Source organism: Rissa tridactyla, chromosome 9 (assembly GCF_028500815.1).
Source record: "Rissa tridactyla isolate bRisTri1 chromosome 9, bRisTri1.patW.cur.20221130, whole genome shotgun sequence".
In the NCBI taxonomy this organism is placed as follows: domain Eukaryota; kingdom Metazoa; phylum Chordata; class Aves; order Charadriiformes; family Laridae; genus Rissa; species Rissa tridactyla.
The window spans coordinates 17,995,320-18,197,213 of record NC_071474.1 but is presented as its reverse complement, the minus strand read 5'-3'; the positions used below and the strand labels follow the sequence as shown (position 1 = coordinate 18,197,213).

Genomic DNA, 201,894 nt, shown 5'->3' with positions numbered 1-201,894 from the left:
ACTTGTCAGCTATGGCTCGTTTACTGTCTACCTGTCTTTTTTTTTTTTAAAAAAAAGAGCTCTTTTTCCACAAATAGGTGAAGAATAGCTTTCAAGACTGCTTATCCTGCCACCTAAAGGTGCAGAAAATGAGTTCTGCCTTACTCATTATGGAATAGCACTTTTATGGCTTGCACAGGGAAGATTCTTTGCCAAAGAGTCTTTGCTTCCAATTCTTTTTTGCTGTACCCCAATTTTTACTCTTGACATGGGTGGCACCATTTCACTTGGGTACAGTTCATCCTTCTTAGCCTTGAAACCAAGCGTAACGTAGTCTGTGAAACAAGATACACAAACTTACGCTGACGTGTACTGGCTTTCAGGAAAAGCACCTAAGTTTTTGTCAATACCCCACTGAAATTTGTGGAACTGAGCCCATACTCAAAATCGACCGTATGTTTAGATTTTCTGCTGAATGGGAGGTTTAAAGAATAGTTTCAAAATAAGCCTGTTGGCCACTCCTAAAAAGTCCTGGCCTTTGCCACGTTAGCTGTTCCATGAATCCAGACCTGTACTTCTTATTTCTTGCCTTATACTGAGCATCCACTGAATGTTACTGAATTTGCATTCCTTCATTAAAGGGAAATGCTGAGATGTTAATGAGAGGTTAAAACTCCGTGTGACCTCTGTCCCGAAGGTAAGCGCATTCTAAACCCCACGTCTCCGGTCGTGTACGCTGGTCAGCAGTGTCCTTTTCTGGTTAGCTGTTGTGATTACATTTAAGTTCTTATTGCCAAAGAAATCTGTGATTGCAGATTACGCTAAACCAAGCCAGATCAGCTTAAAACAAATGAAGTATCATACTTGACTGTATTTGTTGCTGAGACTGAGAAAATGGACAGGATAAAACTTCATGAAAGAAAGAAATATTTAAGAATTCTTAGAGCATTAGAGTAGCAGTAGCATTTGATACTCTGACAGTTGCTCCGATGTAAAATTGTGCTTAAGAAATATTACATTAGCAGCAAACTATGCCAGACCATGTATTTAAGTCAGTTGTATCCTTTCTGAATGAGGGGAAAAAAATAACAGCACATACGTAAAAGTAAGCAATTACCATGAGAATTTGCTGTTTCCATTTTGCAAAGGAGTTGTTTCTATAGTATGTTTTTAAGATCATCTACTCACTAAAGAAAGAGTTTTACAGCTGGTCCATATTTAGACAAATGGCTCTGTTCTAAATTGTTGAATAGATTGTGCCTGTATGTGAGATTATTTTAAAAAATTAATTGGTCTGCTGAATAATAATAGGCTTGACCATATGGGATAACAAACTTCAGTGTTCACTGTCAACCTCAAGTCGCTCAGATTTGCCCCTACTGGATTGCTCATTTTAAAGTATCTGTTACATGAAATACTGACAGAACACTTTTTAGTTGTGCCTGTTGCATGCCTACAAGGCAATTTGCCGGTTGAAATCTACCCATCTTGTCCCAGTAGTTATCTTTTTATCTCTATAAGTAATATTGCGTGGAGTTGGTTTTTTCTATTTCTGAGCAGTTTGTGGCAGTTGTCTAAAGGAGATACGGTAATTGGTATTTAACAGTCCAGACATACAGACACGGTGCCTCCTCCTAAAGAAGTGATTGTTCCATTAAAAGCAGGGTCTAGCTGTAAGAGCAAATTTTCTACTTGTTTTTTTCAGAGAAAATTCCCAACTGCTCATGAGTTGCATTCACCAGCGCTGAAAGAAGTGTCATTCCTTAGCTAGGCATGAGAGGGAATAGTCTTCAAATGTGTGTTTCTGTTGCACTAAATGGCTAACCTTTGACGGCTCTTTTGGTTTATTTTTCCTTCAATTGAAAGCTTATGTAGCCCACAGGCAAGCAAGTCCTTTTCTGTGCCTGCGCTGCCCTCCCTGTACCTTCCAGAGCTCGTTAGAAGTACCACTCAGTCCCAGCTGTGCAGAAATCAGTTTGGGGTTTGGAGGACCTGACTCATTTCTTCGGTTAGCTCAAGTGGCTGCAACACAGATCTATATTTTTGCATTTTTATGTGCTTTTTTCCCCTCTCTCCTTGATAATGATTCAACACTTACCACTGTTGTCCAGATTTCAAAAGTACAGACTAAATCCTGGGTAGGCTACACCTTCTCGAATAGATCCAAAATTACCAGGAGATATTTAGGTTGGAGGAAGCTGGAATTTTTTTAATGTGTGAATGTGCAATTTTTCTAATTTAAAAAAGGCTTAAACCTATTATGCAATTGTTTTTACTTTGTTCATAAACTCTGATACAAAGGTCTGTTCGTAACAGAGGAGGCCTGTAATACATAATGGGTTTCAGTCACACTTTATATTAAAGTTCCATTTTAAATGCTTTATAAAGAGTTAAACTATTGCTAGACTTTACAAGCATTTTTTCAGATGTGGGTATCAGTTGTAGCATATGGCTAACAAGCAGCTCATTCAGAAGAAGGTGGTGTAGATGATCAAAAGTAACTTCAGATACTTTGGGTTTTAAACCAATTGATTAACCTTTTGTTATTACGGTTCATTAAGTTTTATAAATGCAATGGAAATACAGCGTGTGACCCAGCTTTCTTTAGCCATTAGTTCCTTCTTCCTAAGTGAAAGGTAACGTCAAAGGGATCGGTGAAAGGAAGATGCTGTACTTGGAGAGTTTTGTGTTGCTTATTTCTTAAGAAGTCAAATAGGCCAAGTGAAGTCTTCAGAGTCGTCCTTTCTAAATTGCAAAACTGGTGATGTGAGCAGTATGACTTGATACAGAAAGCATTGAGGAGAGACGCTTAATGTGGATTTGCGCACGTTGGACTGCAGATGAAAGCAGTCTGCTGAGGCAGTGCCGGTCCCTGTACACGTGGGCGTATTCCGGGTAACCTACTCCTCGTGTGATGAATGTGTAGATATCGAAAAATGCACAGCACAGATCTGACAAATACTGCCCTCTAACTCTCTCACTCTGCAAACAGCTACACTGGTGCTCAACTTCACTAATATGAATAGTCTCCTTTGAATTCAAGGAGACCGCTCGTTTTCAGAAACTTAACACAGCTGTCAAGAAAAAACATAAATGTTTGTGGGATCGAGGCCTGAGCCTTTAGCCAGTGTTTGTTCCCCTCAGGCTGCCGGACCTCACTCTTCCCATGAGAGAACTGGTGAGAATTTTTGCCTGAGGAGTAGAGGGAGGGAAGCCTGTGGCTTCTTTGGGCTGAATCTGCTGTCCTCTGAAATCTGGGGACGGAATCCCGTTAGTAACGGGGCCTTAAACCAGGTGCTTTGCAGACACACAAAACGCTTGCAGGCTGGACGGGAAGGTACAAGCTAGTAAGGGAGTACGGTCTTCATAACACTGGGAATGTTTTGCACAGGTAAAAGCCCGTATTTTAATAGAAACCACAATAATCTCAAATAAACATAGGTCCAGAGAAGCAAAATAACTGATGCTGATTGTAGATGGCTTTTCGGCTTAGTGTATTTTAAGTCTCTGTCGGTGTATTTGAAGAGTATTTGTTTTAGGGGATGGCAGCTTACGCAGAGGATCACCAAACAGTATATAGCGTAGAATTTAAATTATTTCAGTAACAGACACTAGTATCTATTTTAATTTGCACATTAATTTCCAGTGTATATGACTAAAATACTATATTGTTAAAAACCAGAGGAAAACAACACAAAGGTGTTTGTAAGTATGTTCTGTTTGTAGATTTAAGGCTGTATTATGTTGGAATTTTACAAGCCAAGTTTAAATTGTAATATAGAAATTATTTTTATATTATTTTGAAATATGCTACAGAGCAATATTTTGCGCCTTTATTATAAACAGGGTCATAATTTTAGTAGGTTACCTTCAGAAATGCTGGTAGATATTAACCATGAAAAGAAAGCTTTGTAAATGTACTTGTTGTTTCTAACTGCTCTGTCTGTTGTGCACATCTGTACCTAATGCCAGTTGAATATACAAATTTTTTTTAATTGAAAAGCTTTAAATTTTTCTTTATATATTTTGGTACAACACTATCCCTCCCTATTTAATTCTACTCTTCCTTCCAGTCCCTACCAATAGCTACTTTTATAAGCAGCTTCTGAATAAAAATTCATCTGGAGAGTTTTCTTACCAAATGAAACATTTCCACACAGATATTGATTGACTCGCACCATTCATAAGACACCCTGTATCCGTTGGAGTACTTTAAAAAAAAAAAAAAAACAAACCCAGAGATTTATTATTCCTTCAAAATGAAAATCAAGAATTAATAACCAATGCAATTATTTAGCATCTGTGGGAAGAAAATCGCTCTAGATCATAGAAATGTCATCCTTTAATTGGCTGATACATTGTGTCTTAATGTATATCAAATATGCATTAGCTTCTTGCAGATTAAAGTGTTCAGATTTAATTTCTTCATAGTTCTGTGTACTGTACATATCAATTACTGATGAACCATGCAAAAAAGACCTTGCAAACTAATGCATATGTTAAGTTAGGAGTCTGTGTAGTTTTTAAAATTTTGTTAACTTCTGTGATTTAGTTTGTTGGGGTGTGTTTGTTTGTTTGTTCCAGGATTACTATTAAGGTCTGTACTGCAACCAAAATTTTCAAATCTGGATGCCTAATGTTAAGATTCTGCATCTAGGTTTCTCCTAATAAATAGACTGGTTCTAAGATGTACTGAGCATCAAGTTCTGTGGGAGCAAAAGCTCTCTCTTTGTTTCAGAAAATCAAGCGAGCGTTACTCCAACGCATATTCAGGTCTTTTCTTTAGTAGTCTACACTTCTCTTCAGTCAATGGAATTCACATTTTCTCCTTAGTGATCTTCCACATGTGAACAAATAATTTGGCTTATTCATAAAGTGATTGCTTGAATATGGAGAGACTTGCCTTGTACCAAAACACCGTATTCATTCTGTGTTTGTTACGTTCTTAATGGGGGCTGGTGTATGCCACTGATTTTGGGGGGATGAGAGACTTTTTTTTTTTTCTTGGATATCATGATCACTCCGTTTTGTTTGGTTTTGTTTGTTTTTCCTCTCAAGTGAATATGCTGTTCCGATTGCTGTTTTATCTCCCATTACCTGAATGCACGTACTGTACCAAAAGAATTGAAACGGCTGATGCACATTTGCACTGGGGAACATGCGATATGGGTAAAAGCCACCATGTTCCAAACAGCCTTAAAATTATGACTCTTTGGGGACTGAGAGTCACTTAACTGGATGCAGCCTCTGTCCCACTTCCTCATTTAACCATGACTGTGACGCACTCTAGCCTGCTGTGAGGCTACCCCACTGCACGTGTAGTCATCTGAATAGCCTGGAATCTTAAAGAAATCTTTCTTTAAAAAATTGTAATTGTTTGATCAGTGTCAGTGTGTCAGGAAACTTTTGTCAAAAGAGGAGGCAGGGTAAAACTAGAGAGACGGTGGTAGCTGCTGGAGTAACCACGGCACCAAAATACTAAAGAGAGGTAAAACAGTTAAGATGTATCAGAAACTATTTCCTGTCAAGAGTGGAAGTTTTGTAGATCTTCCTGTATTCTGGGGAAATGGAGAAATGTTGGTTTGCCGTTCATCTCTGCATCTAATGTAGTCTCGTACTTTGCTGTAGAGTTTGCTATTGAGGAAGAAGGGAGAGAAAAAGTTTTCTTCCCTTCTTAAACAAAGGAAATTCTACTCGAGTGGCAGAATCATCTGAGATTGCAAAAGTACGATCCAGTGTTAGAACTACAGTGCCTAACTCCTGTGTGCCAGTTGTGCATTTCATTGTCATTTTGCCCCTTCCCAATGCTGTTTGTTGGGGTTTTTTTTTTAAAAAAAAAAAAAAAGGAAGGGGGGAAGTGTAAAGCATAAGCTTGTATGACAGTGACCCAGTTCTTCCTTTGCTCACATGCAAAATCAATATAAACATGAAAATGGAGTTACACTGGAGTTGCACTTTCCCTCTCAGGCAAACTGAGAGGTAAAACCCACCTTTTAAGGTAAATCCCGTGTAACTGCTTTGCCACAGAATAAAATTAGAACCCTTTGGCACAGAAGCTTTGCCCGGTGAAGCCTGACAGTACGTCGGGAGGCTGAGCGCCGTGGCCAACCTAGCCAAAACAGCCTTTAAAACAGATTCGGTTCACTCTGGGCCGTGGGGTCTAAACAGTATCTTTGCAGTAAAGATGAAGTGGAACACAGCCTTGTTGTCATTGCCTCCAGGTTTAAGTAACACAAAGACTCTTCCCCATGCTTTTGGTTAAAATGTGCAGGAGATGTAGCAGCAAAACGTGGCATCTCGGGCTGAGAATGCCCTGCGTCTCCTTTGAATGGGCTTGCAATCAGGTATGAATTGAAACACAGCCATGTGGGCGTGACAGAAGCGCTCTTGTCTCTAAACTTTGCAAATTGTGTGCACTTATGTTTTAATACTAACGGAAATTAAGCAATGATTTTATTTTTTATTTGCTCAAGATTCTGAGTACTGTAAATACTGTCTTTGTATAATGCACAAGGTGCGTGTACAGTACAAATGCTTTTCCCTTGGAGCCGCTCAAGGAGCTTTGCATGCACATATCAATCTCTGTTCATTCACCGTAAACCAAGGAGAACAAACAGGAGGTAAGCCTAGTTTAAATAATGAACAGAATTAGCCACATAGACCTAAGCAGCTAGGAGTTCCCAACACTAGTATTCCAGGCCCACTTTGACGGTTTTGTGTAAAACTCTCTCCCAGTGATCTGGATTAGGTGCGTGCTCTTTCCTGGGGAGGAGCAACTACTTCTGTGTCTTTTCCAAGCCCGTTGCTCTGCTAGCTCCTGGTTGCGTTTGTAACGTGCCAGTCTTACCATGATTCGGCTATGAAGCAGTTTCTCAAATGTAAAATTCTGTTATAAACTTTCGTAATGCCTTGAAGTTGGCTGTTGTGTGGCAGAGAGACTTTGTTCTCCTTGGAATTCCTTGTTCTTTCTCATTGATTCTTGTGACTAACATTTTTGTATGGCAAAAATTGAATGAAACATTGAAAATATCAGTGCTGTTTACATGTATTTCTGCCATTCAGTATATTTTACCTTTTTTTGTTACAGAATCCTGTGTTGTTAAAACCCAATGCCTCTCAGATAAGGGCAAATCTTGAAGGACAGTCTGAATTATTATACACAAAAGGTGTATCTAGCTAATTCATCATAACTTTACTATTACTATTGTATAAGAGTACAATAGTACTCCTCCCCAAATTGTACATCTTTTTTGCTATTGCTAACATTTTCCCTTTCACGTTCTACTTCCTTAGACAAATTCTAAAGCTCTTTGTCCTTAAAGCCTGTGATAGATTTTCCAGTAAAGAAGATTTGGGTTTCTCAGTTCAGTTTGCATACAGAGCGGCTTGACTCCCCAAACAAGAATTAAAATAACAGAGACGTCACACCCTTAGTTTATAGAAGTTCATTTACTCCTTAACCGAGGGTCTCTGTTCAAGTATAACCAAAGCTAATTATATAAAGTTTAAAAAATCAGGACAGGTAATGTGACTCTTTCTAATAACCTAGCAAACTCAGCATTTTTAAAACCGTAGAAATGTACAATAAATGTATTTGTACTTGAAGTCCGTATTTCAAAGAAATACAGTAGTTGGCTCTCACCGGGGCTCAAGTAAATGTTAATAAGGAATAAAGCAAGTCTCGCTGATTTTTGTTGGCTAAGAATTCAACTTCTTGGTAGTCATACCATCCTCCTCATTTTTCAGAGTCTGAGTTTGAGTTTCTTGTTGTGTTCTATAAATTTATACTATTTTAGCAAAAATTAATTTAGGAATTAAACAATATAATAGATATATCAGAAATTTATTTAAAACTGGAGTGACTTTTCAAGTTTCTCTGTATTTGACCATTTTCATGGAAAACTTTTATCCCGTATGAAAGGAGTGAATTTATCTTTTCCCATTCCCTTCCCTGTTCATTATTTAAGGACACGATTGGTTGTAGTCACTTTTGTCTGCAAACAAAACAGTCGATCATATTTAAGCTTACTGCCATATCACGTTTAAATCCATCATTCAAAAGAAACAGGAGCATTAATTACCGTTAAAGGATAATGAGTATTTTTTGTTGTGAAAAGTGTGAGTTCTTGAGAACCTTTTCTACATGCAGTTTCCATTCAAATTCAATTTAAATGTCATTTTTAATCTGATCCATACTTTGACAAAGATGATGTGTAAGAGCTGTTTTTAGCAGTGGGATTGTTACTTTGTAAAGTATTAAAGCACTAAACCAATTTTTGCAATAGGTAGTAAAACTTGCTTTTGTTTTGAAAAACTTCCAGTTATAACTGTCGCACTTTTTATAGCAGAACTGTATTTAATTTCTTTCTTTTATGAAAGATTATTCAAAGTAACTGATAGCTCTGTAATCTGTGTGAATTGGCTTCTCCATTATTTGAAACAGAGAGAAGCTATAATGCCTATTCAATAAAATTAACTTATTTCTAAAGTATCTGTTTGCTTGAATTCTTGTTTGTGCTTTTTGGGCGCTCTCCTCAGCGTTATGCCGGGGAAACACCAAAGCCTAGGGAAGAGGCAAGGGGCATGCCGCAGAGTCGGGGGGGGTTAATTGGCTCATCACAAGCTTTCACCTGCCGCCATAAAGTTCACGCGGTTTGATAGCAAAATTACTTTGCATAAATTGGGTAACTCTGACGGCCTGAGGCCAAAGCCAGAAACGAGGCGCTGCCAGGCCTGTTTGTCGCTCGTTTTTACGGAGCGTTCCTAGTTCCTGGGCTGGGAGCGAGGAGGGGCAGTGCTGCCCTGCCGGGGCGCTGCTGTGGGCACTGTCACTGCCGCCGTCCTCGGGAGATCCGTGCCTGCATGATCAGGTGGCTGGCAGGACATTTGTCAAACAACTGGTTTTGAACTACAGCGTTTCTTTAGAGAAATCCCAAGTGCCGAAGAAGTCATGATAACAGGTGGGAAGTTGTGCCAACAGTTAATTAGCCATTTTTAAAAAAACACTTTTGTTTGTAAGCTGAATTTGCCTCACTCCCATTTCTGCCTTTGGATGTCATTTCACTCTTGTCTGACTGAGTTGTCTCTTGCCCTGGAATTGCTTGTACCCTCGAGGGGGGCATCCCTTAGCCCTCTGCGTCAGGCTAAGCAGATCCTGCTCTCCGAGGCTGTTGCAAAGACATGTTTCCCGTTCCTGCAGTGCTGTGTTTCTCATGCCTGTGCTTCAGGTATCCTCCAGCCTTTGAACGTCCCCCTTGATCTGCAGATACCTGAGAGAGACTGAAAGCTTTCTGTGACGTACGCTCCAGCAAGAATGAATTCGGGCAGGCTCTGCCGCAGGCTTAGACAGCCTCTTCTGAATTAGTCTCTGATTTTATGTAAGAATTGATAGCATCTGCGTTTCAGTACAAATTGATTTCCCAACTAAAATTATTGTATAATTTATTCACAAAGATGTCTCTACTCTTTCTGGCCATACAAGGAGCTCACATTCAGCTGCTCTTTGACCTAGTATTTTTCAGGGTCCTTGCTTTCCTGAGCTACATACAGCCCTCCATCTGGTGAGTCTAACAAAGTTCTTGGGTTTTTTTCCTAAATGCCTGAGTTAATTTTGATTATATCAAAACCACTTGGTTGGTTTGTGCCCAGTTTACTGAGCAATCCAGATTACTCTGTATTAGCATCCAACCATTTAATCTCCTAATATTATTAATAATTCTTTTAAGCACTTTCCCTGGGAGACTGATAAAATATTAACATGGGGCTGGCACTTTCTTGAGACAGTGTATTGGTGATTAATTATACATTGGTTAAACCTCTGATATTTTCAAGTAATCTAAAAAGGTTTGAAAGGGCCTATTTTTTATAATATAGCTTTTAAAAATATTTTTTATAATAGTTTTTTATAATATAGTACTGACTTTATTGTTATCCTTCTTTCATTCTTGCTTCAAGTTCCATATTAACCATTTTATTATTGTGCCTGTGTTCACAGCGCGTGCTTACCGTCGATAGTTGCAGTTTGACGTTATCTTGAATTTGAATTAGGGATAAATCAGATAGTAAAATAGTTTGGGGGTGGAGACAAAAAAAATCTTTGAACACGTCTGTCTGTTCAGCAGCTCTCAAAGGTTTCCATCTACTAACATGCCAACCTGCTGTTAGGATTTCCTTTCTTCCTTTTCAAACGTCCTTTACCTAAAGACAGAAGACAAGCCAAGGGTCAGCACGCCTAACTCTGTCGAGGTTATGGGCTTGCTCAAGTCTGTGCATTTGCTGAAGAGTTTTCTTAACTGGCATGATTAGTTACTAGGAATATGGTTTTTATATTTAAGGGCACTTTAAAATTAAACTTGTCTGCCTGGCTGATTGATACTGGAATTATTTTACCTTTATTGCAGTACTACATGAAATAATTATTGTGTACACTTTTTGTACTGATTTAAAGGCCGTGTAATTTGTTTAATATGATCAGATTCCCGAATCCCTCTAGAGCTTTACCAACTCCAAGAGTGCTTCAGGAAAATACAGGGCAGGCTTGCTTGCAGGACTGGAATTTACACTCAAGAAACACTTTGAGACTTGCTGGGGAAAGGACATTAAAGCAACAGAAGGCTTTACTTGTTGAAATCTAGTACTGGTTGGCATCCTGGCCAAAAAACCCTGAACATTCGGATTCCCTCAGCTTGTTTTGGAGATTTTTTTCCTTTTCACTGTCTGCTCGGAACTATCATGGATAAGTGTTCAGGCAATCCAGAAATTTGGAAAATAGGATTTTAATTTGCGCTGCTTGTTGCTAATCTCTCTTATGAAAAGATTTTAAGAGGAAAACCAGTGTTAGTAAATGAAAGCAGTTCAAGCAACCCAACATAGCTATAAAACTCAGACCGAGAGCAAGTACCAGTCATGTGGGAAAAGCTTCGTTTCTCCTCCCTGTTGTAGCGGCTCGTTCTCCCTTGTCTGAGTGTACATTGGAAATGGTGGCAATGGAATTGCACCATTGAAAAGCATCTGTATCAGTTACTGCATGGGAAGAACAAGTCGCAGATCGGGGACATACTGTGAATGGAGAGCACGTTGCAGATGCTGCCCCTCGGGGTCAGTCAACCATCTAAAAACAACAAAAAAAGGCCAGAGGCAGGTAGAGTGGAGAGGGCCACAAGGATCCTAAAACAGAAGTAGAAACTGGGGCTGACATGCCACAGTGTCTCCTAGGAGGGACGATGAAGACTTTAAGGAGAAAGCAAGCTTTCCAGGGCTACAGTGGGAGCTGATGATAATGGTCTACAAGACTGCTAAACAGCTCATCTAAACTCAGAAAGTGCCATGAATCTCAGACAAAAAATGAACAAAAACATGGTTATTATTACTGTGATCATAGCATTTGCTCAAATATCTAGCTATGTGGAGCATAAGAACCAAGAGAAATCTGATGGAGGAAGCAAAGGCCAAGGCAGTTACCTGAGCTCCTGGGGCTGGAGAGATTACTAAAGGATTCTTGGCCACCCTCTGTTCTGCCCCGTTTTACACTTGCAAGATGAAAATACTGTCTTTCTGCACAGAAAAATGTTAAGTCACTCTGTTCACTCAAGAAGTGAAGCCATCTGAATAGAAAAGCCATGTGTCTCAGCACTGTGCATAATAATACTGAATTTGTTTTCTTCATTCCACAGTAAATCATCTTCAGGATGCCTACAAAGGTTGAAAACGGTTGGAGTGACTGGAATGAAAGCAAGGCGGACCCAAGCATCCATATGCAAGATTATGCAAGATTCAGCAGCATGTAAGTCCTGGTATATTCAAGTTTTTTTGAAATGTAAAATACCACGCATTAGACTTCATCTGACAGTTATAATAAAACCCCCTGATCATTGAATTGAAGCGAGTAGCGAGGAAGTGGAGCAAATGGCAGCGGGTAGTGTGGGACCCGGTTATGAGTACATTTTAATTACTAAGTATTGAGTACATTTACCATAGGTAGAGGAGAGAAAGCTGCCCACATAAGGCCCTGCCTTTGTGAGATGGGTAGGAGCAGCAAGCTCGCTCTTCGGCACAGAGCAAGCAAAGCATCCAGTCTGTCCCCAGGAAACCTGTTGTTAAACCTCCCAGATGATCCTTGCTTCCACGCGTCCGTGCCCGTGCCATCGGAGACTGCCATAGATCAAGCCTCGTTCCTCCTGAGGCAGACGCTGCCCCCAGCTCGGATGTGTCCTGCTGGCCCTTCGGCTGTCAGCTGTCCCCAAGGGTCACCAGGCGGCCCTGCCCACGGCGAATGCCCACAGCACGGCAACATCCATCTCACAACTGCCATTTCATATGCACTTTCTGCTGCTTGAGGGTGTCCCCAGCACAGCCGTTTGTGCATACCGATAAACTTAATACAAAAGAGCCATGTTAGGTTTGAAGTCCGGTTTCCTGCCTAAGCAATCGGGAGGAGTTTCAACTTCTCTGCTCTAGAACTGAACTTGATTTGAAGGTAAGTACGAAATGTTGGAATTGGTAAGCAATGGGACTGTGACTGCAGGGGAAAATGCCTCTGTCTCTTCTTGCAGTGCTTAGGGGTAACGTTCTCCAAATGACATGATGTATGTGAACAGAGAAGAGTCATGAGTTTAATTTGGTATCGGAGTTGGTCGTAAAATCTGTTACTGACTTCTTGTCTTCTGCACAGTATTCCAGGAAAACATAAAACTGGCAAATGTACCACCTAGGGGATTGACAGAAGGTTCGTGTAAAAAATGTTGCTTTTCTTCTTTAAAGAAAGTATTTTAACTTCAGAAATTAGAAAGAAAAAAGGAAGTTGTTTACGAACTTTAACTCAAATTATGGATGCGTGACTACATAAAACAACCAACTACTCCCTGACTTTTTCAACAAAGTTTAAACAGCTCCGTAGCCCTGTCTTTTTGAAAAGCTGACACGTAACTTGATGTTAATGATTTTCCAGAATTTCCAGGTCCTAGCTGGGATTTAATATGCTAAGCAGCACTTTGCAGAAGGCTGGTTAATAAGCTACTGAGCATGTTCTAAATTTGCCATCAGAACTAAAGGATTTGTAGGGCTGAGGGAGTGGGACACATCCACGAAGGAAGGCAGGCAGCGCTAATTCTGCTCCAGCGCCAGGTCTGTTACTGGGAGCGGAATCCAGGGAAGGAGGAAGGTGCCCGTCCCATGTCCGTCGCCTCCACGCATGTGTCTCAGAGGCACCCACGGATGGCGACGGCAGCACTACTGTTGGGTACCTCTCACCTGAGAGCTGGATGAACTCACTCACCTCATTTCCCATGTGGTAATTAAATCTTTTGCTGTCTGATGGCCTTTGAGGTATTTGCTGTACCTCTGGCTTAGTTCTGGACAGTCAAGAGGATGCTATGTATCTTGATCACCGATGAAACCTGTACCACAGCCAGTCCGCTTGGCCTTTGGCTTCTGCATGTTCATTTGAGGAAATGATCAGAGAAGCCAGGAGCTCATTAGCTGCAGCATAAATATCTCATGAATCTGGGCTTCTAAGATTTGTGGACAATACTGCTGTAACATTTTATTATCAAAAGTAATTGAAAGCAAATACAAAATATAAATACTTCAGCATCACTTTTACTCTATACTGCTTCATATCATCACAATGTGGCTAGCACCAAGTAGCTCATTACCCTGTCACATTTGCAAACCTTTTTAAAATTAGAAATAATATTCATTAGAAAAGACACTCTGTAGCATGTCCTTGTTCTTCAATTGTTTTATCATTCATGGGAGACGACATTTACTTCCCTGAGCTTAGAAATAAACAGATCCTCATCCAGCAGGTTCTGTGTAATTAGAGACATGGGAGCAAGTGTTTATCAGGCAGGAAAGGTATGATTAGGAAATTCTACTGAATAATCACAGAATCACAGAATGTGTTGGGTTGTAAAAGACCTGTAAAGGCCATGTAGTCCAACCCCCCTGCAGTGAGCAGGGACACCTTCAACTAGATCAGGCTGCTCAGAGCGTCATCCTGCCTGGCCTTGAATGTCTCCAAGGATGGGGCCTCCACCACCTCTCTGGGCAACCTGGGCCAGTGTCTCACCACCCTCAGTGTAAAGAACTTCTTCCTAATGTCTAACCTAAACCCACCCTGCTCTAGTTTAAACCATTGCCCCTCGTCCTGTCGCTACATGCCCTTGCAAACAGCCCCTCCCCAGCTTTCCTGTGGGCCCCCCTCAGGTACTGGGAAGCCGCTATAAGGTCTCCCTGGAGAATTCACAGGGATTTTTCCTAGGGACAACCCTTCCCAGGCCACAGTCATGCTTACAGGAAATGGCAGTTCCAAGTTAAAAAGATTTTGTGTCATACTCCCCAAAGCAAAGGGGCAAATCTTTTAGAGGCGCCTAAAGGGAGGTACTGCTGTGGATACTGACTGCTGCCCCCCGACACGTTCACACAAATGTTCCCTGTGGTGTTGGGAATTTACAAGCTGGGCTTGATCTAAGATGAGATGATCCTACAGTATAAAAATGCGTGGGACTATAAAGGTGAATGTGGATTGTGGTTGGGTAGTAGGGAGCCAGAGTGTTTTTCCTTGGAGGAGGGCGAAGATGCCGTTCACGCCTGTGTTGGCTGCAGGGCGCCGTGCTGAAGATGCTGAGCAGCCAAGCAAGGAGGCCCTGCTCTGAAGCAGTTGCTGCTCGAAGTGGGATGGGATGTGAACGCACGACCAGAAGGTGAATAAGGAAAGGCTTTTTTCTTCCACAGGCAATGGTAACATTAACACTGATAGAAGGCTCTGTCATAAGGCTGAGGGATGTGAATCTAAACCATTGCTATCAGTAAAATAACAGCTGAATTTTGAAAGCATTGCCCACGTTATTCCATCACGTTTTGTCTCCCATCTCCAAGAGGGCGGGTTGGTTTTTTTCCTGAGGACTTCCCATCTGAGTTCATATAACAGATTTTCTAGCCTTATAATAGCCCTGCACTTCAGGCAGATTCTTTTAGGGACCTGGCGAGGGTGCTACACAACTTGGCTGTGATTTTCCTCTTGCCGCGTAACTTCATGCACAGCGCCGAGCAGAGCCTGTGCCCGTCCTTCTCCGGGTGCCAGCCAGCCCCTCCCAACGGCAGACCCCGGCAGGCAGGCGGAGGGGCTGGGAGCCTCCGCACAGCTCAGCGCTGCACGGACACGCAGCCGCAGGACAGCTGCGTTTTAGAGCTGGGCATTCAGCTGTGCCTTCGCTCCTATTTAATAACCGTGAAGTGGTGAAGCGCTGTCTTCTTGAAATGCTTCCCCTCTCTTCGCAAGCACCACGTAACATACAATTTTTACAGTGACTGGTAACATATTTTTACTGCTGAAACGTTACTCTTCCTTTTTAGTCCTCCTTAATCATAGTGATTTTGTGTAGAATACCAAATTTTCCATTCTTGGACTTAAAGTTTAATTATTTTTTTTTCCTTATTTCCTTCGGCATTAATTATCCATCCTAAAAATAGACAGGTGGAGTCCAAAAATACCCAGCGGAACCTTAATGGAAGGTTTCTTAGAGAGAAGCCAAGAGCCAGGCCTGATGTATTCACCCAGCCTTGCTGTTTGTGCAGTCCCACCCTCCACAGTTCCTGCTTCCCGGGCTCGCCTCTTGCTGGCTCACCCGCGTTATTTGGTGCAGCTGCTCGTGAGGGCACGTTGAGGGGAAACCATCCCTGATCCACCTTCGGGGAAAGCTGGAAGCGCTGTGGAGGGCTCTGGCTGCTTCCACACCCACAGCCCTGGGAGCGTCTCCTCTCCCGCAGGGAGGACGGTGGATGTAGGTCATGTCTCCTGCAGGATCTGCCTCCTGCAGCCAGCCCACGCCGCAGGGGAGGCACTGCCACCCCCGAGCACAACTTGCTGCTTCCTTCTGCCTCTCCATTCACCCTCTTCCTCCCAGCGGGCTGCGAACGGCAGTCCGTACGGCAGCCCCACAGTGGGAAACCTTGGGATTTGTTTTATGACTTCCAAAAAGGTTGCAACTTCATGGGACCTTGTCATCCGTAATATCAAAGGGTTTGAGATTGTTGTCAGCACAGTAATAGAGGCTAAAGGGAGAAAATGGACTCGTCTTGCGTCTGACGCATGGTGATTCTGCGTTTTCATGTAGGAAGTCTTGATATAGGCTGGGTTCGGGGCCAGCCATTTGTGGGGGTGCCCATCTCATCACTGCCCTCTGGGAAGGTCATCGTTGTGCTGTTGATTTTTAGATGTACGTGAGCTTCCGAACGGGGCATTTTGAGAGAGAGCCCCAAACTGACATCTTTTTTGCAGAGGGTGGGGCATGAGGCTTGGGAGAAAGAGTTGCAGGGTCTTTGAAGTGCAAAGCTTTGAAGTTTAAAAAAGCTATCAAATTCCTGTTGCAACGCACTGTCTGTGGAAAATCTGGAAGGTAAGACTTTTTAACCAAAGAGACTGGATAAGATATTTAAAAGTAACAGACTGGGGAAGCGTACCTTTCATGTTTTAACTGTTTATGCAGTGGCGGAGAAGGCGAACTTGATTCACAAAGTGTGTTCCAAACAACACTGTCGGGCTGCGCCTTGTTTCTCTTCCACTCGGTGGCTTTGAGTGCGTTCAGATGGCTGACGTAAATTGCGTGTGCGGTGGGAGGGGGGCAGGGTGGAGGAATTTCTCTCTTCCCGTTGCTATTGTGTTTTGTTATGTTTTGTGTCTGTTCAGTTTGTCTCCAGGATCAGAGAAATGACTCAGAAAGTTATTTCCACAATAGGAGAGCATGGGAAAGCACAAACATTGGTCTCTTAAAGACACACAGTCCCGTTTATTACGCACTGACATGCCTTACCTTCTAGTCTGTTGGAAATGCTGCCACATGGGCTATCTTACTCCTTCCTCTACAACCCCTTTAGATTTTGCACCTTACGCCTTTTTCTCTCCAGAAAATGACATAAAATTGCCCTACTCTGTACTCCTTTCTCATTTTTCTATACTGTACTTGGGAAGAACACTCGGGCCAGCTCTGTCCAAGCCAGCCTGGGCAGTGCCAGCCTTTGCGACCCTCGGGGGTATACCCTGCACGCACTGCAGGCTCCGACCTGCGCGCTGTGCCCAGGAGGCACCTTTATCCGGAGAGGCAGAGAGGAACGGCAGCTCAGCAGTGACCTGCCAGCAAGAGCCTCTGGGAGCCTCCTTAGCCCAGCCCCTGACGCCAACCCCGCTTCTCCTGTTCAACAGTTCTGCCAGCCAGTGGGAGACAAGGATTGAATCTAACTCCTGCCAGTGCCAGCCAGGTAGGACAGGTTGAGCCTTTATTTACAATTATGATGAGGCATCAATTAGAGTTGTTTTCTCTTGGTGAGGTAGAGTTATTACTAAGCTTAGCGTTTAGTTTTCGTTAGCAGACTTTTGGGGCCTGTTCTTGGCTAAAACCCCACTCATGCTTTCTCAGGTCGCTTTTCTTCCCTTTTTTTTCCTCTCCAAGCTTGTTTAATGGAATCTTGTTCTCTGAGTTGCTCAAAGCACAAATCTAGCTCCCAAAGCTAGTGTTCATTCACGGTTCCCTCTTCCCCTCTTGCTGCTCAGATGTCTGGGCATCCAGACTCCCCTCCCTTGTCTGGACTGAGAAATCTATTAAAATAATCCCTCCCTCTCTTTATAGTCTTAGCTGTGCCAGCAACCCACTGTAGCTAGACAGACACGTGCGCTTGTCTTGAATCACTGTTTGACTTAGCTCCCTCCTCTACTGCTCTTAGAAAAGTTGACGCGGTCTCTGGTCATCTGTGGAGATGCTGCCTAGCTTGCTTGCTCCAAAATTCTTTAGGAAGCCCCACGCCGATTCTGGTGCCATACAAGACTTTCTGGTCAGCTGCTAGAAACACTTGTCTCGTCTCACTGCCCTCACCTCTTTTTTGTTTCAATCTCGCTTTTCTCTCTGTTTCTATTGACTGTGTATTTATATTTATGTCACTTTAATCTCTTGCGGTCAACTAGCAAAGCATGCCATGGCTGTGGTTCCTTGAAAAGCTGGGGCAATGAACCTTCAGGTGGACTACTTTGAAGCCAGAAATGATACACAGGTAAATGTAAATAGGAAAATCCCATTCTAATTCTAGCAGTGTTATTGCCTCTCTTCTGAACTGATGGACTACTGCCAAGTCTATGAGCATTTCATGGCAAATGCTGAGTCACAGGCAAGACAGAAGCCTGTGCATTTAGCAAGCTGAGAGAAGTTTCTCTTGCAGATGAGAATGTGTTAACATACACGTTTCAGAGTGTGGGTGTCTGGGTGGGGAGGCACACAACATTACAGTATCAAGGCATCACCTCCATACTTAAATTGAAAAGGCATATCCTTTTAGAACAATTTGTTTCTCTTTTCGTTCTTCTAGAAAGTTTAGACAACAATCTTTGACTGCTCTTCTACTGTTAAACATGAGGCGGATCCTTCATGTAGGATGTGCCTAGAAGTGTTGTGTAACCTGTATCTTCAAAAAACTTAAGACTCATTCCTTCACAGAAAAGGAGCAAGAGTCTGTATCAACTTTCTCCAGCATCAAAGGAAAGAGACCCCTCGACACCTTCCCTCCAGTACAAACAGTGAATTCAGAGAGCACAAGTGGCCGAAAAACTGGGTAGCAGCGGAGGTTAGACATCACACCTTTTCCATAGGAACAAACTAGCACAAAGCAACGGGACTTCTAAAGCAGCTGCCTAGCCTGTCTGTTCAAGGGTGAAAATTGAACTAAGAACTGTGTATGGGATGAGAGGACATCTGGGGAAGCATTCAGAGAAAAACTGCCAGGAGATGGGTGATGTTAGTTACTTGAGTGGATCGGAAATGGAAGAAGTTCAACAGACAGATACAGAAGGTCCGCAAGGGATCTTCAACTCATTCAGGTATTTTTAGGTGGTTTACCAGGATTTTTGCCAGAGGATTCTCACAACCTGAATACTTCGGAGTCCTCTGCCTGGGATTTCGCAGTTGTTACACAGATGTTGAGAATAAGCACAGAGAGGCCACATCATGCTAACGTTAGCAGGAGAGAATGAAACAAACCTGTGGTTTTCTGCTGGACAGAAGCATTTTGTCTTCTGTTCCAGTGAGGGTTCGCTAATAAAGGGACAGGGCTATCCACTGCATGTGAAACGAGAATGTTATTCTCAGATAACGAGCCCTTAAATACTGCATTAACATGGTTCAGCATTTTTGTGATTTACTAGTTCCTCTGTGTAAGTTATGAAATAGCAGACACACAGAGATGTACAAGCTAACAGGCGCGTGGTCAGAGATAATGAGTAGCGCTGACAGTTCAACGCTGTCGTGAATACATGGGGAAACCTGCTGTTAAAGATAATGGCTCTCACAAGTTATTTGCTCTGAGCAGTTTTCAGGACCACTGCACAAGAAAGTGTACTAATTTTAAAGTAATTCCCACAGTTGCCCCTAGCTTAGTAAAGATATTTTAGCTTTCATCTTTCAACAGTAGTCCGCTGTTTAAATTATTTTTGCAATCAGTGATAATGTTCTATAGACAGATATTCATTATAGGGTGCAAAATTGTTTTCCTGGGGGGCGTGGTGTTACTTTCAAAGCAGGATAAAGGCATAAATCTGCCATTGCCTCACGTCTTCAAGAAAGTCGTTTAAATCTCTTGTGTTTCAATTTTTTTTAAATTAGGAAAGAACATTTCAGGGTGCTGTGAGATTAAATTACTACTGTTTTGATAGGACACCAACACTTGCAGAGAAGATATCAGAAATTTGCGAAGAACTGGCCTTTGAAAGGATGGCTTACTCTCTGACCTTTAAGTCATGCATATTAATCCTATAACCATCTTGTAAAGAAAAACACAGCATACACCAGCTTTGAGAAAGGAATTTCACTACGCAACTATAAAATACCAGTTAAAGCAGAGCAGAGTACAAAACAAACATCACAGAAACTGTCTCTCGATTAAAAAAAAGTCCCATTTTAAACATCAGCACTGGGTGAAATTTAAACAAAGATATCAAACAAGATATCAAGCCTCAAACGAACATCAGAAATATTAACAACTGATGCTTATTAACTGATACGTAGAGAATAAAATTAAGAGAAAATCAATATTTCATAGTTATAAGTTTTATTTTGGAAAATGTAAACGTCACTAACCATGCATACAAGTTAAGATGATATTTTACAGTTGTTACTTTTCTTCCTTTTTCCTTTTTTTTCCTTTTTTATTGTTGTTGCATAGGACGTCATTATCACAATATATAATCTATGCAGTACAAAATACATAAAAAGTTACAGCAGAGCAAGAATAGATGAACATATAACTGTACAACTGTAGTACTTCAATGTAGTGATTTAAAGAGTTGAAAAGTGACTCACAGAAGCATTCGTGTGCTGCTGATAAAACTGTACAAGTGAAGATGACACCGCTAACATTATAGTTCACCAAAGCTGGGAGTATATATGTAAACAGGCGCACACTTACTGCCACACACATTCTCTTGTCACCCACACAGGCATGCGCTTGTGAAAAAGCACATGCGCGCGCACACGCATGTCCCCCAGAATGCATTTATACACGAGTAACTGCAGCTGTAACCAGAGATGAAACTCAACCACAAATCTCAACAAACAGGTGCAAACTTTCCAAATGCAGTGGCGTTTGGATCTAGGATTTTGGTTCAGACCCATCACTAGTTATAATGAAACGGATACCTATTTTTGCTCTGTAGACATCCCTTCATTATTCAGTGTGTGGTGTACACACACTGTGGTGTATTTATATATATACACCAGTACTATACAATATACACATATATATGTACTTTTATATATGTGCATATGATTATATAAATCCATATATATAAATATTTTTTTATATATATATATATAAAACCTATACCAGTGGATGGGCTTTTGCATTCCATATTCTGGCTTATGGGGTAAACAAGTATAATTCGGTTATTTTCTTCTGCCCAAGGCTATAGCTTTATCCCCAAAAGAGTTACAAATACAGACGTTCATCGTAGCATTCACTGACATAGACTGTATGTTAGCACCCAATGCACAAACAGATGGCGTGATGGAGTAAAAGAGCACCTGAAAGTCAGTTTGTAGGCGTCACCTGATGAAATTAGTACACCAAATGGCAATGAAGAGGCAAGCTTTAAGTAGGCAGAGTTCATTTTCCTTATTCTTTCTTCAGGAACCATGCTTCCCCAAATAGCAATGCACTTCACGCAGTACGAATTCTAGAACTCATGGCAAAGAACCGGAGAAAAGCAGCTGTGAACACTGAATAGCCAGAAACAGGAAAGCTCCTCACGCAGCCTTTTACTGCCTGGCTGCATGAAACACGGAAAGCGCTGAATGTCTGGATAGAAGGTAATGAGGTTTTAAAGGTGCACAGAGGCTCTTGTAGCTAAAAGTTATTGCAAGCGTTAATGCAGTAAAGAGGGTAGATAAATACAGGAATTCAGTGTTACCATCAAACAGAGGCTTCTAATGACTTGTTATAAATATATACCTTTGCAGTTACGTAATGTAAACAGATACTATGCAAATATTATAAAAGCAAGGAACAACTAATTTGCAGATATAAACAATTTTCACAATAAAACCTAGCTGCCAGGAGTTTACCGGCACTGCTTTCTAAGCAGCAGGATGAAAATGGAATTCATGTGGCCATTAATGCACCTTAGGCCTTTGCACGGGATGAGGTTAATGAAAGGGATGAAGGAGTTTCCAAGAGCGTCTTTAGTCTCAGTAGGGTGGTGGTAGTTGAAGTGATGATTTTAACTTGCACCCGTTTCCTATAGCAAGCCAGTTAAGCTCAGCTCTTAGAGAGGAAGCTAGAATCATGGCTGGAGAAAAACAAACAAACTTTCAGGGCTTTCTTAATAATAAACCTGTTGTTGTATTCTGAAATTAAAAGAAAAAAAAAATAAATTAGGCCAATTTTGTAGTTTGTGGGGTTCACCTCAACAGATTGCATGGGGAAAGGAGGAGGCAGGAGGAGAGATGCACGTGTCTCCAAACGGAGGACTGTGGAGAAATCTGCACCTTGCCAGAGCAGCATTTCCCGAGTGTGCGATGTTTGTTGCTATGCCAGGAGCCTGTTTTAGGTTACACGGCTGGGTGAAACAACAATAAGTAAAAATCTGAGATCAGTTTGGGTAAGCACCCATATTTCAGAACATAATTAGAGCTGTTCAGACGTCTCGGATCTGCAAAACTCAGGAGGAACCATCATGAGAATGGAGTCTTATGTCCTTGCTGGTGCTTCTGCTTCTTTTCTAGCATCTAGCAGATGCTAGAAAACCCCATTCACTCTCTTCCCATAGGAAAATATTAAGAGAAGTTTTGCTCACATTCAATTTCGGAAACTAATAGTGGTTTGGAATTCTATCATAAAGCTATCATGTATTAAACGTTTAATGGAAATATTTGAAACTCTAGCTAGGATTTTTAAAACACAGTAATTTAACTGTCAGCCTAACACACTCTGAGGTATTTACAGCTAAGATGTAAAAAGAAAAAAAAGTTTTAACAACAAATCTCAGAGAATTTCCTGAAAGTGTAGCTATGTTGGCTGTATATAGTCTCATAGCCTTCTCATGAGATGAACTGGCTGAACTTGAAATTCGACTTTGAACCGATTTTTTTTTTCTGCTTAAACTTGGAGAATTATTAGTGATATCTATGAGGAATAAGCGTAAAATTCTGAGTTTACTGTTTGCGATAAAGATTACATACTACTTGTTTCACTCAGAATAGGTGTCCCGTAGTCTTTATATCCCATAATCTCAGTACTAGTAGAACCTGGTGCTAATGTTCTTTCTCCAGGCTATTAAAACAACTTGGGTGTAATGCACCTGCTGATTCATGCTGAATTATTATGCCTTAAATAAATGGACTGGAGCAGTTCCTCCTTTGCTAAAGATTAAATGATACTCTTGTAGGAAAAGATGATTTTGCAACAAACTCAACTTAGAACGTGAAGCCTATGATTTTTGCTGATACTTAGTTCTCTTGATTTCCCCCCCCCCCATCCCTCTATTAAAGTATAATGAGAAATGTGCTCATGACTTGTTTTGAAGTATGTGCACAAGACACAGCTGACTTGTAGAATTCCTTTAGCTAGGTATCTTAAATGCCTCTTTACTAACTACAGCACAAGAGCACTTTTAGCAGTCACAGAAATGATTGAAATGTGAATTCCTGTTAAATGTGAATACCTGAATTGTATCGAGTTGTTAAAATCGTGTATCTTAGCAAATGAGATTTTAAAAGAAAAAAAAAAAAAGGAAAGAGGAAATCTATGGAGGCAAACAGATCTGGCTTTCCCCTAACTCATGTTCCCCTAACTTACAGTGGTTAGGCAACTCATCACACAAATTCAGCAATATTTGTTGTCTTCCTAAAAAACCTTATGATGTTCTTTCATTTTCTCTGAAATGAAACAGTAGAATTGTGCCTCGCATGACTTACAATTCAAAAGGGGAAAACTGTGATTTAACGCACATGAAATCTGAAGCAAATGAACATGAAAAAAATAGTGAAATATCTGCACTTTGAACTACCTTTAAGTATTTATCCATACAACTAATAGAATGCGTAGTATTAGGAATAATGTATATATTATGGAAGTACCTATGAAACTACTTGGAAATCTATATTAGCCTCTCACGGTTAATATACAGTACAATAAAAACTTGCAAAATTGGATCAATGCAAAGCAGCAAGTAAGATACAGGTTCATTTGGAATGTGGAGGCATTCACTCAGTATCAAATGGCAGGTTCGGCATAGAGAGTTTCTTCTCACCATGCTACACTTAACTGTGTTTATACCCTACAGTAAAAACAAGAAAAACCGCAAAATTCCAGAATCAAAAGGACCTGAATTTATAATATGCACCATCAGAACCAGCCAAACCAAGGAAATGGTATTTGCTGCCAATGAGGTCTCCAGTACATCACAATGTGCCTGGTCTTTTGCTGTATTTTCTACCATATAAAACATAAAAATCTACCTCCTAATGCTCTATCTAGTGTCAAATATTTGAAAGTTATTGAAAACTAGTCAAGATTCCCTTTTTGTTGCTAAGCACATATTCAGAAATGAAAGCACCTTACTTTAGGCTGGTTTGTGTATCTTTGATAAGCTTGCAGTAGTTCTGAGCTAAAATGTCATTTTATTTTAAAACTTAAAAATGCATATTTTATTTTTCCAGTCAGAAGATACCTTATGATTTTTCCTTACATTTATCAGCCACCACGATTGTGATGCAACAGGATACAGAAACTACGTCTTAGCCAATTGTTCTTGCTAAGACACAGCTGTACAGTAGGTAAGTACCTTGATAAAAGTTTTGGTGGGCATTGGTTCAGCTACGCTATCTCCATAGTTCATCAAAAAGAAAAAAAAAAAGAAAAAAAAGTATTAAAGAAAATTGTAAAATTGTTCAAGTCAGTGTGGTCTGATTTGAATATTCTGTTGGTCCCATACTGAACAGGCAGTGCAGAGAGCTTAAGAACTTGGAGAGAGTGATGACAGAATGCCTCCGAGATTCCATGCCACCTTGCCATAAAATGTTAACCAGTGTAAATATGTTTCCTCGTGATTTAGGTTATTTACTTAAGGCATCTTGTTTAGAATTTTTTTCTCAGAATTTTATCTAGCATGAAACAAACAAACAAACAAGTTTATCAACCTCACAGAGATTTTTGCAATAGGAAGTTGGTTTTGGAGCATCTTCAGCATGAAGTGAAAAGATGGTTTGCTACCAAAAGCAGAGGGCAGCTTGAAGATAGACAAGACTCCTGTTTGGACACTCCCCACTGTAGGTGTATAATCGGGAAAACAAACAATGGAAGAGTCTGGTACTCCATTCCAGTACTGGTTTGGGTTTTGTATTGTTTGTTTGTTTTTTATTTTTCCCCAGTGTGTGAAAGAACCTAACAAAAAGCTTCTGAGTGCAAATATATTTACAGAGTAAGGCTGCGGTTAGGGCGTGTCTTCATTGTAATTATTGTGTAACATAAATATCCATCCCTGAGAAAGGAGAAGGGGGACACAATCCAACACAGTTGATTTGTAAGTGTACGTATGCTCATGTTGTGCAATCCGGTCTTACAAAACTAGTTTGACACCTGAGGTGAATTAGGTGGGTGGGTTTTTTTTCCTTTTTTTTTTTTTAGATTTTCTCATTTTCTTATGAAGAATAATCAAAAGGGTCCGTAAATTGTTGCAAAATGCATGAAATATTGAGACAGCAGGAGTCACTAAGTGGAACAGGTAAGTCTGTCCATGAGGTTAGAATAGCCACTTGTATGGCTGGGTAAAGAAAATTTGACTGGAAGTTGCAGTGGGAGGCCGCTATTTTACTGGTTTTATTTTTATTTTTTTTAAAAAAGGGGGTGGGGAACTGAGGAGGGGAAGCGACAGAGTTTTTTAAATGTGTGCAACACAAACAAAACTCCACGTTAGGTATTCGAAGCAAAGTGCTGACATCCAGTGCAGGTAGGTCTATGGAGAACTGGCAGGGCTAATCGTTGGACTTGAGGCATCTGAGCGGCTGTAGTCACTGACAGACCCTGTTCTTGAGCTGCTTCCACTCCGCCTCTTGAGCATGCTTGGGTGGAAATTGGCATGGCGGCGGGCATGCTTTGTCAGATGGTCACTGCGCATGAAGCGTTTCTCACAGAGAGGACAGCTGAACTTCTTTTCTCCAGTGTGAGTGCGGTAATGGCGGGCCAGCTCATCGGAGCGAGCAAACTTCTTGTTGCATCCTTGCCAGTTGCATTCAAAAGGCCGTTCACCTGCAGGAAGCAAACGTGGCATGATTAGAAGGGATAGCAATGTATTCCATGGTTTTCTGTATGCAAAGGCTAGAATGAAAAGGTTGGGAGTAAGGTAGATGCCACTTGGCACGAACTGGATGGAGAAGGTGTTACGCTCTAGCAGAGAGGAGGCCACTGTGGTATTCCAACCCATTAAAAAGTACTGTCAATCAAACTAGTGATACCTTATTTGATAACTGGATCTTCAGGGTTGCTGAGCTCCTGATCCTTTCACAGATGTCACCTTTCATCTCTCTTGTAGTCCATTGGACTTTACTTCTGGACTTTGACAATATCGGTACTGAGCTCTGTAGAATACTGAGTTATTCCTCCAAGCTGTCCCTATGTCTGTCTGACTTAATGTTGAAGTTCAGAACGTGTGATGAAAGTCTCTCTCTTCAGCTATTTAAAAGCAATTATGGTGAAAATGCAAACTGGCAATTTTGAGGCGCTGTATGTGAGGCGCTCACCTTGTATTCTCCAAAGCCATGCCTGTGTTTTCTGCGTTTGCTACAACGCACAACAGTTTCTCTTGTTCACTGCCTTAGGTCTCATTTAGAAGGGAGGCAGGGAGCACCACATTTCAACTAGGTAAATGTAAATGTGCCATGTTGAAAGTAGCAGCCTTCTGTCATTAACTAACTTAAAACCATGACCTCTTACGCTTAAGGTAGGACCAGTGAGCTCAAAGAAACAGCAGCCTGGTGACCCGATGCACTTCTCCACAGATCTCAGGCACGGGAGACATCTGGGACGGGGCCAGATGCCCATGCCATTGCGTGGCTATGCTGGAGGTCTGCGCTTGGGCGCTGTGGCAGATGTGCAGCCTGAGAACCTTGAGCACTGGTCGCAGAGATAAACAGCACTGTTGGGTAGATTCCCAGCTTCATCGCTGATGTGCTGCATAGCCTTGGGCAACTTGGACTATTTGTCTCCATCCCTAGTTTCTCCATTTGTTAAAAATGAAAACATCAAATCATGAAATGTGCTGACTACTGTTTCTGTACAGTGGTTCGGTTCTCACTGAGTCTGAACATCACATATTTCTTTATTTGTTATTAATCTAGAATGTCTTATTATTTTGTGAATACCCGGAGTTAGCATTTTTTGTAGTTGTAATTTTTATAACTTCCTACTTGCACTAATCTTAATCTTTCTAATGCTGAATAGCCAGTTCAAGAGGCCCAAGGAGCTCTAAACATTCTGTGCCAAAATAAGAAACAAAATTTCTCCACACTCTACACCAAATAGAAAATAAATAAATAAATTAGCCTCCTGGAGAAATTCAATACACCTTAATTAAAATTGTCTGATAGCAAAACTGACCCCAGCCAGCCTTCAATCTAAGAAGCCAATAATCTGTTTTAAATTCACAAATTTCGCCATAACATTTTCTCGAGGATCTACTTAGGAGGCTCCTGCTCAGAAAAAGAAACTTGTAGGTTCTTTTTCCCCTGTTTTTGAAGCTTCCAAGACACTTCAGTCTAATCTCCAATAGCGTCTCAATGAACAGACAGGCAATTCTTTTTTTAAATAGGATTCTGTTGAAGGACATGGAGAAAGCAAGTGTCCCTGATGTTTCCTTGATTATTTAGGAGAAAGATCAAGCTCATCAGACCAATTGTTCCCAAGCACATTTTGTGGATTTCCTCAGTTACACCTACAACTGCCATGCATAATGCAATGGCTCTATCTGTACAGTATGCAAGGGAGATTTTCTTATGGAGAACCATGAACACCACCGCCAGAGTGATCTGAAAATGTAGCTAAGATGAACAGGACTGCTTTCAGTTAGCTTCCCCTGAACTAAAGCCTAAAAAAACTTGGGGCCCCACAAACTTTTTTAAGAATAAAACCACCAACAACTGGTTTAATGGATATAGTTTTGTCACTTAAAAAAACCCATGTTAATACATTCAATGTCCTCCTCAGCCTCTCCTGCAAACTACCAGGGACTCATCTCTCAGTCTACTGATAGAAATGTGAAACAAATGGAAAGCAAATATATTTGGGCTGTGTTTGTCATGTATCCAGTCACCTGCTGTTAGATACACTCTGTCCTGTGGTGGGACATGCCAGTCATCCCTGTTGTGTGACAAGATTCACTAGTCTTCTCCCTGTGTTTTCGGTCGTAAAATAGATATATTTCTATGAGGACCCTTGGGAAGAAGGGCAATGAGATAGGGTTTGACAGCTGATCTGGCCTGCAGAATCAAAGTTCCTCATCCCTGAGCTGTGGTATCATTTTTTGGTAAGGCACTGGCCTTTGGATATTTCTGTTGCCTGGGTTAATGTTTCTCTGTGTTTGTTTTCATTACAAATGGTGTCAGCAAATGTTCTTCACTAGAAGGACTGCCCCATGAAATGACTGCTTTCAGATACAGAAGGCAAGTGCTAATATGCAATGTTTTGCTTCTGCTCTTGACAACGCCATGAAGCACAAAGAAAATGGCACCTTTTCTGCTGATTAGCATGATGTTAGCTGTTAGCATGGCATCAGCTGCTCTTTTCCATGTCTAGCATTTTGATAGCCTGCAGTAGGCACAACAATCCAGTTCCTCATGAGAGAAGAGGTTCTGGAGCGGGGCTGTGTAAGATCAGTGTCATCCAGCACTAACAGTCAGGTGATGGAGGTATTGCACAACTTCTCTCCCCCTCTCCTCACTGCACATCAGATCCAGATGAGAACATTCAGATTCCTACTCACCTGCCTGATTTGATGATGTTGATGATGGTGGTGGTGACTTAGGTGCTGAGCCAAAGAAAATGTGGCCTTTCTTCCACTATTTCTCTACTGTCCCCTGTTCTCCTCCTTCCTAGGAGCTATTTTTTCCCCTCAGTCCTCTCTAGTCTTGATTTGATATCTTCTTGGTAGTTGCCTTTAAGTTTCTTGGCCAAGTGGTTTTTCCCCTCCATGCACTCCCTGACAGCTCCTATCACTCTAGTAGTGGTAGTAAGTTCTCTAGAGTGCTTCTCAGCTTCGTTGAGGTTTAGCAACACCTCCTCAAAGAAAAGCTGTATTGTGAGGAAATGCTCGATACCTTGTGTGAAGATACCAGAGTCATTATTGTTCATAAAAAATTAGTACACAGTCTGGAACAAAGTTGCTGCAGGGCATTAATTAAGACAAGACTTAGCTGCTGCTCCAAAACCACACATGGAAATTCACAGTCTGTCATCAGTCTCATCTCTCAAACAGAAGGGATGTGGTTTTCTGTGCAGGTAAGTTATATAAATGTCGTTTTACCGGCAGTAAAGCAATTGACAGAATGAAAGATGATATGAATTGATTGCTTAATCTCATTAGGGAACATGCAGCCGCAGTACAACTTTCTTGCATAAGCAGTAACCCATGGACATGTTGTACTCAACAAAGAGCTTTCACCATTAAAGTGGCCGTACACAACACAATAAAGATTTTGAGCTCCATCTTAGGCAATGCCAAAGTCAGAATTTTACCTTTATACAATGACTGCAGAATTTGATCCTATAAATTATTGTGGACATGTTATCAAATATCTTAAATATGGCAGGAAACACGTCAAGTGTGTGAATCTGTATATTGAGTCTTAAAGCTGTGCCTTGGCAGTGGCAGTATTTTTGTGCATTATGAGCATTACTGGTAAGTCTCCAAAAGATAAAGATGCTTGAAAATATAAGAATCAAAAAGCTCAGGCTTCTTTACTCTTCAGAGAGGCAGGCAAGAGATGCCTTTAAAAGATAAGGAATATTGTAAACTTTTTTTTTTTTTACAATTTTAAATAGGTTTGGAATTCCATGTTCCAAATCCCACTGAACTGTAACCTTTCTAGCTCCTCTGCCAGAGCACGTGACAGCACATAACTTGTGTTTAGAGTTACACAAGCTGATGGAAAAACATCACGTTCGAGAATTAAACTCAACTGATCTTAACTGAAAATTACACAAGCAAGAACATTTTTGGCTTCTTCCTGAACTCCACCCAGTCCAAAGAAAAAAATGTGTGAAAGCTGCGTTAAGATGTTTGTAGTGCTCACCGAGTAAAAGTACGTGAGATCTGCAGGTGCGCTGACTTTGAATTAATTCCACTGGCACAGACCTAACTACTCATGCTGCTTATACTGTCCGCCAAAGGAACCAGAGAATTGCCTGGGCTACAGAAACAGCATCAAAAATATGCATCTCTCCCCTCTCCTGCTGGAAGGGATTCAGGAGCAAGTAGAGCCAGCCTGTTCTTATGATACTATATAATAGTCCTTTGTATTATTCTGTATTTGTCAACCATTATATATATTGAAGCAACTTTATATAGTTATGGGAAACAAAAACTAGAGAGATGGTGGAACCCGATCTGATGTCTACTGAGCTTGATTTGTACCATATTTAATGCACTCTTGACTTTACTGCAATCCTCATACAGTTTTAAGGACTCCTTTCCTACATGGTGACACTCCTTTACAGACCCTGGAGTAATGTGCTTCCTGTTTCACCAATTCGTCTGTATGGTGTCAAGGATTTGAATAGCAATTAAAAATGATACTACTGTGTAGGCCTGAGCATGCTTAAAAAATAACCTACTAATGCCTGAAATACCAAAACAGGTCGAGACACCTGTGATACCAACCATTTTCAGAATTACAATGTAAAGATTAGGCAATCGTCTCTGAACAATTTGAAATGTGATAGCCACAGCCATACAGATTAGAGTATTATTAAATCAAACCAATATTGGGGGCTATTTCTTCAATTTAACTCACGTAGTAGCTGTGCACATTATGTTAGCATTTTCAAGCATACGCCAAGGCCTTGCAGTAACAAAGAAATTTGTATCCTGGGAATTCCACGAGTGCCTGCAAAACCAGAAACAGTAAGCCAGAAACAATTTTCTGTGATCTTTAATCTGTTCTGCTGCTTTGCAGAACAGTATTATATGTTGTTATGAAAACAGACTAGAAACCCGAACATGCCACTGTGTGCTATTCTTACATTCCTACATTTTCATATCCATAATTAAGGGTATATTTGGAAACACAGATCAGCAGGCTGGGTGGGGAGGATGAGGGGCAGACAGTTAAATAGAGATGTGACTGAAGCAGCCTTCCTCCAAGAGAGGAAATGCAATCCTGGGAAAAAAAATATTCAGCCAAGCAGACGATGTTTCTTGAGACTGGCTGTTATTTAAAAAAAAAAAAAAAAAAAAAAAAGAGAGAGAGAGAAAAGGTCATCCTGCAATAGCACTGAAATGTATTTACGAATATTTTCATTTCTGTTATTCTCTTGTTTATAAACAAGGCCTTTTCTATAGCCAAAAAACAAGCCCTTAACCTTCTGAGTGCAAGAGAGTGAATAATGCATAGCTTTGATGCTAGACAAATGGTAGTTTCTTTATCAATTATTTTAAAAGGGATCAAAAAAATTCCAAACCCTCAAAATTCCGAATGTCTATAAGTTGAAACCAGTTAGTTTTAAATTAATGACTTTGGGGGTGATATTTCATAACCAAACAAGCCAAATGCAATCATGTTTTTTGCATCTGCTTTTGTGTGTCTGTCCAACAGCTTTTGAATGTCTCGGCTACCTTCAACCACATCTAACAGAAGTAGCAAATTCAGCAATATTAAGCTTGACTAGTTCCAGGAAAATGAGTAAGTTTTACTAATGTTCTCGGTGAAAAGTTATAGGGTGAATTTGACTGTCACTAGACACCAGAAACCCAATACAGGAGTGTGGTATGAATGCCCAAATCCAAGAAAAGCTTCAGTCAGAGTTCACACGGTATTAGACACTGGGACATAACACTCCCCCAAGGCCCCAGGACGCACAGCAACAAGGAGCTAGGCTGCATTAGTACCTGCTGACAGAAGCATGCGTGTCCCTTCTGTTTCCTTTATCTGTAATGTGGCCTTTTTTTAGGAACTGGAGTGCTCAGATTTCCAGTAGGCACAGGCCCAGGCATCAAGGACAACCCCACTTTAAAGTCTGGCCATCTTTATTTTAATCTTAATAAATCCAGTCATTAAATTGATAAATTATTGAATCTTATGTTTTCTGCATGCATGGGAAACTACTACTGAGCAGGAGCTGCAACAGCTACCATAATATCCATTATTTAAATCCATGGCTTATTTTCTGTACCTTAACATTTTCATTGAGTTATTTAGACATATATGAATATTTCTTGAAAGGGGAATTTCCAAGTGGCGAGTTTACATTTTAAGTAAATGCGTGTTACTGTTTGCTCTGGAAGTGCTTGTATTGCTCCATCTGGGAGCACAGATTACACTGTGGGACTTATCTGTATAACCACAGCTAACTCGAACTACTCAAACAGCAAATGACGAACACAGGTTCAGATACTATAAGGATAATGGCTACCATGTCAGAGAAATGTAAGTAGTGCAAAATTCCTCCCCTAGACTTAACCAAAGTCAGGTTGGCCCAAGAACCAAAATAACCGATTGGGTATGTTCCATGCAGCTATCTGGTTCTTCTTAAAAATATTACTGCTTTCACCATAATGGAAACAATCTTTTTTCCTTTATTTTTGGTTTTAAACAGATTACACTCAGTTATATTCTAGGCCTTCATTTCAAACTTGTTCAATAATGTCAGCCAGATCTTAAATCTCCTTTTATAATAATTTTAGCGGCTTTACTGGATTTTTATGAGCCACATTTGCTTCTCTTTTGTCAAGGCAGAATCATTCTGGCCTTTTTAGGCTTTTTTGTTGTCCAGTTTTCCAGGACACTCCATCACATAGTCTTTCTGTTGTCTTAAATATGCATTTCATGGCTTTACTGAATCCCTTTTTAGGATGAGATGCCCAAGCTGAACTGATCTGTCTGTGTGAGTTTCTATAGCTGAGCACTTTTACAATACCCTTGTTTTTTATCCTGCATTTTTGCACAGTGAATTAAGAATCTGAAATTTGAACCTGTTATCTTTACCAAGTCGTTTTCTGCCTACCATGTTAACTCCTGTTTAGTTCTCACTTTATCTCTGCTGAAGTGCATCACTGTGTGTTCAGTACATTAAGCTCTGTGTTCCAGTCCCAGGTGAAGCCTAGTTCTAGACCACTTCACACAACCAACCAGTAAGTAGTTGAAAGTTATGTTCCAGCATCTGGAAAACAAAACTTACAGCAAATTGGCTTTAAAATGAAATGCCCTAGGCCAGGGTCTTGTGAAGCTCTGAAGATAATTATACAGACTACATCAAAACTGGGACTGTGTAAACATAGTTACATTTGTGTGTCTTAAATACATTAAGGAGTTTTTCTCTTGAAACACAATCAGATACAAAATCGCTAAGGTGAATTTAACCTTCAAGACTCCTTCCTTTTATCATGGGGTCTAGATATATAGGTACAAATCTTTGAAATACATCCTCTCTATTAGAAGTAACAGAAGTACTTAAAGCTACTTTAGCAAAGAGGATGAATAAATCATCGAACCAAAGGCACTTTTATAACTTTCTGAATAATTGCCCTAGTCATATGCTCACCAGTTAGGTAAGAATGTGTGCATCTGATGACTCAATTTGATGCAGCAGTAGAATCCAGTGGAATAGAAAAGCCAGCAGAAAGACAACTCTGAAACTAAAGGCTGAGAACGTGAGGGAACAGAGATATGTGCAATCCTAGGTCTTAGAGATTCCTCATCATTCTTCTAACCAAGGCTCACAGACTATATGTAACTACTAGCAAAATGAAGGGAGTCCATTTAGTGAAGGGAGGTGAGGGCATCCTTATCTTTGCTGTCCTCCCCAGCTTCCCATCATAAAACTGCCAGTAGCTGTGACAAGAAGGTAAAGAAACAATATTCTTGTTGGTATCTAGCAATTTAGCAAAATAGCTCCCAATAATATAAAGAAGTATACTGCTGAGATTCCATCAAAATATTTAATGCATCATACCCTATTCTCTCCTTTCTCTTCTTTGTAAGTTATTTCTAACAGTAAGACACAGGTGATGCCTTTGAATATGCTGATCATCTGTCAAACAGCAAGGTTGTATGTCAGCATTGTTTACCTATTTGAAAAATACATACTACATGCACTATTCAGCACATCCACCACAGCACGATGGGGTTTCACAGCAAGGCTATCCCTGCTCCATGCCAGTCGTCGTCCCTAAAACCCCAAACTGTTTCTTACACATATGGTGAGGTGACTGTATAATCCACGTTCATCTTCAAGCCTAAGCTTGTAGGGAATGCTGTCATTTAAAAAATTGTTATTAATGTATTGCTTTCTCTAGTCAGAGCTGTGTTGTGCTTGAGCTTATAGATAAGGTTCGTTGCAAATTAGAGAGGAAGTAGATGGCAGTAAAGTATGGTGTCAGACAAATGTCCCTATTTCAGTTGTCTTTTTGCTAACTAGTCTGAAATATGGCATAGCTAAAAGGAACGGGAGAGTAACAGAGAAGAGTGACAGAGACAATAGGAAAGGGCTTGAGGGTGAAATTCTGTGGCCTTCCCGTGAAGTCAACCCATGTGGTTGCAAAGTGTGCCCCTGGCCGCTTCTAGAACTACAGATGTTAGCAGTTTCAATGAAAACCCTCCTGGAGCAAATACTGTAAGTTTTAACTAGGAACTCAGTTATCACTTGTACCATTTATACCGCATCTTTAGCATGCATTGATTAGCTGCTGTAAATGTCACTTGGCTTCACAGCTCTTACTGGAGAGACGAAAGGAAGGAGGAATCCTCTCTAGCCTAGGTCAGCGAGCAAAGCCTGCTTCCATCTCTTCCTTTTCCTGACCCTACACCATGCTGTGCAGTGTATGCTTGAAGGCACTGGGTGGTATTGGAGGTGCTATTGAAGGCACTGGTGGTATTGGTACTGGACACTGGGTGTGGTATTTTCCTTTTCACTTTTTGGGATGTTCCTAGCAAAGTGTTTCTGGGGGAATTGCTGATCATATACAAATGCAGTAAGTGCAATTCTTTTTGGATGTAAATTTGCTCATTAATACCTTGGGGATTTAGGTTAGCCATGTCAGGTAAGAAAGAGATGCATATGTATGTTTTCTCCTTACAGAAGTATAATGAGCATGAAAGCTGTTCCCCACATCTCAGAGGGCAGGTAAAGTTTTCTTTTGATGACTAGAAAAAATAACGCATGACTTTGTGGTAGCAAATGCATTACTGCTATATACCTTCTGTGACAATCTTGTCAAAATCTTGACTCGTTTCAGTTGCATTTGCTGTAGTCTTGCTATGTGACTGCACTGATAGCATGTACACTTTAAACACACTATCAGTAGAGCAGTACCTCCTAGTCTGTAAAACTGTGAGCAATCAAAAGCTTCCTTGTACAAAGGCAGGAATCCATCAGCCAGAAAAACGGTAATATTACACGATTATATGAGATGGCATTTACAATGCATGCAATTTCAAAGGTAAGGTAGAAATCTCCTTACAGTTCTATGTGGATTTATCATTGTTATCTAATGCTGCTCGTTTGTTGACTCTGTCTTAACTCTAAAGCTTAATGTTCACCATTGCACTCTCCCAAAAGTTCTAACACACAGCTAAAATGGAGACCATCCCATCTCTGAGCCATTAGGAGAGGTCAGAAACTTAGCTACCCAGCCGGGACAACGTCCACGTCCAGGTGAGCGTGCAGACTAGAACGGACCCCACAGGAATAACTTCTATCGATTGTGCGTCCATTAAGTGCAGTGCCTTTGTTTACATGGACTTTGGCCACATCCTATTATAAAAGCAGCATTTTTCCCCTCTGCTGCTGGAATCTATGAGTAAGCAATGCTCTTTTACTGAGTACCAATGACAGGCCTAACTCTTGAAAAATGAAAGGCAACAGCCTCAGCGTCAAAGAGCTTATGTTTTAAAATAATGCAAACTAAATGTCGGGCTTTCTGTCAAAGTTAAGCACCTGCTGTATGTAATTTCTGTTCAGTAAGCCTAGACCCTAACTGGGTCTCCTTACCTCTGAGGCATTAAATCCTAGACTAGTGCTCAGTAAAACAGACAAAATGCCACTAATTTAAAAGAGCAGCAACTTCCACTTGATTTTGTCTCTCCTGTGCCTTGTTCCAAGAATGGAGATCAATAGCTGACCCTTTGACTTTGCACTTAAATGCAAGATAATTAAATTGTGTTATGCTGAAATGATGAAGTGATGAGTTCTGGGGAGAGGAAGATGTGTCTTAGCTATGTGTCAATTCCAAACCATGTGGAAGTATCAGACTCTTGCAAAGAGGGGAGACTCTGGGGCTTAGTATAGTAGCCCATTAATTACTATATTTCTCTAATTTGTTCTACTCAGATCTATGAACATAAGAATGTAGGATGATTATTAAAACCTCTACAGTGAATAGAAAATAAATGAAAAAAAACACTGCAAATAGATCCTCTAAACACATCTGGGTATTACTGAATGACACAACTACAAGATGGGGGATTTTTTTTTCCTTTTCCATTGGTCAATTATACTTTTTAATAAATATTCTTCAAAAGAATACTGGGGTTGCAAAACCAAAAAATTTAAGTGCTAATCAGCAAACCTGACCTATTTCATTACCCCAGCAAAGGAATTTCAGCCTAGAATTCTTGCCCTGAGCCTAAAACTTGTTGTTTAAGGGGCTTTCTTCATTCCTTATGTACAAAGCTTGTGACAAGCATAGGTCAGAGAAGCATGGCCTCTTAAAACATAACAGAGACTAACATCCATGAAGGTATGTGAGATTTTGTTCCTTTTCTGTCATGTTGATGAGCCAATTCAAACCTTTTAAAAGTGACAAGGGACTAGAGGAGGGCTCTCCAAATGTATGTAATAATAAACACACAGTTTTTATCAAATGAGTCCAGTTAAAACTTGAAAAGGAAAGTAATAACACAGACCGTGATGAGTATGTATGGTGGACTGAGATCTTGTTTAGTCATTTTCAGTCCCCTGTTACTTCTGTTCCAGCATGCTAGCATGTTGATTTGTCGTCTGTTACAAGCTAACGATTTCGGTTGCACCACTCACCCTCTGTTAGAGCAAATAAGGTGATTAATGAAAATGTTATGCAGACAGCAACTGAAGCCAAAAAAGAAAACTCCCTAGACGTGATTCTCCCTCCTCCATGAGGGAAAAGAAGTCTTACCCACAGCTGACACAACTGAATCAAATGCATATACAGGGAACGTGTAGTTAAGGTACCAAAAGAAACACAAGGTTTCCATTACAAAGTGCCGTCTGGATCTTTCCTGTGCTACCTCAAAATTGCTCACTCTTGTTACCCAGCCCACTCTGCAAACTCAAACCAGCTCCAGATCAGACATCTGACTATTAGCAGCTCCATGGGAGCTCTAAAGACCATTACACTCCTTGGCGTCCTGTCTTTCTCCAGCCCACTCTTACAGTGGAAAAAAAGATTACATGCTCACTATAGGATACTTCCCCCTCTTCTTCCCATCTGTGCTACCTCTTCTTGAAACCTAGGATTACGTCCCAATAGAGTGGGGACGTAGCCAACAGGCTCACTGTAAAGCCACTCATTCTCAACGGTGTTGTCTTACAGAGAAATTATACTCACAGACAAATTAACAACTAGATACTCATCGGTCAAACGGCAGGAACCAAAAATGCAACGTAGTGACTTCTAAATGTCGTAACTGCTTCTCTGGAGATTCTCTTGTGAACATACTGCCACAGATAACTAGGCGCCTTTTTGATCAACGTGATGACCCATCTTTCCTCAGCCTTCAGTGTGGGACACGGGTTATTCCTTGCTCTTCTAACAACCCAAGAGTCTTCTCCCTCTACCTGAAACTGCTGTTATTAGTCCTTGTTGGAAAATTCTAGTTAGCTTACTTATGTGGTCTTAATTTTAATTTCTCTGAGTTCTGATCACTGTGGGAGGTAGGAACTTAAAAGTTAGATCAAACCTAAACATTTTATATTGCAAGAATGTCTGAAATCAAACTGTAATATCACAAACCATCCCTGTCTGTACAATGAACACAGAAACGACCTCTGTAGTGGTTTAGACTGCTTTCCATTTAAATCTACCTCACAAATAATTTTTCTGGTGGCTTTCATAAGAAATTTGCATGGTAATGTTCCTGATCTCTGGTATGAGAATTGAAATGTTTTAAGTGGGAGAGCAATTAAATAGGTAATGACAAACTACAGTCATCTGGTGTGAACTGTGGGTGAATTCATGCTGAAATTTTGAAGCTTTGGCTCCATGAGCTTTACCAGCACTTGCGTGAACAACTGCAAAGAAGGAATCACAGGACCCCATAAATCAGTCTTTTCTCTGTTGACATATCAATGATTTTTTTATTATTCTATTCTACTAAAAACAGAAAAGTGCTTGTAAAAGCAAAGCTTATCAAATTAATGAAAGGTTGTCCTGCTATGCAAAATAACAGACTGAAGGATTATTCATCTAAACGGAAACCTGTACTTTATTTATCTGAATTCTGGAAGATGTTGAATGTCATCAGCCTCCAACTGGAGTCCACATACTTTGGCAGGTAAGTTATGACATTTTATGCACACAGCATCTCCCAGGATTTGGGGACGGGATGAGATTTCATTTTGCTAGAAGCCAAGCAAACAGAAGTTAGTAAAGTTGCCTTTGGCTGTAACTGTGAAATGTCTCTTTGTGAACTTTTGAACTGTTTAATCAACAACCTCACAGCAACACAGCATGCATGAAACATGGGACTTCAGCATTTACAAGTACAGCTAAAGCTGTAAAGCTGAGTGAAAAATCTGATACTGAGAGTTTATTGAAACTGTATGAAGGAGACAGAGAGTGGGAATTTCCTTTTATTTTTATTCTCATTCTGGATGGATTGCTGTGCCAGAGAGCAAGGTGGTGCTGAAGTAGCTCATGAGCAGCATCAGCGGATGACCATATGGAGCATCCAGCTCAGGGAACAGGCAGCTCTGGAAAGTAATTTTATGGGCTTATAATCAAACGGTAAGTCTGTTGCTTGACACCGGGCAGCTACCATTCAAGGTATGCATAAACCCATTGCATGTACGTCAAAAAACCTTCTGCCCAGATTGTAAAGCCACGCTTCCTGTTTAAACCAGGATTCAGGTTTTTGTTTTTAATACAGGACTCAGATTCTATGAAAACAGTTGTACTCATATTCTAATGTGCTCACTTTTAAAGCAGGTCAGTTTTTTAGAAAAGACAATATTTGCAGTTCAATATTCAACTTTTGTAAGTCTCATTTATATGTTCTATTCTGACAATACCTTCCCTGTTTATTTTGCATCTCCCCATCTAGCAGTCTCCTTCAACTACAGCTGTATGAAAACAAAAAAAAGAGCATCAGTTACCTGCTCCATTCTAGTTTCAGCTTGTTTTTCAGTCTTTTCTATGCATTAATTCTTTAAAAGTACAAATGTGTGTAAGGACACACAAATCTAGGCCTCATTCTCACATATGCGCAGAAAATAAATAAGAGAACATTTTAAAATTAGATTTAAACCTAATCACTGATTAGGTTGTCTTTAAATTTTGGCTGTCTTAATGTTTTAATCACTGGAGTGAGCCTGTGATTGTAGGGCATGCGTTCATAAGGTTCATAAACAAGGGATGTACAAGTAGTTCTCTGAAAAATCTGGCTCCTATCCAAAGTCTCAAGTTGTTTCTGAAAGCACGCGTTACCACCTTGGCCATATTCTATACGAAATAGAAATAAATGGTTATCAATGAGTTGTTGCAATGAGATTCCCTTAGATAGACTTGCCAAGCAACTTCACCCTAAGCTTGCAAGACTTCAGGGATCAACAAGTCGCACAGAGGGAGGTCCATCATGCGACAGAAGAGAGGCTGTTTTCTTAGACTGCGACAGAAGAGCATCGCTGCTAGAGCATTAACACCCCCAGTATCACACACCCTAGATGCAGCTCAGCTCCTGCCATCTCTCCATGTTTTACGATCATTTTGCAGGACAGCTGGTTGCAGGGTTACTAGGGAGAGCAGCCTCCCCAGTTGTGTCTGACCTGTGGGGTCACGGCGTAGGAGAGAGGCCGTGGTGAGTGCTGGAAATGAATGAATGAAGTATGTGGTTGCGGAGGAGTACAAGTCAGGAGCCAGTTATTTGAGTATGACTCTGGATGTGAAACATAACTGGAAAGCTAAGACCTTAAGTAGAACATGGACATATTTCAGGGAGAGCTTTGTCAAGGGCATCTTGGCATATATAACTTTGAAAAACCTCTCTCTACTTTTGAAGTCACTATCTCATCATGTACTCACATACAGGAATCAACTGGATTCCTTTTTTCAAAAGGAAGTACCTCTTTCAATACTTTCCTTTTTTGAAGCAGTATTGCAAGGAACACCTTCACTATTTTGAAATTTACCAAATTATACATATATAAAAGCGTGGTTTCCTTATCAACCGTAACTGTTTTCCCTTGCGTGCTGGGCCCATGTCTTCATTGCCTGCCTTTACAGAACATTCTAGCATTAAAACCAGTTATGCCTCACTACAGAACGTGGTTTATACATATGAATCATGCTAGAAGGGCTGCCCAGCAGCCACCATTTTCTCTGTAAGTACTTTAATAACCTCTTGACATGCAAACCATTTTACTGTGTGAGTGATTCCTTAGCTGAGACTCAGAATTCTACGGGTCATACATATCATGTAAAAATGCAGTTGCTGTAAAGGTAGACAAGTTGTGGTAGAAAGATCCCTATTACTTGCCAAAACATAAATTACTAGTGCCTCAGGCACATTTATTCATGCTCTGCTACACTTCTTCGTTTAAGAGCATGTTCTTTTGGGTGAGGAAAGGAAACCAACTAGCCTTTTGGCTTTTTGAGATTGTGCACCTGTTCCTTGCTATGCAGGAAATTATTTGACGACACTTTGCATGCCCAAAGCAGAGGGGCTAATGAAGTACTCTGCAAAATACAGCATTTTACTGTGGCTAAAGATTTTTCAGGAGAAGCTTCCTGTGATGGGAACATTCTGTGAAACATAATAGGAAATGCACACTATTATAAATTACCGTGAAATTCTAGAAGATATCCCTGCCATGTAAATCTGCAGGCTAGCTCCCGAACCCTATGCAGAGGACATAATTTTTAATTTGAAAAAGATAATAGAAGTTCCCAGCTGTCCTCATTTCCATTTGGACTCTTGGTCAATCTAGTGCTAAATCTGGGAACTACAAAATTATTTGAACCTGACTTCCTGCCCATATTCCTAGCTCCTGCTGAGCACAACTCTGGCAGCCTTGAGGGGTCTCGGGCTGGGATTCAGGAATTGCAGTATGCAGAGCAGCAAGGTTCATAAACTCGAGTAATCAGGAGGTTCTGTTACAACAGACTAGCTGTAAACAAAACCAAAGAAAACAGGAATTGCAACTTCATGAGTCGTGTCGTATCCTGACTTGGCTTCATGGGACTGAGATGATCCGACTATTGCAATTGCAGCTTGACAGTGCCAAACAGGACAGTTTATTATTATTATTATTATTCCTACAAAAGACATGATGCACAAAGTACTTTGACCTTGAATTTCAGCCAATTCTTTGAAACTTGTTTCTACTTTCTTTTGAAAATAGAGTTTTTACAGCTCAAGTTTAGGATTGTTACTCTCTATGAATAATGGCCAAATAAGAGAAAATCTTAGTCTTAGGAAAAATGATACATCATTACAGGTGTTTACCATTTTTTCTGCAGAAGATACATAACCTCAGCACTGTAAAGTCGTATACACAATGCTGTCTGCATGCTCCTAGATGCATATTTGTAAATCACCTTTTCAGTGTAACTCTTTGTTCTATTACTCAAGGCTGTAAATGCTGTTAAGAGAATAAATTCACCACTCTGGGTGAGGCAGCTAGGGCCTTTTCCCATGCCTTAATATATGGGAGGAGGAACCGGACACAAGGAATGTCCACACAGAAAGTAACACAGAAGCTGGAAGGATTAGAGTTGATTATTCGCTACCTGCTCCTTTGTCAGTCGAGTTCTGTACAGGTGGTAAGGAGCGGCAGCTGTGTTGTATAATCAGAAGAGTAAAACACAAGCTTGACAGGAACTTAGGACCGTTTATATATTTTTTAAAAAAAATAGATATTAAAAAATCCAAAGGTGGTCTGATTTCCAAGTGAAAAACAGTTGTGCAGTGGAAATTACTGTTGTTCTTACTGTGTTTGTCCTTGAAACTGAAACGAATGTACTCAAATGAAAAGCGTGCTAGCACAATCTCTTCTTCATAAAGGGGATACGACAGAACTTGCAGGGCACCCATAAGAATGTTACAGCCTCTTTACAACTACTTAGTTGAGAAAACAATTATGTGGTAACTTGGATTTCTTTGCAAATGAGAGTAGAGCTCACATCCTCCAAAGCATTCAAAGAAGAAAAACTATCATCATGTGTATCAATCACATCAGTTCCTTGCCCTTCTGCAAGAAATTCATCTAAACATCTAAGAAAGCAATTTGCACACTAACACCAGAAAAATGTAGCTTATACCAAACGAGTTTGAGTCTCTTGCAAACAACAGTGGTCACATCCAGTTTACAGTGTGTATGTATAATACAGAAATGTAAAGTGTAACTTGGATGTTTCCAAGGGTACACTATACACAAGGCAAGAGCTGGCTCATGGAAAGAAGCTTTAAGCAAACATATGCACAGAAGTTCAGCACATGTGTCGTATGCTTTTCCGAAATAATTAGTCTGTAACTCACCCACAAGTGCTAACCTTAGCAGCACAATGCAAGGTATTGATGATATATCCTCAGAAAGTATAGCTACTTTTCCAAGCATTCGTTATAAAAGCAAAGCACCAGCCTGATAGCATTCTCTCAGATGTTTTTTGTAACCTATTAGATTCTTAATGACAAAAAATAAATTTTAGTAATTTTTGCCTTAGTGACAAAAAATGTGTACATTCAAAAGGGAATCGTCTGTTGCATATAAAAATTGAATTACGTTCCTGTAAACAGTCTATAAGAACATTAGTCAAGATAAGGCCAAAGAAGAGAAGGATCCTTTCACTGAGAAGTTTGGCGTTAGACTGAGAGGGGGGAAGTATTCAAATCATTATTATTATCCTATCAAGCGTAATGTAAGAGCTGAACTATGACTTTTTAATGTTATAGAGCCCTTAAACTTCAAGGAATTAACAGCAACCTATTAAACACTCTCATTTTCAACGATGGAGAAGAGAAAGCAAAGTATCAAGTCAAAGATGTAGGCTTAATATAGTGTACTATTACAGAGATTTGATTTGATAAGGTCAGTGATATTGTTTTCCCCAGAGGCAAAACTGCTCAAAAAAAAAAAAATCACATGCAGAAATGCAGAGAAAACGGGTAAGTTCTACATGGCTTTTCACCAGTAAGCAACATTAGCAAAAAAAGTCTCTAAAAATGAATAGCCCTTCACCATCTACGATCTTGTGGTATAAGTCGGGTGAGAGTTTGTACTTGGAGAGAAAAGATATGTTTGCTTAGTCCACAATGCTTACTAGAAACATTGGTCAATTCTGTATACTGAATCTAGAATGACAAAATGTTCTGTTCTTTTTTATTTAAAAAAAAAAAAAGACCCCTTTGGGGACTGCCTGAAACTTTGCTTAGAAGATTCTGGGGCTGAACATCTGTACTTTGACAAGCAGTGTTTAAAAGCTGTTCCTCATTACAGCTTTGTCTCTACATTATATAATGAGAGCTTCATAATTTATCGCTTTACACAGTATAAGGTATGTGACAATCATACTCCTAAACACATTTCATCTCTACGTTTCCCACTTGTAGAAGTCCGGGATAGGGTCCATGATAAAGCATTTCTACCAGTTGTTGTACGGTATTTGCTTACTTCAGTGAGCACAGCAAAGATGATGTTGTAACCTGCCCAACCATCTCGTCCTCTGAAAGCTACCAATGAGGCTTGTTAATTGAAATAGTTCCCCAGAAGTTAGGCTTCTACATTTAAACTCCAAGCTCCAGCAAATGCTGGCTGATTCGGTCAATGAGATGGTGCCATTAATGATATTGTCCCACAGAGCGGAAAGAGATTTCGACACAACAAAACTCACTCAAGATGGAAGGAAAACATAGAAAAATGGTGAGAGAGTCTTTCAGCCTGGATAATTACCCTGATCTTGTGTGATATCTGAACTCACTTACAGATAAAATGTTAAGAACGCTGTGGAATATAACCATAGTAGAATGAATTGTGACTAGCATTGTGTTCCCACAACATTCAGCTATGCTCTCACTTGTGTATCTGTGCTTCTACAGGTCTTTCATAAGTTGTATCAGGATTACAGAGGAGCTGCGATACATGTTTACAGTTTCCTTTAAGGGTTTTAAACAGATTTTTATGGTGTAAATACCTTGATTTCCTTCAGTTGTTCTCTGGAGTTTGCAGATTATGTGGGATCTATACCACAGATGAAGCTGACTGGGAAGTAATGGGTCTGAATACCACAGATAGATGCCAAACCTCTAAAATACCTTCAGTAGCATCTGTTAAAACTCACTGTTATGAGTTGAGACATTTCTCCTCTTAAAGTTACAGTTTCGGGCCCTCTACAAACTCTGGCAGCTATCATACCTGGCTGTCATTTGAAAACTTATCTTTTCAACAGTATCAGCTCTTCTACAGAGCAGGTAAGAGCCAGAGATAGTGGGGAGAGAGAGAACCCTCCCTCCAGGCAGCACGTCCCACTATTTGAGCAATGCCGACTTAACCTGCCTAGCCACAGCAGCTCTATGCCCCCTTCAAAGCCTCACCAGCGCACAAAAGGAGGGACAGAAACAGAGTTAGGGTTCACTATAAGTGATCTTTAACTGTGTGCAAAAACATTTTTATGTATATTATCAATGCAATGCTTACTATGCGTGCAGGTGGTGGGGAGAGGAAGTGGTTTCTTTCCAAATGAAACACAAAATTCTGTGCTTAAAAAAAAAAAAAATGTTTCCCTATTGGGGACAATGGCAAATTTTTTTTTAAGACAAGGGGTACATGATTAGCTAGAGGTAACCTTACCTCTTGTATCATATAGCTTGAAGTAAACCTGATTCTATTAAATCCACACTATAGCATCTATTAAACCCATGGTATAGAAGTACTTTGTCCCATGACCAAATTCTACATCTTTTCAGCTGTTTATTGAAAAAAATGAGCTTTTTAATCCATTTCTTATAGGTGAATTTATTCTAATACTACTATGCAGGGGCATCTATAAATTCCAAAGCATTTGCTTTTCTGTTTGCTCATAATTTTGCTCATATGTTTCTATTTAAACATGTTGACAATCTGAGAAAGACTATTTCTAAAACATCAGTGAGAAGAATTCAGTTGTTTCCAAGAATGATGAAAGTTGGGGGAAATGGAAGGTGCAAATACTGTACATCTCTGCACAAAGACGAAAAAATGTATCAATGAGAATCCTGGCAGAGATGTATTCCTTTGGGGTATCTAAGAAATTCAGTTTTGTTTTGGCTGTGTTCTGAGAATTTTAAAAAAATACTTTGCAAATACACCCTGGATTTATTATACAATAAGACTAGACTTCTGCCAACATTCTATTGGTACTGCTTGTATGGACATACATACACCAAATGGAAACTTCCATTGACTTAAGGGAGGTTTTCAGTGCTCTATTAGAGTTTCACATGCATAAGAAAGCTGCATACAATTCATGTTGGTCTTGGAAAATGTATCAATCACCAGAACAATCAAAAATTGCCAAGGCAATCCTGTATTAATGCTACTCTGCAGTCCTTCTGCTGGCATTTAAAAGAAATTGCAAATGTAAATTCAGTAAGTCCCTACAATATATAACAAGAAATAGTCTGTTGCCAGTGTGATTTTAGCAGCATCACTTTGTTATAGCAGGATCCTAAACTACCACATTAAGAATGCTGGAAAAACCCATATGCACTGTGACGTTTTGCAAGAATCTGTAAAACCTCGGTCTGGTATATAAATTTGTACCACTGTAATTTCTTTATTTACTCCCAAATTGCAAAACAAATATTTCTCTGATCTATTAACAAGAAGCTCAACATTACAGCAAAATTTTGCAGGAAACATCAGAAGACGGACTGGGCTGTCATGTTCTAACTCTTCTCAGCTGGCTCCACTGTAAGTTCCTCTAGTGGAAATACTGACAGCTGTTTAGTTAAAAGCTCAATACATCCTTTTTGGCTAGTCTACCTCAGCGGGTCTAACTCTGGAACTAAGCAGTTAGCATTTCTGCCTCTCTCCTTGACCAGTTTTAAAAGCTACTGTTGAAGGCAGTAAAGGCTACATAACCAGCATACCCATTCTGCCTGTGCATTTGCTGTCTGGGGGTACTCTAGCCAGCTGCAGGAGCAAAGCAGATGGAAAGCTGCAAAGCACGTAGCAGCAACACAGTGCCCTCTCATGTGAATTCTTCAGGTGCCTTTTTATTCCAAAAACTCATATAACTTGTAACCGAGTAATAGAGAGCAGTCTGATAGAAATGTAGCATGCAATAAATCTAAGATAGCTTATTGATCTGCGATGTTGACATTGACTGCAATGTCAACAGCTACCCAGTCACAAATATTTTGCCTGTAATTCCTGAGAGCCATGCAGAAGTGCTGTAACTGATTACAGAAAACCTTTTCCTTGTAGTGGAGGTCATTTCAGGATATGCTTGCTTTAATACCATTTGACTTGTGCCAAGTTCCTGGTTAGTAAATGCTTTTTATGTTAGGGCTGCAAAAAAGCTTCTGAGATAATTTTTCTACCAGTAACTACAACAGTGGCACTCTGAACTTCTAAAAACTTTTAAGTGGAAGCCCTGTAAGATCTGCTGAATCTGCAAGACCTCAAAAATACAGGATATGTGTGTCTGACTTCAGTGCCTGCACTTAAATAACCCACATTGTCCAGCTATTGTTAAACTGAACACAGCAAGATAGTGATCTCACTGCCCATGCGAATCTACCTCATAAAAGCCAAGTGGGTAACAAAGGAAAAAAAGTGTACCTATAGAAATTCTACAGAAAGGACCCTTCAAAGGTTGTCCTGCATTTGAACAGCAGAGTATTTTTTCCATCAGCACTGACTTCCAAACAGCTGATCAAGATTGGAAGGGGGCAGGGGGGAAGCTGGAACATGCTTAACTTATAAAACAGAACTAGAAACCACATGTCCAATATAAACAAGTTCCAGGTTTCTGCTCTTGGATGTGCCGTGTTCAGCCAGACAATAACACAATGCAACAGTTGTATTTTAAATGGTTAAAGGTGCCTTCTTCTCAGATGAAAACCAATTGCAAGTTTATTTCATAAAGAACGCCAGTTTAGCAAAAAGGTTTGCTTATGCACAACTCATGTCACATACAAACACTTTCCAGTGTCCGGCAGGGAAGTTATGTGCTACTGCAGAAAAATCTACAGATCAGTCAGAACACTTTTTCCATAAGGCTGTGATTAATTTCTAATACAAACACAGCTATCGATTGCAATCACCCATTCATTAAAAAGACTGTTTGATGGCTTACTCCAGACTATCCATAAGACTTGGGTCTTGCTACTGAGAAGGAAAGTGCTGCTACTGGTGCCTGGGATGAGGAAAACAGCTGGAAGGCGAGATATCCTTACCACTTCCAATATTAATAGGTCTCATGACACTGGACCCAAGTACTACCTCCATGCTAAAAGGAAGATAGTTTGTGGAAAGAGAACTCTGTGAAGTTTCTGATTTTCCACTAGATACCCAACATTTTCACCCTGTAGAAAAGGCAGTCCCTCAGCACTGTATTCTGTGAATGATGTTGACTGGAACAGCCATACTGCAGTTGGGATATTTTTTTTAATTACCCTCTGCGCAACTACGGTAAGATCACAGGTTGGCAACTCACTGCCCGGGCTAGACTGGTGTCAGTAACTGTCTTGGCCTCAGCAAAATGTGATTTCTAAAGAATTGTGGAAGCCACAAATTGATTCATTTCCTTTCTGCACACTTCTTTCCCCTGGTTTATTGAGCATGTTTCAGTGCAACACAACACAACACACGTCCCGTCAGATTCAAAGCAACACTCATTTGTCTTTTAAACAGATTGTCATTTTACTCTTCCCTCCTTGCTCAGCAAAAGCGGGGAAAAATTATGGAGAGAATATTTAGCTATGCTGAATAAACCTGTTTCAAAGGTAATGGTAACGAGGAAAAAAGAAGACAGTATTTTTTGTAGAGACCCTCTCTCCATCACAGTTATGACAATGGTAATTACAAATTTGCTTTAAAGGTGCTTTAACAACAATACCTAAACTTGTTAATTGTTCTCAGAAGACTTTATTTCTGTGACTTCTGCATGATTAATATCTCTGTAAAGTCTGGGGAGGAAAAGGAAGGGAATTTTCACAGAAAAGCCTGTATAACAATCAGGAGATTCAGTTCTCTTGAGTAGCTAATACTACTCAAGTGTGTGGTAAACACCATTTTCAGCCAATTGGATTCTCCATGCAACCAATTTAACCCTAACTCTTTTGCAGCTGAACTAACTGAATCATATTATTCAATCTTGAACCAGTCACATAAAAGGAGTGAGTAGGAACACTTCCATCTTGCTTCCTGACTTCAGTCGCTTTTGAAAAATGTAAGTTTTAAAACTTGTCTTAGTCTTTTAAGAAATGTATGTCCTGTGCTAATTTCAAAGATTTTAACATTAAGAGACTTGTAGCATATATACAGCTTATTTGTTATCTTAAATGAACACTAACTGTTTGATCCAGGCATAGGATTGATACTTTTAACTAATAACTTTATTCTTTGGAATTGCATGTTAGGGTGAGGGCTTAGGCAGAGCTGTAAATGAAGTTGGTTTATGTTTACAATGGACTTTTTTTTTCTTTTTAATGTGTTGAAACTTTCTTAGAGGAAGTAAGAAATGAGCTGCAGAGCTCTTTCAGAGCAAACAAAAACAATGCCTTGCAGTTTTGTGTCGCTTTTAAAAGCGCAGGCTTATTAAAAGACACTTAAGACTATCGGTTTTCAGAAAAAAGCTGGAGCAGGCTGCAGAACTGTTCAACACTGAGGAAGAATTCTTGTGGCTCAGGCTGGAAAGACAACTGTTTTATGAGGCTGGCATTTGAAGTTGTCCCAAAGCTACTATTTGAGCCTGTCTTAGAAAAAAAACCTTAGAGAGAAGATTTTGATCCACCCAGCAAAGACAGGAGGTGGAAGGCAGTAGAAGAGCACTATGGGATCAACAGCCTAGAGGCACCCTAGAGCTTTTTGATAATCTGGGTGATTATTGAATGATAGTGTGTTAGGCATGCAGAGCCAGCTAGCTGTTTCTAACTTTTAACACAAGAAGTAAAAAACAGGAGACCCAACCACTAAAACTGAAATTGCTGAGCAACACGCAGAGGGCTGAATTCACTCAGTTTGTACTCTCGCCTGTGGGAAATCAGCACTGGGGAAAGGCCTTTCCAATTTCCTCTGGCATCCCATTCAGAGGGAGTGCCGCTTCCCATTCAGTCCTGGCATCCAGAGCAGCCCAAGTGGCGGCTCAGAGGATGGACTGCACCAGTGGTGCCCACCCATTTCATGCTGCTCTACGTAAGAGCAATCTGCAGCCTTGCTTTCCTCTGCTCTCTTAAGTGGCACAGGAGGCATTAGGTTAAGTTTCTCCCCTTGAAACCTTCTCCTGCAAAGGCTTGGGTCTTCACAAACAATGCCCACTTGCCACACACATGCATGTATACTTCTCCTAGAGTCACTGCGTGCCTACAGGCAAGCTAAAGGAAACCTGAGTCAAGTCTAGTCCTCGTTTTTTAGCTAACCAGCTAAGCTTCTGGTAATTGCCAGGTGCTAAAATGGAAGAGAAACTTTATTTAGCTGGTATGTGAACTTGCTTCTCCTTACATTGGTTAATCAGTTTCTTTGCATGCACACAGGTAGCATCTTGATTCAGATGAATTCCAAAGTTATGCTTTATTGCTGCATTTTGAATAATGTAGTTGTAGCAAATCAGATATACTAGAACTGAAAGTGAAAACCAACTTCCTGTTTAAAACATATTATCTGTACTCTATATAAAGGCCTCTTTGCCAACCTTAACACAGGCTGAGTACTACTCCAGTTTGTCCAGCCTAATTGTTATGCTGTTGTCACACTTGTCACAGTAAGGTCTGATTGTTTTATTTCTCAGATTGCTTTCAAATACATTATGTATTTCTCCATCTTCATGTACACCAGTTACAGATTTTCTGGAAATCCTTTGTGTTTATGAATTTTCTCAGGAGTGAAGAGGATTTTTAAAACTGGCGTGTCAGTGAAATTTTTGTATCAATGGGATCAATATAGCTTGGGACAAACAGGGTGCTGCATCTGTGGATCACAACGCAGCTTCTGAGGTCCACGGGAACCTCAGTGGAAAAGAATTTGGACTTGACATCTACCCACTGACTAAATATAACCTTCTGGTAAACATTAAAACTTCAAGGGCTTTGTGGCTGGTGATCATGTTGAACTCCAGGACATCCAGTGGAGAGTAGGGTGGAAAACATAAACATGAAAAGAAAAGTAGGGGGAGGGGAAGGGTTTGAAAGCTTGTGGAGGGAATGGCAAAGATTGTGGTGACTAATGTTTTCTGCCTGGTTCAAGGGTTTGACTAATAAAGATGAAGCATTCATAAGGCTGAGATAGCTTAACTGCTAGTGTACTAACACAAGAAAACATGGAGTGCTCTAGCACATTATATTCTGATAGAGAACATCATTCTAAAACGCTGTACTCGGAGAAAGGGCCTATGGACAAAAGGCAGATGCTGCTTCCTTGGCTGTTACATCTTGTTTCTTCTGCTTTAAATAGGATAATTAGCATCTCTGCACTATGTTTTTTGCTTTAGACATTTGAGCCCCGAAATCTACCTGTAACTATCAGAAGGATTTCATGTGGGGCACCAAACAGCTCGAAAATAATACCAGCTTTCAGTCCTTACCAATGCACGCTGGATTTGAAGCAATAGTACTTCAGAGGCTCTGTATCTTTTTGCCATGCCATAAGCTCAACAATCTATTCTATCCTACCTCCAAGCATGAAAAACAAAGCCTTTAGTTTCTGAGTGCAGTAGCAGGTCACAAACTGCATTATTCAAATATCTCTAGAACTATCTTCAGTATCTTCTAGCCTGCAGTACTGTTCTTAGCCTTCAGTTCACCCCTGAATACCTGCTCATCTAGTCATACAGCACGTGGAAGAAGTTCCACTCTATAGCAGATTTTTTTTGACTGTTTCTTAGTAAACAGGTTTGGGAGTTGCAAAGTGCTTTAAATAGGTACCCCCGTACGTGTACTGGCAGTACGTTCACCACTGCCTGGTGAGGTGGATAGCTATCACCTTATCCATTTGACAGATGGGCAGACTGATGTGTACGTGTTAACTTGGCTAGTTCAGGACCACTGGAAAGCAGAGGAGACCCAAAATCCTTGTTCTAAATCAATAAACCCTGTTATGTGTTTTGTAAAAACAAACAAACATTTGCCAGTCTTGGAAGTCACAGCTTGTTCTATTAGCTTAACTCCTAGTATCATGTAAACTATTTTCAAGCCTGTCACAATTTCTTTAAAAGAAAGAAAAAAAAAAAAATCCAAGCACCTTAGAAAACCTTCTGCAAGAGGAGTAAGAGGCATTTTAAGCTTGTTTAAAACTCAATCCAAACAGAGACAGACCTGTTGCCAGTGAGGAGGGAAACTTGGCAGCTTTGTTTAAGGCTTCCCACACAGACACTGGAGACGCAAGAAAACAAAGAAGCTGTAGTCCCCGAGGGTCCTGCCACTCCCAGGGCACAACCAGTCCCTTCCCCGCTTTTCCTCTAGCTCTCACAGACACGCACACGCTCTCTTCTCTCAGCGCCACTAGCTACAGCAATAACCAATTAAGCCCTACAGAACTGGAAAAAATACAGGAAATGAAGAGTTAAAAAAAAAAAAAGCAAAGGGAAAAGAAAAAAAGCAGAGAACTTGGAGGCAAGCCAGTGTCCCTGAATGACTCCGCTCAGCCCGCAGAACGGAGCGACACTCCCCACTGGCCCAGCCCTCTCTTCAGCAGGGACAGGAGTTCCCCTTCTTGGTCTCTAGTTGGTTTGGGAGCCCAGAAGTGTTGCTAAATTTATCTTTTGCTTTTAGGACAATGGCAAATGCCAGAAATAAGAAAGCAAAAGAACTGAAAATTAATGGAGGCGATTCCCTGCAAGCCAAATGGAAGCACCTTTTCTGCGTAACTCCCAAGGAGGCAAAAAGCAGTTACACAGTGCAAAGCAGGGCAGGCTGCCTGGGGTGCCAGGAACACGCTGTTCCCTCGGCTGTGCGGCGGCACAGGGAATTGTCCATCCGTGTGCTCAAACTTGATGGGGCTTTCTTCTCTCCTATGGAGAGCAAACCATACCCTCAATTTAGAAGGGCTCTTGCTTTATCTCAGGAAGGCAGCAGGAAAAGCTGAAGGCACACTGGAGAGGTATGGCCTGTGTGGGTGAGGCTGCCACCTCTGAGCTAAAAAAGTTCAATAGTCACTAAGTCATGTTTAGTTCTGAGGATCTTTTTCTTAACGCTCTTTATAAGTGAACTGACTGGAGATCTTAGTAAACTGATTTGTTGCCTGAAATTACTCAGTGGAACAGCTTGCACAAGCCTCCTCCAGTCAATGTGTGCCCTGACATATGTGCTATGATCATTGCCTTCAGCAGAGATCAGTCTCCTCAATTTTTTGTGCTCCCTGTCTGACTCGAAGCCATCCTGTTCCCCAGCAGCAGGCAGAGGCACGAGGTCTGGCAAGTCATGGGGCCTGTTTCAAGATGGCCCTCCTAGTACTTTCAGTGCATAACTTTCACAGTGCTTGCAAGACTTCCACTTTTTCTATGTGGGTGTCTCATAAATTACAATAGCAACAAAGTGGTCAGATAAGTCTTCACCAAGAATTAATACTGAACGCTGATCAGAACAAGTTAGTGCTTGCATTCAAATGGTTTTTTTTGTTTTGAAATTGGTTTTACCCAGCTACCAAAAGCTTTTTTAAGACGAACAGTGTCCCACTCTATGCTTATGATAAATGTCTCCTTGTGACTCATGTTCAGCCTCTCAACTGTCTTCCTGCCTACTCTAGCTTTCACACAAGTGTCTGCTAAAGAAAGAAACAGACACACAGTCATTTAGGTGCCTCTAGAACATTTAATTTTAAAACATCCAGAGTACTGATGCTTGCATGGGAAGCAGTAAGCCGGTATAAAGGTAGTGACAGCAGCATGGGGTAGGAAAACGTAGATGGGGGAGGGTAAGAAGCATTGGAAAGGGAAGTAGAAGACACACCGAACAAGGCTAGCAGCTAAAAATTACAACTTGGTATAATCCACACAGATGACCCGCACGCCATTCCCCGTGACATTAAGTAATGAAAAAGGGCAATATTAGCTTTGAATCTATGCCCAGTAAGGGTTTATTCCCAGAGGGTTGGGGTTTTTTGTTGTTGTTTGGTTTTCCCGAGCTTGAGTTATAAGAGGTGAAACCATAATGGTGGCCAAATACAAGTTTGGTTTTGTTTTTTCAACATTCATTTTAATTACCAAGCTGTAACAAACAAATCTCTGGCTGGATTGTAACTAACCTGTGTGGGTCCTTAGATGAGCTTTAAGATGGGAAGATTTGCCATAAACTTTTTCGCACCCCATATAGTGGCATTTGTGCTTTTTCTGGGGTGATCCAGGGTCAGTCCAGCTTCTCGTGCGTTTGTTCTTTTGTCTGGGGCTTGGCTCAGTTACTGCAGCCAGGCTAGTAGGTGTGGCTGCTCTTCCTCCTCCACGCTTACCAGCCGAAGGCACACTTTCTTCCCCAAACTCCTCAGGAGCAATAGAAATGCGTATCTGTTCTGTGACACCAAAGGTCTCTGTTTTTTCCATCCTTAGAGCAGGTGAGTTTGGGACGTGCTGGTTCAGATCTGCTAAAATGCTAGCTACCACAAGTAATGATGATCCATTGTCTTTCCCGGTTTCTCTGGCTTCCCGCTTATCTTCTCCGTTTGATGCGAGAGGTATAGCTGCATCGGGTTGGGGATCAGGCTCCCCTTTGGGGCTATGGATAATAGCACGACTGGACATAGAAACAAGGCACTCTGCTGCAAAATGATCCACATATGCTGCTGTTGCCATTTTTCGCAAGTTTCAAAAGAAATCCAAACAGAAAGGGGTGGGAAAAAAAACCCAACAAAACACAACACTGCTCTTTCCCTTTTTAAAAAGATTATGCGAGCAGACTTTTCCCTCTCATTTCTTAGGATCTCTCTGTAGAAGTAAAGGTCGATTTACCAGCCATCCAAACCACGCTCTGTTCGTGACGATCACACCCAGCTTGTCCCTAAACCAGAAACGCGCTGGAAGTCCGCTGGAAGAGAAGGCAGCGCAGGCAGATCCTGGCACTGGCAGCTTGTTGCTCCGGGCCCGAGTTACGGCTGTCTTTCGGCGGCGGAAGGGAGAGGCGGTGTCCGCGGCCCGTCCATGGCGGGGTGACAGCGGAGTCGCCTCTCCCCGTTACCGCTCCCCGGGGCCGCCGGACCCGCCGGGGGCGGGGCCTGGGGGAACATCTGGGCCTGACGTCACCGCCAGCCCACATCCTGCCTCCCCTCAGGTTGGCGGCGCGCGAGCGGCGCCGTGCCCGTGCGCCGCGAATGAAAGGGAGCGGCCCATTGGATAACGGGGGGGGGGGGGGGGGTCGCGCGTCAGCGGCACCCTCCGCGTCTCGCAGCCGCCCCGGGGCGCGGCGCACAGCAGGGCCACAGCGCGCAGGGGCAGCGGAGCCCTCCGCACGGGTCCCGTACCCGCCCGCGGGCAACGATGCGGGCCGCGCCGTGTTAGAGAGCGCGTCCCGCCAGGGAGAACCCGACAGGCGCTGAGTTGCTAAAAGGAAGAGATGAGAAAAACGTCGTGGAGTCGGAACGGGTGCAAGTGGGAGGAAAGAGCTGGAGGGGGAGTTTTTACAAGGGCACGGTGCAATAGGACGAGGGTAATGGCTTCAGACTGAAATAGGGGAGATTGGATATTAGGAAGAAATTCTTGACTGTGAGGGTGGTGAGCCCCTGGCCCGGGTTGCCCAGAGAAGCTGTGGCTGCCCCATCCCTGGAGGTGTTCCAGGCCAGGCTGGATGGGGCTGTGAGCGGCCTGGTCCGGTGGGAGGTGTCGTGCCCAGCCCAGGGAGTTGGAACTGGGTGATCTTTAAGGTCCCTTCCAACCTGAACCATGCTGTGATTCTGTGACTGCCCCTTTGGTCTACAGCTACAGATGGAGCTCGCGTGTGGGTTTTAATTGCTCGTGACAGGTTTAAGTAACTTGAAATCGCCTTCCTTTCTGTCAAAACTACGCCCCTGACTATAGTGCTCTGCTGCCTCTAAATTATTTAAAAGCACAAATGAAAATAACTTGTTTTTCATTGTTATTCTCATCTTCCAAAAGATACAGGTCAGCCAGTTTTTACACAGATTAACGCCTGAATGAGCAAAAGAGCTGCATGTGTGACTAAAGGAATGAAATGCATTTGAATTCAGATCTGAAAGCAGTCAGTCTGTAGTGCTCCTCACCTTCTGCTGGCATGCGTTTCTCCAGACTAATTCCTCTTTGCTACATGAGGACTTTTTCTCTGAGACAGCAATGGTCAGAAAGCAGGAGGGCTTCTTTGGAAGCCCTTCTTTCTGGATGGAAAGTTTTAGGAGTATGAGGGGGTGTGTGAGGAAGTGAACATCTGTTGCAGAAACTCAAATACTTTTGGTGTTGAGTAAAAAGTGGGTTTCATACATATGAGAATGTCTGTCTTATTCAGGAGCAAAGTCTGATTATGCTACCGCTGCACTGTACGAAAAAACATGGCTTAGGTTCTTGTGCAACAGCCCCCCTCTGGGTCAGGCTCATGGGTAACCCGTGTGGGCCACCATGTTCCATGTCTGCTCTCCTCACGGCGCAGCCTGTGGTGCTGGCGGGGGCTTCAGTGGCTGCAGCAAAGGCAGGAACAGGGCACACAAACCCAGGCGGGAGGATGTGGTTTAATGCTGAATCAAGAAACGTCACTTTGATACAGGCATATCGTACCATTTGTTCTGCTGAGCGTATCTACAGGAAACGTTTACCCATTTCCAAATAGAAAGTATGAGTTTGTAACTTACCTATTTGTTCCTAGATAAAAAAAGAATTGTGGGGGAAAGCATTTTTTAGAAGCAATTTCAGTTGATTGCGAGCTCAACCTCCTCCTTGAGGGAGGAGGATTGCTTAAATAGACCCACCTGGCAGTACTTTAGAATTAGTAGCAGACTCTGAGCAGAAACCCTGCAGCTCTCCCAGTTTGAGGAGACACATGGGCCATTTTCAGTGGAGTGAGGAAAAGGGCAGGGGTTAGGCACAAGTTCTCAGTCCTTACCCCAGTGTCAAGGCCCATTACCAGTAAATGGATTGGAAAAGGGAGATCTGGACTATCCTGGTTGCCAACCACCAGCAGGCTTTGCCCCAGCACCAACAGGGGGGTTCCACAGGCACCCTGATTACCCCCGTGCCCCCACCCCACACAGCCACCTTAGCACTGCTGTGCCCATTGCCTACTGCTGCTCCTTGCGCCGTTATCGGAGTGATAACATGATGCAGTTTATGTTTTGCCTTCCTTGCGTGAACAGGCAGGATGCAGCTCACCATGTTTCCAGAGTCTTTGGCCAGAGAAGAGAGGTACTGTGTCTTGTGTGCAGGCAGGCCCTCAGGTCTTCACTGTGAGGCGGTAATGTTTGGCTATAGCTGGTGGTAGGGAGAAGTCCTAACTTTCTTTTTCAACAGATCTGTTAGGTTAAAGCCTTGACCTGATAGCAGCTGCTGTTATATAGGAGTGCCTTTCGTGTAAAATAAACGGCCATAACCAAGTCCCCAGTGAACTTCATGAACTCTAGTACTTCTGCAGCTTTGTGTTTGAGAGCTTGTTTCAATGTCAGCCTGGAAAAGTGATGCTGTCTGTACTCTGTGTGGGTAAGGGCAGGCTGCTGAGGCTGGGGGCAGGGGGCTCAGAGGAGGAGTTTGTTTTGATGAGAACTTACTCCTTTGGTTGGATGAACCTTTTGGGCATTAATTTGTGAAAGAGCAATGTTGTGAAGGTTACTTGTAACAGGCTTTTACTGCGGAAGAAGAGTTAGTTATATTCAGTAGATGTGTATGTAGCCCAGTTAGGCTTCATGTATTTACTCCTTTAAGTCACGACTGTGAATGAAAACATGCCTCTCACTTTCTAATAGATGAGTAGAAGTAAAAAATTGTCCTGTCTTACACGCTATCAGTATGAAAGAGTCACTCTTTGCCCGCACAAGAGTAGGGTGTAGTAAGTGTGTTTGTCATCTGGACATGAAAATTCCAGCTGCTCGGTGGAACCGGCTTTGGCTTTTAGTGCATGATTGCGAATATTAAATGCTTCTGTGTGAATTAACAGTAGCAGATAGCTTCCCTGCAAGCAGCAGGGGTGAAGAGTCTCCATTGATAGAAATTTCTGTCATTACATTAAATCAGTAGTACAAAAAGATTCTATGTAAAATCATTAGCCAAACTACTGTGCCCATTTATCAACTCTTTCTTCTGATGATAATATATTTATCTGCCTATTTGTTTGTTGTTATTTTTTATTGCATATTCATTTTCTCTGAGCAAGTGGAAAAATGAATTTCTGTAAGTACACAGTAAATCATAAATTCACCTCCGTTGAATGTCCTGCAACTGTTGACTTGTTCTTACCAAAGGAGCTGAATTTTGAAACTGAGATTACCAAAAACATTTAATAAAAATAGATCCTACCTCCCCCTTTAATTTAGTTTATTTGATTATGTTGTTGATGTGTTCTCACCTGCAGGCATTTGTCCCACAGACTGAGGTGAGAATTTTTCCCTCTGTTATGGCACTATTTTTGCATCCACTCAAGTAATGCAGCCTGGGTTTTGGCAGGGGTTTTTAATATTTAGTGTTTTCTTAATACATAATTTAGAGTCTTGTTTAGTTACAAGTGCATAGCAGCGGAATAATTTAAAATTGAATCCACCCTGTTCTGCCACTCCCAAAATAGCTTATTGTTTTAAATTACAGGAATAAGAACCTCTAAAATGCTTTGTGAAATGAAAATAGTTTTATGAACTCTAACAACAAAACTTTAAACAGAATAGAACAAAGTCCTTATACAAATGCCAGATGTGCTTCAGAATCAGCTGATATTTTGTTTTGCATGGCCAAAATAAATAAAAAAAATTGAGCTATAACAACATTTTTCATAACTGATGTAAAAAATGCTATTCCAGTTAAAAAGATGCTGTAGTGTCACATTCTTATAAACCAAATGATAGCAAAAGTCTGCAACATGCAAAATCGGGCAGTCTGAAGCGGGATTTTTTTGAGTGGGAGATATGAGGAATTTTATCTGAGAAAAATTAGGTTACTATTCCCAAGAACACGATAAGATCTAAACAGGCAGTTTTATAGTAGGAGACCTATCATCAGCACTTTTCTTGCATGAGTTTGCTCAATAATTTCTTTCATTTTCATACACTTCTGCTTTAGGTCCAATGGGTCGACACACAAACAGTGTAAACTGCAGGAGTTCTATGGACTTCAGTGAAGTTACGTTATTTTGCATCACAAGATGCTCTTTATGTGAAAGGAAAAATAAAAGGTCATGTAGTCCCTCTGCCTGTTTCAGTTCCTACACAGTAGCTGTAAGATGAAAAAAACTAGTTTCATTTTATTTTGGCTACATAAATAGTTCCCTGTTCAATAAAACTGAAGAAACAAGTTAAAAAAGGAAACGGAGAAAACAGCAGACATCCCTGCCTGCATTCTTGCGGTACATGTATTCACAATCCTGTATTTTGGTGGAATATTAGTCTTTATTGATGCTTTCCTGTGGTTGCTCCTTAGTGGTTCCATGGTTTGAGAGGGGCTCTGGAAAGAGCTGTGTAAGAGTGGTTGTTTGATTTCTTAACCATGGGAATAAAAGGGGACAGAATTGTAAAGCCTATGGCCAGTAGCTGTCTCAAAGATAAACATGCCTAATGATGTCTCTTTTGTTGATATCAGGTTAATAATAATGGAGAACTGGTAGAAGATAGGAAGAGAGGGAAGAAATGAACAGGTTTCTGCCAGAGATGAGCCACACTGCATTGAATGTTTGCACAGTGCTGTTTTATCCATACTCCCAGTGACTTAAAAGAGTGAGTATCAGATGTTCACCCTCATCTTCTGATTCTTTAGCTCACTTTACTTCGGGCAAATCACTGTGTTGTAGCAAGTAATTGCTTGAATTCATATCAACATCACCAGTAAGTCTCTAGTTGTTAAAGACTTGGACTAGGTTTTTTTAAAAAAAAAAAAAAAAGACTCTAGTGGCTTCAATTTGACAGTGCTTTTGCAAAAGGTGGAGGTAAGGCTTGAGTATTAAAACAAGAGGCCATTTATACGCGGTGTCTGGGAGTCAGCAGTCAGCAACTTTGACATTTCAGAAACACTGCAAGGTGCTTTGGAGGGCTGAGAAAGCACTGTAAGCTATAGTGACAGCAACGTGCTGTCACTGAGCTTCCTGGACTGGCTGTGACAGGAATCAAAAATGCCAGAACAGTGCCTAAAACAATGGTCTTGCCATCTTCGTAGCTGAGCTGAATCCAGTCAGGTTGGAAATGTCATGAAATTTTTGCACACTACCTAATTTGATTTTCAGTGGGATTTTATGGCTTCTGTTGATGAACAGAGACTTCTGAATTCTTGAGTATTGTTCTTCCTCCATGCTAAAATTAGAGAAGTGCTGTTGTGATTATTGCACAGAAGTTGGCAGAAGGCATTATTGGCATGGCAAAGATAAATGAATAATTAGGAAAATAAACTCTGAAGGAAAAAACCCGTCACACTTAAGAAGTGTTTTGATACTTTTGGAAGATGGGACACAAAAAAGACTGTTCTCTATACTGTACTATATCAGTTTGTGCTATCGTGTGCTGTGGCAAAGAGTGTAGTATAGATGTCAAAATGTTCTTGCATTAAATGTTGGTTTAAATGCTTATTTTATTTTCATATGCTTATTTCTGCAGTAGGAGGCTGATGTGACCAGTATGGCAATGCAAGGAATATGGAAATGGAGGGTCTTAACTGGACTCCCTCCCACTGGTCTGAGAGAAGGGAGGTTATTTATTATATATTATAGGTAATATTATATATTACCTTTCTGGAAAACGGTAAAAGCTGAGAAACAAAAGGGAGCATAGCTGTTATTCAATACTTAGTCCTTTTCTGTAACAGAGCATGAAATAATAGTTTACATGTTAAAAATGAGCATCAATTATACTGTATACAAACAGTATCTGTTTTAATGGATTTCTTGGGAGGACTCTTAGTGAGGCTGTCCACATAATCATCACAGACACTGTGTTTGCAAATAATGCCTGTGCATTTCTAAGCAGCAAGACTTGGGGGGGGGGCTGTGGTGTGGGGAGAAGGACTTGATTTCTTTTATTTTTTACTTTATTTATTTATATATTTTTACCCCCTCTTTAGAGGAGAAAGATGGGGAGGAAGACTCAGGGAAGTATTTTATTCCAATGCTTTTCTTTTGGAATCTAGCCCTGGTTGTTCTTTTCCTCAATAATTTTTTCAGTTGTTATTTCTCAGATACCACTAACCACAATGTTTAGCAGACAGGTGTGTTTTGAAATACGAGATTTTTTTTTTTTTTAATACCACTTTTTTTTTTTTTTCCTTTTTCCCTTTATTAGCCTTTCTTGATGCTCCATACAGGACTGGCTGTATAGCAAAGGTAGACTTGCCTCTGACTTTTTTGGACAGACCTATAAAGTGGTGCACGTGGACTCCTCCAGCTTCCTCTCCATAGCACAGCTCACCTCACCTCTGCACATGGGGACTGGCATTACTGCCGGCATCCAGGTGCCTCTCAGTTGCACAGGGCTTGCGTGCTTGTAAGGTTCAGTTGCTTCTGGGCACTGCCCTTTCCATACTGGAAAGCCCAGAGGCAGAAGTAAAGCACTTCTTTGTGAGCAGCAAACTGAATCATGAAATTCAGTTTCTGCTTCAGCTGTCAGGTATCGGGTACTGGGCAGATCACAGAAGACATCTGCAGTTGCTGTGCTTGTGGCATTGTTTTAAATGCAGTCTCTGAGAAAGCTATGACCAAAGCGATGTCATACCTGAGGCTGTATAGGGCTATTTCTCTGGTTTCTTTAAGCCATGAAGGAGGCAAAGAGGCCTTTCAGAGGGTAGTGCTGTTGCAATAATGATCAGGAGAGTGTCCTAAAAGGCTTCACAGTGATCAACATTGCTGAATACACCAAGCAGGCCTGTTTCATAGCGTGTGTGACCTCTGCAGTTGAGGCGTGAGAGTGTCTTGGTTCATTTCCAGGTACAGGCATGCCTTTCTGCTGTGGTCAGACCTCTGAACTGGTGACCCACAAGTAAACATTTGGGCCTTTTTGCTTTTAGTTTCCTTTTTCATCTTCCTTTTATCTTTCTGTCTAATTTTCCTAAGGTTGCTGTTCATCATACATTACAGGAAAGCAGTTCAGTGAGAGCAAAGCTGTAGGTCAGTGGTCTCTAACACGCTATGAAAAAACTTCCAAGTGAAGGAGTAATATCTGCCGGCCAGTGGTTCTGAGACATCCAATCATAACAAGCCAGCCGCCACACCAGCAAAGGGTCTTTTAACTGTTGATGTAAAAACTTAAGAATATTGGGAAATGTAACCTTCCTGCCATAAAAAAATCATAGAACTTAAAATGATGAAATCCAGTTCTCCATCTGGTGCATATTTTTGAGGAATCAGGTCAAAAAAAGAAGTTCTTTTAAATGCAACAGCAATTTAAGTAATGCTTACCAGAGAACAGGAGGGTGTTCAGGTTAAGGTACAGCAAACATGGGAAAGTAAAACATAAAATAGTGAATTTCTTTATTTTCAGTCATTGTAACAGGAGCCTGAGACTTCCGTCAGAATTTGCCAGCTATAAAGCAGACAGTGATGAAGTTAGAAGCCATATGCATTGAGAATAATCACATCCAGTGGATTTGAGTCACAGAATCATTATTTTGAGCTGTTTAACTCATTTCAGTGTTGGTTTTGGTCTTTTATTATTTACCCATTTATAATTTCTAATTCTTCACTTATGTATGCTTTTTACAACGTGTGAATATTGCGTGTTGCTGCTTTTGCTAAGCTTCTTTTGATTCAAAAAGCACCAACACATCACCAGGAAGCTCTCAGATGAATGAACTGATGTAGCAGCTTATTCAACAAACGTTGTATAACATTTATTCACGTTCATGCTTGCAAGCCAGCAATGAACTGCAGGTGCAAATACCGCTGCAAAATAGGCACCTGAATATTTTTGTGATATACTATCTGAAGCAGATATTATAATGTCAGATCCATAATATGTTGGGCCTACTGAACTAGTCAGTGCTCAGAAATTGGCATTTTATATTTATAACGTCATTATGAAAAGAGTTGGTGTTTGTGTACAGTTGATATATAATGCTTACTGTTCGGCAGTTGGTATGTATGTTTATGTTAGACTGCAAACTAAATTTGGAGTAGGGGTTTTTATCGGTTTTCTTTCTGAATCGAGCCACTGCAAGGAACAAAAGAAATTCTTTCAGATAGCGTAATGAGGTGGTAAAATGCTGGTAGCTGTGCATCCCTGTGGAACGTGCATGAGTAGGAAAGTGGCTACTTTCCATGGCAAACCATTATTTATATTCTGAACCTGGACATAACGGTGAGGGTGTAATGGAGATTTAAGAGAGGTGATCACATGATGAGGATGATGAAAGAATTGCTTAGCAAAGTAACTGCAAGTTATAATACATAAAAGTATCTCTGAATAGCCTTTTTCTTTCCTCTTAAGGGGAGTATAAGTGTACTACCAGTAGAGAAAAGGTAAAGGTAGGACGGGGGAAGAGCAAGAAATCCATTTTGTTGCTGCTTGATTCAAAGGTTGACTAAAGAGAGAGATTGAGAGATCCTGAATGATGCTGAACTAGATTACTGAGAGACCTCTGATGTTAGACAGCTGTTGTGAGGTTGCTGAAAAGTGACCAAATGCATGTGGGTGGTTGTTATCACGTAACACGCCTGTAACTTGTGATATCTAAAGTAGAACTAACTGGTTTGCAGCAGTCTCATGTGGCCTATGTATTTGTTTGCTTTCCCTAAAGACTGCCATTGAAGAAATAAACTTAACCCAAGGTGTCCACTTATCTGGGAAACTTTGACCCATTTCAAGAGTCTGAAAGTAATGGAGCTGTGAGATCCCACCTCTGCAAAGTTTGTTCCCAAGGGTAGGAGAGCCCTTGGCCGCCTGTTCCCATCAGGAGTATGTGGCACCAGTGTGGCAAAATCCAAACCCAGCAGAGTTTGCTAAGTATCCAACTGAGGGAGCACTACCCAGGGCTGTGGCAGAAACACTGCGTGGTTAAGTGGGTGCTCTATGTTAAAAATTCCATCAGCACAGATTTTAGCTTTACTGGCCTTTGTGAAGTGAGTTTTCCTTTTATTCCTATCTTTAGGCTGCATTCACATTAAGGTCACTATACCAGCCACATAGGCTTCTGTGTAAGTCAGCTCCCTGAGTTTTGTATAAAATAAGTTAGTTGGCTATGAATTTGTGAACAAAACAGTGCTGATACCACAGGGATGTTTTAGCTGTTGCGGAACAGTGCTTACACAGCGTCAAGGCTTTTTCCATTTCTCACTCTGCCCCCACAATGAGTAGGGCTGGGGGGTGGGCAAGAGGCTGGGAAGGGACACAGCCAGGACAGTTGACCCCAGCTGACTTGAAGGGATATTCCATACTGTACAACATCATGCTCAGCAATAAGACTGGGGTGAGTTTTGCAGGGGTTGCTGTTGCTTGGGCACTGGCTGAGTATTGGTTTAGCTGGTAGCGGGCAATTGCTTTTGTATCACTTGTTTTTCTTTGTTTCGTTTTGTTTTCCCCCCTCCTTTTTAGACTGTCTTTATTTCAACCCACAAGTTTTCTCACTTTTGCCCTTCCAGTTCTCTCCCCCATCCCACTGGGGTAGGGGGGTGGTGAAGAAGCGTGTGTATGGGACTTAGTGGTCTACGGGTGTTAACCAAAACCAGTCCCTTTTCCTCATCCTGTCTTCCCTCACCAGCTCTGTTTTGGCTGGTCCAGCCCAGGGCTCTGTCATGGATTTCTTGGCAGCAATGGGAGATTTGCCTGACTTTATGAGATTTTTTTTTTTTTTTTTTTTTCCTTTTGGTACCACTACCAGTTCTTCTGCAGCCAAGAACTTTTATTGCCTCTTCTGCAACGGAGATTTATCTAGCAGATAATCCTGCTCCCTGAAACAGGGCTTGAGAAGCTAAGCCAACCTTTCTTTCTCATTTGTGAATGTATGCTGCTTCACTGCCTTATATTACTGTAAACTCTGTGATTCGTTGTCTCCTATGTATTTAACACATGTATGGTACGGTCTTAAATGCAGTGTTTGCATGATTCCTGATGAAGACAAACCATTTATGAAGCTGTGTTCTGCTTTTCTTTCATTTTTTTCTTTTTTATTGCCCATGTTTGTGCTATATCCAGACTATCAGTATAAGACCTGCATCTGGTCCATGTCTCCTGCTCCTCAGCCACTGTGCTGGCATCTCTCACTTTCATGACAGTGTTATGACTTCTCTTCATGTTTACAATAACTGTGATACCTACATACTGAAGCCTGAGTGCCAGCCCTACAGATGCCTAAAACCCTAATTATTTTGATTGAGATAGGATGAGTTAACCCACAGCAATTCATGGATGCCCAAACTAAACTTAATCCATGTGGGAAGCTAATATAAACTAGAGAAAGGTACTCTGAAGCCCAGCCAAGCAATGTTACTGTTCTAGGATGAAAACTGTGACACCTTTGCGTATTGGTTGAGAATCTGATCCTTGCATTTTCAGATTAAGTGCTAGAGATGTGATTTAGATGTTGCGTGTCATAAGCAGACAGACTTCAGAGACTTATCTTGGTTTTTTTCAGGGACACTAGGTGACAATGACATAATTTAACATGACAATATTTTCTTCTCTCCGGAGTCAGTTCCTGTTGCAGAAGATAGATCATATCTCTAAAACAGAGAAGGCCAGTTACAGAAATGTGTCATCAAACTACCAAATGACTCAATTTGCAGTGTGAAGTACAGAAATGATCACTTAACCTGACTATGCACTGGGCAGAATCTTAGAGATATTTCCAGGAAACCTAAGCAGTGAGGGAAAAATGTGCATTTCATATGACACAGGAGCATGAGTTATACCAGCTGGCACTAAGGGGAGTGGCCCCAAAATTACCCCATCCTCCCATATGTCCCTGCGTAGGCATAACAATGCTATCCATTTCCGAGAGCACTGGGCACACAGTTTGAAAACTGGGTTCCTTATTTTGGGTACTTTCAATGTAGTTTTCGAGACCTTGGATGTCCTTTTTGTAAATTCCTTGCTGTGATTTCTTCCTTTTAAACTAACACTTGTTTAACTTGTTCTGAAGCAGGTATATGTGCTACACTGAGCTATATGAGAGTGATTCCCTTTTGGGAACACTGGAACTGTTCCTTTCCTTGGAATGAATGTACTGGGAGAAGACTTGTGCAGTGCCCTGTACTCGGCACTGGTGAGGCTACACCTCAAATACTGTGTTCAGTTTTGGGCCCCTAACTACAAGAAAGACATTGAGGTGCTGGAGCGAGTCCAGAGAAGGGCAACAGAGCAGGTGAGGGGTCTGGAGCACAAGTCTTATGAGGAGCAGCTGGGGTTGTTCAGGCTGGAGAAAAGGAGGCTGAGGGGAGACCTTATCGCTCTCTACAACTACCTGAAAGGAGGTTGTAGTGAGGGTCGGGTTGGTCTCTTCTCCCAAGTAACAAGAGATACGTCAAGAGGAAACAGCCTCAAGTTGCCTGGACGTATTAAAAAGACAGGTAGATGTGGTGCTGAGGGACATGATTTAGTGGACTTGGCAGCGCTGGGTTAACGGTTGGACTCAATGATCTTAAAGGTATTTTCCAACCTAAATGATTCTATGACTTTCTTGCATGCTTACTGGTTTATATGCTGTGAACATCTGAAATCACATAATATCCTTCAGGAAGGCCTTACCCTATCCACTGATTATTTCACTGGCTAAGACTTACATAGGCTTTGCCAGGATCAGGGAGTGACTTTTTACAGAAATGGTTTTCCCTAGGAGTTATCCTAAATTTCCAGCATTTGTTGTTCAAGCTGATCATCCCACCTTTGAGGAAGAACATGTGCATTTCTCTGTAAAGTAGATTTACCAAATAGCTTCTTGGTGCAAATAGAAATGTACAGTAGAGGTGAACCCTAAAACTTCTTTGTATCTTTATTTAAATAATTAGTGAGATTGTTGCTATAGTTCTCATAAACCTTTAGTGTCCTTAGTGCACCATTCTGTTTCTTTTACAGCTGAAGTCAAAGGCACATGGCCTGTAAGACTTGAGATGTTGTGTCAAGTGTTCGAGGACATGTTCTTGAATAAAAGTAAAGAAAATCTGCACTTCATTAGAACACAGAGGAAACAGTGCAGTGCAAATTTTGCTCAAGGAAAAATGTATAAACATCCAGAGCCAAATTCCTGGAGTCTCCTTTTTATGATCCTCCTTTCTTTTAGTTGTTGTTGTTTGGGGTTTTTTTTGTTATGGAAGCCGGGCTTACTCAATTCCATGTCTGTTGCCTACTTAATACCTTTTCAGCATGTTCTGTGAGTTCAAGCAATAAAACCAAGTAATTTCATAGATGTCCTTTGAAAATGGGTAATTGGCTAGAGGACAGGTCCCCGTCCACGCTGATGGGAAGCTGCAGCAGAATTTTTCCCCTTTTTGGGCATTGGTGACCCCATGCTGATGTCCCTAGGAAATTATTTTTCTTTAATTCAGCTGCCTATGGAACTATTTGCTTATTGTTGAGCTGCCAGTGGATATATCACAAAACATAGTTTGCTGTTTAACACTATTCACATGTACTAGGGAATTCTTGGTGTGCAGATGGTTTACAGACAGGTGACTGAAAATTTGCAGTTTGTTTTATTGGTTAGTTTCCCAATTCATGCAGTAGTTCCATTTCTTAAATGTAACCACCACAGGAAAGCACTGGCAACATGGATTTCCAGTACACAATTTGCACTGTTGCAGTTGTGTAATCCAGAATTTACTTTGAGCAAATGTTAAAAAAAATAAACATGGACTTAAAGTCAGCTCTTCAGAGGATTTATCATTCATCAGGATCAAATGCATTCACTCAGATTCAAGGAAACCAAACATAAAAGGGCTCAAATAGCACTAACTGGAATGAGTTTAGAATACAGATACTGATAGTTTTGTAAATGCATTAGTTGATTTACTCTTAGCCCAGATTACTTACTCGGGTAATGAAACTGACCTTTGTTTTGTGCATTCATCTGTTTTCAAGAATAAAAATGTAGTGGGAAATGTGGTCTGGCTAGATCTGCTAGGCAATCGGCTTGTGTTCTCTGCAGTTAAGTGGTTGAATATGTTCTGCACTGGGAATATTCATTGCCTGCCTGAGAAGCTTGTTTCCTTTTTGCTGGTTTGTGTATTGAAAAAAGGAAAAACCTTAGTCGGTAGGAAGACGAGTTCAGTGACATTCAGCAGAGTATATGACGTGCTGATAGTCATTTGGATTTAGGAGAAAGCTTTACCTGTAAACTCCAAGTAGACAACGAACTTAGGATCCCTGCTGGAGCCGGAAGGGGTGAACGGTTTAATGGTGGATATAATAGCAACCACTTCAGCTTTTGGGTGCAATTAGTGAGGAGCTCTTCTCCAAACCCTCTCTTGTCTTCCCCTGCCAAACGCCTGCAGTGGAACCCTACAGTGTCTCTGCAGTTAGTTCTGTCTGTACCTGTGAGCACAGATAGATTTTTCCCTTAGCAACATGTACATTTATTTTCTGGGGTTTAGTGTGCTTGACTAATAATACCTAGACACTGCAACAGTTGGTTGTCTAATGTATAACGTTCTCTCCAGTGTGGTTATTCGGTCTTTAGTAGCCTTCTTATTTATCAGAGGATAGCTTACTGTTACGAATGAGGGTTGCGAGTGCTCTGCACGACAGGTGCTGGATAATTGCATGTGTTCGTCTCACAGCTGCCAGTGTTCTTCTGTCCAGCTGAGCACATTGGGGTTCATCTGAACCATGACTGTGGTCAACAACAGCCCGGAACAAGGGACTGCTTGTTCCCCTGTGGTGACAGCAAAACGCTGTGGGGCAGTGCTGGCTGTTTTAACAGTTTTTGATGATTTTGCGTAGCACAAGTGCTAAACAATGCATAGTGAATGAGTGATGTGATGTAATGCATTTTCCAAGAAACCTAGATGAAAGAAAATCATAATAAATCTCTTCAGTGAATGGGATGGTTTGGGGTATCGAAGTGGGCTGTACTCTGCAGCCTCCAGCAGCAAGGGTGCTGCCTTTCTGATAACAATGTAGTTATTCCATAGTGCAAAAATGCCGTGCTGTGTGTTGGAGTAAGAGAAATAACATCATTGTATAATCCTGTTTGGTCACTTACGATGTGTTTCTGTCCTCCTCTCATAACTGCCTAGTTTTTCAGTTGCGCTACGAAGGCTGATGCTTGCAACAGAAATCTGGTACAGGCAAAGTACAGATGCAGGCTTAATTACTTGTTGCACTAATTAGTACACTGCCATGACAGCATTTGTATATTATAAACCTGCATTTAATAACTAAGTTAGAGTTTATTTTCATTCTGTGTGTTTGAATGCTGTAACTTGCAATACCTTTCAGAAATAATCCCATACAAGGAGTTCCGATTAGAACATGCTGATACTTAATAACACATGGAAATGCTTTAGTGATTATATGATGAAAATAGTAAATAAGACACTTAATGCCATTTTTTGGGTGAAAAGTGTTAATGTGTATATTATGAGGCAGAACACACACCCTCTGGCTGGAGCTCACACCACCCACAGAGGTGGAGAAGATGCCTTTGTATTTGAAAGGAGCTGCATAAAGAGAGGGTTGACTCCCTAGCTCATTTTTGACCAACAGATTTTCTTTGGGCTAGGGCATCTCCCAGGTGAGAAACCCTACAGATCAGGAAGCAACAAGCGTGATGACGAAGAGGCAGTTAACAGCAGCTGACCCTTAGTGAAAGGACTGGTGAGCTGTGGGCTAGTGGAGGAAGGAGTTGAGGTTCAGCATTTGGCAGCTTCTGATCAAACAACAGAACATGGATGTCTTCAGAGGAAGGAAAAAGCTGAGCTGCATCCCTGATTTCTCTTTCAGTGGGAAACTAATTTTGCCAGCTGACAGAGACAACCTGCATCTGTTTTTGACAAGGAAGTAAAACAGAAAAAAACAACCCACCCTGGGTTTCTCCTCTTCATTCTGGTCTGTCCTTTTTCACTAGGTGCTTGTCTTAAATAGGGCCTGGCTTTCCAACTCTTCTGCCTGCCACCAGTGAGGGTTTGTTCCTTGAAGCTGTCCTCTTAGCAGTGTCGCTGGTTTGAAAAGACAGATGAATTCAGTAAGGGCTCCCTATTTGTGTCCTTAAGTTCCACTAAAATCAACAGTGTTTTTCTGAAATAGACCTTGGAGTTTCTTACCCAAGCAGGGAGTAGAGCCAGTGAGATGACACTGCACTGGTGTAGCTCAAATAGCGAGCATCACATATGCACAGAGAGCATCCAGAGAACAAAAACGTTTAATAAGAAAAACTACGGCAAGTAAGTTCAAATAGGGCGAAAATACAAGGAAACAAAGAGGGAGGAAAAGGCTAAATATATGTAAAAAACAAAAAAACCCCAACAACAAACAAACCAATCCCCCAAAAAAACCCAGCATCAGCAAAGAGTCACTTTGAGATACTCAATCCAAGCACTGTCTTGAGTTTGGAAAACCCTCTTCTATCCCAGATCTCCAAATTTCCCAAAGCTGTCTTCAGGGGATGCATCATATATATTATGGACTTTGCACCATCTTTAATGAAGATAACTAGAGGGACTTTTTGCAAGTAGCAAATGACGCCATTAAAACCACAAAAAGCATTTTTAATGTCTGTGAACTGTGGGGCAAGGATACAGGGTTCTAAGGGGGCCTTTTCCCAACCCTCGAGCTCACTGCTCATAACCCAAAGGATTAGCGCCAGTGTACAAAGTGCCTGCTGAATTCTGCCCGTGTACTATTCATGTATATTTCAAGAGATGTAATGCACTGTAGTAGGTAAATGGCACAATTACAGACAAAGCCTGTGGAATATGTCTCGGAGAGGATTTGAGCAATAAAACATCACACTGTTAACTAGCATGTTCCATATTGTAAATAAAAATGCTTTGACACTCAAGAGAGGGAGGGCTGTGAAAGCTTGATGGTAAATTTTGCTTAAGCAAATACTGCAGTTTACCTTGGGGGAATATTTCCTGTGCATAGTTTATGCCGTATTGAGAATAGGGAAGTCATAGAGTTTTGCATTCAGTGGGAAAACTGTTACAAGAGTCTCCTGTCTACCATTTACTGCTATTTAGAATAGGCTTATTGTGTCACCTTTCCTTAATTCTTCAGTTAATTTTTTAACACTTCTCTTGCCCTTCTGCCATAACTCTGTTTAATTTAGGCCTGATAAATACATGCAGAAGTGCACCTTTCTGGCAAGCTAGTGCAAAACCCAGGGCTGTGGGTCAGAGGCAGAAGAGGAACACTTAGCACAGTGGAGTTTTATCATTCTGTTGCATCTATTATATAGGATATCCACAAATAACCCATCAACTGACTGCCTGTTTAATTCTCGGATAAAGATGTAGAGAAAACATTTCAATAATGTCCATCAAGGACCCACTTAACAATTCTGAGTGTCTCCTACCTCTGCTGTGCAATGTGATTTGGTGTCTCTAGGTCTTTGCAACTACCATGAGTTAACGCTTCCCCTGCATTTAGGTCTTTGTGAGCTCGTTGAAGTTATGCTGTTATACAGTAGTGTAGTCTCTTTCAAGAGATCTAGTCATTTTTCTTCTGCTGCGTTTAACATATTTGTGCCTAATGGAAGTAACCAATTCACTACTATCCCTTTACAGTATTGGTCGACTTCTGTATTTTATATCAGGATTAAAATCTAAAAACCGTGTCTATTCTGACAGATTTCAGGGCCCTGGAGGAAGCTGAGGAGCTACTCTGACTGTACCTGCGGCTGAACGTATGGGTCTCTGTAACTTCAGTACAAATATATAAAAAGGTTAACCCCTTTTTGGAGGGGGGAAGGGAGCCTGTCACCTTACGACAGGATTTGTGCTGAGACATCCCTCTTGTGGCCCCTCCTTAAAACCTGGTGACTCCGTTTCTGACCAGATGTGTGGGTTGTGCCTAGGCAGTCTGTAGGCAGGGGATGCTTGCAGCTAGCCATTTGTCTAATCAAAGGAAAATGTTCTTTCTAGGATTCATAGACTTCAGAGAAACAGTAAAACCAAGAACAGTTATGTCTGAGTAACTTCCTACCTACAGGTTGTGATGCATTTGGTTTCCCTTACTACAAGTGAAAACAAGTCATCTTTATCAGTATCTGACAAGCGGCATACACAGTGAGAAGAGGAAGGAGGATGAGACATTCTGAGAGGGGCTGGTGGTCAGACTAGTACAGCAGCTTTGTGCAGTGCATTTCAGGCCACCTGATCATGAAAAACTGTGCTGTGGTCATCTGTGACATGCTTCACTAAGAGTAAGTTTGGCTCTTGTAGTCACTATAATTGTATACAGGCCAGTTTGAGTGCAGGTTGCCAGGTTACCGTTCAGTGGAGGGCCTTCTGGGTGGAGAATGTTAAGGAATAAAATAAAAGGTGAATGAAGAACTGTGAGTACATGTAGCAGAGCAAAGGCAAGAGATAAGGAGCAGGAAATGGCATTCAAAGTGAAGGATTTTGGAGATTATTGCTTGAGTTTTGTAGTATTCACAGAACATATTGTCCTTTCTTTCTCCTATCCCCCAAGTGGATAGCAGTAGGTGGCAGATATCTCTAGTGGTGAATATCTAATGGGGGTGTAAAATAAGCAAAATGGGTTTCACATCCTTGGTTTGAAGGTTGTAATTGAGTTAGATGTTCTGACTCCGTGTCACGCTGAATTAATTCTATCAAGTATTTGCATTCTTTTCCTCCCCATCTCCTTCTTCCGCTCCCAGCACAGTCTAATTTAGGAAATTGTGAAATCTTGTGTGAAATTCTCTTGTGTAACGCTGCTCAGCAAGACTATAGCAACAGCATCTCAAGTAAGCTCTGGGTTATACATGAATATTTGTACCTAGTTTTAAGGACACTTAGCCAGTGTAAAGAAATAGTAGGCTGACCTTAGTAACTGGAAGGTGGATTAGATCATGCAGTGGATATCCATTATTGCCAGCTGGCTGATGTTAGAAAGGAGCTTTGAACCAGAACTTGTTCCTCCAGGGACTGCTGACATTAGGAGGTGGATGGTACCTACACAAGCTGTTTCACTTTACATGCATTGGGGCGCAGCTAGAAAGTGGAGAATGAAAACATAACCCCCAGGTGCTGCAAACCCCAGCTTTGAGGAGTGTAATCTTATATAGCATGTGCTGTCGGGGGTGTGAGACCTGGAGAAATTTTGGCCAAAGTCCTGATATTTTGATAAAACAAGAGTGCTCAGCTGGCAGTGCTGTGACAGGCAGGGCAGCAAGCCCATTCATGGCCAAGGCAGTGTGCTGTTGCCCAGGATGGCTGCTGGAGGCACATGAGGGGCATTGCAGGAAAGCACAGTCTGATTGAAAAGCACCAGCAGTACCTGGAGGAAGGCCAGTGTCTACAGAAATAGGTGAATAAAGTAGCCAGTCATGATTGCAGTCAGGCCTGGCTGAAGATCGCACTTGCCAAGGTCTTAAAGTATGGAAATCTCCATCCCACCCCCGAGGCCCATCAAAGGGCTTTGTAATGTGTTTTCCCCGTGTTTACTACACTGTGCAGTGTGGTCTAGTGCTGGCACTGGAGGACTGTAGCAGGCATTCTGGAGGGTTTGAGTGCTTTGGAAGTAAGTGGTATGTGTGGCGTGAGGAGGGGGTGCTTTTCAATCTCTTCCAGGTTTCTTTGTTTCTCCTGGATCAGAAGTGATGGTGCTGCAGCTCATCCTCATGCAGGCATTGGTTCTCCAGAGTACTAGTCTATACATCCCCGCCACTTCTGACTCAGTGCAATGGAATTGAACACCAAACCCATTGTCTAATTGTTTATCCACTCCCTGTTTCTAAAGCTGAGACACTGAATAGAGGCAATTCTTTTAGCTCTGGCTTCATGCCTCATAGCAAGCATATAATTCCTGCCATTTGCTTCAGTTTTACTCTTGGCTGAAATTTGAACATATAGGACAGGGTTTTTTCACATTTCTTTTTCTCCCATGGGCCAGTCTCATTATGTAGGATCATATTCATTGGATTGGCATCAGGTGATTTTTTTTTTTTTGTTGTTGTTGTGCTGAATTTTGGAAGTATGCTGATCGGTTGCACTGACGATGCTTACATCTCGTGTATGTATGAGCTATACATGATGAAAATCATTACCTGTTAATAAAGGCTAAATTGCCAGCTTGGAGCTGCTGCTGTTGTATGAGGCTTTGCATGAGTAGAGGGGCATATGGAATGTCGTACTTCACAAACTTTATTTACCACTATAGAAACTTGGTTATTCTGTGCCAGCCACTACAATACAATGGTGGTTTTAGTGAATCTGAACCCTTAAAACCTGGCGGGCAGGGGGGGAATGTTCATGGACTTTTGCTTGGCCAGAAGGTGCTTGGGATTTAAATTGTGGGTGGTATTTGGGAAGTGATTCTACTCCCCAGTCTGCGATATAGAGCCACAAATAAAAGGAGAGCTGCTCAACCAACCCATGACATGTTTTCACTCACTTTTTTATTGCCAAAAGCTAGATCTGATGGTGAATCTCACCATCTCATTCTATGGCTTGAGGAAAAGAAAATCTTAACCTCTGAAGCATTTGTGTAATAGTCAGGTGAAAGTGACTTCCTGGGAGGCTCTTTTGTTACATTTGCTGTTCATTTCCAGTTGGGAGTTTCAAACAGAAATGTTCTGAGACACTGTCACACATTTGCTGTAAATCCAATGTTTCTACAAATTATGACATGTAGCTTATGGATCATTTATCTGTATATGGCAGATTGGATCCTTTCAGGATGCCTTACACCTATGTGTTATCTTTCCAAGGAAGGGGATTCTTTCAAGATTATTCACCAAATTCAAAGTGAAAAGGCAACCTGAGCCCAACCCTTGAAAAAGAATCAGGGTGAAGAGAGATTCTGTTTCTTTTGGGCCCTCTCTACTCCCCTCGAGCGAACACCATGTATCCTCCAGCATAACATCCTAATGGTAAAGGATGCTAACTAATAGAAGAGTTGGTGGTTTTCTCTGAGAAAACACTTCAAAATTCCATGATCTTCATCAGAGTTTTCCAAATTGCTTCCAGGTGCTGTACATATTGGGCCCCATGCTTGTGTCTGTCAGGCTCATGAACCCAAATATTAGAGTAAGCAGTTACTTCTGCTTGGCTCTGATGAGATCATACCTGTATCTTGAGACTCATTGGGTTAGTCTAACTTTCTAATCCAACTGACTAAATATGAGAGTGTAAAATGGGCAGTGATCACTATGTGACTGTAAATATAGTCTGCACAAGAAGCTCTTTAGTTAGTGTGGCGGTAGCAACTGTAATGGAGAGTAGGCAAAACTAACGTGCTTCTTGAAAGAGTAAACTAGCCCGCAAGATTGGGTCCAGCTTCCTTCATGAAGGGGGCTAACACACCAGCAGCTTGGTGATTCAGCCTCTTGCATGTGTATGGCGTAGTACTTGATGCAAACAGGGGCATGAGGGAGACCACCACCTCTTTCAATAGATTTACTCCTCTCCTTCCTTGCCCGAAATGTCCAAAAAGTTACTCCTTTGCCTGGGGACAAGTTAGTTGTGCTGTCCCTAATGTCCCCATCAGCCAGGATCATGGCTAAACTTGCAGAGCCAAACTTGTAAATACACCTAGTAGAAAGCTTTTGAGAGAGAGCATACTTTGTTTTGCCAGTAGCCAAACTTTTTGGAGGGGTGGAGGGTAATGGGGCGGAAGTGGTTGCTGGTCTTTTGAACTGCAAGCTTTATATAACTATAAGAAAGTTACTTAAGTACCAGCTAGAACCTCGGGTGACTTTTAATCTTTTTATTTCAGTAGTCAGAGGCTAGTGCTGTGGGAGGAAGGCACCAGCTGCAGTAACACTTGTTTTTCTGTTCTTGTGGTTACTCTTCAGGGTTAGGCAATGTTTATTTCCCAGCATAACTGCTCAACAGCCTTCCTTTCAGAAGTGTCAACACATGCAAATATGTGTTTGAGGAATTGCTGCTACAGTACCTAATAGTTACGCTTTTTTTTTTAAGTTCAGTCATTTGTATATTGTAGGTTAAAGAGGCTGAAGAATTTCACTGCAAGATGTATGCAAACTCAGCTGTGTAGTTAGTCTTGTTGGTCTTTGTGTCTAAGCATGCATTGTACTACTGTGGCCTTTGAGAAGTCTGCTGCAGTGTTGCATTAACACTTAAGAGTTGTAAATGAATAACTTTCATAGTTACGAACCCAGCGAGGCTTCTTACAGCCTTGCTTTTCCTTAAAAACATAAAAGGGAGGGAGCAGGGTGGGGGGGGAAGGTTCATATCCCTGCAGAACAAAAGCATTTCTTGTTCTAATACTTCCATTTAAAAGCTATCAGACGTGCTTGTGTAAAGGCAGACTTGAAGCCAATCTGTGTTTTTCAAGGGCCACCGCACTCTGCACTTCACATAAACAGTGAAATGTTTGTGACTGTCACTGTCTCCCACTACGCTGGCTTTTCATTCACTTGATCAAATTGAAGTTTGATCTCCCTGGATGAAGTACTGCCTCAGTAAAAGGGCATTGGCAAAACCCACACTGACTTAAATGAGGCAAAGGATTTCAAGTTTTGTTTTTTTCAAAGCCCTCAGCGGGCTTGCTGCAGCCTGTCTCAGAGACTTCTTCCTGTATCTTTGCCTCCTGGATTCCTCATCTATTTTTAAGTCTCATGCTCTTTCCTGCGCCTGTTCTAACTCTATTACTGTACTGTTTAACCCCTGTGGGATATGGAGATGGTGGGAAAGAAGTGGCATATTCCAAAAAGAACACACTGGTTAATCTACGTACTCTTCCGAGGGTTTCATAGCACAGGACATGCAGAAACCCTAATTAGGATCACATCTCAGTATTATGCATTTGTTTGTCAGCAGCTATAATATGATCTGATGAAGAAATATTCAGCAAGGGTATCACATCGTGTCTGTGTGATCTCTCTACCTGTACTAACGCCTAGGCAAAATACATAACTTGAATTAATGCCTATGATTCAGTGTTTGCCCACAACTCTGAAGCGTTTTCCTCACAGGACATGCACTGGTTTGGGCTTGTTTTGGGAATTCTTTTCCCTCAGTAGTATCAGTGTGTGCCATGTCCCTGTGCAGTGCAAAAGTAAAAAATTTTCAGGCCTTGGATCTCATATTCTGCTACAGATCCTCCAGGGATTCCTATGAACTACACTGCTTGAACTCGTCGTGTTACCTTGTGTTTCACCTTGATTCACTTTGTCCCAAATCTCAGGTAAGGCTGGAGACGTATTTAATCAGACTTAAGAGGTAAGAGGTACGAGACTGGAAACAAAAAGTTGCAAGTAAAACAATCCAGTTCTATTTTAAATTTAGCAACTAGATAACTCTCTAGTGGCGTAACCTCTGCTATGCAGAATCCTAACGACATATCTCATCTGTGGGAGCTGGGAATTAGTGTTCATGGCAAAAATGTCTTCCAAGTGTTTTCAATAGCTCCAAGTGACATTTTACTTTTCTTTAGGATTAAGTTTTGGGGCACAAGTAAGAACTATGTTTATGTGTGGATTCCTGTGTTGCAAACAGTGATTTCTTCCTAGCCCATACCTATTTAGCCAGGCAGTGTGTTAATACAGAGAGAGGTTTGTTTGTAAGTTGTTCTGCCCAGGTATTTCCATGAGGATAACTGTTCTGATTCCAGGTGGTAGTTGCTGGAAGTCTGATTGTGCACATCCTCACTGCAGACCCTGTCAGCAGCCTGTCTGCAGTAGTGCTTGCTTGCTGCTTTGGTGTAGTTCAGGAAGAAGTTGCCAACCCTCCTGCCTGAGGTGAAAGCTGTGACAGTACTGTCAGAACAGTAATGAAATTGCTATTTTGGTTTTGGATGTTCAATTTCCATTTTAAATGACCTTAACATTGAAAGACTAACAGACTGCTTTGGTCCAAAATTCTGCAGCATAGAATCACAGAATTGTCAGGGTTGGAAGGGACCTTAAAGATCATCTAGTTCCAACCACCCTTCCACGGGCAGGGACACCTCCCACTAGATCAGGTTGCTCAGAGCCCCATCCAGCCTGGCCTTAAAAACTTCCGGGGATGGGTTTTCCACCACCCCCCTGGGCAACCTGTTCCAGTGTCTCACCACCCTCATGGTGAAGAACTTCTTCCTAACGTCCAGTCTGAATCGACCCATCTCTAGTTTTAATCCATTCCCTCTAGTCCTACCATTACCCGACATCCTAAAAAGTCCCTCACCAGCTTTCTTGTAGGCCCCCTAGTTGCCCTGAGGATCTTAAATTCTATCGCTTCGTGGTCACTGCAGCCAAGGTTATCCCATGTCCTTATGGTGCCTCATGGATAATGTTTTCAGAATGGTTACAACTATTTCTTTCTTAAGAAACATTTCTAAAAGGATGTGAGTTTAAAATGCTTTTTACGTTCATCTGTTTGCTTGTAGACATATCTTGTCCATTATGTTACTTGAATTTAGGAAATGCGCCATTGAAACAAAGTCTTACTGAAAATTATACTTGCCACATGCGCTTTTCTGAGTAAGGTGGTAGTAAAGCCAGTAGATGGCAGATCTCCTGTGTGTCCTTCGATAGGTCATTAATCTCGACTATTTCAAAACTTTCCATTCATTTTGGACTTTTTATTTTGGGTGCCCAGTTGGAGGCTGCTAAATCAAGTACAAAACTTTCATGGCTTCCAGCTGGACCTGAGGTGGTCCAGTTTTCCATATATCCAATGTTTAGTATTCCCCAAACTGCAAAATCCAAAACTAAAGAGCATTGTGGTAAATATTGTGTTTTTCATACCTACCTCCACAGCCACACCTACAACCGGATGGTGACATCACCGTATCTAAACATGCTGCCACGTAATGCCATGCCATATCAAGTACTGATCTTTGTTAGGCAAAGAGACATTTTAATTTGGTGTTAGTGCAGTACAAACTACTATTTATAGGCATCAAAAACCTGGAGAACAAAGGAATTACATTCTCTTGCTGGACTGTATTTCAATGTCAGCCATTTCTTATCAATTTGACAGGCTCCAAACAGCTCACCTGGCTCATGTTATTTATTTTTTTATGTATATAACCGCACAGATGCACATATCTTGTCTTTTTTCTCTAGTTCTTTTTTTTTTTCTGTTGACCTCCCATTCAAAGTTGTCTTCCACTGTTCTTATTACCTTTGTCATTGTCTCTTTGTTCAAAAAGATTCTTGCAGAAATGCCAAATGCTTCTTGCCAATCATAACACCCACTCTCCTATCCTGTCATTTGGTGGAGTTCATCTTGAAGAATACTGTCTTTCTCTTAGCTACATTTTTCCCCATGTTTTCCCTGTCTTACAGGCATGGAACTTGCTGTGTTCAGCCTGCTTCATCTTTGAGAATATACTTTTCTTCATAGCATAACTAGCATAACTTGGGTGTTCCTTTTTATACTCTCACTAAATCTGTGGAAGTTCTCTATTGAGGAACACTCAAAGCCCCACCATAAATCATGCTGGATAAGAGCCTTTTTTCTTTTTTGTGTGACTGCTCTTATTTAACCCCTTGTTTACCATTAATTGCTGAGTATGTTACTGGGTGTTTTACTGAAATTGTCCGAACAGCCACACAGAAGACAAATTTTGATTTTTCAGTAAGTGCAGCTGAACTAAGATTCCTTCTTTAGCACTGAAGCTATGGTTTTGTATCTCATTTGTCAACGTGTGAGATTTGCTTTTGGCATGTTTTGGAAAATGTCACACAGTTAAATAGATCGCAGACAGTTATCTTGGACACCTGTTGATGGTCTTGGAAGGGACCCACCATGGACAAGGAAAGCATGGTATGTTGACTTTCTCCATATGCAAATCCATGAATTTAAGAAGTGAAAATAACTCTTGTAATAAAGAAGAGTAATGCATGTCTTCTGCGCGTCTCTAGGCTCACAAGAACAAAATGGTGTGAGACTTGGCTAGATCCACAGAGTACGTTCGTGCCTTCCTTAAATACGTGAAATTCATAGAGATTTGGATGTATGTATCATAGGGAATCAAAATGTCACCAGTAAAAGCAACTGTAGTTGAGCTAGAGGAAAGATGATGGAAGATCCTAAAAGTGCAGTGCTTTCTGTCTTGCAAAAGTATAGTAAGGGAGGTTCAGTGCTCTGAAGCTCCCCTTCTGTCTCTCCAACATGTGCATTGATGTCAAGGTGAAGAGAAGGAGGACTGCTCATTTTTGTTAAGCATATGTTCTGGCTTTTGTCTTTTCAGTCCCGTAATTTTTCACTGTTTAGTTGTGGTCAGTGAGTAGATGTGCTTGGAATAATCTGGCACTGCAACAGTTGGATTGCAGGGTTGTACAGGTAATCAGGTGAACAAATGCATGGTCTGTGTATGCAGTTTCCCATATGAGACCCCAAGGCTTCTTTCTTTAACAGTCTTGCCACGAATGCCATCTGTATACGTCAGAGAGGAGGGTGTTTAAGGCTTAGTTACCCGGAGGGTGGTATGGGCCCAGGTGCACCCTTGCTCTGTGTAGGCTAACTGCTGTTGTTGACAGGAGGAGCAGCTGTTTCCAAAAGTAGGTGGGTTTGCCAGAATTGTCTGGATCCTAAAGCAAAATGCATGTATGTTACCTCCCAGAGTATCCTAGACCACAGCTGAGGTCTGGTCTGGAGCGTATCCAGAGATGCAGACAGTTCCTCTGCCTTCCTGAGGCTTGGCTATGCAGTGACGCCAGGCACAGCCACCTATTTCTGAATGGGACAACAATGAGTGAAGTATGTATAAACCTCCATGTAAAGAATGAATCCTCCCACTGTTCAGCACAAAGACTGACCCAGCTTCCTTGTACACAGCCTGGTCATGGTCCAGGTAGCACTGTAATCCCAACAGCTCACGTCAGACCCAGACATCGGGGAAGTCTATCTGGGTGTGGTGGCAACTGGTGATGAGCATGTTAAAGGACATGCCCTGGTATCACCTGTCTTGATACTGTCACAGTCCTCCCTTAGTCCCACTCGATCTCATGATCTATGGAATTTAGCCCTTTTCTCTTTTGTTTTCCTTCCCTTTTAAGGACTCTTCCCCTCTTTTCCTGCTAGCATTACCCATTTATACACACATGACTAAATAAGTTTACCAATCAAAATACCATGTTACCTCAAAGCAGGGAGGTTAGTTTATCTCTGAATTTGTTTGGGCTAAGTAACCTATTTTGGTTTTTGACTTGCTTTAGACTTCATGTGTCAGTAGTCTGTCTATTCACTGTTGTGTTCACTGTGAATACGTAATTCGTCTGCATGTGACTTTTCACCCTGTGAACTTTGGTGCATTATCTTCGGCGTGTATGCTGGAGATTAAACTTTGGTGATGTATCTGAAAAGTATGTACATAATTTCAAAAATGAAAGAATCCTATTAATTGAATTAGATGTTCCTCCTGAAACATCTTGATGAAAACAAGGGTGATCCATGGCTGGAAAGAATAACATCATAACCTTTATGGCATATGTTTACATGTTTTGCACAATACTGTTTTTTGATGAAGCATTGTTCATAACTTGGCAAAGACCTCTTAAAGAACCTGGCCAGAACAAGCTGCTTTTTTACAAGAAAAACAACAGTTTTGGGTACTTTCAAATTAAATGTGTATGGCTCCAGACAGACCCCACTAACTCTCTTTTTGTTTGTAGAGGCCTATATAGACTAGTTCCTGTATTTCCACTGTCCTGGTCCCTTGGGGTTTTACTCCGTGTTGGTGCAAAAGTACACGTTCATTCAAAAACTGGAAGTAGAGCATTCCAGCTCAGGTATATATGGCTATATGGCTTAGAAAACTGGAAAATTAAGGGTATTGGTTCTGTAGGTGTTCCATAACTTGTCAGAAAATGACACGCATTGAATAGGTTTACCAAAATGTATTCTCTGCCATCAGGGTATTCTGGCAAGTGTAGTGGCAAGGTGGGTGGAACATCGTGTTTGCTTCTGTAACTTCAAAGTGTGCTTTAATTCTTGTTGAGTAAAGAGTTTGATCTGTAGAAAGGGGGATTTGGTATGTAAAGCCCACTAGGACAGGGAAGACAGCATCCATGGACGTAGTGGAAACAGGTTACATTATATTTAAATGCTGTGAAGGGCAATATCCAGTGAGGAATCTGCTAGAACAATGACTTTAGTGCCACTATAGTAAAAAAATAAAATAAATAAAATATATATAAAAAACCAAAAAGTCATGGTATTGGTAAATCTCGTGTGATTGTGCCACCACCATGCAGTATAGCTAGTCAGCTAAACACTCGAAAGCCTGTGGAGATGGCAGTAACAGTTGTAGACCTGTGTGAATACACTTACTGTAAGTGTGTGGTGAGCTCATACAATAAAACATAGAAACACAAAGGCTAGCATTACTTAAACATGTACACAAATATTTCTTTTCTTCCTGCATAATTTCAATGTGTGAAATAATTCCAAACCCATAAAGAATGAGGACATATACCTCTGGGTAGCCAAAGAGGTGCAGATACAGAAAAAGAGCTATTGATACAGAAACAGATTTCAATCTGAGAAGCATGGTGAGACTAACAGCAAGAAAATGGAGCGAAAGGTAGCATAACGAATACAGACGAATTAGGGTATTTGATGTGAGAGGGCAGGAGGTCTTATTGCTGTTGTGATTAAGTTAATTTTTCCAAAAATTAATGTTAGTCCTGGTAGATATAACATAGCGAAGCACTGCTGATGCAAGAGCAAGATTTCCATCCCGTCGGCGCCCTGAGGTGGTTCTGTTCTCCTTCGGGCTGCTGCCTGCTGTGGGGCCAGGGCAAGCAGGAAGGCGGCAGCAGCTCGTGCCAAAATGCCGTGTCCAGGCCACCGAGTGAGGACTTACGGAAACACAAATGTTGCTGAATGCATTATAAATTCAGTCCTCTGGCAAAGGCCAGGGTTGGTCCGGTGGGAGGTGCGTTGGAACGAGATGGTCTTTAAGGTACCTTCCAACTCTTCACGTTTCTGTGATTCTGTGACTTAATTCAGTTAGGCTGAGGGCAAAGCCAGTGATTTCTGCTTACGCCCTGAAGAGGGAACGTAGTGTACCAAGCGTGCGTGGCGTGTCGAGAGCAGGGTGGAAATGCGCAACGAACGTCGGTTCCCTGTGAGGTCGGTGCGTAGCTAAGCGTAACTGTGATCCGTTCACGGAATACGGATTCCTCCTTCTGGTGACGTACTGATACAGAAAAGACCAAACCACAGAAACTTTTGCTTCTTGGTCGTCAGGTTCCTTTTTACGTGTCTCGCTGCTGGAAACGCGAGTGCTTTGGGTCGCCGTTTCCAGCGTGTCTGCGTGCTCGAGGCTCGGTCTCGGCAGACTGCCTGGAATGCCGTTCCTGTTAAAGCAGGTCAGCGCCGAAGGAGCCCGGCGGAGACAGCCAGGGCGGCCCGGCGGAGAGCGCGGCGGGCCCCACCGCCGCAGCCGGAGGGGGCGGCAGCCGCTGTGCGCCGGGGCGGGCGCCGTTGCCGCTTTAAGCGGTCGCCGCTGCTGTCCTCGTTTGCCCCGCGCGCGCCTCGCCCGCCGCCGCGCTATTAATAGCGGGAAGGGGGCGGGGCGCCCTCTGACACGCGACGGGCCGCGCGCGGCCGTGGGCGGTGTGAGCGCCGCGCGCGGCTCCCCGCAGCGCCGCTCGCTGAGGAGCCGGGGCAGAGGGAAGGGCCCGGCTGACGGGCCGCGGCGTGAGCCCTTCCCCGGGCGCTTCTGCGGCTCCCGGGAGCGAGGGAGGGGGAGAGGGAACAGTACTGTTCTGCCCGGCAGGCAAGTGAGGTTTCTGTCCCGTCCTTTCTCTCCTGAGGGGAGAGCAGCGTCTTCCTTTCTTCCCCCCGTATTTCTCCTCCCACGGGCTTAGGGATAGGCACTGGAATCTCCACCTGCTCTAGCTGCAAAGGCCAAGATTTCCCCCTTCGTTCTGGTAAATTGGAAACGTGCAAGAAAAACGCCGACGTGTGTTCCCTCGGCAGTCCACCCACGCCCTGATCTGGGGAGAAAGGAATGGAACGCTTTCCTTCCACAGAGGGGTATCATTTACTACACACAAACCGTACTTTGTAAAAGCAGTGAAGAGCCTTTGTCTCGCTGTAAAGGCTGTATAACAGTGTAACGTATTTGTATATCCCTTGTAATCAAAGAGAAAAAGGCAGTGCTGCATGAGAAATAGGAATTGCCATACTGGATTAGAGCCATCTGCTTCAGTATCCTGTGTGAACATAGCCAGAAAAAGACACTGTGGGGGAAGGGAATGTGGATCTCCTCTTTCCCTTTACTTCCTTCAAAAACACTGCAGTATGCTACTGCATATTACAAATATTACTTCATTAGTTTGCCGGCACATTGCAGCTTTAACTTCTGTATGCTTTTATTTCAATACAGTGAGAAATACTCCTGTTAGTCATAAAAAAATGGCATTCCTTATTTCAGTCCAAGTTAATTGGGTTGTGGCAACAATTCCCCCTCCCCCAAGTTATTTACATATTGTCAGTCTTTTTTAACAAAGGATGACTCAAGTAAGCGATGGCTATCTGTCATTAGTAGAGAAGATGAAGAGAGCGGATGTCCACATCTGATGCTTTCAATTTTGCATTTCTCCTACAGTCTTCATCTGAAAAGCAGCAGGTTGTTTCCACCGTGTAGAACAGCTTCGCTCCTCCTGTACCCTGGAGCACAGTTGCATGCGCTGTTCTGCCCCACCACTTTTGGCACTAGTGATATCTCTCTGATCAGCAACTGCCCGAGTGTGAGAGTGTGACATACATTGAAAATAAGGCCAGTTGCTTTAATAGCTTTGCCAGCAAAGCTGTGCTACAGCAAATGAGCATGAGTCACTGAGATGGAGTGAGTTGGGAGTGTCTTTGAGGCATTCATTTTATGTCTTTCCTGGGTATTAGGAGATTTGCTTGCTTTTCAGGCCAAATGCTGTGCTCATCCCCATGCCCTTTGCTACCAGCTCCTTTAGTACATAACAGATCAGCCCGTGGCAGAGAGTTTACCTTGGGGGTGTCTGGGGTGAAGAGAGCAAAAGTAATCTCTTAAGTGCAGGAACGCCCTCAGCACTTTAAATCACGGCATTGGAACAGGAGTCTCAAGTGTGCATTAGTAATGCTTTTGCCCTTTGCTCTTTGGAGGGGTGATTTGCTCTACAAATACTTTATGAACCTCTTGAGACTGTGGCACCATGTTTTCCTTCAAAAGCGTCCACTGGTAAATTCCCACTGCATTACCACATGGACTTCTGTCACAACATGTTAAATAATCATAGAGAAATGGTATCTTGTGACAGGATTTGTTCTGATAAATACAGGTTTCTAGAACCATACACACAAAAAAAATTGCATAGTTCTGAGCCGAGATAAAAAGATCAACGTTGTTTGAAAATGATGAGAGGTTTGAGTGCCCCATATGTTCTCAAATGAACAGACAAAATGAAGAAGTCATTCAAGGGCAGCTTGCTTTGTATATGCATGTTCTAGAGTGTCATGTTTTCTTTGAATAGTTGACAAATTGAACACAGCTGAGCCAAATAAATTGAGGGCTACATATCTACAGACCTTTATTTTGCTATGCAGTATCGGCCACTGTATGAAGACTGGTCATCTCAGTGTGTTGCCAGAGGGGATTTATCTGCTGAAGTTTGGTTTGACACAGGAGGAATTTTGGTCTGGAGTTTATGGTCCGTCGGTTGTAAGGCTGAAATACAAAACTATATTTCTGAGTGTAAAAAGAGCTTAACTTCTTAGTTCAGCTTCATCTGATAATAAGAATACCTGCGCTGCAGGCTTGAATGATCTGTCGGACTTCAGCTCTGCATACCCGCATTCAGCAGAATAACTGACTTTGTCTTTCAGGTAACCTCCCTAAAAATCATACCATTGCAGGCTACTAAAGATGACAAATCTCCTGGTTTTGCTTGGCTTTTGCTTACTGTTTGCAGCATATTCTTTTGGGTTTACCCTAGCTGTTGGTGCCACACCGTAAAGGAGTTCGGTAGTGCTTTTTGCTTGGTCAGAACATTTGGGTTGATAGAAAGGCAATTTGTCCTTTGCTAAACATGACTCCTGACTCTTTGTGCTGTCAGAACTTCTTGTGGAGACTGGCCTGTTGTGTGAGCAGCTCTGCCTGCTTCATCGCTCAGATACAGACTTGATGTCATCCTGACATCACGCCAAAACACTGAATAGAAGTGCTCGGTGAACTAACAGAGGAAACCCAGTAAACCAGACCGCAGGTCTTCGAAGGACAGCAATTTTTTGGTACTTTCAGAAGGTTACACTCTCACTTTTTGCTCTCGGACTCATTTTGTATTCTTTGCTTTTGGACTGTTTGATTGATCGTTACTTTGCATGCTATGAAAAATACTTTACATGTCTCTTAGATAAGTTCCACACCTCATATAACGGACAATCTAAAGACATCATCGTTCAAATGTTTCTGTGTCATAGTGGTCCTTCCTTAATCAAGTAGTCCCACTGAATTTGATGGGTGTACACATAGAAGTTCATTTGTGTTCATCAAAATTTAAGTTCACATTTCACAGCAAATATTTACTCTTTGTCATGTGTTGCATTTTAAGTTTACAGTCTAGAAGCTTTAGGGACCGCAGAAGTTCTTGAGAGCCGCGTCTGAAAATATCTAATGAAAAAACAACATAAAAAGGAGATTATAGTTGTGAGAAAACAATAAAAGGTCAGAATTTCACAGCTGATGGTAAAATGGGCCATGTGTCCTTTCAGTTTTAATCCTCCTCTGGAGATGACTAAAGATCTGTTTTAGACTCCTTTTCAGGCATGTTTAGTACCACAGAAGGAAAGGATATGTTTTAACAGTATCTGTCAGAAGTTAACCTGTTTTACATAGACAAGAGAGATATGGTAAAGAATAAATTTTTCTCATAAGGTTGGTGGGGTTTTTGCCTTTTTTTTTTTTTTTTTTTAAGCTAGTTGCAGAAGTTTGGAAAGGTTGGCTTCATGCTGTGGGTTGTGGGTTTTGGGTTTTGGTTTGGTTTTTTTTTTGCTATATCTGAGGCAGTAATTAGATTTGGATGTTTTTGTGAACAAGTCGTTTTGCACCCATATAATCTTACCTTGACTAGAAGTGTGCTATTTCATTTGTGGCTTCTCTGTGCTGCTGTAATTAAGTAAAGTGGATGTTGCATTCATTTAAATATTAGTGAGAAGGTAATAGAATGTGTGAGGTTATCAGTTATGCCGGCTTTAACAAAAACCAAAACAGAAGTGCCTGGCATTCATCAATGTATTGAACAATGCAGCTGCAAGACATGATGATAATGTATGAGGTATAGCTGTGAGTGTACTTAAAGCTCCTTTTTGTGTTTGGCAAAATTTCCCTCCTTAATTTAGGTCTGATTGCCATCTGTAACTCTTCCTTCAAATTTGTTAATGTAAATCAGGACTAATTTTGTTTTTTTGTTTTGTTTTTGTTTTTTGTTTTTGTTTTTTTTAACTGAGGTCTTATATTGTCGCAAGGGTCTGATCTAAAGTAACTGACAAGACTTCTACTGTTTTCAGTGGGTAATACGCAAGTAGTCATGTAATGAGAAAGTGAAGAATCAAGCTTGCAAGTTGTGACAAAAAAGATTTTCCAAGTATGAGCTTTAATAGTTTAAGGTTTCCATGAAGTCTTTAAATAAATGTTTTCTTAAATATCAGATTTGTTCAAGAAAAATGTAGGCAGTTTTGTTGAGACCCTTAAGAAAAGTGACATGATGAAAGTGAATATATGGTCTAGAAAATATCTGCCCACATGCACTTCTAATTACCTGTCAAATATGCTTAGTTTTCTGCTTTTGAAGATGTAATAATGTGTAGTTCACTCTGGCCGCTTGCATGTTCAAAATTCTATGGATAATAAATAATCTTTGAAAAATACATTGCAGGAAATGATGGTATATACTATTGCCTCATTTAACAAGGAAATTATGATGGAGAGGTAAAATTATTTTACTCAGGTCTAAAATAATTTAGTAGCAGTACTGGCTTTGTAAGTGGGCATGTCTTGGACAACTGACTATATGTTCTTTTTGACGCTTAAAGCTTATCCTTTTCCTCACTTTTTTTTAAGGTCTGGATGGAAACACAGCCGAACAGAACCTGGGTGAATTTTGTGAATGCAAAAGGCTTGTCCCTTCACTGTGTCTTTCAATGAAGCAAGTTGCTTTTCTCTGTGCTGTGTTGAGGAAGCACAGGCTGCCCCAGTAACTGAGGTCAGAACTGTTAAATATTAACTTTCTATATCACTGAGTAGGCCTGTTTTTGTTTGGGAATGTAGGCTTGGGGACTGTTCTCTGGAAGTGACTCAGGCAATGTTCTGTTGGCAGTAGGCAGTATTAGAGCTGGGGAATTTTATATTTTCCTCAGCTGACTGGAATTTGGCCTGCAGAAAAGAATTTACTCTGAAATCTGTATTCAGAGAGTAAGAGCAGACATGCTCAGAATTTTAAGAATTTTCTCTTTCTGATCTTTCCAAACAGTACAGCAGTTTAACAATAGCTGTGCAGAGTATAGATTATTTTTAGCCTAGATTCCTAAATCAGGGAGACCTAATGCAACCTCACTGTTTGTCTGTCTACAGCGGATTCCCCTGGCTAATTTTGGCTAGCTTTAACGGCAAAGCAGTGTCTGAAACTAGGCTAAATAGGCTAATAGGATGGAAGAGACCAAATAATTGTACGAGAAGGAGTCTGTATCATGAGCTGCTGCATGCTCAGTGCGGCCATAAGATACAAATCCGTAGAAAACTGACTTTGTTAGCGTCCGTGCTCATGGAATTTATTGATGGATTTAGATGTTATTTGGTGGCAGTCATCTGGAGCACAGTGCTTTCTTGAATATGCTCAGTGCTGCAAGAACTAGGAAGCTCTTCTGCCATGGAAAATAGAGATTTTTCTTGTGGAATTTGAAGTGTACTTGAACTACTCTTAGAAAAGCAATGTTTTGTATCTACGAGTTTAAATTTTAACTCGACTGTTGGCCTAATTGCCCTCAGTGAGTCCAACAGAAACTGCAGTTAGTGGCTAACGACTCGTTCCAATTAGTGATAAGACACATGAGCAGGACTCCATGTCGCCAGCACTTGCAACCTGGACAGTATTTGGAGTCTCTGGAAAGTTCCCCTATGAGGGGAATCTCCTTTGGCGCTGTGGGGCTTCCAAGAACACAAGTTTTGACAGAGTCTGTGACGAGTTGCTGTTTGTTATGTACAGCCTGGCTCTATATTGTGATCTATTATATTTCTCCCGCATATGGGAGTTACATTCTAGCATCTGAGTTTTAACACTAATTTATAACATGGCATGTGCAACCTTAAAGATTGTGATCAAGATGAGATTCCCTGCTCATTACGTTACAAGGCCTCAGTATACCTTAGCTCCCAATAGAGCTGGTAAAATCCTCTTCTGGCCCCAATACAGGGTAAATTTCATGCACGAATGCATTTCTTCAAAGCTATTTAAGCTCGCGGAAATTCAGATAATATTTAGTGGGATTTTCAGAGTTGCAAATCTCACTCATCTTCAGCAAAGCAAACGGGATTAAGATATACAGTGATGTTTTTTAAAATATTGTCTGCATTGTAAGGCATCTATTGAAAAAATACTTGAACAAATCCAGCTCCAAGTCTCCATTTACACTTGTCTTGGAAGTTTGCCTTTGACTTCAGAGGGAATGGGTGGTAAAAAGCATCAGTAATTGGCACCTGACTTCATTATCGCACAGTGTTATTTTGTGATTTATTGAGTAGTTGCCTACAATAATGGGCTTGTATAATTTATTTGATATTAGGAAAAACGTTTACATAATTCTGTTATGAATTGTGGAACAGTCCTTTTATGAAGGGATGTGTTTATCCCCTCTACAGGCCTTCCTTGTCTGTGGTGTTCAGACTACATTTTCTGGGAAACTACCATGGGAAGAAAAGTTGCATCTCCCCTGTCCTCCTCCTCTCCTGTCCCTGGAAAGAATACTCTATTGTTTGTGAAAGGTAAGTGCTCTGGGTAACTACCGCAATCAACAGTGTGATACATAATGAATATTAACAGTGGTGTTTTAGAGCATAAGCCAAATTCTAGACATTTGAAAGTGAAATTAGACCTCTGTTGGGCCTCACACTATCCCAGTGCTGACCACTGAAGATTTGCTAAGACAACTTTGGTAGCATGTTTGAGAAGCTTTTGGTGGAGGCAGCAGACTAAACCTCACCATGATGCCATGCAGCAGTTTCCTCCTAATCCCAGCATGGACCTTCAGATGTGTCTCACTCCTGAAACGGCTTCAATTTCAGCCAAGGCACCAGAGCTGAGGAGTGCAGCTTTGGGTGTCACTATGTTTATGTACCAAGATTACTGAGAAACCAAGTAAGAATGCAGCTGTAAGCCTTTAAGCAGCATGCCATGGAAAAATAAAACACGAAGTGTGTATGTGCACGACGGGAATGTACCCAGTGTTTTGCACATTCCAGCAGAGGCCTCAGTAAAGACTGGAATTTTAATTCTCATCTGACAACATTCCACACAGACAACTTACATTCCCTTCCTGCTTCTCCCTCCCAAGAGATTATTTTTTTAAAAAAATAAATAATTTTGGCTTATTATTTATTCTGCCTTGGCTATCAAATAACTGTTGGAGTGCCAGCACTCAGAAGAGATTAGCTGGGGTACTTTTGTTTAGTTCCTAATTTGGATTCTCTAGGATTCATTAGTATTATCTATTTTCATTCTTTTTGTTGTTATTAGTAATGCAACTTCTTATGTATTGTCATTCTAAATCAAGATTAGAAACATTACCAGCTGCATTGGTATCTCCGCAGGGACTCTTCAAGTTTCTCTATACTGCATGCATGGTCACCTCACGCACATGCCTGTTGGTGTAGTACAAGGCTGTTAGAAAGGCAGGAAAGAGTAGAGGCAGTGACTCACATAAAGTTCATCACAGCACAATTAAAGTACAAAACCCCACCTACCCCAGTAGGAACAAAGATCTTGATCTGCACAACACCTGGTGTACAGTATTTCTGTGTTTATTCCATTTTTTTTAGTTCTGAATGCAAATATGGAAAGTAGGCCAGTGCCTAAGGAATTTGAATGAGGGAAATGTTTTTGGAGCTGACATCAGTGTGAGATCAGGAGAATCAGACTTTGCATATGGTCACCTGCTCATTTCTGGATTACAAGCTGTGTACAAAAAGGTGCAGAAGTCTGTTTCCTCTATGTAAGTGGGCCTGCCGACATTCATAATATCCCATTTAAGCCACAGCTGATGGCTAAAATCATCAGTTAGCTAGTTGTGTAGCTGAAATCATAAAGCAGTGAGACTAACCACTTCAAATGAGGATCCTTTTTTCCCCTCTTGTTCTAATCTTAGTAATTCCAGTAATGGTCACAGTAAAACTTTTTATTGCAATACCTTCTGTTTAGCACTGTTGAACAAATGCATCAGCTTGGAAATCCACCTGCAAGCATCTTCTTTCTTTTTCTTTCGTTCTTTTTTTTTTTTTTTCCTTAAGAATCAGCTTGCCTTTGATAGTCATGTTTTTTAGAATGTCAGTTTTGGCCCATACTGTGGTCAAGCTGTAAGAAGCAGAGCACAAGACCCACAACCTAGAAGGGGGAGGATGGCTTAAATTACTTTTCCCCCTTTATGGTTCTAGATATCTTCAGCAGCTAGGAAGACTTACAGTATGTAGACAGTATCTCATGTCTGACATAGGTCAGCAGCATTGTGCCCTGTGGTCCTGCCCGTGGCAGACCTCTTATACTTGAACTGTCACTGGGGTTCTCAGAAGCTGCCAGCAAATTGTGCTGTAACTGACTGGGATTCTCAGGCCTCTTTTCCTTGGGTAAACATGCTAAGGTATGGGTGAGAATCTTTCCTCGTAACTTTAATTAGTTCCTAACATAGATTAAGACCTCTGGAGATGTCAAAACAGATGCTCTGCAGAGGTTTGAAAGCTAATTAATGTGTAGGAGGCAGAGCTATTTTTTTTCTCTCTGCTTTGTACTACTTGTGTTGAGCTCTGCCTATGAGCTGTCTGTTAGAGGGAATGAGGACAAGCTTCGTATCATACATCCCGTATATCTTACCTGTATCACTGAACTGAACTGTGCCCAGGATGGGAGGAAAAGCTGCCCTGCAACAGTGCCACACAGGGTGACTGGGAGGGATCTTCTAGGGAGGAAAAGGAGCAAACAGCATGTTAACTATGTCCTTGTTCTTCTGTCAGACGTTTTAGATGGCCTAGCTGCCTCACTGCAGTAGGGGCCATGCTGGCACTGTTCAAATTCAGTGTTATGAAATGACTCTCAAAGCTTATGAAAAACACCTCAGTCATTGCTCAAGCTCCACAAAACCGTTCAAGATGTCTCAGAATTCTCACTCCAACCCATTTCCAGCAAAGATGTCACATAGTAGAAAAAGCCCACGAGATCAGTTTTCCTTTGATACATACTCTCTCTGTACAGCATTGGCAGCGTAAAAGCATAGGCAAGTGGAAGCTGTCCCTTAGGAAGACCCTTTCCATAAGAAAAATATGTATTTTCCTTTGCCTGATTATCCTTGGACCCTTTTAGAAAAGATGATGGCTCTATGCCAGCGTATCTGCCAGACTGCGCTGTAACATGGGCCACCGTGGAGGTGTTACAAACACCATGTGCTCTTGCTGCCTTCTGCTTGGACCACCAAGAACCTGTGCAGGCTGCAGATGGGTCTTTTTACAGCAGATAGAAGCCAAACTGTCCCTGCAGATGAGAGGAAGACAATGACTTAAAAATTCTCCGCTGGCCAAGCTTAAGAACAAAAGCACTGAGCAGTAGAGCTGGTACGTGGGCTAGCTGCCCAAAATGTAGACCTGGGTTTCAGAAATAAGATCATGTGGTTTTGTCAGTAAGGTTTGCTCACAGAGATGTCTTTGGCTTAGGAATCGCCCAATTTCTTCGCAGTCTGCATGCAAATACAGTGAAGCACCTGCTTTCCTTCCGGTAAGGAGGCAGAATAGTTGGGGGAGACTGGATGGGCCAGGGTGGGAACTGGAACATTCTGAATGCCTTACTGGGAACTGGCAAATGCTCTGGGAGAAGTCTGAGGGCCTGGAGATCTTAACCTATTTAATTACCTTTTTGTCCAGCATCCTGAGCATTCTCTGAATTTGTGAATCTGTGAACAATAACCAAAACCAAAAATGAACATTCTCTCTCTCTCTATTTTTTTTTTTCCCCAAAATTGAGCTAGGTAAAAGCAGAGCCTTAGTCCAGATCTTGAATTTCTCATATTAGTTCTAGTTCAACATTATTTAATGTCTGGGTTTGATACTGCTTACAATTGCAGTGAAGCAATCTTCTTTTATGGTAGCTATAAATCTCCTTATGTATTTTCTGGAAGTTAATGTAATAATATTAATAGTTTTAAGAGTCTCTTATTACCAGCTGTAAGTCTAATTTTCTAACAAGATACTGCTAATGGTATTATTCTGGCTTCAGCAATTTTCTTTGTTTCAGAGCCCCTTAGAGAGGCAGTGAGTTCTTAGCCAAAATTCTTGTTTGGGTCCTGTAAAATGCAGTTTTGTTGTAAAAAAAACTTGTAACTTGTTCTTAATAATATGTATCTTCTTTCTTCATTTATTATTGTCTAGATTTTGCTACATCAGTTACTCTTGCATTGCTGACAGATTAACAGCATATAGTTCAAATAGATCAGTATTCACAAGCTGTCTCAATTGATCACAATTCCATTACTCTCATTTCAGTTAGTGGAGCATTTCCTTCACCAGCTGGTAGAATTTTGATTGTATTCAAAATAAAATTCTCAAAACATTAAACTACCCGAAAATTAATTTGAAAAAATATCTCCAGGAGTCTCTTTCCCTGTCTGCTTCTGTGAAAAATAAACTCGCGTATCAGAATGTGCCTTTTTCTGTATGTAGCCATAACAGTTATTGAGGCAAGTAATATGTAGTCTGGTGGCCATGTATTCCTCCTCTGGACCTTCCAGCCTTTGTTGGCATAATTGCACTTTGGCAGTTGCTGTCTAGGAATAAGATTAAACAGCGTGAAGAGCAGGGCTATAGTTAGTTCTCTATAGGGAGATAGAAATACATCTTTTTGGATCATTTTATCTTATTGAAGCTATTACACAGTCTCAACTTTAGTTAGGTAGAGGGAAATATTTTTAAATGCTGGTAGCTCGCATTTTCAGAGACTCAAGTTAAACCAGGACAAAAGGCCAATGTTCGTGCAGGAATTTTTTTCAGTTTATGATCTTTAATAAAGGCTCTCCGGAGCAGATTAGATATTACCATTGCTTTGGGACATAGTGCACTGTTAGCCAGCATCCTGAGAAAATTATTGCTGTAGCTGAAGATGCAGCCAAGGAACAAGAACTTTCAGAGAACATATTACTGCCCCTTTAGTGTTGGAAGTTTTGTCTCTTTCTGCAATAGAAAGATCAGAATCCCTTGCAAATTCAGTTTATTGATTCTCTTCTGTCTCCCATAATCTTCATGTCCTTCTTGAGTCTTGTTCTGGGGTGCCAGCAAGATATGTTCTGACCTTTTTCTTTTACTTTTTGAGTTACTGCCAGATTGATCTAAACAAAATGTGTCACTTCACCTTCCTTTTAGGTAAAGATATATCCATGGTTTTGCAGTTTAGTAACATCTGGGACTGGTAATTGCTGAAGTAGGCAATTCATGTCCCTGGTAAACTGTGGCTTTGACCATGAAAATTAAAAAATGACTGAAGTACAAGCCACCTTGCCTTCTCCATGTCTGCCTTTATCTTCTACGCTTCTGTGAAGAAGGGATAAGCAAAGTACTGATACAAGATCAATGATTTAAAGTAGGAGAGTAGAGAAGAAACTGTCCATCATTTGCTTTCAGAAGAACAAATCGCGGAGGGATATTTGATTTGCACAAGAGAAGTTCTTATCAGCTAATGCTGTTAATAGCGGTCTAGTCTAATGACTAAATGCCTGTTTAGCTTTCCCTTGTATCAAGTGTAACAAGTGGCTTGCTAGCTCCATCTGCTGGAGCCTGATCGTATGAATGACGTGGGGAAGCTTAGCTGGACACGCAGGAAAGCGGTAAAAAACAGAAACGTGCGTAAAACAGAAGGACTCAGTGTGTGTCGTGGAGGCTGAGAAACCAGCTGGGAGCATCCATCTGCAGAACGCATAAAATGTAAAGAATATTTAAAGGTTTGTTTGTGGTTGCGTTATGACTTTTCTAGTTGCTTTAGGACACACAAAACAACTGAAACCAATTACATTTAGAACAGTATACAAATCTGTATAATGCTGTCTTTTACTTCAGCATGTACTGCTGTGCAGAAAATGAGACTTTATTCGAGGCTGATAATTACTAAGTAGATTAATATTAAATCGTATCCCAGTTATGGAAACTAAAGCATGTGTCCAGAGAAGGGCAATGAAGCTGTTGATGGGTCCAGGGCACAAGTCTTATGAGCAGTGGCTGAGGAAACTGGGTTTGTTCAGGCTGGAGAAAAGGAGGCTGTGGGGAGACCTTATCGCTCTCTACAACTACCTTAAAGGAGGGTATAGTGAGGTGGGGGTTGTCGACTTCTCCCAAGTAACAAGTGATAGGACAAGAGGAAATGGCCTCAAGTTGTGCCAGGGGAGGTTTAGGATGGATATTGGGAAAAATTTCTTCACCGAAAGGGTTGTCAAGCATTGGAACAGGCTGCCCAGGGAGGTGGTTGAATCACCATCCCTGGAGGTATTTTAGTCAGGTAGATGTGGTGCGAGCGACATGGTTTGGTGGTGGTTTTGGCAGTGTTGGGTTGATGGTTGGACTCAGTGATCTTAAAGGTCCCTTCCGACTGAGACGATTCTATGATTGTTTCAGAAGTAGCAGACCACAGAGTAATGTCAGTTGTAAGAAATATGCTATTCTGTGCATTTCAGACAAGAGCTCAATGGCTACTGGCAGAGTAACATCTGATAGACTTTGAGAACTTTTCCTACAACTGTGCTGTTACCTGTGTGGAAACTCATCTGCCACCTAAATTAATCTTTTTTTCTCACAAAAAAAAGCAAAAGGAAAGGTTTACTCACAAGGCGGCTTCCTGTCTGTGTTCTGCAATGATTGCTTTGTTTAAGTAATCACATACCTACAGTTAGGACTGTGATTTTTCTGGCGCAGGTGCTTGATATGTTAAAGAAGGTTCTTGTTCTTAGCTAAATTCTCATGAGACGTCCTTTGGGGGAAAAGAAGCAAAAAAAAAAAGGGGACTGTAGCTCATGGGCATGGTCATTCTTCTCACTGAAAAAAACCTTAGCTGCTATTATGACACCGATGTCTGCATATCTGAGAGCTCTTTGGTGTTCTAAAACCAGAAAGGGGGAATTGAGAAGCCATGGAAAGAATGGCTAAGATGAGAACAGATTTTCTTTTCTTTCTCTCTTTTTTTATCATGGTTGCACAAATTCCTGCTTGGAATAGCTGGAAGAAAACTTCTAAAGAATTTATTCATGGCATACGCTGTATGCTGTAATGGAACTGTAAGGAATTTGAATATCAGGGGAGTGTCTAAAGATTAACTTCAGTACATAAAATTGCACTATCTAATAGTTTTAACTTTGTAAAGTAGATAGTTGAATGCTACAGACTAACTGAAGGTGCTTAACTGCAAGTTACAGGTTTCGCTGTATGGGCTCTCATAATCTTTTAATTTTGTGGAAGATGTTGATTCACCAGACTTAACTGAAGTTAAGGAGAAATTTGATGTTGATCAAATGGGATTACGAGTTTATGTGTGTGTTTTCCAAATGGAATTCTTTGTTTGTGGTCTGTCGTGCAATTGTGTCTGGTTGCAGTATTTTAATAATTATTTCTGATTTGTGATGAGATATTAGCCAAATGCATCAAGCAGAGGGACCAAGGTCTCATTAAATGTGAAAGAAGATATGTCTGGACTGTATAATAAAAAATGGAAACAGAAACTGATAGGTCTATTATGAAAGGATGAGGGGAAAAGACCAGAGAACTGTTAAGGCTTGGACCATCTGGAAGCATTATGATCCCCAACAGCCTATTAAGATTTGAATTTAAGCAGGAATGTAAAGCCCTGTAGATGGATGGTTCAAGAAATCATTGTGTAGAAACTCAAAGTTAGAATAGTGACATTATTAATGAAATGTAAAGCTTTACATGCTGCTTCTCTCCAGGGCTAGTTTCATGGGTAGCTCATGTCACATTGTGTTCTTGTGGCTTCCAGAAGACATCCTATCCATTCAGACAGATGAGATCCTGTGTTATGTGAGATACTTAGCACTGGCCATCAAGGAGACTAGTCAGCCAGCTGTACATCCTATAATGAAATGCAGTAGTTGCGGTGAGCAAAGTTTATTCAACGTTACCTGAAACTAAATGCCACAATATAGTTTGTTGAAACAACATACTCCAGGATGGTAGAAGTCAACCTAGACCAAAAATGCCTTATTTAGATTTTTGCCAAAATTTACATAAAATACCAAATTTCCCCTACAGAAATACAGACAAGTTGTGACACACAAATTACCGTGCCTGTGCTCACGTATGCCTTGGAGAATGCTTTACTGAATAATGACACTTTCAGCTGTTCCATGAGAGTTTCATTATGATTACAGCTAGGTTGCTAGGTATGTGTTTCTTTTCAATGTAGCGAGGAACGTCAAACAACGTGTCTCCAATCAGTACCATTGTTCTTGTTCCTGCTGTACACGGCAGTTACAGGTGTTAACCCCTGGTAGGATTTGTTCTATTGTTTGGTAATCAGTCTTGTTCTAAGTTACACAATTAGAAAAGATTAATGGGCTTACACCCCAAATTGAAAAATGAACACAAACACTCCTTTTTCTGACATGGCTTGACCTTCTTCTCTTCTTATAATTGCTGCCATCTGGGGAGTAGTATCAGCCTGCTCCTGTCTGCTCTCATTGATTCTTCGAGTGAGTTCGGCTTGTGGATGGAAAGGGTATGTGATTTTATTGCATATCAGCTAATACTGGAAAAGCAAAACATAACTACCTGCTTGTTTTTTAGGCTTAAAAGGCTACAGACTTAATAATTTGATCTTTTTACTCAAAGCTAAATTTTTAGAACCCTTCACCATATCATTTCCACGATTACCTGTGACACAGCACTGTCACCTTGGGCAACCAGTGAGTCTCTAATAGGAATACAGCCTGTAGTAGTCCATAGCAGCAAGCAGGCTTAGTCGAGGGAATTAGGAATTAGTCTTTTCTAATACCCTGAGTAGATGTTTGCACATGCTCTAGCAGAGCTAGAAGAACCTCTGCATGCTAAGGGCTATGGGGAATACTTTAATTTTAAACTAAACGTTATCTTACTACATCTGACTAACATACATCCCAGGGATATGGTGCTTTCTTCAAGTCTGACAAGGTAGGTGCTTCTCATTTTTCTATTTTAAGGAAAACTCTCAGGTAAATGAACAGATTGGGTGCAACTGAGAAAAGAAATGTGGTCGTCTTTTCTACTATTGTTTGAGTGGCCATTTGCTTGGGTCAAAGGTCTTTTGCAAAGCAGGATGCTAAAAAAGGTTCATTCTACTTTTAGTGAGATGAGAGCTGCCTGGGTTTTTCTCCCAAGTGGTGGTTACCTCTTATGGTATGTCTTCTGACACTTGAACTTTAACTCATCCTAAGTAGTTTAAATCTGAGCTATTCTTTTAATACAATAACACTCTTACACTGTATTTAAAAGAAGAGAGGGATAACTTTTCAAATCTTCAAAATGAACAATGGAAATAAATTTTTAGCCATCTGAAACATGCTTTAGGAAAAAGTATAGAGGTACATACGTATCTTTTGATCTGTACTTTTTAAATGCTTTATCAAAGTTGAGGTTTCTTTAGTACTTATTACACTTTTAGAAGAAAACATTGCTGATACATAGAATAGTAAAAGAAAGATAATAAATGAAAAATGGCTGATGCTGTAAGCAAGACGCAAAGTAAAGATTTGAAATTAACTAATTTTATCTAGTTGGTGTTATTTTTTTTGCACTGTCATGATTATCTCTTCAGTCCTTCTTCACCTGAAGGAAAGGGATAGATTTCTAAACATTTGCAGTTCATCTTTTTACCAGCCACACTGGAATCTAGTATGGTCACACTTATTTTGAGATGAACATGTAGCAGAAAATCAAATCAAATCAATACAGTCGCTTTCCTTGTATCTGTATTGATTATGTGGCTGCTGAAATGGAGCTTGGCGGTGGGCTTAGTCACCAGCTGGGCCTTGAGTGTCTCATGAGAAACTGCCTACACTTCATTGGTACTGAGAGGAGAGCTTGGGAATTTTGCAGGACCGAATCGGTGCACAGCAGCCAGGAAGTACAAAGTGAATATGGATATAGCATCTCCCTATTTATCAGCCAAACCAAAGAGAGCTTGATGGCAGCGATAAGACCTCAGTCTATCATGGTTATATCTATTTTAGTTTGTGAGGACTCGGTCTTCTGTTGAGCATTTATGCAACCATGTGTGTCACAAGTATAAACACACAGCTCAGACATTCTCTTTGCAGCCCTATCTACCAGTTTCAGGGGTGTCAATGGGAAAATCTTCAAGGCGTCTTTCTGCTTGAAACTTCTTGTTAATTTTGCTGCAGAAATCTTGCTTGATAAACAGTTTTCTGCCAGTAATACCGATTTGAATGATATCAACATGTGCCGTCACCCTTTCCTAAGACCACACATGTTAGGAAATTAAAAGTTCAAAAGTAAGTTGTGGGCAAGTATAGCTCTTCCAAGAATCCATCTGCAAGGACATCTCAGAAAAATGTGAGTTAAGCTAAGGAAGCAAGAGTCACGTGAGGACAGGGTAAGTGTCTGCAAATGGAGTCAATCAGGGATATAGTCGTCAGGAGTAATTGCATATGTATGTGTTCAAAGCTATAAAGGGTTGCTTTCAGCCTTGTTCCCATTTCAAGCCAGTTGTCAGACTTCCATCACAACTAATTTAATACCTTTTGCATCAAGCTGAGGCCAGCTTTTCATCTTAAAAATACTAATCGTTCAAGTTGCTATCTCACCATATTTCTTCCTTGTTCAGTTTGGGATTTTTTTTCATTGACAGTTACAAGTAGATGTGTCCTGTTAAAGTAGGCCTTTGGTGTTCGATTTCCTGAATTTTACTAGGGAATGATAAACCTGTTAATGGATGCAAAAGTATTACTGCCCTGAATGTGTTTTCTCCTTTTCGTACTAATATTTTTAGCAGAATCTTGTAGGAGTAGTGGATCGCGAGAAGGTATTGTACACTTATTTTCCCAGTGGACTTGATTAAAAACTAAACCCTTAAGCACGTGGTGGTACTGATTTAATTATTTTTGATACAATCCCAGAGAGCTAAGACATGGACCCTGTTGTGCTTGATACTGTACAAACACAGAACAAAGAGCTGATTAATGCCTGCACAGGCAAAGATCTAAATGGATTCATTTGACTGGATTTACATCACAGGTATACAACCATATGATCGTTGCGTTATATTGTCCTTTTGATTGATTCTTAGTGTATATGCTTATTCCCTACTAAAGCAAATGTCAAAATTCTGATTAAAATGTGTGTATGCTGAGAATTACTTGGCTGCAGTGAAACAATATAACAACAGTTTGCTAAGTTAACAGTAGGCCCCATCCTGCAGATTCTGGAAAAGCCTAGTTCATATCAACTTCATTAAAGGTGGAATTCAGCCTACTGCTGAGGGTCGGCATAAAGCCAGTCTATGCTTAACTCTCCTCTAAGTTCTCAAATATGCACTTCTTTTGTTTCTGAACTATGGTAAATTTTATGTGGAGAGTTCAACACCTGTAAGGTAGTAGGATTGAGCCCAGAAAGCTGTAGTAATTGCTAAGGAAAAAAGAAAAAAAGCAACATGTTCTGTTGCACAGCACAAAACAGTACTACTTGGTAAACTAAAATTTATTCTGGTAGTGAAGAAGTTTTCTTCATCTTCTGTCAAATTAGTCTTGGACTTCATTCATTATTTATTAATTTGCTCTCAAGACACTATCTGCTCATAAAATATTTCTTGAAGTCTTCGTTTCATTGCACTTCGGTTGTCCTGTAGCACATGAAGATGTAATTTCTTGAGGACATGTGGGGAAAGCTTCTTTGAGTAGACTAATAAGCAGGAATATATTGACTGGATATATGTATATGTATGTTTGCAAGCAGTAAGGGGATATGTTAGTTTTAAATTTTACACTTTTATCTCTGTTGAGCCAGGAGCTCTTTAAAAAGCAAGTATCAAAATAGACCAGGTTGGTAAGTTAGGCAGCAGTAGTATGATGGTGACCCAGAGACAGGCAGTTATTCTCTTGTACAGGGACCTTGCTGTTCTGGTGCTTCTGCAGTGGTGACTGTCCAGAGGTTCACACAGCCTGGTTTTAGTGCCACTTATATTGTTCCTTCAGTAAAATGGTATCTTTGATGTCAGCTCAGCATCTTGGTTCTTGTGTTTTCACAGGTACAACTGTTAGCCATGTTATCTGGAGACACTGGGCTGTGATTGTTCCCATGAGTAGAAAACCAAAGGCACGTGACAAAACACTGCTAAAACATGTCTTATTTCTCTGTTAATTCCCCCACTCGCCCTTTTTCAGTCAGATGTTGATATTTTGATGAAAATTAAAAATAGAGATCCTGGAATACATTTTAAATAATAGAGGTGAAGGAGAGAAAGAAGCATACAAAAGGATTGTGAACGGCCTGGGCTGAGATGGCAGAATGGACAGCTCTGAAAGATGTGCAGACTGGTAAATACATTTTCTAGAGAAGTGTGATGTATGCACTAGAAAGGATCTTCCTATGAGGAAGAAAATACCCCCAGATGCACCTTATTCCCCAGATGCAGGTGGACAAATGCCATTACTAGTAGTATTTTGATGGTACTCAGCAGGGAACAAATGCCCGTTTTTGTAGTGTGGCACTCTGGTGATCACCATGCAAAGGGACCGATGGCAGGACAGAAGTGGGTTAGTACATTTGCAGGTAAGCAGAGTCACCAGCTGCTGTATTCATGGGCAGAGAAGCACAGTGGTTATGTTGTTCCTTCTCAGAGCTGCCACAGCTCAGAGCATCCTGTTGCTTGCAGTCTGGATGGAATAGTTCTCTGCCAGCCCAAGGAAGGCTGTCCTGCTGCCTGCAAGGCATCTTTGTGCTGAAGTGCAGGATTTCTCTCTTCTGGAAGCTGTCTGCGCTGCTTTGCTCAGACAAAAAGTTGACTGCCCAAATGTGAATTAGTAGACTCTGTAAGAGCCTTTTAGTATAACAGTGCTCTACTGACTTGTATATACTTATTTTTCATCAATCACACAATATAGTTCAAAAACCTGTTTAAAGAGCTTTTCCTTTCTGAAGCCACCTTAAGGTCAGTGGTGCAGCAATAAGTGTGCTAAACGTTCATGTAGCTGCAGTCTAGGTGGTCTATTCCAGCAGATACGCATTTTACACTCTGAGTTCTTCCCAGCTTAGTGAGTAAACGTATAGTCTTAGCTGACTGCAGAAAGATTAGTTGACTTCAGTGGGCTTAATCTATGACATAGATTAATCTTGATGTGATCCTATTACTGCAAGGTCAGGTGGAACTGTAGTTTGTGATTGTCTTGCTTTGCTCATTTGATTCTAGCATAACGTGTTTTGGAGCAGTTTTTGTTGAGACTTTATAGCTAGGAGAGAGAGGTGGCTAACTCATGTGAGCCCAACTACAAAAATGTTAGGAGATTGGCCATGAAAGAGGAGAAAAGAGAAGTCCTCGCTCCATTATGTATATCCCCTTATCAATGTCACCTGTTGAAATTTAGGAAGTAGCAAAGAAAATCTACCATCATCAGTCAGATTGCTGGAGATCGATGTGGCACGAGTTGGTCAGCTGGAATGTATTACTGTGACAAATATTCCTAGCAGACATGGAGAACCTGTAACTGAAGGGGCCGGTAAAGGTGTGAATTCTCTGCATAGTTGCTTCTGGACAGAGATATGGGTAATGGGTCTGTCGCATCAACTTTCATTTGCCTCTCGCCATAAGAGGGCATGGCAGGCTGGTGGCTGTTAGGTCTAGATGTTGCTGGTAGAGCAGTGATCTGTAGCTGCCCAGAAACTTTTTGTTTCTAATGTTTAACTTGGTGTATCTCACAATTGAGCGTGAACTGGAGCTAATGTCATAATCAGCAGATAATAAAAGGGATGAGGTGCTCCTGACAGTCTGTGAGTAAGAGCGCGCGGTGTTGTCTTTCTCTAGCATGAGCATTGCAGCAACTCCTGTTGGCAATCCCCGGGAAGTCAATAAAAACATCACTGGTTTGCCTGATTCTTCTACATAGATTGTCAACAAAAAGCACAATTGCATTTTTATCTAGAGCTTGGTAGGCAGATGACAACAATGAATTTTCCTCTAATTGGCTTCTTAAAATCTCCCTCAATTTAATTAGGTTTCACTGCTTTGATGCACATTTCTTTTCTTAACAAATACCTGTCAACACAAGGTAAAACACTACAATCAGAAAAAAAAAGCCAGCAGAACGCTAAAACGCGTTGAAATGTCACAGGACTCAGTGAGTTAAGCAATGAGAATAAATAGGGACCAGCAATACCCTGAGAGGTGCTAAGCTCTGCCAGACAAGACCATGTAGGAGATGCTGATTCATTGCTCGCTGATGTGTGCTAGATTACAGAGCTGTGTTTCCTGACTGCATCATCTGTGACAGGTAAATTTAACCAAAAGAGAGACCTTTAAGTGCTAGAGTTTGTAATGCAGAGAAGGAGGATCAATGCTATTATATTTTTATTTTTCCTCCTTTGTTTTTTTTACTTCTGGTGATGCGTGAACTCTGAAATGAGATGTTTGGTTTGTGTGGCTGACCCCTGAAAGGTCAGCTGAGGTTTCTCTTTCTTCCCTTTTGGTAAGTTTCATTAATGTTGGCAAAGTACTTTGAACATCTTGCAAAATTTTTGAACTCATTACTGCGAAGAACTGTGGGCTTGTCAATGCAGTTGAGAATGTTCTTGTGAAAATGCGGGGATTGTTTGCTCAGGCACTTTGCAGATAATAATCATAATTGCATCTGTCTGAGGACTCCAAATGATTTCACAAATATCAGGGAATTAGGAGTCTTTGAGAAATCAAGGCATGAAAGATATAGGGTGACTTGCACGTGATCCCATAGAAAACCAGGGCCAGGGAGAGATTATCTGATTCTCAGTTCTTACTTTACTTCTAAACTTGTTCTACACTTTACGTTTACTTTTATTTTGCAGCTAACTCATACTTCATGTTGTCTTGTTGTCTTGTTCTTGCATCAAAATGTATTGCATATGCACATTTCTAGATCTTCCCTAGGTTACAGTTGCCATCATTACTAACCAGTCCAAATTTATTTTATGCATTTTATTTATTTTCCTCATTTGAAAAGCAATTTTCACTATTAGAGCTGACATGATTATGTACAATACCGGTACTTTATGGTTTAGGAAAGGTCACTGGCCAATTAAATTCCTTTTTTTACAAAGAGGTTTTTAAACCTCTCCTGGGCAACTAATTGCAAATAAAGGTGGATATTTCAGCATATGTAACCTTTCCCACATGCTAATATAATGTAAAAGAAATTAAATATTAGAGATTTTAATGCTTATATTTCTAACGGGAGGACAAACAAAACCATATTAGAAAATCCTGTTCTTTCCCTTAAGGAAATATATACTGCAGAATATCCACCAGATGGAGCCGGTGATGCTAAAAAAAGTGTTAATTGTGACTGAGAACCAAGTTGCCAAATGATGGAGGTAAGAAGTAATTGCCATTTAAGGTACCAAATGGATGTGGCACCAGTAACTATGTTTTTGGAGTTTCACAACAGGACTCAACGCTATGAATAAGAGAACGGGTACATTAACAAAGGATCTAATGGCAGTCTGTCCTTCCCCCTTTTTAGAACTGAGCAATTGTTATCTTGCAACAAGAAGCAGTTGCTTCATCGGGAATGATGGAGGACAGTAGGAAGGCTTGTTTCATTATTATTATTAAGTATGTGGAATATGAGCAGAGCTCCACCGCACCTGCTGCTCAGACCTTCCTTTACCCAAGAGGCTTTTATCACCAGTTGTAGATGATGTCTTGTGGTGGGAAGCAGGAATAAGCTACCTCCTTCCAGAGTTACAGGCTCAGTCTTTCAGTTCTCAGGTCAGTGGTGTTTTGTGGGCTAGTATGTAGTGGTGCAGGTTCAAGGCTTTAATGCTTACTTGTATTTAAATTACTTGTTTATGATTTAATTCCTCATCTCTTCTCTTTTTCTTCACTATCCTTTCAAGTCCTCTGTTATTAGCTAAATAAGAGACATTCTTTCAGCCTTTATTTTAGTTGCTGGTAGATATGGAAATGATCTGGATTTATTTAACTAGCTTTGTTTAAGACCACAGTAAAAAAGTGAAAAAAGTGGTATACTGAAACGATGACAATTTTTTGTTCAGCTGAAATTAAAAAGAAAACTCTTGTTACTGTCATGAGATCCTATTCTCATTGAAATCTATGTCAAATCCCCTTCGCTTTCAAGGTTGTGAGGCTGAAGCTGATTGCTGTCTCTGTTTATCCAGTATACACTAAAGTCACCTGGCATGAATCTCATTTTCAGTGGGGGGCCACCATCAGTGGCAGTGGTTCTACTTCTGAAAAGAGTCTCTTTTTCCATTTTGGATCTAGGGTCACCCTGCTCACACCCACAAGGCCCCCAGCATCTTCCCAGTCTGCTCAGCACAATGGACTTTTCCTGCTCCCCTCTAGCTGCAGTTTGCTGTTGCAAGAACAGGAATAGCATTCCATTTTTATTACAGAGCAAAAGGAACTGTATTAATGTACAGACAGTTTCAGCCACATTTTAGGCATAGGAGAAAGACATTTCAAACTGTATTTGACAGGAAATGTTTAAAGGCATATACTCATTGTTTGAGTACAAACAGAGTGCTTTCAGGGAAAATGAAGAAAAAGCTTGACCTGATTACTCAGGCAAACTGATTGTAATGGTAATCCAGGGGTGAATACTCTCTTAGTACTTTTTATCATTTGTCGGTCTAGGCTAATAGGTATTTTAATTCACTACAAGTAGGTGCTTTGTCACATAGACAAATCTGAGTCCAGTGAGAAGTCCTTGCTCAGGGTTGATGATGCACAGAAAACGGAGAAGGTTGCAGCAAAGCTGGTCTGTTAAAATAATAACATAAAGTGCATTGTAATCCTTTCTGTCATCTAATGTATTGCATTACTGTGACTGTGAGGACTGGAAATAGTGCTGGTTTTCTATCTATCTAAAAGGAAGGTTACTTGTAAGTGTGCTGAGACTGCATGAACATCATTGTAATTAATTTGTTGTCATTATCCTTAAAGTAGACGTGAAATACTAGAATGTTTTTAAAGACTCAGCTTTGTATCCTGAGTAACATAGGACAATATGACTGAGCTGCTGGCACACTTACGTTGTTCCATACCAATTACTGAGGATCTCCAGCTCTGCGTGGGCTGTATTCTCTGAACTGCTGGACTGAATTCAGGTTTTCATAATCCTCTTCCAAGCTTATTCTCTTTAATTCTTTGCATACCGCTAAAGGCAAGGGGACTAGAAATTCACCTAGTCCAAGGATGAGAGGTTACCTGTGCTTCTTTCAAAGTAACCGGGCAGATACAGGTCCTGAATTCATCAATTACAGAGGTGAATTCTACACATAGGAGAGGGAGGAGGTTTTTACTCCTGTTATAGCAATTCAGTTATTTCCAGTTGTAATTCATGCTGTATAATTTTGCACATTAGGTTGCTATCCAAGATCTGGTGGCGTTTGTCATCTGTTTCCATCAGTATCTGTCATGGACAACTTAATATTGTGTTGAATTGGACTTTGAAGACAAATAAAATAGCAAATTGCTTTGCTTCTTACAGTGAACAAGAGCCCATGAACTGTCCATTTGTTGTTCACCTAGATGGGTTTTTAACTCACTAGTTATGCCCTTGGCCAGAGAAATACTGTTTGTAAGTACAACCTTTTTTCTCCATAGAAGTAGCTTCCATATTTTTTGAAACCTTTTTTGGAAACATTCTTATTTTCCTCACAAAACTAAAACAGTAGTTTTGCTGAAAATGTTGCTTTTATGGAAACTCAGATTTTGCTTTTTTATTTCTTCTGCACAGCAATAACAAAATATTGCATCATAAATCTGTTTGGTTTTTTTAATGGAAGATGGTTAATCAGTTCCACTAGTGGTGCTACATTTTCAGATTCACGAGAAACTAACTGAGCCTGGGTTTAGTTCTGCTAATACTTGCATTAAACCCTGAAACCTCAAATTTCCAATATCTGCCCAGTAACTTGAACAAATTTATTCAAAGGAGGATCTATCTCCATTTCTTATTTCAATATGGAAATGCTTTATTTATGTAGCAGATTAGAGAACTGATGAGTGAAACAGGTTTCAGTCAAAAAGTATTGGTTTATCAAAACTGAAATGTTTCACAATAGCTGTGTTTTAATAAACTTCAAAATAAATACTGCTGGTTTTAGAAAGTTTGCATAAAGAGAGAGACAAAAAGACAAAATTGTTATAAACCACAGCTGCCTTTCTGAGATAGGGATTTATTAGCTCCGTTTCCTGATCTGAACTGACTCTCTGAAATCACATGGTACATTTTGAAGACAGCAGTTCCTGGCAAAATACCCATACTCCTTATGCAAATTATTTGGAACCTTGGTACCAGTTTAGTAGCTAAGTGCACAAGCCCATAGAACCAAGCGTTGTGGAGAGTAAGGTTCTTTCCACTGTCTTGGTACTATTCTGTAGCTATTCATATGAAAGTTGAAGCAATAAATAGAGCTGGAGAAATAATTTTAAATTATCTTTTCCCCACAAAACAATTTGAAAACTCCACAGTACATTCGATCTTTGGCTCACTAGTGGAGCTGAAACAATAATTATTTTGCTTTCATAAAAGTCCAGAGTAATGAAACGTTGCCATTCTAAACAACAAAACCAAGAGTGAAACACTACAGCCAGTGTTTTAGGCTTTGTGCAGGTAAAACAGATTTATGCTAAGTAAAGACCTGAAATATCTGTAGTAACTTAGCATTCAAATTCAGTGTTCAAGCTGAACCACTGCTTTTCTTTTAAAAGAGCTTTGCTTATTGTCCCTGTTTGCTTAGTGTCCCTAAAGCAGTTATTGTCTTCACAGTCCCATTTTTAGAATTCAGGTTTTCCTTCCCTATGTTTTAAAGAAACAGAAGTCAACAAATCAGGGTTTTTTTCCCTTTCCTTAGCTTGGCAGACCTAGCTCTTTGCAGAATCCTAGGAAGAGACAAGGAAGAGACTGGTCCTAGTGCTCCCAGGCTGATTCTAAATGTGCCCTTAGCTCTTTCAGCTCGGTTGGAAATTGGACATATGATGGGATCCACTGTCCTGTTTTTGGCTCCACCTCTTTGACAACAGCAGTAAGATGACACTAGCTCTCTAATTATATTAGTAGGCAATTTGCATGTGAAGTAAATTACTGTACATGGGGATGTGGCATGCATCGAAGCCTGAATTTTCAAAAATACCCATTAACCATAGTCTGGATCCTCACAAATGTCCACTGAGATTAATTTAGATAGTCTTATATGCTGGATAAGGGTCTTTATCTGCTTCACTTTCCAGAAAGTCATTTGAGGCAACAAGAATCTTAATTGAAGGAATGGGTGCTCCCATTTGCTATTATTGGAGAAGTTGCTTGTTCAGCATTTTTCAGAATTATGTCAGGAGCTGTCTGAGCTTGAACAATCAAAATTAGTGAGTTTCTTATCAATATTTGAACCTTTAGCCAATTATACTGTTCCTTATCTGTAAAATAATGGGTTGGATTTTTGTTATTGGTTATCTGTGCAATATTTATAGAAAAAAAAAGAGAGCTCACACAGAAAATAATATTGATATACAAAGTATGGGTCTGTTATGCTTTTCATGGAAGGCATTATCTAATGCCTTCCTGACTTGTGGTGCATATCCACAACTACCAGTACATGTGTAATTAATGGATAAGGTAATGTGCAATCTAGTCAAGCTGGGAGCTGTGACTGGTGTTCTCCTGGTAATCAACACTGCCATCAGTGATACATGGGTGGGTGGTGGTGGTGGGGGAACAAAAACCCAGCCCCAAAAAAAGGTGATGTGTCACACCTGGAGGTCCTTCTTATTTTTTACATCACACAGATATAAACAAGTAATTCAGCTTTCCTGTACCTCAGCTGCTCCCCTATTTGTTAGAGATGGGAATCCTTCCTTGCTTCCCAAGAGTATTGAAGTTTAGGTTTTTAATGTTCAAGTCATTTGAATCTTAAGACGGAAAGTGCTATAGAAATAGCTACTAAGTTCTAGGCAATACAGTCTAAGTTTAATACAGTGTATATCGGGCAGGAACGGGTGAATTCACGTAGTATTTTGTGCTGTCCTCAAGCCATCATATTTCTTCCATCCCAGGTAGTTTCAAACCAGAGAAAAAAACCAAGTAACTCATTTAGGTTTATTAATCAGATATGAAGTCACTGCTAATAGTAACTAGATCTTCTTGTAGTATTATTTGAAAGCACATGGATGTCAAAGATGCAGTGCTGGACAAATTTGCCTGTAAAATGCTTTCCCAACACCATTTTCTGTGACATAAGGTGTTCTTCATTTCCACTTCTAACGTAACACACCAAATCACTTGGGTGGAAGCTGTTTATGCTTTAAATTGCTATGTGTCCCAGTGTCCTTCCAAGCCCTCTGAAAACTAGCTCTCTGCTTGTATGAGCAGCCTTTAATGTACTTTGGAGGCTACTGAGGGGAAAGGAGCCACAGAGCTGCAAGAGAAAAACTCGTGGTATTCTGTTATGTTCAAGTAAGCCCATCCAGCCACAGGCTGCTCCACTGTCGGTACTAGTGATGATGTAGCCACATGGACAACTGTTAAACAGCTGACAACTAGCCCTGTCTGTGCAAGAAGTCTTCAGCTGGCTCAGCCTGCAGTTAAATGGACTTCTGTCTGTTGTAAAACGGTTCTTTTGATGTCTCTAAGGATGATGTTTTAAGATAGCAGGATGTAAGATGCCCGACATTACAAATTCAGGCTCCAAGTTATCCTGCTGCACTTCAGTTCAGCACAGTAATTCTAAACTACTGAGACGAACACATGGTTTTTTCATTTCTTTTTCTTTGAGTATGTCTTTGTAGGTAAGAAGGGGATGATAGAGTGCAACACCTTCAATATCCTGGAAAATGGGATAGAGTGCACCCATAGGAAATTCACAGCCATACCAAGAGCTGGAGCAAGCTGGAAGAATTGACCAACACAAACTTAATAAAATTTTACTAAGGCAAATGCAAAGCCCACCCATTAGTAGCACCTGGAATCCTGGTGAACAGCAAATTGAAGATGAGCCAGGGGTGTGCCGTTCTAGTGATGAAGGCTATGTATTGTGCTGTTTTAGGAAGAGGGAAATGTTTATTCCCTCTGTTTGGCACTCATGAGATTGTATCTGGAGTACTGTCTTCGTTTTCGGAGCCCCTCAGTACAGGAGAGAGATTGAAAAATGTCTTGGTGGGAGGTGATCAGGATGATTGGAAGCACCTGTTGTAAAGATGGACTAGAAGAGCTGGGTATGTTCAGCCTGGAGAGGAGAAGGCTAAGGAGGAATTTAGTTGCAGTTTTCCACAGCGTGCTGCAGAGTGCTACAGAGAAGATAGAGCCAGATTCTTCTCAGGGGTGCAAAAGGAAGAAACAAGGGCTGTAAGTTGCAGCAAGGGAAATTCCAAAGGGACATAAGGAAAAAATTCCTCACAGTGGGGAATGGTTGAGTACTGGAGCAGGTCGCCCAGAGGACTGGAAACACTGTCCTTGGAGGTTTTCAGCATTCAGCTGGACAAAGCCCTGAACCACTTGATCCAACTTATAGGTTGGCTCTCCTATGAACAGGAGGTCAGACTAGGTGATCTTCAAATGGCATTCCAACTTATTTTTTTTTATGACTCTACAAATATAGGGAATCTGAGTCTTTCCCCAAGGGTGAGGTGGCAAAGAGACCTGGTGGGTTTTTGCAGGTTCTACTCCCTAGGCAGGTTATGGAAATAAGATGACTGGCATGTGTTTTGTTGTTCATATGATCAGTACAGACTATTTCTAATATGTGAGGGTAGTAACACAGGCACCAATTTACAGGCCTACTGGAACAAGCAAAGGTTATTTCTTTACCTTTTTTGTTCTGTCCATGTCTCATAATCTGCTTAATTTCACTTAAAAACTGCCTTTTTTTTTTCTTGCAAATGAAGGAGAAACAGGACAGACAGCTGCTAAATAACAGAGACTCTTGGAATGGATAAACAGACAATGCTGAAGAAAAAGTACCACAAAGTGGCCTACAATCTTCCTCTGAGTCTTTTAAGTGTGGAATTGACTAAATGGGACTTCTTTTCTATAGATGTCACCTGCCAGTTACATGCTCTCTGCATTTTGTTGTGTAAACTGTTAAGTTTTTAATCCAAATATGCTTTTGCCTAGGTTACTACAGCATTGCTTTGAGGATATGTAGTCTACAGAAAAAGAAGTCAACTTTCTTTGCCCAACAGACAGCAGTCCCCAGTGACCTACAGTGTGGTCATTGTCATGGTAGGTAACCAGCACTGAACAATATTCTGTCTACGCTTCATTGCAGGGGTAGAAACTAAACAATCAAGAACTGTCGGAGTACGTAATGGCTAAGACCTTTAACTGAGATAAAACAATAGCGTACTGCAGTGTGTAACTGAAGTGTGAACTGTCAGAGCGAACTGAAGACATGGTGCTCCCGCTGCCAGGTTTTTTGTGCACAGGAAGTTTTAAATAGAGTTCTGTAAAAATGGTGTAAAATTCTCCAAATGTTCGTCATTATTTGAGTTGCAGCTGTTCCCACCTAAGATAGATGTCAAGCTCTGCACTGCAAAATTATAAAGCTTTTTTTTTTTTTTTTGCAAATAAGAAATGCAATTATCATACCGCCAGGGAAAAAAGTTATGATTTCATGAAGTGTTCGAGCTTCTTCAGACCTTGAAAATGTAAAACTTCTGAATTTTTTTCCCTTATCTGTATGGACATAGAGCTTTGGAGGTTTTTGTTTGGCTGGTTTGATTTCTGTTCCTCCTCATAACTCTGTAAACTTACACATCGTTTAGGTCTCATTCACGTTAATAGTAAGTCCAGAAGTTATATCCCTGAATATAATGTGTAAAACCAGCTCTTTAATCTGCACTTAATGTCATTAACTGTCCAAACATAGTTTTTGCTTAAAAAGGAAAAAAAAAGAGAAAGTGATCTGGAAGCTGAATGGCACTAGTTGTAGTAGAGCTTGTGATAAAACAAGTTACTTGATGTTTGTACTATTTTTGATCTCCCAGTGTCTGTCTTGTCTTCTGGTCCTCCACACCTTTCTTTCTAGTTTGGTACTAAGTTATTGTACCCCACTGTGGAGTATTACCACATTTATGTTGATAAATGCTGTATTTATTGTCATTGGATTCTCCCTCCCTTCCTCCCTCTATCCTTTCTTATCCTTGTTTTTAAGTGTTACAAATTTGAAAGTACTTGTATCACAGATGGGGAAGAACTCAAAATAACAAGGAAAAATTTAGAACCTAATTCTTTAGTTCTTCATAAAGACAGGGAAGAAAACTATAAAAATCTTAGGGGAAGAAGGTGGTGGCTTTTTTTCTAAAAGCAGTAGAGTTTATAATGGACTATGGTGTTGTAGTGGAGCATTTTGTTTCTCTTGGCTAATAATAAGACCTAGCAGTTGTTTCATAGATTTCTGTTCATGACAAAAGAAATGTACTGCTGCTGTGATGTGCAATGATTCATGACCAGTGCATCTGAATGTGTAAGTGTTGGGGTGGAGAAAGCTGGAAAACGTTCAGTGGGAGGAAATGAGAAAAGGCAAGTGCAATACCGTTAGACCACTGAGAAGCCAGTATCACCAAAGAGTAGTAGTTCTTAAAATGTTAAACATTTTTGTTTTACAGTTTGAAGTATGCAACACTCTAGAATGAGGAGCATTTGTACTTACAGTTTTGGTTTCATGTTGTTCTTTCAAAAGTGAATCTACTGCTGCAAAATTGTCTGATTTGGAAAGCAAAGCACTTCATCAGTAGTCAGGAAACTTCTTGCTTCTTTCCTTTACCTTGACTATAAGACGTTATCCAGTTTCATTCTGCTCCAGCTCATTTCAGATAGGCCTTCTGCCATCTGCTTGAAGGCTATTGTGCACAACTATGACATCTTAGTTTGATTTCCTGCAGCTTTTTATATGCACTACAGTGAGAGAAAAGCAGTTTGGAAGAGGCTAGGTTTTCAAAAGCTAAAAATACATTAAATAACTGAACTGTCTTTCTGAAGCTAGCAAACTTGTAGAGAGTACATAAATGGATTAATAGGATTAAGTCATCTTTAGGAGTAATTTGGACATTTCCATTTGTTTTCAGTTTGGGAGAGTAGCAGGTTTATCCCGGAAGTAACAGAATAGCAGGTGGGTTTCTGAAGAGTTGAAAGACTTCAAAATTATAATAGTTTGCAGCACCATAGCGATCTCAGACAATCCTGGCGGATGCTTGTGTCCCTATGCAGGAAAATTCCTGTTGAAGTGGAAGGTGGATTTGGTTGTGGGGACGCTTGTCTAGATGTTTTGGTAGTAAGCACAACATAACTAATTCTGACTATCTTGCAATAAGCCTTTTTGGAAAAGCATTTATGCAGCACCGAGCACAATACCAGGCAGCTCCTGTTCTTAGCCTAATTAATTAATACTCTTAATAGAATGTAGGGGCTTTTTTTAGTTAAACACATGACTGTTTAAATTTTCTTATTGTATCAGAAATGTCAAAGGACACCAACGTACTTTTTTTAGAGAAAATATTCTTTAAGATGTCCCATTAAAAAGAAGAAAAAGTGCTTTTAGTTTTTGTTTTATAATCCATTGACTGTGAAAGAAGCCCATGTTTAGTTTAATACTCAAATTAAATGCAAAGTGAAGGAAAGCCTAACTGTACGTGCATTTTAATTGTTTAGACAGGTATAAGCCTATCTTACCCCAGTCGGTCTGTGTAAATAAGGTTCATTGGATTATGCCCTACTGCTTTCCATATTTAGTTTGACCACTGAAGTGAGTGGAAACGTTTCAGCTAACATGGTGGACTATAGATCAAAGCTTTTTTTTTTTTTTTTAAATTGACATCAGACATCTCTGATGTGATGTCATAAATAGCTCTGACCACAAACAGTAAAAGCAATTTAGTCCATTTTAGATTTTTCTGTAGGCTGAAACACCTGCAGCTATCCTTATGCGGTCCTTAAAATATACCAAAAACAGTTTCAGGGAGCTCAGACAAAAGTCTTAGAATCATAGATCCAAAAGGACCGAGTTAATGAATTCCTTATTCACATTCTACATTGTGTCTTGGAGAACAGGTTCGTATTCTGAACTTCTGCTTTCTGAAAAGCATGTCCCCATTTTTTTCCTTTACCAAAGTACTATTAGTCATCCCTTCTGAGTAGTGCAGCCCAACAACACTTCAGGGAGTTGTGCTCTCTTTGTGAGGTGGCATCGCAAATAGCGGGTAGGATGCGCCTCTGTTCCGTTCATCACATTCAGGCACATGTTGTGGCCGAGGAACTGTGTAATGGAGTATTGAGTATTTTTTTTTTTTCTTCCTTCACAGCATTCATGTTGGATTCGTTTAAACTGCAATATAAAACAAAAGTGTTTCACATATGCTATTATCTGAATGTCTTTCAGCTTTTCTCATAATTATCAAATAAGATGCTAGATCAGGAGGATGTATTCTCAGCTCATTAAATCTGTCAGTGTCGACAGAAGTGACTGCTGTAATAGCTACCACCATTTGAGAGGATGTCCCAGAATGTAGTGATGACTCTTATAGATAAAAAAGGCAGGATTGAGCAAATCAAGCTCTGGTATAAGTGATTTGTTTTGTTTCAAAAATTGCAACATTTTAAACTCACAACAGGGTAGTTTTTGACACAGATATTTTATCTTCTTGCAACTAACTCAGTGACACAGTACAGAAGACCATGCAGTAATTGCAGTGTTCTGCTGCTAACTGATGAGATATAATGAAGAGACTCTTCTGGAGAGCAGGTGTACATGGAACTTGTAAAGTATCTTGTCTGATCACAACTCCCTTTAAGATTATTCTGTCCATGCTCACGTTTACTGTTCTTGCCGGATTTTTATATTCCATTTGCCAGCTTCTACCTCACCCTTGTTCACTTAAGCCGAGCCATGTCTTAATATCATACAACAGCTGCTGTCGAAAGTCTTGTCAAAAGTGCTAATTTTACTTCCTTGGTTTTGCCTAGGTCTGATGAGTGATTAGAAATGAAGACCTCTTTTTGTCACCCTTTAGTGTCCATGCCCTCCTCTCTACATTCCATTAACCTGATCCCACAGACTGTTTGCACTAATATAATAGAAGTGATTCTCCTGCAGAGCATGGAAGTTTCACTCTCCCATTTTCCAACACAACTTTAACTATGTCATAAGTTGTCAGCTACTTATCCTTGCCAGCCGGGGAAATTTCATTTTTTTCATTATGGCTGTGCTGACCAGAATGACAAAATAGGTGCATCTCCGTCTATCAGCCTCTTCCACTTCTCTTCTGTTTTGGTTTAAGTTTTCAACATGATTTTATGTGCCTCCTCTAACGAGCTGCAAGCAGGCACCCACTCCATCTTTATTGAGGGACAAAGGGATGAACCTAAAAAAAAGTAAATAATAAGTAAAAAGTATGACTGGATAACTAAATCCTGTAAGTTAGTGGTGTTTCTGACTTAACCTCACAGTTGCAAATCAGCAGTCCCTGTGTATGTTTCTGAAATGTATCTCTAGTTTCTCTGTGCTCTCATCCATTTTCTTTTCTAAGCCAGGCTGTTTAACAGATTCCTGGCTTATGTCTGAGAAGGCAAGTTTTCTTGAGCCAACTAGGTATTTCCTAGTAGATAACAATTTTGTTGTTTTTTTAAAGCACCTTGCGTCTTCCTTATTGTTTATTCTCTCCTAACTGCCTCCTTTCACTTTCACTCTGTATATTTAGGCAGAATAGTACAAAATAGATTGAGATATTAATAATAACTCATAACCTTATTTGCCACAACCCCTATTCCAATTACTTGGAATCTACCTTTTGATCTTATGGGTTGTGTGCTTTTAAAACCTTGTCCCTCCTCCCAAGACCTGCTGTAAGCACACTCACCATCAGCAGTTATCCTGTAGAATTCCACCAGGTCTCTAACCTATACTCTGCTGAGGACCATCTGCTCTTTTCATATGCCTTTCTACTGATACCAAAATCATTTCCATCTGACTGCCCTGTGCTTTGCACGAATAAAAACCTTTTGGGCTGCTGCTTCTAAAGTAGATTTACCTTCAATCACCATTTATTAAATCTCTGTCCATTAAAAACCATAGCTTGCAGAATCTGCGTGCATTAAGCCTGATTATAGAGTCAACAGAGAAGAGGGAGGGGGACAGCAGTTTGTATCAGTATATTGCCTTGTTTTTCTACTTGTCTGGCTGGCTGGTAACGCTTGTGACAGCGTGCGTATCAGCACAGGGGTCTCATTATTTGGCTTGGATTTTGGTTTATGCATCTGTGTCTCTTTTTATTTAAGCTGTAAGTTAATGGTTGTTGGCTTCAGGAAAAATCCTGCTCAGACTTCGTGAGTAAAATCAGAGTTTTCTTTGGTGCTGGGGTACAAGGTCCCTTATGGAGGGTAAGGGCCAGGGTGTTAAGAAAGGAAGAGGAGGAAAGTTCACAGGTTCCTTACGGAGGATGAGTGGCTCCTTCAAACGCACCTCATTTAAGGGCTCAGCATCTGGCTCACAAAAGGTAAGTCTGCAATTACCCAAATAGTACAGTCTGAGGGAAACAGCTGGAGACACTGTTTGCCACTTTTCTTTCCTTTTTTTTTTAAATAGCTGGTACCGTTATAAATGAGAACAATCCTCTTTCCCTCTGTGCTCTTTTAAGTCTCAGATGTATCAGTCATGTTCATTGCACTGGTTCTGGCAATGCATCTTACTCCTATTATGCAAGTTCTTTCACAAGCACACTCTCTTAAGGATCTTTGGGTTAACTGTCACCAAACACGGCTAGCCTGTAATTGTTCCTATCCATAGTCAAAATCATATTTCAATAACTGTTCATGCCTAGTGTTCATGCCAGATTCATTGATAGGATGTATAAAAGATTATGTGATTCACTGAACATCTATGACAGCCAGATTCTATGAGAAATACAGTTTGTGGTTAGATTGTGTGCTGTTCAGTATATGAATGAGAAAGACAAGGGGAGAGAAAGAAAACATGAGGTGATTGCTTTATAATCTATAAGCTCACACTGTTGTTGTTATAAGCTTTCCTATTGTAAATTATTAAGAATGTGTTTCTTAACACAGTTTTCAGCTGTGAAGTGACTTTAAATACATCTTTTGTCCATAGACTGATAAATTAATTTGGAACAAATATAGACTAACTTCAGTTTAGGATTACTTAGATGCCAGCTCAACTGGAATTAGAAACAGAGCCAAGTCTAAACACTTAAAAGAAAAACAGAAGGCCCCAAAGGTATGAAGCAAAGTGGCATACCGAAATGTCAGCTAATACTTAGCAGCAGTGTCACTTTGTGTAACTTCTCCCATTACCTTGCACAGTTGCTTCTTAGGTGCCTCGTGTCTGCATCCAAACAGTGTGAAAAACCAGACCGTCCTCGAAGATGCTTCCATTTAATGAACAGCTGTGTATTGCTTGCTTTGTCAACCAAATGGCTTTTCAAAGATAAGCAGTAGTTTCATAGGCTGGTAGTATTAACTTATTTATTGAATAATACAGAGAAACAATGATAAAGGAAATTAAAGAGAAGGATTTCCCCTCTAAAATGTTGTTTTATATATCTAGGCTCACTTAAGCATGACAAATCAGAATAGTAAATCCATAATACAGCCATAATACCCCAGGTGCAGTCAGCACTTTTTTTTTTAAAATGTCCCCAGGCCTAACTTGATGCTGCAAAGCATATAGAATTTTACTTCCTGAATGGAATACAGTCAGAGTAAAATACCCAGATAAAAATTGTTTATTCTTATCCCACAGGAAAGACTGGTCAAGTGAAGGTAGAAGGAACATAGTACGGATTTTGTTTTTCTTAGCAACATTTGATTATAAAAAAAACGTTGTTTTCTAAAAGCTGTAAATTCCCTTCATGGTTTGTCTATTTTAGTCTTCGTAATTCTTTGGTGGTTATTTGCTTTAATGTTTATTTTGGGAACAAGAATTTTACCTCTCATGAGAAAAACATTATTTCCAGTGTTGATTAAACAAATAGATTTTTAGGCTTATGTGTAGGCTGGGAGTGTTACTGAGAAATCATGTTGGTTGGCTCACTGGGGTTAATAGCACACTGTCAGCACCCAGGCAAGTGGAAGTGATCGTCTCTGGAAGTCAGGACATCCTTGAAGCAGGAAAACTGGGCACTGTTATGCTTAAGACTGTTTTGTACTGAATATAAACTTTTGCTAATGATACAGCTGAAAACAGGGGTTGAAAGTAGTCTTGACTGTGAGTATTCTGTAGGGGTGTGGTGTTTTGGGATACATCTGGAAAATCTAGACGGGAAATGGTTAAAGCCATGCGATGGAGCTAAGCATAGAGATTTATAATGAAAATTTCACCTACCACTCTTTAAATAATTTTTTCCCTCTTACCACTCTCACAGACCTTTTTCTGAGGATTGTGTAACAGTGTGTGGTCCTGGTCTGTGATTTTGACTCACAATTTTTACTGCAGTGGTGCTGAACAGCAAGAGTAATTAAAATGGCCAAGTATTTCTCCTCAGCTCTCTTCTCTACTTAGCTCTCCCATGTATTCCCCTGATTTTGACAGCAGTGCTCTAGAGGAAGATGACATTTTACTTCTTGAGCAGTTTTACAAAAACACCTGTTGCTACCTGCTTTGAAATTAAAGGCTTTATTCTCTACCTAAACAGAGAATGCTGTAAATGAAATGTGAAATGCATAGTGTTTAAGAAAAGGCATATGCTTGTGTGTCTGCACACTTACATCTGTGTTTTGGTTTTGTTTCTTGTAAACATCTCAGTTTATTAAAAAAGGAAGCATCTTATCTGGATGTACATCACTGCTCTGTCATTCCCACTAATGGGAATTACTTCAAATTACTTTTGTAGTACTAAACAGTGCTTTCATCTCTGCTTATTATCTCTGTTGACTTGATCTAAATGTCTTTAAGATGTACCTACTATCACTCATTTTCTGTTCCTCTGAAGAGAAGACCATTTTATTTTAACAGCTTTTCTCTACATGATTCTTCTGTTTGCTTATGATTCTATGCTTGTAAATTCTCTGCGGTTATCTGTATAAGGATATACTCAGTATAAGCCTTCCAGATGCTCAGACTTAAGCTTTTATAGAGACACTAATATGTTTCTAATTGCTGTATTGCTCACATCACTGTCTTCTTCCTGGCTATCAAATGTGGTGCAAGAAATAACAGTAATGTCTAAAGAAATTAATTTTTTAGAATATTAAAAAATATTTTAAAGAATATTTTATCTTAAATACATTAGACAGCTTTGAAAATCTCAACAGCACTACTATAGAAAGTATAATGGATCTTTTTAATTTTTTTTAAGGTAGTACAGTATTACCCAGTGCTTCATTAGAAAAGCTTTCATGGATTACAACGGTGAAAAGATCATTAGACCTTCAGACTAAGGCAAATAACTTGCTCTGTGTTTTGTAAATGACCAACCAAACCAGCAAAAAGAGGGGAAAGAATGAATACATTCTCTTAGATCACAAAAAGGTTATCTTTTAGACAGAAAAATGATTTTGTCTCCTCTTTAAGTCACTGTTCTGTTCTGTCTTACCATTTGTTAATGAAGCTTGAAAATTAGTATAAAATCCCTTGAAGTTGTCTTAAATTGTATGCTTTGTGTGCTTGCTTATGTTAATATTATACTTGGAACAGGGAAGAAAAGATTAATGGGTTGAATTTAGTTTCTGCTCCTAAACTATTGGTCAAGAAGTTGTGATTTCCTTCAAATTACCATACCTTTTGATGGTTTATAAAAGGTTAGCTCATGGGTTTATTTGGAACAATTACCTGCAACTGGTTAATATTACTGTTACGATTAGATAGATCACTTGATAACAATGAAATAATTTTCATAGAAATTCCTTTTGAGAGTTTCAAATTTATTTTTTTTTTTCCCCAAAAAAAAATTTTTTGCTCTGATTAAGAAATTCCCTTTGTGCAAGCATTTTGGCCATTGTCTCAGTGCCAGCTCACGAGATAACACTGCTGTGTTTTTTCCAGTTTCAGGAGTCAGTTGAGTGATGGAAATGAGAAAGTAACTTAGGTATAATAATTTATTTCTCTCTAAGTACAGCAGAGTAGCTTCTGTATCTTCCTTAATGCTGAAAAAATATTGGGGTAATAATCAAACTGTCATGGCCCTAAAGAAAAATAGAGGCAGACTTGTGCCTGGAGAAGAGGCCAACAGGTTATCTGTTGCCCCTTTTCAAACAAATAAGAACTGTATTTAGCAGCTTGTGATCTCAGGTGCAGACTCCCAAACTTAAGAGTTTGCAGCAGGCCTGTATTCTTGTTTAATGAAAGAAGGGAATGTCAAATTAGAATAATCTGTGACTATCACAGATGAATCAGGACTGTAACTGCATTCTTAAAAGATAACAAAAAATGAGTTGAGTATATATTTGAATACATAAACTTGTCCAGTTTTGACAAATCTTTTCTACTTATGTATACTGTTTTACAAAGAGCGTTCTACTGGCTCTTTTACTGAACTGCCTTGCTGAATTAATGCTGAATCAACACTGAACCAGTTTAGTGTTGATTCGGTATTATAATGTCCTTCAACAAACTGGATAAGAGCATTGTGAAGAACAGTCTGTAATAGAGTATGTGTTAGAGAGTACCAGCTGATCTGAATAGGAATTGGAAATAAATCCTTTCACCCCCTAAGCAGGATGCACAATTGGCCAAGTGAATTATAGGGCTTTTGGTTTGCTGTGTCACATCATCCAAAGAAAGAACATCAGTATAGTAGAGGATTTATCAAATTTGAAATGTAGAACTAAATGGCTCTTTTCTTGAGATTCTGTAAGTTTCTTCTCAAGACAGACATTGTAAGGTATGGCTTTCCGGAATCTCTTTGTTGTCAGGAATTGTTCATAAGTCTATATTCTATATTGAGTCTATATTCTGCAGGTATGAGTCACCCGGCATAGCTAGGCATGCGGCATTGCAGTAAGCCCCTTCCCTACAAGTCAGTACACTGCAGACATCCAACAGGAGCAGATGGTGTGTGCATACGGCAAATAACATGTGATCTGTAGCATGAAGGGAGAGTTACCACAAAGGCATGGAAGCTTACTGTTCAAGGTAGGGTGTAATCAGAGACAAGAATTCTTGCACTGTGTAGCTCTTAAAGCCTCATGTCCCTCTAACCAAAATGCTGCCTAGGTACAAGTGCTATATCATGATGGCTTCCAGCAATAAGAATATCATGAGTTTTGTGGGAGCTTTGTGACATTCTTGGTGCGTTTGAGTCCAAATGTTTGGCAAATTTTTAAAACTGATGATAGCTGTTACTTACAAGGAATATGCGTATATCTCATAGAACATCTGTATGTCTGGGCAAATACTGCATAAACCCCACCATTTACACCAAGTGCCGACTGTCCAGCAGGATAAGTACATGTATTATGAGTTGCAAGTGTCATGGTAGGCTTGGCCTGGTGCCCAACACATAAGTCATGTACATATCTGACACCCTTCGTCCCCTTTATAAATTTGAACAGCATACAAATCATGTATACAGAGGTGCCACTGAAATGCAGCAGCTTAATAACCTATTACAGGATTCTAGGGCCAGAAGGAGAGAGGGGGTTTTGTCTAGATAAAATTCCTGCGCCAGTGCAGGTTTGCAGCTTGTAATTGCAGGCGTAAATAGGAAGCATTTCTGGACTCTTGTGCTAGCCATATCAGTGAAAGCATGGATTTAGTACCAAGATTCTGTAGAGTTAGAAAAAGATGAAGCTGACAAAGGGAACAGCAGGAGAACTGTCCTTTTTCATGTTGTGTGTGAGCAGAGCCTTCAGTTTTAAGGGATGGTATATTTGAAATATTCCCTAATGCTTGACTTGGGCCTGTGATAATGTTGAAACCGTGAGCAGCACTGGAGCAGACATGGAGAGAACAAAATCCTTCCTCAGAACTCATGTCATGTACTGAGTGTCAGAATCACCTTGTGAATTATGGAATAATATTTTTTTACTTCTCAGCAATGTGATGCTATTCTGTCCAGCTGCTCATATTCACTCTGGCAACCACAGGATTGGCCTGCATCTATGTCTTTCGTAACTGTGCTTCGCTGCCTGTTTCCCAATACCAATTACTCCTAGTCTCATTCAAAAAAACCTGCCACAGATGCTTGTTTCATGCTGCATCTCTTCCAGTTCTCACTTACCAGCCTCTCTCCACTGAAGGTCTGCAAACAAGCCTGACGCAGGTCTGAGTAGGGAAAAACCCTGATCCTATTTCTCCCCTTCAGGCCTCCAATTAACTAATCTGTGATGTAGGAATTGCTCATGCAAACCCTCCTCAGGGTTGCCAGACATCAGTTTTCTCTTGGTGTAGATGCCTGCGATAAAGATACTCACTTTGAAAAACGGAAAATAAGCCAAACCATGGCTATCCAAAGGACTGGAAATGGAGAGTCAAAATCCAGACAAGCGGTGAAAGGGAAACTCGACAAACATTAGCAAAGATCACGGAGAAGAAAGCCATTCATTCCTAGAATACAGCAAACTTCCATGTCGTGAGAAGGTGTGAGGGCACATTTTACTTCTATTTTTATAGCTTTTCCAAGTTTTCAGGAAAATTGAGTAAATACCACCCAAAATTCTAAATAGATTTGAATTACCCAAGAAGAGATGAACTGATGTTTTTCAAAGTCATACATAAAAGAAAGAGAAATGTAATAGAGGATTGTTAAAGTACATTCATGATGTATATAGCTTCAAGGATTTGCTGCAACAGCTTTTCACAGCTGGGTGGCAGAGGTGTATAAAGGTTGAATGGAAGGATTTTACATAGATTCGTATCTGTTACAAAACTGGCTAACTGACTCCTAATTAATGGTAAAAGTGGTTGATCTCATATTTTACCCCTTATGATTTCAGAGCTAGAAGGGAAGAAACAAGAAAAAAAAAAAACAAACCCTGTCAATTTAAATAAACTGCTTAAAGGCATATATTTGGACCCCAGTTTTACCTCCTAATATGTACATTATCTTTTGTGGTGTGAGTACCTCTCTCTGCACTATACTCTTGGCAGTTGTTAGCAGACAAATTATTGACATTAGGCATTGGAAGTGGGCACCTCTCCCATTCGGACAGGCTAATGCCTGTAGACAGGCATTAGCAGGGTGGAATGGGAAAGCCACTTTGTCCTGGGAAGTGGCATGAAGAGGAGAGTGAAATAGCAGAAGTTTAAGGTACTTATTTGGGAGGAGATGAGAGGAGAGGAAAAGGCATCAAACCCAATGTTATATAAATAAGAGCTGGTTCATCAGCAGATGAAGATGAGGGTGAGGAGGATTAAAGACAGGTAGCAGAGGCTGTGAGAGGCAGTGGTACATGCTGGATTGTCAAAGGCAGAGGCAGGTTCAGGCAGTGCTGTGGAGGGAGTTAGCTGAGGTGGATCAAGTTGCCCAGGCAGAACATGGGCAGACTGAGGCAAGGTAGCCACTGAAGGAGTTTTGCAGATTTGAGATGAGTGAAAGGGCAGCGGCTGCTGAGGAGATGCTATGCTAATTGCAAGGAAGGGTGGGAGAACACAGTGAATCACACAACCCTCAACTAAATCCGTAAAATTAATCTGAAGTTCAAATGAGTAAAAAACAAAGGTACCCTGAAGAATTATTGCAACATAATTAGAGAAGAATTCTGCATTTAACAAAATGAGGAGACTGCATGTATAGAGAATGTAGATTTTCTGTAACTATGACAACTGATTTCCCCAGTGCAGCTGGTACAGTCTCATCCAAAACTCAAGAAGCTGATTAGAAGCTTATTTTAAAGGGTAATCTCATAATCTTTAATGGATAATGCTGGCCTTTTCTGCCAGTAATTTTACTTTTTTGGAACAGTGTGATACTTTTTGTGATTTTTTTTTTTTTTTTTCCAAACTAGCGTTCCACCAACATGTGAGTTTCTGTAAGAGTTTGGTTTCTCTAGAGTCTGAAGATACAGTCGTCTGTGAAGTGTATCCAACAGTAAAAGCAACTGGTCCTCTAAAAACATGTCTCGCCTAACAGGGTTTTTATACTTCATTAGAAAATACTGTGTTCACAGTGTTGATCCTGTTTTGTTAAACTTCTGTCACAATCCTAAGTATTCCTCATTAAGGCTCCATCAACTAGATCGTATTAGATGTTTTTAACTGCATTCATTACCTGCTACTAAAACCAGGAAATTACATAGCATTGAACTTTCCATAACAGACTATCCTTTTTCTTTTCATGTAAACAGCAAGCTATAAAAGTGGTTTTTTTACAGTCACAATAAAAATTAACTAGTCAACAGTGACAGTGTTTCTTCTAAACATAAGTGCCTTAGATTTGAAGGATGAAGTTGAATGTAATTTCTCCATGTAGTCATTATCTGCTGCTTTGTTCAACACCGTTATGAAGATGTGTTGTAAAACAGTATCAGCTTTGTATGATGTCCTCTTGGAAATGACATGAAAAGGCAGCCTTGTTCTATAAAGATTAATCTCTAATAATAGCACAGTAAAAGATGTAGCAGCTGGTATGGATTAATATTCCTTAATATCTACTTTCATGTGATTAATAGCAGAATGGCTTAAGCCTCTACCAGGGGAAAGCAAGCAGTGGTTACTAAGCTCTGCTAAATGTACTGTTTGTCATTTTTTTAACAGAATAGACATTGAAATGTTTTTCCTTTTTTATTTCCAGAGTTCCTAGTTGACTTTATTTTCCCTCCTTCCCAATTTTTCTGTCACAGGTCATGTATTACAAATCTTTTTTCACAAAAAAGGGGAGAAAAAAGTTGTTCAAGGGTTCATCCTCTCTTGTTTCTGATACACAGTACTCAACACTATTCTGAATATAATTCAGCAGTAAATCATTAACTTCTATATTGGTTTATTTATTAATGTGTTTTACAGAGACAGGCAGGTGAAGAGGAATGCATTAGGTTTTTGTCTTGATGTTCACATTAAGTAGTAAATATCTTTGTCCAGTTCTACATTGTTGGTAGTGATTTTTATATTTTTACAAAAGCAAAATCCTTGTCATTTTGGAACTGAGGACCAAACGGTAAATTCCAAAGCTTTTCAAGAAGATTTAATTAGCATGTGATTACCTAGATCAGTGCTCATAGCCCAGGGTGTGCTGTTTTGAAATTACATCTTAATCACCTAATCATTTACCTAGGTTTTACTGAGGTTTGAGTCCCCTAAATATTTTTCAATGATGAATTTGCTCATAAAACTGAAGATTGAAAATCCAGGTGGGAATTAGATGTACTGCTCATGAGCTGACAAGCTTTTTCCAATTAATGTCCTATTAAATTTAGAGGTAAGGCATGAGAATATAAGAGCAGCTGCGCTGTGTCAGACCGTAAATCTGTGCTGCCCGGTGCTGTAACAGCACAGTTGAGAGAGTGCTGTAGGAATTGGGGGGAAGATGTAGTTATTCTCCTTCAGAGTTTGCTCCTGTGCAGTGATACTTAAGGTAGGGATTGTATGGACAAGAGTGAAATTATGTTACTGCCTTTTGGTTTCCACGGCATCCTTAACAAAGGAGTTCTACAGCTTAGCTGCAAGTTGTATGAAAGCATGGAAGCCAGCTTGAGCTCATTAGTTTTGGAAAACAGTCTTTTATGTTTGGGTAAGATTTCTTTAACCTGATACTTAGTATCCCGAGTTGAACATCTTTTAATTTTGCTGTTGAATTTTGTACCTGTTTTGATATTTAGTTCTAGTTCACTTTACAATTTTGTTGAGCCTTCCTTAAAAAATCCTTATTCTTCTTATTCCCTGAAGTACATCAGACGTGTTCATGTCAGGCCTAGGTTTGAACAGAAGGCTTAAAAGGTGAAAAGCCAGTTTATTTTCCTAAATTACTAGCTCTGTTGAAACACTGACATGATGTGACATGACATGCCTTCACCAAACATTAGTAAGTCTAGCTGTTTAGCATTGTCTTTCATCCTAGAGAATCCCCAATTCTTCTATCAGCCTTCTGTCTTCAGAATAGTTAAATTTTCTAGAGAAATTTCTCCACCTTCTCAGGAGGACCTTGACATCAAGTGACAGTACTTCTTACTCTTCTTTAATGGTAGCTCTGCTGTTAAGTAGTTGGTGCATATAGATCTCCTTCTGATAAACCATATGTCTGGGGAGCCCAGGGTCGCCCAGGCTCTGTACCACACTAATCTCATCTGAAAGTATTTTTTTTATTTTGGTTTCCCCCCACATGCACACAAGCACTTTATCTTGCCTCTCGTTACCTGCTTGACTACTGAGGGATGTGAGCAGCTGAGGTGGGTTCTGAATGGAGATTTAGTCTTAAGTATATATGGGTTCTGATCTCTCTGGGCCTTTGGAAATATGAACCCACGCTGAGAGTCAGCCTGAGGAGCAGAGCCAGGAGGGTGTCTGCCTTCCGGGAGCTCTGGATTAGTGTTGCAGTTGTGTATCGTATTCAGGAAATAATTGGAAGGGAAATAGCTGGCTTGTTAAAACTGGCTGGTCCAATGCATTTATCATTAGTGTCCAACTGCAGTCTATGGCCTAGTTAATTTTAATCATTACTTGCCTCGCCCGTAATAAATCCTATGGTATTAACGTTTTGCTATTGATAAAGCTTTAGTACTTATAATAAATAAAACCACTAATACAACTTCTGAACATTCTGACATTCAGGTCACATTCTGACACAGGTAGGACCTGTGTCACTCAGTAGGATTTGTAAATAATTTTTAATTTAAGTTATAATGTTCTGAAGTTATTTTTCCTAGCAGTAAGGGAGAGACATGTTCTCTTTAGTTTATGTAACTGAGCATTATTAGGAGGAATGCACAAGTGCACAATTGAGATACCTGAACTTAAGCATTTAGTGCTGTTTTCCATCCTCTCTGGCTTCTAGCTGCTGGGAAGGTCTTCATGAGAACCTGTGGGATGCTAGTCCTGGGAGGATGTCTTTGATACACCATGCATCTGAATTGGTGCCAGATACTTGTGTTCGGGCACCTGACTGAGCGTTTAGAAAACTGAAAAGCTTCATACTTTATTTGGTAGAAAATAGTGTGAAATTGTCCACGCTAACCTCTGTTAATCTTATGCATCTAGTTCATTAGCAAACTATGCTTGAATCAAGAACAAGGGCAAGTGAGTAAATCTGGCTGTCATCTTGAATTTTTTCTCTGAAAGGAGAACAGAAGCTATGAAATTTTCATGGAATGAAGACTGGAGGATGTATTTAGCTTGGTCAAGTCACTTCGCTTTGATTTTCAAATAATTTTCATGTTGATAAGGTAAAATATTCTACTAGTATTACATTTTCATTAGTTTATACATATCAGTGTGAAAATTCTCATTACTGCTCTTCAAAGTGTTGAAACGGATAAGTGCTTTTGTTCTCTATGCACAGGCACACAAAACATCAAATGCATTTTACTGTCTTGCTAGGATACAAGTTAATTTAGAGCAGATTTGAGTAATTTACAATGAAAATATAGCTAGTAAAAGTTTTCTGTCACCTGCGTTGTCGTTGCAGAAATGCTAGATAAAATATGAGTTGAAAAGGACTTGAAAACTGTGCTGTAAACGTATTTAATTCCTGTGCACAAAACGATGAAGCTATGTTCAAGTTGCTTTCTGGAACAATATGTAGAGAAACAGATGCAGAAAAACAGATGCAGCTTGAATGAGAGAGACTGTTTACGGTTGAAGCTTTCAGTGATCAGAACTACCTAATCCCAGTGCCAGGAGTATTGACAGGCCCCCAGTTCATGTGTCCTAATCGTTCTAAAGGACAGGTGATTCCAGGCTTTCTAGAAAAAAGTTATACAACATTCAAAGCTAATTTCATAGAACTACTTTGTGGGCTTAACCTTAAGCAGTGTTTAAAATTGCACATTATCTTTTGGTGTTGGCTATATGCAGCAGACATGACTTTTTTTCACCAACTGCAGTGCTTTTACATTGCTGTTTTAATTGTGCTACGCTGGGATGTGTAGCAAGATTGTTATAGTTTAAATTAAACTACATTTATACAGTTATTAACAAAAATTATCATTAGAGCATGCATCAAGAAACTGCTATCTGAATGCCCATTATTTCGTTAAGCCTCTGTTGGATAAATGGCCTGTTGAGCTTGGAAAAACTGTAGGCATACTTTTGTGGAGCTTTTGTAATTGCCAGCAAAAACTAGTGACCTTTCCCCTGTGCTGGTGAAATCCATTACTCAGTTACACAGGACAGAACTTAGCAGCTCTCCCCCTGCCATGTTCGATTAGATGCTGACACAGATTAGTGTCAATGATGAGATTGGGAAAAAATGTGTAAGTGTTGGAGCCCCTGGTTTGTTCCTGCCAATTGTATTGGAAAAAGTGTTCATTGCAAGTCTTCGTGGAATCACATTCATCAATGTATGTAAAGACAGGATTTAGCTAGTAGTACAACCTTTCCTGGTCTATTTCCAGACTCAGGCAAGGTGGATGACAGTAGACGAGAATAAGAAAGTGTCGCCTTCCTAAGACCTTCCTGGCCTTCATCATATTCATGATTTAGTCTTCTTTAAACAGTCAGATGCACTTGGATTAATCAACCACTAGATAGTGCTATGCTATATAGAAAAGACCTCACTATGAAGTCTTACACTAAAATTCCTATTTTCCCTAGTAGTGAGGCAAAATAAGGACCCATTGTTGCACAAGACATGACAAGAAGAGTTCTTTCTCTAAGATACAATAAAATCACTCTCCCCCCTTAATAATACAATGAAGATCATGGATCTTTTTCTGAGTATACCTTATAATAAGACTTCACTGAATAGTCCATTTTAATTCCCATACATTAATTATTAAATAAGGCATATCTTTAAATTACCACAGCAATTAATTTTTAATCAAGCAGTCATCATAGAGCTATTTTATCATGATTGCGGACAGGAACCTTGAAAGCAAAGGTTACATTACCTTTTCATTCCCTGTGTTCCCCTTCTCCCTCCCTCCCCCTCATACCCCTTCGTGCTGAGAAATGCTCACATATTGATCAAAGGGTCATAAACATCAGAAAAAGGAATTACCTATAATATTATCTAGTATAACTCTGAACCAGCTCAAGATTGCTCTATTTAATGATTTCTGTAGTTTTTTTCCAACTTATGTATTTTATTGTATTAAACTGACTTTTTAGCTGCGTTTATTATAAAAGCTCATTAGCAAAACAGCTAATGGTGGGCTTAGTCTTTTGCCAGTGTTTAGGATTTTGTTTGCCAAAGTTATACTGAGCTGGTACAAAAGCTACACTAAATGCATGAAGCTATGGAATACGATATACTTTAGACTGAAAGATGTGTGAAAGTTGTAGGGGAGTTGGAAATGTGTGAATTTGACAGCTTCTGCTGGCAGTAAGTACTACTGTAAGAAAAGGACAAAACCAACCTCCCTCCAAGAAAAACCCAGCACACCACACCCCTCAGAACAGGTATCAGTGATATCCTGTAGCTTTCAGCTGGTACAGGCATAGCACAGACACCCACTGTACAGATTATTCCATGTTTATTCTGGCAGCATGCCTCAGCAGTGAACAAAAAGAAATACATCTGGCTATTTCTTAGTACATGTTCAGTTCTTGGCTCTCGTTGAAACAGTTCCAAAGCGCAGGACTTGGGGTCAGTTCAGTGGGTGTGTGTCTTGCAGCAGTGAGTCCATAATGATGAAATGAGTTTCTAGCAAACTCCTACATTCGGTCTTTCTATTTTCACTTTTTCATTTTCTGGGGCTGAATTAAGCAGAGTCCTTAGTACATACTTTATCAGACCCAAGCAAAATTTTGAATAGCTAGTATTATAAGTATATATTTGATTCCATTTTGTTCTCAATTCTTGCCAATAAAATGGCACTCGGCCTGCTGGTTGAGTGGATTTGTGATTCTTTCCAAGGATCAGCCACGGATTAGTGGAGTACAGCTGGTGTGTTTCTCATGCCAAGTGGTTTTGGCATATTTTTTTTTTTCATTTTTAATGTCCTTCTCAAAATAAATCCTGCCTCTTTTTCTCCCCCTTTTCTGAGGATTTGTTCTTGTTCAGTAGAAAACTTCATCTTTCACCAAACTATGTTAATGAGATTGAGCAAATGGGCATTGCTCAAATGACTTTTTACCAAAAAGGGAATGTAAAGAAGTGTTCTTAATTTAGTTTAACAAGTAAAAATCAGTTCTTGTTGGAGGAGTCTAACTCAGTAGTGAGTGAAGCTAGGTTTTTAAGCTGCTGGTCTAAAATGCCAATGATCTTTGCATGAAGATGATATACACTAGTGGGTTCTTGAAATGTGGAATTCATGAGCCTTCTGGCTACTAAAGCTGCCTTCAGTTACAGTGCCACTCCAGTAGCAGCCAGAGCGGTAATACCTTTACTCCAGTTCAGGACCTGTGTTCCATCTCCACCTTTCATTTAAGGTTGCAGATTAGAAAGTTTGGTATTTCTGCCATCACGTAGAGAGCTATCAGAGTTTCTGAGCATCTTGTAAGGTAGCTTTTAAGTATTTAAGGTTTTGTTGTGGGTTTTTTGGTTTGATGGTTTGGTGTTTGGGTTTTTTTACTACTTCCTGTATTTACAAGCTGATCCACCTTCTCCTCTGTCAAGGTTGGTACCAACCAGAGTAAACTCTAAAACCTGCCCTCTGCCTGGCCATTAAAGCTTAACCCAGCAAGCCCTGCTGTGTTTGGCACACGCCAAATCCCATTTCTCTTCACCTAGCAGTTCAAATTGTTCAAGATAGAAGAGTAAAATAGAGGTATATATTCATGGTTTTATTTTTCCTTGCAACTGCAGAAATCCTATTCAATTCACTCACTTTTATATCCATGGTAGGTACAAATTCATTCTGATACATAAAGCAGGGATTGCCAATATTATCTGTTACATTATTTCTTCTACCCTTGTTGAATATAACTATGCAACTAGGTTGTGCTTTTAATGGTTTATAACTTCTGTCACCAACATTTTTTAAAATGGGTGCTTGCGTCTAGGAATTTAAAATTGTGTAAAAATCTTGGGTTTTGTAAGCTGCGAGTCCTTTATATCTCCCACTGAGTAGTGGGAAGCGAGTAGTAGTTTTAAAAGCTCTGCAGGTCTGGAAACTGAAGCAAGTTTCAATTTTTTCTATCAAAAAGCATGTCCCATATTTCCTTAGAAATGGTTTGATTTTCTGTCATTTCAAGGTTCATTTTTCTATGAATCAAAAATTTGTAATAATGAATTTAGGGAAGGGTTTCACAGCAGATTTCTTTAAATACAGTGTCTTCTATTTCAGCCTTCTATGTCTGTTAGTTTTGCCTAGTTTCATCACAGCACTAGTCGATGCTTAAAGCATCAAATGTTAATTATTTTGTTCCCTATGTAAAAAACATGACTGAAGGCAACCCCAACGCATTGGCAAGGAATTGCACTTCAGCCATCAAAGCATGTAAACTCATCATCTTTATTTGCAGATTTTTCAGTCATGGTGCTATTCAGTCAGGTAATAGAGGAAACTTCTGGAAACAACCTGAGGGGACAGATCCATTTCAGAATTCCTTAATCATAGATTCATTCTGTTCAGTCAGTGCTGATTTAGGATCCTAAATCCATGGCTAGGCTCCTCCACCAGCTGTGATCTCAGTTAGTGACACTAAAGGAAACCTAATGTCAGTTTCCAGAGGGAGTCTGTGAGTTGAAAACGGGCTCTCTGTCAGTTACTGAGAAGATTGCTCCATGTATGTAAAAGCAGCCCACAGCTGCAGCAACAAGCACATTAGCAATTACTGCTGCACTTATTGTCATCAGCGTTCTCTGCTCTCTGAAGGACAAAGAATGTCATTTGTAAGAAAGAGCATTTTTGCACTTAAAAGGAATGATTAGATTGGACGGATGATGAAAAATGCTAGTAACTGCTAGCAAGTAACTGCTAAAATATCTAGTAAGTATATTACAAGGTCATCTAAACCTGGTTCTTTGTGTATATATGTATGCTCCATGAAAATTTCAGTACAAAGCTTAAGTGACTTGTTTGAATCTTGGCTCCTGTTTGGATTCATTTACAGAGAAAAAAAATATGCGTTTACTTTCAACAACTTCTCAAGTGACATTTTTACGCTATTGCTGTTTCTGGTACACATCAGCTCTTTGCTAGAGAAGCACATGATAGCTTAGACATTTAAAGCTATTCACAAGAAAAGACTGAAGAGGAATGTTACAAATCCCACCTTTCTGTGTTGGAAAAGGGAAGGAAGTGTTTGGTCTCTGTAATTTAGCTGTGCGGCACACCATGTTGAATTACAACCTGCTTTCATCAACTCCTGCTTGTAGCTTTGCATTCGGCTTCTGTTTTATTCAGTCTTGCGTTTTGGTTCTTGAAAGCATTGATCATAATCCTTTCCTTTTTGAAGGACTCCTTTAACCTGCAGCCTGTAACTGTAAATCAAGCATGTTGCTTTCTTGTTAAAAAAAAAAAAAAGCAAAGTCATGAATGTTTCATTGGTCTTTTCCCTGACAAAACAAACCCACACTGTTGCGCACAGGTTTGTTCACTGATAGGCCTGAAATAGCATTATGATAAAATAAAATGAAGATTGCTGTCAGTATTTTAAATAACATGTTTATTTCCTATACGACACTTGGTTTAGAATGCTGTTTTCTTTCCCCTGTACCCTTCTTGAGTGACTGCCGGCGGAAAAAATGTAAAATCTCATGCTAATGCTTTATGCCAGCGAGCTGTAATTCTGTAGTAGTCAGTTTCATGGAACTGCACATTCAGCAAAGTCAGGCAGTGCTGAGAACACATCCTGAGAGCGTCCAGCTTAGCTTGAGCTTTGCAACTAAAAGGCACAAATCATCTTAGCTAATCTTTCATGGGAACTTCCAGCCTGCAAAACCAACAAAATAAGCACACTGATGCTTTCTACTGCTCCTAAAAAATGCCTTTAAAAAGGCTTTTTTTTTTATCTTTTGGCATAATTAAAGTATACCTATATAATTCATATAAATGCCTCTATCACAAGTGAAAAAAAATTAATAAATGTAGTAAAGAGAAGTATACACAACACAAGGAAGAATCTGAATTAATCTGTGCAGTGAATCATACACAGTCAGTACCTTTATGAATTAAAGCAATAGGCAAGCCACTGTGCAGAGCAGATAAGATGTGATGAGGGAAGCGTTTGTGGTGTTTAATGATTATAATGCAATGCTTGCAGTATCTATAAGATCCTGGTTTGTTTTCTGTTTTTTAATGTTTGTCCCTGGGAGTCTTCTGTGTCAAGTCAAATACTGACATAAATAAAAATTTCGGTTGTTGCAAATAATGCTGATAACGAAAGCCTAGATTCTGCCTAACTTTAGATTTGCTCATGATGGCTCTACTATGTGTGCTAAGACTTGACAATATCTCTGTGCCTTCATTATACTGACCTTTCTTAAACTTGTCAGTGGGCTGGATGCCCTTTCACAAGGATCTAGTACGCTCCTGGACCTGTCCTGGACTGTTCAAGAAGAAAAGGAGTGCACCATTTCATGATTTTTTCAGAACTATGATAGTTTGGGGATAGAAGAGGGTTCAAGACGAGAGTCCATCCTGTATCTCTCAAACCTCATTACCAGACAAGCTAGGAAAAGAGAGGCAAGCACTTCAGAGGACAATAAGGTAAATGCAGTGTGAGGTATAGAAGTACACTTTGAAAATCTTCTTGTTTTCCACAGCTGTAAGCTAAGCAAGCTGCCGTTCAAGCCAACCTGCATGTTTCACGTATAGCAAGAAGTCAGTGTGCAAAACTTCTACGTGAGTTTCAGTAAAGAAGAACCAGTGTCATACTAGAGAAGGATGCCCTGAACAGGCTGAGGTAGTAGAAAGTTTAGATCAATATTAGGCTTTCTCTCTCTCTCTCTCTCTCTCCCCCCCCGCCACCTTTTTCCCTCACAAAAGAGAGGAAAAAATAACTAACAGGAGCGCAACAAACCTTCACTGAATGTAACTACATTAATGAAAACTGGTAAGTATAGGGTCCAGAGTCCACCCACAAGCTTCCAAATGAAAGGGAAAGCAAGCAGGAAGCCACGTAAGAGAAGTTTTCGTGGGTTCCAGCCAAAGAATATAGTTACCTGAAAGAAAAATGCTCCAAAGAACTTGATTAACCAGAGCACTGCAGTTCTGTAAGTGTAACTTGTTGTGGTATAGCTTTGATGAAATATGAGAAACAGTGACTCTGAAAAGGCAGGCTAAGAAGGTTGATACACACTGTACCTTCCAGCAGGATTGTTACAGAACAGGTCTTGGAAAGGAGATGATGCCCCAGATTTCAGTCTACCACATGAAAGCAGCATAGATGTGATTGCTACAACTAGATTACCAGAGGTTTTCTCAATGTTTTTAAGAGGTGTGTATAATACATTGCACGTGTACTTTAATTCATAGATATGAGGTCTATATTTATGCTTTGTCCTTTACAAACAGAAAAAAATATCTCTCTGCCTTGGCAAGCTCTCAGTCTCAACAGCAGTGCATGTTTGGAAGCTCAGGTCAGTGGTTTTGAGCTTGTAGTTTGTGCTTCCACATCTTCAGTGTTCACATCCTCACATTAGATCCAGGAGGGTACCAGACTTTTTGTAGGGAATCTGGATCCCTTATAATCTCCTCAGATGAAATTTTAAGAGTCAGCTTGGAAATAGGCACAGAGATATGGTTGAGTCTTCCTATATAATGCCTGTTACGGAGTTTCATTAGAAACTCTGTTTACTTCTTTTAAATTTATTTTAAATTTCAGAACTTCTGCTTTCCTCTAAAACTCTGATCTATGTTTAATGCTTCCTCACATGCTAGACGAGTACAGAGAAGCGGTCTTGTGATGGGTGTGTGGGTAGCACTGACTAGGAGAATTGCAATAACATGTATTTAGGCATTTTATGTATGTGTAAGAAAGCTAAGTAAAATAAGTCAATTGCACCTTTCATTCTAAAAGAAAAAAATTGTCTTTTTTCTTTTTTTCCTTTTTTGTTTTTTCTTTTTTTGTAACCATGGGAGCAACTTGGGTAGCTGAGTGCCTCACACTCAGTTTAGAGTAGGAGGATGTTTGTGGACCAAATCTCCCACTCATTCCTGCTTCCCTCACTTCAGTTCACAGCATGGTCCAACAGGCATGAACTGGATTCCTTGCAGGTGAAATAGAACCAGAAGGTTCAACCTGTATCACACCTCGTGCACACCGGTTGCTGCTGGGTATTCAGTGCATAGGGACTAGAGTTCATCTGAGAACATTCCTCTGAAATAGGTTCAGATGGCCTGAGAGTACTGAGGAGTACAAAAACTGGTGTAAGTAAAAGCATCTCTTGCCTGTTTGAAGGCATTATTGGGAAGTCAAAGTCCCCATAGAGCAGCCTCTATAGTGCTAGTCTTGGCTAAGCTTGGCTCTAGGTAACTGTTTTTCATCTAGTTGTATGTTTTTTCCAGGTGGGATGCTCAATTTGAGTGAGGGGTAGGCCTTTTTTTTTTTTTTAACTTTTCATATTCTTTCAGCTTTTCCAATGGCTTAATTAAACATTCTCAGTAATTACGAGTAAAGACTGGTTTTCATTTTGACCTTCATTTCCAGTTGTCTGTGCTTTAGCTCACTGGACCACCACAGACATTTCTGCTTCTCAGGTGTATTAAGAACTGTAGAGATACTCAGAAAGATAACGATGGAGGAATATGACTACCAGTCTCAATATGACTTTTTAATGAGTGATATGAAAAAGCAAGTACTTACTGTACTCGCAGTTGCCTTCAATGGTGCGTCAAAAGAAGGAGACTAAGAATGGAGCTGGACTGCAGCCATATAGTCAGAGAGGCGTGAGGCTTATGAGAGTCCTGGTTCTGCAGAAGGCACTGTGCAGGAAGAGGCACTCACTGTTGGTGATTGTGATGAGGGAGCGAAGAGGTACTGAGAAGCCATATCCAAAGGATGCAACTTCATCGGCTTCCTTTTTCCATGTGTTTGCCCTAGATCATCACAAAACTAACACACAGGTGCTACATGTTTTTACTGAGGCTGGACATATTAGCAAGAAGTGGTTTGGTTTTTTTCCTGTGAGGAAACAGATGTTGCCCCCCTTCTCCCTCTACCAATGCATGGCAATTTTTCTTTCAGTAGAGGTGTCCTTTATCATAGTAAGCACCATTTCTGAAGGCTGAAATATTAAATTTCCTATTTAAAGACACCATGAAGGTTCCTGCCACTGTTTCTTCTAACCTCAGAAACATACCTAGTAAGCAGCAGCCAGTGAAGATGTCAGAAATCTGAAAATTACTATATTTGTAATGAAATGGAGCTGGGAGGACTGGAGCAGGGGAGTACACTTACTGTTTCTGGTATTAAAAGCATCTCTGACGTTAGAGAGAGAGAGAGAGAGAGATGCTTGACAACATGAGATCTGTTCCTTTGCTGGAGAGCAGTTGAGTTTCCATATCACTTCCAATTTTTAGATTTGCACCTGTCAAGAAAATAAGTATCGTACTGTGCCTATATAGCAGGTAAATCTATTAGGAGGTGCCGTAATGTTAGATAACTGTCAAATCAGAAATGAAAAAGTAATCCACAGTTCGTATCTTAGAGCAGCACAGGTTATCTTCCAACAATCCGCAGCTGATTGGACTCTCTCCTTTGTGAATACTTTGCAGTTAAACCTGTGTGCCGAAGCAGCTCGGAGCTTACGCTGCTGCTCGTTTGCCACCAGCTAGTTCCTCCCTGGCTGCCTTTGGGGTGGTGTGCGGAACTGTACGTTTCTCCTGCCCAGCTCTGTGTGGGACTGGTAGTAAAGTGTAAGCTCAGCGTATTAATAGGCGTTCAGAATGGCAGTAAGGGCTAAGCTTCAGTTGTTACTCTGTGGTTAGGTACCTGTTGGTGCTGTACAGAATCACCAAGTACATTAAGGTCACACAGTCTTTCTAGAAGAAAATAATAAGGCTTGGGGCTGCCATACTTGAAACATGTGCTTTCCTCTGTCAAAGAGAACTCGATAAGAATATCTGGAATACAAAGAGAGAAGATCGTCCATATAAATTTTCATACTGACTTGCAAAATCTATGACTTTTCAAGGTGAAATAATGGTATTGTAACCCATGTGTTTCTTTTATTATCTAAGTGCTAGTCTGAGAAGAAGGCTGGAAAAGCAAGTTTAGAGGGTGAACTATGCACATATGTCTCATTGCATATAAGGAAATTGAGCATTTATTCAGTAACGCTTGCATTTGTTCAGCTTCTGCCACACTTGTTAGCAGAGAAAATATTTGCATAAAAATGTAAAACTAAATACACTAGGGAGAAAATTCCTAAATTCTTTTTTAGCAGTTGTGCAGCTGAAGATTACTGAAACTAAATAAGATTAGAGATTTCCCCCCCACCCCCAGTAATTCTTAGAACAAGTCTTAACTTCAGAATCTCTCTAACAAGAGTATTTGCTGCTTGCTGGTATTTCTGTTTTAATTACCGGAGGGAACATAATGCGCTTGACAAAGCTGAAAGCTGCAGTGCCTCATACTGTTTCAGCAACTTACTGTGGTTTTAATTTATCTTAACCCATGTATTGATCAGCAGGACCTGCATTTATGACAGTAGATTTCTATTCAAATGTTCCATGATTTCAGAATACCTACAAGCGGTTTGGCTTGGGTGTAATACCAACTTCACAAAATTTTATGTGTATGAGTAAACAGCAAAATAGGTGTTTACTGTGGAAGGCTAAATGGGACAATCCTTGTTTGTGCATTAAACTATTCAAATGAACACTGCTAGTGAAGCACAGAGTATTCTTTTCATTGTAGAAGATGCTGGTTTGTGCCATTTTAAAACTCTTGATCCTGTGCATACTTGGACATAGCCTTAGATTTAAGCTCCTGAATTGTCCCATCGACTTTGTTTGAACAGCTTTCCGTGTATGGCATAGTTCCGTCAAAATCAGGGGGGCTATTCACAGCTATAAAAATAAGCATGTGGGTAAGCATTTACAGAATCCAGAGTTAGCAAATGCCTTTGTGTTAAAACCTGGATGTGAGCAGTCCAGGTAGGAGAGGAATTGAAGCGCACAGTCCCCTGTGGAGGGGGTGGGATTGGTGTGTGCTGCCCTGGGTGATCAGCACTTTTTTCTTCTTTGTTCCAGCTCATCTTTGATGTCAGTTGTGCTTAAGCAGAACACACAGTTCGTTGCTGTTTTTTCTGTACAAAGCCCCTTCAGACACAAAGAAAAGGGGGGAGGGAGGGAGAATTGTGAAACATACACAATTGCTGCTGTTGCTGTGTGAAGTTTAAAAGCGTTTCCATGAGGGAGGAGTAGTACTTACAGTACTTGACTGAATTACAGAAACACATCATAGGGTGAAATCTTGCCAAAAATAACTTGTTTCCCTCGCACTTCTCACAACATGGAAGAGCCTTTCTTGCATTAGAACCAGATAAAAAAGAGCACTCTTGATTTTCCTCTGTTCTGCTTTAAAAATACTCTTTCAAATTCTAACCGCTTGACAGAACTCTAGGGGGATGCTGCAGATGAGTTCAGAGATGAACCTGGGCAGTAAAGAAGGCAATTAGTTTACTTAGTTATACATATATGTCATCCACAGAAGAATTGTGGTGATAATATACCAAAGTCAAAAGAAACCGTCAAAGTTATTTCACAATTCTGTTCACCTAAAAGCACTCATTCCCTGCATAAGAGACAGTATATTTTTTTACAGGAGCTTGGTGTTTTCAGTGGATTGCAGATTGGGACTTATACAAAGGAGGGGAACTATTTTTTTCCTGCTGCTGCACTGTGTGGTTTCATCAGATCCTACTTAAGGTCATAATAAATTTCCTGGGGATAATAGCCTGTACTTCAAACTAGGCAGATAATTCCATTGCACATCCAAACCCATTTTATGCGAAGCTTATCACATTCGAATAAATGTATCTTGCTTTACAGGAGTCAGATTGGGAACTAAGCCATTTCACACCACTTCTGGTCATGGGTTTGTTGTTCGTATTAGCTCTTCAACACCCAGAATGCCCGGGTAGTTCTTCACTGGTATTAGGTGGATTTATGATCACTTTGTTATCAAACTGTTTCTTCTTTGGGGTTGCTTTCTGGCTTTTATGAACTGAGGTTTTATTAGAGCTCTAGAGGCTACAGTCGGTGCCTTGTTTTAGCCCACAATGCAGTAAGGTAGGTGACAGCCTACCTTCTCTGTACCACAGCCCCCTCCCCAGTGGGTTCCCTGTTGCAGTCAGCCCTTGGCTCAGAAGGGGAGAAGAGTCAAGTGTTACTCTTGAGCAAAATTCATAGTTGCTTTTGGCGAGAGTGTTGTTCTGTCTTGGGTGTTTTGTCGCTGACTTCAGTGCTTTGAGCTTACCAGATCATTTCATTTAAGCCTCTCATCTGTGCTCAGGTAGTGTACATCTGGACCAAATGCTGACTGCTGCCCCTAAGCAAATAGGAGAAGAACCAGAGCCAGAAACACTTAGAACTAGGTCACCCATTGAGTCTTCACAGGGGTCATAACACAAGACACGGAGATACTGTTCCAATATTTTGTCTTTGGGTTTTTCAAATAGTCCATTTCGTTGCAGATTTGATGGTGGCATCAGGTGATATGTGCTGTACCAGAGTCTGTTGGGACATGCATTTTTAAAAATAACTAAACTTTGGTATAATTAAGAGACCTGTATTTCAAGGGTTGCTTTTGTTTTCTCATACGTGCTCCTGCTTCATAAGATGAGTTATTTGTGTCCAGTCAAAGCACTGCAGTGAATGGTTGTGAATTTTGCTGCTACAAACCAGTATTATTAGGATGAGTATGAATAAAGAACCCTATTCTGATTTCATGGGAACAAGCTTGTCCACGAGCCTTTCATCTTTGTCCATTCCTGAGTCTTAGCGAGTGTATTTTTCCTCACAGGCAGATTGCTGTTGCGTCATTTCTCATCTATTCTGACATCTATAGCTGTGACGTTTTTATTAATGCTCATCACAATTTTCAGTAGTGTTGCAGTCTGTGAAATCCTAGTTCATTGAGTCAAGATTTAATTCAGCTATAAAAAATATGGGATTCTTTGAGCTGCAGTTTGTCTCTGTTATGATAACAAGCTTGGCTTGTAAGTAGCATTCGGTTCGTCTCAAATGTTGAAACTCATGTCCAAGGGGATTTTAGTACTGGTTTTTGTGCTTGCCCCCCACCCCTTTGTCAACATGTTCTTAGTTATGTCACAATGTAATTATTGTTCACTCCTTTGTGACTTTTGCACTTATAGTTTACTGGGACATTTCAAATTTGGATTTGGTTTGATAATGACTGTGAGGAAGATTACAATATATTCCCTAGGCATTTTGCATGTAGTCTAGCTCAGTTCCTGCTCATGTACAATTTTATAGATACTTTTTCAGAAAAAATCTAAAACATTGCATCTTTTTACACTGCATTTTGGCATTTCAAAGTTCAGTTCTCACATCTGCTACCCATAAATTTTACTTTTGATATATGAACACACTAGTCTCTACATGACATGGCTTGTTAGATCTTACAGAATGCTGCATAAGTAGCGAAGAAGAAAATGAGGGGAAAAATATTTCCCTACTAGGAAAATATTTTCTTACTAGATGAATCAATTTGCTTTTTTTAGGGGAATAATTTCAAGACAAGTATCAGAAAAGAAATTATATGTTGTCTGTCTTTGTATTGATTTCATTGATATGGGTGCATTTGGAAGAGACCAGCAAATGCATCAGATTAGGGAAGAGGGTAATGCATTTTGTCTTTTTGTTAAGAAAATGCTATTAGCTGCATTCAGTAAGTGAGCTGTCAAACGTGTCAACCAAACCTTATCACTTGGAAAAGCAGTTATGTTTACAGAGTTTTCAATTACTCATAGATAAATATAACTGATTACCCAGGTATTAGATTTGCAGCAGTTGTAATAAAACCGTAACAACTTGTTACTTTTTGAAGATAAGTAAGTTGTTTGCTATCAGTGAAGCAAGCATATTTTACTTTGGTGGTGGGAGTAATAAGGGCATGTGTCGACAGTGAAGGATGTAAATAAAGCTTTTTTTGGCATGGACGATGCCTCTATATCGTATGTTAAGATATTGTTTAAATGGATAAAACCAAATTCAGCAGTTTTTTCATTCCTGCTTACTCCCTGCAACCATGTGGGTACTGAGTACCAAGAGAATTTTTTTTCTGAGACAGTCACAGTGAGGGCAGCAGAGAGATGCATATCTTTATCCCTTTCCTTCACAGTGCATTTATATCAAGCCATGTCACAAAACAAACTCCAAGTGCTGTGAGCCTTCCCATAGTATGAGTGCAGGCATCCGTGAAAACTATCTTTTGTGTAGTGGCATTTTCTCTGAGAATGTAATTTTTTCACTTGTGCATTATTCCTTTGAACTCTGAATGAGCACTTTGGCTGAACTTGACAGAATTATATATTTGGAATTAAATGCCAGTGATTTCTTCCTCTTACCATGCATAATTTTGTCATAGGCATTTCACACAGTAAGCACAGCAGACAGTAGGCTGTTTACCCTTGACAACAGAAGGGCACGTTTATTAGATTTTTAGCCAGCTTGGTTAAGGTTTATGTTAAACCCACTGTGTGTAACTCCCTTTGCTTTTATATGGCTGTTCCCCACCCCACCCCCAGAACATGTTAATTAATTCCTATAGTATTATATCATTATTTTTTTATTATCATTATATTTTTATATAGAGACAGTGATATCTTGTGTTATCTGAACTACTATTCAGAACATTCTCATTAGAGTGTAGGCATCCTGACAAGCTTTGGAATTGCTTAAAACACCCAGTCTGAAATTTGTGTTTTTCAAAAATTTCAAAACTTGTTCTTTATTTGCAATAGCAAGTGAGAAAAATGTTCTTATTGCTTGTAGAGGGGGGGGCTTTGATCTCAGTCACCGTAAACGCTTTCAACAGCTACAATTTTTTTCCTTTTGGGTAGATGCACATGGCTTGGTTATCTTTCATCAGTCTCATTACTTAAACTGAGGAGCCAGAGCAGTTACAGTGTTGTAGAAGGGATATGCTGGCAGGCTTGCATGCGTATCAAATTTCTGTTAAGGGAAGGGTCAGCGAAACTTGCATTTGATTTTAAAAAATACTGTACTTTCTCAGGTGTACGTTTCTGTCATTGCAGTTTGAGCAAACAAATGGAATAACAAAACACACAGGCGTGATCTTTCCAATATTGATTCTTAAAATGCGTCCTGTCTTCCAAATGCAAGTACTGTAGATACAACCCGTGTTCTCGCATAATGGCTGGCCAAGGAGAACTCATTCACGAGCAAAAAGGAATTTATTCCTTTTTAACCTCTGTTGCTGTAGAGAAGCTTGCCAAGGAAACATACCGTGCTGCATGTCTGAGTTCCATTTTCAGAAGGGAGTTAAGTGCCCAAATCACTTTTTTTGTATGGCTTATATATCTTTGATAATATTTGTTGCGGCTTGTCCAGTACTTTACCTTTTCTAGCTTACAGAGTACACAACATTCCGGATAGAAGAGGCATCCATAAAGGTACTGTGTCTGAAATCTGGTTTTCCGTGTAGAAAGTAACGTCTGTTGACTTTATCGTACGTCCTCCATTTCTATGCTCAGCTTTCAAGAATGGTGGGTAGAGGCTTTGAACCAGTTATCAGACATCTTCTGCAACAACTGGGACTTAAGCTTGATGTGATTTCAGAGGTCAGAACTAGCAACATGATTTTGAAAGCATGGAAAAAGAGATTTATGCAACTCTGGAGTACACCTGTGATATAAAGTCCTAAATCACAACGTATGCCCTGTTTCAGTGTCTGTTGAATACCTGGGTAGGAGGTCTCTCACTAAATTTAGTGAACTTTGGATGAAGGCTTCAAGTGAAAAATACCCTAAATGAAGGAATGCTCTGTATTTCTGCCCCACAATGGATGTAGTTGGTTACTTTCTTTGACTTCGTGCTTTCTTACTAGTGTCTTGCTTTCTTCAGAATTTACCATTTCCTCAAACAGAAATGAAGTCCAGAATTTTTTTTGGCATTGTAGTTTACCAGAGGCATGTCTAATTCTTCCATACCCATTGCCGTTTCTCATGAAGTCAGCAGAAGCTTTGTCTCATTAGGGGGAGCAGGGTCTGGTTCTAAAGCAAAGCTGTTCCAGCTGCATGCTTTGGCATTTAGGGCAGGACAGAAGTTGAAATGATGTCTGTAAAATATTTCTTTGCTAATCACAAGTGGATATGTCTTCAGTACACTGGAGATCAGGTACAGGAACAGTGAAACAAGATTAGAGTCAGCAGGCTATTTGTTTGCATGGAGTGCAGCATAAGCAAGGAGTTGGACTGCCTTTAGCTGTAGAAAGTATGATCCTTAGATGTGATTCTACATGTTGTCCTTACCTATTGCATTATGTTGGCAACTGGCACAGCAAGACAAGGTAGATATTTGAATGTTAAAGCAGAAAAAAGACCTACCTGCAACACACTGTGTCCTTTGCTATTGGTAAAGTATGAGAAGACGCAAAAGAAGCCCTTCACAGCAAAGGAATTAATTAAATTGACAAAAGCAACAGGGTATGAAAATGCATGTGATACGTAAAGTTACAAAATGAATGGCTTATTTACGACTTCAGCTGGTTTAGTACAGCATTTTGCCCAACTTCAAATTGTTCTAAAAAGGATTAGATATAATTAATGCTGTATGACCTCCTTTTTTCTTCTTTTCAAAGAATGTAGAGCTGTACATCTAATGAGGGCCCCTGAAAGGACTATTATGTCCAATTGTCTCAATTATGCAAATAACGTTGATATTTTAGCAGAAGGGAGGGGATACTTCAAATTAAAAGTTTCAGCCCCTGCTTTAGCCTTTCTGCAGTGCCGGCATTTTTACAGCAAGTACATCCACTGTTTGAAGAGAGGAAAGGAGGTTTAACAAATTGGAGATTTGGGCACTATCAAAGTAGATTTGTTGTGCCTTGTTCCACCATGAGATGAAAATACCCTCTGGGCAGGGAGATGGGTCATGAGACTTCTAAAGGATTACCTTCAAAGGGAGTCATGAGATTGGTTTGAACAAAGAAGCTGCTCACATGCTTATCATATGAGATTCTCTTCTTAAAGTGGTGGAAACCCATCTCCTTGGGAATTCTCATGAACTTCAGAGAGACTGGAAGTCCTAACAGTAAGATGAATGAGAAATCTGAACAATAAACAGAAAGATGGGACAGAAGCTCACAGTTAAATGCAATTTATTTATTCTAGATGTAATTCATCTATCCAAACTCTGAAACAGTTCCAGTGACAAGCAGGTAGGACGTGATTTTAAATTTTTTCGTCTCATTCCTGATGATCTTCTGCTTTGCTACCTTTCTTAGCATCAATATGCATAATTGAAATTTGCACTGAAGTGCTGTATAGTGACCTATGACTGATTAGAGAAAGATAATTCAGTTGAAATGACAGTATTCTGATTAGACTGCTTCCCAGATTTCTCATTTACTTTGAGAGACGTGAAACCTGAAGTACTAATTGCAAGAAGACAAAATGAGTTTTCAAGTCCAAAAAAGGTGTCTCAAAACATTTCAAAATTAGAAAATTGCTCGGGTATGACTGTAATAAGATGTAGAAATACTGGCAAAGAGAGATTAGGTGAAAACATATTTTTGAATGCTAGTTTAGAGCTACCTCTGCAGCAAATGGGGATGGAGTTCTGGGGTTTTTTTATTTTGTAGGTTGGGACTTTGCTTTGTTTTGGGGTTGTTTTCAGTTTTCAAAATTAGCCATACATTCTGGAGTTCACTTTTGACAGCAAGCCTTCTGATAAGCAAGTGTCTTTCTGTGTGTGTTTGTTTCCAATTGAGTTTATCAAGGTCCAATGGTAGGTCAGGTATTATGGAAGCCTTAGAACAGAAAAGGGCATAATTTATGGTGGTTCTCCTTACTCTGGTGAGAGTTGCCAATAAAGGGGGTTTCCCAGTGAAAGACTTGTACCAAACATTTATCAGCAGCCCCATCCCATTTGTGTCAACAGTGCTGCTGTTGTCATTTGAAGTAATGTGTTTCTGCTATAAAGCAAATTGGATGCTGAGATGAGAAGTCTCTATGAAATCCCTCACCAAGATGCAACCTACATGTCATCCCTGAGTATTCACATAGTGATCTTTCCAATGATTGAGGAGCCAAGGAAGCTCAGGTCTGGCCCTGTAACCCCCTAGGTCTTCAGATCACAACTGCAAAGAATGATCCACTCCTCTGTCATTCCTACCTGCCCCTTCTGCTGTAGTGCCGTGGGGGTCTTGAGGAGGGACATTGCAGAGTAACAGTAGCTCCAAGAGGGCATATTCTTGTATTCCCCAGCGAGCCAGACAGCCATGGACAGTTTCTGGCCAGTTTGAGTCTCCTTTAACTCCCCTAATTCAGGTTTTAAAATTTTTCTTCCCCATTTTTGATAATGGATTAAATCCAGTAAACTGAAACCTTTATCATAATTTTTCCCCACTATCATTTTAATTCAATTGGTAGCCTGCAGCTAACATTTTAAAGCCAAATATGTTAATGAGTTATACATAATATTTGACAACTGTAAATTATATTGTATATCAGTACAGGCAGAGTTTTTCCTGGATTGTATTATGATCTGTTGAAGCTAGAAATGTCTTTCTCTCTCTTTAGAGAAGAACAATGTGTTGCACACCATGAAAAAAAAGTCCAGGAATATCTCTGGAGATACTGTTTTCTGGTTCTGTGGCGCCTATTAATTCTTTTCATTCACAGCTTTGAGGGGTTTAGATGGGTAAGGACTGAAAAGAAGATCGACCAAATTTTCTGAACACTGTTTTTATCTATCAACTCGTTTGAAATCTCCCATTGCCCTCGCCCTTTGTAATTGTTTCAGTCATACTCAAGTTTTCAGAAAGTTCCCAATGAATGTTGGCAACTCTCGGGTATATATAATACAATAATTTAAACATACATATTAAGCATCTACAGGAAATAATTTAACCCTTGAGTTCCAGTGCTTTCACAATGTATTCTAAAAGATCATAAGGAATAATTTTGTGCAAATCCTGCAGCTCAAGAGTTAAATTAGCTGGAAATTCTTTCTTTTTTGAAAATGACAGAAAGCAGCAGGGTATAAAATGCAGCTGATTGTGGTATGTTCTGTTAAAGCTTACGTGTTAGGTAATGCCTGGAAAATAATTGCTTTACTGAGTGTAAAATTGGCCACAGCAAGTAGTGAATTTTCAACAGCTCAAACTATTTAACAGAATTCTACCTGGAGAATCTTGCTTTCAGGAAAACTGTATGTACTGCACACTAATGTTAATTTCTTAAGGGACAGATCGGCTAACTAGTATATTGCATATATATTTGCAAAAAGAGTGCATGTTTACAGAAAGCAGAAGAGAGAAGTAAATATTTAGGTAACCTTTTTTCAAAATAATATACTTATTCAGCATCTCCAGATTTTAGAGGCTTCTGAGATATGCATAGATTTTAGTATATTGTAAATATAGAAATTTTACTTTGTAGCAATTTTGAAGTGTGTTTTATTCATATGCCTAGCAGTACGCCTTAAATAGTGGCTTTCTTACCACATTTTGAAAATCTCAGTGTAATGAATTCTCCAAGCCTACCTGTTCAGTGTGCTCTGCACTTCAAGTAGTACCAGTTTGAATTGTACATTTAGAACAAACTCTCATAGATAAGTAATATCTCACACATCATGTAGTCATTCTCTTAAAATGTTTTCCATTCATGGTTGGCCCTGTTTCTTAAAGAAAATTGATTATAAGGTCTCAAACCATACTATTACATCATGTCTGAAAAATCAGCATGTTTAACTGGCTTATCATAAGTTTTATAGAAGTTAGCTCTGAACTAGTAACTTGTAACCTCTTAGATCAAAGAAGTGCTTAGATTTGAACCGCTTTTCCAAACAGCACACTTTTGATCATTTCTACTCTAATAGTCATTATTCTTAATAATGTGAACTCGAATGACCCAGGTCTCTCAGAGGGAGGTGATATTCTAGTCCAATTCAAAGGGTTTTGTATCTGCATCGCTAAGTGCAGGTTAGTCTTTCTTTGCATGTATAATTAACGTCTATTGACACAATTTTCTAAACCACAATCAGGAGAATTAAGCACGTGGGTAGTTTTAGTTGGAACTATTCATAGACTTAGTTCTGTAATGAGGGAAGTACCTTGTTATGTTGGTTGTCATTTCATAAGTATTGATGAATTTCACAAAGGAAGATCTGCTGTTGAGCGTGTTGAATCACATGGGATTTCATGATAACAGCATTTTTCTATTTCAGGTCAGAATAGCCTGTGTTAAAGGTTTGTCGTTAAGAGTAGTTTGAGAGAGATGTCCCATGTGCTTATAATGTGGGAGCGTCCTGACTTCCACATCTAGCAAAGAGTCTTGATGTTAGACAGGGCAAGCAATTACACAGTACAAAAATCATTCCCGAGCCTTGTCAGAGCTAGATACGGGGGTCATCTTAAATCTTCAAATAAGAATTATTAACAAATTATCTTACAGAAGAAACTAGTAATTACCAGGCTGCTTTGGCTAGCATCATGTTAGAAGCTGCTTGCCATCTCTCCCTGCTCATCCCCTCTGCTCTGCTGGGCCTCTCTCGAGGATGGTTACTTGTAGGCAGGGGTGACTCCACTACACATAGTTAAAGTTGCTCACCACTCCCCATTCTAGCATCTTGTCTTATGTTTGTTATAACTCTGCCACTCATTAACATCTTGGAGTAAAACTGTCTCTATGGAGTGTCTGCAGGCTGAAGATTTCTGGGGGAAAAAAATCCAAAACAGGTCTCAGAAAGGAGGCTGAGAACAGATATATATTTGTGTTCCTCATCTCCCTAGCATCTAGAACACAAGGGCTAAAGGCAAGAGGAGGATTTGGCAAGTTAATAACAAAACTGGAATCGGTAACAAATGGAGATTATACATTATTGTTAACATATCTTAGAAAATCTCTTCCCTGACATTTGGTACATTAAGGGATGGGGCTGAGCTGTTGCAGGAGTGGCTTTTGCTGCCTTAAAATGTGGTAGGTGTGGTGTGTAACCTGGTCAGTGAGTTTCTTTATGCATTCCACACCAAAAAAAAAAACAAAACACCATTGCAAAACTAACGTTACATGCTCTGCAGGCAAGCACTGACCCAAGCTGTCCTGCTGTATGCTCTATTGTGGCTTTATTGTAGCTGCATGAGCTGTATAGTTATGCTAAAGCTGAGCTGTGCCTGCCTCGCAGCAGGGTGCCCAAGCTCCCCCGGCACACTTTGCTGGTGTCCCTCCATGGACTTTGTGCCGGAGCGGGGTATATCCCACCGTGTCAGAGCAAACCAGGGCTGCAGCCGTGTTCAGGCTGTAGTTGGTTTTCTCATCGCAAAGCCTCTGGGGAAGAGTTGTGTATCTCTAAGAGATGCAGCAGAATTGTCTTTGAAAAGAGCGTTTTGTAGACTGGGTCCCTCAGTTAATGAATGGGGAGAGAAGATTGTTCCTCTTGTTTCAGCGGATTATTTGCTGCGTGCCGTGCCAGCGGGCCAGGAACACAAAGCATAATGAAGGCAGGAAAGCTCGTTACAGCGCTCTGTGCAGCGTAGCACTACCAACTGGTTTCCACATCATCAGCGGGAGCGATTTCTGGCCTCAATTTGAAATAACAGCATTGCTTACTGACGCTGCCGTCCTGCCTGTTGTGTGTTAGTCTCAACCACAGAGCAAATGATTCCCTGACAAGGCTGCTACTAGAGCACGGGTTCAAATTGAACCATATGAAAAATACAGTGGGAGGACAGTAAGAATTCTCTTGCAGAAATAGACTCTTATTTGAAGAAATTTTACAACTGTTATAAATCCCTTCTTGATGCTGTACCTATTAGCAAACAATATAAGAGATCCTCTATTGGATATGGTTTGGTATTTCGTATTCTAGTAATTGCTAAAACTATTATCAGTTGTACAGATGACTATTTTTGGTATAAGTCATGCGAACTAGGGTTTTGGAAATTTAGTTTAGATTCACAGACTGTCGCTGTGTTGGGGATGTTGTTCATGGCTCTGGCTCACTAGTGACATAACACAAATTTAAAATAGCATTGTGGTTTTATGCCCTGTATTCCTTAGGAATGAACAACTTTTCAGTAAAATCTTACCAGTTCATGAATGGCTGAGTCACATAGTTTGGAGTATTTTTCTCCAAGCAAGAACACTGTTATTGGGAGGACAATTGTTCTGGGTAGAACTAATTACCTGAAAGGTTGATTAGTCGGGCACTTGGAAAACCCGTTCCTTCAAAGCGAAGAAGAATGATGGATAGAGTAATTGGGATGTTGCATTTGAAGGCAGCACAAAATAAAAATCTTTCTAGTTTCAGTTTTTAAGTTCCAGATAACAGGGATTCTGCTGATACAATGATTCCTTTTTTCTCCCAGTTGTTCATTGAGCAGAGTTCTTACTTGTTTTCTCTCAAATAACAGCAACTGAATGTGATTACCTTCATGGCATTTACAAAATCCCTGGGCTTGTTACATGGTGAACGGACTTGTGCACACACCGTGCACATGCTCACAGTATGAATTTCGTTTCACCTCCACATTACTTCTTTCTCTCACTATTTCATCAAAACAAACATCTCTCTACTCAAATCTGGCATAAATACCCCAGTTTAATTTGGTAGAGCATTCTAATTAAATAATTGTCAACACAGTTGAGATTTGACTTCCCTGATGATCCCACCCTTTGCAGCATACCACAAGCTAAAGGAGAATTTCCGAGAAACGTTGGTAAGACAGTATGAACAGGGTTGCAGCTGAATATTTCCATAAATGACAATAATCAGTCCACATCTTAACAAGGTGTTGGTGAAAGTAATTTGTATGATTCCACAGATGTGAGCTCTGCTGCCCAGCCAGGTCCATTTTTGTATTAATCTGTGCTTGATTTGGCCTGAACTGCTTTGTCAAACACTGCATTACGCATGACATACGTTCATTTGGTCACCTGCCTGCTCCCCCATCACATCTGTGTGCCAGGCACTGTCTGCAGTATCTCATCCCAGTCGGTGGCTCCGTGCAGGCTGCTGCTGGCATGCCTGCTTGGCGGCTGTGCCCGGAGCAGGCACAGCCTTGCTGGGGTGCCGCAGCTGGGGAGCCCGTGCTCTTCAGCAGGCTCCATTTGCCAGGGAGGTGTCTTGCAACGGATGCTCTGGAGTTGCAAGATAAGGCTAAAGCCCCATCCCATCCTGTGACCAACAAGTCAAATGTGCAAGCCACCCAGTGAAGACATGTGTCCCTGTTGCATGGAACATCTCTTTTTGGGGATCGTGGCAGTTGGAGAGCGCTGACTGCATTGGCTTTAGAGTCTGGTTGAGTTTGGGCTTTGGATGTTCTCCATCAACACTACGACTCTCATCCCTGCCCCCTTTCCATCCCCCCAATTCTTTCACTTCCTTTGGTGGTAGTTTTATCATTTTGGCTATTCACAGACATTAAATACTGCTGCCATCCTGCAGGGGTATATGACAATTGAAATTCACAGCTTCTGGTGGCACAACGGTGTGTAAGAGTTCGTAGCATGACATTTCCAGCGGCTTTGCTCTCCTGCGTTGATTCCCACCCTGGATTTTCACCAGAGTTGCGTTGGTCCAGAGCCCAGCTGCGGCCTCTTTTGGTACGGCCTGAAATTCAGGCCCAGTATTTGCTCATCAAATGGTTGGTTATATATGAAGTGAAATACATAAAATTTCATGTTAATTTGGCGGCAAACTGGAATTGTCTGTGTGTGGTGGTTAGAGAAAATTTTTTTTCAGTTACTGCATGTCTGCAGCCCTAGATATTCTCTGCAAATAGTGTAGTTCATTTGTGATAGTCAAAGGGCAGCTGGTCTTTGTAGAACTGCTTCTTGTGTTTCTTAATGGCTGTGTTAGAAACATGACTATTTATTGAGGATCTTGATTTTGTTAACTCATGATTTACAAACCAACAGCACTGACTTCCATTCCTTGCTGCAGGAGGACCTTCTGCAGGAGGATACCTTCTTTTAATGCTAAAGAGAATTAACAGATCCATAAAGTGGAATAATATAAACCCGGTATTAATTAATATTATTTCTCGTCAATGTATTAATTTCTTGGCTGAAGACCAAGAATTAGCAGTGGTTTTGTTTTGTTTTTATCATAGTTCAGAAGACCCGTTGTGAGTGTTCATAAAGAAGAACAAATATGCCACTGAACATCTGAAATGTGTTTTTTCAAAGTTAGATTCTGATTAGTACACTCAGGATTTGCAATAATAAGTAGGTTTGAACTTCGCTACTATCAACAAGTTGGGATCTTGCTTTTTTGTGTTTCTTGGAGGTGAATGGAATATGTGCAGTGGTTTTTAGTGCCATAATCTTGCTGGCAACAACTATTTGTCTGTCAGCCTAATACTCCAGGTTGTTGGTCTGAAAACTGTAGCTGATCTGACATAGTCCTTTAACAATTCATTCATGCCAAGGCTGTTAAAAAGTGCTTATTTTTTTTAAGCTCACAAGAGACAGTATGCGTACTTACATTTTTCCTCAAGAAACCAAATAAATTTCAATCCAGAGAGAGAAGCTTACAGAATCTCTACCGAGTAAGTGGGGAAAGTGCTCGTTTTCTGACAGTGAATGTTTCTGCTCAAGTATTTGCACTGGATTATAATGAAGCTTTGGTTAAGCAGATTAAATAGACAAAGGCAGTGAAACTTCAAAGGCTGACCAAATGTGCTGAGGTATTATTTCCCCGATCTGTAATGCCTGCTTTTGCCTTCCTCTCATTAGCCCAGAAAAATAAGCCAGTGGAGCAGAATGTGTTGTCCAACTGTAGTGCCTATAGTGCCTGATTTCTAACGGGGTTTTTAGCTGTGAGTATGTAAGGTTTTTTTCAATGTAGCAGTAGATAATAGACCTCCTATGAGAGGGGTTTTAAGAATGACTGCGCAGCTGAGAGCTCAACTGTATTGCAGAGCTCATTTTACATACCAAGATGCAAAAGCTTCCTTCCAAACACAGATATTAAGTCTGTGACTTAATCCAGTGATTAATTACCTGATTTTACATGAAGCACACAAAATAGCGAAGGAAACTCTGGTAAGCTATGAGGAATAAGGTAAAGCAGTACTCAATGACATGGTGTAAAAATCCAAGCTATTTTGATGTTTCTAGCTTGCATTTTCCAGTATTCTCGACAGAACAATTAAATATGCAGCATTTGTTACCATTTATATTTTGAAGAGTGTTTTCCTGTACTGTGGAATTGATTTGGGCATTTGTGTCACTTGGTCAATTGAAGTCTGAAATTTTATTTGGGGAAAAAAGTGAGTACGTTTAAAAAGTATAAAATATTAATAAAACCTAAATTAATTAAAAATAAATAAAAAATGAAAATATATAATTTTAAAAGTAGATAAATGACGTAACCTCTGTAATGGGTTCCTGTTAAGCTCATTTAATAACATTAAATGTCATAAACTAATATGGTGTGTATAAGCACGAGTAAAAACATTGGATGTAGTTGTCAAATAGCAGTGAATTTGGACACTGTGTGGTTTGGGATTAATTTTGAAAAACTAGTGTAATTCCAATCAAATTGACTTTTTTTTGGTTCTCTGACTATTTTGAACAGCCTGAACACCTGTGAATTAGCAAAATCTGGTTCTGAACAGGTAAACGGCATTTGTTTGATGTAAACAACCGCCTGCGCAGACCACGGATCCTCACGGATCCTCCCTGTCTTGGGTTTTTCTTCTGTACTTTTCTAGAACTGCACCTCAATTACTGGACTCTGACGCTGTGAAACTGAATGCGGTTTCTGAGCTCTGTTTCTAATAGTACTATTGCTAAAAACTTGTCATCTTGTAAAAGCCTTGCCAGAAGGCATATAAAAAGAACCTTTTAAATATTTTGGGGGAACAAAGGTTTTTTAGATTCATTTGAAGAAGGAATGTATGGAGTTGAGACAGGAAAGCTGACCAAGTCGCACAGCCTTTAGATACTGAATTTAATACTCTCTTGCTACAGAATCTGCTACGTAATCAAGCTTGTTATGCCTAAGATATATGCCTTGTTATTCAGGAAGCAAGTAACATTGTAAGCTACATGAAGTTTTGTCTGAGTTCTTCACTCTTCCGTGCTCTGCGGTGCTATGAGCTCCTAAACAACTCCTTGTAAAATGAAATGAGGTGGTTCTGCCTTGGTAAATCAGTAAGTCAGTCGGCGTGGAGAGCAGAAGTGCAGGATCTCCCAGACCGCTGACCGCAAAGCATTTTGGCTCAGAGGAACCTGAAAGAGGCAACCTGGACAGATTATGGTCAGTTTTTTCATGAAGTAGAAGCTTGGGTTTGCAGCTTATTTGCAATGAGGGATCTTCAAGTAATCTCATATATTTCAGACATAATGGATGAAACAAAGAAGCCAGACAGGAACTAACAAGTCAACAAACAAAGGAACTTCAGAGACAGCTCCTGCCTCACACAGGAAAAAAAGATGAACTACCACACCCTCTATTCATCTTCATTGTGCTGCGGACTGCGCAGCACGCAGGGGGCTAGTCCAGTCTCAAAGCTAGTACCGGGCAGGCTGACAGAGCGTTCACCCGACAGAAATCGGCAGTTGACTTTCTGAAGTCAGGAAATCAGCAAGGTTTTTAGCTCTGTCTCTAGCAAAGGCCCATTTATTTCTTTTGTTGAAGGCACCCTGTGAAAGTTCTCATGTAATTTTTAGCTTTTGTCTAGAGGAAACCTTTTGTTTAGAGGAAATTAAAGCAAAACATACGAAATTTACTTGCTACTTGAAAAATGAATCAGGACACGATTCCCTAATTCAAACTCAGAAGAAGCGGCTTTCATCAGCAAGGCAAAGTTATCGGTGTCATCGAATCGTGAGTGTTTTTTAACTTTTTTCATTCCTCTAAAATTAAAAGGCTGCTTTTGAATTCACTTCTTAAATTCACCGCTAAATATTGGTTTATTATTGCAATCATGACAATGCTTTGCCTTGCTGGTGGTTGCAGGGACAGAGAAGGCCTGGGGTCTGCAAGTGAGGAAATGGGAGACTCTGGCCTGCAGCTCTTTCTGAGCTCAATCCCTTCGGTGTTCCCAGACTCAGCTGGTCCACACTTCTGCAACAGACTCTCTAACCGCATTGCGCAGATCTATCATTTTGTTCTAGCTTGCCTACACATTATTGTTTTTGAAAGGGCCGTGAGCTTGGTCTAATTTCTGGTTTGCAAATACAGTATAATAGGCCAACACAATTGTATTTTGTCTTCAAGGTTGTTTTCCTCCTGTTTCACAGATACACCATGTCTGTAGAGTTTGTACTTTCTCTGTCAAATGTTCTTTCAGTTTAAGGAATACCTCCTCCTGAGATGCATCTCCTTAGTTAGTTGCCTTAGGAATAACTAGAACTTGATGTACAACAGGAAAAAAAGATATTGAGAAGATTGTTAATCAAGCAGGGAAAGTGTTTGGGAAACAATTTCTACATACAAAGAGCAATACTAAAGTATTTGGAGTAAACACTATTAATGTCCTTATGTCACAATTTATGCTGTTTTTCTGTACTGATTTGAGTCCATTTACTGTTTAGTAAAATAGGAAGAAGCGGCTGCATTTTTTGGTAGAGCTTCAGATAAACATTGTAACTTCAAGAGCAGCATCTTTGCACATAAAGGTTTTCATATACGTTTGAGGTTTGAATTTTATCCAAGTCATGGAAAATTCACATCACCTACCTGTTTCATGAGTAGATGTATCTGGTGTTTAAAAGTAACTTAATGAATTCAGTGCTTGTTTTTAAAAACAGTAGCTGAAAAAAAAAAAGGCAAATGTTACTATATCTGCCACACAAATATTTCAGAATATTTCTTCTTATTTTTTCTCCCTTTTAAGGGTCAAAAGGCTTGGATAGAGAAGACCTTTTCAAAAAGAGAATGCATCTATGTAATTGCCAACAACAAAGACACTAGCAGGTAACATCTGAAACTCTTGTTCTGGCCAACAGAAGAGGCTAATACTGAAGAAACTGGACTTGATTTGTATTTAGACATGTGAAACTGAGACCCAGTTTGCTCACTGCCCTTAAAGGCAGATGACAGGGGAACAAAAGTGCAAGACATGCTTGCACTCATACCTGTACAGAGCCACGGGATGTGTCATACAGAGATAAGGTTGGGCAGCAGAAGAGGCAGTGAGTTGTTAGTTCCTAGCTTTGCAAACCACAGCATAAGTTCAAACAGAATTCTGAAAGCAAGGATGCAATAATGTGCACTGTGAAGCAAGTGGTACCGTTCTTCACAGTCGGTATGACACTACCAATAACGATCCTATACAGGGGGACCGGAATTCTTAGTCCAAATATTAATACTGCTGCTGTATGGGCTAGCTAAATTGTGGTCCAGCTTGTTGAATAACATAACAGCTTGTGTCACATGTTAGCTGTCACCTCCAAGTAAGAAACAGATGGTCACTGCTCCTGTTCTGCATTCTTCCTCCTTCCCTGTCCTTTAGCCTAGAACAGCTTTCCAGTGTATTACAGAAGTGAAGTGAAGTTTTTAATCTTTGCTTCTTAAGAAACACCTGCAAGCTGGTAATTCTGGCATATGCGTGCAGCAAACACAATGAATGTGACCTAGAAGAGGTGCTTTTGTGATTCATGTAGAACAAGGCACAGTCAGTTGAAAGTCTGATTTTTTATTTTTATTGAATTTTTTTTTTTTTTAAATCACCATCCAATACTGAAGATACTTTAATCAAAGTCACTTCAAATTTTAACTTACAGGTGCTGCTGTGGCCAGCTCATTAACCAACATATTCCACCTCCTCCAAGTATAACAGCTAATAAAAATGGAGAAGAAACAAAGCAAGTGGAAGCTCAGCCAGAGAAATGGTCCGTCAGTAAACACACCCAAACATACCCAACTGATGCCTATGGAAACCTTGAATTCCAGGGAGGAGGACATTCAAACAAGGCCATGGTAAGGAGCATAGGCTACTCTAAAGTGTTAATCTGGTATGTTAGCTTAATAGATATGTGTCAGGATTCCCCCTACTCAGTGCATAATCTATTGAAATCAAATGGGGTCTCTTTGCTGTCTCAGAAACCTGTGGACAAGATGCTCAAAAAGAGAATGAGAGAGAAAAGGCAAGAGAAAAGCAATACCTACTTAGGAAGCACCTTATAAGGTCTTGATGAAACAGTTTCATTGAAGTTACTGTCAGTAAATACCAGCTAAGGAGGCAGCTGCAGGTATTAATACCCAAGATTCCATCTGTTCATATTAGATTTGTGGGCCAAATAACCCCTCGTGGATACAGATTTTTTCCTAAGGTTTGAAGGCTAATAAAAATGAAAGACGGAGGCCTGACAGAGCTGGAAAATGGCTTTTTGAGTTTTCTTAGCAGTGGAAGTAACAGCAAGTCAAGCTTTTGCAAAAAATCTCTTTCTGATTTGCCTCTCTTCTGAACAAATACAAACCTAGATTTGGTTCTTTGCCCATTTGCTTTCTTTACCTGTCTGCTGAGATTGCCACTCAAGACAACCACACTGCAAAAACTTGCAGGTGGGGTTTGTTAGTGGTGGTTTGTTTGGTTTTACAGCAGAAATAAACACTAGTTTATAGTTTTCTTTGATAGAGTAGTAGTTTGAAAAGGAATCACAATGGTGGATCTAAACTGAGAAGAATGTAAATTATTGCATCGAGGGCAGAAATATGTACATCAACAGTGAATGGAATAAAAGGTAACCTAAGCCTCCTATTTATTATGAAAGTCCTAAACCAGAGGTTTTAGGAACAATACAAAACACTTTCCAGTCATTTTAAGTAGGTGGCTTCCAACAATGCAGGTTTGTAATAAGAGCTTAGGATGGATCACTTGATTGCAGACAGTTTTGTAGGGGAAGAGAGGAAAGTGTTACTTTTAAAATTCATGAAGTAAATAGTAAATTCCCAATATCAAAGTGAAAGGTTTCAACCTATATTTTCTAATCGTAAGCAGCAGGGAAATTTAATAATGTGTTACTTAAAAATTGTAAAACTCTTTCTTCAAGACGGAAGGCTTAATATAAGCATTCTTTGCTTAGTCAATAGTCAACGTACAGAGCAGCTGGAGTGATAATATTACACGTTGCTCTTTGCAGTATATCCGTGTGTCATATGACACTAAACCAGATTCTCTGCTACATCTCATGGTGAAAGACTGGCAACTGGAACTGCCCAAACTCTTAATCTCTGTCCACGGAGGCCTCCAGAACTTTGAAATGCAACCTAAATTAAAGCAAGTGTTTGGAAAAGGTCTGATAAAAGCTGCCATGACCACAGGAGCTTGGATTTTCACTGGAGGTGTTAGTACAGGTAAGCAATTACCAGTACTTTTAGTTTACTTAAGAATTCAGCGATGTTCACTCACTAATCTTTCCCACAGGCAGAAGATGTAAGTCTACACGAATGAGTCATTAGCCACTAACCAAAAAAGTATTGTGATCGTTGTATTAATGTCCTGCCCAGCCCAGCCCATAAGATTTTCCTTATTCAATAATGATTTGCATTAATTGATGTTTCCCCTGAAAAAAAAATCTCATCCTTGGTTTCAGTAGCAAGGAATCTACCACTAGTTATAATGCTCTTTTTTTTTTCAGTGGTTGGTTATCCTTGTAGTTAAGAAACCTCCTACACCAAGTTTGCCTAGCTTTTGCTTCTTACTGTTTTTTTTGTACAAAGATCTTTCTGTTACCAAAAGTATATTTCCTGAGAATGTTTTCATACACAGCACTTTTATCAGACTGCACAGGCTGAGTTCCATAAAACTCTTACATTAAGCATGTTTTCCAGTCCTTCAGTCATTATCACACCTCTGCTTTGAACTCTCTAATTTCTTAAGAGCCTTCTTGAATTTTGGATGCTGCAATTTTTGAGACTGTGCTTGGTGAAGCTTTTAATCGCTGAAGTAAAACATCCTTTCTGCTTCCATTTGATTCTTCCCTGTTCACGCAGCCAAGGACCAAGTTAGCCTTTAGGCTGTGTGATCTCCCTGAGAGTTACTGATCGGTTGATAATCCATGTTAAATGCCGTGTTCCTGAGTTACTATCTCCATGGGATCACCCACCACCACGCATACACACTCTCTCTTGTAATTGTATAAGGTATTTATTCTTAAATGAGTGACTGTAAATTAGCAATCTTGAAACAAAAACCTGAAGTCAGTTGTAGATGTCTCTACTTGAAGACATTGTGGTCACCTGAAACGGTTTTGTTTCTGGGTTTCCTTTTTGACCATATCTAAAACATCAGTTGTACAGCAGCTCCACATAGCTCCATCAGGAGGTTTTTGGCAGTGTTCTTGGATTCTGTCAAAAAAAACAGTGTCTGATATGACGTCCAGAATTTTAAAAACATGTTGAAGAATAGCTGTTCTGATGATTCCCTATATATTGTGACATTTTGAGACCACTGGGTTTTAATCCATTTCATTTATGTTAATATCAATTCTGAGTGATCTTCAAAGAATGAGACCACACTTTGATTATAATATTTCTATAACAATATCTTTATTTAGCTGAAATAAATCTTTATATCAAGTTATTTCTCAGAAAATTATGTAAGTTAAGAATGAATTCCTTTGACTTCTGTTTTACAGCAGAGGTCTTCAAGGGAAGGTGATGATTGTTATTCAGAATAATTTTTAAGTGAAAAAATATTTCTTAGATAACTATAGGGTTAGGGTTTTTTTGCTTGCTCAGAGCCCAGTGATAGCATTCCATATGTATTTAGCATTGTGTACAATGAATAATATAATTCCAGGCAATGGTACAGATTACACTGTGGCAAGTTAAGTAACTGCGTAAGTCTTTCAAAGACCATTGAATTCAAAACAAGGATGTGAAAAGGCAATGGGTTTTACATGCAACTATTACAAAATAAAAGCATGGGTTTGTCTGCATTGCATGTTCTATTATAAAGTAGGATACCAGGTTAGTAGTGAAAGCAATCCAGAAAAGCAAGTAGCTCCATGAGAGCCAAAAAGAAAATTCTGTTGTTTAATGATCTCTCAAAAGTGCCAAGAATGAATTGAATTTATTGTACTTATAGGTGTCATTCGTCATGTGGGAGATGCCTTGAAAGATCATTCTTCCAAATCCAGAGGACGAATATGTGCCATAGGAATTGCACCGTGGGGCATTGTAGAAAACAAGGAAGATCTGATAGGAAAAGATGTAAGTCTTTAAGGAAACTCCTGCATAATTAGCAGTGTCAGCTATGTAAAACAAAAAATACTGTTCATCTTTTTGGATAATTAATATTTTCACTGTTTCTAAAGCATGCTTAAGAGCTGAAATTGAACAATGTCTTGAAGAAAATCTGTTGTTTAAATATATTTGTCATGCTGTCATATATGACCTCAAAGTAAATATAGAGCTAATAAGGTTTCCATTGCTTTCAGTAACAGAGTACTCTCTGTGGTGACAGTTTTAGGTCCCAAATTCAGTATGGCATGCCTAGACTTCTGTAAATCACGTAAGGGCCTTAATGTCTACAAGACTGGCATTTATTGTAGATGGGTACTCTGCAGTGGCATATTAATTACTAGAAGCTCCAAATGAGACTGTATTTCTAAGGCAGTAAGGGGTTTAGGTAACACTGTGTGTGATCAAGGAGAGTACATGAATGAGTTACATTAATGAGCTTAGGGTAACATGCAGGAGAGCGCATAGATGTGACTGTCATCCTCCAAAGAAAATACTGCTGTGAAGAGTTCAAGTTTTGAATGTAAAAGCAAGCTCCATCTCTAATTCGTCTCTTTTTGGTTATAACGGTCTGGTTGATGTGTTTCCTCATAAAGCCTGTGCTTCTGTTGGGTGGTGTGGGTGAGATTTTCACCTTTAGTTCTTAGTTCTAATCTAGGTGCATCTATCCTTTTGACACACAGGTAACACGGGTTTACCAAACGATGTCAAACCCTCTAAGTAAGCTCTCGGTGCTCAACAGTTCCCATACCCACTTCATTCTGGCAGATAATGGTACGCTAGGTAAATATGGAGCTGAAGTAAAGTTACGACGTCAGTTGGAAAAACACATTTCCCTGCAGAAAATTAACACACGTAAGTACAGTGGGGCAAACTGTAAACATAATATCTTAAAGGAAGGGAGGGAAGAAGGGCTTGAAATAACTTCAGAGTATTGAAATTAAATGTTTCTTCCAGTTCTTTGTAGCAGGAATTTGATCAGGACTGTGTGACTAAACTAGAACGTATGCTGTCTGATAAGTGGTGAAAGAGCCCACATCTAACAGCACAGAAAACCCAGAAAAGTAAGGATTGCATAAAGGGAGGAAGAAAAGCTGACAAATAACATCAAGGAGAAACTTCAAAGCATTAAGAATTTAAGGAAAGAGAAATTTGTGCACTTCTAGCTAGAATTCATGAGCATCAGTAAATACGCAGAATGGGGTGATTTTGTACAGTTCCTGTTTACAGGAACCCTGTGCAGCTCAGTGGATTCTGATTCCAAATGTTCATACTAGCATTTTGGTTTCTCCTTTATATGAATTTGTTTCGTTTGAAGTATCACACTCAAAATTCTTTGATCTTCCAGATAAACTCAACTGGGATTTTGATTTTTAATGAAGCCATTATCAAGATAATTTCACCTCAGTGCTTTCATGTTCAGAGTTTTGTGCAGTTTTAAAAATTCTGCCAGTTGTTGCAGTCTCACTAAAACAACTTTCTAGAATTCTTTTTGTCATTACTTAGAAAAAAAATTATTTTAAAAGACACTTATTCATTAATGTTTTGTGGAAAAAAAATCTTTTTTAAAGATTAAATTAATTAAAAAAATTTAGTAGCTGTGGTTTTCCAGAAATTCTAAAAGAAAAAACCCAACAACCACCTAATTAAAAATGGTCCAAAAAAAAGTTAATAGTCTTTGAATCCACACTTCAGTTAAGAGCTACTGGAGAATAGACATCAGTTCTACCACGTGCCTTTCTGACTTCTTACTACTGCTGTAACTTGTGTAGGCCTGTATCAATCAGAAAAAAACAAACATTCAGAATGACAATTGCATTGAACTCTACAAAAGTTTCTAGTAGGATTTAAGTGCTCTTACGAGCAGAGCAGAAAAATGAAGTAGTGTGCCAGGTAGTTGAAAGCTGCAGTTAGGGATATCTAAACGTTCTGGAAAGTGTTTAAGTACTGCCTTTTGCCTACAGTAAGCTTAAGAAACTGAACTCACCAAAATGATGCCCCTTGCCTTTCAGTACGGTGACAGTGTCGTGTGATGTGGCCCACAGACAGTAGAAATAGCCAATGTTAGATGTGCTTTGTTCATCTTTGAGTTCTACAGAAGTGCTGGGAGAGTTGGAACGCTGTAAAACAGAGTCCTGGCTTGGAAGATTAGGAAGTCAGGGCCCAGAGGCAAAATGTTTTGTATCATTTCTTTTAATACCACTGGGGCTGGGGATATTGATTCTGATTTAAGTAGTTTGGTGATATTTGTCATGAGAAGTGTGAAGTTGGGAATACACATAGGAGTTAAGAGTTCTGTGAAGGGAGTTGTTTTGTTTCTTTTTAATGACTTCAAGCACAGGCACCTCTTCTGGGAACCTCAGCAGGAATCACTAAGGATTTCATGGACACGCAGGCCAGCCCATGCTCTGTGACTCCTTATCAGAGCTGGGGTATACTTACAGGAGGATGTCAGGAAGCTTCTGCTGTTATTGTGCGTGATGTTCCTGTTCTTCAGAGTAATGAAGGTTGAAATTACAAACTCTTTCACGTGTTCCGAGTCGTACAAAAATGTGCATCTTCTTTATAAGGTCCTGGTCATTTTACAGATTAAGAATTGAATTCAAGTGATTATAGTAGTGGGATTAGTCAGCCTTCAGGTAATGTTTTGTCCTTCATTTCCCCAAGTATGTTGTGACCAAGGCTCCTGAGACCATGTGACCTGTGGGCTTCCCTTTGTCATCCTATGCCTGGAGATCACAGTGAGGCAGGGACAGCAAAGGGATGCTCAGCTGTCGTCTCTTCCATCGGCCAGCCATGTCAGCCTCACGATAAAGACACTAATTTCATACTTTTTATTGTAGGAGAAAGCATAGGTATATGTCACCTCACTGAAGACTTCCTGTAGGTAACCAATGAAGAGTTAAAGCATCAAAGACACAGTAGCTGGGAGCCATCCAAGTAACAATAAGCTAATGAAGTAATAGGAGAATCACGTTAGCTGTGTTACCTGTACCTGGTGTCTGTCAAAAAAGATTACAAACAGTTCACCAACAGTGAGTGAATAAATGATCAGTGTGGAGCTGATGCAAAAGCAATGGCAGAGAAACATGTTACCCTTTTCCTTTTCGGGCTGTGAAACGGCATATGGACACGTTTCCTGGTGTTGGTCATGAAATGACTATTATTTTTCCTAACTACTCTGGTTTGAAGTGATGCTTTAACACAGAAGTCACATCCACTCATAATATCTCAACCTTTTAAACTAGGTTTCAATGACATTTCTTTTTTTTGTTTCTGTTCCTCTGTTTTTCACAGGGCTGGGACAAGGTGTTCCTGTAGTTGGGCTCATAGTGGAAGGGGGTCCCAATGTGATCTCCATTGTCTTAGAGTGTCTGCGAGAAGAACCCCCTCTTCCTGTCGTGATATGTGATGGTAGTGGACGAGCATCGGATATTCTGTCATTTGCACACAAGTATTCAGAAGAAGGAGGGTAAGATTTTGAGATTGTCACCAAAGCTGTGTTTTGCCCAGGTGGACAATATAGGACTATATGCCTTGCTTTAATAAAAGCGTCATAAAAAAAACACCCCAGGGACAAAATGGTACAACCAGAGACATTTTGTTGACTAGTATTGTCAAGCAGTGCAGATGTTATTCGCTGAATTGGGAGAGCAGCTGAATGCTGGATTTTTTTGATGTTTACACATAGTACATATTTAATCCTACCAACAGTATTTATGAATCACCAACTTCCTTTTCCTTTCTGTTGACCTAGCCTCCTTAGGTCAAACTTACTTTCTTTTTTTTCTTCTTTGTCATTCATCCTTCCTGTCAGTTCATAGGTAATTGAAAGAACTTACCAGGATCAGTCTGAGATATGATCACTGCATGACTTTCTCTCCCGGTGCATATGATGCAGTATCCAATTTTCCTCTCCAATAATTATGATGAGATAAATGTGTTCATCTGGTAAGGCAGGTCTGTAATGAGAATTTTTTGTCGTCCCTGCTGTCTAAAACAATAATTTTCTTACAATGAACTTTGAATTTTACAGTGTTATGCAGGCTCAGCTGTCTCACTGCTTTGAATGCCTGCTGGTAATGTTTGCCATCATCTGAAAATACATGTATTTTGTTAGAAGAAGGATGAAGATTGAAGGGCTCTGTTTCATATTGCTTTGAGAGAGCAAACATTTCTGAACTTCCTAGAATGTTTTTGATCTAGTATCTTTAATCATCTTTTGATTCGTTTGTTTCTTAGTTGGGTATTATGAAGTTTCAGATACACTAGCAATTTAAATCCTCAGTTTAAGAGGATAACCAAGGTGACGTATCAGTAGTGTGAAATATTTTTTGGTTTTTAGCTATATGCAAAAGGCCTTGCAACATATGGAGGCAAAGGTAGGGATCCTTTAAGGTGTACTGCTGAAATCCTGAAGACTGAACTTCTTAACAACAGTGTATCTATAATATATAACAGGAGTGAGAGCTACCTGCATTATATTCCAGAGTGAAAGGATAGTTTGATTTCCCTGCCAGTTTTTAAATCAATGCTGAGCTACTGAGCTGCATAAGAGCCAGTCTGGGTATGAATTTCCTGATTATTTTTAAGTCTGCATGCACTCCTTACCTGTACAGAATGCAAAGATGCTGTGTCTTTTCATTTATTTGCAAAATGAAGTCATTGCACTGGTGGATGAAAAATTGTTTCTCAAACAGCAGGCCTTCTGAATATATATATTAATTCTGGTAATGTCATCTTTTATGCCTCATTCTTCATTTAGGGTAATAAGTGAATCCCTAAGGGACCAGCTTCTAGTTACCATCCAGAAAACCTTCAACTACAACAGGAATCAAGCTCACCAGCTGTTCATCATTCTTATGGAGTGCATGAAAAAAAAAGAACTTGTAAGTGTCCTAAAAGTAGTTCACAAAGATAACATCTGTGATCAGACTTTATAGAGTACTTTCAAGGGCCATTTTCCCAGGATTACAGTTGAACCTTTTTTTTTTCCCATATAGCCCCCTAAATGTACACAATCATTCATGCATAAGCATAGGGCAAGAAAAGGGATTTGGTCTTCTAGAAAGCTTCTGAAACCAATTTCAGATTCTTCTCCTGTGTAAGCTGACAGGAGTCTTTTTTCATGGACCTCCGCAAGGCAGACCCAGACACTGAGATAAATACACTAAAACCAGGATCAACTGCAGAAGCAGAGGAAAGATAATTGAAGGAGGGGTTCCTAGAAGCAATAAGCGCTCAGAGGGCATCAGCACAGTTTTGGTCTTCAGATGTAGTTATTTTTAACAGCCTTTCGTTCTAGTAAAATGTGCTATTCAGGTCTTTCAAAAGAAATTGAAACATTAAGTGTTCTTGAAGATCCCAGCCTTGCTTGATCCTGGCTTGTTGCAGGCCTGTTCTCTGTGCTGAACAGCTCAGTCGGGTTCCTGCCTGTCTGCCATATCCCAGCTGCAGAGAAAAGTGTGCTCAGGAAAAGAAAATCTTCCACATTCACATTTGTCATCTGTGAACAGTGTCTTGAAATTGTGTTCACTGTGCCTGTGCCTTTGCAGGCAAAATGAATCTTTGAGTGTTTTCCTTTGACTAATTGTCTTACTAAATTTTTATAAATATGACCTCTCCCTGGAGTCCTGGTAAAATTCCATTTCGTTCTTTCATACAGATCCTAAGCAGCTGTTTTAGTAGCAGATGAACAGTCTGATGTTTTTTTTGTGGTTTTTTTAAATTGCAGCTGGAACTGGTATGGCTGATATTTTTATCTTTCTTGCTAAAGTTGCGTATTTCCATTAGATAGAAACAGAGAGAACTACCACAGCCTTCTCCTCAGACTGTGCATAGGGAATCAGATAACCAAACTGCTGTTGAATTTAAGCATGAAATGTGGGGCAATTTTGTTCTTCAAGATGCCTAATTGTATCACTAACAAAGTGACACCTATAACAGGAACAGCTATAAAGAAACTTTGAATGACAGATTAAACTTTTCTCATGAGGCCGAGAAAAGAGAGAATTTTTTCTAAGTTCTTGGTAAAATGGTGTTTCATGCTCCCTTAAAACTAAGTGGTCAGCTTGGAGGCAAGCTCTAAACACTGGTCTTCCCAAGTTTAGTACTGTCTCCAATAGCTGATGTGAAACTTTTTTCTTAAAATTTTAAATAAGGAATAAACTGAATGTAGTATTCCTTACAGTTCTTACTCTTTTCAATGGGGAGCGTTCTTTTGATTTCTAGAAGTACTTGTTTAGTTGTTCGAAGAGAAATAATAAATCCTGCTCCAGTACCCAGAGAAGTATGATGGAAGGGGGAAAAAAAAGTATTTTCCCTGCAGTATTTGCTCATTATTTGGCATGGCAATACTGCATGTAGTAGCCAGTGTTTGCATTTCCAGTCTTAGATTTGGAGAAAGAAAATGAATACAATTTTTAGTAATTTTCAGTAATCTAAGCCTAAATCCTGACATAGTTACTTCAGAATCAGTGCAGTGATTTGGTTTGAGCATGAGGTCAGGTGCGTTGTTCTGAAAAGGGGGAGCAGTCTTTATATGTTGCTTGTGTAAGTGCCATTGATTCTTAAGTAATAGCTTTTGTGCAAGGAAGATATGAATCAAATTGTCTAAAATTTGACCTGATTTATACACAGAGGTCACAGAACATGAACAGTCCCACCATTTTTTGCTAGAGCTGTCACTACCATGCACTGGGATGCTTCTGGTTCCATCTTTTTCTGTTGTGTGGTTTCATATTGACCTGATATTATTAGCGAGTGAAGGGCTAAGGCAAGAAAGATACCACTTGATCCCAACAGAGAGTAATAGGATACAGAGCTGAATTCAGCACAATGCTACTAATCGTAACACAAAGAAACTTCCTCAGATCTGTATATCAAGCTTTGGTGCTAGTCCTCTTTTTATACAAGCTTCTCCCAGTGATGAAAGTGCCAATCAAAACATTATTTTTATAGAATCATAGAATGGTTCGAATTGGAAGGGACCTTAAAGATCCTCTAGTCCCTACCCGCCTGCCCTGGGCAGGGACACCTCCCACTAGACCAAGCTGCTCAAAGCCCCATCCAGCCTGGCCTTGAACACCTCCAGGGATGGGGCAACCACAGCTTCTCTGGGCAACCTGTTCCAGTGCCTCACCACCCTTACAGTAAAGAATTTCTTCCTGATATCCAATCTAAATCTACCCTCTTTCAGTTTGAAGCTGTTACCCCGTGTCCTATTGACATTACTATTTACATTACTCTTGAGTAATTAAACACTGGAAATGAGGAGATTACTTTTATCAAATTAGATTATACTTGATGTTCCAGTCAAGGAACAGCGAGAAGCGCAAAGAACCTCCAGAAATCCAATTCATCATATCCACTGAATGAACTCTGATTCTCTGAGATGTCCTGTTTCAACACTAGTGTTTCAACACCATTTCACGGTCACAGAAAGGTGACTAGCAAAGAACTTGGAACTTAAAGGAAGTTTACATTATGAAGAATTTTGATGATGGTTGCTGTTTTTTCTTTCTCCTGCTTTGGAAAGATGAACACTAAAATTGGTTTTGAAACTTTTCAAATGTCAAGTAAAATTAATTTCTTCAAGTATAATGCCAACTGTGCTGTTGTATATTCTCTGCCATAGACATGCCCATAGGAGCCTAGTCACTCGCAAGTAAAAGCTTGTACAAAATATGCAGTGAAGCTAGGACATTCTGGCTGAGTCAAGACATGAAAAAACATGATCAGTGGCACTCGGGATTAATCTACAAAGCCATTCTTAATGACTTTCAGGAAGCTGTCCTACGGCAATTGAAATGACATAGGATTGGGTTGGGAATATGTGTCAAGCAATCGCCGGGTTGTTTGCAAACTTTCTACCAGTAGCATATTCTCCACACTCTCCAAAATTCTGGCTTTTTTCCAGAGATTACGCTGGGCATTGGCTCATGCCTCTGACTTTTCTTTGTAATGTTGATCTCAGCTGCCAAGGAAGTGCTTGCTTACATATCTATACGTTTCAAGATAATAACTAAATACTTAAATGTGAACAAGTAGTTCCCTGCATCCTATATAGTATCGTAGAAGTCTCTTCTCCTAATTGTGTTTCCCTTCTTGCTCCGTTCTCTCCAATGCTTTTCTCTCCAAGGTTCATTACATCTAATGCCGAATTCCCTTTTGTGGTAAGGATTTCTGCAAGAAAGAAAGGGTCCATTTTAGTTTTATCTCTGTTCCTTGGTTTTTGATCAGATTTTGATACTACATAGTTCTTGGGTTCATAAAAGCCAGATTATGCAATTTTGAATGATTTTTAGCAACATATATTTAAATATCTCACCCAGAAATAAATTTTCTAAGGATTAATCCACCTGCAAATGCCAGTTGGAACAGAATATGATAAATGCTGTATTTTCTAGTAATGCAGCTCTGTACTGCAGTCAAATAGACATCCATCCAGGCTTTTTTCATGTGCATTCAGAATTATTACTAACACGACACATTGATTATATAAAATCTTTTTTAAGGGCTCCAAATGTGAAGTCTTTAGATTGTCTGAGTAATGTACGTGTACTGTTGATATATTTACATTTGTGTGGTGCCAAGGTTAGTTCCATACATATGCCTTCGTCAGAAGTCAGGCTAGTAATAAGCACGACTGTGATAAGCTGACTGTAAGAGACCCAGCCTTCCTAGAAGAATTGATTGAGAAGAGAGAGCCCACAGCTGCCTTAGTCAAACTGCTTCAAATTCAAAATGCATGTCAGAGCAGGCCTGGTTTACTCAGCAAAATTCAGACACTGACTGTGTCAGGACGCAGGGATATTTTAGGACAACTTTTTCAAAATAATTTAATTAAATGCTTTTGTGAAAATTGAATTTAAAAGAAAAATTGAATGGAACTGTGTTTTTTGAAAAATATTGAGTCTTAGAAAATAATAAAGCTTCAACATTCTGCTCTTTTTTGTATCTACATGTTTAGTGTCTCTCTTTCACGTGTTATAATTTTGTGCTTGGTTTTATGCTATCCTTTAGATTACTGTGTTCCGCATGGGGTCTGAAGGGCAACAGGACATTGAGATGTCTATCTTAACTGCTCTCCTCAAAGGTGGGTTTTGCAAGCAATTATGAAGGATGCAGAAATTGATCCCAAGAAGACAGTCCTATACACTGTCTGAGGTTCACTCTTGATGTTTAAGTCGTTGATTTATTCGCTTGTATTCTAACAAGTAACCCAAACGTGCTTGGCATGACGTTCAGATCAGCTTGAAGCATAAAACCTGGACTGAAAATTTTGTGTGGCTTTCCTCACCTGAAAGCCTGGGATGGAAATGCTGCAACAACTATACTCCTGATATTTGAACACATTTTATTGCAGCCTGGTATATATTAATAAAGTTAGAAAGAAAAGATGGAAAGATTAACAGACTATCTGGATTTTTCCAGATCTCAGTTTGTGCTTTTTAAGCCTTAGGGCAAAATTTAGGATCAGTTCCATATTTATTTGGAGTTTGTTATGTTTGCTGAAATAACTGTTTTCTGTCTGCAGGTAGTTGATACGGGCTCAGTATAGGATCACTGAAGTGCCAAAGCTAAGACTTAAAAAGAGGAATTATTATACTAATATCTACAGCATTAGACAGAGGAGCTGAGAGGAGGAGTCTTTTAGAACAGTTAAATGTCTGTCTTTAGCACCAGAACATAAAGTAGCCAATGTGGACACTGTAGGAAAAAAAGGGAGAGAATCCTGTTAACCACTTTGAAATTAGGATTATGGGGTTAAATGCTATAAACTGATTTGATGAATCCACTGCTTTGTGGTAGAATTACTCCAATGGTAGTATGTTATGGAGTCAGGCTTGCTGTTTTCTAGTTCTTGGAGAGGTGAATGCATCTTGGGGAAGGTTGTCCAAGCTTGTTTCATCATGCACGAAATACTAAACATCTGTATGCTTCTCTTTAGGTACCAATGCATCTGCTCCAGACCAGCTCAGCTTGGCTTTGGCCTGGAATCGTGTAGACATTGCACGCAGCCAAGTCTTTGTCTTCGGACACCACTGGCCAGTAAGACAAAGTTCTCTGAGTCATACTGTTTGTTAACAATTTAAAATAAGTGGTGGAACATTCACACCTTGGATTTTGTTGGCAGGAGAAACAATATTGAATTCTGTTTTGTGTTGATCTGATTTAGGATATCTCATTAAGAATGACCTGTTTGTTTTGAAACTTCCTTATACTGCCATATCCAAATATTTAGCAATAATTTAAACTCTGTGAAAGAAACAAAAGCGATTTCATGACAAGCATAAAAATAGCTTTATTTAAGATTCCTCAGGGGATTTGAAAGCCAAGAAAGCCCAAAAAAACATTTAGTAGAAACAGTCTTTGGCCTTACATACAGCTGTACAATAGCAGTCCTGGTCCCCTCCAGTGAACTTGTGTGATGCATTAGTGTTGCTGAGACTTCTGACTGTCTGTGTCATTGACATGTGCTGGCAGTTGGCAAGGTCCCCAGCTACCTATTAAAGCATGCCGCAAGGAAATTCATGGAGCTGCTTAGAAGGAATTGTGTTGCTCAGTTCATTAACAGCTGTGAAAATCTATTCCGATGAATGGGACAAAATCCTGACAACCAAAAGAAACCATTGCAGGAAACAGGCCTCTGGCAGGCAGAGCTGTGCCAAATGAACTAAGAAGCAGACCTTCTGTAAAGCTTTAGGTCCTGAAATTGGATTTTCTCAAATTAGTGTAGTTTGATGCTGCAGTAGTTGAAGTCAGTGGTGAAACATTGCAGTGCCTTTGTTATCTGTGTAACTAAAATCCTCTTAAGCCACTTTCACGTCTCACTGTATTGATGCTTTTTGCTTTGCTGTGTGAACCATCTGGTGTTGAATTACTGTAAAGTGTCATGAGGAAACCAGCCCAAAAGAGGCAGTAAGAATGAAGTGCAAGAATTATTTCCTTTTTTTTAAATTAGATGTCTTTCCTGAAATATGCAATAAAATGACACTTAAAGGAACACTATTCATGTGCTATACTTAATGGTGAGATTTATTTCATTTGGAAGCCTGTATAATTAAACAAATGTTGCTGTATATACTGTTTTATTCCTTCACTTATAGCAATGAGAAGTTTCACTGAATCGCAGAATGATACTGTTTCCAATATTCAAGGTTCATTAAAATGTTTATACAGAGAGATTATGAAGTATTATTACTATAAAACATTTATTTGGATGGAATGTTCCAATCTCCATATTATTGTGGTTAGATTCAGAGGTACCACCTAGCAACTGAAGCCAGTTGCTGCTTCGGCCTATTTCATAGCATGTGACAATTTATGGAGGCAGTATCAGCCATTGTGATTCACTGTCATTTCAAATTCATAAAGATTGCTTTCAGACTAGCATGTGCTGCAGTTTGGCAGTTGCAGTTTTGTCCAGGCCTACGAATGGATTCATGGTAGGTAGGCAAAGAAGATTTTCAAGACAAACAAAACCACAGAAAACAAATCTTGTTAAAGGCTTGGTTCTGCAGTTCTCGGTGCAGAGCACAGGGTAGTTGCAATCCGGTTTACGTGTTGGTGGAGGTCATAGAACCAAAGCATTAGGTGGAACAAGTCAAGCCTCCAAATCACAAACAAGTAGCGTCCAGTTATTTGCATGTGTGCCTGCCTGTCTTGAGTAGATGGGTTGGAAAGGGGAAGAGCAAATGTGTCTGAAGATGTATAAACAGAAATATTGTCTGCAGAACATAAATGAACCAGTGAGTGGCTCTCTTTCATCTCCTTTCTGCCTCCGCAGCATGGATGCTATTTGTCATCATGCAACATTCTGGTTAAGTTCTTTCTGTCCAGCTCCTTATCATGCTTGTTGCTATTTATTTTGACAGCTGTTGCTTTCATTGAGAGCAAAGAAACTGGTGTCACAAAATTGAGCAGTGTCTCTTCCCAGTCCTTTTGCACTGATTTTATTTTGCAAGTGAAGTCCTCCGCAGTCTACCTACTTCACTACTTTACTTTCAGTGTTACTGACTACAGTAGACATAACAGCTTTTAAAAAAGTGTAAAGCTGTGGCAATGCGAAAAGGTCCTTATGCTTAAGGAAATGATCATTTTTTATTGACTGCATGTGAGAAATGGTGACTGGGGAGCGAGTTCAATAGCAGTGTATTCAATGAAATAGTCACTGATTAGAAATCAATTAGATTTCTAATACTAATATAATATTAATTCTAATACTAATATTAAATACAGCCTTTAGGAAGCCTTACAGCTCCTGATGGTACAGCTCCTGAGAAGGAAAAGAAATCTCCAGCAGCTCAGACTAAAGCAGCCAGAGGGAAAGGAAAAGGGAAGAAAAAGGGAGGAAAAGGAAAAGAAGAGCCAGAAGAAGAAACAGATCCAAGAAAGCTTGAACTCCTGAACTGGGTGAGATGAAAGTATTTGTATTAAAACTGTTGAAGAATTCTTTTCTCTCTTTTTCATCCTAGGGGACAAAGAGAGAAGGAAAATACACATTTTTTCATTCTATAGAATGTTCATTGGCGCATTCTCACAAGATCAGCAGTAGATGCTGCAGGGATGCTGTTCAGTCTTTGAGCCAGGAGTCTCTCTCTCGTCGGACGTGCACCACACACAGCCATATCACAACAGTACAAGTCAGTGCTTATCTGCTGCATCTCCCCTGCACTTGTCAGAAGAAAATAAGAACACCAGTGAACATCTTCATCCTTTCTTGTACATGTTATTTATCCAGTGAAGGGAGTTTAAACGTCTCCACTTCTAAGTGCTTCATTTTCCAGTTGCAGTAGGTTAGATTGTTCTGTTGTCTAGATTAAAGTTCATGTGTCAAGGGGATTGTTGCTCAAGGGGTTTTCCCCTCTCCTGAATTTTAACCCTTTAGACCGTATTAGAAGATGCATTAGGCTTCATGTCAAACATTTTCCAAAGGCAAAGCTAAGTTGGTGAAGGAAGAGGAAGTGCTTCTTTACAAATGATTTGAGTCTTTTGTCATTATATGTTGCCTTTTCTCTGTGAGGCAGCAGTTTGAGTGGATGACACATATGTGAATTATCAGGGTAAATTATGTCAACCTCTCCTTAAAAGTATACAGTGCATTTTTCTTAAATCTTAACTTGTTCCTAGCATGTTCAGCAAGTAAATCTCTTTTTCACATAACGTGTCAAGCATGGTATGCCTGGTTTAGTTAAAAACACTAAACAAAATGATTGAAAGCTACAGTTATATTGCTAAAACTTTCTTTCACTGCTATCCTCTTGCCCAAGACCTCATCGGAAAACTCCACCATCTACACTGACCTGTACATGGGTAAAATGTCATTTTCTAAAATCCTTTTCACTTACAGATTGATCACCATATTTGGGAACTTGGGACTATCCTAAGTAATGAAAACGTTTGTGGCTGTTGGCCAACCGACTCTTCTTTGGTCGTGTAGTCTCACATTCTCCACTCTGCAATTCAGGTGAATTCCCTGGAGCAGGCTATGCTGGATGCACTGGTTCTGGATCGAGTGGACTTCGTGAAACTACTTATTGAGAATGGAGTGAACATGCAGCACTTCCTCACTATTCCTCGACTGGAAGAACTTTACAATACTGTGAGCGAGGAGAAATAATAAAATGCCGTGATATCTTTGCTACTGTATTTAACAGGGGTGTTCTTTTTCTTCTTCTCCTTCTGAGATATGCTTGTTTTTCCAAAAACCTCTGAGCCCTGACAATACACAGAGGTTGGATAGCATTAAAGGAAGCCATTGCTACTACATATAGTGTTCTGTTGTTTCCCTAGATATACACATTTCTAATTAATAAGCCTATAGCAGCTGTCAGAAGCTGTTGCAGTTTGTTATGTAAATATAGTGATGTATTTTAAATGCACGTTCAAAACACTTAAAGAACTAATGTAAATAGTAAAAATTTAATACCAGCCAGTAATGGTCATTTACTTTTAATCTCAATTATTTTTCATGAATGTATACTTCAATATTTTTGAAATAATCCTGTAAATTTGGCAAAATACTTACACAGCAACTTGAATTCTTACCATATTGCAGAAGTCAGTATCATTTTTCCTTGTGGCCCAGCAAAGCAAAATATTTTTCCCAAAACCATAAAACATCATGGGTTTTTTATCCAAATTCTCCCCGACCCAACCCACAGCAAATTCATCAGGAACATAACTATTTCTAGACTTTCTTCCCATCATTTACATGGCAGGTAGTCTAGGACAGCATTCATAGAACGTATAACTTCAGTCTAGGCCTCCAGTCCCTTTATGGCTCCTGCAGCAAGTACAACTTCAGACAATGCCACAAACTGCTGTGACTTGAATCACCACATAAAGGATTATAAGAAAGGGATTACACAGCTCTTGACAGAAATGTGTTTGTCATTGTAGCCCAGTTCCTTCTTTTCACCCCTGCAGAGTGTGACGGCACATGGTTGCCTCAAGTTCTGCTTACAGTGCCAGGTCATTAATTACATTTGTGTTTGAAAAAAATCTGAAGAATTGGAGCTCTAATGGACTGTGAATGATTTTTGTTTCAGAGATTGGGTCCACCAAACACACTGCATTTGCTAGTCAGAGATGTGAAAAAGGTAAGCTTAACTAACAGCAGCATTACGTTTGCACGATGACATTAACCATGTGAGTCAATAGCAAAAGCAAGCGTAGCATGGGGGAAAGCAGACATCTGAAATCAGATGGTACCTGTTAAGAAATGAAAAGTTAAATTACTTCCTGTGACAAACAGTGATGTCAGTCTAAATCACATATGGCTATACTGTATTGCTAGTAATTTAAACTAAGGAGAGGAAAGTTAAACTCCTTGTAGTGTAATATATCATTTGAGATTTAGGTTGATACTGTTTCTTCTCTACAAGAAGCTCCCAATGGAGCATTACAATGGTGAAGTGGAAGGAAAAGCCTGCTAGGTTAACTGGAAACCTCACTCATGAGCACAGAATTTGTTCCCTTTTGTTTGTTTCCTTGTGTGTTTTTTAGTTACTTTTCACCCAAGCAATCACACTTTTTCTTGGGAGAAAAATCTGTTCCGTTTCTCAGTGCTACAAGTCATAAATTTGCTATTCATTTGTTGCCATTTCATGTAAATTTGTTCGTTATATGTGAATAGGGTCATTGTAAGATTTGTTGTTTTATTTGCTTTCTTTGAGGTTTTGGAGCTTTTATTCAGTAAAATTTAGCTACCTGAAATAGCCTGTATTCCTTTTTGCAAGGAAAACTCCCATTTATTCCCGGGAGGTTTAGATGTGGGAGTGACGCAGTACTGGATTAATGTATAATTCATATTAATCTACTTCATAGTTTTAACACTTTTCTCATTCAGTGTTTGTCTTTTTGAGTGTTACTAATGCTCTTCTGCATTCTGCTTTGTGTGTCTCTCCTCCTTTTCATTGCATTTTCATGGCTCACTCGTTCAGCGGCAGTCTCGGGGATTCAGTTGGGTTAACATGGAGGTGATGTGTTTGCTTAGGATATAGTTGTTTCATCATAGCAACTGCTCGGTGGTGCTGTAGAATCAGTTATTGTTGTAGGATGTAGCTTGAACAATGCACAGTTTTCAGCTTACGGTTCTAGCAGAGTCAATACCACTGTCACGTGTAACAGTGGCAATTACAGTCTGCCTTTTTCTTTGATTCTGGGCTGCACGTTAATCTAGTTCTGCATTGTAGTCTTAACTCTGTAGATAATATTATGATGAAATGTACATTTCCATAAAATTTAAAGTATACTTGCCATGAAATTGAGTGATGCTTTTATACTGGATTAATGATAATCTGTACAAATGTATTTAATTTCATCAATATAACCCTTGCAAACAACTCAGGCTTGTATGGACACTGACATAATGTATGAGTAAATCAAATTAAAATTTTTCAACTGTAAATAGTGCCAACAACAAAACCAAAAAAAAAATCTGGCCCCACAAAATTTTCATTATGTGAATCAATTATCATTAATTTTGTACAAATATTCCAAGACTGAAACCAGTGGCTGTAAATAATATCCATGTGCCAATGTAAATGTGACATATGTCTAGCCAGGCAATTTTTAATGTATGTTGTGTTTTCTTATCCTAAGTCCTTATTTTGTTTTTCTGGATTTTTTTGGTAGGGAAATCTTCCACCAGATTATCATATCAGCCTAATAGATATTGGTCTTGTACTTGAATATCTCATGGGTGGAGCTTATCGCTGCAACTACACTCGAAAACGTTTTCGGACTCTTTATAATAATTTATTTGGACCAAAGAGGGTAAGAATGAGTTCACTCTGGATGTGGCCATTGTGCTGACGGTAAAAAAATAAGTAATACTCTGTTCCCTTGTCTTTCTGAAACACTACATGTTAAACTCTAAAGAAATGCTGCAAGACCGAAGTTGAAACTCTGGTAGTGAAGTTCTATAAGGAACCTGTGAAATATCTATGTTAAAGGATGGGGGAACCCAAAAGGTGGTAAATACATTGATCTAGAGGTGAATTTCATCCTATTTCAGTAGTTTAAAATCCAAGCATTTCTGACTGTGGTGTTTGCATATTTACTGAGTCCTGCTTGAGCTGTAGCTTGACCTTTTAGCTCTCTTATAACTGTAAACTGCATTGGTCAAGCCAGGCCTATTGGTCAAGTAATTATAACCAACAGTAGCCTTGACTTGGGTAAGGCAGAGAGTTTCGTCTGAATATGGAAGAGCTATGAACCTGTTACAGTAAGTCCTGTTAAGAACTGCTCTGAGCATCTTATCCTGTGGAAGCCACTGCAATCTCAGTAGAACATTTCATAGCCGTGTACCAATCCTAGAATATCAAGCACGACCCTGACTTTGCTAAAAAGCCTATTCTAAGCACATAGAATAATTTTCTCCATTAAGTTATTTATTTGGTTGGTTCAGCTTTGAAGGTCAAGTGACACTTCCTAGTCTCATTACAGAAAGCCCCACACTAGGAAACTAGCCCCCCAAATGGTCATAAGGCCACTCAAAGCCTAAGCATTCTGTAGCCGATACATAGTACGTATATAGTGTAGTACTATCTGGTGGAACAAACAAATAAACCTTTTACATAAATTGTAAAACAGAGGTTTCACTATACAACAGAGGGATTTTTTTAATGGGAAACTGTGAGAAGTTTGAAGATCTATTATAGTTTTCTAGTGTTTCCTATGGGTATCTTAATCCTATGTGTGCTTAGAACCACTACTTTTTTTCAAGCTTTTGTGACCATGTGGTGATTTTAATTCTCAAAGCAGTATATTATTGAATGATTCCTTTAACTTGTCCATCTAAATCAAAATATTTTACTTGAGTGCGGGATGGAAAATATTTTCTAACCCATTGCCCTCCTGCAAATACAGTTAAGAAGGAGATGAATTAATTGTACCATTATTGGTACTATTATTTAGAATAGTATGTTTAATAATGAATACTGTACATTTGTAAATGAAAATGCGTTTTTTCTTGGTATTGTTTGGTCTTTGAATTTTCCTTCCCATCTAACTGATTTTCTTTTCTATTTTTAATATTCAGCCAAAAGCTCTTAAACTACTAGGGATGGAGGTAAGTTGGATTTATTGTAAAATACTTTTTTTTTTTTATCAGAGCATTTCTTGGTACAGTTCTGCTCTTGCTCTTAGCTTTTTCACTATTACTGTGGCTTAAGGTAAATTTCAACTGGACAGCATTTTCCATTTTGCAAATAGCCTATGAAATACTTCTGACGCTTTTTTATGGGTAGGGTCTTGAGAGCTGCTTAAAGCTTTGCTCGATAGTCTTCAGGCAGTTTTTAGCCCTATTATGTAATAACACATCCCATGTTGGAACATACTGTAGATTTAATCATTCAGATGTGAACATCGATGATATTGAAAAGAGAATGTGATCCAGCAGTGCTATTTACGGTCAAATCCCCTTTAACCATGAAGTAACAATTTATGTGCAAATGAGGTTTTATCGCAGGGAAAACATTTAACTGGAGTGAAAAAACATGCTGGATGCTGTCCTCCGCTACAAAACTTCTTGCTACCATGATGGCACCATGCTTTGTAAATTATGCTGATTCAGAATTTTGGGTCCAAGCCCTGCCTCTATTACTTGTGTGCCTGCAGAAATCTTGAATTGACCGGAATCAATTCTGGGATGATGCCTAAAAACCCAAACTGTTTTGCAGGTAGTTGGTTTTGTTTCTGAAAAAAAGTGTTAATATAGACCAGGAAAGCATTTACACAAAGAGGCTAGGTACATTTCCCTATGAGGTATGCTTTTATTAAACCATGGTAGTATTTGAACACAGTATATATACATGTTGCTTGTGTTACATTTGATGTGAACTACAGCCGCTCACAAAAGGCTCTGTTTCCACAAGCAGATAAGCAGCTTTCTTCTCTACAGAGACTCTATGTTACGTTTAATCTCTCTGATCAGCTTCTTATTTTCTAATGGCTCAAGGCCAAAAGATCAGTCCCTCAGAGGTGTGGCCCTTTTTAATCAGCGTTGATCACATGTAGGTTGCTTAGTGCTTCTACAAAAGCACATTTTGATTTTCCTATTTCTTTCAGTGAGAAATGTTTTGTGTGGCACAAACTGTTCTCTCCACTTGACAGTGGGTGTAGCCCACTCCCTTCTTCCAAGAGAAAGAAAAGTTGAAAAGAAAAATTAACACGTATTTTGCTGAAATGGTCAGTAAATTGGTGCAACTCCAGGTGTTTGGGTTTTTTTCATTTCCAGTCTTAGGAGCTCTAAAACAGGAAGTTTAGACTCCTTAGCACTTTGTCTTTCTTACACAGGGTTTTGTTTCGGTGTGATTTTCCTAGTGTGGAGAGGACCTAACTTTTGGTCCTCCCTTTGGGATTTTATGTCCTGTGCTTCAGAGATGCTCAACACTTTCCTCATGTGCTTGCAATTAATGACCCTTGAATTTTCTGTAAGAGACAGAGGTCACCACTTGCAGTTGTTAAAACTTCTGGAAGAGAAATTCATACTTCATTGTTGAGCTGAAGAGTCATCTTTGGAAACCTGGGGTGTGACACTGAACCCTGAATTTGGATTTAAGTTCATATTTTGTCAAAAAATAGTGCATTGTGCTGAGCTTGCTTGAACAGGAACTAATTTTGTAGAATGGTAATTGCTTTTACTTGCAATACACTTCTGAGATTGGAATCGAGGTCTTCAATGATGATAAGCTCTGTCTACACCTCACCTATATATGCAATGTTCTTCCTACATTATTTAAACCCTAATTTTCCCAATCATGGCTTTTCTCCCTTCAGGATCCTGCTTCATTGTCAGTACTTCCCTTCAGTTACTTCCATGTTGGTTCCTGTAGTAATGGCCTATCCTCCCTATCCCTTTAAGAAATGGGATACTTATACCTTCCGTTTGCAGTGCATACATAAGAGAAGATTGCTTATTCAAAGGTGAAGACTCCCTTCAGTATCTTGCTGTTCTTAAGGATGCTGTCTGCCTGTCTTTTCCATTTGCATGTTGCCACTCTCTCCACCTGCATGTCAGTCTGAAAACCGCTTTGATACCTGGAAGATATGCAGCACTGTTCTTCAGGAATAGATGCAGACATATCAAATCAGAAATTACAGTGGAACCTATTCGTAGTGAATTCATGTTTGTTAAAGCTCCATTGCCACTGCAGTGGAATTCATTAAATATTAATTCATTGCAGATCAACTCATGCAATTACACATGCAGTAGAGCTCTATTTACAATGGAGTGTAAAGTGATGTCTTCGGTACAATAGGGTTCTGCTGTACTTATCCAAGAAGGGTAACTTGTAATTAAGTATGCGAGAAATGGTTTTCTGAAAAATTACTAAGCTGTGTGTGCTAGCCCGGTGCATGCTCTGTCACGTGTTCTTCATAGTTTTATCGCTATTAGCATTCATTGTAGCAAACAGCAAAAACAAATTAGAACTTTAGGTATTAACACGTCCTCTCAGTACTTGTTCTGTGCATGGTGCCATTGTCAGGTAAGCCGTTAAAGATTAATGGGAACATTTTTTCTTCTTTTCTTCCCAGGATGATGAGCCTCCCACCAAAGGGAAGAAGAAGAAGAAGAAAAAGGAGGAAGAGATTGATATTGATGTGGATGACCCAGAAGTCAGCCGTTTTCAGTATCCCTTTCATGAACTGATGGTATGGGCCGTGCTGATGAAACGGCAGAAGATGGCACTCTTCCTGTGGCAGCGAGGGGAGGAAACCATGGCCAAGGCACTTGTGGCCTGTAAACTGTACAAGTCTATGGCCCACGAGTCTTCTGAGAGTGAGCTGGTTGATGACATCTCTCAGGATCTGGATAACAACTCAAAGTTAGTAGACGTGGAGCACAGTATATGTCTGCTTGATATAAGGGGTTGTCTGACTTGCTGAGAAGTTTTACTTTTAGTAAAGTACAATTGATTTCTAGAATGTAGGTTCACAGAATGCCATTTGGAGCCTATTTATCAACAGTAAACAAGCAAAAATGTGGTCTTAGAATCTGAAGGCAACACTAGCAAGGAGAAGACTTGTATTTTTTCTGACAGAACACATTATTTCTTCAGCTTCTCTGTAAAACTAACTGGTTTTATTTCACAAAGTTATTTTCAGGATTTACTCACATAAATTAAGGGGTATCTAACGGTATATCTAAACTGGCCTTAAGATGTTATCAGTCTAAGCTAGTCCTCTCTGTCAGTAAAAATGAGTTTGGAACTTTGGTAGACTGTCCCAAATCAAGCTTGAGACTCAGTTGTTCTTGTCATTGTACGTGTGTGTGGAAAAAGATGACCCGCTGCAAATGGAATTAAAACCCCAAATGCAAGCAAACACTGTTTTCTAAATCAAATTTCACTGGACTTATCTTGCGTTTTCCAGAGATTTTGGGCAGCTGGCTGTTGAACTCTTGGATCAGTCCTATAAACATGATGAGCAGGTTGCCATGAAACTACTGACCTACGAACTGAAAAACTGGAGTAATTCTACCTGCCTCAAATTGGCTGTGGCAGCTAAACACAGGGATTTCATTGCTCACACATGCAGCCAGATGCTCTTAACAGATATGTGGATGGGGCGACTACGCATGCGGAAAAACCCAGGCCTTAAGGTATTTCCTGCAGTTGTTTTCAGATATAGTTTGTTGCATGTAACACTATTATACATAGTGTATGCATTGAACAAACTGGCTTACTAATTATAGGTGTTTTAAGAACATAACCTGTTTTAAAGCTAATTTTCTTGGTTTCCAAATTCAGGATATCTAAGGAACATTATCCCATGACAAAGGAAAATATAAATCTATAAAAGGCTTAGCATGATTGGAATCTGAGAGTGCAGTTGTGGGTCTAAATGAGTGATGAGATTTGTTCATTGAAAATGTACACCTTTGATTAAAAATGAGTTGGATACAAGCAAAAAGATTTCCATTAGGGGCCCACACAATAGGAGCAGAGAGAAGATGAACCATACACAGACACATGCTTCTTACATTGCTTAATATTATACCGGAAAACACAGAGTCAAGTGTTGAAAAGAGTGATATTTGTGTAATTGCATTGTGTGAAACTATGTGATTTTTATTTCCTTTTTCTGTGATATGATGATTTAGTCTCTGTTACTGACTTTTATATTTCCTGATTTTTGGATTTACAAAAAAATGAGTAATGTGAGAACTCTGCCACAAAAGAGAAACATAAGTGAGGCAGCGTTAAGGAAGCAGAGCAGTGTTTGCTTGTGTGTGTTTTCATGTGAATATAATCCTTCCTTTGTAATAGCGCAGTTGCTGTCACCCGTGTGGAGGCCCATCGTGATGGTGCCACCACAGTCTCACCTCCTTATTTCCTTAAATCCCCCAATGACTGACAAAGTGCCATGCCTGTCTTCCTAGGTCGTACTCCCAAGCTTGCTGACACGCACATTGCACTGTCATTGTCTATTTATTTCTGCTTTCCCATGTCTCCCTCTTAAACCTGTTTAAAATCTTCAGGCAAGCGTCCTGCCTTTCAAATTGCATCAAGGTGCTTTCTAAATCTGTTTATTGATTTCCTTTCTTTTCTCCAAAGCATTAATCAACCTGCTAATGTTCTAGTTTCATGGCCTGCATTCTTCTCTTCTGTGCTCCTTTCTGTACTTTGGCAACTCTTGCTTGTGTTTCTATATCTCATATAGTAAAAGAACTCCCCCAGTCCTACCTGCAAAGCTTCTTTTACCTTTCACAAGTTTTTAAACTATTGAAACTAATTATAGTAGGTGACTAAAGTAACTATAAACTCCAGTAACAAACCTGAAGCCCTCTTGCAACTGCTACCGTGTCCTTTCCATGGAATTTCTCTGTACAACTCTTAATTCTGGAGCACAATTTCTTAGTTGCAGTGTATTCGTGGAGATGGGAAGCCTTACAGGGTGCCATCTTTCCATACAAGACCTTGCCAATGCTTCATAAGTATTATTTATTCATTTTTGTAGGTTGGAGCTTAGCAGAGTATCTTGAATACTATACAAAGGAAATACTGTTTATGGAATTTGCCTTGTTATAAAATCTATTAATGTAAATAACTATTGCCATCTAAGTTGAATTCTTTCTTGTTGTGCAGGTGATAATGGGGATTCTCTTCCCTCCCACCATCCTTTTCCTAGAGTTTCGGAGTTATGATGATTATTCTTACCAGACATCAAAAGAAAATGAAGAAAGCAAAGAAAAGGAGGAGGAAAATGCGGTCAGTAATGGAGATTATTAGGAAGTTCTAATATCTCAAGAGTGCTCAGTTTTTCTGAGCAGATTCTGATTATGCTATAGGTCACTCAGATGAAAATCTCAACTGCCTTTGTGGGATAAAAATCAGTGAAGAGTTCTGGGAGTGCATAGGCTGGATTCTCAGGGCCTGTAAATTATTTGCGTAGTTGTGCAGATTTATGGAATTTCTGGTTTTGTATTTTTAAAAAGAGGTCTGTTGCTCAGAGCTTCCGCATGTAGTTAACAGATGGCTGGGGCTGTAGTTGAGGAAAAGCTACTATTTTTACTATTGTATATTGATGAAAACTGACAACTTTGGTCTTCTAGGATGCAAATGTGGATACAGGCTCTCGAAAAGGAGATGAAGAGAATGGAAATAAAAAACAAAAGAGCCTTCCAATTGGAACAAAGATCTATGAATTCTATAACGCACCTATTGTCAAATTTTGGTTCTACACAGTAAGTCATGATGATTAAACTGATAGTGATTGTTTTTCTCACACCTGTGAAACTTAAAGGATTCCAATGTAAAAATAATGACCAAGTAATAAATAAGTAAGTAGTACTGACTTTCATGGAATCTGGTGAGTAAAGCACTTACCTTATTCTGAGAAAAATGCATAGACACTGAAACAGAATGAATAACGGAAGCTTATGCTGTCAGCCTCTAAAGCGCCTATGCACTTTGAAGGAGGCCCTGTCTCGTCAGTCATATGCGAAAGTCAGTGCAAGCTCCACGGTCCGGTCACTCAGTCCAAGCTGGGCTGGATTCTCTTGCTTTCTAAAAGCTCTGGCTCCTGTTCTGCTTTGAAAACATTTTAGGGCCCAAGAAGTAACGCCACGGTATCAATGCTTGCTGTTTGCTTTGTTGACAGTTAGGCTCAGATGTGTGCAACCTAGATGGAAGCACAGATCCCAGTCTGCTAAAACTGAATAGATACTTTTCTCTTATTTAAGTAATTAAAACTAATGTAAACTAAGATTTATTTTTGACAAGCATCTGATTTTAGTGCATCAAGAATTATCTGGTTTTAATAAAACAGAAAAAGTGTTCATGCTACTGCTCATAAATTTTGTGTGTGACCTGTAAAAAGGACACTACTCTCTCTTTTATTTTATGTTAGGATTTCCAATACCTAGCATGTCATAATATTATGTAGGTTTTTAGTTTTAGCACATCATAAGCACAAAACATTATGCTGTTCCCTTTCTGCTGTCTGTATTGATAATTTAAAAGCAAAATTCCTGTTTAATTTCAAAGAAAGGCATTCAACATGGTTTGACAGTGTAAAGAAATTACATGTAGTAGATTAAAAAAGCCTCAGGCACAAAGGACTTGATGTAGAGTGCCCTGGAATTGTTGTTTTGCTTCTTTCAACAAATGAGATGATTCAGCTGCCTGGACATGGTCCACAGCATCTGTGGATATCTGTGATAATTCAGCTCATGGTCTGTGCTAGTGCGTGGCAGCTGAAGGAAGGGCATTGCAGCAGGCCTGCTTCCTTCAGAGAACAAAATCTTTTTTCCTGTGCAAGGAAGGGTCTTCAACACCTGAATCTTTGACGCATAGCCTCAGTGGATGTGTTCATACCTTTATGTATGAATGTTACAATATGGGCAGGCTTCACTTTCATGCATTGTGCAACCCCTCAGCTAAGAGGATTTTACTGCCTTCTCTTTGGTGTTTCTTCCCTGATGTGGTGATGCAGCCTCCTGGGCTCTTACTGAATTAGGCTTCAGCAAGAAACTTGCTCCTGAGGCTAGGGGCCACTTAAAGTAACCAGAAAATATGCAAACCTACTGTTTGTGCAGATGGGTTTAAATAACAAGTATAGGAAGAGGTTTTGTATGGACTGATATAGGAAGTCTGCATGACTCTGGCTTCACATAAAGAGTAAATTCTGCCCAGATGATCTCAACCTTGTTATTACAGGGTGGAGAAAAGCAAGCGGCCTGTGTGACTCTCTATTTCTCCTACCTCTCCAGGCAGGTGCTGCTCACAACCCTGCCTCCCTGTTCTGCTTTAGATCTGTTTTGAGATGGTGGGTAAACATTTCACATTGAATATCTCATTCTTTAGAAAACTCCATTTTCTCCATGGAAAATCTTCTGATTTGTTAGTGCTTTGTTTCCCTTCTTTTGTTTTTTTTTCTTTTTTTTTTTTTTCCCTGCAAAGCCATTGAATCCATTTTGTTTTCTTAACTCTAGTCTTACAAGATCTCTGAAGTTTTTAGTTCAGCCGATCACCAAAGATGCTGTGTGGCACGGAGACACCAGCATCACCAATTTGACCTTTATGCTAGTACTTACAGAAAACTGAGTGATAGCCGTATTGGCTTACTCTAATTGTCCATAACTTCCTAATGGAAATTAGTGGAAACTTGGGGTTTTTTTGTGTAAGTCATCTCAAGTAATCAAATACTGCCTAACTGTGGAAGGATCTTGGGATCTATCCCTCAAAGTCCATAAAGGTTTGTTTGGGTTTTTTTTTGTAGCTATCATACCTCGGTTACCTGATGCTATTTAATTATATCATCTTGGTGCGGATGGAACGGTGGCCATCAGTCCAGGAATGGATTGTCATCTCCTACATTGTGACATTGGCTTTAGAGAAAGTAAGAGAGGTAAGGTCTGATCATACCAACATCTCAGTCCTTAAAATGGTGCTTGCTCTTAGAGGTGATAATGGCATCGACTTGTGCAGAGGGTTGAGAAGCCATACATTAGAGAAAAGATTCTCATATCCATGGAGTCCCAAAATGCCCATCACTGGAGTGAATTTCATTTATAACCCACTCCGTACATTAAAACCTCTTATTGGGCAAAAATGCCCTGAGGTCAGTAGTCAAAATGAATGCTGTCATTCTCTTGTGTGTATTTCCAAGGAAAGGCATGGCCATAACCCATGAAGGAAATCTCAGTAGGTACTGTCTTTTTATTACTGATGCAGTCCTTGATGAGAGCTGCAGGCAGAGAGGTGTTTTGGGGAATTAGCCAGGAGTACTATCTGACTGATCTTGTTACTTTTGTGTGAGGAAGATAGCGTAAAAGCTTCTACTGTATTCACATGCTGTAGTGTGGTTTGCACTTGGCCTATCCTTCTCTGATTCACAATTCCCACATCTCGTACTAACTGTATTTGAAGATAAATATGGAAGACAAGTCATCAAGCCAGATCTCTTGGTTTAAATGCTATTGATTATAATCTACAACAAAAAAAGGCTTAAGAAAGCCAAAATAGAAACAAAGATGAAAAGGGGGTCCAGAGGGGGACCACAAAGATGATCAGAGAGCTGGAGCATCTCTGCTTTGAGGACAGGCTGAGAGAGTTGGGGGTTTTCAGCCTGGAGAAGAGAAGGCTCCAGGGAGACCTTATAGTGGCCTTTCAATATGTGAAGGGGGTTTATAAGAAAGACACAGAGAGACTTTTTACCAAGGCCTGTAGTGACAGAACAAGGGGCAAGCACTTTAAACTGAAAGAAGGTAGGTTTGGATTGGACATAAGGATGAAAATTTTTATGGTGAGGGTGGTGAGACCCTGGCCCAGGTTGCCCAGGGAAGCTGTGGGTGCCCCATCCCTGGAGGTGTTCAAGGCCAGGCTGGATGGGGCTTTGAGCAACCTGGTCTAGTGGGAGGTGTCCCTGCCCATGGCAGGGGGGTTGGACTAGATGATCTTTATTGGTCCCTTCCAACACAAAACATTCTATGACTCTATGAAAAGGAAATTTTGCCTGCTAGTAACTAAAAATATTGCTGCTTGGGACAAATTTTGCTGCCAGTGGAGAGGGTCTCAGACACCTATTGAACGGGACAAGATTGGTCTTTTTTCATGACTTACTTCAAAAATGTAACTTGGAGTTTTTCCTAATTATTTCTTTGGTTTGGTGTTTTGTTTGTTTGGTTGTTTTTTTTCAGATTCTGATGTCAGAGCCTGGCAAGCTGAGCCAAAAAGTGAAAGTTTGGCTCCAGGAATACTGGAATATTACTGACCTGGTGGCTATTTCAGTATTTATAATAGGAGCAATTCTTCGCCTACAGAACCAGCCTTACATGGGTTATGGAAGAGTGATTTACTGCGTAGATATCATTTTCTGGTACATTAGAGTACTAGATATCTTTGGTGTGAACAAATATCTGGGACCTTACGTCATGATGATTGGAAAGATGGTTAGTGCCTAAATTTCTGTAAATGATGTATTTCAGAACTTCATGGGAAACTAAGTTTAGTTCAGATTTTAAAGAGGTATTCCATCTGACTAGGACTCTGAATAAAGGCTGTGAAAAAGTTGCATTGTGAATTATACACACACACACGAAATACAATACTCTTGCTAATTACTGCTTGATTCTAGAGGGAATCTTCATTCTTGTCGTCATCGTGGGGTTTTTTGTTTGTTTTTTTTTTTTTAACCAGCCTGTGGAAACTGATTCACTTTGCCGGCCTTCTACCTCCCAAAGGCATAGCAATAACAAATTGTCAATATACTGTGGTCATCCACAAAACCATCAGTTGTGGACGGGAGATGATACAGTAATGATCATATCATCTCTTTGCAATCACAGAAGAGGCCTATGCTGAAAGCACAGCATAGTACACTTGATGCAAAAGAGAATAGGGATAACAAAGATTTTAGCTTTTTTAAGTCTTTTTAAATATAAATCTAGTATTCATTTAAATGGCTGGTTTTACTGCATTTTTATATCTGCTTAATTCCTGAGCACTAGTTCAAGTCAAAGAATAATATCAAGAAAATTATCCAGGGGAATGTGTTTGTTCTCTTGGTACTTTGTTGACTTTAATGCGTCCTGGCCAACAGACATGCTGGTGCTACTGTACTACTGGTGATGATAAGAGCCTCTGTATGGTCTCTCCGTGCAGATGATTGACATGCTCTACTTTGTGGTCATCATGCTTGTGGTTCTGATGAGCTTTGGAGTAGCCCGCCAAGCTATTCTGCACCCAGATGAGGAGCCTTCTTGGAGACTAGCTCGCAACATCTTCTATATGCCCTACTGGATGATCTATGGAGAGGTGTTCGCAGACCAGATAGACCGTAAGAGTAGAATTCATAGTAAGAGTCTGTTTCCTGTTTCTGAGGCAGATGATCAGTTCCAAATTAATGGTTGTTTTTAATTTGGAAGTAGTGTTTTGTCTTTATGATTATATGTTTTCTTGTGACAAACTCCAGAGACTGAACAATTTTCTGTTCCCCACCTGCATGTCCTGTCTCTCGGTTTATATTCAAATTCAGTTAACACTGTGAGTGATGTAGTCTGCAATACTCTCCTATCCAAGAGTATAACAGTATTAAGTGTTCTGTTTACTTGTAGGGATCAACAGAGATCATTATGAAACGTTCTTTTTAACTGATGTTTTACTAATAGTTACAACAGAAGCAGAAAAAAAAAATACCTTGCATAGGAGGTGACAATACCTATATCCTTTCATCTCTGACTCACAGCACTGGCAGTGAGCTCATACGTTTTTACTCCCATTTATACATCTGTCTACTTTCCAGAAATGTTTCAATTTCATGAATCACTCATGTTCTTTTCTACACCTGTGGAAAAACAAAACTAAAAAAGAAAACTCTGCTTGATTAGCTTTAGGTGTGGAAATAGCCTTTCTTATATAAAAGCTGCACAGTTTAAAAAAAATAACCGTCATTATTTTAGAGGAGATGTTACTGCTAGTTTTGTGTTAATATTTGAAATTTGTACAGAAGGTCAAACATGCAGCTGGCCTCCTCTAGTGTGTATCGCATAGTTTGCACTTTATCTAAAATAATACAAGCTGCTGTTTCAGCATTGTGCATGTGTGATTCCAGCCATCTGCATTGAGAAGTAGTAAAGTGGAAGGCTGAAGAAACAGTGAGGTCTAAGTTCAGTCAAAAACCATGAAGATCAATCATCACAAGAAAACTTCATACCAAATGTCATTAAAGTGTACTTTAATTGCTTAGAAAGGAATAAAATGTCATTACTCTGTTTCTGAACAGTGTACACTGTTGCAAAGATGATATAATCTTCATTTTCCTTATGTGCTTGTCTTATTAATGTAACTTCTGGTACAGCAAAATACTCTTGACAAATAGAAGGTCAAGACATCTATCGTCTGATATTGCAGATTCAGTGCACATGTGAGCCAGGATAAGCTCAGGATCTCTCAAGTGGGTTAATTCTCCCATGGGACTATAACAGGGTATGCCTTACCTTTGTGGCTCATAATGTGCATTGAAATCCCACTTCACTTTGAACAAAGACGTTGGCCAGTGTAGACAGTTTGATTTCTTTATAAATCAAAACTCACACCTTACCAAGAATACTGATCTCTCTAGTGTAATGGTGTGCCAGGCTTCTCTCATGCTTCCAGTCGTTTCTCAGTTATATACTCAGCATCCTTTGAATTGGAAAACTTTCTTCAGCAGCACGAAAGATTTTGGGGAAAAAAAGTTTGGGTTTTCCAGTTACACAAGTTCAAGTCCAGTTACTTGCTCCACTAACGTTCCTAGGGCAGAAGCTTTGCTGTGCCACTAGCTTAAACATAAGCTAACTTGGAAATGTGTGGGTTTGTTGTTTTTTTTAATATTGAAATAGAAGTGGCTACACAAGAAGTTCTGGTATAACTAGACTGCATTGCAATTCTTCTGTAAATGTCTTATGTGTAGAAGTCTATGGACTGACTTCTGAAGATTTTCTTGCTTTCAGTAAGAAATTTTCACTCTGATCTTTCCGTGGTTCTCTGTAAACACAGCACAAAAGCAACCTCAGAAGTCATTGTTGGGGAGTGGTTGCTATGGGCAATCTAACCTGACTCTGTGTCAAGTGCTTATGGGTAGTTTTGCCAAGGCCTATAAGTGTAAACAGTTTATGGAAAAAGTATTACATCAAATTTTCCATCTAAAAAAAGGTAGTTAGACTTTTATAAATAGCTTCACTGAGGATAGGGTGTCACCTAAAGATGAAGATCACGAGTCACAGAATTGCTGAGGTTGGAAGGCACCTTTGGAGATCAACTAGTTAAACTTCCCTGCTCGGAACAGGGTAAATTAGAGCAGGTTGCACAGGGACTGTCCAGTCAGGTTTTTAATATCTTGAAGGATGAAGACTGTGCAACGTCTCTGGACAACCTGGTTTAAATGGAATTTGTCATATTTCTGTGTTTCTCCACTGCCTCTTGTCCTTTCATTGGATACCACTGAGGAGAGTCTGGCTCTGTCTTTACTCCTGACACCATTGGGTGTTTATAACCTTGGTAAGATCTCCCTTGACCCTCCCTACAGGCTAAATTATCCCAGCTTTCTCAGCCTTGCCCTCATTGTCAGGTGCTCCAATCACCTTAATAATCTTTGTGACCCTATACTGGAGTCTTTCCAGTATGTCCGTGTCTGATTTCTGTGGGGGAGCCCAGATCTAGACACACAAGTCCAGATGTGGTTTCGCCAGAGCTGAGTAGAGGTGAATAATTACCTCCCTTAACTTTTCCTAACACAATCCAGGATACTCTTGTCTGGTTCACTCCATTTAGAAGATGTCCATGAGCAAGAAGTTTGTGGCATTTAGTACTCAGCAGCAAAAAATTCTTTAACACCAGAGAAGCCTGGCTGAATTTCTTTGATTTTTCTTACAGTCACCATTTAGGGGTTGGCAAGCAAGTGTCCATACTGGTAGTCAAAATGGGCTCTAATGAAACTGTACGCTGCAGTAACAGCAGTATTCTGACTATTAATGGAAATATAGCTATTCAATAGAAACAGCTGGCAGACTTAAAGCCAGGATGGTTCTTAACAAAACAAAAAGATAAAATAAAAGGAAATGTTTCCATAATAGCTAAAAGAATGATTTTGTGTGATAACTTTGAGTTGTTTTGTGTTCGTGGTGACCACCAGTTTTGTTTACTTGCCTGAAATATTGTGTATATTTAAGTGATCATCTGCCAGAAGCATTTGCTGATTTATTATTAATATCATTAATTAATTCACCGCCATATGTAACATTTGGGGAAAATAATATGAAAAGGAAATTGCAGAATGCAATGCATTTTTCACAAGTATATTGTTTCTAAGCATATATCTCTACTGTTCTGACATTTGAGTTGCTTATCGTTTCTTGGTGGTAAAACTGTGTTTTCAATCATCTTTTTTTGTTTCTCTTCCTATATTATTCTGTTGGTTTTGTTCTTTCTCCCCCTGCCTCCTTTTCTATTTCATTTCTTCGGAATGCTGTTCAGTCTATGCCATGGAAATTAATCGTAAGTCTCTGTGGAGGGCTGATTATCTCATTTATTTGACTATGTTCATTAATCTTTTTCTTCACTAGATACTGGCATTTTAATTATAGGGCTCATCCAATATTCAGGTGTGAATCTTGTTTTTCTACTGTAATAGTTTCATTTGAAAAGAAGCAGAGGAAAATTATTTTATTTGAATACAGACTACACATCAGAACTTTTAATTGAGCTTACGTAGTTGCTATGACTTGTTTCCAGTACATTGACAGTAAAATAATCCTTTTTTTAAATTACGATGCATGAATGTCATGGTATAACTAATTCCCTTTGATTACCTAGATACAATGTTAGTATTTCTTTGGCGATACTTCCCTTGGTCCATGTGAATGATACTATGATTCGCCTGACTTTCCTGTTACACTTACGATAAACAGGAAAAATGCAGGTCTGATATTTGAAAAGCAAGTAAAATATGTTTTATTAATCATAGTCGAAATATCTCTTTCAGTCCACAGTAAATAAGATTAGTCTGTTTTCATATAATTTGAAGTATTTTTCAGGTGAGGTTGAAGCATTGGATTTTTTGCAAAATGCTTAAAAAACTGGTTTGTCTGTTCACATAAACTAAATCTTTAATGAACTCATTGTCAGACTTAGCATTCACTAGGATTTCAGATAAGAGCCTGTGGTTTATGAACACCTTACCTGCTACTAAATTGTTCAAAAATTAGCCTCATATTTGAAATCAGATAGCTGGCACTGCACTTAAAGACAGAACTAACTTGCTGCATTTACCCACTGCCAAGAGAGCTCTTGCCCCAAGACAACCTGCGTATTCTTAGGATTACTTCAGGCAATTATTTTATATCAGTTTCATCAATACTCTCAATTTTTGTCTCGTTCTCACCACTCTATTTTGCTGCTACTAAATCATTTTCATTTTATAATTTTATCTCTTTGGTTTAAAATTTTATCTAAAATTTAGAATTATTGCAAAAACCAAGGGAAACAGAAATTGGCCCAAAATTGGTGGCAGGGCCACCTGGTGGTAACATTAACCGCCCCAGACAGGACAAATAGTAGTCCAGGGTCCATCTAGGGAGTCCAGTCAGGGCAAAAGGAGAAGACAGAAGAAGGGTCCTTCCAGGAGACAAACAGAGGTCCCAGGTCCCTCCGGGAGGGAGGGCTGAGACTGGCACGCCGGCCTGCCGTAGCTCAGGCAGGGACAGGTATGTGGCAGGGTGGGGGTAGATCCCAGGTGAAGCTGTTCAGGATCATTAAGGCCTCTTTAGTGCACTCAGAGCCCCAGTAAAGGTTTAATTTATGCTCAGCAGTCTGGGACCCCTAAGTAAATCTTTTTGTATCTTTGGCAAGGTATGCCCACGAGTTTGGTTGGAGAATTTTTTTTTTAATTCCATTATTAATGTGTACGTAGGGACGTTAAGATCTTCTCCTGAAAACAAAATCTGTATGAATTTGAAGAGAAAGCCACACTGTACAATAAACTTGGAGCTGCCTCTCTGTTCACTATTATGGGAAATTATTTTTGTATGCTGTAGTTAGAAGGAGAATTTGAAGTAGAAATTATACATACTTGCCACTGGAAATAAACTGAAATTTGTTTAGCTTGGCAAATTTTATGCATGCGTCATCATTAAATAATGTGAATAGTGTTTTTAAGTATCAGGCAATTCGTGATAAATACCTTTCCTTTTTTTTCTTCAGCTCCTTGTGGGGACAATCTTTATGATGATGATGGTAAACGCCTCCCTCCATGTATACCAGGGGCCTGGCTCACTCCTGCTATTATGGCCTGTTACCTCTTGGTAGCAAATATCCTGTTGGTAAACCTGCTGATTGCTGTGTTCAAGTACGTAAACGATCATGCACTATCTTTACTTTCTTATTGCCAAGATAAAGTTTCTGTGAGAGCCCGTCAACTGATTTTGCAAGGGTTTGCATACACAGTTGGAATCTATGAACATGACTGGCAAATCCTTGGACTAGTGTATACGCTGGGAAAGAGTAGAGGAAAGGTTGCTTTGAATTTGCCAGCAATTGCAGTAATGCATATGAGGGAATCTGGCTACTCCCAATTACCATTTGGTGGATAGTGGCAGGCCTCAAGATTGCTCTGGAAAGATGAAAAACAGAGTCCCTGAAACCTGCTACATACATAATGGAAGTCCGTGTAACCACTAGCAAACCTGAACATCAAAAATGGGAGGCATTTCCACTGTCACTACATCATATGGCTTTTTTTTCTTCTTGTTTTGCTTTTCATTTAGGAAAAAAAAAATAAATTAGGGCCTTGCAGTATTCTTACATGACTCAGAAAAGGAGTCTATATTGACATGAACCAAAAGAAAGGATGGCTGCGTTGCCAAGATCTGTGGCCAGTCCAAGCAGTGTGCACTGAGCACATTCTTAATGTAACAAATTGATCATGTTTACACTAAGATAAATATCTGCTTCTTGTTCTTTCTACCTACAGTTAAGTTGCATGCTTTTCCTGGTGCGACCTAGTGATTAATAAATAAATTAAATAAATAAATAAGGAATTGAAATATCTGCTTGCTAGTAAGACTTTCTGAACTTACCACCTGAGGAAAGCAGGTGATCCATTTTTGAGCCCATGAGCAAGTAGTGTTGGAGGGCTTGTTGGCACAGGGAGCTGGTGTCACAACCACAGAAATAGTTCCTGCTGTGCCCAGAAATCTACAGCTCACAAAGCCTGTCTTTCATTTGATGTATGTAGCTTAAAAGGTCATGAATTTTCAAGTGCTCCAGTGCCAGTCACATCACTAGGGGGAAGGGGAAGAATCTTACAATGGTAGCTATTATTGGCTGAAGGACCAAGGAATCAGCAGTCTGGGAAGTAGGTCATGCTGTTAACCCCTGCCATCCCAGCGTGGTTGCAAGGGGTGAGATGTAGCTGGGGAATTCCTGCTGTGCAGGAGACACAGAATAAAGGCAGATCGTAACTTATCATTGGTAAATAATCTCATGTATGCTTAGCCAAAAGAAACAAAAAGTTATATGTACTCAAGAATTCTGTGTTTTCGAAGAGATTTTTTAACTGGTTTTGTGAATGTGGATATTCTAAAGTACAGAAAGTTAGAAAAGAAGTGGACAGAAAGTATAAAAAAGGAAGTGCCAATATCATCATCATCATAGAAGTGGAGTGAGCTGTTTGAGCATACTTTAAAATAGCTTGAAAAACTTTATCTAAGATGGCACATCAAGTCTGCTTTCTCTTAGTTGGTATTTCATAACCTTGACCATTCTTACCTCTGGATTGAATACTATCACTTATACTCCCTTATATCCACTGAATTACAAAATAAAACATCTTTATAACACACCTTACTTTGGTGTAGAAATGACGAGGCCGTGGCTTCCAAGAACAAATTACTTTACAGGAATACGCACCATGTTTTCAAGTGAAGTTTGAGTGAATCAAGTTTGGATTTAGGACATTTTGTGAAAACTTGAAAAGTGCTCTATGTAGGTCAAGCTGATTAGCATACTAAAGGCAAACTATGTGAAGCTTCTGCGTTTAGCATACAAAATACCTTTCTTGGATTTAATACTTTGTGTAATATCAAATACTGGCATGTGTTAAAAGAAATACTTTGTAACCAAGCTCCAAAATACCAATTACATGATTCATGAATTGTGCAAGTTTCTTTTCACTAACACCTAAAGGACTTTATATAGTAGGAGCAAATAGTCTAAGAGGAAGCCTGTTCTGGGTGGTGTATAAGGGATGCAGAGCGCCTTCTGCTTTGCCGCCCTCAAAAGGAGTAGTGAAATCATGAGTTCAGGGTAATGATCAGTTCAGCAAGTTCAGCAGCATCTACAAAGCTGAACCAGGCAAGTCATGTGGCCACATGTTATTTTGCTGCTACTTTCATCAGCATAGTACTTGCTCAATAAGTAAACTTAGGGGCCTAATAGAAACTGTACCTATGTTCCCTTTCAGCAATACCTTCTTTGAGGTAAAATCAATATCCAACCAAGTCTGGAAGTTCCAGCGGTACCAGCTGATCATGACATTCCATGACAGACCTGTCCTCCCACCGCCAATGATAATCTTCAGCCACATCTACATAATCATCAAGCGAATCTGCTGTCGCTGCAAGAAGGGTGAAGGAGACCAGGATGAGCGTGACAGGGGACTGAGTATGCAAGAAATCTTCTCTAAATTGAGCTCTTTGCACCATGTTAGCAGAAAGCAGCAGCTTTTATGATGCTGAACCATTTTGTTCATGTTGATGATCAAGTGTATTTGCAGAAGACAGTATGGGACAAAATTTATATCAAGTTAACAGCTCCTGAGCTCCTTGGGCTCCTGAGAATATGCAATGCTGTGCTGCTAATGAAGACTTAATTTAACTTGCTTTCTTAAAGCAGCGGGATGGCATCTACTTAATCCAGTTTTACCAAGTTCTAGTGAAGTCCATATGTTGGGAAGAGCAAATAAGAAATTGAGAAGAAGGGATCACAGTTTCAAATGTCATCTCTAGTGTCAGCTTGTGATTGTGAGCAATTTGTGTGCAAGAGTATCCTCACTTTCATTTCTCCATGTTAGAGATTTATCTTATTTCACAGCGTAACTGTGAGGGTTCTTCTAACATACTCTGTAATTGTTGATTATTATTTTCATTATATTCCTTGTTGAAATAATCAGATGCTCACAATTATCCCTGTATTTCTACATTTCACAGGAAACATGTTTTGTAAGTAATTCTATTTTTGCACAATATGTTTCTGAGTGAAAAAAGGAAAAGCAGGGAAAAAGTAAATGTAACACTCCCTCCAAATACAAAGGGACAAATTCAAATAAAGGATGAAATGTTCCCAAGACCTTATATTTCCCTTGTATTTTCCTTAGATGGTTATAAATTTTTGAAGCTCTTATCCAAAGAATGTCTGGGAAACAATCTGTTACAGTAAATTATCTGTTGCCTATAACTGGCATCCTTTTAAGAACAGCATTTGAATGAAGGAGCAGTCAAGCTGACAGAGACTGCCCTAATCTTTATCCTGTAAAATCTACTCAGTTTGTTCAATGCATAGCACTGCTGTTAAAAAGTACAAAGGTCATTGAGAAAATATAGTCCCCAGCGATGGTCATAAAAGCAGACGGTGGTCATAATGCATTACATTGCCTTCTGGGCTGTGGCCATCTTTGGCTAAGTGCTCATTCCCTGTTTACACAATCATCCGTTCATTTAGTGCTGGAGTAGAATCTGCAGTATTCGTATGTCCAAAGTAATCTGCTAAACTGGGTTTAAATTGACTGCCAGAATTTCAGAAAAAGGAAACTCTTATTTTGTTCTTCTGTTTTGCACAGAGTTATTTCTGAATGATGAAGAGCTAAAAAAACTTTATGAGTTTGAAGAGCAGTGTGTAGAAGAATACTTCCAGGAAAAAGAGGATGAGCAGCAATCATCTAATGATGAACGCATCAGAGTTACCTCTGAAAGGTACCTATTATAAGAAAAAAACCATGTCACTTACCTGGAACAATATTTGCTTTATTGTGTCTTCATTATAACCAAAGTTGAGTTGAAGTACAAAAGATTTAGACCTTGCAGAAAGCCACGACCAGTTCAGAAGCTGATCTGAATCCTGAGTAAATACCTGTGCAGGTGCATCTCTCACGAGCAGGCTTTTTGGTGTTCCTACTGGTATGTCACTAAGGCTGCTAGTCTGGGTAGCTTTGGTGCAAGAACTTTTTAGTTCATGGTGAATGTTTTCCCTCTCACCCATATGAAGATCATTAATACGGTTTTTATCCCTTTGAGCAAATTACTACTTGTTGAGCTTCCAACAGCTCATCCAACCATGAGAAATATGTTGGAGCTTGATGACAAAAGCACTGAGGGTTCTTCCCTTGGACCTGTGGTTTGCACTAAGGTCCAGCACTCACAACTGCTGAATTTTAATCTCTCTTGGAAATTTTGAACAAGGCGTTCAGCTTTTCAGTATGAACTTCCCTATTTAAAAGACAGGGAATATTCACCTGTAAATCATTAAGCTATTCTGAGGACAAGGTAATGTTTGCATATCGCTGTCTAAGCACAGTGATAATGGCAGCAGCACTTTTTTACCAGGTCACTTGGCAGGACTGTTCCCAAAGGCTCTGCCTATTTTGTTAGTTCTAAGTAAAGTCAAAGTATGGAGTCTTTTGTCACTTCCTTGAAATGATGAAAAAGTCTCCCTGTAATGAAAACAATACGCCGTTTAAACATCCTTTCACCTTAATTTACCTCACGGTATTTTGATGATGAACTACTCCATACATACATACATACATATATATGTGTGTGTGTGTATATTCTTTTTAACATTCTTTATGAAGTAGCTCTGTGAGCCATACAATTCTTTAACAGATAAACATCTTTCTCTTGAAGGGAAGCCCTGAACATCTTGTGTTACTATATCTGAAGTTTGAGAATACAGCAGTAAATGAAATCTGCTACATGTATTCGAGTTGTTTCTGTCGCATTATTTATCCATGGCAATTTGTCAAAATCCTAGGTATTGTGGCAGAGAATAAAGCAGGGTGGGTAAGCCTCACTGATTCACTATGGTCTATGGCCACAAAGCAGATTTGCTTATTTCTCATGGCTTCTTGCTCCAGTGCTTTGTCATCTTTTGTGTGTGCGAGCAAAAGAATGCTAATTTAATTTCCACAGTTCATTTACTAGTGTATGATCTCTAAGTCACATTCTAATGCATTACTTCTATATGCATTCTTCTGGTACCATCACTTCCATTATGATCTAAATGATAAAAGAAAATGGGAAAAAGTATTATTTTAATTGAACTAGATCATAATTCCACTCCCTTCAGCTGATGCCTAATTGAAAGGTATCTCAGGAGCTAAAGTAATCCCATACGCACCAGCATATGTTCTCTTTCATACAGCTACAAAACCTGTTTTACAACATGCCTTGATGCTGTTTTAATTCATCCTGTGCGCATGTCATTAGAAAGTATTTTTCGTATAATTAATTGATGCTTCACAGTGAACGAGGACAACTGAATGTGAAGTGGGTGGCACAGTCAGAAATGTTAATAGTAGGCTGTCCCAAAGGGCTGCAAATCTTGTACTCTCCTGGCATGTAAATAAGAGCCAAGTTCAAACAGCCCTCTCATATGGTGTATGGAAGGCATAGAGAACAAGAAAATGCGTGTGCTTTTGATGCTACTCATAAGAGAAAAAGAATGATACGTAGCACAAAATTCTGCCTTACGAAGAAATCAGTAGCTGGGTGCCTATAATGGGTTACTGCACAATTCCACAGCTTCTGTTCTATGCTTCCTCTTTTATACCCAACAGAGTTGAAAATATGTCTATGAGGCTAGAAGAGGTGAATGAAAGAGAACATTTTATGAAAGCTTCTCTTCAAACAGTTGACCTTCGACTCTCTCAGTTGGAAGAACTATCTGGTCGGATGGTGAATGCTCTTGAGAAGCTGGCAGGTATTGACAAATCTGAGCTGACATACACACGTTCACGGGCTTCGTCTGAGTGTGATGCTGCATATCTCCTAAGACAAAGCAGTGTTAACAGCTCTGATGGCTACAGCATGTACAGATACCACGTCGGTGGTGATGAGTTAACATTTGATGACAGTACAACTCCTATGTCACCAGCCATGGGATTGCGTAAAAAAGCCCGTTCTATTGGTACCAAAGAAGATGGAGCAGACCCAAGAATGCTGGTTCCTGAACACCACACCAGTCTCCACTGTACCTCTAGTGCTAATGCTGTCACCACATCAGATTACAGTAAATCTACATTAGAAATTGCACAGAATGTTTCCAGGGCCTATTCTGGTTCAGGTGGTTTGGGGGATGAAAAGCAGGGGATTTTCAAGAGTGATGGAATGGTTCCTCGAAGTATAAACCAGATGGATGCTGTTATGAACAAACAGTCAGTACCAAGATCAGATTTTCAGAACACTCAGTTAAAAGTAGAACGTACCAAGTTAGAAGCAACCATCTCTTATCCCTTGGACAAATCTAAAGCAATGCGCTATTTTCCTCCTGAAACATTCAGTGCTTGTCAAACCACTATGACAAAGTCAAGGAGCTTTATATTTGCTCAGGGTGGGAAGCTGGTTGGAGGAGTTAACAACTGGACCACAGAGTATAGTACCATTATGGATCAGGTGTGCCCTTCTACAATCGAACAATGGGCCACAGAGTGGAAATATGAAGTTGAGCAGCAACTTTCTCAAGAACGTCCTCCAGAATACCCTGGTTTTGTCTCTGAGGCAGAAAGGCAAGCAGAGCAGAAACAGTTACAGATGGACACAGATGACAGTGATGTTGGTGAAGCAGGTATGAGTGCCTCTTACACCTCTACGCCTGCCACTGTCAAGGCTAAGAAAGAGAATTTACTATCTGTAAAGCCAGAAAGGACTTCTGGGTTCCCGTCAGTACGGTCGAAGAGTTTGCACAGCCATTCTCGGAAAGCCAAGTCTGTAAAGGACAAGTTAAATAGACCAGGACATGCCAGCAGCGTAACTAATTTGGTGGTAGCATTTGGCAGTGCAACAGAAGAACAGAAAGCTAGGCAAGAAAATGCATCTGCAGAAACTGAATGTTAAAGTGGCTTATGACCCCTGTTTTATCAACAGTCAAGAAGGCAGCATGACTAATTGAACAATTGTAGGTAATGATGAGATAGATACCAGAAGTCTAAGGGCAATGAAGAGAGACTTTGGAGCCCCGGGATGGCTGGTTAAGGGATCAGGAGCACAAGTAGTCTTCTCCTCTGTCCCACCAGTTGCAGGGATTGATGAGGGGATAAACAGGAAGAGTCAGCAGTCTCTGGCTCAGAGACTGGTGCAGCCGGCAGAACTTAGGTTACTTTGATCATGGATTGATATACAAGACACCAGGCATGCTGGCAACAAGTGGGGAAAGCCTAACCCAAAGGGGAAGAAGGATTCTGGGACAGGAGTTAGCAGGACTCATTGATAGGGCTTTAAACTAGGTTTGAAGTGGGGACAGGGATGTAACCAGAGTGACTAAAGTGGTGCCTGGGAGCAGCGTGCCAGTGCTGGTGGGTAAAAGCGCTAGCAAGGTCTTGCAGCCTGTTGTCGCAGTGGAGGTGGGAGATGATGACCCATGTGCTAGCAAAGACATGAGGAGTAGTGATAGGTTGGCAACTGCAGAAATGTCTGAGCGCGGGCAGGCGGGAATAAGGGCTTGTCCCCCAAATAAAGTGACAAGGCAGTTAGCCCAGCTGAAGTGCATCTACATGGACGCACACAGCATGGCAACAAACAGGAAGAGTTGGAGGCCATTGTACAGCAGGGAGACTATGACATAGTTGCCATCACAGAAACGTGGTGGGAAGACACGCACAACTGGAGTGCAGTGATTGACAGCTACCAACTCTTCAGAAGGGATAGGCAAGGAAGGAGAGGTGGTGGGGTGGCCCTCTATGTCAGGGGCAGTTTTGAATGCCAAGAACATAACAATGTGCATGACGACGTTGTTGAATGTTTATGGATAAGAATCAAGGGGAAGGCCAATAAGCCAGACATCGTGGTGGGAGTTTGTTATAGACCCCCCCACCCAAGATGTAGAGGCCGATGAAATATTCTATAAGCAGCTGGCAGAGGTCTCACGATCGCTCGCCCTTGTTCTTGTGGGGGAATTCAACTTCCCATATGTCTGCTGGAAATATAACACAGCAGAGCGGGAACTGTCCTGGAGGTAGCTGGAGTGTGTGGAAGACAACTTCCTAATGCAGCTGGTGAGGGAGCCAACTAGGGAAGGTGCCCTACTGGACCTGCTGCTTGTTAACAGAGGTCTTGTAGGGGATGTAAAGAGTGGAGGTCGTCTTGGGCAGAGTGATCAGGAAATGACAAAATCTTTGATTCTTGGTGAAGCAAGGTGGGGAGCCAGCAGAACCGCCACCTTAGATTTCCGAAGGTCAAACTTTGGCCTGCTTAGGAGCATGGTTGAGAGTGTCCCTTAGGGGAACAGTCCTGAAGGGCAAAGGTGCCCGGGAAGGCTGGTCTTACTTCAGAAGTAGCTTAGTTCTTAAAAGCTCAGGAGAAGGCCATCCGCAAGTCCCAAAAAAACGAGCAGACAGGGAAGTAGACCAGCCTGGCTAAATAGAGAGCTTTGGCTAGATCTCAGGAAAAAAAGAAAAGTTTATGATCTTTGGAAAAAGGGGTTGGCTACTTATGAAAAATACCAAGATGTAGTGAAGCTATGCAGGGCGAAAATTAGAAGGGCCAAAGCTCAAGCAGAACTCGTCTTGGCCACCACGGTTAAAGATAACAAGCAGAGGTTCTTTCAGTATATCAATAGAAAAAGGAAGACTAGGGAAAATGTAGGCCCACTAACGAATGAGATGGGCACCTTAGTGGTGGAAGACACAGAGAAGGCAGAGCTACTGAATGCCTTCTTTGCTTCAGTCTTCACTGCTAAAGCTGTCCCTCATGAATCCCAGGCCCTGGAGGCAAGGGGGAAGATCTGGAGAGAGGAAGTTTTCCCCGGTAGAAGAAAATCAGGTTAGAGACCACTGTGCCAAACTGGACATCCATAAGTCCATGAGCCCTGACGAGATGCACCCATGAGTGCTGAGGGAGCTGGCAGATGTTATTGCTTGGCCACTCTCCATCATCTTTGAAAGGTCATGGAGAACAGGAGAGGTGCCTGAGGACCGGAGGAAGGCCAATATCACTCCAGTCTTCAAAAAGGGCAGGAAGGAGGACCCAGGGAACTACAGAACGGTTAGTCTCACCTCTGTCCCTGGGAAGGTAATGGAGCGACTTGTTCTGGATGCGATATCCAAGGACGTTAGAAGCAGGAAGTTATTGGAAGTGGTCAACATGGATTTATCAAGGGTAAATCATGCTCGACCAACCTCGTAGCCTTCTATGATGTTATAACTGATTGGCTGGATGAGGGTAGAGCAGCAGATGTCATCTACCATGACTTCAGCAAGGCTTTTGACACTGTCTCTCATAACATCCTCCTTAGGAAACTGAGGAAGTGCGGACTAGACGAGGGGACAGTGAGGTGGATTGAGAGCTGGCTGTGTGACAGGACACAGAGGGTTGTGATTAATGGAGCAGGGTCGAGTTGGAGGCCTGTAAACAGTGGTGTCCCCCAGGGGTCAATACTTGGACCAATACTGTTTAACGTATTCATCAATGTCCTGGACGAGGGGACAGAGTGTATCCTCAGCAAGTTCACTGATGATACCAAACTGGGAGGGGTGGCTGACACCCCAGAGGGCCATGCTGCCATCCAGCATGACCTAGACAGGCTGGAGAGCTGGGCAGAGAAGAACCTAATGAGGTTCAACAAGGACAAGTGTAGGGTCCTGCACCTGGGGAGGAAGAATGTCAGGCGCCAGTATAGGTTAGGGTGGACCTGCTGGAAAGCAGCTCTGAAGAAAAGGATCCAGGGGTCTTGGTAGACAGTAAACTATCCATGAGCAAACAATGTGCCCTTGTCGCCAAGAAGGCCAACGGAATTCTGGGCTGCATAGGGAAGAGTGTGGCCAGCAGGTCAAGGGAGATCATTCTCCCCCTCTACTCTGCACTGGTGAGGCCACAACTGGAATACTGCGTCCAGCTCTGGGCTCCCCAGTTCAAGAGGGACAGGGAACTGCTGGAGCGGGTCCAGCGAAGGGCAACTAAGATGACTGAGGGACTGGAGCATCTCCCTTATGAGGAAAGGCTGAGAGAGCTGGGACGCTTTTAGCCTGGAGAAGAGAAGGCTGAGAGAGCTGGGACGCTTTTAGCCTGGAGAAGAGAAGGCTGAGGGGAGACCTTATTAATGTTTACAAGTATCTAAAGGGTGGGTTTAAGGAGGATGGAGCCAGACTCTTTTCAGTGGTTCCCAGTAACAGGACGAGGGGTAACGGGCACAGGCTGGAACATAGGAAGTTCTGATCAAATATG

At 40.1% G+C, this 201,894-nt stretch overlaps 2 protein-coding genes across 5 annotated transcripts; one reads left to right on the top strand and one right to left on the bottom strand.

Annotated features, from left to right (window-relative positions):
• Positions 1-19,883: 19,883 nt before the first annotated feature.
• On the bottom strand, positions 19,884-54,327 carry KLF13 (KLF transcription factor 13). The gene is made up of 2 exons (XM_054214562.1): positions 53,353-54,327; positions 19,884-25,761 (listed from the first exon to the last, which is right to left on the bottom strand). Exons 1-2 carry the CDS (start codon positions 53,891-53,893, stop codon positions 25,469-25,471), a joined length of 834 nt encoding a protein of 277 aa, XP_054070537.1. The 5' UTR covers positions 53,894-54,327; the 3' UTR covers positions 19,884-25,468.
• Positions 54,328-58,860: 4,533 nt separating this feature from the next.
• Positions 58,861-201,621, top strand: TRPM1 (transient receptor potential cation channel subfamily M member 1). Of its 4 annotated transcripts, none has more exons than XM_054214828.1 (29): positions 58,861-58,950; positions 87,307-87,448; positions 89,101-89,223; positions 110,802-110,909; positions 154,618-154,697; positions 155,507-155,702; positions 156,866-157,079; positions 158,815-158,939; positions 159,653-159,824; positions 162,267-162,441; positions 163,735-163,858; positions 167,994-168,066; positions 168,922-169,022; positions 171,213-171,386; positions 172,441-172,575; positions 173,525-173,575; positions 175,113-175,253; positions 176,521-176,550; positions 179,019-179,308; positions 179,856-180,084; positions 181,571-181,693; positions 182,038-182,169; positions 184,206-184,334; positions 185,626-185,877; positions 186,590-186,764; positions 191,666-191,810; positions 193,926-194,125; positions 195,300-195,432; positions 197,295-201,621. In XM_054214828.1, the coding sequence occupies exons 4-29, from the start codon at positions 110,907-110,909 to the stop codon at positions 198,568-198,570; spliced, it is 4,878 nt and encodes a 1,625-aa protein (XP_054070803.1). In that variant the 5' UTR covers positions 58,861-58,950; positions 87,307-87,448; positions 89,101-89,223; positions 110,802-110,906; the 3' UTR covers positions 198,571-201,621. The 4 variants fall into 4 exon arrangements, with proteins under 4 accessions (XP_054070803.1, XP_054070802.1, XP_054070801.1 ...); XM_054214827.1 differs by lacking the exon at positions 58,861-58,950 and adding an exon at positions 81,803-82,340; XM_054214826.1 differs by lacking the exon at positions 58,861-58,950 and adding an exon at positions 81,803-82,344.
• The last annotated feature ends 273 nt before the right edge of the window (positions 201,622-201,894 follow it).

What these genes read in the sequence shown, in the direction of transcription:
- KLF13 (XM_054214562.1), bottom strand. Translation starts at nt 53,893, where the DNA reads ATGGCAACAGCAGCATATGTGGATCATTTTGCAGCAGAGTGCCTTGTT. An exon ending in TCATCTAAGGACCCACACAG is followed by an intron (nt 25,762 to 53,352) that starts GTTAGTTACAAT and finishes TGCTTCCTGCAG; the next exon opens with GTGAACGGCCTTTTGAATGC.
- TRPM1 (XM_054214828.1), top strand. An exon ending in TTAAACTACTAGGGATGGAG is followed by an intron (nt 176,551 to 179,018) that starts GTAAGTTGGATT and finishes TTTTCTTCCCAG; the next exon opens with GATGATGAGCCTCCCACCAA. An exon ending in CTTTAGAGAAAGTAAGAGAG is followed by an intron (nt 184,335 to 185,625) that starts GTAAGGTCTGAT and finishes GTTTTTTTTCAG; the next exon opens with ATTCTGATGTCAGAGCCTGG.